The 282,810-nt window shown below is 42.6% G+C and overlaps 8 protein-coding genes and 1 long non-coding RNA gene across 13 annotated transcripts; 5 read left to right on the top strand and 4 right to left on the bottom strand.

Moving 5' to 3' along the window:
* Positions 1-9,092: 9,092 nt before the first annotated feature.
* On the bottom strand, positions 9,093-17,526 carry LOC101681748 (cytochrome b-c1 complex subunit 6, mitochondrial). Of its 2 annotated transcripts, XM_045064459.1 has the most exons (5): positions 17,326-17,456; positions 13,848-13,874; positions 13,213-13,360; positions 12,940-13,101; positions 9,093-9,308 (listed from the first exon to the last, which is right to left on the bottom strand). In XM_045064459.1, the coding sequence occupies exons 3-5, from the start codon at positions 13,273-13,275 to the stop codon at positions 9,276-9,278; spliced, it is 258 nt and encodes an 85-aa protein (XP_044920394.1). In that variant the 5' UTR covers positions 13,276-13,360; positions 13,848-13,874; positions 17,326-17,456; the 3' UTR covers positions 9,093-9,275. The 2 variants fall into 2 exon arrangements, with proteins under 2 accessions (XP_044920394.1, XP_004740462.1); XM_004740405.3 differs by lacking the exon at positions 13,213-13,360 and having other exon boundaries at positions 17,326-17,526.
* Positions 17,527-17,724: 198 nt separating this feature from the next.
* On the top strand, positions 17,725-35,242 carry LRRC41 (leucine rich repeat containing 41). The gene is made up of 10 exons (XM_013044237.2): positions 17,725-18,021; positions 21,675-21,761; positions 22,632-22,702; positions 28,512-29,655; positions 32,261-32,521; positions 33,086-33,250; positions 33,342-33,440; positions 34,011-34,133; positions 34,353-34,428; positions 34,529-35,242. The coding sequence occupies exons 1-10, from the start codon at positions 17,823-17,825 to the stop codon at positions 34,746-34,748; spliced, it is 2,445 nt and encodes an 814-aa protein (XP_012899691.1). The 5' UTR covers positions 17,725-17,822; the 3' UTR covers positions 34,749-35,242.
* Positions 35,164-64,050, bottom strand: RAD54L (RAD54 like). Its single transcript, XM_004740399.3, has 18 exons — positions 63,365-64,050; positions 63,178-63,264; positions 61,546-61,665; positions 54,453-54,513; positions 53,629-53,764; positions 53,120-53,189; positions 52,730-53,018; positions 52,383-52,507; positions 45,701-45,851; positions 41,778-41,904; positions 40,662-40,736; positions 40,381-40,511; positions 39,735-39,845; positions 39,462-39,585; positions 39,029-39,107; positions 38,552-38,731; positions 35,668-35,831; positions 35,164-35,572 (listed from the first exon to the last, which is right to left on the bottom strand). The coding sequence occupies exons 1-18, from the start codon at positions 63,389-63,391 to the stop codon at positions 35,362-35,364; spliced, it is 2,268 nt and encodes a 755-aa protein (XP_004740456.1). The 5' UTR covers positions 63,392-64,050; the 3' UTR covers positions 35,164-35,361.
* Positions 64,051-87,157: 23,107 nt separating this feature from the next.
* On the bottom strand, positions 87,158-99,152 carry LURAP1 (leucine rich adaptor protein 1). Its single transcript, XM_004740407.3, has 2 exons — positions 98,538-99,152; positions 87,158-88,051 (listed from the first exon to the last, which is right to left on the bottom strand). The coding sequence occupies exons 1-2, from the start codon at positions 98,739-98,741 to the stop codon at positions 87,521-87,523; spliced, it is 735 nt and encodes a 244-aa protein (XP_004740464.1). The 5' UTR covers positions 98,742-99,152; the 3' UTR covers positions 87,158-87,520.
* A 3,012-nt stretch (positions 99,153-102,164) lies between these two features.
* On the top strand, positions 102,165-111,437 carry POMGNT1 (protein O-linked mannose N-acetylglucosaminyltransferase 1 (beta 1,2-)). The gene is made up of 22 exons (XM_045064458.1): positions 102,165-102,274; positions 102,774-102,943; positions 103,566-103,680; positions 103,835-103,953; positions 104,604-104,669; positions 104,760-104,873; positions 105,692-105,809; positions 106,004-106,102; positions 106,269-106,396; positions 106,738-106,808; positions 107,037-107,112; positions 107,296-107,379; positions 107,469-107,510; positions 107,726-107,784; positions 108,116-108,188; positions 108,272-108,400; positions 108,487-108,612; positions 109,610-109,674; positions 109,873-109,917; positions 110,145-110,280; positions 110,555-110,664; positions 110,764-111,437. The coding sequence occupies exons 2-22, from the start codon at positions 102,824-102,826 to the stop codon at positions 110,849-110,851; spliced, it is 1,983 nt and encodes a 660-aa protein (XP_044920393.1). The 5' UTR covers positions 102,165-102,274; positions 102,774-102,823; the 3' UTR covers positions 110,852-111,437.
* A 2,007-nt stretch (positions 111,438-113,444) lies between these two features.
* On the bottom strand, positions 113,445-118,243 carry TSPAN1 (tetraspanin 1). Of its 2 annotated transcripts, XM_004740408.3 has the most exons (8): positions 118,087-118,243; positions 117,577-117,641; positions 114,998-115,204; positions 114,713-114,787; positions 114,516-114,614; positions 114,280-114,435; positions 114,105-114,188; positions 113,445-113,930 (listed from the first exon to the last, which is right to left on the bottom strand). In XM_004740408.3, the coding sequence occupies exons 2-8, from the start codon at positions 117,631-117,633 to the stop codon at positions 113,883-113,885; spliced, it is 726 nt and encodes a 241-aa protein (XP_004740465.1). In that variant the 5' UTR covers positions 117,634-117,641; positions 118,087-118,243; the 3' UTR covers positions 113,445-113,882. The 2 variants fall into 2 exon arrangements, with proteins under 2 accessions (XP_004740465.1, XP_012899774.1); XM_013044320.2 differs by lacking the exon at positions 114,713-114,787.
* Positions 115,470-121,384, top strand: LOC123387333. 2 transcript variants are annotated; one of them, XR_006601743.1, is made up of 3 exons: positions 115,470-116,305; positions 118,929-119,113; positions 121,030-121,384. It is a non-coding gene; the product is annotated as an uncharacterized LOC123387333 (long non-coding RNA). The 2 variants fall into 2 exon arrangements; XR_006601744.1 differs by having other exon boundaries at positions 118,926-119,113.
* An 851-nt stretch (positions 121,385-122,235) lies between these two features.
* On the top strand, positions 122,236-123,016 carry P3R3URF (PIK3R3 upstream open reading frame). The gene is made up of 2 exons (XM_045064457.1): positions 122,236-122,535; positions 122,856-123,016. The coding sequence occupies exons 1-2, from the start codon at positions 122,292-122,294 to the stop codon at positions 122,897-122,899; spliced, it is 288 nt and encodes a 95-aa protein (XP_044920392.1). The 5' UTR covers positions 122,236-122,291; the 3' UTR covers positions 122,900-123,016.
* A 25,454-nt stretch (positions 123,017-148,470) lies between these two features.
* Positions 148,471-281,735, top strand: PIK3R3 (phosphoinositide-3-kinase regulatory subunit 3). Of its 2 annotated transcripts, none has more exons than XM_004740410.3 (10): positions 148,471-148,620; positions 233,059-233,167; positions 235,259-235,357; positions 245,952-246,132; positions 246,763-246,888; positions 262,792-262,934; positions 265,599-265,775; positions 269,373-269,447; positions 269,877-270,047; positions 277,995-281,735. In XM_004740410.3, exons 2-10 carry the CDS (start codon positions 233,085-233,087, stop codon positions 278,191-278,193), a joined length of 1,254 nt encoding a protein of 417 aa, XP_004740467.1. In that variant the 5' UTR covers positions 148,471-148,620; positions 233,059-233,084; the 3' UTR covers positions 278,194-281,735. The 2 variants fall into 2 exon arrangements, with proteins under 2 accessions (XP_004740467.1, XP_012899760.1); XM_013044306.2 differs by lacking the exon at positions 148,471-148,620 and adding an exon at positions 158,045-158,884.
* The last annotated feature ends 1,075 nt before the right edge of the window (positions 281,736-282,810 follow it).

The following is a 282,810-nucleotide window of genomic DNA, read 5'->3' as shown; positions in this document are numbered from 1 at the left end:
TAGTTACCAAAAACCTTAAATATCACAAGTAGAATCTTGTGTTTATCACTAAAAAAAGAAAATAGTAGATGATTGGAGTAAATAGCATTAGGTCAGGGAAATCAGATGAGAGTAGTTCTGGATTAGTGTAGTGCCAGTGAAGATAGAAAAGGATTGATTCCACTTACAATTCAGAGGGAATTACAGGACTTCTTGATTGATTGGCCCCATCTATTTCAACTAGTACATGCTACACCACCAGTAAACAGCTGTCCTTTAACCTGCTTTTTTGTTATATGTATTTTTTCCACACAGTCTGCTAAACTATAATTTTCAAAAGATTTAAAGCATAATTCTTATATAAAGATAAAATGAACACATGCCAAAGATTTTATTCATCATAATAAACTCTTCCTCCGTTATTATCGTAAATAATGAGGGAACCAGTTAGATGGTAAGACTTGTTCAAATGAAACTTTGAGTTTCAGAGATTTAGGCTATTGGCAAAGGGATACTGAAATGAATTTGCTAATAGTTGCAAAAACATTAATACCTTATTAAGTAATAAACTGTGATGTTTGGGATTATTGCTTCTATGACATAGAAATCAGTTCCATCTCTACTGATCAAAATTCAATTACATTACCATGGCTGGGAATCATTTGCATTGCCATTGGTTTTCCACAAGTTTACCTTTACCCCTGCAAAGTTCTGCAGTAGCCTGGTCAATATAAAATCTATAAAAGGTATACCTTAGCACTGTGGTGAAGGAGCCCCCAGTAATTCTCTTCTTCCCATTTACAAGTTCTGGACAACTTTTCTTACTGTTTTTCCCCTTACTAGAATATAAGATTTTAAAAATCAAGGATTTCGTTTATTCATTGTTGAATTATCAGCACCTAGGACTGTGGATGGCACATATTTGGGTCTCAATAAATATTGATTGAATGAATGAGTGAGTGAAAGATGAGAAGTTTGTTACAGGGACCTAGCAGTTGTAAGAGATGGAGGGAGATACGTGCATAGAGAAAAGGCTTTTTAAAAAAAAGTTCATGGCAGCTCTTTCTCCCCACCAGTACTGTCCCCATGCTATAATAAAAACACCTTTTTGCACCGAAATAAAGATGGAAATAAAAAGAAAGAGAAAGAAAGAAAAAAGAAAGAGAAAGAAAGAAAAAAGAAAGAGAGAGAAAGAAAGAAAAGAAAGGAAAGGAAAGAGGGAAGAAAAGGAAATGAAAAAAAGAACTGCTCATATTATTAAAATCCAGATAAGGATCCAGGGAACAGCTCGAATACACTAAACAAGAGATGTCCCAGAATACCTGTTCTCAAAGGTTTATACCAAATATGGAGTGTCAGGACCACAATCACCATTCCCTAGGAAGGACCCCTCCCAACCCCCAGCCTCCTCATTTTGCCCATCTATAAAATAAGGGATCAAGAGAGAGAGGGTTGGACTATATCAGTCATTCTCAAAATTTTGGTCTTGGGACCCCTTTACACTCTTTTAAAAAAATTTTTTTTCAAGATTTTAATTTACTTGAGAGAGAGAGAGAGCATGAGCGGGTAGGAGGTGGAGGGGCTGAGGGAGAGGGAGAGGCAGACTCCTCACTGAGCAGGGAGCCCTATGCCTGGGATCACGACCTGAGACCAAGGCAGATGCTTAACCAACTGACCCACCCAGAAACCCCCCCCTTTTACATTCTTAAAAATTAAGAATTATTAATTTTTATTTGTTTCATCTATCAATATTTGCCAGATTAGATATGAAAGCAAAAAATTTTTTATATTCATTAAAAATAACAATAGTAAATCCATTGCATGTTAATATAGATATCTTTATGAAAAACAGTTTTCTAAAAGAAATTTAGTCAGAACAGTTACAGATTCATTATTTTACAAATCTCTGGCAAATTAATGTCTGGCTTAATAGAAAGTTAGATTCTCATTGTTGTTCTAGTGGAAGTATATGTAGAAAATCCAGCCTCACACAGATAGATAGATTGAAAAGAGAGGGGTATTTTTTTTTTTTTAATTTTTATTTGTGTTTAGAAATCTCTTCACCCAGCTTAGGGCTTGAACTCATGACCCTGAGATCAAGAGTTACACACTCTTCCCACTGAGCCAACCAGGCGCCCCAAGAGGAATATTTTAATAGCCTGTGTAGATAACTGAATATTCTTAGATACTGTGTCAAAGTTTAACATGTGGTAGTTTTCTTAAAAGTTAGTGGCAGTGTGGAATCTGAAACCGTATCAAAGGACTTTTCATACTCTGTTACAGAGATCCATTGATCTGTCTTGTAGTTAGAATGAATCTTTTACCCAAGCTTGATTCTGTCACATCATACAGTGGTTATTTGGAAATTATCAAGTTCACTGCGTCCTGCTTATCTTCCATATGTTTTCACATTTCATTATACAATATCAAAAACCACATTTGTTAATATCACTACTGATCTCATCAGAAAAGAAAAGTCTTGAAATATTAGAAAGCTGTTAAGTTCACAGTAATGGGTGCAAGTTTTTCAAAATCCTAATTTATTTTATTTTATTTATTTATTTTAAATAATCGCTATGCCCAATGTGGGGCTCAAACCCACAATCCTGAGGTCAAGAGTTGCACACTCTACTAACTGAGCCAGCCAGGCACCCCTCCAAAACCTAATTTTACTTGAAAGCTCAATTTTTATGTCTGGCAACTAGTACTATCAATTGTTTTTCTTGAAGTGACAGGCTTACTTTGTTCATTTTTCAAGAGAATGCCATTAAAATATGATTGATTTTTGTCTATTGATCTTATATCCTGAGACCCTGCTAAGCTAAATTGTGTTTTGGTAACTTTTCTGGAAATATTTTCACCTTTTCTATGCACGAGGTTTTGTCTTCTATAAAGACACTTTACTTCTTTCCAGTCTGAATTCCTTTTTTTTCTTTTGGATTATTTTACTGTTTATAATTTACAGTACACTGTTCAATACAGGGGGTAATAGTAGACTGACTTTTTTTTTTTTTTTTTTTTTTTTAAGTAGACTGACTTTTGTGCCCATTCTTTGGAGGGAAAGCATTCAGTAGTTCATCATTAACTATAGGGGTTTTTTTGTGTTATTTTTTTTTTTTTACAACGGGTGTCCTTTACTAGATTGAGAAAGTTGCCTTCTTTCCTAATTTGCTAAGATTTTAAAAAACCATGAATGGTGGTTGACTTTCTTCTAATGCTTTTCCTGCATTTATTGAGTTGATCATGTTTTTTCTGCTTTATTGTTAATGTTAATATGTTAAATTATATTGACTGATTTTCAATGATGAACCAACTTTGCATTCCTGTAAAAAAAAAAAATACAAATTCATGATGTATTATTCTTTTTATATATTGTTACATTCTTGCATCTGTGTTCATGGAAGATATTGACCTGAATTTTCTCTTTCTGTAATATCTTTGATTTTGATGTCAGGGTAATGCTGAACTCATAAAAATGAGTTTGGGAAGTATCTCTTTACTTCTATTTTCTGAAAGAATTTTTATAGAATTGGTATTCTTTCTTCTTTAAATAATAATAATAATAACCATTATTATTATTTTAGTTTTATTTACTTAAATAATCTCTCCACCCAACATGTGGCTCAAACTCACAATCTCAGGCTCATGCTCTTCCAACTGAGCCAGCCAGGCACCTCTCTTTTTGAAATTCTTGTGAATTCAGCAGTGAAATATTCGGGGCCTGGAGTTGGGTGTTTCGGTGTTTTTTGTTTTTGTTTTTATTTTGCCAGGGGTGGAGAGTACAGGAAGGTTTTTAATTATGAATTCTATTTCTTTCATTAATACAGGGCAGTGATTTTCAACCAGAGATGATGCCCCCTTCCCCAAGGGACACTTGGTAACTTCTGGAGATATTTGGGATTATTATAACTAGATGGTGCTTCTGGCATCTAGTGGGTTGAAGCCAGGAATACTGTTGCAAATCCTATCCCCCACCATAAAGAATATTCTAGCCCAAAATGTCAAGACTGCTAAAATTTGAGAAACCCTGATATAGGGCTGTTTGGATTTTCTAGTTCTTCTTGTAAGTTTTAACAACTTGAGACTTTCAAAGAATTTGTTCATTTCATGTAAGCCGGCACATTTCTTCCTTTTGGTGTTTAGGCAGGGGGTGTCAAACTACAGCACAGCCAAATTTAGCCTCCAGCCCATTTTTGAAATACTGCTTTATTTTTACACAGCCACACTTTTCATTTACTGTGGTTCCTTTACTACTACAACAACAGAGATGAATAGTTGCTCTAGAGATCATAAACCCCACAATCCAAAAGTATTTGCTACCTGAATCTTTACAGAGAAAGAGCTACTGACCAGATTTGTATGATCTATAGTAATGTCCCCTCTCTCATCACTGATATTGCTAATTTGTGTCTTCCCTCTTGGGTACTTTTTTTTTTTTTAAAGATTTTATTTATTTATTTGATAGAGACAGAGAGGGAGAGAACACACAGGCACATGAGCATGCACAAGCCAGGAGAACAGCAGAGGGAGAGGGAGAAGCAGGCTCCCGCTGAGCAGAGAGTGGGATGTGGGGCTCAATCCCAGAACCCCATGACCTGAGCTGAAGGCAGACACTTAATGACTGAGCCACCCAGGCACCCCTCTCTTGGGTACTTTTATCAGCCTACTCTAGAGGTTTATTTTATTGAACTCTACAAAGAAACAGTTTGTGGCTTTGTTGGTTTTCTCCTTTCTATTTCATAGATTTCTTTATAATTTCTTTCTACTTAATGTGTTCTTTTTTATTGCTAACTACCTTTTGTTTAAAAGATTGTATTCATTTTTTGACAGAGATCACAATATTACATTAAATTACTATATATATATGTGTATATATATATATAATATAAATAAGAACTTGAAAGAAACAAGGGATGCCTGGGTGGCTCAGCTGTTAAATATCTGCCTTTGGCTCAGTCAGGATTCCAGGGTCCTAGGATCAAGGCCCAGATAGGGATTCCTGCTCAGTGGAGAGCCTGCTTCTCCCTCTCCCTCTGCAGCTCCCCCCTGCTTGTACTTTCTCTCTGACAAATAAATAAATAAAATCTTAAAAAAAAAAAAAAAAGAGATGGGTAAATAGAATAGATATTTAATTTTAAAAATTTATTTAAAAGGTTAGCAATAGGGCACCTGGGTGGCTCAGTGGGTTAAGCCTTCGGCTCAGGTCATGATCTCAGAGTCCTGAGATGGACCCACATCGGGCTCCCTGCTCAGCGGGGAGCCTCCTTCCCTCTCTCTCTCTCTCTGCCCGCCTCTCCATCTACTTGTGATTTCTCTCTGTCAAATAAATAAATAAAATCTTTAAAAAAAAATAAAATAAAAATAAAAGGTTAGCAATAGGGGCACCTGGGTGGCTCAGTGGGTTAAGCCTCTGCCTTCCGCTCAGGTCATGGTCTCAGGGTCCTGGGATCGAGCCCTACCTACATCAGGCTCTCTGCTCAGCAGGCAGCCTGCTTCCCCTTCTCTCTCTGCCTACTTGTGATCTCTGTCAAATAAATAAGTAAAATCTTAAAAATAATAATAATAAAAAAAAGAATCTCAGGGCACCTGGGTGCCTCAGTAGTTAAGCGTCTGCCTTTGGATCAGGTCATATTCCCCACAGTGGGCTCCCTGCTCGGCAGGAAGCCTCCTTCTCATTCTCCCTCTATGCATGCTCTCTCAAATGAATAAATAAATTTTTTTTTTAAAGTAATTTTGGTAGGGCGCCTGGGTGGCTCAGTGGGTTAAGCCGCTGCCTTCGGCTCAGGTCATGATCTCAGGGTCCTGGGATCGAGTCCCGCATCGGGCTCTCTGCTCAGCAGGGACCCTGCTTCCTCCTCTCTCTCTCTCTCTCTCTGCCTACTTGTGATCTCTCTCTGTCAAATAAATAAATAAAATCTTAAAAAAAAAAAAATCTTTAATTTTGGTAAAAAAAAAATTTTTTTCTCTCTTCCCTCCAACCACCCCTCCCCTCTTTTCTGGGCCAATTTGATACTATCTCACAGCTTACCTTTTCTTTGTTCATCTATTTTCAGTGTTTTTCTCTTATGTTTCAAGTTTTTATAGTTTCTGCTGCTGTGTCTTCAAGAATCTACAAGTATACCTATTCTTTTTCTTCTTCAGTGTGTAATCTTTTCCAGTGTTAAGTGAATTTTAAATTTCAGATATTTTTTTTTGTTTTGAGAGAGAGAGAACACTTGAGTTAGAGGCAAGGTGAAGGGGGAAAGAGGGAAAGGGAGAGAATTTTTTTTTTTTAAGATTTTACTTATTTGGTAGACAGAGGTCACAAGTAGGCAGAGAAGCAGGCAGAGAAAGAGGGGAAAGCAGGCTCCCTGCTGGGCAGAGTCCGATGCAGGGCTTGATCCCAGGACCCTGAGACTATGACCTGAGCTGGTGAAGGCAGAGGCTTAACTCACTGGGCCACCCAGGCGCCCCAAGGGAGAGAATTTTAAGTAGACTTGGCGCTGAGCGAGAAACCCATCTGGAGCTCAGTCTCACAACCCTGAGATCATGACCTGAGCCGAAACCAAGAGTCAGACACTTAACTGACTTGAGTCACCAGGATCCCCCAGAGATTGTACTTTTAAGCTCCAAAAATTTTGACTCATTTTATGTTTTCCACTTCTCTCATTATGTTCATTTCCATTAAATCCTTGAGCATATTTGTAATAGTGCTTTCAAAGTCCTTGTCTACTATTTTATCATCTCATCATCATGTGTCTGTCTTTATTGACCACTTTCCTTATGGTCACATTTGCCTCTTTTCTTTTGCATGTCAGGATTTTTTAGTTAATGCTTGGTTTTGTGAAATTTACATTGTTGAAGGCTAGATTTTGTTGACTTCTTTTAAAACACCTTGGACTTTGTTCTGGCAGGCAGTCAGGTATTTTGTGAATCAGCTTGATCCTTTCAAGGCTCCTTTTTAAGTTAGGGTATAGCCCATCTTGAGTGGCCTCTTTCTAGGGCTAACTTTACCCCTACTGCTGATGCGCCCTCTTCTGGAGTTCAAGTTCGATGCTCCAGGTGTTCAACAAGTTCAATAGGAATTTCCCACATTAGTTGGTCAAAACTCAAACATCTCCCAGCCTTCTGTTAACTTTGGGAATTATTCAGTTTATAGGTACCCAGTAGTTCATTAAATGGCTACACAGTGTTTTGCCCTATTCATTTGCAGCTTAATATTTAGCAACAGAGTCAAGCATCCTCTAAGCAGAATTCTGGAGCTATTTCTCTGGGTAATTCCTCCTTTCTCTGGTAACACTGATGAACACATTACTAACCATTCACTAAAATCTGAGTAATGAGTTTAAGGATGTTCACCATAAAATTTCAGCTTTGTCGTATGTTTGAAATTTTAATGAGATTTTTGAAATAATCAGATTATATACAACAAATACAATGCCACCATTTTATAAAGGTATTTGTGAGATTATACATCACCATGAAATGGGTTCTAAATCAGAAATGGCTGGGAAATGCTGGCCATTCCTGTAGCTAGGACAACAGATTGGAAGAGCTTCTAAGTTCAAGTAGCCCTTTACTGCATTTTTGCAAACATAGTCCCTCAAATTGTCTCCTTAGTGGCAATGTAAGCTTTCATTTATGCTATAGTGTGTATATTCTCCTTCTGTAATTAGTATGTATCACCTTCTTCACCTAACTTTTGATTCATTTATTAGTATGGATTCATGAATTATTAGATTCAGTGAGTTTAAATCCAGACTATCATATATTTTGATGCTCACATTGTTCTAGATTTGGCTAGTGGCATTTGTGTACTTCTGACGTGCCCCTTTGTTCTTTGAGCATTTTCTTCTTTCTGCAACAAACAACAAAACATTCAAGGCTCATCTTGTACTTTGCCAGCCCTGGAATCATCCATTTCTCCAAGGAGCCCTGGTTCTTTTTGTTAGAGTGAAGCCCTCTTTGTGGGCTGAGCTAGAGAAGTATGTATTCCCTACATACACACTGGCCTCTATATTTACTTACATTGTAAGCTATTTATTTAGTATACAAATACCTCACCACTGCTGGGTTCTTTCTGGTTTTTTTCCTTTCCCCTATTTGTAACTCTGTTCTCTGCTAGCACCTATTAACTTCCAGTATATTAACTTACCAGGTGACTCCCCACCATTGTACGTATGTAACCAATTTCCCATTGTCAGCACTGCCTACCCAGGTGTCTTTTTCTGACCATTCTTGGAATCCAGTATCCCACCCCTCACAAATCTATATCCTTCTCACTCCTTTTTAAAATGCGTATTTTTTCAAAAGCAACCTTGAGGGGTGCCTGGGTGGCGCAGTTAAGCGTCTGCCTTCAGGTCACATCATGGTCCCAGGGTCCTGGGATGGAGCCTGCTTCTCTCTCTGCCCCTCCCCGCATTCATGCACACACTCTTTCTCACTCACTCTCAAATAAATAAAAATCTTTTTAAAGAAAAAAGCCACCTTGGGGCACCTGGGGTGGCTCAGTTGGTTAAGTGGCTGCTGCCTTCCACTAGGATCATGATCCGAGGGTCCCACATCAGGCTCCCTGCTCAGTGGGGAGCCTGCTTCTCCCTCTCTCTCTGCCTGCCTGTCCTCTATCTCTGTCAAATAAAATCTTAAAAAAAATTTTTTTTTTAAAAAGCTGCCTTGTTGGACACTGAAACTAAAAACTGTCAGGACACTTCTGTGGTCAGAGACTTTCTTATGGACTGAGTAGCCAATGAAATTAAGCCATCACTGTACATTTTAACTGTGATAATGGCATCAAGGTAAATTTTTTCAAAGTCCTGATCATTAATAGTTACATTACTTGCAGGAGCCTAAGCGGACAATCAGGTAAGCGTCTGACTTTGGATCAGGTCACAATTTCAGGGTCCTGGAATGGAGCCCTGCATCAGATGCTCTGCTCAGCGGGGAATCCCCTGTCTCTCTGCCCTCTCCCCCAGCACATTCTCTCTCTCTCAAATAAGTAAATCGTTAAAAAAAAAAAAAAAAAAAGATACATGCTTGCTAGGTGATGGGTACATGGGAGCTGATTATTGTTCTACCTAGTCTTGTGTTTGAAAATTTCCAAATAAAAAAAAGAAAAGAAAAGGAAGCTGCAGGTCTGCAGATCACTGGACTTTTATTAAGAGGAATCACAGCTAATTACATAGAAGTTACTTGCCTAAGCCAAAATCCATGAGGTTTACATGAACATACAGTTACACTTATAAGGAAGAAATGGCATGGTCAAAACCATGAAATATCCTGATGCCCGAGTGATGAAGGCTGGGGTGAAGTAAGCACATTTATTTCAAGCTGTTGAAGAGTTTGTGGGCCACCTACATGAGGGGGAAAAAAGATGGTCATCAACTGCAGCTTTAATGTCATAGCTTACAAGGTCCTCCATGATCTAGCATACTGCCTCTCCTCTCTCCACAAAATTCACACACACCCATACCCCTCCTATGCCCTAGTGAACTAACTTCAGTTACCTGAATTGATCTCCCTTCTACCCAGAACTCTCTACTTTTTAAGAAATCTTTTATGTTTCCTTTAGAACTTAGTTTACATGTCATGCTTTGTAAGCCATCTCTAAACAAACTCCTATCCCCACAGAAATCTGTCCCTCCTCATTCTTCCCCATAGGAACTTATACCTCCCGTGTCACAATATTTTTTAATGTAACAAATATTTATATAACATCTTCTATATGCCAGCTACCCTTCTAGGTGCTGAGTGAGCTACAATGGAAACCAGGCAGTATCTCTCTTAGGAAACGTAGAGACTAATAAGAGAAATGTAATATACACCTAAGGTAAACTTGACAGTGATAAAAGCCCCGAGGAAAATAAAAAAGGGGTTGGGGGTAGGGGGAATCAGCAGCTTTAAATAGAGGATTAGTGAAGGCCATCCTGAGAAGGTTATACCCAAAGAGTTAGGTATTCTACTTGTCTCCTATGCAGGTTCAACTAAATAAAGGAAGGACCGTGCCTGTCTCATTTCTACCTTTCAACCCAGTGCTAGGCTCATGAAAGTTAAATAACATACAATTTACCATTTTAACTAAAGTCTACGACAAAACCCCGAGATTAAGAGTCACAAGTTCCACTGAATGAGCCTGCCAGGGGCCCTCATTTTAACTATTTTGAACTCTATAGTTCTGTGGCATTAAGTAACTCATACTGTCCAGCAATTATCAAGTTCCAGAATTTTTTCATCTTCCCAAACTGAAACTAAGTAATTCCCCATTTCCCCTTCCCTGAAGCCCCTGGCATCCACCATACCACTGTCCATGAATTGGATTACTCTAGGTACCTTGTAAGTGGAATGACATATTTGTCTTTTTGTGATTGGTTTATGTAACTTAGCATGTCTTCAAGGTTCATACAGGTTGTAACACATCGGAGTTTCTTCCCTTTTTAAGGCTAAATATTTCATTATAGGTATATACCACAATGGACAGTTGGATTGCATCTACCCTTTGGCTATTATGAATGCTACTGTAAACATGCATGCACAAATACCTATTCAACTGAACAGACTCAGTTCTTTCGGGGTATACAAGCAGAAGTGAAATTGCTGGATCATATAGCAGAGTTTAATTTTTTGAGTAAAGTGCTTCATTTCTTTTCACTGCCAAATAATATTCCATTATATGGATATATTACATTTTATTTACTTATCAACTGATGAACATTTATGTTGTTTCCACTTTCTGGCTATTATGAATAATGCTCCTACGAATATTTGTGTACAACCTTTATTCAGACATAGGTCTTCATTTCTCTTGAGTATATATACCTAGGAGAATTACTAGACCATATGTTAACTTGATGTTTAACTTTTTTTTTAAATGAAGGTTTATTTATTTATTTATTTGACAGAGACAGACAGCAAGAGCAGGAACACAAGCATGGGGAGTGGGAGAGAGAAAAGCAGGCTTCCCGCCGAGTGGGGAGCCCGATGTAGGGCTCAATCCCAGGACCCTGGGATCATGACCTGAGCTGAAAGCAGACGCTTAACAACTGAGCCACACAGGTGCCCCTATGTTTAACTTTTTGAAGAACTGCCAGACTGTTTTCTACAGGGCTACACCAATCTACATCTCCAACAGCAATTTCTCCATATTGACAACACCAATCTGTTTTTTTTAATGATACGGAGAATTACAGATGCATGTTTTGTTTATAAATTTTCCTTCTTTCCACTAAAATTATGTTGAAAAAGGAATATAATGCCTTTATTCATATTTTATATTAAATGTATTTGGATTCCATTTTTGTTTAAAAATCTGATAGTATATATGAGAAAACATGGTTATCTCTAGGCAGTATGATTTCAGTTCGATTTTTTTTCTTTTTTTTTTTTTTTAATTTTATTTATTTGACAGACAGAGATCACAAGTAGGCAGAGAGGTAGGCAGAGAGGAGGAAGCAGGCTCCCCGCCGAGCAGAGAGCCTGATGCGGGGCTCGATCCCAGGACCCCAGGATCATGACCTGAGCCAAAGGCAGAGGTTTAACCCACTGAGCCACCCAGGTGCCCCTCAGTTGGATTTTTCTATCTTTATAAAATATCCTCCTTGTCACAACGTGTTTAATGGGGCGGGGGTATATGTACATTTGTGTATTTCCACTCTATATCATAGAATTAAAACACCTATACTGGATGGTTTTTTTTTTCCTCCCTTTCAGAAAGCTCTACACCCAATTCAGGGGCTCAAACTTAAGACCCTGAGATCAAGAGCTTCGTGCTCTACCAAATGAGTCAGCCAGCATCCCTGGGATTGTTGAAGCATAAAATTGGCAGAGGGGAGATCATTAACTTTTTTCAGGGGGAAAAGAGTAATTTATTTTTCCCTTTTGACCCCCTTCACCCATTTCTCCCTATCTTTTTGATTATACCCATCCAGGCAGGTATGAACTGGTGTATCACCGTGGTTTTGATCTGTATTTCCTTGAGAGCTAATGGTGTAAAGCACCTTTCATATGCTTATTAAGTACCCAATTGTTTTAATTAACATATAATACATTATTTGTCCCAGGGGTACAGGTCTCTGAATCATCAGGCTTACACATTTCTTCACAGAATTCACCATAGCACATACCCTCCCCAATGTCCATATCCCAGCCACCCTATCCCTACCAATTGGTTTTAATATAAGCAATCATCAAACTTTTGCCTGCTCTGCAATTTATTTAAAATATCTGTCATATGTGGGGCGCCTGGGTGGCTCAGTGGGTTAAAGCCTCTGCCTTCGGCTCAGGCCATGATCTCGGGGTCCTGGGATCAAGCCCCACATCGGGCTCTGCTCAGCAGAGAGCCTGCTTTCCCCTCTCTCTCTGCCTACTTGTGATCTCTCTGCCAATTAAATAAAATTAAAAAAAAAAAGTCTGTCATATGTAAGAGAGTCAAATTTACTTAAAGAAAAAAAAAATATATATATATATAATAATAAGGGGGCACCTGGGTGGCTCAGTCCATGGTCCTGGGGTTGAGCCCCGTCAGGGGTCGGGCTCCCTGCTCAGCAGGGAGTCAGCTTCTCCCCTGTCCTCTGCCCCTTCCCCTGCTCTCTCAAATAAATAAAATCTTAACATAAATAAATAAATAAAACTTTTTGGGCCAACTAGCACATACAAGACATACTGGAGAATATAAATGATTTTAAAGAATAGCCTGCTGCTTAAAGGTACAAAATCCAGCTTCCCCAATGTTTTGCAGTCCAAGTTGGGACATCATTTCTCTTCTTTAAGCCTCAGTTTCTTATCTGTAAAATGGGGCTAATGAGACCTATGTCCAGGAAAGTAGCAGAATTAGGTGGATTATTTATGTAAAGTGCTCGGCACCGTACCTAACATATATGGGCCAGTGAGTGAATGCTTATTGCTGGATCTGCCCCTAGTATGGAGAAGCTGTCAGCACCAAGTCTGCCTGGCCACTAAGCTTTCCCCTCCCTGATTAGGCTGACTTACGCAGTGGTCCCTTGCATGCAGGAAGTCAAAGAGCTCCTCCGTGCAATCCTCCTCTGTCTGTGACCTGGAGGATACACGCTGGTCACACATCTCTAGCCGCTCCCGAGCCTTTACACATTTCTCCAGCTGCTCGCATTGCTCTCTCACTGTTGCTAGGGGATCCTGAAGAAGAAACACAGAAAAGAACGGATATGGGGGGTTTTAGGAGGAGACCCACAAACCATCTGCTTTGATTAACACAACCACCAAACCAAGGTGCTGCCTCTGAATTACCGTGCAGAAGACCAGCTGGCAGAGCCACACTGCCGCCAGAAATGGGAGAATGGGGTCTCCCATTCAATTCTGATGCTAAGTAGTAGGGGAAAGTTTCACATTCCTGCCTTCCAAGGTTGCCAGTATGCACTGAAAGCCTCAGTCCTATCTGAAAAACAAGGTGGTAAAGGAAACCTAGCCAAACTTGAAGTATATCTATAGGAGGCCTTACATGTTAACAGCATTTGGGGATATGTGATGTCTGTGAATTTGAATTCCCCTCATGACAGCCAGGCCTATGTACCCCAGCTGCCCAGCTAGAAAGGCAATGTTAACATGGAGAAGGACTGTATAAGAAAAGTTCCTTCCTGAGTTCTTTATTAAACCGCAAAGAGCAGACAGATAACTGAATACCAGGCCCTCAAGATGCTGCTCTGCTCCCTGACACCATGACTGAAGAAGCTCCAAACCCAGAAGACTCAGCTTCCCAGACCCACACCCACCAAACACCCCACAGCACAAGAAGTGTTAAAGGCTTCTTCCATTTCCACTCTCTTCAAGGTGTCAAATAAAGACTCCTTAAAATGCCCTTAGAGTTTTCATTAAGTTCAAACTTCCTTTTACTGAGATGGTTCCAAACCTTAGATGGCTCTTACCACTAATTCCTCCTCCTCCTCTTCCTCCTACAAAAGGAAAACAAGATTAATGTCAGCAGCAACTTAGGACACATATTACTAAATCATACTGATGTAATTACTGAGGATAAACACTGTATTAGTTGTTTTAAAATTTTCTGTAATTTTATGATGCTTTCACATTTTAGGGGCTTTGCTAATCCGGGAGAAAGCCCCTGCCAGGGGACACACCCTTCATATGTGAACCAATCAATCCAAACCCCTATCACCAATCACTTCCTGTATCTCCCAAACTAAACCAATTATTGCTCCTGCCCTAAATACCCTACCAAACAGCTAGGGACCACACCTATATCCCAGAACCCATAGAAATTACCCAAATAATCCAATCCTAAACTTGCCAGAGCTTGCCTATCCTGACTCACCCACTCTTTCCCTCAGAAAGCAAGAGTCTGGTTTCCCTTGCTCTTTCTGGGGGTCCAGGCCCTTCTCCAGGTGGCTCTGATTGGTGTGGCCCTCCCCGCCTTCTCTTGGGACTCATAATCAACTCTTCTTTCAAAAACAGTTGTCTCCATGCCTGTAAACTTACCATACGTAATTAATACAAACCCTGAGTACAAGGACACACTATCTGACATTCATTAGCAACAACCTAGTGTGTAGGACACTGAAGTTTATAAAGTAGGGCACTGGGTGGCTCAGCTGGTTAAGCTTCCATTTTTTGCTCAGGTGGTAATCCCACCATCCTGGGATCCAGCCCCATGTCCAGCCCCACATCGGGTTCCCTGCTCAAGGGGAGTCTGCTGCTCCCTCTCCTCCTGCACCCCCCCTTGCTTGGTTCCCTCTTGGTTTCTCTCTCAAATAAAATCTTTAAAATAAAGTTTATAAAGTACTTTCATATCTGTAATTTGATTAATCACAACAGCTCCTTAAGGGCTCCCAGTTTAGAGTTAGCAACATTAATTATTTTGTTTTTAAAAGCTCTATGATGATGAACATGGAGCTTGAACCCACCACCTAAGATCAAGAGTCACATGCTCTATTGACTGAACCAGCTGGTGCCCCATTGAGAAATATTCTGATACAGATTCGAGCTGATGTTCACTTATATAACTTATTTTGTTTGAAATTCTGGTAGGCCCTAATATTATGAGAAACAGCTCAATTTAGTACTTACAAAGTACTAAACAAAGTTAAGAGGAAAACTAACATTTTTTCTAAACTCTGAACTGGAACTGGGAATACGAAAATGGCCAAACCTAAACTTTTCTTTAACCAGAGCTTAACTAGCTAGAAACGGTTAGTTTTTAGATTAGTTTACAGTCACTGCTCTTTGACCCCAGGACTAAGCAGATTATCAGCATTAAGTCAATCAAAGGTCTAGAGTACGCACTCCATTCACAAGTTGTCAAACACCAGTATTCTCACCTATCTACTTCTGATTCAAGCATACAACCTCAAATTTAGTTTCCTTTCTTCCAAGGAGGACAGTGTAAAAAAGTCCCTGTGGGAGCATCATTATAGGCCAAAATCTGGGGCACAGGAAAATCTGATCAATATTTTAACCTGTCAAGAGTAAGCTGTTTGCCTGCCTGCACGTGCACATACCCACATCTGGGGGAAGAGAAGAAAAAAGTATACAGGAAAATAAAAACTCAGCAATCCCTCATGTTTTCAAAATTCCAACAACACAATCTACTTCATTCTCAACCATGCCCTTTGCAGAAGAGACCAAACCTCATGTAAGCTGGGAGGGCTAAGGCAAGTTTAACTATAATTCATGCTATTTATTCTCGCAATTAGCAAAGATCTCTTCTAAACATGATGTCAAACTCTAGTTTTTCATTAGTTTCCTAACACTGCTCTTTAAAAAAACTCATACTGAAAAAGTTTTTCCAAAAAATTGAGATCATTTATTTTGCCTCAGAAACCTGAAATTAGAATCCTAGAAGCAAAAACAAAAAACAAAACAAAACAAAACAAAAAAACAAAACAAAAAAAGAATCCTAGAAGCAAGACCTTTGTATCATTTCCCTATTAGCAATGCTACTACATAGATCATTTTCATAATTTTGTGTCAAAAGTATCATGGCATGTTTTGGAAAAACAACTCCAAATACTAAGTCTGAATATGGACTGCTTTATGTAAAATTTCTAGTCAATGACACAAACCAAACCAAGGTCACACTAAATACAAAGAATGCCCAAAAAGTATACGTTCTTCATAAATGTTGTTTTCTTTTCTTTTTTTTTAAGATTTTATTTATTTGATATACAGAGAGAAGACAAGCAGGGGGGAGCAGCAGAGGGAGAGGGAGAAGCAGGTTCCCCACTCAGCAGGGAGCCAGATGCAGGGCTAGGTCCCAGGGCTCCAGGATCATGACCTGAGCCAAAGGCAGATGCTTGACTGAGCCACCCAGGCAACCCAAAGACCTCAGCTTTCTTAATTTTAAAACTGACTACCTTTTTTTCAACTGCTGTGGTAAGCCCTACTAAACTTTCTGGTATACTTCCTGCTAAACTTCCTGAGGCTGGCTCCATTTTGTTCTGGTTCCCTTTCTGAAAATAGTAACACTAGGGAAAAATCATGGGATAAACTAGTTTCCAACTATTCGGAACCCATAAACCCAGAACAGCTGCCCCGAAGTGACTAGAGAACAAAGGATAGGAAATGTGATTGAAAACCAAAAGCTAGATGACCTCTGAAAAGCTGGGTAGCACCGTGGCTAAGTCTTGGCTCTGAAACCATGCTGCTTGGGTTCAACTACCCCATCCATGATTAAAAGAGTGGTCCTTAGAGAAGATATTTAGCCTTTCTAAACTAGTTTTTCATCTGTAAAAAGACCATAATAATAGTAGCCAATACTTACCTCGTAGGACTAACGTGTGGCTTAAATGAATTAGTCATATAAAGACTTGGGAATAGTAAGCAGTCAATAATTATCATACCGGTATTCTTATTCCGGGATAGAGCTCCCTCTTCCATCATCGCAGTTATACTGGCATATTCCCCAAATATACCTCCCACCACCACTCCTACCAAAAAAAAAAAAAAAAAAACCACTTCTTCACAGAAACTAGCGTTAAGGCCAGATCTCCGGAGCCTCCATCGAAGATGTGGCAGGATTCCTGACCTGAGGGGAGAGAAGCACTATGACCGGTCGGCTTGACCCCTAAACCTGTCAAACCAGGGTCTTAGGTCGTCTGGTTGGCTAAAAATAGACTGTTTTTACAAAAGTTTAGGCGACCCAGCATTTTCGCTGTTGTTACACCTTCACCTCATTCACAGAATGGGGAAACCAAGCCCAGAAAGGGGGTGGTTATCTACTTGTCCAAGATGAGTAGACAAATTCTGGGGAAGGGTCGAGGGAACTAGCAATCGTGACCATGAAAACTCTAGGGGCGAATCTAGGGCCAACAGGGGCGCGGGTGTGTGTTGGCGGGGTAGGTCTTGAGCCTCAGGGCAGTGTAGAGGGTCGGGTCGGTCGCCTTTCCTTACCTCCTTGGGATCTCCGGACCCGGTCAGCATCTTTCGCTCGTCCTCCAGCCCCATGACCCGCTACGGTTCTGAATTCAACACCAACAGCAACAGCGGCACCTATTCCACTTCAGGATCAAGAAGGACTTGTAAGGGTCACTCAGCGGATATCCGGCGATCTGGCCGGAAGTGCGGCAGACTCGTCGTAGTAGCGAACACACGCTCGGATTGGCATATACTACCGTCCAAACGCAAGGGATAGGGGGAGCTGGTATTTGCACCTGAGGAGGAGTTGCTAAGTAATGTCCCCTTAATCGCGCCAGTGTCAACTACATAGATCTGCATATTTATTTAAAATATTGACTTCTAGGAGACTTGGAAATAATGCGGATTTATTCGATGTTCCTTTAGCGCAGTTCCCGGTCTTACCCACATCGCTGATGAAACCGTCCTAACTGCTGACCTTTTCAAGATGGCGGTCCGCGGGTGCCACTCTCGGGCTCGCGCACCTCCCCAAGATGGCGGCGCCCGAGGCCTGGCGCGCCCGGAGTTGCTGGTTCTGTGAGGTAGCGGCGGCAACGACCATGGAGGCCACGTCCCGGGAGGCGGCGCCAGCGAAGAGCTCGGCCTCGGGCCCCAGCGCTCCCCCCGCCCTGTTCGAGCTGTGCGGGCGGGCGGTGAGCGCCCATATGGGGGTTCTGGAGAGCGGGGTGTGGGGTAAGTCGCGGGGTGAGGGGCTACCTCTGGCAACGAGCGGAGGCGGCCCAGCGGCCGGGGGGCGCGGGGGGCGAGGCCGGGAGGCCTGGGGCAAGGCCCAGCCCGGGGCGCTGGAAGCCACACCGTCGGGTTGGAACATGAATTCCGTGCCTGACCGGGCTAGACAGAGTAAAGGCGGGGACCAAATCGGCAGGTGGACGCGCACTGCGGCCTGGCTGGGGGGCGCGGGGGGCGAGGCCAGGAGGCCCGGTCTGGGGCCAGACTGGCAGGGCCCGGGAGACAGAAGCTGGAATGACGGGCCGGCCGCGGGCACCGAACTGACGATCGGGTCGGGCCGGGCTGGGGAGTCTCGGATGTCGAAGCGACGGGCAAGGATGGCCCTGCTGCTTGGGGGCGGGGGCCGAGCTTGGGAGGCCCGGCCTAAGGCAAGGAGTCCAGGCCCGGGGCCACCTAGCCTGACTGACGCGCGGGGCCTCCAGCGTCTGCTTGACAGACCGCGGGTGCCGAGACTCCGGAGACTAGGCTGGTGGGCGAAAGCAGCCCAGTGGATTGGAGAGCGAGGGGCTGGCGGAGAGGCCGAAGGGCTTGGGGCGCCGAGGCCTGTCGGGCGACCCGGGGTCGAAGGGAGCGCACTGACGACCCGGGCCTCGGGTGCCAATTTGCTGGAGCGCTGGACTGACGGGCAGGGCAGGGAGCGCCGGAGGCCACTCGTATTGGCCTGAGCGGAGGAAGGGCCCGGAGCGGGTGAAGCAGGGAGGCTGGAGCGGGTCAGCAACCGAAGGAGACTCGAATGACGGACGGGCGGGAAGGGCCAGGGAGGCCCCAGGCGGGGCGACGGCCCGGGGATCCCGAATGGGAGGGGGCGCGTCGCCGCTAGGAGGCCTCGGGCTGAGTGCGAGCGAAAGGAGGCCCCGGGTCTGAAAGCTGCCGGGGACCGACGGCCCGGCTCGGGCTCAGGGCGCCCAGGCCGAGCGGCCAAGGCGGGCCCGCGCCGCCGGGCCGAGGGGCTGGGGAGGACAAGCTGACGAGGCCGGCTGTTGGGCCTGGGATTAGGTCGGGCCGGCGCGAGCAGGGTCGCACCGGGAGAGGAGGCCCGCAGTCGGTGGGCACGCGGAGGCCCGGCTTTGGGATGGGCGCCGCTGGACCCAGATCGGCAGCTGATGAGAACAGCTCGGGTCGGCCTTGTGAACACTGATGGGGAGCGTGAAAGAGAGGAGAGTGAAGGTTCTGGGGGGTAGGCCTGCCCGCTTAGGGGATGAGGGAGGCCTTGGGCCTGACAGACTGGTGGTGTGAGGGGGTGGGGTCCAGAGGCCAGGGCTGAAGTTGACTGAGGAGATCCAGGCCGGGCCTAGGTCCCAGGGAAGGGGGAGGGAGTGGCAGGAGAGAAGGCCTCAGACCTTGAGGGGGTGAAGGGGTGGGGTTCTGGAGAAGGCCTCCGGAGTCCTGGTAGTGCCTTTGCGAGGAGGGAAGCCCCGGTAAGGTCAGGAGAGAGGGCTTGAGGTCCTGGGATTGGGGATTTGGGGGGGGTTACACTCTGAGAAGGTGGTTGTGAAGAAAAGGCCCTGAAGTTTGGGGGGAGGGGGTTGGGCCTCCAGGAATAAGCCCCAAGGCTGTGGAGACTGGTTAAAGAAGGCCCTGGGATGTGAGAAGGCCCTTGGTGAGGTGGGGGTGGGGCACTGATCCTGAAGGGGCCCAAGTGTCTTCCTGCAGTGGGGAAGACTGTTAGAAGTCCTCAAGCTGGTAGGGGGAGGGGATTGTGGAGGCCCTGTGCCCACAGCTGAAAGGAGAAGGGTCAGGCTGACCCATGGGGAAAAAGGAGTAGTCTCAGTGGAACTGGGCAGGGAGCTCAAAAAAGTCCTCAGGAAAATGTGGAAGAAGGCAGAGAAGATTGGCTGTATCAGCTTGGAGCTTCTAGGATGCTAAACTTGGCTAGGAGGGAGGAGGACTGGGAGTGAAGGCCCGGAGTTGGGAAGAGGAAGCATTAAAGGTGTAGGCTGGAAAGAAGCAAGGAAGAGCCTGGCTTAAGAAGAATGGAGAAATGAAGAGAGGAGGTTGTGGATCATAGGGGATGAGACTCCCCAGTGGCTGTGAGAGGAGATGGCTAAACAGAGAAGATTGGAGGGACAGAGGAGAAAGAGCTCCTACGGGCCTAGCCTAGGTAAACAGTCAGAGAGAAAAAGCTGAATCAAGTTAGGCCTCTTAGGAGAGCCAAGTAGGAGGCCTGCTAAGAAGTGCTGTTTTGGAGGAAGGTCTCAATGTGGGCTAACAGCCAAGAAAGGCTTCCTGGTGGCGGTGGACTAGGGTTGCTTTGTGTAGGGAGAGGGAAGGGTAAAGTGAGTAGAGGGAGCAGGAAAGGAGAATACAATGAGGAAACAAGTAGAATAGGTATGTTATATCTTGAATGCTAGGATATGGAGCTTGGACTTTATCTTGAATTTAATAGGGGCCTACATTAATGTAATAGTTTAGGGAATTAATACTTTCATTCAGCAGGTACATTGAGTACTATGCACAAAGAATTATATCAGACTCTTGGACATCAAGATTTAATTATTCTACAAGTAGAGATAAAGGGAGACCCTAGAATAGAAGTTTTTGAAAGATTTTCCTTAGATATATTATACTCTAAGATCTAAGACTTGTTCTTGGAAGGACAGAGAGGCTATTGACAGATAAGAATAATAATAGACAACGTTTAATGAGCTTCTTATGGCCAGGCATTTCTTAAAAAGATTACAAGCATGATCTTCTTTAATTTTTAAATGGTTTTAATTTTGATAACAATATTGTGAGGTAGTTATTACTACCTCCATTTTAAAATTGAGGAAACGGAGTCTTAAAGATGTGAGTTTGCCCAAGTATTCATAATTAATAGAATCAAAATTTCACCCAGTTTTGTCCAATTCTAGAGACTGAACCATTTAGCCACAATATTGTAAAGCTTCTCAACCTGGACATCAGCAAGAAAAGTTTTGTTTTTATGATATGTTCAATTTAGAGTTAGGGCCTAATTATATCTGTTGTTCATAGGAAAGTCCTAGTTCAGGATATTGCAGGGGCCCAAAGAATGGGAGTCACCAGCCTGGAAGAGTGGGAAGGGAATTCAGGAAAGGCTTAATAAAGGGCACATGCTACTTGAAAGATGAGTAGGTGATATGCTGAAAATGGCAAGGACATTCTTGGTAGGGAGCAACTCAAAAAAGGCACAGAGGTAGAAAGCAGTGTAACATGTTAGGTAAATGAGGAAAGTAGTTTAGTATGGCTCAACTAGAGGAGGCAAAGCAGGGAGCTGGAGAAGTTAGTAGGGGCCAGATTATGATGGACGTCTTTGACACATATCCAGTAGGACCTTTTAAATGCAGTAAAATGATTAAATGGTTCATTATGCTAGGCAGAAGTGAACTGACCAGCTCCTAAATGAGCATATCAGCTTGCTTTGTCTCACCCTTGAAGATGTGAATGCCCCTGAAATTCCAGCTGCCACCGAAGTGGCTGAAGATAAGTAGACTAGAGTTTGAGTTAGACTTAGGTTAGCTTCTGTAGGTTCCATTTGCCAAATGAGAAGTCAGCCCTTCTGTTTTCCTTTCCATTAAGATAAATAATGCTTGGAACTCTGAGAGAAAAAAGTAAATTTTGTGTTTTGGTTTTTGTAGCCCTCCCAGGCCCAATACTTCAGAGCATCTTACCTCTGCTCAATATATATTACTTGGAGAGGATTGAGGAAACTGCCCTCAAGAAAGGTAAGTGTCTTTCTCACTGTTTCTCAGTCAGTGATTTTAAGCAAGGCACCATGATGTCTTCAGGTAAATATTACACCTGATACCCACATAGAACTTAAAGCTTTTCAAAAAGTACCCTCATACCTACTTTCTTACATGATTCCTCAGAGTGTCCAGTGAAACACAAAGCAAGTAATGATCCCAGCTATACTAATAAAAGTGAAACCACAGGCACACCACAATTAATAGCTAACCCAGACTAAAGCCCAGATCTTCTGAATCTTTGTTTTTCTATTTTACCATGCTGTCTTCCAAACCTCTCATTGGGCAGATCTGTTAACAGCTAACATTTATCTAACTAATCCTGATGTGACAAGTGCTGTCCTGTGCACTTTACTTGGAGAACTTATTTAATCTTTTCAACAACTCTATGAAATAACTTTTTTTTTTTTTAAAGATTTTACCCATTTATTTGACAGAGATCACAAGTAAGCAAAGAGGCAGGCAGAGAGAGAGGGGGAGGCAGGCTTCCCACTGAGCAGAGAGCCCGACGAGGGGCTTGATCCCAGGACCCTAGGATCATGTCCCGAGCCGAAGGCAGAGGCTTTAACCCACTGAGCCACCCAGGCGCCCCTGAAATAGCTATTGTTAATTACATTTTGCAGATAAGGAAACTGAGGTACAAAAAAAAATTAGGTAAACTTGCCCGGGGTCACAGAGCTAGAGTGTGGTTTGCTGATACTTAAACCCAGGCTGTCTTTAGAGCCATCACTCTTTACTAGTCTGCTCTATTGCTCCTGTGAACCCAGAGAATGACAACATTAAAGGCTGATGTGCTTCACTCATGGTGGCCCAAGAGCAGCCAAGTCAATGTGATATTTCTCCCCACAGGCCTCTCCACTCAGGCCATCTGGCGCCGACTATGGGATGAACTGATGAAGACAAGGCCTTCCAGTTTGGAAGTAAGTTAAGGCACCAGGTAGAACTCTGGCCTGACTTTGCACAGTGGAAGCAGGAATAGCTTACAAACACAAACTGGGTACTGGTAAAGTGCAGGAACAGGGATGGAGTGAATTTGGGAGGAGATGGCTTGTCACAGGGTTCTTGGCTCTGATGGCTTGTCACAAGGTCTTTCCGTTTGGCATTTGTCACTGACTTGATTGCTCACCATGTTTGCAGGTAACATAAAACAGGGAAAGGTAGTGATCACAATGGATGGCAGAACCCAGATTCATAGATGTCTGGACAGGGCTGGAGCAGTGGTCAAACCTGACAAATGAAATTTAACAGAATAAATCAATTTTTCACTTAAGTCTAAAAAATTCCAGTTGCATGACCTCAGGGTAGGAGGTGGAGGGGTCTGGCTTAGCAACAACTTGTACGAAAAAGATTAAGGGGGTTTAGTCAACAATGTGCTAAAGCTACTGATATAATGACTCTACTCTGAGCTATGTGAATCAATGTAACTATAATATAAGCTGAAGGACAAGGGAGATGATAGGCCTGCGTGGCTCTGCAGTGGTCAGGCTATCCTGGAATATGGAGAAAGAAGTCAAGGCCACATCACGTGAGTCACATTTGGAAGACTGGAGATGTTGTTCCTGAAAAAAGAAGAGTTGGGGAACATGAACTATTGTAATATTTGAATGATTCTCACATAAAAGAGGGATTAATAGACTTGTTCTGATAGAAGCTAAAGAAGAATAAATTTCTGCTAAACTGAATGTAGAATTTTTAAGCTCTGAGCTTATTGGTGATGAAACAAGCTAATGCCAGAAGTAACCTTCCCATCTCTAAATGTTCAAATTGAGTCTAGATAACTACCTGACACAAGGGTATTGTAGAAGAAAATCAGCATTTTAAGAGAGGTTGGACAAGATGACTTTAGGGTTCCTTTTAACCCTGAGATTCTGTTATTCTTTGGTTCAGATATAACTTGCTCTTATTTAAGCAGAATTTCTTCTGCTGTTCCGTAACTAGAGTACAGCACAGATTGAGTTCAATAAACATATACTAAACTTCCCACATACCAGGTCTTATGTTAGGTATTAGAAGCACAGACACAGTCCCAATCTCTCACATTTAGCGGGGAAGCCTGCAAACAAATACATTGTGCATGGTAGGGAAAGTGGTGTGACAGTAGCAAGGAGGTTGAGGTAGAAGGGAGCATGACAGTCTTTCCTGGGAAGTAGTATTTGAACTGGGCTTTAAATGGTGGATGAGGCCAAATGTTAGACAAGTTCTTATCAGGAGATTTAATTTCTGGGGATGCACTGGGTTCAGTAAAATTCAGCTCCATGTCCTTCAGCTTTCCACTTCTAGATCTGGACACAACTCCTACTAAAGTTCAGTAGGATAATCGTAAGGCCCAAGAAAGTCCTCAGGCACTATGTACAGGAATTAGACCTTATGAGGAAGAAAAGTGAATGCAAGATTAGGAAACACTAAGTTTCCTGAAACTTAAAGGTGTATGAGATTCACTTCGAATCTCAACCATCCCAACCATCCCAAGCAGTATGGTTGACTAGCAGATGATGGAGATCGGAACATCATCTTAGAGTAAGCTTTTTTTCTCCAGTATTATCTCGGGCTTCCTGGTAGTTTGTTATCTTTTCTTGTCTCAGAGCATTTCAGAATGCTTGGGAAGCCCCAGGCTTGGTAACCTAACAGTCCCCTAGACAGAGGTCATTCCAAAGGGTACCTTCTTCTTTTTTACATGATAGTAACCTTAACTTCATAATTCAGAAACACTTACTGAGTGCCTGCTCAATTCCAGGCACTGTGCTATGTTCTAGGGATACAGTGGTGAACAAGATAGAGATAGCCCTGAATGCTTATAAAGAAATAGAATTTCAAACAGTGTAGTACTACTGTATGTGTTTTAAGAGATCTATAGAATAAAATAGATATTCTTGAGACAAAGCAATGGGGAAATGAAGGCTTATTCAATAAAGGATTCTCTGGTTATTGGTTAACTATGTGGGGGAAAAAAAGCCTCATTTTACAATATACTCAAATAATTTCTATATGGATTAATGATTAAATTGTAAAAAGTAAAACCACAGAAAAACTAAAAAAAGAATAAAGGTGATTGGTTATTTAATCTCAAGTTGGAGAGTGTTAATTATTAAATGGATAGAATCAAAAAAGCAAGCATGGTTATATTTGGACATATAAAATGCCAACACAATTTAAAAGGCACATAAACTAAGAAAGAATGTTTGCAACAATATTTGTAAAACAAGAGGATAGAGGGAATAAGAAAAACTATCCTAAAAGAATAAGATTGGGACAAGTCACAAAATATACAAAAATCTTCAATAAAATATATTCAATCTCAATAGTAAAAAAATGGGAAAGTATATAACTCTTAAATAAGTATATATATTATATACTTATCATATAAAAATAAGTATATATAATATAAAATATATATATTTATATACAATATATATTATTTGGCTAGAAATTCTATTTCCTAGAATTTATAGTATATAAAAATTGAAATACTCATGAAGATTTATTTCAGGATGTTCATTACACAACTTAATATCAAAAAGCTAGCAACAGTTTATTCATTATGCAGGAATTGATTATAGTACATTCCTATTTTTAAAATATTAATAAAATCATATTCTGCAAACATCTAAATACATGGTGGTAAAAATGTGATGACACGGTGGCATAATGTTTTAAAAGCCCAGCATTTGAAACTATTCAGAATTGTCTCACTGTTATAGAAACAATTATCTGTAGTTATTCACATTTACATATACTGGAAAGAATGGGTTTACAGATTTTGTTTATCTTTCCACAAACAATGTTTCTGTTATCAGAAAAATAGTGGACAATAGTTTATGAACATTTGCTGCTCTGTTTAGTAAAAGAAAATGTTTAGCCTTCCCTAGTTTGTACACCTACTTCTTCCCCAACTAGTCCCTGAGCCATCAGGCTGTGGATGGGTTAAGGACTTGTGTTGGTAGGCAAATGTCATTTCACCTCTTTGGTGGTGCCTCATTTCCCCTACTCTTGCCCAAAAGAATATTTTGAAATCACTTTGCATTCCCTGAGCAATAGTGTACAAGTCCACAAAATAAGTGCCTTGAACTATTAGCTATTTTTCAGCTTTGAAGTTTAGCAGAGATTCTTCTAAGGGGTGGTGATGGAATAAAATGCAGTGAACTACTGTCAGCTCATAATTGAGATAGTTGTAACTAACTTTACTCATTTAATTCTTACAACTCTGATGTAGGTAGGTTACTTTCTGACTTTACAGATGATGAAACTGAGGCAGAAAGAGGTAAAGTGGCTTGTCTGAGGTTATAGTTAGTGAATGGCAGACCCAGGATTCAAGTTGAGGCAATGTGGCTGTGGAGCTCTTGCTCCTAATCACTATGTCATGCTGTTCTCCCTCCAATTGTCACCTGTCTGGGGTGTTCCAGTTTCAAATATTCTCTTCCACTGTCTTCATCAACCAATAAGATGGGGGGGAAAAAAAAAAAAACTAAGTTACCTAAACTACATATTCCATATGCCATATGGTCAGAAATAGCCACAGTGTCCTGGTTCATATCTTTGTCCATATTTTAGGCCTAGAATATCCCACTTGTGAAGTTAAAGCTTTGCTAGATTACCTGCAGGTGTTTTCCAAGGCTGTGAGCGTGGGCCAGCAAATGTGTAGGAAAGTGTTAGAGGTAGGATTCAGGAGTACCCTCTCTGCTTCCACTCGAGGCTGAATGGAGATTCTGTTGCCAGATATTTTTCTGGCCCCCCTGCGCCCCCAAACTGTTGCTGGTGAGAGACGTCCTTCCCTCTTCTTGCTACCATGCAGTTCAAACATGAAGTCATTCCTAATTATTACCACAGCAGGCAGTGTTATGGGGAATAGCCAGGGCAAAGGGAATGCCACTTTTGCTGAGAACTACAGGGGTCCAACTCCTACCAAGAACCTCTGATATAAATTAAGGGTCCCTCTGGTATGAGGGAATGCATAGAGGTAGGGAAAGAGAAGTGTCCCTTAGTTTTAGGGAACCTCAGGCCCCCAATATCTTTTGCTGCCGGCTGAATAAGCACCCTGCTTAACAGGCTCTGCCTCCATCAAGTCCATTTCACATTGCCCATCTGGACTAATTATTACCATTAGCAGTAACAGAAATAACATTTTGTATTTTACAGTTTATAAAGTGCCTTCACTTGCACTGTCTCATTTGATCTTCACAACAAACCTGTGAAGCAATTGATATTATCCACGTTTTACAGATGAAGAGGTTCAAGAGGCCTGAGTATAGTGGCAGAGATGACACCTGTGTCAGAGTCAGCAGATTTTGTTGTGCCTGAGAGAATGGGGACTTAAAAGTCTGTGTGTCCTCTGGTGGGGGGGGGGGTCGGTAAGCAGTAATTGCAAACCTCCTACATACATCAGAATCATCTGAGGGAGGTTTAAAAACACAGACGCATGGGCCTTACTGCAGATGCAACATAAGAGAATTCCCAGATACCTGGAATATTAATTTTCAAAAAAGAAAAGCTCCACAGTCAATTCTGATGTGCACCAAAGGTTGAGAAATACTTGGATTCAGAGTTTTTCTTAAGTGTTCCGGGATACTCTGATAAAGTCTCATATGATCAAAGCCAATTAACTACTGCCTTGGAGAAAACCAACCTAAGATTTGGACCCTGATCTCCAGGAATTTCTAATCTGGTTGGGATAAAACATGTACACCATGAGACAGGCCTACCAACGATTAAGACCTGAATAATCGGAGTAGCAGAGGAGTCCCACAGGAGACAGGGAGTGGAGTAGAAGGGGGCATACAAAGAGACACTGAGATGAACAACCTCAACAAGAGTAAAATGTTAGGGGGCGCCTGGTGGCTCAGTGGGTTAAGGCCTCTGCCTTCAGCTCAGGTCATGATCCCAGGGGCCTGGAATCGAGCCCCACATCGGGCGCTCTGCTCAGTGGGGAGCCTGCTTCCTCCTCTCTCTGCCTACTTGTGATCTCTATCAAGTAAATGAATAAAATCTTTAAAAAAAAAAGTAAAATGTTAGTAGGTCCTCTCAGGAAGCCAGCAATGAAGAGCATTTCTGGCAGATATAGGAAAGGGCACAGAAGGCAGGTTTGGGTCAGTAAGATGATCAGTTTGACCAGAGCAAAGCAAGATGTGGGAGATAAAGCTTCTCAGAGGCCATATTGTGCCAGGCTGAGGAACTTCAGATTAGCCCTCAGCTGTGGAAAGATTTGGGAGGGGGGTGTGGTTAAAGCAGAAGGTAATCAGATGTGTTTTGCAAAGATGAATCCAGTAGACTTGCACGGAAGTTTGGGAAGGGGAAAAGGAGATGACGGGAACAATCAGGAAGCTAATGAAGTGGTCAGGTGTGAGGTGGTAAGGGTCTGAACAAAGGTGGTTAATGGTAAGAATGGAAAGTTGGGATCAGGTTCTAGAAACAGACATGGAAAAGTTACAGGATTGTTTCACTTGAATGGCAAGCAAGCACTATAGCAAAATCTCTGGAATCAAATTTCCTGGGTTCCGTCTCGATTCTACCACTTACCGGTATAACCAGAGGCAGTAACCAACCTTTGTGCCTTGTTTTCCCTACCTGTAAAATGGGGCTAATAGTAATACCTCAAAGATGTGAACATTAAATGAATTAGTGCAAATTATTTAGAATGTTGCCTGGCTCAGCAGATAGCCATTCGAAGGGAGGAACCCAGGATGAGGATGGTTCAGTGGGTATCCTCTTAGTATCACAACTGTTCTCTGCTTTCAGAGTGTGACCTGTTGGCGAGCCAAGTTTATGGAAGCCTTTTTTTCCCATGTTCTACGTGGGACCATTGATGTATCTTCTGACAGGCGTCTCTGCGACCAGCGCTTCTCACCTCTTCTGCACAGCTCCCGCCATGTCCGGCAGCTCACCATCTGCAATATGCTGCAGGGTGCGACGGAGCTGGTGGCCGAGCCCAACCGCAGGGTTCTGGAGACCCTGGCCAGTTCCCTGCACACCCTCAAGTTCCGCCACCTGCTGTTCTCTGATGTGGCTGCTCAGCAGTCACTCCGGCAGCTTCTGCATCAGCTTATTCACCATGGGGCTGTCAGCCAGGTGTCGCTCTACTCCTGGCCTGTGCCCGAGTCAGCCCTTTTCATCCTTATCCTCACCATGAGTGCTGGCTTCTGGCAGCCAGGCCCTGGCGGCCCACCTTGCCGCCTCTGTGGAGAGGCCTCCCGAGGCCGGGCCCCATCCCGAGATGAAGGGTCCCTCTTGCTGGGCTCACGCAGGCCTCGCAGGGATGCTGCTGAGCGATGTGCTGCAGCCCTGATGGCCTCTCGGCGGAAGAGCGAAGCCAAGCAGATAGCCAGAGCTGCACCTGCCACCCGGGTAACACGCCGGAGCACACAGGAGAGCCTGACAGCAGGTGGGACAGACCCCAAGAGGGATCTGCACCCTCCGGCAACTTCCCATGAGGCGCCTGGCACCAAGCGGCCATCCTCTGCTCCAGCCACCAGCTCCTCTGCCTCTGCCTCCTCTTCCACATCCTCATCCAAACGGGCTCCAGCTAGCTCAGCCCCACAGCCTAAGCCCCTAAAGCGTTTTAAGCGAGCTACAGGGAAGAAGGGTCCTCGCACCCGTCAGGGGTCTGGTGCAGAGTCTGAAGACCTGTATGACTTTGTTTTCATTGTGGCTGGTGAGAAGGAGGATGGGGAAGAGATGGAGATCGGGGAAGTGGCTTGTGGAGCTCTGGATGGATCAGATCCCAGCTGCCTGGGGCTTCCAGCACTGGAGGCCTCCCAGCGATTCCGCAGCATCTCCACCTTGGAGCTGTTCACAGTTCCACTGTCCACAGAGGCAGCTCTGACACTGTGCCACCTGCTGAGCTCCTGGGTGTCTCTGGAGAGCCTCACACTCTCCTATAATGGTGAGTGTCCTGCAGGGGCAGGGATGGGTCTCACAGTGGCACCAGCCGTGTGCCCAGCCCTGTGGAGGGGAATAGGAAGTATGATCAAGCAGCTGCACATGAGGCCCTGCCTGCTTCACAGTGGGACGGAAAGCACACACCTGAAATAGGGGCAGACTTCCATTGCTGGGGAAGAACATGAGGTCTATAGGCTTGATTTAGAGTTGTAAGCAGAGGTTCCTGAGAGGCAGTGAGGGCCCAAAGAAGGGGTACATTTTAGCCATGGTAGGCAATCCACAGGCAGATGGGAGCAGTGGAGTGTATTTAGGGCCCAGCCAGGGCTAAGGTTGAGTCCCCCCAGTCCTGTCAAAGCAGCTGTATAGACAAAAAGGTATAGAACACATTTTTTTCAGACCAGCAATCTATGAAGCAGTCCTCAGTTCTTCCCCATGCCTGGCTGTGCCCAGCTAGCCAAACTTCAACTCTGGGCAAATCCACCAATCTCCGTCACTTGCTGAGCACAGATGGAGAAAATCACACTGTGCAGACTGGTGCTACTATACGTTCAGTCTTCAATCTTACATGGATCCTGTGTTTGCAACATTAGCTCCCATTCCTTTCCACTACTTCTAAATGTTTCCCCCTTTTCCTTTCTCAGCAGAGGACTTCACTTCCTACTTCAAAGAACATAGAAGCCATCACACATGAACTTCAGCTTGTTAACCAACCCAGAATTCTACATCTACACTCATCCTTTCCTCTTTTACAATGGGAGATGGCCATTCTAACTAGGGCAGCTCTATTACCTGTGCTCTGGACCCATACCCTCTTGCCTTCTTAGGAAAGCTTGTTTCTCAAATGCCTTAGTAATAACTAACTTTTATATACTGCTTAATATGTGTCTGGCATAATTTAAGTATTCTGTTAATTGGATCTTTACAACAACCTTATGAGGTCAACTGGCTTACCCAGGGTAACCTCACTAGTAAATTGTAGAGCCAGAATTCAAACCCAGGCAATCTGATTCCAGAATCCCAAGATTTTAAACTCAATGTTGCCTACCTTCTCCAAGGTCTTCCTTGTCACTAAGTCCAATACATACTTTTCAGTCCTCCTCTTATATTAATTCTTGGCAACATTTGCGGCTATGAAACAGCCTTCATGAAATACTCTCATTTTCACTACCTCAAAAATTTTTTTTCTCCCTTTCTGGACATTACTTCTGAGTTCCTCAGAGCTCTGCCATTTTACACATATGTCCTGGATGGTTTTGTCCATTCTTTTGGTTTCAAAAGCCAACTATGCTGAAGACTCCTCAATCTATGATAAGGGTCCACTCCAAATCTTTTTCCTAAACTCTAGAACCATTTCAGCCAGGTGACTACTAGATATTTCGTAAACCAACCTGAATGCATCTTCTCCCCTCGGCTTCTCCCCTCCTATTCTGTCAGTGACCTTACAGCTCTCAGCTGCCCAGAAGACTGCTGGGTTCTTTTTTTTTTTGCACCACATCTATTTTTAAGATCTCTCAAATCCACTTATTTATCTCCACATCTTAATTCAAACTACTGTTCTCACTTGCATTCATCAACAGTTCCTCCCGTCTACACCATTCATTCACTCACTCAAAGCAGTTAAGTGAGTTTCCTGTCACATACTTAATTTACTTACAGGTCATTCTCGTTCTCACCCCTGCTTACCTTCGTAGTGGCATCTTGAACATCCTCTCCCCTACTTTACACACCAGTCCCACCGAGTGTTTTTCAGTTCTTGGAACCTGCCACTCTTCTTCCTTCGGGCCTTTATATATATGGAGTTCTCCCTGCCAGTCACTCCTCTCCCTCTGTTTAGCCTGTCTCCTTTGTGTTCTTTAGGACTTAATTGGAAAGTCTTTACTGTTAGAAGCTGGACTGGGTACCAAGTACTCATCCTTTGTGTTTCCACAATATCCTACTTCCCCAGCTCCCCTCGCACGTTTTTGTTGTCCATCAGGCTACATAGCCAGGAATGAGATCTGCTACTCATCACTGTCTAGCAAAAACTATATTTACTAGGTACTGGGTAAGGTATAGCAGGAGGAATGAGACCAGAGGAAACCTCAGTCCAAGGGGAGATAATACTTGCTTTGTGGCATTAAGCCTTTGCTCTAACCCTCCTGGATTCTGCTCACTTTTGTAGGGTGTGGTTACCCTTTTTTTGCTCTATTCCCACCCAGTTAATCCTTTAAAGTATTCCCTACTGGGTCATTGTCACTCCACCGTTTAGATTTCAAATGTTCCATGTGACCTATAAGAAAAGTCCAGAGACTGCTGCTGCCTTCTGGGCCAGTCATTCAGCCTGCAGCACAAAATGCCCTTCCCCCCTTCCTCATGTTACTATCTTCTGTTTTGTGACTGCCCTCACTGATGCAGTCACAGTAGGGCCATGGCCCAGTACAGTAGACATCAGTTTGCTGGTTACCTGAGGAGAAAGCAAGACAATGAATGGTTGAGACAAATGATTTTAACTAACCTGATCCAAAGCTCAAGAAATTTAGCAGTTATCAACAGAAATATCTGGAGTTGTCTCTGAATGTCACTTCTACTGACTTTCCCAAATGACTGACCTAACTTCTTTCCTGCCATAGGCCTGGGCTCTAACATCTTCCGCCTGCTGGACAGTCTGCGGGCCCTGTCAGGCCAGGCTGGATGCCGCCTCCGAGCCCTGCATCTCAGTGATCTGTTCTCACCACTGCCCATCCTGGAGCTGACACGTGCCATTGTGCGAGCCCTACCCCTACTGCGGGTCCTCTCTATCCGCGTGGATCACCCCAGCCAGAGGGACAACCCTGCTGTGCCAGGGAATGCAGGGCCCCCTAGCCACATAATTGGAGATGAAGAGATACCAGGTGAAGCAGTGTGTGTGTGTGTGTGTGTGTGTGTGTGTGTGTGTCCCAACACAGAGGTGAAGGTGCATTTGTGTCCACACAAATGTGAAGTTGAGGAAGGTGGGACAACCTCTGGTTCAGGTCTGGTAAACTCATTCCTCAAAAAGGGAATGAAATCCAATCCCTCTTTAGAGCCTGCTGTTCAAAGATAACCATGGCCTGAAGAGGGCCCAGACCACTATAAGCCCAGTAGGAAGTGACTGTGTCAGATTAGTCTCTAGAAAGGCAGTCTGGGTCACTCTTGATATTCCTTTAGGTCCTGTTTCCTATGTCACCACTCTGCACACACTTACTTGCTTGTTTGAGTAGTCTAGTCTTCCTGGACTAAAAGTTCCAGAAGGGCAAGGACCAAATCTCATTTAGTGCTGTTCCCAGAACCCAGCACAGTACCTAATGTGAAGTGCATACTCAATGACAAGTAAATGAATCAAACTTTTTAGTGAATCTCTAAAGAACAGGATGGGACCTACTCGGGGACAAGAAGGGAGATGGCCAGCAATAACCTTTTCTCCCTACCATATCCAGAAAACTGCCTGGAACAGCTGGAGATGGGATTTCCACGGGGAGCCCAACCAGCCCCACTGCTCTGCTCTGTACTGAAGGCCTCAGGTTCTCTGCAGCAGCTGTCTCTGGATAGTGCCACCTTTGCCTCGCCCCAAGATTTTGGGCTTGTGTTACAGACACTCAAAGGTAGGACCCAGCTAGAATGGTAAAGGGAGGGCAGGAGACCTTGCATCATTCTTTGGCAAAGTTAAGGTCTATGGCCTCTGCCCCCACACAGAGTACAACCTGGCCCTGAAGAGGCTGAGCTTCCATGACATGAACCTGGCTGACTGTCAGAGCGAGGTGCTCTTTTTGCTACAGAATCTGACTCTTCAAGGTAAGTTCTTCATCCAGAACCTGGGGCATTCCTGGATCTTCACTGTGTCTGCCACTGTTTCACTGAATGAGCAAGCCATGTTCTGCTCTTGGCCTTATATCTTCAACTATAAAATTGCTGTAGAACCTGCATGATCTTCCTTCTAAAAGGTCCCAAACTCAATTCCTCCTGTACTGCACATGGGAAAATTATTAACTTTTAGAGTGCCTCACTCAAATTTTTCTTACCTTTCAGTGGTTGGCAGAAATGGCGGTGGTTAAGGATAAATATGCCGTGTCAGCCTCCCCTTATAGACTTGCCCCTAATGCCCACTCCTGCAGAGGGCAGTTAGTAGATAGAGGTGGGGAAATTAAATGGAGAACCATTCATGTAGAGAACCTCCCAACCAAGTATCTGGGATCAGTCTCTTGTCTGAATCTGATTTAGTTCCAGTCTTGCTTGGGGAAAATTCCCTTCTTTCTGGGCTTCTTTAAAAATGTTCACACCTCTTGCTAGGGCCAATTGGGACAGGAGGGGGAGCCCCAAGTCCTAATGATAGCCATCAGAATTTATTCTAATTTCTCTTGACAGAGATTACCTTCTCCTTCTGCCGTCTGTTTGAGAAGCGCCCGGCCCAATTTCTGCCTGAGATGGTTGCTGCTATGAAGGGCAACTCCACACTGAAGGGCCTCCGGCTGCCCGGGAACCGCCTGGGTGGGGGCAGGGCCCTGGGAAGGGGTAGGGGGAAGGAGCCAGTCCTTGGACTTAGAAACTCAGTGGATGAAGGCATAGGCCTCTCCACTGGGAACATGGGGGTTGGAATATAGTTGTGTGCTGGAGCTTCAGGAGGCTGGGCTTCTCTCTACCAGAACTGGATTGGGATACCCTTATTCCCTGTTGGGTGGTTACAGACATTTCTCCCCTTCTCCCCAGGGAATGCTGGCTTGCTGGCCCTGGCAGATGTTTTCTCAGAGGATTCATCCTCCTCTCTGTGTCAGCTGGACATCAGGTACATGGGGAGGGGGAAGGGACAAGGGACAAGGGACAGAGCTTCAGGGATAGAGGGATTAGTTGTTTCCTGGGTGTCTAATCTGTCTCACCCCTACCAGTTCCAACTGCATCAAGCCAGATGGTCTTCTGGAGTTCGCCAAGCGGCTGGAGCGCTGGGGCCGTGGAGCCTTTGGTCACCTGCGCCTCTTCCAGAACTGGCTGGACCAGGATGCAGTCACAGCCAGGGAAGCCATTCGGCGGCTCCGGGCCACTTGCCACGTGGTTAGCGACTCGTGGGACTCATCCCAGGCCTTTGCAGATTATGTCAGCACCATGTGATGGGGCCCATGCTTCACAGGCCCATGCTCAGTACCATCAGCTTGCAGGGGCTGAGACATGGGCTGTGACATGGGCTGCCCAGAACTCCCAAACACCAATTCTGTCTTTCTCTTTCTGCCACCTTTTTTTCTCTTTTTTCCTTCTTCCCTTGCACTGAGGTCCTGGTGGCCTTGATGGGGCTCAGCAAAGGTATTCCCACAACTGGATGTAGAGCCTCTGGGCCCCTTACCCAGTACTCTGGGAACCCTGGGCCAGGTTACAGTGCTCCTCAGTCACTGAGGACAGCTCCCCTCCCCCCTGCCCAAGGTTCCTGCTTTCCTTCCCGAAGCAGGCACCCAGGCTTTAGAGAAGTTTAGGAGTGTCCACTACCAGGCCTCTTCTCCGCTGGGCTTACCATGCTGCTCCCAGGCCTCAGTCCCTTTCATACCTTTATTCCTTTCTTTTTTTTTAACCAAAAAAGTTTTTCTTATAAAATAAACTTTGGGCAAACATCACGTGGCCCTCCTTGATGATTTTTGTCCCAGAGAACAAAATTCAGTAGGGTCCTATGCGGCAAGGAGCCCCTTTTCCCTGTCTCCTTCCTCTAACAGCTATACCCAGACCAACTGGTTTATCAGTGGATGCCCCGCTGCTCTTCATGAGAACGCTGGTGGAAGACGAATGTGATGGCAGTGGAGGCAGCATCCCAGGCAGCCTGGAGTACCTCATCCTTGAGCCCCCGCTTATCAGTGTTATGGTTCCACTGAGCCAGGTCTGAAGTACAGTCAGAACCATCAGGGGGTGGCCGGACCTGGTGGTTGTTGACACAGCGGCGGCAGCGCAGCCTGGGGGCAGAGAACAGAGCTGTGATGACTATAGAGCCCATCTCCATGCTGTGCAGGGAGTTCAGAGGTAATGCCAGTAAGGGCATTCCACGCACCTTTCATGAGTGTCGCTAAGGCTAGCCTCATCGAGAGTAAACAGCTCCTTCAACTCGCCCAGAGAGAAGTGCCGCTCCACGTCCTGCTCCTCATCCACCACACAGCTGCTCAGTGCCTTCTTGTGGCTCTGGCGCTGAAAGATCTTCTCCTCAATGGTTCCGGCCTGGGGTGCGGAGACCCGGGGTACATGGCTAAGTCATCCCCAAAAATGGGGCAGGAAAACCCAGGAGTTGAAACTATAGCCACCCAAGAGAAGGAGAAATAAAAGAAAACCCAAAATCCTACAGCCACACATCTGCTTAGCTGAGCCCATTTTCCCAGTCTATTTCTTGAGAACATGACTCGTACATGTCTGCTCACCCAGGATATTTTCTGTACAAATGGAGGGTTTCAATGGCCTGGCTAAATTCCTTCAGAGTGAGCTGAGGTTTGCAGCAGCTTCACCAGAGCTCCACACCAAGCCCAGGTCTCTCTCTCTCAATAAATATCATTAAGGTATCCTAGGCCAGGCCCTGTGCATGAGGATACAAAGAAGAATAAAATATAATCCCTATTCTTGAGCTCACAGACTGGTGGGAGAGACAAAAACTAATCGGTACAATAATAAAAACCTGTATAGGATACCCAAGGGCCCAAAAGAGGGATGGTAGTAGAGCGGAATGCTGGGAAGCTTGAAAGATTATCCTCAAGTTGAATTTTAAAACATGAATAGATGGTCTACAAGGAAAGAGAGAAGGGAAAGCTCCTAGGTCCCATGTAGGAACAAAGGAATAAGCCTGGCCTACTAGAGGAGTGAGAACTTGAGCATGTCTGGGGGACAGTGGGAATGTAGAGTGGGAATCTCAAGCTGGGATTGAGAGTCAGCAGAAGTCATACTGGAGAAATAATGGATGCCGGGCTGAGAGAGGTTGGCATTGTTCTGCAAGTGATGAAAAGCAAAATCAGAATTTTTGCCAAGTTTATTCTGGAAGCAATATATGAAGAACAGATTAAGACCAAAGGTAAAGAATTAGGAAGCTGCTGCAATATCCAAGTGAGAGGACTGTGACCTTAGCAATGGTACAGAGAGGAAGTTAAAGAAATTTCCAGAAAGTAAAAATAACAATTTGTTTTTAGGAAACAGAATGGTCCAGTAGGATGATACCCAGATTTGGGTTGGCTGGATAATGGAGCCATTAAATGACAGAATTCAGAAAGAAAATGAATTTAGTCCACCATACATCTTAAGTGTTCATAAAACAGGCAAGTGGAATTGTAAAACAGGTAATGGAAATATGGGTCTAGAACTCAGGTAAGAGATCCAGGCTAAAAATTTAGAGATTTGCCAATATAATGAGTGTATGTAATCACAAGAAGTGGGAAAACCAGAGTGGAATTTCTAGAGAGAATAGAATTTTAAGGATTAGTGGTAAACAGTGTCAGATTCACAGGAAAAAACACAATTGTTTTGGCAATTAGGAAGCCAGTAGTACATTCAAAAGCAGGTTCGGTGGCATAACTGGTCTGATGAGTGAGTAGAAGATGAGGAAGTGAAGTTAGTTTGTAGTTTTTATGTTAGCTTTGGAAAAACGTGACTATGAATGAATGGAAAGTAACCCAAAGTAGTAGCTACAATTGGATGGAGGCTTAAGAAACTGTTTTCAGATGAGAGCTACTTGAGCATGTTTGTAGACCCAGGGAAATAAAAGAGAACTTAATCAACTAAGAAAGGAAAGAGTCTAGGGCAAAGCTAGAATGATGAGCCCCAGAAAAGAAGGAAATGATCTTCCTCTGAGATGGGAAGAGAAGAGCCAGGTGTAGAGATTTACAAAAGAGAGGCTAGAGAATTCAAGCCCGGTAGCCTAGGTTTTCTCTTTGAAGTAGAAGATAAGGTCTCTGCAAAAAGAATGACAGACAGGGTTAGGTAAGAAACTTGAAGGAAGTGGTGAAGGCTAGCAGTGATATGGCCCAGTCCAAAATAGAATATGTGAATTTGTGCTAGTTCTGATCTGTACCTGCAAATTGTACGTGGTGCAGAACCTGAAAATAGTTGTAATGATCCAAGTGGAGAAGATTTTACAGAAAGAGTGGCTGAAAGAATACACAGTAAGAATCAGACCAAACAGAAAGAGAAGTCGAGCCAGACTGGGGGAAGGTGGGGTACTAGGGACATTAGTTTGAAGCAGATGTAGGAGGTATGAGAAAGCTGGAAGGACAGGAAGTGAGACTAGAAAGATAGCTATTAATGTTTGGAACTATGTATAGTTTTGGCACTATTAAAGTTCTGGAGTGTGGCCCTGGGAGTAATTAAATGGGGAGTTAAAGAGCTCATTAGGAGGTCAAGGAAACATGAGGGCCAGAGCGCTAGAAAACTGCATAGTCCCTAAAAGTCAAGATGATCTGGGGAAAAATGAAGACTGCACTGGTATCCAAAGTCATCAATGAATTAGGAAAATAGCATAGAATAGAGAAGTATAACAAGGAAAAAAAGTAGTCAAGTGAGATAACATGAGCTTTAAAAGAGAACTATAGTGTGGATGGCCTGAATGATGACTGAGAACTTGGAGAATGCCAATACCTCTTAGCCCCATGGGACACATGGAGTGTGAGAAGATTACAAGGCAAGTGGCATGGCAGAAATCAAGCATGAGGCAAAGCAGGTGTCTTGGGAAAGGAAGAGTTAACCACTGAACAGGTATCCAGATGGCATAGTAAAGGTTTTGAAGGAATGGGGTGGAGAGAGGAAGAAAGAACAGAAGAATAAAGGGCTCTGGCTAAGCTGCATAGCCTGGCCACTGCGAGAGGCAGAGGGGCCAACGAGAGGTACTGACAAACAACCCAAGAAGGTCCTGAAGGACTTCTTCCATGACCCACCCCTACTATGACCACTGTCACCATCCTTACAGACAGCAGGCGATAGATATAGCATGTCTTCTTTTGACCATCACGCCAGACCCGGGCCATGGCTTGTTCATCATTGGCCGGGTTCCAGTCAGGGTCAAACATGACCAGTCGGTTAGCCCCAATGAGATTGAGGCCACAGCCACCAGCTTTGCTGCTCAGCATGAAGACAAAGTCAGGGCTCTGGAAAGAGAGGAAGCAGGAGAAAAAGAACCTCTTAGAGCCTGAACTGGAATCCTATTCAGTCCAGCAGACTGTTCTCTCTCTCACACATTTGTACTCTCATGCTGTAAGAACCACCAATTTGTCTGCTTGCCAATTTCCCAGCCCAGCTATCACTAACTTGCCGAACCCCACCACACCCACCCGAAAAGGGGGAGAAAAGAGACCCTAAAGCAGAGCACCCTTATAGTTTCTCCATCACCCCTTGACTCTGGTGTTACTGCACTGGTAGTGTAGGAACAGGGGCTGTACATTTACCGATGGATTGTTAAAGCGCTCCACGACCTTGGCTCGCTTCTTAATGGACATTGTGCCATCCAAGCGGACATATAAGTACCTGAAGGGGAATCCAAAGATCAAAACCCAAAAAGGAAGCAGAGCCCTGCTACCAAAGGAACTGAACCATGCTTGAGGCTACTCATCTACAGCTTGAGGCCCTAAATTCACAAAGGGATGAGCAGGGAGCTAAAAGCCAGAACTCTGTCCTCTGGAAGTACCTGGGGCAGGACCAGGGGCTATTCTGCTTGAAGATGGAGCTGGGACCATCACAACAATAAGAGAACAGATATTTTCTGGGAAGCCCCTACCATACCCGTGTCTTGGTCCATATGCACCAGTCAGAACACCTACTCTGCATAGCAGGATGGTCGGGGAGACACTGCTTTGGCAAACTGATGAGGCCCTTCCCTACCTTCGGGCCCGGCAGAGCTTCTCAAAGAGATCCAGTGTCTGAGTGTAATTGGACACCAGCACTACTTTGTCACTGCTGCGGCTTCGGGTCACTGCCAGAATGTAATCAAGGACCAGCATCTTACCTGGAGAAATCAGCAACTATTAGCCCCCAGCAGGCCATCCTAATGCCCCAGGAGTCTTACTCCTGATATCATACCTTGAGACAAGGATACATCTAGCACAGAGACAATCTCCCACTCCTCCTCTCAGAGGAACCCAAAGACTGGCTTACCTGACAGCTGGGGCTCTAGAGCCTTGGAGCTATAACCAGGGGGAAATATTTCCAAAGCACCTTCAAAGCCATCCTCCTCTTCCACACACTTGTCATAGATTAGAGCTGGATCTGGAGGCGGGGGGACAAACCACAAGCAAAATGCAAAATGCCAGCTATAGTGCTTTCAGAAGTTTCCACTTCAGTGCTCACTGGAACCCCCTCTAGAAGCCTACCCAGCAAGACCTTCCTCAGCATCAGACTTGCTTGGCTCCAAATCCCAGTATCTAGTCAGTTCCATCTGGGACCACATTGCTCACTAGTACGCTCTCCCAACAAAAAGGGAACTATACCAGCGAGGGCAAGGTTTGTTATTTTTCCTCCAGTCCAATATTTTATTTGTACATATGTGTGTGCGCATACTCACACAAGAGTCCCATATACCAAGCATCAAGTATGGGCTGGGCAGGGAATATGCCAAACCTTTCAAAACAAAGGGTCTGGTTTACAGAGTACACAATTAGGGTTCATACCTCAGGGAGGGCTAGAATCACATGTGGCCTTTATGAGGACTCTAGCCAAGTCTGGAAGGTGTCTGAACCATACCGGAACCTACCCTTGCCTTGCTCACTCTCTCAGAGAACCCCAGGACATGGACCCAACTCACGATTACAAAGCTTCTTTAGTAAGGTTATGGAAGAAAGGGATGACATAGTCATTTTGCCCTCACGCAACTCTTCGGCTGGCTTGGCTTGTCTCAGAAACCTCTTGTACAATTCAGTCTGAAGGGGTGTCAGCCTGAAAAAAAGGTAGCTGGGTCAGTGGGAAAGGCTGTGGACCATACTTCTGCCCTGAAGACAATGTGAGAGCCCAGCCATGCCTCACGGGCTGAGCTTTTTTTTCCTTTCTTACCACACTCACTCTACACCCCTCAGTTGAGTTCAGTACCTACAACAAACCACCTGCTCGATCTTCACAGGCAGATATTTAGACAGGATATCAGATGTCCTCCGTATCAGACACCTGGGGAGACAGGTAAAAAGGCAAGAGGCTGGTAAAAATGCTATGCTAGCTACTGGAATAAAAGCTACCACCCAAATAATCCAAAAGATTATCTCTCTTCTGTAGTATCAAATGTCAGAGACCCATCAGCCCTATGGCAAATATATCTTTATAAGGGTCTCAGTCATGAAACAAAGACCCTTTCAAACAATCTAGCTTTTGACAATGCTTTGTCTTCCTTTTCAAAAGTTTAGTTGGTCTTCAAGAGAAGGTCAAGACTTCCCCATTGAGCCTGGTATTCAGACAGGGAAAGCAAGCTGCAAACCACTAAGTCCTTAGGGGAATTTCTGCTTATACTCGCACAAATACCACATGGTCCAAGGTTCAATGAAATTAAGCTCATACCTCCTGGCAAACCAGAATGGACAGGGATCAAGCACCTAGGGAGTAGCTCCTGAGAACTAGGAGTAGTACCTAAAACACAGTACTCTCCTTCCTACCATCTAAAAAAAATTGGGAAGAGGAGGGGGCAGGACTCCAGGATATAAATCATCAAGTGTATTATCTACAACAGAGCAGTCCCAAATAAACTTGTTCCCTATGCGGGCCCTATGGAAAAGCCCTCTTAGTATGGGAGCTACACCCATCCTTCAGATTCTATTTCTACCTGTCAAAGTAGGCTATGGGGCCTGACAAGGGAAGCCTGGTGCTTTAGCTCTGAGATTAACTGACAGAAAGCGTCTGAAGTACTAACAATGCTTCAAGGCTCAGGGAGTCTGGCAACATCAGAAAAGGCTTCCTCAATGGTGCTCAGCAGCCCAAAAACAGACTACAGGGCCCTGGCCAGGAAGAAAGCAGGGAACTGACCTGCAAGACACCTCTATTTATTCAGTGGCTCTGGAGAGTGCATAGATCCCACTCCCTAGAATCCTAGCCTTTACAGGCCATGGCCCCAAAGGATTGGACTTGGATGGTTTAGGAGGCAATTCTGATGGCCTAACTTGGGAGAAAATCCTGAAGAAAGGTGCTGCTGCCCAGCCCAGCCACCTGCCCTACCACTACCTATTCACAATGCTGGTGAGCTCCCGCAGCCGCTGCTCTCCTAGCCGTCTGTCCGCCTCACTGGCAGCTGCATCTCGACCCTTCAAAATTGGCAACTCAAAATGCTTCTTGAACTCATGGGCAGTTCCTAAGACAAGACAGAAGGGAAAATTAAAGCACTAAAGAATGTAAAAAAAAAAAGGTGAGGGGATGGGGGGAGTCTCACTCTTTACTGTCCTCACTTCTAATCACTTGTTGTGCCAGCCACATGCTCCCCCAGGGGCCCCTGATAGCCATGCTGCAAAAAACTGAAGAAATGAAGGTCTTGCTGCTGATCAGCAGATACCTTTAGACCTTGGTCATCACAAAGAGAAGGCAGAGAAACTAAAGCAATCCCAGCTCCCAGGTTTGCCAGTGAAGGAGCTGAAATGAACCTGGCACACTGATTTGAACTGTATTAAAAATTTTTTAATTAAAAAAAAAAAAGAGGGGCACCTGGGTGGCTCAGTGGGTTAAAGCCTCTGCCTTCGGCACAAGTCATGATCCCAGGGTCCTGGGATCAAGCCCTGCATCGGGCTCTCTGCTCAGCAAGGAGCCTGCTCCCTCCTCTCTCTCTGCCTGCCTCTCTGCCTGCTGCTTGTGATCTCTATCTAATAAATAAATAAAATCATTTAAAAAAAAAAAGAATGTAAAAAAGGAATGATTAGCCCACTGCCAATAGAGGCAGACTACTTTGTTTCAGATCACCTTCCTGTCAAGAACAGAGACAGACAAATTATAGGCAATCTCGGTTTGAATGGATTAGAGAGCTACCAAAGCAAGTGGGGACTTGAAAGGCCACATAGACAGATTAAAACTCAAATATATAACTAATTACATCAAATATAAGTGGACCAAGTAATCCAATTAAAAAGACAATACAATTGTCAGACCAAATTTTTTTTTAAAGCCCATCTATATGCTGCTTCTAGGAGATGAAGCAGCAGGTCTCAGCGCAATGAAGCACAGATACACGCCACATGGTGGACAAAACACTGTACTAAGTAAGAAAAAGGCAAACACAAAAGGTCACATATTGTATGATTCCATTTATATGAAATGTCCAGAATAGGCAAGTCCATAGAGCAGAACACAGACTGGTAGTTATCAGAGTTTGAAGGTAAGGAGAAATAGGGAGTGACTGCCTAATGGGTATAGGGTTTTCTTTTGGCCAGGAATAAAAAAAAGTCCAATATCTCACAAACGAGGATCTCAAATGGCCAATAAACATATTAAAAGGTGTTCAGCTTTATTCAACATTAGGCAAATGCCACCAAAATGACTAAAATTTTAGGGGCGCCTGGGCGGCTCAATTAAGCCTCTGCCTTCAGCCCAGGTCATGATCCCAGGGTCCTAGAATCAAACCCCATATCGGGCTTCTTGCTCAGCGGGAGCCTGCTTCATCCTCTCCTCCCCACTTGAGCTCTCTCACAAATAAATAAATAGAATCTTTTTTTTAAAAGTGACTAAAATTAAAAATTTCTCTTAAGATAAATATCGGTGGGGGCGCCTGTGTGGCTCAGTGGGTTAAGCCGCTGCCTTCGGCTCAGGTCATGATCTCAGGGTCCTGGGATCGAGCCCCGCATCAGACTCCCCGCTGAGCTTCCTCCTCTCTCTCTGCCTGCCTCTCTGCCTACTTGTGATCTCTCTCTGTCAAATAAATAAATAAAATCTTTAAAAAAAAACAATTAAATTTAAAAAAAAAAGATAAATATCGGTGATGATATAGAGCAGAGGTCAGCAAACTACAGCATGGGCCAGGCACCGGTTTCTATAAATAAAGTTTTATTAAAACACAACCATGCCCAATCATTTACATTCAATGGCTGCTTTCATGCTACAGCAGCAGAGCTGAGTACTTATAACAGAGCCAGTGTGGCCTGAAAGTCTAAAATACTATTTAGCCCCTTAAGAAAAAATGTGCTGACCTCTGATGGAGCAACACTGGAATTACTAGCACAATCGTTATCTACTAGAGCTGAACACATGCATAACATATCACCCAGCAATTCCACCTGTAGGACAGAGAATGTGTATTTACACAAGAGAAATGCACACCATGCTCAAGTAAAGACATACAAGAATGTTCACAGCATCATTGCTCAAAAGAATAAAAACTGGAAACTCAACTGTCCATCCACAGAACAGATAAATAAATTCTGGTATATTCATGAACATGGAATAGCACTGGGGCACATGGGTGACTCAGTTAGGTTAAACGTCCAACTCTTGATTTTAGCTCGGGTGGTGATCTCAGGGTTATGGGATAGAGCCCAGCATTGGGCCCATGCTGGGCGTAGAACCTAAGATTTTCTCTCCCCCTCTCCCTCTGCCCTTCTGCTTCCCTCTTTCTCTACCTCTCTTAAGAAGAAAAAAAAAGGAATAGTATACAAAGAAGAAAAACAAACTACTGCCATGAGCAACCACATAGATCTCATAAACATAATGTTGAAAAAAAAAAAGTAACCAGATCAAGGAATATATACGGTATTAGGAATACTGTATTAGGAATATATTACTGTATAGTAAAAAATAGGCAAAAACCAATCTCGAGGGGTGCCTGAGTGGCTCAGTGGGTTAAAGCCTCTGCTTTCAGCTCAGGTCATGATCCCAGGGTCCTGGGATCGAGCCCCACATCGGGCTCTCTGCTCAGCAGGGAGCCTGCTTCCCCCTCTCTGCCTACTTGTGATCTCTGTCAAATAAATAAATAAAAAATCTTAAAAACAACAACAACAAAACAATCTCAAGTGTCAGAAGAGTGTTTACTTCTGGGGGAAAAAGAGAGAACAGCGATGAGAAGGGGTTGCGGCAGAGTGCCTGGGTGGCTCAGTCTTTAAGCACCTGCCTTTGGCTCAGGTCATGATCCCAGGGTCCTGAGATCAAGTCCTGCATCAGGCTCCCTGCTTGGCAGGAAGCCTGCCTCTCCCTCTCCCACTCCCCCTGCTTGTGTTTCCTCTCTCACTGTGTCTCTGTCAAATAAATAAATAAAATCTTTAAAAAGGGGGGGGCAAGCATGCTGCTAGGGGCACTTGGGTGGCTCAGTTTGTTGGGCATCTGACTCCGGATTTTGGCTTGGGTCATAATATCAGGGTTGTAGGATCAAGCTCCACACTGGGCTTGCGCTCGTCTGCTCTCTCCCTCTCCCTCTGCCCCTCCCCACCTGTGTGCTCTCTAATTTAAAAAAAAAAAAAAAAAAGAAGCGGTGTCACAGAGATGGTGGCAGTAATTGATCTGATAGTGGTTACACAAATGTGTTCGCTTTATGAAACTCTTGCTGCTTAGCTGGTTCTTTACTAAAGTTATCTTCCTGAGCACTGACAAGTTGGGGTGGCACTAGCAAACCCTCCCACAGATACTTATTTGCAAGAACTACCCACCTGTGGTTGCCAGAAGCTGAGGGGAATGGGACAGGGGGAGTTATTGTTTAATGGGCAGAGGTTCAGATCTGCAAGATAAAAAAGTTCTGGAGATGGACAGTGGTGATGGTTGCACAACAATGTAAGCACATTTAATGACAATGAATTGTATATCAACAAGTAGTTAAGAAACAAAAACTGCCCAGGACAGTCTGCTCTGAGGCCAAAGCTCTTGCAAGGCAGCTAGGATGTGATGAGCAAAAATGCCTAGAGGTAGTATTTCCATGCCCAGCTCATAGTGACACATCATGCATAGCCCTACCACCTCTGTGGTAGGAAAACTGGCGGGTGTGGGCCCTGCTGAGTTGTTCAGTAGAAACAAGGTCTCCAGTGGCTAAGCTACTCCGTGACAAAAGGACTCTTTCTCCAAGAGTACCTAGTGACCTACATATAAGTAGCATTCTCCCCTTTCTCTCTTCAACTAGAGTTACACTTCCAAGGCCAAAGCAAGGCTCCTCTCCAATGTAGCAGAAAAGGCTGGTTTCTTACCCAGAATGCCTGAATTAACAAAATGTACCAAGCTGAAATACTCAAGGAGATCATTCTGGATGGGGGTCCCAGAGATAAGCACTCGCCGGCTGGTGTTCAAGCTGTCCAATGCCTGGTATGTCTGATTCTCAGAGTTCTTAAGTCTGTGTCCCTGCAAGGAAATTAATTCTCACTTAGGCCTAGGCGTGATGTGGCATCCTTAATGATAGCAAAGTCTTGTGTAGACAGGAAAAGAGGAATCATAAACATTACAGGTCCTGGGCCTTGGGAACCGAGCAAGGCACAGCAAGAGGGAGAATTGACCTGCTTGTTAGGGAAAATAGATCTTCAGTTTCCACACCATCAGTGCTACATTCATAAAGCAAGGATTCCCTGGATTCTGTTACCTCCCCTCCTTTTCCCTGCCCCAAACTTCAGAGCCTTAGCAGTCTGCTTACCCTCTTCAGAGACATTCAACCTTGTTCTAGACCCTTGTTTTCAGGGAATCCTCCCTCCCCATCAGCCCAACCAGCCCAGACCCTACTGAGCCAGATGCCTTCTGGATTGGTGTAGAGGCCATGTCTAGGCTGTCAGAGCTAAAGGAACTTAGCCCAGCCTCCTCCTTCCCTCACCCTGCAGAATCCGCAGCTCATATACCTGAAGAGCCTCTCTTTGCCTCCTTTTGCGTCTGTTCCCCAATCCCTATTCTCCCTGTCACTCACCACTCCATACACACCACTGTTACTTCTCTCTTTTTTAAGGCTTTTTCGAAGTTGTAAAGGACCCTATGGTCCTCCCTCTTTCCCCAAGAACCACATGGGCAAGATCAGGCCTGTGCCTCTTCTACCCGAAGTCCCCATTTTAGTCCATACTGGGCAAGGCACTCAAAATGAAAACACCTGTGAAAGAATGAACAAACAAGTCAGCATGCTCCCCCTCTGGTCAGCCTTGTGCTGTGCTATGCAATCAGATACAGAACCTCCACTGACCCTCCTGCCTCCAGAAACAAGTCCAAGCTCATTAGTTTAGCACTTCTCAATAAGGCCCTAGGTAACTTCTCTTGACAAGTCTCCACAGCTTGTCTTAGTCTAAGAAGTTATAACTCCTTCCCATTCCTAACACTGGATTTCCTTAGGCCTCTCTGCCCATGTCATTCCTCTGCCCATAATTCTCTCCCACAGGCAAATTCCTCAGATGTCACCTCCCATGCAAAGCCTTCCTCAGTGACCCCAGGCTGTCAGCCTCTCCCACTTCCACACTCCTGTGGCACCCTGTAACATAATAGCTGTTTACTGAATCTTTTCAAAGTGCCAGGCACTGTACTAATAAGAAGCACTTCTCTATAGTCTCTTCTGTAATCCAGAGAGCAATCAACTAAGTGGGAATTTTAGAGAAAATGAAGTTTGGAGAGGTGAACAGTTATCCTAAATCACACTAGTAGAAAGTAGCAGAACTAGAATTTTTTTTTTAATATTTTATTTTTTTATTTGACAGAGAGATAGAAAGAGAGAGAGAGCACAAGTAGGCAGAGCGGCAGGCTGAGGGAGAGGGAAAAGCAGGCTCTCCACTAAGCAGGGAGCCTGATGTGGGACTCCAACCCAGGACGCTGGGATCATGACCCGAGCTGAAAGCAGCTGCCTAACTGAATGAGCCACACAGGTGCCCCCAGAACTAGGATTTGATCTCAGGTCTATGTGCTTCCAAAGTCTGGGCACTGTACTACCCTGCAGCTCATGTATCGCTATATATACTAGAATACTTATCACATTCTACTATACTTAATCTCCTCAGCTAGACAGGAACTTCTTAAGGCAGAGACCATGTCAGACTTGCCTTTATATAACTTGGTGCAGAGGACAGAGCCCCACACAAAGAACTACTCAGTAAATGTTGGATGAATGAAATGAACGAATAACCACCATTGCTATTAAAGAATTATTAGACCTAGAATTTTCAACTTTAAAAATGACTGGATGTTGTATACCTAAAACGAATACCATGTTATATGTCAATTACATCTTAATTTAAAAATAATTTTTAAAACATCCAAAACAAATAAAACGATTAAAAAAATGACTAGAGGCTCCAAGGTCCAACCCTGAAACAGAGAAGGCTGTGACTCTGGAGCCCACGAGGGAAATGAAACTTTTGAGGAAATTACCTAAAAGACCCTGCGGAAATAGGTGTCAACAATTGGGTCCCTCTCAACTGAAGCTCCCTGAGGACAGGCATCATGGGACCCCCAGGACCTGACACATAACTGGCACTTAATAAATAATCTAATAAATGAGCTGAGTTAACACAATATTCCTGTGGGTCTCTGTGGAAGGGAAAGTCAATCCCAGCTCCCTGTAGGAATACCCGGTCTCCAGACCCACCTCCTCCCACCATCATCCAGACTTAAAACCCAAACTCTCTGGGGTGCCTGGCTGGTTCAGTCAGAAGAGTATGTTACTCTTGATCTCAGGGTAATGAGTTTGAGCCCCAGCTGGGTGTAGAGATAGTTTAAAAATAAAATCTATTACCTTTCTTTTTTTTCAAGTAGGCTCCGTACTCAGTGCAGAGCCCAAAATCATGACCCTGAGATCAAGACCTGAGCTGAGATCAAGCGTCAGATACTCAACTGACTGAGTCACCCAGGTGCCTTAAAAATAAATTTTTTTTTTTTTGTAATTTTTTTAGGAGCGCCTGGGTGGCTCAGTGGGGTTAAAGCCTCTGCCTTCAGCTCGGGTCATGATCCCAGGGTTGTGGGATCGAGCCCCGCATCGGGATCTCTGCTCAGCAGGGACCCTGCTTCCTCCTCTCTCTCTTTGTCTGCCTCTCTGCCTACTTGTGATCTGTCAAATAAATAAAATCTTTAAAAAAAAAAATTTTTTTTTTAAAAGATTTTATTTATTTATTAGACAGAGAGAGAGGGAACACAAGCAAGGGGAGAGGCTGAGGGAGAGGCTCCCTGCTTGATGGGAAGCAGGGAGCCTGACAAGGAGTTTGATCCCAGGACATGGGATCATTACCTAAGCCAAAGGCAGATATGCTTAATGACTTTTTTTTTAATTAAAGATTTTACTTATTTATTTAACAGAGATAGAGAGAGACAGTGAGAGAGGGAATACAAGCAGGAGGAGTGGGAAAAGGAGAATCAGGCTCCCTGCAAATCAGGGAGCCCTACGCAGGGCTCAATCCCAGGTCCCCGGGATCATGACCAGCACCAAAGGCAGATGCCCAATGACTGAGCCACCGAGGCACCCCCAAATTAAAATCTTTTAAAAAAATGAAAATAAGTGGCACCTGGGTGGCTCAGTTGTTACATGTCTGCCTTCAACTCAGGTCATGATCCCAGGATCCTGCGATCGAGCCCCACGTCGGGCTCCTTGCTCAGCAGGAAGCCTGCTTCTCTCTCTCCCAGTACCCCCTACTTGTATTCCCTCTCTCGCTGTGTCTCTATCAAATAAATATAAAATATTTTTAAAAAATAAAATAAAGGGATGCCTGGGTGGCTCAGTCATTAAGCGTCTGCCTTTGGCTCAGGTCATGATCCCAGGTTCCCGGGATCGAGTCCCACATCAGGCTCCTTGCTCCACAGGGAGCCTGCTTCTCCATCTACCTACTGTTCTCCTTGCTTGTGCTTGCTCTCTTGCTCTCTCTCTCTGACAAAGAAATAAATAAAATATTTAAAAATAAAATAAAATAAAATAGGGGTGCCTGGGTGGCTTGATAGGTTAGGCTCAGGTCATGATCTCAGGATCCTGGGATCGAGTCCTGAGTTGGGCTCTCTGCTTAGCAGGAAGCCTGCTTCCCTGTCTCTCTCTGCCTGCTGCTCTGCCTACTTATGATCTCTGTCAAATACATAAATAAAATCTTTAAAACAATAAAACAATAAATAAATAAATAAAAATAAAAATAACAGCCAAACTCTGGCAACTCAGCAAATCAAATGTTTGGCCAGATGAAAGGCTATCAGAGCTCTTCTTAATAAACTGCTGCTGAATTTCTGTTCTGGCAGAGTTCTCCACTTATCCTTTTTAAAAATAAAAAATGATACCACGATTAAATGCCACTTTTCTCTCTGAAACATGAGCCCTGAGTAGCATTCTTGTTTTTTATGCATCTTCCCAGCCTGTTTCTTCTGACTTGCTGTGTGTTCTAGATCTTATAAAGGAACATATATGGGTTTGGATAAGGCACACAGGGCCACTCCTCCCATACCTGAGCCACGCTTCCTACACCAAGTTTTGGGTTATATCCAAGACCATAAGGGATAAGAGCCAGGTCTTAAAATCTCAGGCCTGGATTCAAGTCCCAGCTCACTAGGTCCCGGCAGGGAGCAACTCGGCAAGTCATCACACTTCTTCTAACCTCTAAAACTGAGATCAGGTGACCACAATGTCAATCCCTCGCCTCTTCATATACTTTACAAAATACTTTCGTAGATCTTCTCTCTTGATCTGGATCGTGTCCCTTTCGGGTAGACCTGTGCCATCCACTCACTAGAGAAGTAACTGAGTTTCTGAGCAGTCTCACCTGCACAGTATGTTTCCAAGTGGCAGAGCCAAGGCTGACCCCAAGTCTTCTACTTTGCCCTAACTCACATTACTGTAAGGATCAAAGATTTTGTACACAGTTACTATGCAGCACTTCTGTGTGCCACGAAGATGCATCAGCTAGGGGGCGCCTGGGTGGCTCAGTGGGTTAAACCTCTGCCTTCAGCTCAGGTCACAATCCCAGGGTCCTAGGATAGAGCCCCGCATCGCATCAGACTCTCTATTCATCAGGGAGCCTGCTTCCACCCTCTCTCTGCCTGCCTCTCTGCCTACTTGTGATCTCTGTCAGTCAAATAAATAAAATCTTTAAAAAAAAAAAAAAATGAAGCATCAGCTCGGAAGGAGCACAGTGGGTGCTGGGAGCATGAAAGTCTGGGGCAGCATCTTCTCTTTCCAGGGTCTGAACAGGACAGACTGACAAACTCCTCCTACAATAGGCTGACTATCTTTCAGGACTGGCTTCCTCATATCTCTGACAACTGACAAATTGCTGACAAAAAAAAGGTAGAGGAGTAAAAAGGAGGGCCAGGATGCTGCAGTGTGGCCCAAGAAGCAGCCTGCCCTTGCCTGCAGAGTTAGTTCAGAAAACAGGACGGAATGAAAAAGGAAAGAAACAGTACAGAGCAGAAGAAAATCTAGATGGGCCAGGGCCCTGAGCTTTTTGGGTTATCACACATATAACCCACCTCAACCTGCTAAATCCTTTACTCCTACCAGAAGGAACAGCCCATCAAAGTGTCACAGGTTGGGGGCATCTGGGTGGCTCAGTGGGTTAAAGCCTCTGCCTTCGGCTCAGGTCAGGATCCCAGGGTCCTGGGATCGAGCCCCACATTAGGTTCTCTGCTCCGCAGGGAACCTGCTTCTCCTCTCTCTCCCCTCCTGCCTCTCTGCCTACTTATGATCTCTGTCAAATAAATAAAATCTTTAAAAAGAAAAAAAAAAGTGTCACAGGTTGGTACCCATGCCTGACAATGATGGACTCTTTATTAAGGACAAAAGCCCAACTGGGAAAGAAATCAAAACTAGCAAGGATGGCATTCCAAAAGTAACCCTTTCTTCTCTACAACCTCCCAAGAGTCCCTCAGATAACTGAGCTAATCTGTAGTTCCCATAGCACAGTCAAGCTTGCCAATCAGTTGACAAATGGGACCAAGTCTTTCAGCCATCTCTGCACTAAAGCCCCAGGGGTGTGCAAAGTGGCCTTCACTCTTCCCAAGAGGTGCAAACAATGGTAGCAGCCTCAGAGTAGCAAAGCACCCTGAAAACCCGGAAAATTCTTTATACCAGGAAGTTCCCAGCCACCCTCATTCCTTTCTAGGTAGTAGCATCTCTACCACCACTCATGCATAGTAGTGGAAAAGGCTAACAGTAACCATTACCCCATTTCCCTTTGTCCCAGAGAGTCAACACAGACTACTCTAAGGTGTATGGACTGTCCACATTGGGCTTTCCTACCTCTGTGTTTCTGTTCACTTGCATCCCCCCACACTACAACAAAAGAAGTCTTATGATAATTACCAGTCTAATGACATACTAGGCACTGTGATAAAAGCTTTCCTTCCTTCACCTCATTTACTCCTCACAATAATCCCATGAAACAAGTATGATTAACCCCCTTTCCTGACTCAGAAACAGAGGATCGGGTGGTTAAATAACTTGTCCAAGATCATTTTACTGGTAAGTATAAAAGCCAGAATTTGAATAAAAGTCTCTGACTCCAGAACCTATTCTGCTAAACACCGTACTGTGTCTCCCCAGCCATCCAAATCCCTCTCGTCCTTCAAAGTCTTTCCTTGGTCTAAGAATATTATCTGGCAAGCAGCCCACAGTACCTCACCCTCCTTGCAGGTCTAAGCACTGCTTAATCCCTATTGGCAGGTTGGTGTCAAAGGCTCTCCCTCTCACTTGCATCCTCTAAGGCAACAAGTTCTGTCCTTAATATTCCCCAGTGACTAGGGCACCTGGGTGGCTCAGTCAGTTGGGTGTCTTCCCTTCCCGCCCCCTGACTCATCTCATTAATGCGGTCTTTCTCTCTTAAATGAATAAATAAAATCTCAAAAAAAAAAAAATCCCCAGTGACTGACACAGCCCTTGGCTGGCAGTTCTTAGTGAGGAGATTTCAATACTTTCTTCTATCACCCAGACTGCTGAGAGTCAAGTACCTCATCACATATGACCAGTCCAACACTCCCTTTCTGGAGGACTCCAACATGAAGACGGAACGTCTCGTAGGAAATGATGAGAATGGGAGAAGGCACTCGGGCTCCACGCTGGTTCATGAATACTTCTACAGCAGGAAACATGTCAAGGGAAAAAATCTTAGACTATCTTAAAGAAAAAAAAATTTGACAGTTCTTTAATGTAGCCCGGAAAGGGCTACTTCCACTATTTTGCATGGGACTTCTCTTCCACCCCCTCATTACACTCAGCCTGCTGGCCATCAGGGCGCACACACACGAGAAAGGAACAAGTTGAATGAAGAGCATGGCCAACTGTTAAGGCTCCATACCCAGCTTTTGGTCTATCTCTTCCTTAGAGCCTCCGTCAATGGCCAGAGGTTGGATCCTCCCTCCAAGCCATTTTCCAACTTCATTGTACCAGTTCTTCACTAGGCTGGAGGGTGACACCACCACTGCCTTGTCAATTTCTGGTTTGCACTCTGGACTCTGGCGCAAAAGCGTCCACATCAGTGTGATGCACTGCAGCGTCTTGCCCAGGCCCATCTCGTCAGCCATGATGCAGCCGTGGCTGCCGGGGATGCGCCGACTGGTGACACACTCCCACAGGAACTTCACTCCCTGGGGAATAACAGCACTCAGACCACTTTGGCATTCACACTGCTGCTGCCCCAGGGTGGCAGCCTCCAAGCCCATATGTCTTGCCCCCCAGCTCCCTTTACCTCTCTCTGATGAGGCCGCAAGACCTTACTGAGGACAGGATCAACAACCACATGGACAGGGAGTTTTTCCCTGAGGAAACACAGCAAAGAAAACATAGAGCTCAGACAAGTGCAAGGGTATGCCCCCAGGAAGTTGTGTCCTGCTGACCCAGAAGCCACAGAGGCAGCTGCCTGGGAGGGCCTTTGTGGCCTGATAATCAAACCACAGCCCATTTTGCTCCACAAGTTAGAAAGTGAGGAGAGGGTTCCCTAGGTCATCAATTCCTTCTGCTCCCCTGAACAAGCCTGGCAGGAAGGGTGAGGAACCTCCATCAACTAGACATGTCCACAAGCTCTTCCCCACACTCTCTCCTTCTCTACCTACCCACTCTCTGGATGGTGGAGCAGCAGTCATGCCCACACTCTGAAAACATGCCAGTTCCAAAGGAAAAAAATCACACCAAAATGCCCTCTGCCCTTCCAGGTATGTGCACTTAACAGACCTACTCCAGAAATATCAATATACATACTTGTCAAGCTTCAGCTGGTCATGGGCACTCAGTGGGGGAGGCTCATACAAAACCAAGGCACCTTCTTCCAAGGGGTCATGGAGGGCCCGGCGGACCCCAGCCCTTTTGAGGCCCAATGCCCGAAAGCCCAGAGGACCTAGAAACCAACAATCTGTCATCAAAGTATCTATATCAAAGAGATCAGCAGGCCCAGCTCAAAGGCCTATCTTTCACATAACCTTTCCCAAGCTTGCATATGACCTTCTCTCTTCCAGAACCTTTCCAAACCCAGCTGCATACTTCTATCTGACCATTATTCCAGTCTGCCTTAGATCAGGGTTCTTCCCATTTGACCTCTCCCATTTAACTATAAACTTCTGGAGGGCTAGGTCATGTTCATCTCAAGTCAATCCTAGAAAGGTCTAGAACCCAAAGGGGCCCTTCAAGACACAGAGCTCTTGAGAGATGGTCTCCTCCCTCCCCTGCCCCAGTTTTAGCACAATGTTATATCCTACGCAGAGCCCAGGCTTCATGCAGTCTGAGTGAATTCAGTAGCATCTCATTTCTAAGGTTGACTGTCGGAGGCCATCAGCCACCTGGGTCCACCAGGAGCTGCCCAAGCACTGGCATATCTCCCACAAGGTGAGGGGCCATTAGTCATGGCAGGCCTTGCTGAAGCTATCAAACACAGCCTTCATGCAGGCCCCTAAGAGTGTCACCACCACCACCGGCCTGGCATCTTCAATTCCAAGGTAAGCATGTATTAACAAAAGCAGAGGTATTAAATTATTCAGATACATTCATACATGACTGATTAAAAAAAACAGGAACGTCTCCATTTTTACCTTGATAATTTGGAATGGGGATTTTAAAAGGCTTTGACAAAATGCTTCGAATAAAGGCTTCCTGAAAAGAAAGAGAAGAAACAGGGATTCAGGACTGATTAAAGATGTTATGGGATAATATTTTTTACAAATGCAGTCTAAAATGCCTATTTAGGGGCACCTGGGTGGCTTAGTCGGTTGAGCATCTGACTCTTGGCTTTGGTCAGTCTTGATCTGAGGGTCGTGGATTGAGTCCCACACATCGGGGTCCATATTCAGTGGAGAATCTGCTCCAGATTCTCTCCCTCTCCCCCCATCACTCACACATGCTTTCTTGCTTTCTAAAATAAATAAATCTTTTTTTTTTTTCACTAGTAGTAACAGTATTAGTAAATAATATTAACAGCAATAAAAATGCCAACAGGAACGATAACTAACAGTGCACACCAGATGCAGAGCTAAGCACTCAAGATGCCTGCACTCAGGCTGCCATTGAATCCTCACCACCAGCAGTCTGAGGTCCTGGTATCCCCATTTTCCAGATGGGCATATTGACACTGAGTGGTTAAGTCACTTTCCCAAGTCACAGGACCATCATGACAGGTGCAGGACTTCCCTCATTCCAAGACCCCCTACTTGTAACCAGTGGGCAGTGCGGCCTCCTAATACAATCTGTTTGACGATAGCCATATGGATTAGCCCAGAGTCAGCAGCTTCACATCAGAAGGCGTGAGAGAGGAAACAACATGAGAAAGAGGACATGAGCGGGCAAACAAATCACCAAAATAAATAAGTGGGACAAGGGTGACAAGAAACAAACATACATAGCTCCTAGAGAAGGGTGGCCTTGGTGCCTCCACCTCAGAGCCTACAGGAAGCCTGTGCCAACACCTCAGCCTGGAACCAGCACTGGGGAGTGGGGCTGGGCCAGAAGAGCAGCCAGAGGGGGTTCACAGCGCCACCTTCAGGGTAAACTCTGACAACTCCCAACACTCCCAACAAAGTCCTGGTCTTCAGGTCTATATATCCCTGAGCTCTCTGGGGAATTACAATGGCCTATGAACAAAACAGGAGCTGAAGCCTGAGAAAATAAGAACAGAAACCCTAAAGGTAGTTTTAATGGGAATACATCAGTGGAAAAAGAAATAATGAAAAATACTCCCCTCGAGCAAAAAGGCACTTTATGAGGGAAAAAAGCAAACCTGTCTTGCCCTGAAATTTTAACTTTTATTCTGACCCATTTCTATAAAGATTATAAATTTCTAGAAACTCAGTGTACTTTAAATAGGAAAAACATAATGAATATATTTAACAATCCACTGGAAGGTAGGAAAAAAAAATGTGGAGAACTGAACTTCAACCCACTAAACCACTTGATGGGGGGATTTGGAAAAAGGCCCAAATTCTTTATTTGCATGTTTTTTTACAGCTGAATAAAATCTTGTACTATTTTTAATTATCATGATTATAATTATCAATAGCAATGATAAAGGAAAAACTTGTATATGAACAATGGTAACACAAAGGCATCCTTAAGTCAAAAGAGAAGAAAAGGATGGGGTGCGTGGGTGGCTGCTAGGTGAACATCTGACTCCTGATTCAAGCCCCCAGCACCGTATTGGGCTCCATACTTAACAGAGAGTCTGCTTCTCTCCCTCTGTCCTCCCCCAGCTCTCACAGGCAGGCACTCTCCCTCTCATAAATAAATAAATGAGAGAGAGGGAAAGGAAGGAGATGGATTCTAATTTCCTTTCTAATTTGGCTTCAATTCTAAACCTGAAATATTATTTTCAGGTGTTTTTTGTTTTGTTTTGTTTTGTTTTAAGTAATCTCTACACCCAACATGGGCTTGAACCTATAACCCCGAGATCAAGATTCTTATGCTCTACTGAGCCAGCCAGCTGCCCCCCAAAACTAAAATATTACTTTCAAAATTGTCAATACATAAGGCTAGATTTGAGGTTCTGAGTAGCCAAGAATTTATGTTCCAGATTTAAAAAGCAAGACTTTGAACTGCAAGCTTGTGTAACCAGTGTGGGAGAATGTGAGCATCCCTGGCCAAAAGCATGAGGACACAGCCTATGAGACATGCAGTGACAGTCTCTGGGAATCTGGTCTCATAAAACTGGCAGAGGCAGGGGAGAGAGCATGCGCTCGCTTTATTTTGTTACTGCAAATTCATACCATCCCTTCCTTCTGGTAGAAGGTCAGAGCATCCTTCCTCCCCACCAAGGTCAAAGGTTCCCTCTTCCAGAGATTCACTCTATCAGTTCTGCCTCCTCCAGAGATTCACTCTATCAGTCCTGCCTGAACTCTCCTACATCTCAACCTTTCCCTCTCCACTAGCTCTCTCTCACCAGCATTTAAAACATAACTATTTTAAAAACAAAAATTCCTTTGGGGCACCTGGGTAGCTCAGTGAGTTAAGTGTCTGACTCTTGATTTCAGTTCAGATCATGACTCTCAGGGTCCTGGGATCAAGCGCTATGTGTGTGTATCGGGGGCTGGGATGGGGGGGGTCCTATGCTCAGCGGAGAGTCTGCTTGAGATTCTCTCTCCCTCTCTACCCTCCACCCCATGCACACTCTCTAAAATAAATTAAAAAAAAAATTCCTTTGACCTCTTATGTCCTCCCCTTCAAACTTCTAGAGTGTCTGTCTCCCCTTTCTAATCTTCCACTCCTCTGAAAGGACTCTAGCCAAAATCACCAATGGCCTACATGACCTTAATTCCAGTGGACCTGTTTCTATCCTTATCTGGCTAGACAGAGCTGGCCACTCTTTCCTCTCAAATATTCTCTGCCTTCGACTACCATGACGCCACTTTCCAACTATTCCGCCTCTTTAGAACCTCATGCTCAGTCCTCTGAGGAGCTCTTCTTTCTCTGCTTACCTACCTTAAAGGTAAGTGTACCTCAGGGCTCAGGGCTGCACCTCAGTTCCTCTGACTGCGCTCACTGACACTCCAATACACTTTGGAGGGGTCAAATATCATCGCTATGCTAAGGAGCCCAAATATATTTCCAGACCCTACTTCCCTCCTAGGCTCCACACCTACCGTATTTGCAACCATCCCCAAGCCCAGTCCTACAGGACTGCAGACTCATCACCCTTAAGGCTAAGTGCTCTCATCCCCAGGGCTGCGTATATGATTTTGATGGGCCTGAGACACTTTTGTATTTAGGGTCCCCTCTATCTAGATCACTGCCCACTCTCTCCACCTGGCTGAATCCCCCTATCCTTGAGGACTCAACCTAATTGGCATGTTCACCAACCTCCAGACTGTTAGACCCCCTTTTGTATACTCGCACTGCACTTACAATTATGACATAACTTACATAGGACATCCTGAACGAATACTAAAGAGTCCCATAGAATCACACACTTTTTTTTTTTTTTTAGATTTATTTATTTATTTGTGAGAGAGAGAACCCAAGCATGGGGAGAGGCAGAGGGACAGGGAGAAGCAGGCTCTCTGCTAAGCACAGAGCCTGATACGGGGCTCGATCCCAGGACCCTCGGATCGTGACCTGAGCCAAAGGCAGACACTTAACAACTAAGCCTCCCAGGTGCCCTTACACGCTTTTTTAAAAAAGATTTATTTGAGGAGCCCCTGAGTGGCTCAGTGGGTTAAAGCCTCTGCCTTCGGCTCAGGTCATGATCCCAGGGTACTGGGATTGAGTCCCACATCAGGCTCTCTGCTCGGTGGGGAGCCTGCTTCCCCTCTCTCTCTCTGCCTGCCTCTCTGCCTACTTGTGATCTCTGTCTGTCAAATAAATAAATAAATCTTTTTAAAAAAATTATTTGAGAGCTAGAGCATGTGTGCAGGGGGAGGGGCAGACAGAGAATGAATCTCAAACAGACTCTTCGTTGAGCTCAGAGATTGATCTCACTACCCTTAGATCATGACCTGAGCCTAAACCAAGAGTTAGACACTTAACAGACTAGCCACCCAGGTGTCCATTTTTTAAGGCTCAGTAAACAACTAAACAGTGTATTAGTGAATTATGTATATATAGTTCAACTATCACAAAAGGGATGATAAAGATGATTCAGGACAGTGGTTACCTGTCAAGATGGGAAAAGGGATTATAACTTTGGTGATGTTCTAGTGCAGGATGGTGGGTTCATGGGTGTTTATTCTGTGTTTTCTATCTCATATGTTATATACATATTCCTTTGTATTTATCAAGTATTATGTAAAAATGTTTTTAAATGTTTGGTAAGGGCCACTTGCCTGCCTCAGTGGGTTTAGCATCTGCCTTCAGAACAGGTCATGATCCTGGGTTCTGGGATCAAGCCCCACACTGGGCTCCCTGCTTAGCAGGAAGCCTGCTTCTCCTTCTCCCTGCAAACTCCCCCTGCTTATGTGTGCACTCTCTTGCACACTGCTGAATAAACAAATCTTAAAAAAAAAAAATTACAGGGGCGCCTGTGTGCCTCAGTGGGTTAAGCTTCTGCCTTCGGCTCAGGTCATGATCTCAGGGTCCTGGGATTGAGCCCCACATCAAGCTTTCTGCTCAGTGAGGAGCCTGTTTCCCCCCCTCTCTGCCTGCCTCTCTGCCTACTTGTGAGCTCTCTCTCTCTCCCTGTTAAATAAATAAATAAAAATCTTTAAAAATAAATAAATAGGGGCACCTGGGTGGTTCAGTGGGTTAAAGCCTCTGCCTTCAGCTCAGGTCATGATCTCAGGGTCCTGGGATGGAGCCCCACATTGGGCTCTCTGCTCAGCAAGGAACCTGCTTCCTCCTCTCTCTCTGCCTGCCTCTCTACCTGCTTGTGATCTCTGTCTGTCAAATAAATAAAATATTTTTAAAAAGATAAATAGAAATGAAAATAATAATAAAAAAGTACATTTTAGGGGCACCTGGGTGGCTCAGTGGGTTAAAGCCTCTGCCTTCGGCTCAGGTCATGATCTCAGGGTCCTGGGATAGAGCCCTGAGTCAGGCTCTCTGCTCAGCAAGGAGCCTGCTTCCCTCTCTCTCTCTCTGACTGCTTCTCTGCCTACTTGGGATCTCTGTCAAGTAAACAAAATCTTTAAAAAAAGTATATTTTAAATAAGCAAATAAATAAATAAACAAAATGTTTGCTGAATGCACATATAACTAATGCCCATTACATATTCCTTTCACCTTATTGCCATTTTTCCTTCAAAATGTCCCTGTAAAGTAAAAACAAGACTCCCGTGTCTCCCTGACTCCGCCATGGTACTTGACACCAGATGTATGGCGTTTCCGCACACAAGCAATTATTAAGCACCACCTGCGTATCCTACAACTTAATTCTAACATTACCTACCTGAAGATAGCATCAAATGCCACAGGTTAGGGGCTCAGTCACATGGGACTGCCTCCCCCCACCACTTCAGATGTCAATCCCAAATCCACGTTACTCCCTGTGCTTGGGACCAACAGTCTATAAATTGGAGGGTCCCAACCCCCTCCTGGGATTCAATTAATTTTCTAGAGCAGCTCCACAGAACTCAGGAAAGGTTTACTTACTGGATTACCAATTTATCACAAAGGCTTTATACTAAAGGATATGTAGAGCCAGATGAAGAAATACATAGAGTGAGGTCTAGAAGAGTCCTGAGCACAGGAGAGTCTGTCCCTGTGGAGTTTGGGGTATGCCTCTTCCTCGTGGGTGAATTCTTGTTCACCAGCTCAAAAGCTCTCCAAACCCTGACCTTTTGGAGTTTTATGGAGGCTTCAATACATAGGCACAATTGATTAAACACTGGCCCCCGGTATGTTGGTTCCCCAGGCAACCAGCCACCAAGGTTAGTTGCTTTACAAATGAATCTCATTAACATAAACTCAGGTGTGGTTAAAAGGGTTTTGTTTTTTGGTTTTTTTTTTTTCATAAATAGTAAAAGACACCTTTACTGCTTTATCACTTAAGAAGTTCCAAAGGTTGGGCACCTGGGTAGCTCAGTCAGTTAAGTGGTCTGTCTTACGCTCAGGTCGTGATCCAGCTTTAAAAAGCAAGACTTTGAACTGCAAGCTTGCGCAACTGGTGTAGGACAATGTGAGCATCCCTGGCCAAAAACATGAGGACGCAGCCTATAAGACTTGCAATGACCAGCCTCCAGGAATCTGGTCTGATAAAACTGGCAGAGGCAGGGGAGAGAGCATGCTCTCACTTTATTTAGTTACTGCAAATTCATACCATCCCTTCCTTCTGACAGAAGAGGGAGAGCATCCCTCCTCCCCACCAAGGTGAAAGCTTCCAGATATTCACTATCAGTAAATTCTTAGGAGCGCTTGGGTGGCTCAGTTAAGCATCTGCCTTCAGCTCAGGTCATTCCAGGGTCCTGGGATAGAGCTCTGCATTGCCCTGCATGGGGCTCCCTGCTCAGCAGGAAGCCTGCTTCTCTCTACCCCTCCCCCTAGCTCATTTGCGCACAGAGGCTCTCACTCTCAAATAAAATCTTTTAAAAACACACACAGAAAGAAAGAAAGAAAGAAAGAAAGAAAGAAAGAAAGAAAGAAAGAAAGAAAGAAAAAGAAAAAATTCCAAAGGTTTTTGGAGATCAGTGGCAGAGCTCAATACCACTGTCCTCAGAAAGTTTGGTGTTAAAGCTTTGGTGAAGCTAAGCAGATGTGACTACTCTGTAATTCTGGGCAAGCTACTTAACCCCTTGGAGACTCAGCTTTCACATCTTAAAAAAATGAGTTGCATGAGAGAACGCATAGAACATGCTGTAGGATTACACTGGATTTAATAGAGGAAACATGTGGAAGCTGTAGGACTTTGATACTTCTTAAAGCCATATGCTAAGTGAGAGACCAAACTGGCATAAGGGCCCTGGTTCCAACACCCTACCGCAGCCTTCTCTTTCCTATACCCTCATGTCCTCAGGAATCTGAGCCACCTAAGATCCGGTGCCCAAATAACTATAAACAACAGAGACTCCAAGCCGGGCACACATCCTGAAGGAAAGAGGCCAGGCACTTAAGGCTGAAGGCAGACCCCAAGCCTCCACCAAAGTCTGACCACTGGCCACTCTGTAGAGCACTGAGGAGTCTTCAGCAGAAGAAGCCTCCCTAGACAAAACAAGAAAGGTACCTCCATAGGGCACACACATTCACCAGCAGGGTGCAATTCTGACTTACATGTTGACTACTATCCAAACAGGGTGGTCGACTGGTTAGTTGAATCACAGGTTTCCGAAAAGGAGACAGGAAACACTCCTGGCTCTGAGTCCCACTGCTGGATTTCCGTTTCTTGGGAGTCTAGAAGAGTATTGGGGAAGGTGAGTCAAGTCTGGAAGACCACAGAGTTCACCACAAAGGCAGCTAACATTTAAAATGCTTATTAACATTTAAAATGCTTATTATATTAAAATGCTTATTAACATTAAAATGCTGAGCCTGGATGGCTCAGTGGGTTAAGCCTCTGCCTTTGGCTCAGGTCACGACCTCAGGGTCCTGGAATAGAGCCCCATGTCAGGCTCTCTTCTCTGCTCAGTGGAGAGCCTGCTCCCCCCCCCTCTGCCTGCCTCTCTGCCTGTCTGTGATCTCTCTCTCTGTCAAATAAATAAATTTAAAAATCTTTTAAAAAAATAAATAAAAATAAAATGCTTATTAAATGCCGGGCACTGTGGTAAACTCTTCACATATATTATTGTGCATCATCTTCATAGCAGTCCTATGATAAATGTTTATTATACTTATTTAGCAGGTGAGAAAACTGGAAGCTAATGAGGTTACAGACCTTGTCTGATCTGAAGAGGGGCACTGGATGAGGGGAATAAAGTGAGCCACAGCATGGCAAGGGAGGTCACTAGCACTGAAACCATTTTCAGGAGCAAAGAGCACCATTTAAACCCAGCTGCACCAAGTGCTGCCCCAAGTTCAAGTCTGAGATCCTTGTAAGTAGCAAGAGGCAGCCTTGTCCCTCACAGGAAAAGGAACCCCCTATATACCAGCAGCATTGCAACTACAGAGCAAGACCCCACGGAACCACAGGCAAGTTTGTAGCAGCTTGCCAAGGTATTTGAAGTGTCAGTGATCCTACAAGAAACACCTGAAACACCAGCCCCTTCACCTTTCACATACAGGCCCTGCCCAAAATTGCCTTCCAGACCTTCTTTAGTGAATCCCTTCCTCCAAAGTTCCAGTGCCCAAGCCCTTACTTCTTGAACTGCTCTCTCTTAAGTATATACTTTTTTTTATACATGCTTTTTTTTATACATAGGTCCTACCCACAGTCAGCCCCAGAAAGCCTCAAAAGCAGCGAACAGAGCACAGGATGCAATCCAAAGTCAAACATACTGCACTTGAGTATGAGCAGGGACTAGAAGGGCATCCCTCCTCTAATTTAGGCCCAAGTGAGCTCAGGGCCCTAAGGCAGGCCCTACATACTCTACTGTTTTGCCATACTGGGCAAAGGACAAAGAGCAAAAGAACAGGCAGCTAGTTGCTATTGGGGAGCCATTTTTTTCCCCAAGGGAGCCAAAAGGTCAGACCCAATCTGCTCTTTTACTTTGTAATATCTTCTCTACCAGAAAAACTAAGGCTATATTAACTTCTAGTAGGCACCTTGAGGACAAAGTTTTTTTTTGTTGTTTTTATCTTGTTCAGTGCCTGACACATAGTAAGCACTAAGTAAAAGTTTACTGAAAGAGTTTTCTGGAAGTGACCAGGTTCATTCCATATAACCCCAGAAACCAAGTCCAAGACTCCCTTCTGCCCAAACAGTCCTCCACCCTACCTGTCCGGTCCCCTGGAGGGCAGGGTACTCACCACTGTCCCAGGCTGCCAGTCTTCATCATCACCAGATCTGCCTTCCGGCTTTCTCTTGGCCAGCTGGCTAGGAGCTAAGCTCTTCCTCTGTAAGGGGAAAATGGAAACAGCACTTCCAGAGACCCCACGGCCTGAACCCAGAGGCCGAGACACAGGGCTACCCAGTCTCCCTTAGGCCCATACTTACCATCCTGGGCCCAGGAGCATAAAACATCAAGTATCCATCAGCCAAAGATCAAAGGCACCCAGCCGTTGAGAACGCAGAACGACTGTTGCTGTCTTATTGAAAGCATGGGCTAATTAAAGAGGGAGGATGGATGGAGGGAATCCAGCTAGAGGCTGGAGTTTGGGCCCAAACTCTGAGAGTGTTGGTCGCCAGTTAGTCGAGGCCGAAGAGCAGACCAAAGAGGAAGTAGCCAAGCAAAGGTGAGTAAAGCACTGGGATGGGGGAGGGGGCGGGGGAGAGGAAGATGGGAGTACCAGACTGGGCAGAGTGGAGTCGGGATAATGGTCCCAGGTGGACGTGAAGGCAAGGGTAGTTGCGGCTGGGGGGTGGGGAAGAAATCACAGGCCAGGAGAGAGAGGCCTGGGTGAAAATCCCAGTCGTGGGGAGAGGAGACGCTCAATCCGAAGGGGTTTTTCCCGGGTCTGGAGCGCGGAAGCCAGGCCCAGACTCGGGGAGTTCGAGGAGGGGTCCAGGCAGGACAAGTAAAAGACCCGGACTTGGGAGAAGAATACCAGGAAGAGCTGGAAAGAACACCAAAAGTGAATCCCAGCCCTAGCACTCCAGCTTCAGCCTTCCTCTTCCCAAAACGCGCGTTAACAGCCGCCAGGAGTCTCCGGACCCGCCAGGCCCAGTGAATCGAACCTCCCGCGGTGCTGCCGCCCGCACCGCCCATTGGCTGCGTTCGATGCGTTCGGCGCTCGCGACCCCAGGAAGGGGGCGGGCCTAGTGCTCCAGTCACTGCGGAGCGGGGGCGCCGAAGTAGCGGCTAAACGGACCTGCTAGGAGGTGGGACTTAGGAAGATGGGCGGGGCCAACAGTGATGAAGCGGTTGGGCGAGGTGGGCGGGGCAAGCCGGGCAGTCGGGCTATTGAAGTGACATTTGCATCCGACTGGGCTGTGGAGGAGTTGCCACCAGTCTGCTGAAGGTTTTGGATTATGAAACACCGCACGTGTCTGCACTTCCCCTGTGCTGGGGCTGGAACTGTGATGCAGAGTCGGAGTCAGATCTCACCCACCCCGAGGGTGGCAGGAGTCTTTGGCCCCGACTACCTACCACCAGGACTGCTCTGGCAGTGACAGCACCCTCAGGAGACGTGATTCTTTGATCCGGCATTTCTTGCAGAAAGCTGCGTTTCTTAAGCAAAATCATGTTGGTGGAAGTGTGATTCTGGGAATGGAGACTTAATGACTCAATCTCTCAACACTTCGCTTTCTTCATATCTAAAATGTACATTCTAGGGACGCCTGGGTGGTGCAGTTAAGCCTCTGACTCCGATGGTGATCTCAGCCTCTGTACTCAGCATGGAGTTTACTTAAGACTCTCTCCCTCTGTCCCTCACCCCCTCCCTCCTTCTCTCTCTCTCTCTCTTTCTTACTTTCTAAAATAAATAGGGGCGCCTGGGTAGCTCAGTTGGTTGAGTGTCTACCTTCGGCTCAGGTCTTGATCCCGGGGTCCTGGGATTGAGGCTCACATCGTGTCTGGGCCGGGGAGCCTGTTTCTCCCTCTCACTCAGCTGGCCTGCTTGCCTGCTGTTCCCTTTATTTATGCTCTCTTTCTCTCTCTCACTATCTCTTTATGTGTCAAATAAATAAACAAAATCTTTAAAAAGTAAAAATAAAATATAAATAAAGTACTCAGGACAGCGCCAGGCACAACCTAGGTGCTTACTAATAGTGTCTACAAAACATTTACTACCAAGCGCTTCCAAGCTTCTGAGATATACTAATTTATTTAGTACTCACAACTACGAGGTACGTTTATTCTTGTCCCCATTTTATAGATGAAGAAACAGGCTCAGAGAAACCAGTAACGTGTCTAGAGTCACACCTGTTGTATGGCTCCAGGGTCACTCTTCTTAACCACCTTGCTAATGAGGGTCAGATCCAGATTTGGTGGGGCCTGAACCTTTTGTTAAGTACTTGTTGGAACCCTCTAAAATTAAGTGCACATAGGGGCTCCTGGGTGGCTCAGAGGGTTAAGGCCTCTGCCTTTGGCTTGGGTCATGATCCCAGGGTCAAGCCCCACGTCAGCCTCTCTGCTCTGCAGAGAGCCTGATTCCTCCTCTCTCTCTCCCTGCCTGCCTCTCTGACTACTTGTGATATCTGTCAAATAAATAAATATAATCTTTAATAAAATAAAATTAGGTGCATATATTAATATTAGGTTAGAAATGAGGAAAAGAGTACCCAATTATGGAATCTTGGAAGTTTAGGTGCCTTTCCTCTGAAATTTCTCTAGGCAATTGATTAGAAATGCTTCGTGGTACAGTCTGGCTTCTCCCCAGTTAGAACACTGATTACAAATCTCTAGTAACTTCCAGCACTCCCAGGGCTTATGTGGGTGGGCCCTGACTTACCCTCAGCTTCCTGGTAAATCTGCCTCGGATGCTATTATTATTTGGGTGGTGAAGAATAAATTATGTTTTATTTACTGATCTTTTTAAAGATTTTGTTCATTTATTTTTGAGAGATAATGGTGGAGGGAGGGAGAGGGAGAGAATCCCAAGCTGACTCCCTGCCCAGTGCTAAACCTGATGCTGGCTCCATCTCACAACCCTGAGATCATGACCTGAGCCAAAACCAAAAGTTGGACCCTCAACTGACTGAGCCATCCAGATGCCCCACTTACTGATCTTTTTTATTTTTTTTAAAGATTATTTATTTATTTATTTGACAGAGAGAGACACAGTGAGAGAGGAAACACAAGCAGGGAGAGTGGGAGAGGGAGAAGCAGGCTTCCCACCAAGCAAGGACCCTGATGTGGGCTCAATCCCAGGACCCTGGGATCATGACTTGAGGTGAAGGCAGACACTTAACTACTGAGCCACCCAGGTACCCCGATCTTTTTAATTAAATGTCTTTTTTTTTTTTAAGATTTTATTTATTTATTTGACAGAGAGAAATCACAAGTAGATGGAGAGGCAGGCAGAGAGAGAGAGAGGGAAGCAGGCTCCCTGCTGAGCAGAGAGCCCGATGCGGGACTCGATCCCAGGACCCTGAGATCATGACCCGAGCCGAAGGCAGCGGCTTAACCCACTGAGCCACCCAGGCGCCCTAAATGTCTTATTTTGAGATAATTGCAGATTCAAATGCAGTTGTGAGAAATAATACAGAGAGATTCTATATACCCTTTCCCCACCCATAATGGTATCTTGTAAAACTATCATACAACAATCACAACCAAGGTATTATCAGTAATACAGTCATGATACAGAACATTTCCATCACCACCCAATGATCTATCATGTTGACCTTCCATAACCACATCCACTTCTTTCCCACCCCTACCCCCTCCTTACTCCCTGATAATCAGTAATCTGTTCTCCATTTCTATCCTTCCATCATTTCAAGAATGTTATATAAATGGAATCATATAGTATGCAGCTTTTTAAAATTGGCTTTTCAGTCTGCATAATTCTCCAGAGATCCATCTGTATTGTTGAATTACATGTAAAAATTTGTTCTTTATTATTGCTGAGCAGTATTCTATGGTACAGATGTACCTCAGGTTATTTAATTACATCTGGGTTGTTTGCAGCGTTGGCTATTATGAGCTGCTATAAGCATTTGTGTGTAGATTTTTGTGTGAACATGTCTTCATTCTCTGGGGTACAGACCCAAGATGGCAACTGTTAACTCTTGGTTTCCGCTCAGGTTCTGATCTCATAAGAGATCACGAGATTGAGACACCCCCACACACACACCCGTCTCTGGGCTCAGCAGGAATCTGTTTAGATATTCTCTCCCTCTGCCCCTTCCTCTCCCCAATAAATAAATAAATCTTTAAAATAAATACCTAAAAGTTAAAAACGGACAAAATATTTTCCAGTGTGGCTGTACCATTTTACATTCGCACCAGCAATGTTTGAGTGATCTAGTTTTCTAAGTCCTCACAAATCTGATGTTCCTATTTTTTCTTTAGCTATTCTGATAGGTGTGAAGTAATGTCTCATTGTGATTTTAATTTGCCTTTCCCTAATTGCTCATGACATTGAACATCTTTACAAGGGCTTATTTGATATCTGTATATCCTCTTCAGTGAAATGTCTCATATCTTTTGCCCATTTTCTAATTGAATTTTTTTTTTACTGTTGAGTTTTGAGCATGTTTTATATATTCTAGCACATTGTTAGATATGTGGTTTGTAAATATTTTCTCCCATTCTGTAGTTTGTTTTTTTTTATCCTCTTAACAGAGTTTTTCACAGAACAAGTATTTTTTTTAAAGATTTATTTATTTATTTATTTGAGAGTGAGCGAGTACACACATGCATGTGAGAGAGAGAGAGAGATAGCAGGGGGAGAGGTAGGGGGAAAAAATTTCAAGCAGACCCCTTGCTGAGCATGGAGCCTGGTAGGGGGCTGGATCTCATGTCCCTGGAATCATGACCCCAGCTGAAACCAAGAGTTAGACACAACTGACTGAGCAACCAAGTGTCCCAGAACAACCATTTTTAATTTTTACGAAGTACGATTTATCAATTTTTCTTTTTTATAGATCATGACTTTGGTATTAAGAATATTTTGTCTAACCTTATCTCCCAAAGATTTTCTCCTATGTTTTTTCCTAAAAGTTTCCTATAAAGTTTTATAGTTTTATGTTTTACAATCAAATATATGATCCACATTGAATTACTTTTTTAATAATGTGTGACATTTTGGTAGAGATCCATTGTTTTGCCTATAAATGTTCAATTGCTCCAGTACCGTGTTAAAAAAAAGTTTTTAAAGAAGACAATTTAGGGACACCTGGGTGGCTCAGTAGGTTAAGTATCAGCTTTCTGCTCAGGTCATGATCCCAGGGTCCTGGGATTGAGTTTCTCATCAGGCTCCTTGCTCGGCAGGGAGCCTGCTTCTCCCTCTGCCTGTCGCTCCCCCTGCTTGTTCTCAATCTCTGACAAATAAATAAATAAAATCTTTAAAAAAAAAAAAAAAGAAGACAATTTAGGTAATACAAACAAACTTTATTTACTACTTCATGAAGTGGACCGTCTCCATTTGGAGAACTGCAAAATGGGGCAGAAGGCAGGGAGATTTTACAGGATCGAGAATAAAGAACAGGGAAGAGAAAAATAGAAAATATCTGATTGGCTGGGGCAAAGTAGTGAACCTCGTTTGGGGTGAGAAGGAACAGGGAAATGATTAGCTAGCTAGTCCCGAGTTGGCTTGCTGCTTGGAGACTGGCTGAGTAGATACACTGTTTCCGGTCAAGCAGAGCATTTACAAGGACATGAAAGTTCTCTCAGTTTGCTTCTGTTTGCTGACATGGCACAGAATTGGCTCCAATATGGGCCTAGAAATTTACTTGAACAAACATTTGTTGCAAAGCCTGTCTTTCAGCCATTGAATTGCGTTTGCACCTTTGCCAAAAATCATTTGTGCATATTCATATGGGTGTATTTCTGGATCGTCATTCTGTTCCATTGATCTATGTGTCTAACCCCCCACAAGTACTACTCTACAGTTTGATTACTGTAGCTATGTAAGTGTTGAAATTGAGTAGACTAAGTCCTTCCATTTTATTTTATTTTTCGAAGTTGTATTAGCTATTCTAGTTCCTTTGACTTTCCATACATATTTGAAACTAGCCTTGTCAATATTTACAAGAAAAACTTGCTGCGATTTTTTTTTTAATATTTTATTTATTTATCAGAGAGAGGGAGGGGGAGAGAGCGAGCACAGGCAGACAGAATGGCAAGCAGAGGCAGAGGGAGAAGCAGGCTCCCTGCTGAGCAAGGAGCCTGATGTGGGACTCGATTCCCAGGATGCTGGGATCATGACCTGAGCTGAAGGCAGCTGGCTGCTTAACCAACTGAGCCACCCAGGCGTCCCACTTGCTGCGATTTTGACAGGAATTTCATTAAATCCATATAACAGTTTGGAGAGAATTGACATCTTTACTGGATTGAATCTACCAATCCATGAACATCTCTCCATTTTTTTTAAGTTACCCATAGATTTTTTTTTAAAGATTATTTATTTATTTGTCAGAGAGGGAGAGAGAGCACAAACAGGGGGCCCAGCAGGCAGAGGGAGAAGCATGCTCCCTGCTAAGCAAGGAGTCTGATCCCAGGACTCTGAGATCATAACCTGATCCCAGACACTTAACCAAATGAGCCATCTCTCATGGCTCTATCTCTCCATTAATATAGATTTTCTTTTAGTTCATTCATCAACATTGTATGGTTTTCAGTATACATACCCTGTACAGGTTTTTTCACATTTGTACCTAAGTCTTTCTTTTTTTTTTTTTTTTATTGTAAACTGTATTGTATTTTATTTTCAGTAGCCATGTGGTCATTGCTCATATTGACTTTTTTTTTTTAAGATTTTATTTATTTATTTGACAGAGAGAGATTACAAGTAGGCAGAGAGGCAGGCAGAGAGAGAGAGGAGGAAGCAGGCTCCCTCCTGAGCAGAGCCCAATGCGGGACTCGATCCCAGGACCCTGAGATCATGACCTGAGCCGAAAGCAGCAGCTTAACCCACTGAGCCACCCAGGCGCCCCTTGACTTTTTTTTTTAAGAAAAATTTTTTAAGATTTTATTTATTTATTTGACAGAGATCACAAGTAGGCAGAAAGGCAGGCAGAGAGAGGAGGAAGCAGGCTCCCCACCAAGCAGAGAGACCCAAGCTGAAGGCGGAGGCCTTAACCCACTGAGCCACCCAGGCGCCCCCATTACTTTTTTAAGTAATCTCTACACCCAGTGTGGGTCTCGAATTCATAACCCCAAGATCAAGAGTTGCATGCTCTACCAACGGAACCAGACAGGCACCCTAAAATGCAACTGGTTTTGGTATATTTATTTTGTATTCTGCGACCTTGATGAAGTCAATTGTTCTAGGAAGTTTTTTGTAGATTCCTGGGGATTTCCATGTAGACAATCTTGTCTTCTACACATAGGGACAGTTTTCTCTCTCTTTTTAATGTCTACGCCTTTTATTTATTTCATTTTCTTGCCTTATTGTACCAATTTAGAACTTCCAGGACCATGCTGAGTAAGAGAGGTAAAAGAAGACATCCTTACCTGTTCCCAACTTAGGGGGGAAACATCCGGTCTCCAACCACTATGTGTAATGCTAACTTCAGTATTGTTGTTATTTTCTTTTTAAGATTTTATTTACTTATTTATTAGAGAGTACATGAGAGAGAGAGAGAGGACAGGAGCAGGGGCAGAGGGAGAGGGAGAATTAGACTCCCTGCAGGATCCTGGGATCATGACCTGAGCCAAAGGTAGCCCCTTAACCAACTGAGCCAGCTAGGGGCCCCTAATTGTAGGGTTTTTGTCGATGCTTTTTAACTAGTTGAAGAGTTCCCTTCTATTCCTATTTTAAGTTTTATTATGAATGGCTGCTGAATTTTGTCAAATGCTTTTTCTGTATCAGTTAATACAATCATATAATTTTCTTCTTTTGACTCTTAATATGGTGTATTATATTGATTTTTGACTATTGAACTGGCTTGCCATCCCTGAAATAAACCCTATTGATCACAGTAGAAAATTCTTTTTATATATTATTAATTCTATTTGCTAATATTTTCTTAATGACTTTTGCATCTATATTCATGAAGGATACTAGTCTGTAGTTTCTTTTTTGTACTGTTTTTGTCTGGTTTTGTTTTAAGGTAATACTTAAAATACTCTCTCTTTCTCTGCCTGCCTTTCTGCCTACTTGTGATCTCTGTCAAATAAATAATAAAATCTTTAAAAAATCTTCTTAGGGAGCCTGGGTGGCTCAGTGGGTTAAGCCGCTGCCTTCGGCTCAGGTCATGATCTCAGGGTTGTGGGATCGAGTCCCGCATCGGGCTCTCTGCTCAGCAGGGAGCCTGCTTCCCTGTCTCTCTCTCTGCCTGCCTCTCCGTCTACTTGTGATTTCTCTCTGTCAAAAAAAAAAAAAAAATCTTCTTTAAAAAAAAAAGGTCAATATGAGCAATGACCACATGGATACTGAAAATAAAATACATTACAGTTTACAATTAAAAAAAAAACAAAAAACGAAAGACTTAGGTACAAATGTGAAAAAACCTGTACAGGGTATGTATACTGAAAACCATACATTTAATGAATTGGGAAGTATTCTCTCCTCTTCTATTTTCTAGAATAGATTGCATAGAATTGGTGTTAATTCTTCTTTAAACGTTTGGTAGAATTCTTAAGTGAAACCATCTGTATCTGGAGATTCCTTTTATGGGAGTTTTTAAATTATGAATTAAATTTCCTTAATAGTTATGGGACTCTTCAAGTCATCTATTTCATATTGGATAAGTTGTGGTACTCTGTATTTTTTTGAGGAATTGGTCCATTTTGTTTAAGTTGTTGAATTTATGTATGCAGAGTTGTTTGTAACATACCCTTACTATATTTTTGATGTCTACAGGGTCTGTATTGATACTTCATTTCATCCCTAATATTATTAATTTGTGCCTTCTCTTTTTATTCTTCAACAGTCTTGCTGGAGATTTGTCAATTTTATTGATCTTTTCAATGAACCAACTCTTTGTTTCATTAATTTTCTCTATTTCTATTTTTCTTCTGCGTTTTCTTAGGCTCTGCATTTGTCTATTTGGCACCCATTTATCACAGGCCCGAACTAATGACCAAAGTTGTTTACATCTGTCCTGAAATCCAGCTTTCACAGGCATTGAAAATCATGTTATAAACCCATCAGTTAATCCCAAATCTATATCCCTAGCCACTACCTTTTTTCAACCACACATCAAGCCAATATTCACCCTACCCTAGAACAACCATGGCCATCCTTATGCCCCAAAGACCACCAGATTTATTTCACATTAACCAATCCTAAACTTTACCCACCCTGCCCTACCTTTCCCATGCAATCCAAATAAAGATTGTGGCCTATGCCCTCCCTTTGCTCCTTTCTGCCTTTTGATTAACACTAGTGCTTCCACCATGGCCCTGCATGGTGAGTTGTGCTTCTTGTTTCTAGGGAAATTATGAACAGTAGCATTAAACTTCTCTTTTAGTGGCATTGATTTCTCTGTATTATCAGTCACCTTAATAAATTAAGACCCATAAATAAGTTTTCAACTTTACCGATTTCTGTTCTTATTTGTATTATTTCTTACTTCTGCCTTCATTGGGTTTATTTTGTTCTTCTTTTTCCAGATGCTTCAGACAGATGTTTAGGTTATTGATTTGAGATTTTTTCCTCTTTTCTAATGTAAGCCATAAACTCCTTTCTCCACACTGCTATAGCTGTGTCCCACAAATTTTGATATTTTGTATTTCCTTTTTTTTTTTTAAGATGTTATTTATTTATTTGGCAGAGAGAGACCACAAGTAGGCAGAGAGACAGGCAGAGAGAGAGAGAGAGAGGAGGAAGCAGGCTCTCCGCCGAGCAGAGAGCCCGATGTAGGACTCGATCCCAGGACCCTGAGATCATGACCTGAGCCGAAGGCAGAGGCTTAACCCACTGAGTCACCCAAGTGCCCCTTGTATTTTCATTTCTATTAAGTTCAATATATCTTTTTCCCTTGAAACTTCCTCTCTGGGGCACCTGGGTGACTCAGATATATAAGCATCTGCCTTTAGCTCAGGTCATGATTTCAGGGTTCTGGAATCAAGACGCCCCCCAGCTCCCTTCTCAGAGGGGAGTCTGCTTGTTCCTCTGCCTCTCCCCATGCTCATGTTCTCTGTTTATATCCCTCTGTCTCAAATGAATAAATAAAATCTTTTTTTTTAATTTTTTATTTTTTATAAACATATATTTTTAATCCCCAGGGGTACAGGTCTGTGAATCGCCAGGTTTACACACTTCACAGCACCCTGAATAAATAAAATCTTTAAAAAAAAAAGTTTGTTTAAAGATTTTTGAAAAAATAAAATCTTAAAAAAAAAAAAAGAAATTTCTTCTTTGACCAATGGATTATTTAGAAATGTGTTTAGTTCCAAGTATGAATAAATTTTGTTATCGCTCTGTTATTGATTCCTAATGATTCCACTGTAGCTAAAGAATACACTCTATATGATTTCTTTTTTTTTTTATATTGAAATTTGTTTTGTGACCCAGGATAGATAAAGGCTATCTTGGTATATGTTCTGTGGCTACTCTAAGAGAATATATAGCATGCTGTTGCTTGATGGCGTATTATAAAATGTCCATTAGATCCTGTTGGTTGACAGTGCTATTTCCAATTTTTGCATACATTATCTGTCTAATCCTTCTATTAAATGCTTAGAGAGGGGTGTTGACATCTCCAACTGCTCAGACACACCTGATTTTATTGAGCTTTACTTTATAGCACTTGGCAGATACAGAATTTTTTTGTTTTTTGTGTGTTTTTTTGTTTTTTAACAAATTGAAGGTTTCTTGCCGTCCTGTGTTGAGCAAGTCTATCAGTGCCCCCCCCTTTTTTTGGTGAGCAACAAAGAAGGTTTATTGAACAATAGCAAAGTGACAATATAAAGCTTTTTTTTTTTTTTTAAGATTTTATTTATTTATTTGACAGAAAGATCACAAGCAGGCAGAGAGGCAGGCAGAAAGAGAGGGGGAAGCAGGCTCCCTGCTAAGCAGAGAGCCCGATGCAGGGCTCGATCCCATGACCCTGGAATCATGACCTGAGCTGAAGGCTGAGGCTTAACCCACTGAGCCACCCAGGCGCCCAACAGTACAAAGCTTTGTAGGGGGTGGGAACCCAAGAGAGTTGCCGTATCATTGCCCTTTTTTCAACAGTATTTGCTCACTTTAGGTCTATGTCACATTTCTGTAATTCTCCCAACATTTCAAGCTGGGTGAAGATTTCAGCTTTTGCCCACTGCTGCAGAGAGAATTTGGAGCCAAAGTCTAGCCAAGTTACTTTCCTGCTAAAACAAAAACCATTCTTCAGAAGAACATAACAGAATCTAGAATCCCAAAACATATCATTCATAATGTCCAGCATCCAACCAAAGAAGAGTAGACAAGTGAAGAAACAAGTGAAGCAGACACACAAGTCATCAATACAAACTTTCCCCAAAATGACACAGGTGTTAAAATTAGCAGACAAGAATTTTAGTGCCATTGCTATTAATAGTTTCAAAGACAAAAAGAAAAATGTATGCAAACTAGATACCTCTACATACCTATTAAAATAGCTAAAATTAAAAAGACTGACAATACTAAGGACTGGGGAGGGTGTAGGACAACTGGAACTCACATACATTGTTTTTTGGGATGTAAAATGGTACAAGTACCTTGGGAAAAGTGTTGACATTGTCTTTTGAAATTTTACTTGCCATAGACCTCACCCATTCCTCTCTTAGGTATTTATCCATGAGAAGTATTCATTCAATAAACTTTTTTTTAAACTGTTGACAAGAATCCTTATATATGAATGCTCATGGAATATTAATTGAGAGCAAAAAACTAGAAACAACTGAAATATCCATCAATAAGTTAATGGGTTAACAAATAGCGATATAATTGAATACTTCTCAGTGGTAATAAGTAACAAACTCTTGATATATACAACATGTATGAATCTCAAACACATGATGCTGAACAAAAAAGGCCACATATAAAAACGTACACATTGTGGGTGCCCGGGTGGCTCAGTCAGTTTAGCATCTGCCTTGGGCTTGGGTGGTGATCCCAGCATCCTAGGATTGAGTCCCATGTTGGGCTCCGTGCTCTGTGGGGAGCCTCTTTCTCCCTCTGCCCCTGCCTTTCTCTCTATCACTCATGAATGAATAAATAAAATCTTTTTTTTTTTTAAGTACACATTGTGTTATTCTTATACGAAATTTTAAGAACAAGGAGAAACTAATCTTGATTGCTACAAAGCAGATCTGTGGTTGCTTGGAGTCACAGCAGTAGAGAGCCTGACTGCAAAGGGGCATGTGATGCATTTTTGAAATGATAAAAATGTTCTATGTATTGATTGTGATAATGATTACCTGAGTGTGTATATTGTCAAAACTCATCAAACTGCATACATAAAGTAGGTTCATTTTTATTATATGTAAATTATACCTCAATAAAATTTATTTCAATTTCAAAAAAATAAAGTGAAAGCAAAATATATACAGGTTCAGATCAACAAATACAGAGAATCATCACCACCAGACTCCTACTACAAAAAATGCTAAGGTAAAGTTCTTCAGACTAAAGGAAAATGACACCAAATAATCTATAGGAAGGCACGAAGATCACCAGAAATGATAAATACATGGGTATGGTAGGCAGAATAATGGCCCATCAAAGATCTCCCCATCATATTAATCTCCAGAAATGTGAATATAATGGGTTACTTGGCAAAGGAGAATTAAGGTTGCTAGTCAGGTGACCTGGAGATGGAGGGATCATCCTGGATTATCTGGTTTAAAGAAATCAGAAGTATCCTCTGACCTCCAAAGCTAGGAGATATTCTGTTTGCATTGGTTTACACCACTAAATTGGTAGTAATTTGTTACAGCAGCCACAGGAAACTAATATTGTCGTATACAAGTCTGGCTTAAATTTGTTTTCTTCTGGGACGCCTGGGTGGCTCAGTTGGTTAAGCAGCTGCCTTCGGCTCAGGTCATGATCCCAGGGTCCTGGGATCGAGTCCCACATCGGGCTCCTTGCCCTCCGCAGGGAGCCTGCTTCTCCCTCTGACTCTGCCTGCCATTCTGTCTGCCTATGCTCGCTCTCGCTCACTCTCTCTCTCTGACAGCCTGCTTCTCCCTCTGACTCTGCCTGCCATTCTGTCTGCCTATGCTCGCTCTCGCTCACTCTCTCTCTCTGACAGATAAATAAATAAAATCTTTAAAAAAAAAAAAAAATTTGTTTTCTTCTTCTTTTCTGGGAAATTAAAAAGAAAAGAAATTTCTTTCTTCTCTTTGTCTCTTTAACATGTGTATTACATGGTAAAATAAATACTATAACCCATATTCTGGAGTTAATAACACATGTAGATGTAGTACATCTACAGTTCAAAAGACTGGGCCAAACCGGGGAAATGGAATCACACTGCTGCAAGATTTCTGTGTTTTATGCAAAGTAGTACAATGCTCACTCTATCAATTGGTAAGGGAGGAGTGTTAAAATCTCAAATAGGTGAGTACCTGCCTGGCTTAGTCAGAAGAGCATGTGACCTTGACCTCAGGGTCACGAGTTTGAGCCCCACGTTGGGGTTAGAAATTACTTAAAAATAAATAGATAACTTAAAAAAAATAATCTCCAAAGAGGATTGTGAATTTGGTTTTTCTCTTTTTAGTTCTACCAACTCTGTTCTTCATATAATTTGAAAGCTCTTTCTTTAGGTGCATGCATAGTTTACATGCATGTATTGAACCTTTCATCATTTTAAGATGTCTCTCTTTTCTTCTGGTAATTCTCCTTGTCTTAAAGTTTATTTTGCCTGATACTAATTTCCAAGATTCCTTGGATCAGTATGTTTGCATGGTGTATTTTTTCCTGAAGTTTTACTTTCAACTTATTTGTACCTTTGTATTTAAAATGCATTGCTTGGGGCATCTGGGTGGCTCAGTTAAGCGTCAGACTTCAGCTCAGGTCATGATCTACGGTTGTGAGATCAAGCCTCATGTTGGGCTCCCTGCTCAGCAGGGTTTCTGCTTCCCCTCTCCTCCTTCCTCTGCCCCTCCCCCTGCTCATCCTCTCTGTTTCTCTCTCGATTTCAAATGAATAAATAAAATATTTTAAAAAAATAAAATAAAATGCATTTCTTGGGACACCTGGGTGGCTCAGTCGGTTAAGCAATGGACTCTTGATTTCAGCTCAGGTCAGGATCTCTGAGCCCTGGGATCGATCCCCAAGTCTAGCTCCACATGGAGCAGGGAGTCTGTTTATCTCCCTGTCTCCCTCAGCCCGTCTCCCTGAATGCATACACAAGTCCCCCCACCACAATAAATTAAGTAAAAAAAAAATTTTGGGACGCCTGGGTGGCTCAGTTGGTTAAGCAGCTGCCTTCGGCTCAGGTCATGACCCAAGCGTCCTGGGATCGAGTCCCACATCGGGCTCCTTGCTCCGCAGGGAGCCTGCTTCTCCCTCTGACTCTGCCTTCCACTGTGTCTGCCTTTGCTCGCTCTCGCTCGTTCTCTCTCTGACAAATAAATAAATCTTAAAAAAAAAATATATATATATATATTTAAATAAAAAATAAATAAAAAATTAAAAATAATTTTATAAATAAATAAATAAATATGCATCTCTTATAGACAGCATATAACTGGGTTTGCCTTTTTTTTTTAAGATTTTATTTATTTATTTGACAGAGAGAAATCACAAATAGGCAGAGAGGCAGGCAGAGGGAGAGGGGGAAGCAGGCTCCCCGCTGAGGAGAGAGCTCAATGTGGGGCTCAGTCCCAGGACCCTGAGATCATGACCTGAGCCAAAGGCAGAGGCTCAACCCCTGAGCCACCCAGGTGCACCTTGGGTTTGCTTTTTAATTCAGACTGACAGTCTTTGTTTTTTAATTGCAATACTTAGTCCACTTACATGTATGTATGTATGTATTTATTTTTAAAGATTTATTTATTCATTTGGGAGAGAGAGTGTGTGTGTGTACTCCTTATGGAGAGAGGGGCAGAGGGAGAGGGAGAGAGAGAATCCTCAAGCTGACTTCCCACTGAGTGCTGAGCATGGAGCAGACAAAAATTCAGCAAGGATATACTAAACCAACACTATCAAATACTTTGACCTAATTAACATTTGCATAACATCATACACAACAACTGCAAAGTGCACATTCATTTCAAAGGGATACGGAACATTCACCCAGAAAGGTCATATTCTGGACCATAAAAAAAACTTAATACATTTTTTAAAACTAGATATCACACAGAATGTATTTTCTGCATTTAAACTTGAAATCAATAACAAGCTTTCTAAAAAGCCCCAAATACCTGGTAAGCAATATCCTTCCAATAAACTCATAGGCCAAAAAAGAAGTAGCAAAGGAAATCATAAAACATTTTTAACTGTATGATAATAATAAAATATATTTTAAAATGTTGAGATGGGGGCACCTGGATAGGTCAGTCAGTTAAGCATCCGACTCTTGATTTCTGCTCAGGGTTGTGGGATTGAGCCCTGATTAGGCCTCTGTGCTGGGAGTGGAGCATTGCTTAAGATTCTCTCTCTCCCTCTGCCCCTTCTGCTTGCTCGCTCTCTCTCCAAAAAAACATATGACATGTAGGCAAATCAGTGCTTAGAAAGAAATGTATAGCTTATATTAGAAAGGAGAGGCTTAAAAATCAATGATTTTAGGGGCGCCTGGGTGGCTCAGGGGGTTAAACCTCTGCCTTCAGTTCAGGTTATGATCTCAGAGTCCTGAGATAGAGCCCCGCATCAGGCTCTCCACTCAGCGGGGAGCCTGCTTCCCCACCTCCCCTACCCCCGCCTACTTGTGATCTTCCTCTCTGTCAAAAAAAAAAAAAAGATTTTAAGTTTCCACCTAAGAAACTAGAGAAAGATGAGCAAATTAAACCCAAAATAGAATAGAGGATATAAAGATTAAAGTTCGAGGACATACAAAATGAATAACAGAGAAAACTAACAAAGCCAAAATTTGTTTTTTTAAAAAATATTAATAAAGTGGGCAAACTCCTAGGAGGATTGATCAAGAAGAAGCACAAATTATTTACAACAGGAATGAAAAAGAGGATGTGACGACAGATATTATAGATATCAAAGGATAAAAGGGAGAGGATCCTGGGACAGTGAGGGCAATGTTGGCAGTGTAGTTCTAGGTCTACAGATCCCCACATAAAAATTTATGCCGTGACTGGAAAGTAAAATTACAAAGAATGAAACAGGAAAACATTTACAACAAAATTTGGTGACAAAAGCATCTCCACAACCCCCAAATACAAGCAAGTAGGAACGAACCACCAACAGCCACCAGAACTGCACAGGATCAGGATCTGTGCAGGAGAAAGAAAGAAACAGAGTAAGACCAGGAGAACTCAAAAAAAGCCTACAGAGAGTCACTGGAATCAAGACAGGCCAACTGAGAACAGTAAATGAAACTAGGAAGGATCTGCAGCCTAAAATAGCAGATGAGCACCAAGGGCTTGCAGGGAGAAAGAAGGTCAAAGGCACTGGGGTAGGTCTGGGTCCTATGAACTGTCAAACTGACCCACCAAGGATTCCTTCTGGTACCATGGCCCACACTGAGGAGAAGTTGCTTGGAGTGAAATCAAAATGTAGTAGGGTGGGGACAATACAGAGGAAGGAAAGGAATAAGGCGACCAGCCTAGTGGAGGGAAAGAGAACCAGGATATCCCAGAAAGCAAGCCAGACAAAGTAACAGAAGAGGGAGCTCTGTGATGTGATACAAGTTTTTCCAAACCCCACCTCATTTTTTAACTTCAGGAAAACTAATTTCATAGAAAATGAACAATTGAAAAGTATCAAGGTCAAATCCCATACAAAGTTATAAGAGCTCCATAAAAGTCACATTACTATAGATAATGAAGCACACCAGAAAGGCATACCACAAAACAGACCAAAACTGCTAACTTCTCTTTCAAAATAAGCCAAAAGACACTAAGAACACAATATGACACATGCAAGGACAACATAAGTCAGAATTAGAATTCAGATGTGATTCAACAGTACTCAGGACAGAATGAGAAACGAAAGAAAAAAAAAATTTTTAAGGTTTTATTTATTTATTTGACAGACAGAGATCACAAGTAGGCAGAGAGGCAGGCAGAGTGTGTGTGTGGGGGGAAGCAGGCTGCCTGCCGAGCAGAGAGCCTGAAGCGGGGCTCGATCCCAGGACCCTGGGATCACGACCCGAGCTGAAGGCAGATGATTCAACCCACTGAGCCACCCAGGCACCCCAGAAAAAAATAATTTTAAAGACTAAACTAGAAAGTACACGAGAACAGTGAACATGAGAGATGATGCCTTAGAAGATGGAAAAGAGGAGATGTTTAAAAAGAAAAAATATGAAGAGATAAAGAGTTGGATACTGACAAATAATAAAAGCAGGCAAAAAGATTAAAAAATTAGATATATGAGTCCCAGAAGAAAACCAGAGCAAAGGAACAGAATATTAAAAACTATTCAAGAAAGTTTCCTAAAATAAAGAAAAACTCAAAAACCTGAGAATGTGGTCCCAAAATGACCAGCAATAAGACATTCTAGTAAAATGATGGAAGTTTATTTCATTTTAAAGATTTTGTTTTTAAGTTATCTCTACACCCAACGTGGGGCTTGAACTCACAACCCTGAGACCAAGAGTTGTATGCTCCATCTACTGAGCCCACCAGGTGCCCCTAAAATGACTGAACTTTAAAGAAAATGAAAAAATCTTTCGGGGATCTGAACACACACACATACCCACACACAGGAAAAAGTAAATCATCATTAGGCTTTAATAGCAACACTATATGCCAGAAGAAAATGAAGTAACATTTAAGAGACCCAAGAAAGGAAAGTGTGAACCTAGCAAAACAGACTTTGTAAGCATAAAGGGCAAAAACTTATCAACATGCAAGATCTCAGAGAACACTGTTGCCAAGTACCCTTCCTGGGGAATCTACTAGAAAATCAGCTCCAACAACCAAAGTGAGTAGAACAATGTAAAGACTAGAGATTTTTTTTTTCTTAAAGATTTTATTTATTTATTTGACAGAGAGATCACAAGTAGACAGAGAGGCAGGCAGAGAGAGAGGGGAAGAAGGTTCCCTGCTGAACAGAGGACGCTGAAATCATGACCTGAGCGGAAGGCAAAGGCTCAACACACTGAGCCACCCAGGCACCCCCAAAGACTAGAGATTAATGTTAATTATAAAATTACTTGTAGAGCTAAAGCTATATAAGGATTAAAAAGGAGAGATATAGGGACGCCTGGGTGGCTCAGTGGGTTAAAGCCTCTGCCTTCAGCTCAGGTCATGATTCCAGGGTCCTGGGATAGAGCCCCAATCGGGTTCTCTGCTCGGCAGGGAGCCTGCTTCCTCCCTTCTCTCTCTGCCTACCTCTCTGCTCACTTGTGATCTCTGTCTGTGAAATAAATAAATAAAATCTTAAAAAAAAAAAAAGAGAGCTATATTATATAATGATTATATTCCCTGACAATGATTTACTACAAAGGTTTTTAATGAGGTAGAGAATGTGAAATGCATTTGTAAAATACTTTCTTCATGTTTTCAGTACTCATACTGGTGGTGTTATTAATATGGTTATTCTGAGAGAGCTTTGTGGATGAGATCGAAGAAATGAGTAATTATGGAGTATTCTAATTCTATTATCACCTGGGTCCTTGAAAACCAGGATTCTTGGTACAGAAAAAAGGAGCTAGACAAGAGATTGAGTAAAAGCTCTTTAATCTTGAATTTGAATTGAAAGTATAAATATGTACTTATGAGATATTTTACTGTGTGTGTGTGTGTGTGAGAGAGAGAGAGAAAGTGTGTGTGTTTATACATAATACAGTTGACCTTTGAATAATGGGTTTGAACTGTGCAGGTCCACTCATACATGGATTTTGTTTTTCTAAAAATACAGTATAGTATTGTAAATGTATCTTCCTTGTGATTTTCTTAATAACATTTTCTTTTCTCTAGCTTATTTTATTGGTAGAAAGAAATATATAATACATATAACACAAAATATGTGTTAATCGACTATTTCCTGTAATCAGTAAGGCTTCCAGTCAACGTTAGGCTATTAGTGGTTAAGTTCTTGCAGAGTCAAAAGTTCCACGCAGGGGTGCCTGGGTGGTTCAGTGGGTTAAATCCTCTGCCTTTGGCTTAGGTCCTGATCCCAGGGTCCTGGGATCAATCCCTGCATAGGGCTCTCTGCTCAGCAGGGAGCCTGCTTCCTCCTCTCTCTCTGCCTGCCTCTCTGCCTAAATAAATAAATAACATTTTTAAAAAATTAAAAAATAAAAGTGATAAATAAGGAAAGACAGTTGAGCATTCATCTTGCTATTCTGATACAAACTTTATTTTAGGGTAACCTAAGAGTCCTAGAGGATGTGAAAAAGCTTTTCTGTATTGAAAGAACTACTAAAAGAGGGCATTATAGCATTAGAAAAGTCATCATTTTGTAATCTCTAGTGAAATAGCCAATTTATAAAGCGGACATTAATGGATGTTAAAACAATCTGGCAAAAAGTTGACAGGAAGCTTATGATGCAGAATCAGGCTATCACAACCTGAAAAATGGAAGTAGCCTGGGACCTGAAATGGACAGTGGAAGAGAAAGAGCCCAAGCATCACACCTGTGATCCCCTGTAAGTGAAAAATAAATCTTTATTGTGTGGAATCACTGACATATGAGGCAACTCATTAGGAAAGTTAGCTTATTGTAAAAGAATACCATTTATATATATTAAAACACCTAAGTACACAGTTATATATACATATTTAAAGATACAAACATATCCAAACACATACTAAAATATTGGAGGGTATGCCTAGGTCAGGGAGAGGAATGAGAAGAGGGATCAAGGATCAAAAGAAGAAAATAAAGCAGCTAGTATCAACTGAGAATGAGAGTTCATCATGCTCTAAGGAGCATGGTTTAACTTATTAAGGAATAAAAAATGATAATTTTAAAAGGTGACAAGGAGGAGCACCTGGGTGGCTCAGTTGGTTAAGCATCTGCCTTTGGCTCAGGTCATGGACCCTGGGATCCAGCCCCACATCAGGCTCTCTGCTCAGTGAGGAGCCTGCTTCTCCCTTTCCCTCTGCCTGCCACTCTCCCTGCTTGTGCTCTGTCAAATAAATAAAATAAAATCTTGGAAAAATTCCAAATTAAAAGGTGACAACGAATCTACCCTTCCCAGAGACAGCCCAGGCTAGTTTGTTGGTAATGATCTTCTGCCTTGAGCACAGAATGGTTCTAGAGAGAAGGCAGAACCTGCTGGAACTCGCCACCATGTTCACCGGGAAAGTGTCAAGCCTGAAAATTCCCTAAGCTGGGAATTTCTCCCTTCAGTCTCAGCTCTCCCTGGTGGTGATGATGCATTCTCCAGACACGGAACCTGGACCTCAGCCACCACCCTTCACTCCAGGCCTAGGGAGGCTAGACAAAACATGGGGGCTCATTCTGGGCCTGGGTGCTTCCATCCGCCTACCCTCCATCTCTGTCTTTGGTAGGTTGAATAATGGCCCTTCCTCCAAAGACGTTCATGTTCTAATTCTCAAAGCCCGTGAATATTTCACCTTTTATGACAAAAGGGGCCTAGAATACAAGGTTACATTAAGGATCTTGACATGGGGAGAGGATCTTAGATCATCCCAGTGGGCCCAATATAATCCAAAGCAGATGTAAACACAACATAATCCTCATAAGAGAAAGGAGAATTAGAAAGAGATGAAAGGTTGGAAGCAGAGGTCAGAGAGGAGAGAAAATGCTATCTGCTGCCTTGAAGATGGAGGAAGGGGCCATGAATCAAGGAATGCAAGCAGCTTCTAGAAGCTGGAAGAGGCAAAGAAATGGATTCTCCCCTAGAGTCTCCAAGAAGAATACAGACAGGTCAACACCTTAGACTTTAATTCAGCTCAGTGAAACTGATTTGGGACTCCTGACCTCCACAACTGGAAGATACTAAATTTGTGTTGTTTTAAGCCAAGATGTTTGTGGTCATTATTATAGCAGCAGCAGCAGCAGCAGCAGCAGCAGCAGCAGCAGCAGGAAGCTAGCACATTGGTCCTGCTGCTGGGCAGGGTAGCCTGTTCTAGAGAAGTGACATCTGTGACACTGAGGAGAGGGGAATCAGAGAAGACTTTCTGGAAGCCCAAGCAGCCAGACTGACCCAGGTTCATATTACAGTTGTTTTATTACCTATCTGACCTTGAGCAAATGTCTAAGCAACAATACACTGTTAATAATCCACTATTTATAGGGTTGCTTAGAATTAAATAGAATGTTTTAAATTAACTACTACTACCTAATTACCCACTTTTTAACAAAATAAGTCATACCTCCTTGTGGGTTTACACACATTCATTCTTCCATTCATTCAGGAGGTGTCATTGAGCATCCAGTAGGGCCTGGCCCCGTGCACACAGTGCCTTGTCTGCTACAAGCCCCTAGCACTTCTCACCCGAGTTGCCACTGAGCTTCCAGTCTGTCCAGTGCTCAACCTTACCATCCCATCCTAAATGCGGGCCCTGACCCTTGCCCATTCCCGTGGTCTCATATCTCCTTGATGGTCCGTCATTCTGTCAGCCCCACCCTTTACCCTCCTAGGCACTGTTTATGCAGCTGCCACGAGCCATCTCATCTCCGCCTTTACCCAGTTGTGCCTATCCCAACTGTGCTGTATTCCCTTGACCTGTGGAGCTCCCCAACTCCACAGGACCCATCTGGATTTCCTCATCTCAAAGCTCCCCACCCCCACCCCACTTCTAACCTCCAAGTCTGAAATGCTGAGCTCTCTGCCACCATCATATCTGGGCCTACTGGCCCTCCCTGGAAAAATAGTTGGTCCGGGATAATTTTTCTTGTATCTGCAGTCCAGATTCACGAACCCTTTACCCAATGAGGGCCAAGATTCTCTTTCCTTAGAGCCTATGGCTCTTTCTCCCAACACTAAGCTGCCTCTCTAGGGTGGGGTTAAAAACCCAAATATTAAACCAGAAAAATTGCTTTCGGTCCTTTGGGCTTGAGTGATGTTGACTGGGTGGGGTGGGGAAACAATCAGTCTGGCCAAGTGGCACTATGGATCTGGGTTCTCTAACCCGGGCCATTGCCATGGATCTACAGCAGGTGACACTGAGGAAATCTCTGCCCTCTCTAGGCCCGTTTCTACAGCCTGTTAGTGCACTGAGAGGCTGGTCTTCTTTAAGGCTATACTGAAACTCGGAGGTTCTATGCAGCTACTCCTGGCAATGATGCATAATGGCCACAAGAGGGCGCGCAACCCCTTCAGCTCGGAAGTTTGTAGCCTAATCAAGCACGCAAGCTTCAAAAGGGATACAAGCCTTCTAAGTGAAAAGGTAGCTTACCCAAGAGCACGTCACAAAATGGCAACAGAGTAGGGACGGGAAAAAGATATTTGAATTCCCAGCCTGAGGGGAAGTCTGGAGCCCCAAGACCAGGAGAGGTGGTAGTATGGAGAGGGCTGGTAGGCAGCAGAGGAGGAGAGGCTAAGAATATATTTCAGAGATTGGATCACTTTGAGGGGATGGGAGAAGGAAGGGTCTTTAGGGAGAGAGCCATAGGCTGAATGCATTGCCCCAAAAGGACTGGAATGGTGCTTGCAGAACAAAACCTGAGGAATTTAGGGGAAGTGGAGATGAACTTAGCTTCTTTCCCTTCCCCAGAATGAAAAGTAAAGAAATTGCAGAAGTTACTCTAGGATCTGGGGGAGACTCCTCCGTGCACGACAGACAGCACAGCAACTAGGCAAGGATCACCCGACATCCTTCTCTTTCCTTTTTGCTTTTCAATAATTAGTTTCAGGCCCCAGGAAAGATAAGGACCAAAATATAGGCAATTAGCTGGGGTTTAAAGGGATAATCTCCAAGAATTCATTCTCTGACATCAGGTACAGCCCCCGCCTCAGACCTGTCCCCTCCTGGGCCTCAGGTTGGCAGCTTCTGTGAATTCTTTCTTTGCTGTAATTCACTAGGGCCCTAGGACCCAGGCCCAGAGCCGGTCTCCCGCTCTCTCCTCAGGTCCCAGTAGTCTAGGGCTTGCTCTAAGGGAGGAAGGAAAGCAGCCTTTCTCTGGATCTCTCTCCCTCCCAGGACGTGGGCCCTAGGACCAAAGAGCCTCTGTCTTTCCCTGCCACACCCCCACCCCCACCACTACCACTCATTGTAACCCAGACAAGGGGATTTCTTGTGTCTCAGCCTCTGGCAGGCATCCTTGTGACCAAATGGTGGAAGGTCCAGGGCAGAATGGGGGAAGGGAAATCACAGGATCAGAGAAGACACCTCCCCTCTTTGGAAATTATGATACACCCCCAGAGCTCCCAGACTTCAAGTGTCTCCTTCCTCTGATTTCCATCAGCAGTAGGGAGAGAAGGGGGGTGGTTGGGGGATCATCTGCATGTAAAAGGTCTGTGGAAGTGGAAACCGAGAAGGTGTGGAGACACAAAGGCTGAACCTCCTGGCAGACAGGTCTGGAGCCAGAGTACAAGAATGAGGGCAACCCAGGGACAGGGAAAGACAGGGGCCAAAGAGGGCAGGCCAAATTTTGAGAGCTGTAGGTAGAGGGCCCCCTGCCTTTCCCTCCCTAAAAGCACAGATACAAGAGTGTCACATCAACAGGGGTATGGCCATAGAGGAAGTGAACCCTCTAGAATAAAATGAGAACACCCCATTTAAAAAGCAAGAATCTGGGGTGCCCGGGTGGCCCCAGGTCACGATCCAGGGGTCCTGGGATGCAGTCCCGTATCCGTATGGGGCTTCCTGCTCAGTGGGGAGTCTGCTTCTCCCCTCATTTGTGCTCTAACAAATAAATAACATCTTAAAAAAAAAAAAGTAACAATCTTTCTGAAAAGAAACACAAACCTCTGACAGTGAGCTTTCCTACCAGGAAGGGGGAAGGGTATGTTCCCACTTGCAAGAAGTAATGGTATGGGGAATAAATGGTATGGTCTTGCCTAGCAGCAGGGGCTCAGCCGCCCAATACTGGACTCCCACCCCTGAGAGATGGTACAGAGGAAAGCCTACTCCATCCTGGCAGGAAATGACATCACTCACCAGATAGGAAGGGATGGTTCTACCAACCCCAGAGACTTCTGGGAGGGCCAATCCATGGAGGGTTGGCCCTGAATGTCCATGTCCCTCCACAGTTCTCCATCTTGGCCAAGAGGGGGGCCAAGACTCCTAGATGTTGGTTGAGGTAATCGGACCCCCAACTCTTCATCAGCAATCTCTTAGGCGTCCTAAATCCCTCAAATCCTTACCTAGTTCCTGGAGGAAGGGGGGCACGGAGGGGGAAGGGAATTACTATCTTACAAGAAGCCACAGGTCAAACCTCTAGAGTCAATGTATCTATGGAAATAGTTCTAGGGTCCCAATCATTGAGGGATAAAGGCAGAGCCTCCTCAGGGTCCAGAAGGATGAGAAGGTCAGATTTCCACGGTAACTGATTTTGATGCAGCCTCTTCCTAGACCCAGAATGAGGGAGAATAAATTTCCAGGGAGACCAGGGCCTAGCAATGAAAGAGCCACAGGAATACAAAAGGGTGGGAGAGTTACTATAAGAAGGTCACGTCATCCTGACACTGCCAGTACCAGTGGGCCTCAAAGCCCAGCTTGGCACTCTCATCCTCTAGTGGCTCAGGAGGTCCACCTTGGAGCCCCTCCCCTGGGGGCTTCCATACAGCCCTCAAATTCCCTAGCCTGCTGGCTGTCAGGTCCACCTCATTCCTGGCCCTGTCCCCACTGGGCCCTGTCCCCACTGGGTATAACCTTTGCCCAGTCTCAGGACGGGGAGCCCCAGGGGGGCCCTGTTCATCCAGCTCGCTGGGGACCACCGTGTCTAGGAAGCTGCCAATGGAGAGACTGTCCAGCCGGTCAGTGGAGCTGATGTCCGGCAGGCTGTCCCAGCTGCCTCGCCTTGAGTGGTCTGGGCTCCCGCCTGTCAGGCTATATTGGCTGCTGGTGAGGCTGCTGCAGTGGCTGGTCACTGTCCCCCTCTCCTCCAACAGCCAGCGCACAGCCTCGATGCCCTCATTCAAGGTCAACAGCTGCTGCAGGATCTTCACATCGATGGCTCGCAGGTAAGCCTGGGGGAGTGGGAGAAGGAATCAGTCTGAGGTTCTGAGCCATAGGTTTCCCAAATGTTTCCAGGGGCCCCGCTTTGTAGTCCAACCAACCATGCTTCAAAGGCAAGAAGCTTGGGAACAGAAGCATGGCTGGTTTAGAGCATGGAGTCTCAAAGCAGACAGACTGCTGTTTAAAATCTCAGTTCTGGGACGCCTGGGTGGCTCAGTTGGTTGGACGACTGCCTTCGGCTCGGGTCATGATCCTGGAGTCCCGGGATCGAGTCCCGCATCGGACTCCCAGCTCCATGGGGAGTCTGCTTCTCTCTCTGACCTTCTCCTCGTTCATGCTCTCTTTCACTGTCTCTCTCTCAAGTGAATAAATAGAATCCTTAAAAAAAAAAAAAATCTCAGTTCTGGGGCGCGCCTGCCTGGCTCAGTCAGTGGAGCATGTGACTCTCGATCTAAGCTTGTAAGTTCGAACTCCATGATGGGTGCAGAGATTACTTAAAAACAAAATCTTACAAAAAAAAAAAAAATCTCAGTTCTACCACTGATTAGCCAGATGACTGTGGGCAACTTTCTTACATTCCTTGAGCCTTGGTTTCCTTGTTTGTGAAACAGGGCTAAATTACTCATTTCACAAGATGGCCATCAGAATTTGGAGATGCTATTTATTGCGTATTCAACACAGCGCTTGACACAGTCTCAGTAAATGTTTAATATTGAAATCTGATCTGCTAAAAAAAAAAAAAAGAAAGAAAAAAGAAATCTGATCTGCTAAGCTTTTAACTTAGGTAAAGTATTAACTACTGAAACAGTCCAGATTCAAAGAATAGCCTGATAGGGAGCCTGGTGTTAATTACAAAGTAGGGCCAAAGGGAGGTAAAAGCTGGGGAAGAAAGAGGAAGTGAACGTGGTCCCCCAGTCTCTTCAGGGTGTTAGTAGCCATTGTTCAAAGGGTCAGAAGTCTGCTGGCTGGGGACTAGGGGCTTCTCTCTACCACACACCTGTATCCCTTCTGTACAGGGAGTAAGTCTGATTTTCTGGGGAATCTCCAGGGTCCTTCCCAGTTCCGATGCCCTAAATATCTTCCCCAAAGACAAGTCTGAATCTGTCCCTTTCCTGCTCAAGAGCCTCTCCAGGCTTTGCACTCCTCCTGAAGAAGAAGATCCGAACCCTTCAGCAGCTGGGATTCCAAAGTTATCACAATATAGCCCTTGTGCGTCTCTCCGGCTTCACCTCTAGCTCACTGACCCGGGAGACTCTGGTCTTGTCACACATGACTTTCTGATTGCGTTTTATTTGGTTTCCTTGTAATCAAAGTAATGGATGCCCATGGATTAAAGAGGCAAACAGTTCTGTGAGATTTATCATGGACGTAAAGGCCTGAGCCCTAATCCTAAATCTCGCTTCCCAGAGACAACTATTATTCATTTTTTTAGCTGTTTATTTTGGTACTTACCTTGCAATCTCCAAATAACATGCTACTTAGTGACTTTTAAGTTTTAGGAGTTTTCTGTTGAAAACACCTTCCACATGATGGAAAGTTAAGGGTTTAACTCTCATCCTACTAACCACTCCTCTGCTACATAGACACCTTTCTCATCTTCTAATCTTCCCAACATATGCAATAAAATGAGTTGTTGGGTGATTACCTTATAAGGATTTGGAAATGCTATTCACAGCTAAGTTGTACAATTTACTATGGTTACTTTTCATTCCTTACTTCATGTTTTCCTTAGAATAATAATAACAAAAATTTTTAAATGATTTTTTTTAAGATTGTATTTATTTGTCAGAGAGAGAGTGAGAGCATGCACAAGCAGGGGGAGCAATAGGCAGAGGGAGAAGCAGGCTCCCTGCTGAGCAAGGTGCCTAATGCAGGACTCGATCGTGGGACCCTGGGATCATGACCTGAGCCGAAGGCAGACACTTATCCAACTGAGCCACCCAGGTGTCCCAATAATAATAATAATTATTATTATTCCTTAGAATTATGCCTTAGAGTAATAGTAAATGATATATAGCATACCTTATATATTCCATTATTGTTATATTATTATTACTACAATATTACTCCTCTTCTTTTGTTTCATTTCCTACATAGTTGTCAATAAGTCATCCCCATACCCTCTCCCAGTTGTCTGAATTTTCCTCTCAAGGCATTTAAACCTATCACATTCTAACTATTGCTAGTTCTTAGAGGCAGCTCTTCAGGAGCCCTCTGATCGGCCCCAGTGTGAACCAGTTGCACAACTGTCCCCCAGGGATTCCCCCTTCACTAGCCTCCTGGGCTTTTCCCTAGTTGGATCCCTTGTTTCCTGGGTCCATGTCTTCTTCTTTCTTGGTTTACTCCTTCATTGTGTGTGGGTGCTTTTCCTCCAGTTCCTCCAGTAGCTTCCTGAGAAAGTCTACAGAGGAAGTACATTTGTGAAGCTTTACACATTTTAAAATGCTATTCTTCTCCCCTCACACCACCGACAGTTTCTTGGGTATAGAATTCTAGGTAAAAAATAATTTTTCCTCAGGATTTAAGGCATTGTTCCATTGACTTTTTTTCCCCCCAAAGATCTTATTTATTTATTTGACAGAGAGAGAGAGAGAGATCACAAGTAGGCAGAGAGGCCGTCAGAGAGAGAGAGAGGAGGAAGCAGGCTCCCCGCTGAGCAGAGAGCTCGATGCAGGGCTCGATCCCAGCACCCTGAGATCATACCTGAGCTGAAAGCAGAGGCTTTAACCCACTGAGCCACCCAGGCACCCCTGTTCCATTGACTTTTTAAAAAAATTTATTTATTTCACAGACAGAGATCACAAGTAGGCAGAGAGGCAGGCAGAGACAGAGAGGAGGAAGCAGGCTCCCTGCAGAGCAGAGAGCTCAATGTGGGGCTTGATCCCAGGCCCCTGGGATCATGACCTGAGCCAAAGGCAGAGGCTTTAACCCACTGAACCACCCAGGCGCCCCTGTTCCATTGACTTTTAATTTTCAGTGTCACACTTGAAAAGTCTGATGCCATTATGATTCCCGGTCGTTCATAAGGGACCTTCTTCCTATTTTTTCTGAAAGTTTTCAGGATCTTCTCTTTGGTCCCAGTGTTCTAAATTATCCCAATAATTTGCCATGGTGTGTCTATTTTCATCCACTGAATTGGCCACTTGTTGGGCAATTTTAGTTTTTAAAGATTTATTTATTTATTTCAGAGTGGGGCTCAGGGGCAGAGGGAGAGGAGAACAGAAGCAGACTCCCCACTGATGCCAGACCCTGACACAGGACTGCAGTAGGGAATGGGGGGAGAACATGACCTGAGCTGAAACCAAAAGCTGGATGCTCAACCGACTGAGCCACCCAGGTGCCCCGTATTGGGCCCTTTTATTTATTTTTTTATTTTTTTAAAGATTTTATTTATTTATTTATTTGACAGAAATCACAAGTAGATTGAGAGGCAGGCAGAGAGAGACAGAGGGAAGCAGGCTCCCCGCTGAGCAGAGAGCCCTATGCGGGACTCGATCCCAGCACTCTGAGATCATGACCTGAGCCGAAGGCAGCGGCTTAACCCAGTGAGCCACCCAGGCGCTATTGGGCCCTTTTAAATTGGAGACACATGTCCCTCAGCTCTGGGAGATTTTCTTTATTTCTTTGGTGATTATTTCTCCTCCACTAATTTTCTATTTTTTTTTTTTTCTGAAAATCCTATTATTTGAATAGAGGGTGTCCTGGATGGATCCTTTTTTTTTTCCCCCTCTTCTATATTTTTCTATATTTGTTCTAGTTTCTGAAGTATTTCAACATTATCAATGCTTCCGTTGAGTTTTTCATATTTTCCTATGTTTTTATTTCTAAGAGTTGTTCTAGTTCTCTGAATGTTTTCCTTTTAAAATAAAAAGATTTATTTATTTGAGAGAGGGAGAGTTCAGGCACGAGAGAGCAGGGTGGGGTGGGGGAAGGGCAGAGGGAGAAAGAGAATCCCCCGCAGACTTTACATGGAGCTCAGTCCCATAACCCTGAGATCATGACCTAAGCCGAAATCAAGAGTCAGATGCTTAATGGACTGAGCTACCCAGGCGCCCTTAAACACTTTCCTTTTTATAGCTTCCTGCCGTGCTGCAATAGTACCTCTCATCTTTTTAAGGATATAATTAATGCGTTTTTTATAAGTTCTCATCTCCCAGTATTATCTCCACCTCATTCAAGGTGTTTTTTCTGTTCATTTATGTCTAAATAGTCAGAGGGTCTCATCAGATGTCTTACAGTCTCTAGCAGCTGCTTATACTTCAGAGTTGTCTCTAAAAAGCTGATTGCAAATTTTATATACGTACATGAGGCTTGCCAACTCTGAGCCTCACTTGGAATTTTCTGGCTGGGTTATTCGGGTTAGCCCTGAAGTCAGTATCTCTAGTATTTTTCCCTTGGGTTCACCATGTTCACCATATTCTACCCATCTCAAGAATATAATGCAAGCAAAGCTGCTAAGTAAGGGGAAAGGCTGGAAGGGTATTTAATAACATTTAGTACATTTTTACTTAATCCCTCTTTTTTAAAAAGATTTATTTATTTATTTGAGAGGGAGAGATAGAGCGTGCAGGCAAGGGAATGGGACTGGGGGGGTTAAGTGGGAGGTGGAGGTGGGAGAGAGGCAGAGGGAGAGGGAAAGAATCTCAAGCAGACTCCCCACCGAGCATGGAGCCCCACTGTGGGGCTTGATTTCACCACCCTGTGATAATAACCTGAGGTGGAATCAAGAGTTGGATGCTTAACCAACTGAGCCACCCAGGCACCCCTACCTAATCCCTCTTGCTCTCAACTTGTTGTCTCTAATCTGGAGACATTTGGTTCGAGTTTTTTAAAAATATATAACAATTGGGGTCTGGGTGGCTCAGTCAGTTAAGCAGCTGCTATCAGCCCAGGTCGTGATCTTGGGGTCCTGGGATCGGGCCCCACATTGGGCTCTCTGCTCAGTCAGCAGTGAGTCTGCTTCTCTCTCTCCCTCTGTGATCTCTCTCACTTTCTCTCAAGTAAGTAAATAAAATCTTAAGTATATATACATATATATGTATACATACATATATATATATATATTAAATTATTCAGGACATAACTGTCTTACAAGTAGAATGATAAACCAGAATATGACTAAGTATTTGTACATTGAGAAAAATACAGGCACTGGAATTAAATAGACCTGGATTCAAATTCCAAATTGCCATTAACAAACCACAGGGAATTAGAATTTTTTCCCCCTTTAAACCTCATTCCTTCATTGTAAAATGAGAATACTATCTCATTTAGAAGTTTATATCAAAAAATGGAAGGAACATGGGGCACCTGGGTGGCTCAGTGGGTTAAAGCCTCTGCCCCCAGCTCAGGTCATGATCCCAGGATCCGGCTCTCTGCTCAGCAGGGAGCCTGCTTCCTCCCCCTCTCTCTCTCTGCCTACTTGTGATCTCTGTCTGTCAAAAGAAAATAAAATCTTTAAAAAAAATGGAAGGAACATATTAACACATACAGGATAGTGCCTGGCAGGTATCAGTTTGTGAATGGTAGCTATGTGGCTTTAGATATTACTGTGGTCAACTTATTCACCATGACATAAGCACAGAACAAAATTCTGTACCTGAAATTATTTGTGATTTTGGAATAATATCACAATTCTAATCCAATTAAACAAATGAATATTTGGCACCTGGGTTGTCTAATAATAACAAAGATCATGAAGAAACTGTCCCTGCTTGACAGAAACTTGCAGTTCTAATAAGGAGATATGGACATAAATAACTGAAATACTACAGGCTATGCAGATTATTAATGACGTGCAATAAAAGATGATCTTCAATTATTTCGCACTGGGGAAAAAATTTTCTTTTTTGAGAAAAAAATTTGAGAGAGACAGAGAGCAGAGAGAAGGGCAGAGGGAGAAGCAGATTCCCACTTAGCAGCGAGCATGACACGGGGCTCGATCCCAGGACCCTCCGTCATGACCTGAGCTGAAGGTAGACCCTTTAACCAAATGAGCCACTCAGGCGCCCCTAAGTTTTGTTTTCCTCTTTTAAAGATTTTATCCATCCATTTGACAGAGAGAGAGAGACAGTGAAAGAAGGAAGAGTGGGAGAGGGAGAGTGGGAGAGGGAGAAGCAGGTTCCCCACTGAACAGGAAGCCTGATACAGGGCTCGATCCCAGAACCCTGATATCCCCGAAGGCAGATGCTTAATGACTGAGCCACCCAGGAACCCCAGGGAGGACAAATAAATTAACAGTGAAACCAACAGTCCTAGTCCAAAACCAAACTAAATGTATTAAACAAAACTTCTCATACTAAAAATGTTTCTCCTGCTATATTGTCTCCTTCCTTTCTTCCCCTTCCTCCATTCCCTCTGTACTATTCTTTTCCAAAACTTATATCCCCAATCTTCTGTTAGGATAAAGAAGTGGCTGGCACTTGGTTGGCCAGTTAGGGAGGGGATCTTAGAGTACAATTCATAAACAGACATTCACAAACCCTTTTGTTTTTAGCTTCACTTGTGCCCCCAATTCCGTAAACTGTTTTTTTCCAACTCCTTGAAAGCTCTGAGTTTCTGTAGTGCAAATTGTGTTGCTTTTTCAGCTTTCCTCGCTGCTGGCTTGGAATTCAGCTTTTCTCAGGTCCTCTAAGTTACCACACTTCCTTCTGCTTTCCAGCTTCCAAAATTTTGTTCCTATCATCTTCTCTCCTACATTTGTCATCATAATAGTTTCATGGCTTTTAAAATAATCCTTCTACTGGCTTTCTAGTGACATTTCAGAAGGAAATGGAGGTAAATGCCTGTGTTCAATCCGCCATCTTGAATTAGAATTCCCGCTGACTTTATTCATCCTTCAAGCCCCAGCAAATGCCCTTCCTCCTCTAGGAAGTCTTGCCTGCTCTTCTTTAAGACAGAATTAATGGAATTAATTAATTAATTAATTAATCCATTCAGTTATGACACAATATTTAGTGAGTCTTTTTATAGGTATCGCATTGTGTTCAAGGAAGAAAAGACACCATTTCTTAACTTCAGAGAATTCACATTTTATGGGTAGGGTAAGACAATGATATAGGCACTTCAGACTCAGCATGGCAAATGCTAGGGGAAACAAATGCTATCCAGAGGGCCATGGCTATCTAGAAGGCAATGACCCAATCAAGGCAGGTAAGAAAATGCTTCCTACAATAAGGCACATGAGCTGAGACATAAAGGTTGAATAGGACTTAGTCAAGTAAACAGTGGAGAGAGGCATTCCAACTAGGGGACTCAGTATGTGTCCCCTCCAATTTAAAGTGGCCTTTCCATGAGTGCCTGGCTGGCTCAGTTGGTAGAGCATATGACTACAATCTAGGGATTGTAGATTTGAGCCCCACATTGGGTGTAGAGATTACTTAAAAATAAAATCTTTTTTTTTTTTTAAAGATTTTATTTATTTCTTTGACAGAGAGAGAGCTCATGTAGGCAGACAGAGAGGGGGAAGCAGACTTCCAGCTGAGCAGGGAGCCTGAAGCAGGCTCGATCCCTCGACCCTGAGATCATGACCCAAGCCAAAGGCAGGCGCTTAACCAACTGAGCCCCCCAAAATAAAATCTTAAGAAAAAGAAGAAAGAGAAGGAGGAGGAGGAGGAAGAGGAGAAGGAGGAGGAGGTGTCATCTCTCCAGAGAACAAGCTGACCATGTCACTCTTTAATGAAGACTCTTCCAAGAAGCCCACCCTGGGTTCTAAAAACACTTATCATCCTGTATCAGAGTTATTAGTCTGTCTCCCTCCTTCCTGTGAACTCAGTCTGTGAGCTCCCTGAGAGCAGTCCTACACAGTTCATTGGTGGCACTTAGCCTCAGACTGGATAGGTCAGATCCGGCTTTGTGATTCTCTTGCCTTCACTATCCTTGGCCCCTCTGGTGGTCTCCAGGACTCATCCGGTTGAGTTTTACTGTGTTGATGGGAAATGAATCTGAGAACTAGATTCTATAGTCCTGTGACAGTGGGATTCCCTGACTGTGACAGCAACACTTCCCAGAATAGAAAAAAAGCAAGGCTTTCTTGCCAGAAAAAGAAACACTCATTCCATACTGCCTCTTTGGAAATAGAAAGGGGATAATCCTCAGGAGAGATGCAGCCTCAAAGACCACTCCAACCCAGTTCTCTTCCCAGGGGGATTCAGGTCCCCCACTAACTCTCTTAACAAAGACACATCAGACTCTGCCCAGCCCTGGGGTCACAAGTGTGGCTTCCTTATTGCTCAATCCCAATCAGGCCCTGGGGTAAAGCCGGGAGATCCCAGACCCAGCTTCCTGGCCGTGGATTGAGATTCTTAGACAACTGTTACAAGAACTATCTGATCCCACAAGCCCCTGCCCCCTCATCCTCAAAGAGGCAGAAAAACTGAGGCCAACAGAAAGTCAGGGCTCTGCTCAAGATCTCAAAATGATTCTGGAGCTAGGCCAGAACTTGAACCCATGACTTCCCCCTTCTTGCCTAAAGCTTTTTTTTAAGCCAGCTCTGTGGGAGTGGGTTGTCCGCAGCAACAGTTTTTTTGAGTAGGAGGATTAAGTAGGGAAGGTTTCCATTATTTCCCCTTCCCACAAATCCCAGAGTCTGGCTGGTTCACTCAACCTGTGAGGGGGGAGGGAACCAAGAGGAAAAGAGCCTAGAGGCAGGAATAACCTTGGCTTTAAGAGCGGCCCTGCTGCTGGCCCTGCAGGATTGCTGGGAGAGGGACAGTTGAAGGACTGTGCTTAGAGAGCTTGGACCTGTTCTGCCACCAGTGGCTTCAAGGGAAACCCTCTGCCCAGCCCCGCCACTCCCCCCACAGTGGGCAGGGCTGAGTACACAAAGACATCAATGACATCTTGGCCAAGGAAAGAAAAAGGAATTGGAGTAAGGAGTGCTTCCCTGTTATGGCCCCCAGTAGGTTCCCTCCTGTGTGCCTTTAATGGGCAGCTTAGGGTCCCATACCAGGCTAGGTCAAGAACGCAAAGACCTAATCACAAGTTAAATGAATGTATGCCCTTCAAGTTTACAAACAGCTAATCACCATCAAAGGCAAAAGAGTTAGAGCCAGAGAAAAGGCATGGCTTCTCCACTGGCTCCGTGTGTGAGCCCAGCTGAGCCCCTTTAACACCTGCAAGCATACTTCATCTACAGGACGGGGTTAAAGATGACGGCTTTTCTCACTTCGGTGGCATAAAATGTCTTTAAAGCGCCTGGCACAAAGCAGATCTCAATGGTAAAAATGTAAAGTGTAGGCAGATCATCTGAGTTCAAAGCCTGGCTCTGCTTTTTACTTTTTTGTATGACCCTGGGCAGTTACTTAATCTCTTTGTGCCTCAGTTTCTTTATCTATAAAATATTTGCTAATAGGGTTACTGTGAGGATTAAGTGAGTATTTTGTAAAATGCTCAGCATGATGCCTGGCACCAGTCTGTACAAAGAAGCGAAGCAAGCCCCTCCCTTAGGTGGGCAGTCACAGCCCTGCTCTGAAGAATCTGGCATTCACCTCCAACCTTCAGGGCCAAGTGCACACATGGCATTTAAGTTCTTCCCCCATGGAGCCTTCCCTGATTGCTCTGCCCAGAAGGCTCTCCTTCCTGCCTAAGAGCCCCCATGCCCTCCTTTTCTGTTCTCTCACAGCCTAGCTAAGCAGATGGTGGGCTCCAGAAAGACCTATTAGCTGACACACTCACTGTGGCCTCCTGGTTCTGAGCCAGAGGATTCTTCAGTTCCCCAGAACTGGCTGCAAATTGGTGGCAGGTGTAAATTACCCCCTTCACAGGAACCAGGGCCTTGGGGAGCCTGGAGAGCCCCAAATGCCCTTCTGGCTCTGAATCTAGACCAGCAGCAACAGGGGAGGGGGAAGGGGCCTATTTCCTTCTCTTCCCCAGAAGAAGGTACAGATGAGATGCAAAAATCCTGTATACCTGGGGGGCTCAGAGGTGATGGAGCCAATAGCCATGGCGCTGCTACTCTGACTACCCAGGTTCTAGGGACTTCCAAGTACTTTAAGTGGGGGTCGGGGGAGTTGGGGAAAGGGAGGATGTTTTGGGTAGCCCTAGACTAGGGGTTTTTCACCCTGATCTCTTCTGTGCTGAATCCTATCATGAACACCCAGGTCTCAGACTAGCAAACCCTGGGCCCAGTGTGCAGTAGGAGAAGAAACTGAGGGCCCTATAATGGGGGGCAGGGCATAGATGGCGGTGGGGGGGCAGATTTGTGCTGTGCTAGGTTCTCGGTGCTTCTCAGCCTCACCTCTCCCCTCCCAATTATCTGGCAGGAAAAACTTCCAAGAGCTAGTGCCTCCCACCTCAACTCTTCAGGACCCACTCACCCTTGGAGGGACAATTAATGGACCCCAGGATGTAAGGATTGATTTGGGAGGAATCCTGAGGAGTTAGGTAGGGAGTTCTATCTAATTCGCTGGTCTCCAGTCCAACTCTGGAGGCATAAGTCTGTCCCTTCCAACCCTAGCTAGGGACTCCGTCCTCCTGGCCCATGGAACCCACACTCACCAGCTCCATCCTCAACGCCATGATCTTGTCCCCCAGGCTGTGGCCGTGGCCGGTACTAGGCGCCCCCGAGAGCAGCAGGGCGCCGGAGGTTCCCGGCTCCCATTCGCCTCGCAGCCCGCGGAGCAGCCCTTCAGGGGTCTTCCTGCCCACCTTGCCCTCCACATCTCGCAGGTCAGGCGTCTGCAACTCCGCAGTTCCCTCCATGCGGGCCTAAGGCTGAAGAGGACTGGGCCACCGGACGGCGGGGTCTCGTTCCCGGGGGTCCTCCTTTGCCCGCTGCTGGTGCTGAGCTGAACCGGTGGGTCCCCGCCCGCGCCGCGCGGGGGCGGGCAGAGGGTGCCGTAACACTCAGAAAAGCCGCGCAGAGCCGTTCGTGTGTGCGTGCGCGTGTGTGTTCGTGTTCGCGTGTGTGTGTGTTCGAGTGCTGCGCACACAATGTCTGTACCTAGAATGGGTGGGGCTGGGCGATTTGTACTTGGATTTGCACTTGAAGGAGCACTAGGAGTGTTCAGTGCCTTCCCCCTACACTGCCAGCTGAGTCCAGCCAGTCACATAGCAGGCGCCCGATAAATGTTTGCTGAAAAATGCTAAGCATCCTCAGGGGTATGGGAGTTTAAGAAACAGTGGTGACAGAAGCTGCAGAGGATTTTGAAAGGCTTCCTGAAGTAGAGGGGCTGGGTGTACAACAGTGGTTAGAATTTAGCTAGCTACAGACACACACACACACACACACACACACACACTTTCAGTGTAACCACTGGATTTATTTTTATTTATTTATTTATTCATTTATTTCGAAATATTTCTCTACACCCAACATGAAGTTTGAACTCAGCCGGGAGATCAAGAGTTACACGCTCTTCTGACTGAGCCAGCCTGGTGCCTTGCCCTGAGTTTAAATAAAAGGAGAAAATAAGGTTCTTCTGGCCAATGAGAAGCAACGAGTATTGAAGATGAAAAGGTCCACATGGGCCAGATCATGCTTGATCCTGTAGAGTGACGCTTTTTTTCCTTCTAAGATTTTATTTATTTATTTGAGAGAAAGAAAGAGCACAAGCAAGGGGAGGGGCGGAGGAAGAGAAGCAGGCTCCCCACTGAGCAGGGGGCTCTCTTGATCCCAGAACCCTGGGATCACCACCTGAGCTGAAGGCAGCCACTTAACCAACTGAGCCACCCAGGCACTCCTAGACTTACGCTTCTTAAGCTTGACTGTGCTTATGAATTTTCTGCAAATCTTGTTAAAATGTGATTCTGAAGATCTGGGATGGAGCCTGAGGTTCTTTTCTAACAAGCTCCCAGGTGATGGCCATGCTGCTGGGCCAGGGACCATACTTTGAATAACAGGGTAATAGAAGATGGTTCTATGGTGCTTGGATTATATTTTGTAGGCAATGCGGAGCGATGAAAAACTTTTTTTGTTTTGGCTTGATTTGGATGTTTTATCCAAGTAATTCCAGCACAGGGTCACAGAAGGATTTACAAATGTAAAGATAGTTAACTTGGTCTATCGTTTTCCACCTCTAGCCCCACTCCCCAGAGGCAACCACATTCAACTACTTTTTTCTGGTGTTTATACATATAACCCGACATACACTTATACAGTACTACTATTTATTAATTTTAAAAATTGTCTACTGACTTCCTATTATGATAAATATGATTTATCTCACACTCTGTGCTTCCCCTCTTCCACTGGCCCTATATATTTCTATCACTATTTTTAGATCATTTAATGGTTACCTCTGTAATTTTAAGTAAAATATTTTTCCTTAGTGTCTCTCAGTCCACAGAGGGTTATCAGAGGTTAAAAAAACAGATTTGCCTTTTTGAAAAATTACTCTGGATTTTGCAAGGAGAAACGATTGGAGGGGTACAAAACTGGAGTCAAGGAAACTGTTTGGAAGGCAAGAAACTGAAATGGTCTGGACCAGGGGCTGTTTGTGAGGTTGGAAAAGAGGCCAGAATGGAGAACTCTTAAGGAGGTAAGATAGACAAGACTGGTTATATTCATTTAATTATAGTGGCATTCATGATGGCTTGTTCAAGAAAACAAATGATTCCAATAAATATTATGGAGAGTCTACTATTTGCTAGCCAGTGTGTGTGGTGCAGAGCATACAGTGATGAGCAAACAGACCTGGACTGGCTCGTGGAGAAGAGGATTCAAGGGTGACTCTTAGCTGTTTGGCCTGGTGCCATTCAAAAAGGAAGGGAACCCAGAAAGAGGACTAGGAGGAGTGGGAAGAGATGATCACAGCAGGGGTGGCACTGAGTTGGAGGGGTCTGTGAAGATGTCCAGCAGGCAGCTGGACACAGGTCAGCCTAGAGCTCAGGAGAAATGTTAAGACTACAGATACAAGTGTAAGAATCTAGGCGGTTAACAGGTCAGGAGAGTGGATAAGATCTGTGAAGAGGGAGACTGAGCAGCAAAGATCAGAGAGGAGCCATGAGTGACATCTTTTTCAAATGCTAATAAAATGTGCTGGGTTTTCTTCTATTCTCTAATACATACCTATTTGGAAAAATCACCGCCCCCCCAAAAAAAAACCAGTAAAAATCACCCATGTTAACATTTTGGGGGATACCATCCCACCATTTAGGAAGCAGGTGGAATATGGAGAGCTCAAAAAAATCTAACTGGTCTTCTGGCTTCCTCCATTTCCTTTTAAAACATTCTCCACAAAACAGTAAAGTTTCTGTTAAATAGGACTATATCACTTTTCTGCTTAAAACTTCCCTGTCTACCTACTCACTTCGGATAAACATCACCATCATCTAGAAACTTGTTAGAAATGCATTATTCTTCTCTGCCCAGACTATCGAATGGAAAACTCTAAGAACAGGGCCTAGCAATTTGTGTTTTAAGATGCCCTCCAAGTGATTCTGATGCAAGGTAAAATATAAGAACTACGGTGTTAAGCTAAGTTCTTTGTATGTATTATCTCATTAAACCTGCAGGACAAATCTGTATTATTCTTATCAGTGTAGGGGGAGGGGGTGTTGAGAGAGGAATCGAGCTGGGATGCCTGTTTGAATTCCAGCTCCCAGCTTTGTGACACTGGATCTCATTACTAACAGTACCCATCTCATGGGATTGTTGTGGAATTAAACAAGGTGGTGTAAATAAAGTACTTCGAACAGTGACTGGCATAGAGTAAGTATTATATAAGCATACCCCCATTTCACAGATTAGGAAATCCAGGCTGAGACGTGAAGTGACTTGCCCAAGGTCTAGCGTAGTGGTCGAATCAGATTTTTAACTCTCCTTAGCCTCCAAAGGCACACCCTAGACCAGGGTGCAAGCCTTGCCGAAGCAAGGGAAGCGGGTAGCTGTGCCGAGACCTGTAGGCCCTCTGACCTTGGCATCCCGAGTGGTCTCATCCAAGGCTCTAGGCTCTAGGGTTCGCCATCCATGATGCTGGGGGCCAAGGCTAAGTTGGGGGGAGGGGCTGCTGCTGTGTTCCAGCAGCCATCCCGCCCGCCAGTTGCGAAGCTGCCGCGGAACTGAGTATTCCGAGTGCTCGCCGGCCGCTGACACCCGCCGTCGCCGCCGCCGCCGCCCTAAGCACCGCCCGCCGCCCTCTCACCCCGCGGCGGCGGCGGCGGAAGCGGGGAGGCGGGGCGGACCGGGCCGGGGCGGGGCCGCGAGCGGCATGGAGGAGGCGGAGGCCGCTGCGCGCCGGGCAGAGCAGTGCGGGCCGGAGAGGGGCCCGAGCGGGGCCCGGGCCCCCTGAGCCGTGAGTCCTCCAGGGCGGGAGTCCGGGAGGGTTGGCGCGGCCGGGACAGGTCTCCCGAGTCCTCAGGCGGCTCCGAGCCCTGGAAGGAGAAGAGCGGGGCCAGATAGGAGAGGGCGAAAGCGCAAGCAAGCGGGTGGAGGATTGGGGGCCAGGGTTGGTGGGGGGTGGTGTTTGTGCCCTTTGCCCACCCCAGGACCGTGAAGTCCTGGGCCTTGGTCTTTCTAGGGGCTGATGAACATTGAGAGCCGATTACTTGGCCTCTGTTCTGGGGGCCCTGGGCAGCTCTGCCAGTTACCCCAGGCACCTCAGCCCCAGGGGAGTTTCCAGGTGACCCGACCCCTCTGAATGGTTCCTTTCAGAGCAGTTGAGCCACTTTTCCCAGGTCACACAACCTGGATGTCTGCAGGAAAGAGTTGTTGGGAGGTCCTCCTGGTCTCCCCAGAAGGCATCAGACTTTGGGAGGTACACCTTAGTCCCTATGACCCTCTGGTCCTCTCAGATTCCTGAAGGCATGGGTTGGCCAGGGCAGTGGTGACTCCCCAATCCGGCATGGACGACTGGAAGGCCAGCTCCCTCATCAAGCCCTTTGGGGCTCGGAAGAAGAGGAGCTGGTATCTTACCTGGAAGTATAAACTGACCAACCAACGGGCCCTGCGGAGATTTTGTCAGGTACAGAGCTGTCCCAGCACCCCTGGGGGCTCCCTCCCAGCTTTACCCTAGCCTACACTATGGGCACTGGGACCTACCGTGGCTGCTTTCAACCCTGGAAGGAGGCAGCAGGTTCCTAGAAAGGAAACCTCTTTGTGTCATGCCCCTCCGAGGTGGTGGTTTGGGCCCAGAGTTCTGGAATCAGAACCCAAGTACAACCCCCTAGGCTTCTGACAGAACCTGAAGTCTAATCAGGAAGGCTTTGCTCAGGGGCACCCACCTGTCAGGCCGTTAGAGCTAAGACCCAGGTCTTCTGATCCCCAGCTCGGTTCTCTGGGATTGTCTCCATCTGTGGGAACTAATTGTGGAGGGGACCAAGGAAATCAGGGCCTCAAATGGAAGAATACAGGAGCTCTGGGTAGGGAAGGCCTTGATGAAGAGAAGGGTCAGGGCTGGTTCTCTGGAGGAAGTGATCTTGAAATTGGACCATGGTTGGGGGGAGTAGAACTGGGTGGACAGAGGAGGAGAGACAGGCTTCAGGCTCTCCCTGTGTCCTCATTGCAGCCAGGGACCTTCCTTTCAGGAAGACCCTCAGTGATCTAGAGGGGCACCCCTCCTTAGTCAGCTTTACCCCTCCCCTCAGACAGGAGCAGTGCTTTTCCTACTGGTCACCGTCATCGTCAACATCAAGTTGATTCTGGATACACGGCGAGCAATCAGCGAGGCTAATGGAGACCCAGAACCAGAGCAAGACTATGGTGGGTCCAGGCTGAGGATGGGATTGGCTTGTGGGGTGAAGAGCGGGGTGGGGGTGGGGTTCCCCTAGGATCTCATAGCTGAAATGATAGGCAGATGCCAAGGGATGAGACTCTGCTGGAGAGACTGTCTCCATAACCTGTCGCACCCCCACAGATGAGGCCCTGGGCCGATTAGAGCCCTCACGGCGCAGAGGCAGTGGTCCCCGACGGGTTCTGGATGTGGAGGTGTACTCAAGCCGCAGCAAAGTGTATGTGGCGGTGGATGGCACTACGGTGAGTGGGCCACTGTCTGGCGTAGCGGCCCTGTATTCTTAGGGTATGGTTCCCTGGCTCCGGGATCCATGGTCTGAGTGGGTACTGCCTCTCTGACACTTTCGAGCTATGTGGCTCTAGAGGCCTCGGTTCCTCATCTTTAGGCTGGGACTAGTGATGTCAGCTTGTCAGGATTTGGTGAAAAGTGTGTGAAATGTGTTAAATGTAGTGGCATTTTATCAAAAGTGAGCATTAGCAGTAGTAGGCAGACAATTCATTGATTGATTTTTTTCGTAACTATCTTCTGGTCCCTTCTTTGGCTTCGGCCTTGTCTGGGGCATTGGGGACCAAGGGGGTAGTCAGAACTGGCTCCACTTTGAGGGGCTCAGTCTGATGAATTATGATATCTCCAGAATGAGGAAGAGACATTCAAGGGCTCTAGGAGCTTGAAAGCCGTGGAAAGGAGGGTTGTAGAAAGAGCTGGTCTCTTTTTTGATGGGTAAGTTAAGGTGGTTTTCTGGAAGGGGTGGCCTTCAGGCCGGATTGGAAAAGAGCTGTTCACAGAAGCACAGGCAGGAGGGAGGTTTTCCACAGCTGGTTTTTTGAGTTCCTGTAAGACAGGCCTCGAATGCCAGTGTGAAGAGCTGGGCTTGGTCTCTGCTGCCCGGTAGGTGCTGGAGGACGAGGCTCGGGAGCAGGGCCGCGGCATCCACGTCATCGTTCTCAACCAGGCCACGGTGAGGTTCTAGGGGTGGGGGGCCTGGAGGACTGAAGCTGAGCCCTCCTTGCTGGTGACATTAACTCACGAGAGATATGTCCCCCACCAGGGCCACGTGATGGCAAAGCGTGTGTTTGACACATACTCACCTCATGAGGACGAGGCCATGGTTTTGTTCCTCAACATGGTGGCACCTGGCCGAGTGCTCATCTGTACGGTCAAGGTCAGTGACTCTGCCTGGATCCCTTTGTCTGTGCCCCCAGCTCCGACCTTGCTCATGGCCCCGGGTTCTCTACCCCTAAGAAAGCATAGTGGGAGGAGCCTCTGGAGGAAGGTAATGAATGTTCCAGTCTTGGCCTTGTCATTTACATTCAGCAGGTAGTTATTAAGCACCTACTGTGTGCCAGGCACTGTTTTGGGTGGTGGAGATACAACAGGAAGCAGCCTTTATGGAACTTACATTCTGCAAGGCAAGATCAACCACAAAAAAGCCCAGTACACCAATAATGTCAGGAAACAACAACTTAATGAAGACAGTAAGGCAAGGAAGACAGTTATGGGTGATTCCTTTTAGAAAGAGGAGGTCTCTGTAAGGAAGTGACATGTAAGCAGAAAGTGGGAGGAAGTAAGGAGAGGGCCCAGCAAATACCTGGAGGAAGAGTGTCTCGGTAAGAACTTGGCAAGGGTGCAGGCCCTGAGGAGGGAAGGTGCTGGCATGCTTCAGGAGCTGCAGGGGTGCCCGTGGAGCTGTAGATTCAGGGAGGGGTGGGGGGTGGTGGGAAAAGAGGGCAGAGAGGTGCAGATTATGTGGGATCCTAGTAAGGATTTACTAGCCTGGTGACCTTGGACAATTCTCAGAATCTCTCTGAGCAGTTTTCTTTCTGTGAAAGGATAGTAACCTCAGAGAGTTGTCGTGGCTGTTTAGTGAGCTAATGTAAAATAAAAGGTTTCGCATGGTGCCTGACACAGAGTGAGTGCTCCATGCGGCCAGGTTTCTCAGAAAAGTGCCAGTGAGGCTGACTGCCTTCCCTGGTCTCCCAGGACGAGGGCTCCTTCCACCTCAAGGACACAGCCAAGGCTCTGCTGAGGAGCCTGGGTAGCCAGGCCGGCCCTGCCCTGGGCTGGAGGGACACGTGGGCCTTCGTGGGACGCAAAGGAGGTACGGCCACCATAGGCCATCCACCCTGTAGTATCAGGGGCCCGGAAGGAGCAGAACCCCAAGAGATCGGGTGGGGTTGGGGGCAAAGAGGAGCCAGAAGCGGTGGGCTGGATGAAGGTGGGCAGAGAGCCGGGAAGAAGCTTTAAAACTGGAGCTTAGGCCTCCCATCGCACCTCATTCCTTTCCCCTGCTAGGTCCTGTCCTTGGGGAGAAACATTCTAAGTCACCTGCCCTCTCCTCCTGGGGGGACCCAGTCCTGCTGAAGACAGATGTGCCGCTGAGCTCAGCCGAAGGTGGGGTTAGTGGGGACGGGGCTCCAGGGCAGTGCCTGGGCTGGAGGCGGGCCTTGGGTCCTATTTATGAAGCTTTATTTTCTTGACTGGGTACCTGGGGCTTTGTAGATCACACTAACCTCGTGCCCCCTCACACATCATCCCGTTGACCCCATTCCTCTGTCAGAGGCAGAGTGCCACTGGGCAGACACGGAGCTGAACCGTCGCCGCCGGCGCTTCTGCAGCAAGGTGGAGGGCTATGGGAGTGTGTGCAGCTGCAAGGACCCCACACCCATCGAGTTCAGCCCTGACCCAGTGAGTGGGGCCTGAGACAGGGAGGCTCAGACCCCTTCTCCGCTTGGCAGGGAGATCGAGGAAAGAGCCAGGCTGGGCTCTGCCGATCCCAGCCCGAGAGAGGGAACCAGGACCTGGGGATTTACCTTGACTCGGAAAGATTGGAGGAGGGGAGGCATGTGAACAAAGGCCTGGAGTTGGATTTGGGTTGAGTGTGTGGAAGGGCCCGGACAGGGAGACAGACCCTCTGCCATTTCCCTCTCTACTCTGGAGTCACCTTCTCTCCAAAGAACCCTTCCCTAGGTGGGAATCCCGGTTTGAAGAAGGAGTGAGGCAAGAGCTAAAAACTGTTTCTCCCTCAGCTCCCGGACAACAAGGTCCTCAACGTGCCTGTGGCTGTCATTGCAGGGAACCGACCCAATTACTTGTATAGGTGAGCCTGGGAGAGGGCCGTTCAGTGCTGAATGGGAGGGTGCTTAGCACGGGGGACCCTCGGGCTCATCGGCCTGCGGGAAGAACTCTTAAGGTGGGAGGAAAGGCAGCAGATTCTAGGCCCATTCACTCATGTGAGTGGACAGGGGGAATGTGAGCCCATCGATTAGCACAGAGGGGCCCTGAACTGAGGGGACAGAAAGGCCTAACACATCCCTGGGCTCCCCAGGATGCTGCGCTCTCTGCTGTCAGCCCAGGGGGTGTCTCCCCAGATGATAACAGTTTTCATCGATGGCTACTATGAGGTGAGTGGGGTTTGGAGGCTATGGGAAGAGCAGAGCCCAGGGCGGTGGGTGCGGGGTAGCAGTGATTACAAGAGAGACAGCCCGGGCAAAGGCTGTGCAATATGGACGGTTTGGCATGGCAGAGCCTGCAAGGTGGATGGGGGGCAGGTGGTTCACATGGTGACCAGTAGCCGTGCCCCCCAGGAGCCAATGGATGTGGTGGCACTGTTTGGTCTGAGGGGTATCCAGCACACGCCCATCAGCATCAAGAACGCCCGTGTGTCTCAGGTACTGCCTAGGCAAGGATGGAAGGGGCAGACGCCTGACCCCACCATCCACCCCAAAGCTCATATGCCCTCTTTCCATTCCCCACCCAGCACTACAAAGCCAGCCTCACTGCCACTTTCAACCTGTTTCCTGTGAGTAGTAAGGACAAAACCCTTGGGCCTGGTGTGGGAAAACATGGGTATAAAGTCTGGTCTTAATAGACAGCAAGCTCTTGCCCTCTCTGGGCCTCAGCCTCCTGATCTGGAAAATGGGGGTAGTGCTGCCTGAGAAGTGAGATGAGGGTGGAGGAGGCACAGGATGGGAAGGGCCCCCTTGGGGTCATGCGGTCTCCTACCTCTCCCTGCAGGAAGCCAGGTTTGCGGTGGTTCTGGAAGAGGACCTGGACATTGCTGTGGATTTTTTCAGGTGAGGGGAGTGCCACTCCATAAATGCCTCTGTGAGCTGCCTCAGGCCTCTTGGCTTAACTGGCTTTCCAGAAAATAAGGCAGTAGGGTATTTGGGAGAGCTCTGTGGGAGAAGTCAGCTCGAAAGTGGGGGAAAAGCCTGAGCACAAAGGTAGGATGGCAGGTATTGGGGTTGGAGTAGAGTGTAGAAAGGATGGGTGAAGACAGTGGGGATCTAGGGGACGGGACACACAGGCATGACTCCTGAGTCCCATCTCTAGCTCTTCCAGCATCACTGTGTGACTGTGTGTGTCCTTGCCCTTCCCTGAACCCTTGGACCCTGCCTCTCTCAGTTTCCTGAGCCAGTCCATCCACCTACTGGAGGAGGATGACAGCCTGTATTGTATCTCTGCCTGGAACGACCAGGTAAGCCTAGGGGACGGAGTCAGCTGGGGCATTGGTATAAGCACCAAGCTAAGACCTCCCACTGTGGCTCCCCCCGTCTCCAGGGATACGAACATACAGCTGAGGACCCAGCACTGCTGTACCGCGTGGAGACCATGCCTGGGCTGGGCTGGGTGCTCAGGAAGTCCTTGTACAAGGAAGAGCTTGAGCCCAAGTGGCCCACACCAGAAAAGGTGCCCTGGCAGGGTAGGGGGAGTGGGCTGGAGCCTCCCCTGCCAACTCCAGACCTCTTCACCTTCATCCTCTTCCGGGCCTGCAGCTCTGGGACTGGGACATGTGGATGCGGATGCCTGAACAGCGCCGGGGCCGAGAGTGCATCATCCCTGATGTTTCCCGATCCTACCACTTCGGCATCGTTGGCCTCAACATGAACGGCTACTTCCACGTGAGTGGGAAGCGGGGTGTTGCGGAGGCAGGCACCATGTGATAGACGGAGCAAGAATGTGGACTCCAGAGCCATCCCAGCTCTGTCACTGACAAACCTTGGGGAAAATCCCGTACTCTCTTTTGCCTCAGTTTCTTGATTTGTAAAATGAGGATAAAAATCCTACCTACCTTGTTAGGTTTTGAGGTGATGAGGTTTAAGTGAGTTAATATATGGAAAAGACTTTGGACTGCAAGCATTATGTAAGGGTTAGCTGGTATTATTTTTATTATTACTATTCTTAGTGCCAGACTGCCGGTGTGGGGAGGGTATTTCTGCCACCAGACACTTACACAGCCCTGCCAGCTCTGCCCTCTCCCATCCTTGCAAATATGGGGGCTCAAGCCTCCGCCTGAAGTGAACAGGGATGTCCCCAGGCCCCCATGCCTTACCTGGCTGTGTCCAAAGGGCCACTCCCCAGTTACAGCAAGAGTACGATTTGAGACAGCCCGGCCCAAAGGAACAGATGGATGGCTTGGAACCTCCGAGAAGCCAGAAGGACCCTGAGAGGCTGGCTTATACAAGACCCCAGTCATCTCCTAGAGAGGGGTAGGCGTTTACCTGAGGTCACTGTCAGTACCTTAGTCACAGCACTTTCCTCCCTCTCAGCACAGCCTGTTCTTTTGCCCACCAGGCCTGGTAGGGCCTGTTCTGGCTTCTGGGGCCCTACAGCAGCAGACCCCAGGACAATTAACTGGGAGCAGGGGTCAGTAGCACGAGCTGCTGGTTTGGGCCTGAGCTCTCTAGCAATGGTGGAGCCCAAACTAAAGCTAGTAAGAGCCTGTCGAGGATGTGACAAAGAAGAGGATGGGGAAGACAGGAGAGGCTGGGAAGGGGCGGGTTAGAGGGACCTCTGTGGGTCCAGAGCTTCATCTGGGGGCCTTGTGGGTATGTGGTCAGTGGGCAGGTGTGGGCCTGACCGTGGAAGGCCTAATGCTTACCCTCACACCCACTCCAGGAGGCCTACTTCAAGAAGCACAAGTTCAACACGGTTCCAGGTGTCCAGCTCAGGAACGTGGACAGGTGGGGACTGGGGACAGGGCAAAGGGGAAGATGTCTGGGAGCCTTGATGACCAATCCCCAGTATTCCCTTCCAGCCATGGGGCCTGTTTTTTTTTACCCCCAGCCCTGCTGCCACCCAGTACCCATGTGATCCCTTGCCTTGCCCCTGGAACCTGAAGGGTGACCCCTTCCCCTGACCCATTTTTGCTTCTCCTTCAGTCTGAAGAAGGAAGCTTATGAAGTGGAAATTCACAGGCTGCTCAGGTATGGCCTCTGCCAGTAGGGATATATAGCAGGAGTGAGGAGGCAAATATTGGGTGTCTTGGCCCCATAATTTTGGGGCCCACTGCAAAATGAAAATCAGCACCTTGTTCAAAGATCAAGAATTTCAAGACAGCAATAGCAGAGCATTAAACTAAGCATGGGGTCTTAGGGTACCCTCTTGTGACACAGGCTCTGTCTTGGCCTTTCTCCCCTACCCCCTGCTACAGTGAGGCTGAGGTTCTAGACCACAGCAAGAACCCTTGTGAAGACTCTTTCCTGCCAGATACAGAGGGCCACACCTATGTGGCCTTCATTCGAATGGAGAAGGATGATGACTTCACTACCTGGACCCAGCTTGCCAAGGTGCCCCACCAATACATCCACCCCAGGCTTACTCCTCCCCACCAGAAATAGGGAGCCTTTGTTCTGGGATCATCTTCTACCCTTGAACCTTCTCTTCATACTCTGGGAACCCCTCTTCCAACCCCTTTGTCCAGTTCCATATTCTAGAAGATGCTACATTTTGCAAATTGAGGAGACTGTTGAGGAGGGGTGGGGGGTTGGGCCAAGCGTCCTCAAGTGTCCCCTCCCCGCAGCTCTCTGACCACTGTCTCTCCCCCTGCCCTACTTTTACCAGTGCCTCCATATCTGGGACCTGGATGTGCGTGGCAACCACCGGGGCCTGTGGAGATTGTTTCGAAAGAAGAATCACTTCCTGGTCGTGGGCGTCCCAGCCTCCCCCTACTCGTGAGTGACTCTTTTCTGCCCTGGGAAATGGGAGACTAATGGCATTAGAGGACGTAGCTAATTACCTCTTCCCAATACATTTTCAAATTATCTTCCCAGGGTGAAGAAGCCACCATCAATCACCCCAATTTTCCTGGAACCACCCCCAAAGGAAGAGGGAGCCCCAGGAGCCGCAGAACAGACATGAGACCTCCTCCAGGACCCTGCAGGGCTGGGTACTGTGTACCCCTAGGCAGGCTAGCCCTTCACCCCATCCTGTAGGATTTTGTAGACACTGGTAGGGGTCTGGGTTGGCTTGTTTTTAACATGAGACTTAATTACTAACTCAAAGGGGAGGCTTCCCCTGCTCCAACGCCCCTGTACCTGAGTTGGAGGTCTATTTATTTACTTCCCTGTTGGGAAGGGCCAGGATAGTACCTGGGAATCACTGGGGTCCCTGGGCAGCTGATCCTGCCCTTTGCACACTCCCTCCTCCCAGGCCTGGTTCAGAATCTAACCTATTTATTGACTGTCCTGAGGGCCTTGGGAACAGGCTGAAGCCCAGAGGGCCTGGAATCCTTTCTCAGCTGGGGTGCTGCCCTGGGGATGGGGCTGGCTCTTACTCAGGAATCTGCTGTGCCCAACCCACGGACAGGCCCGCTGGGGCCCGGCCTGCTGCCACAGACTCACTCAGAGACCCTCAGACACGGAACCAGGCCTCTTTTCAGCCTCCCCTTTGTCCAGATTTCCAAAGCTGGATAAGGTGGTCATTGATTAAAAAAGGAGAAAACTTCCGGGGATGTGTTTTATGGGTATGTGTGAGGTGGTTTGGGGTGGGGGCATTTGTGTGTGTGAGAGAGAGAGAGAAAGAGGGATAGGAAAGTGAATGGTCATGATAGTTTTCCTTACTGTCCTCCACAGGGTTTAGCTTCGTTTGGGGCCATTTGGCCACCAGGGGATGCCCAAGTCTCAAACTCCCAAGATTTTTCCCTAAGCTCCACCTTAGGACAACAGAGCCTCACCTTAGCCCCACCCTACTTGGGGCTGAGCTTAGAACAGCCACCCCAAACCCCTTCCCTACGGAGCTTTTATCTCGCCTAGCTTGTCTGGGCAGGTACCTATCCCCAAAGATGGAGCAGGAGAGCAAAAAGAGATGCTTGGGGGATGAGGGAGGTGATGGGAGCAGGAGAGCAGGAGAATCTGATTCTAGACAGTTAGGAGAAAAACCATCGTTTTCATCAGATTCTCCCCTAACCAGTGACCCGAAGAGATGAGGAAGATATAACTTAGATAGCTCTGGAAGCACCAGGAAATGAATGCGATTGTCTGGAGGTAGTGGATGAGAAAGCACTAAGGCAGGGGGCAGGACATTTAAGGGATCTGTCCAGGACTTAGGATCAGGAAGCTGAGTGTAGAACACGCCTTCTGAGAAGGGGTCAGCCTGCAGAGTCCTTTCAAGGTGAGCCTCATGAGCTCCTGATGGAGAGCCTTGGCTGGGGAGGCAGGAACTGTCTAGAACCCCCGCCTTTTCACCAGCTCCACCCCTCCCTCCCCCACTGGTGCCTGGAGCCCAGCTCCCTGATGGCACAGGTGGCACAGGTGGTGTGTTGCTTGGATCATTTGTCGCCACCCTGACGCCTTCAGTGTTTACTGGAGATAGAGCTAGTGCTTCAGGTGCCCCAACAGCAAGGTTGAGGGGAAGTTAGCCCATGACTAGGTAGAGTCCCCGCCCTGGGCAAACAAATCCCTTACAGCCTCTGTGTAGGCAACTGGTGTGTGAGAGAGGTCAGGTGCTGAAGCAGGGAGAGGGACTAGTGGCGACTTGCTCTCCCTGCCAGCCCCCCACCCCCAGTAGGCTCCTGATCTAGGCCTCAGACTAACTCTCAGGCACTGTGTGTGACCCTGGCCAGGTTGTTCCTTCTTGGGCTCAGCAGGGGATAGTAAATAGTTCTGGGCTGTCCTGGAAAAGCCAGGGAGGAAAAATCAGGGGTCAAAGGGAAGCGAGGAGGAGCATGGTCTGCCAGCCTGGGTCTCGTTGGTCATAGCCTCCCTCGTTCGTGCTGTCAGTCCTGGTTCAGCAGCTAGCAGATCTATGTTTGGGATCTTCTGGCTTTCAAGTGAATCTGACCCCACACCAGCCAGGACCCCACCAGGCCCTGGAGTCAGACAGCCTGGGCCCAAATCAAGGCTCAGCTCTTCTGGGAAGATTATAGATGTGGAATAAGTCACTTGGGCTTTCTAGGCCCAGTTTCTAGAGCATGGAGTAGTTAAATTTAAATAAGAGATCAGATCTGTAGAGTTCCAGAGGCAAGCCAGAACCAAGAATAAACAAAGTTCTTTCTAAAATCCCCAAGGCAGGGACAGATGTGGGGCTTTGCCCCAGTGAGAAGGGTGGACAGCTTGGATCCTCTGATGTTGGCTTCTGGAGGACTTCCAGAGCCTAAGAAGTGACCCTCTGCCATTGCCTTGGCAGTATTTCTGGTGACTCCGCCCCCACTTGGGCAAAGGCTTGTTATTTTCATAGCTTTCCAGTCCATTGCCCCTACTCAGGAGGGGGGTGGTTTCAGGCCAAAGTCCTCACATGTTATAGGAAGGCAGACTGGCCCAGCCCCCATGTCCTCCCTGAGTGACCTGGTCATCCCTGTTAGGCTCCCTCCCAGGCCTGGAATTCAAGGGAAGGAGAAACAGGCACCTACCTCCACCCTACTTCCCTTCTGAGACTTTTATAAGGGCCTTATGAGTCACCAGCCCCTCAGGAATCTGAGGCAAGGCGTCCTGCCTCTCCAAGGATACACAGAAAGTTCCAAATGGAGACATTTTAATTGGGTGATGAGTTCTGTTGTGCCTTCTACATCTCCGCCCAGTGCCTGCCGGTTTTACATATGCCTGTGCAATGGGGTGTCTTTCTCTCATCCCCCAGGAGCTGCTGGGATCACCAAGAGCACCCCTGGGTGCCACAGGGTGTCAAGGGTTTGAGGGACAGACTGGAAGTATGGGCAGGAGAACTGGCACATTAGAGGTTCTGTCCCCACACCCCCGCCCATGGAAGGAAAAGTCAGGCACAGCCTGAAGTGGGCCGTCCCCTGTTTGGCCCCAAGTCCAGAGCAGCAAGGCCAGCCCTCTCTGGCCCAAGTGACACCACTGGATCCTGTCCCCACCCCAGTCACTGCTGCTTGGCAGTGCCAGGGTGCCCTCCTGGGTTCCTGGGTGGCAGCTGCGGTGGCGGAGGTAGAAGCAGACTATTTCAGGTTGCAGTACAGATACATGGACACGATCATGGCAGCCAGCTGATGGGAAAGGAACGGGCAGAGGTGAGGGATGTGATCAGGGCCCTTGTGCTTTTAGTCCCCCGCCTCCAAGACACCCCACCAGAAGTCTCTCTCCTCCAGCAAGGCCTCCAAGATGGGTCAAGCACCCTGGTCCAGTCGGGTTACCCTGCCCCACCCTCCTCACCCCCTTACCTCCAAGCCTCCAATTCCAGCTGCCACACCACCCACAGTGGCAGCGTTGGTCCGGATGTCATACAGAAGCTGGCTGAAACAACCCTTGGGGGAGAGGGGAGAGTCAGCCGCTGCACCCCTCCCTCATTCAGCACTTTGCGGCCATTAAAGCAGCCCCCAACCTTCCATACCACACCTGTACAGTCTTGTCCTTCGCCTTCTCCTCGGTGCAGGGTTCTACAGCGGTGCCATTTCCGTTGTCGGCACAGCAGTACGGGGGAAAGGTATGGTTCTTCATGAAGTAGGGAGAGCCCTCAAAATCTGTGTAGTTGTTGAAGCCACAGCACTTGAGCTGAAGAGGAGGAGGGAAGGGTGGTCAGCGGGGCCTTGCCTCTTTCTCCCCACCCCAAAATGTCCCCCAGCCCACCTTACCCCTTCCATGGTGGTGTTCCACACTTGGGTGAAGTCCTTCTGGGAACCGTAGTCTTGCTTGATGGCGGGCACTACCAGCAACGTCAGGAAGTGCTCAGCCTGGGTGGGGCAGGCCGGTGCTCAGGGCCCTGGGGGCCACAGCCCACTTGCAGGGCTCTTCCCCATCTTTCCCCCTTGCCCTGTCCCCTGCTCCTCACCATGGTGGTGTACACCAGGGCGACCACAGCAGCTGCCACCTCCGCAATGAAGATGAGGAGGAGGATCAGGAAGAACTGAATGGGGACCAGAGGTCTGAGTTTAGAAAGAGGCGGTCCCTTGTGCCTTACCTATTGCAACCCACCACCCAGTATGGCAAGGCAGCGGCTCCCTCTGCCGAGGGCCCTGGAGTGCAGAGCATGGCTTGGGGATCTCCAGGGCCTGGATTCAAGGGTAAGGGGACCCTGGATCTTGGTTATGGGCCTGGGGAGCTGGGTTTGACACACCATCATGAGGGCACACTTGTTCTCAGTCTGAGCACCGTAGCAGCCCAGGAAACCGAGAGCGAAGAGCACAGCACCGGCAGCGATGAGGAAGTAGCCCACGTTGACGAACTGCATGGCACTGGACGACAGCGGCCCGAAGATCTTCAGGAAAGACGACCCGTCAATCGACACCCAGATGCCCACGGCCAACAGGGCAACACCACATAGCTGGGGACAGAGAGGCAGGCCTTAAAGCAGTGTGGGCAAGCAGTTCCTTACCACTCATTTGAGATAGGAAGATGGAAAACGAGAAATTTCTCCCTTTATTGGCTAAGGATTCTAAAAACTCATCCTGTAGGGAGGAAAAACATTCTGTAGAGCCAGAAGGATGGGAGCTGGGCCACCCAAAGCCAGCACCAGGCTGCACATCAATGTAGATATAAATGGAATCAGGGGTTCTAGAAATATCCACAGAATGGGGGAGGGCAAGGCAAGACTTTCCTTCACTGCTGTCAGGGTACTGCTGCATAGCTAGGAGTGAAAACAAGTGGGTGAGGCCAGCTGGGGGGTGAGGGAGGGGCCCTACCCCATTTCCTTGCTGAGCTGACTGCCTCTGTTCTGGGACAGGTGAAACAGTGGGGTGGAAGCCACAACAGGCTCAAAAGTCACCATAGCAACAGAGGCGGGGCTGAGGTTTACACCTGCTTCCAACCCTGGAGAGGGACTCGGTGAGAAGGGACACCTACCTTGGTGCTCTCCAGGATCAAACTCCAGGCCTGCCCTTCATCTAACCTAGACCTCTCCTTGCCTCACAGGGAAAACTGAGGCACGAGGGACGGAGTGCCACTGGGGCTGCTCTCAGAGGCTCTCTGGCTCAACACCAAACCTCATGGAATCCAGAGGCCCAGATCGGGGGAGGTACTGTCCAGATGCCATAGCTTTTAGAGAAAAGCCTCACTGATCCAGGCACCAGTGGATAAATCAGTCTGATTCCACCTAGCTGTCTAGTCCCCAGCTGTAGAAACTGAGGCTAGAACCAGGAATGAGATGCCAGATTGTGGCTGGATCCCAGGCATGTTTGCCCAAGGATAGGGGGCTGGGCTCCCAGCGTACAGGGTCAAATTTCAAGGAGCCTGAGACTTGCCCTGCCTTGCCCAGCCTGGCAAAGCCTGAGCAACAGAGGCCAGAAACCAAACCGGATTTGCCTTTAACCCCCTCGGGCCTCTCCATATTGCTGGGATACCCCTGCCTTCTCCAGATACATGGGCAAAGCCTACTTCCCTGAAGCCAAAAGAGGCCCAAGGCATGCACCATATTGGAGTCTGAGAGGTAACACACCCACAGCCCAATTTCTCCAAATCTCTCTATGGGTCATGTCTCCACCTCTTCACCTTCCATTCACTGTAAGCCCCTCTAATGTAGCTCCAAGATCTGTGGTGCCATCCTGCGCTAAATCCGGTAGACACTTCATGAGCCAGACCCTTCTGACCTCTCTGAGATCGTGGGCTTCTTGTTTTCCTCTTGTTGCTCTTTCTCTAGCTGCTTCCAGGTGACCATTTCTCCACATACTCTTTGTAAGTCGGGTTTTGCAGAGTGCTCTTCCCCGCTCCCATGGTTTCACTGACTGTTTGCGGTCCTGTGACTTCCAAACATCTATGTCCAGCTCCAACCAGAGCTGCAACCGCATTGGGTACGCAGCTGCCTGGAGGACATCCCCTGGGTTGCTCAGACCAGAGACATGGGCTTTATCTTCAAAGCTTCTGTTTCCCTCACCCCTCCTTCCGTCCCTCAGCCGCCATCTGAGGGCTTTGTCCTTCATCCATTTTTCCCCGTCCCCACCGTCATCTCCAGGGTCATGCCTCATTACTCAGTTTCCTCTTTTCCTGGTTTCCTGAACAATACCTGATTTCATTGCCTCTGGGCCTTTTTTGCATGCTTTACAACCCCTTTACCCAGCACAAATGCCCAGACACAGCTGTTTCCTCCAGATAGTCTTCTCAGACCAGGGTTTAAGTCCCTCATGGGGTCTCCTATAGCCCCTGTGCTAAGGCCAGACATTATATGTTCCAACTGTCTACCTAGCCTGCTGGACCTGCGATCCTCAGGGGCAGAGAAAGGGCTCACTCACCTTTCCCCCAGCACTTAGCACAGAGTCTTAGGCCATAACTGTTTGTTGAATGAATAGGTGTTTCTTGATCTCTGCTCTGAGGTCTCCGGGCTTCTCTCCTTTCAACTTCCCATCTGTCCTACAGAGCCACTAAATTTCCTTGTACACCAGGTAAGCATGGGCAAACTCTTCCCCTCCCTGGGCCCCCAATGCCTATGAAACAACGGCAATCATTCCTGTTAGCCTATCCCACCTTGCCCTAATTCAGGTCTGAAGCTTCCTGGAAGGGAGGAGCCTCTCCTAAGCTTTTCTATCCCAACTATGGCAGCCGGGCTGCTCCTAAGACCAGGACTCAGTATTTGGGGAGACTTCTGCACCCTAGCTGAATGGGAAAAGTGTGCAACAGAGTCTGGGCCCAGCAATCTCCCATTGCCCAGCTGCTGTGACCCCGTCCCATAGGGAGGCCCGAACAGCCCACAACTCCCATACTTACAAAGATGAGGAAATTGAAGAGGATCATCATGGTCTTAAGGAAGCTGAAACACTGCATGGTGGCTCCTGGGAGGCAGACAAGTGGGAGTTAGGGATTTCTGCTGCCCACTTCTGCTACTACCTGGGCCGGCCCCTGCACTGGGAACCTGCCATACCAGATTCCAGCATCCAGGACCTCTAAATCACTCCGTTTCCCCTACATCTAGCCTCTGACCCCTCAGGGCTTCTCCAAAGTCCTATCCTGACACCCCTGCCTCTCTGTAGGGCCCAGGTCCTCTCCCAGTACCCGACACTGGAATACTGATCCCCCAGCTCTCTCCACAGGCACCCCAAGCCCAACTCCCATACCATACGTCACTCCATGCCCTTCCCTCGCCCCAATATATCCTGGACCCCTCCATCAATCCAACCCTAGGCTCTCAAGACTCTCCCCCATTGGCCTTCCAGTTTCCCAAACCCCATTTCTTGGTTGATTTTACTTCATAGGATGATCTCAATCCTGTGCCATCACCTGTTCAGGGCTCTTGGTAGTTCTGAAGGAAGGCTCTGCTGAGGCTCCAGAGGGGACAGCCTACGCAAGGGATTTGCCACTCCAGTGGGCAGGCAGTGAGACGGGGCTGGCTCTCCCGCTCCACCGCTCACATGCAGGCGGGGCAGCCTTTTTAAAGTCCTGGGCTCACCTTCCCGCCTGCCCAACCCCACAGCCAGCCAACCTCTTCCTTCCCTGCTGCCCCCTGCTGCCTGGAGATCTGTCCCCATAGCCACCAGAGCAGCAGGCCTCCTAGTCGTCAGCCTGGCAACGCCAACCAAAGCAACACCCTTCCAGATCCGAAGGAGGAAGAGAAGTGGGAGGGTAAACAAATGGCCTTCTGAACTTCGCGCGCCCTCGACCACAGAGCCGCTGGCCTGCGGATCCATTCCTCCATACCCCGTGCGCTCCCGGGCCCACTCATCTGCCCAAGCGGCCGTCTATGGAGGCACCCACAGATCCACACACAAACACCTAGCCGTGCCCATGAATGCACACGCACGTGTCACACACACTCTGTGCTGTGTGTGCACTGACTCCCAGCAACTGAGAAACCACAAAGCAACCTCGGAGGGACATACCTAAAGTCTGTCTCCCCGTCTCTGCAAGAAAATGACCCAGGTTTAGCAGCTTCTTCCCCCTTCTCTGAGGAGCAAATGACTTCTGGTCCTTTTCCCTCTACAGAGTCTCAGTTTCCCCATCTTTCTCCTCCCTTCCTCTTTTCTCCTTACCCATCTCCCTCCCGAGGTTTTGCTCCCCCCCCCCCCATCCGGAGTTCTTAGCAATGGGCGTCCAGCAAGCGCCCCTTTCCTTTCAACCAGCAGGTGGCGCCATGATCCCACAAAAGCATCACCCCCACTTGTAAGACTCCGCAGTCCCAGTGTGAACCCTTCAAGGGCTTCACTTGGGCCCCTGCCTATCTCTTTCCACTGCTGGTCCTCCTTTCCACTCCAGTGCTCCGGATATCGAGGTGCTGGGGAAGTTCTGGCTTTGGAGTCATTCAGACCAGGTACTTCCATGTTACTTCTGCTGCTGCTTAACTGTGCGACCTGGGGCGGGGTTTGGGGGGGCGCGTGGATTTCTTAGGCTTGATTTTAAGCTTAGGCTGGTCTATATAAAAAAATAGTTATAGGGATCTTAAAGATTTTATTTATTTATTTGACAGAGAGAGCTCACAAGTAGGCAGAGAGGCCAGCAGAGAGAGGGGGAAGCAGGCTCCCGGCTGAGCAGAGAGCCTGATCCGGGCCTCAGTTCCAGGACCCTGAGATCACTACCTGAGTGAAAGTTTAACCCACTGAGCCCACCCAGGCGCCCTATAGGGATTTTAAATAAGATTTTATTGATTTTTTTAAAAAGATTTTATTTATTTATTTGACAGAGAGAGATCACACTGAGCCACCCAGGCACCCCTTAAATAAGACCTTAAATAAGATTTTTCTCTGGGACAAACAGGAATGACCACAGAGTGGGAAGGTCAGAGTGTGGAGAGTCACAGCCAGAGGGGGTGAGAGATGGAGGAGGTGGACTTTAAAAAAAAAATTTTTAGGGGCGCCTGGGTGGCTCAGTCATTAAGTGTTTGCCTTGGCTCAGGTCATGATCCCGGGGTCCTCAGATCTAGCCCCGAATTGGGCTCCCTGCTCAGCAGGGAGCCTGCTTCTCCCTCTCCCACTCCCCTCACTTGTGTTACCTCTCTCCCAATGTCTCTATTCTGTCAAATAAATAAATAAAATCTTCAAAAAAGTTTTTTTAAATGTAAATATAGTTGACACTAATTTTTTTTTTAAAGATTTTATTTATTTATTTGACAGAGAGATATCACAAGTAGGCGGAGAGGCAGGCAGAGAGAGAGGAAGGGAAGCCGACTCCCGGCTGAGCAGAGAGCCCGATGCGGGGCTCGATCCCAGGACCCTGGGATAATGACCTGAGCCGAAGGCAGAGGCTTTAACCCACTGAGCCACCCAGGCGCCCCAGTTTTTTGTTTTTGTTTTTTTGAGATTTTATTTATTTATTTGACAGAGACAGTGAGAGAGGGGATACAAGTGGGGCAAAGGGAGAGGGAGAAGCAGGCTTCCCGCTAAGCAAGGAGCCTGATGCAGGGCTCTATCTCAGGACCCTGGGATCATGACCTGAGCCAAAGGCAGACTCCCAATGACTGAACCACACAGGCACCCCTAATTTTGGTTTTTCTATAATGGGAGGAAACAGCTGAAGAAACTGGAAAGAAGGGGCCAATAACACTAATATCTGTGTAGATCATATTTTAAATGCATTACATATATTGTCTTTTCCCCCCTTGTCACAAAATTCCTATGAGATAGATTCTCTTTTCTCCCTTTTTTAAATATGGGGAAACATAGCCACAGGAAGGTTAAGTACTTCCCATGATCACACAGCTTGTAAGTGGCAGATCCAGGATTCACCCCTAGTCGGTCTGATGCTAGAGTCTCTACCTTAACCACGAAGCAGACTGTCTATAGTGATGGGATCTCTAAGTGAGGAGGAGCAGACTTCCAGAAAGAACAGGAGAGGAGGCCTTGGGCTGGGTCTTGAGGAAGAAAATGGCCAAGGCCAAGTGGGTTTATAGGTGCAGTGGCTAGAAGTTGATGGGAGCAAGGACTATTTTCTAAGACTGAGGATAGCAATAGAAGATGGAAGGGGTGTGAGGACTTTTAGGGTGGTGCTGAGGCCCCCAAAGTCTCCTAGCCAGTTTCTACAGGAACAGAAAAGATGGAAGCTCGGAAGGAAGACTGGAGGTGGAGTAAGAGGGAAGAGAGAGGGGGCGGATGTCCACCACTCCACAACAACTCAGTGCAAGGCCTGGCAGAGCCTGGCTGCTATAAGAAAGGGTTGACACAACTTACGTTGCCCTAAGGACCTAGGTGTTCCTCCAGCTGCACTAATTCATGGCTTTCTCTTTCCCCTCAGGAAGAATGGGAGCCAGGTCACCTCCATCTATGACCCCAGCGCCCAGCACATATGAAGTTTTTAGTGAACAATTCCTGAATGATTGAATGAATAAATGAGTGCAGAACAGCAAGAGTTAAATGTCTGGGCTTTGGACTGTAGCCATCAGGGATTAGGAAACCCTGCCTGCCTCTAATTGTGTGACCTCACCTAACTGAGCCTCAGTTTCCTTATATAGCCGATCATTATTCATGGCTTCCATATCTTCCATATCTGTGAATTGACCTACTCACTAGAATTTATTTGTAACCCCACGCCAATCCTCATGTCACTTTTGTGGTCACTCACAAGACATTCGCAGAGCTGCAAAAATGTTGAGCTGCCTCCTTCTCGTGTTCTTAGCGGAAGCTGAATAGGAGGGTTCTCTGCCTCCTTGCTTGACCTCTTAGAATGTATACCTGTTCTTGTGGTCCATTCAGTGTCACATTTTCCTCATTTTTGTGCTTGTGGTGGTGATTTTGCTGTTTATTGAATAATGCTGAAGTGCTATCTAGTGTCTCTGAGCACAAGAAGGCTGCAATGGGCCTTATAGCCGATGTGACCAGAGGCTGGTAGGAACGTAACCCTGTAGGAGCGTTGGCTCCATTTACTAATGTATATGTGGTGGGGACTTTATTAGACTGGGACTACTGTGTATAATGAGAACTGACTGTATATGAATAGGAATAATGATAGAGTAAGGTTGTGGGATTAATGAGAGAGTGTTTATAAAGTACTGGGTGCTCTTTGGCACCACGGTAAATGGTTAAGAAATATTGTTAATATTGTCAATGTGGGGCACCTGGGTGGCTCAGTGGGTTAAGCCACTGCCTTTGGCTCAGGTCATGATCCCAGGGTCCTGGGATCGAGTCCCACATCGGGCTCTCTGCTCAGCGGGGAGCCTGCTTCCTCCTCTCTCTCTCTGCCTGCCTCTCTGCCTACTTGTGATCTCTCTCTGTCAAATAAATAAATAAATTCTTAAAAAAAAATATTGTCAATGTGGGTAAATGAGAAAGCCAGGAAGTAATTTTCCCCTCCTCAGAGTTCCTTTTTCCTAGGGGCCAAGCTGAGGTTTTTCTGGCCCTTGGGCTGGACCCATGGAGAGCACTGTGACCCATGGGGTGGGGCAGGGGACCAAGACCTATAAAAAAAGAGCACCGCCCTTATGTGGACTCTATGTCATAGAGGCTGCAGCTGCCCTGTCCAGGCGCACCCTCGGCACACTACAGAAGCTTCCTGTGCCCATGGGGCCTTCTCAGCCTGTCCGTGCCCCTCGGCCCCGGGGCCTAAGCTCTCCCTACCGCAGGCCAAGGCTAGGCTGGCCTCGGCCTCGATTTCCAAAGATGTTCAAGCGTAGCCGCAGAACGTACCGGCAGAAACCCCAAGGCCCAGCTGCCACCCCTGCAGCCACCAATCCTGCCACTGTGGCCACAGATATCAACAACACTCCTACCGCCACCACCAGTGTGTGGATCCTTCCGCCACAAGGTTAGCCAAGGGCCTCCTGGCAGGGTGGGAGTTCGGAAAACCAGGGATTTCAAACCAAACCAGTTGGGAAAACCAGGGAAAACCATTCGTTTTCCCCCATCTTAGCCCTGCAGAGGCACTCTAGGGGGGCATACCCTGTGTGAAATACCACCCTCAAAGTATGGTGGGGTCTCAATGGCAGACGTCCTAAAGGCTGAGAGCCTTAATGGAGGGTGTATTGGCTGAGAGAGGAGGGCCTGGGGAACTGTGACTCTTAAGAACAGTGGAGCTTCCAGGACTGCTGTCTTCCTCACACTCTCCCCCCTCCTTTCTCTCCTCAGTTCTCAGACACCTCTGTCAACCTGGCAGCTTTCTGATCTTCTAGAAATGTCCAGAAACTAGTCCAGAAGCTTGGCTGGCTCCAGACCTGCATCTCCTAGGGGCCATGGGTGGTTAACAGCAGGCAAATACAATCATTTCTGTTGCAGCTGCTTACTCCACTGTAAGGGGTTTCCAGACAACTATGCTGGGTAGGAGGGTGGGTTTGGGGGCTGAATGCTCCCAAGGACAGGCTTCAGTGCAGACAGCTGGGATCACAGTTAGACAATGGAAGGACAGGACAAGGTCAGCAATGCACACCATTTCTCAACGCACACCTCAGCTTTTGGTCAGCCCCATGAGGTAGGGGGCATTTCCCCCCACTGCACAGGGAAAAGGGTTTCCACAGACATCTTGGAAGTTACAGGGAGCCAGGTCCTTGAGGAGGGTGGTAGAGGCATGGATCAGACAGGGACCGGATGAGAGATTTTAGGACTTGAGTCTAACTCCCGGAGTGCTTCAGTGTGAGCTGTATGTGGCTCTGTGGCTGCGGTGGTCAGTGTGCGGATGTAGTCGGGGTGTGTGTATGTGAGGCCAGGACAATGGGAGTGTGAATGGACGTGGACGTGTGGGTGGGTGTGCCTCCTTGCATCCAGGTGTGTTTGTTAGGGTATGTGTGTGCCGGAGGGAGGCATCCCGGAGAGGAATGAAGGTCAGGAATGGGGTGTGGGCAGCCTGAGGCAGGAGAGGGTTGCTTCTGGGGAGGGCAGGCCACCTTCAACCCCTGAGCTATTCCCTGAGGCCAGTGTGTTCCGGGACTGTCAGCTGCGCTGGGCGGTTAGGGGTGGGGCGAGACCAAATCTAGTCCAGAAAGGGGGAGGGTGCTGAACTCCGGCCTGGGGATTTTCCATTTGGCTTTCTGAGTGTGTGCCCATGTGTCATCAGGTGTAACTGAATTGCTGTGGGGTGTGTCTCCATGGCGTTGTGTCTTAGTGGCGGGAAACACTGTGAGGGACTCTTCTCAAAGGTGTCACTGTATGCATGGGTGTGTGTCTGGGGCTCCCCTTCCCTGAGGGTTGGGGGTGGGAATGAAGCCTGAAAGCCATGGCCTGGCCCCCTGGGGCTTCAAAAAGCCTGGGAGGAGAAAGTGAATTGTCTCTGTGTCCTTCGATTCCAAGGCTTGCCAGACACCAGGACCCAGAGAGGCGGGACCAGGCAGAGACGTCATTGCCACATTGCACCCAGACTGCGCAGGCTGGGGGATGAGGCTCCTTGGGTGTGGGGGAAGTGGTGTTGAACCTCAGTCAAAGCAGGAAGATGGCTGGGCTGCTGCCCAAGGCCCACCAAGGGGCCCACACGTTTAAAGACACATGTCACAGTCCGTGAACATATGCAGACATGTAAACAGAAGTAGACTCACATACACACAATGCAACAAACACAGGTGCATGCAAGTACAGGCTTATAAACAGAGCTACACACTGCCACTAATGCATGTGGACCTCCCCAGCTGGCAGATGCACCCACACATACACATGTTTATGAAAGAACATACACTACATAAACATGCATGCATCTCGAACGAGCACCTAAGCATATGGACACATGCAATCACACTCATGCAACCCAGGCACACACAGACACACGCACACATGCAGACACACTCACCAGACTTCCCTGCCCCTGCAGCCCTGGAACCCAGAAGCTTCCCTCCCCTAGAAGAGTGGGTGTATGTGTGTGTGTGCGCACACCCTTGTGTCTGTGTGTATCTGTGTCTCTGAGAATGTGTGTATGTGTGTGTGTGTGTGTGTGTGTGAGTGTGAGAGAGACCGGGTCTGGGGGTGGGGAATGCTGAACTGTGGGAACCTGATGACATCATCTCTTCTGGCTATTTTTAGCTCCCTCTGCAATGACGGGCTCCTCCAGGGCCCCTCCCCTTCCAGGCTCCCAGAGGCAGCCGAAGCCAGAGGGTACCCACCACTCCAGTCTAGGTGACCCCTGCATGACTGGGTACTGGTCACTCGTTCCCACCCCACCAGAGCTCCCTGGGGGTTGAGAACACCAGAGGAAGAGGCTTGGGCCATGTGGCAGCCTGGAGCAGGGGCCTGGGTTAGGTGAGCAGACCTGGCTGGTCTCCAGCACCTAGGGTTCCTCTGCTTCTGCTTTTCAATCTGAAACTCGGTCTCAGTCAGTAGTGCCTGCCATGTGCCAGGGAGGGTGCCAAGTTCTGGAGATAGAGCAGTGTGCAAGACAGCAGGATTTCTTCCTGGGGGGTGTTACAGCTCGGTGGGAGACAGACATGAGACAGATTACACAGGTACTGCACCAGGCTGTGGCAAGGACTCCGAACATTGGTGGCAGGGGGACTTGGTCTGGGATGATGTTCTCTGTCTCTTTGTAGCTCCTGGAGATAACCTGAGGGAACCAGAGGGGCACCCTCCCCAACCTTGCACCTTCTACCCTGACAACCACACTCCAGAATTCCATAGAGCAGAGCTTCCTCCTCGTACTCCAGGAAGTGCTCCCAACATTGCCTCAAACCAGCATCCAAGTGGTGCCCCCCCCCCAATTCATGGTGTGGTTCTTTGGAACCTTCCACGAGTGATCCCTTGGAGCCTGTCCTGAGTCCTCCATCTGTAGATGAGAGGGCAGGGCAGGCCCACACCTCCTAAGGCCCGGGCAGCAACACAAGGAGATGAGAGGCTGAGGGAGGAAGAAGCGCTAGAGGCACAGATGTGGGAAGAGCGATGTGGGAAGAGGGATGGGGTCAGGAGGGGAGGACAGTGGCCTGAGGGGTCCTTGTCCAGAGAAGGCTTCCTGCTCCAGCCCACCTCTGGGCAGCCACCAGAAAATCGGGTTTGGCAGCTTCAGCAAGAGCCCAGAGGCTGGAGGGGAGGTCCAGACAGCTCCGGGGAGGCCGCCTGGGGGCAGACTCATCTTCCAACCCAGAGTCCAGTCAGGCCCCAGGCTGAGCAGTCCTGTTGGGGTAGCATTTTATAATACTGGGACCCTTTGGAGTTGGAGGAAATAGCTCTAAGCTGCAGGCAGGAGTCTGGAATTCTAGTCCTTGTCTACCCTAAACCCTAGTGTGATCCGTGGAAAGTCCTGCCCCCTTTCCAGAAAGGAGTGCAAGAAGGCAGTCTCCCCATCCCCAATTCCTGCCCTCTGGTTTTCCTGGGAGTCTGACTCAGGCAAAGAAACACAAAGTTTGTGTTTGGGACAATGGGTAAGGACGGGAACCACTGCCCCCTGGGCGCCAGGCTGGAGGTCACTTGTCACCAGTGGGTCAATGACCGGAAGCCTAGCTCCAACCCTACAATGCTATATGGGTCACCCCACCCTTACCAGTACCCTCACCCACACCCCTACTTCCGTCCTCTGTTCCTTCCTCACCTTCAGAGAAAGCTCCCCAGCTCCCTGGGGAATCTCCCATACCTACTTTGCTGGCTCCTTGCCCTGTGCTCAACCCTCCCTCCCCCTCTGCCCACTTGACCAGGCCAGTCTCCCAGTTAACTTTCTGGCCCTGGATCCTGGGGCAGGCCTGGGAGGAAAGGAAGCTGAGTGGAAGACCTGCCCAGGAGCCGACTTTTCCTGCTACTGTCAGATATTCGAAGCCCCAATGAGGAGTTTGGGAGGAGTGGGGTGGACTGATTGCTGGGGACTAGGACTAGGCTGTCCTGGGCATATTCCAGCCCGAGGGAAAGTGGGAATGCTACCTTTTACCCAACAATCTTCCTGTGCCTTCAGCGAATACAGAGAAGAAAGCCCAGAGCTGAGACTTGCGTCCTCTGGAAAACAAACACAAAAACCCAGGACAAATGGGTCCTGGTTATGGTCACTAAGTCCATGATAAATTCATGAAAACACAAAAACCATAAAATTCTAAATGCATAGAATCCACAGTCATGGAATCTTAGCATCACAGAATTCTAGAGTGGTGAAATCTGAATTAGAGTCAGAAATATGAAATTCTGGCATCACTGATTCCCAGATCTCAAGGTCAGAGTATCCTCGAATAAAGAAGGCTTGAGAAGTCAATTAGTGAAACCCTTACCTTCAGGTGAATGTCTAAACTAGAGGACGGGCATTGGCGGCGGGGAAAGGAGTTCATACATGAACACTGAGGAGGAGGCAGAGAGCTCAGGACACATGAGCTTAGAATAAGTTAAGAAGCCTGCAATAAATCAGACAGAGGACAGACATCTTCCAAGAGAACACATTCTTGATTTCTGAGGATGAGGGGAGTGGAACACCAGAAGGGGGATGCAGAGAGTGGAACAATAGAAACAAAGAAAACATAGCCTAAAGAAAATATTATCAAGTAGCCTAGCCAGTCACAATGTAACACCAGTCACAATGCCTCCCGATTTCTCCATGACTGGGGTTAACAGCAGCCCAGGACATTTTTAAATGTTAGTAAGACATCTTATCACACTGGAATGGCAAGCCACATCTGGCTTTTTTTGGAAGAAAAATACTAAGTAGAAAATATTCTGTATACCACAATTTTGGGGGGCTGCTGGGAAGAGCCAACTCTCCAAAGAGGATGTTGAGGGGTGCCTGGGTGGCCCAGTCATTAAGTGTCTGCCTTGGGCTCAGGCCATTATCCCAGGATGCTGGGATTGAGCCCCACATCATCCATCATCATCATCAGGCTCTCTGCTCAGCGGGGAACCTGCTTCTCCCTCTCCCACTCCCCCCTGCTTATGTTCCCTCTCTCACTATGTGTCTCTCTGTCAAATAAAGAAATAAAATCTTTAAAAACACAAAAACAAAACAAAGAGGATGCTGAGCTGTGACCAAAAAAGCCACGCTGTGGGGTGGGGTGCGGAGCCCCTAGCAAGGCCTTGGTAAGGGACCCCATGGGGGAGGGGCATCTCCCTGGGGGTGGTGCCTGGGAGATGGATCTCTACAGAAAGAGCCAAACTGGAGGCAGCACGTGGTATGGGGACTCCCGCCTGATTATGGGGTTGGTTACTCAGTAAACTACACGGATATTTACCTAGCATTTCTGGGAAACTACTGCAAACTCAGGAACCCAGAAGGAGCATTTCCAGAGAGAGGCAAATGCCAAACTCTTCTGGGCATGGAAAATGGGGCAATGTCAGCTGGAGATCCTCTTGCTCGGCTGACTGTCCTTGGATTCAGCTCAAAACCTCAGCCCCAACCCCTACCCACATCCTCATTTGCTTCCCTCTCCCTGCTTGCTTGCCATTCTCCCTACCTCCATCTGCTGTGTGACTTTTGGCAAATCATGTCCCCTCTCCAGGCCTCAAGCCACCTTTGCTTTCTTTTGAAGTTGATAATTGGGCCCTAAGCACAGGTTTTAGCATTTTATACTCCTGGTTTTGTCCTGTTCCCTTTCAGATGTCTCCGTGTTCAGCTTTCAGACAAAATGTTAGACAGCTTCAGGGTAGAAAGCAGGGAATACAGAATATAAATAATGCTTACATTTGACATCCTGTATACGTCAGTTCCTATGACAGGTGTTTTATAAATCTTACATGATGCCTGCAACCACCCTGTGTATATAAATCATTGCTCCCATTTTATGATTGAAGGAACTGAGGTTCAGGGAGGATAAATAACATGCCCAAGGTCATTAGGCGAGGGAGAACTGGAATCTCAGCGATGGTCTTAATCTGAGGGCTGTGGTTTCAGATTAGCATTACTCCATGTAGCTTCAACAGGTCAAATAAAAACCCCTGGATGGAAGTTCAGGGAGCAGTAGTCCATGTGGCCGGCCCTAGGCGTTGGTGGTATAGTGGTGAGCATAGCTGCCTTCCATGTGGCCGGCCCTAGGTAGGTAGGGAGGTCCGTTTAGGGAAGTGTGCGGTAGGGGCTGACACCCTGTGCTGTGAGAAAAGCTAACTGAGTCTCTTCCTATTGGGTGTTCCCACCTCAGACTACTGAGAGCTGGACTGGGGCAGGTATCTGCGGGATCGGAATAGAGAGAGAGGGGTGGTCCTGGGCTGGTCTTCAGGGGCTTGGGAGGCTGCTGCCACTGCTCCTGGAGAGACTGTGTATGTGTATGTGTTGGGGAGGGGCGGTGAATGGGGGCTTCTTCACTTTCTGGGATGGCCTAAACATCCTCCCCCCCCCCCCCAACGAAACTGGTTTTCCAGGGCTCTGGAAGAACCTGGTCTGGGTGTTGGGGTGGGGCTGGGGGTACTTTCCAGCTGGGATAGCATTGTGGTGCCTTGGCATTAGACTCAACTCTAGGAACCTTTTGGATCCCTAAGCTTCAGCTACCTTGCACAGTTGTCTCTATTAACTGACTCAGCGGAGTGTAAGAATTTCAACTGGAGCCCTGACTTTTGCCCTTCCCAGGGTGGGTCATCACAGGAGGCTTGGAGATCTGGTAAGTCATTGGCTCACAGCAGGCAGGCAACCCTGACGGCCATCTCATCCAAATGTTTGACCATGAGGGTGAGGGAGGAATGTGAAGTCCTGAAAGGGAGCAGGACCTGCCAAAGATCACACAGCAGCCAATGCTGTCCCCACCAAGTATCTGGCACTCCCCTTGGCACCGAGGACACAGTTAAGTCTCCTTCTTCAAAACTTGCAGCCTAATGCTTGGTAGCCCACTGAGAGAAGTGTCAGGGTTAAAAGAGAGGTTCAGACTTGGAACACTGGGGGTTTAGAAAGGCAGGGGTACGGACCCCTACAGGCTTCACTGAAGATGTATAGCTGGTTTTGGAGCTGGACTTAAAAGGAGCAACATTTTAGCTGATACAAAGGGGTAAAAGACTTTGTGGCTGAGAAAGCATGAGCTGCCTCACCTAAGGACGCGAATGAATTGCCCTGCAGACTGGCCCATGGGGGTGGAGTGGAGTCTGATGAGCTGCAGTCTAAGCCCGGGCTAGGACCTGAGGTCAGGACTGTTGCTTTGTGAGCACACAGTAGTCACAGACGTGCAGGCCACAGGGATACAAGGGCCCCAGCGGACGAGGCGGGGGGATCGCAGGACACCAGGGCTGGGAGATTCTTAGCAGTATGGGTGGGGACTGCTAAGCTCTCCTACCCCCCCGGGCCGAGGCTGTTTCCTTCAGTCCAAGTTACACGCGTGCACAGAAAACCTCGGTCCCCACTTCCCTCGATGAGGACCCAGGCCGAGGCTGAGGTCCGCCCAGCCAAGGGGAAGAGATTACTCCCCGCTAGCTGGCTTCCCGCCCCAGGTTTCACGGCGGTGCGCACTCCTTCTCCATTGAAGCAGCTTCCCTCCTACTCCCCCACGGCTCCTAAACCCGCCACGGGTCCGGGACAGGACGGAGACGTCCTTCGCTATAGAACTTAGGTGGCTGCGAGCCCTCCCCTGCTGCTGTGATGCAAATCCGCTCCGGATTTATTCTCGGGCGTCCTTTCCGTAAAGTGCGACGCACCCGGCGCCAGCACTTGTCTGGAAGGGCCTCCTCCCGCCCTGACCCAAGGGCGCCCGGGCCTTGAACGGGGCGGGGGGAGGGGACGGTACTTTCCCCAGCCAAGGAAGCAGCCCGGGGGCGGGGTGGCGATGGGAGCCCGGGAATGGGGCGGCCACCTCCCTAAACCTGGGGGCGGGGCTGTAATTAATCGCGCGGGGGGGAGGGGCTAAGGGTGGGAAGCCGGAAGCCGCGGTGTGGAAGACCCGAGATGCAGAGTGGGAGCCACCGAGAGCCTGACTGGGAGTGTGGGGGTGGGAGCACCTTGGGCAGGTAGAGCCCCTGGTCCCCAGATCTGGGCCGGAGCTTTTGGTAGAGAGATTAGAGGTGTAGGGTTGGAGAGCGTTGGGGGTGGAGCGAGGGGGAATCCTCCGGCCTAGGAGGGGCTACCCCAAACCTGAGCGCGGCTTGGGCACCTCACTTGTTCTCTGGTGTCTGTCTGGTCTCTGTACAGTTGTGGTTTGTGATCTGAGAACGATTTCTAGCGATCCTTGTCCTCATCTCGATCCCTATCCTCCAAGCTGTAGTTTGGAGACCTCAGAGGCCCGGGAGCCTGAGGCTACTAGGAACTAGATGGATGTGGGAGTGGGGGTGCTCGGTGCACTCCCAGGAGCTCCAGATTCAGGAAACTGCAGGATTGGTGTGAGCAGTTTATATAAAATGCTATCCAAATCAGCATGTATACATAGGCATAGAGAAATGGTATTTACTGAGTGCCTACTGCAAGCCAGATCAGGGGTATTCACCAAATTGACAAAAAGAAGAGTGATTTTTACTTCTTTCTCGGTACTTTTACAATCAGAAAAGAACAATGCAGGTCTTTTTATTGAAGAAAAAAAAAAAAATAGACCTGGTTTCAGCACTGCTAAGCCACTGATTTGGCCTTGGAAATGTTACTTTAACTTCTGCAAGCCTCAGTTTTCGTATCCAAAGATGAGGATAATAATAGGAGAACCTAGGCACAGGGTTTGCTGTGAAGATTAAATGAGTTACAAGCATCAAAGGTGCTTGAAACAGTGCTCACACTAAGTGGCAACAATGAGGACACTTAGTTTGGGAGTGTGTGTGTTGGGAATGTGGGAGCAAAAAGCCTTCTGGAAGAATGGAAATCTGAGCTAACTCTTAAAATATGAAAAGGAACTAGTCAGTGGGAAAGGGAGGAAGAGAAGGACATTAATGACAGGAATGACATGAGCAAAAACAGGCTGGTGAGAAACAGGACAGTGAATAAGGGAAACTACAGACAGGAGGTGGGGAATGGAGATGAGGTTAGAAAGGTAAGCCTGGACCAAACTGGAGCAAGGGGCGGGGATTAAATTTACTGAGACTGGTTTTCTGAGAGCTATTGAGGGGTCTTCAGCAGCAGCAGAAGGAAAGAGCCTCCCTGTGGGGCAGGGTGAAGTCTGGGAGACATGTGAAGAGGTGGATAATGATGTGAACTACAGCAGGAAGCCCTGGAATGGAAAGAAATGTGGATTTGAGAGATGGGAATGACAGGACTTAGTGACAGATGGATTGAATGGGAGACAAGGAGATGTGAGGACCTTATCCTGGTTTCCAACTTGGGTCCCCTGGGTGGTGCAGCAGGAAGGGTAACACATTTGAGGGGAAGCTGAATTCAGTTTTGGACATGCCTGTGACCACACCCCTGGACAGACCCTCAATAATTGGGGTCCTGCCATCCCACCTGGCAATTACTCTGTCCAGAAGATGGGAGAGGTATCATTAGCCACCACTGGCTGTCTGTTCCCTGGCTGCGGCTGGCTGGAGGTCTGGGTGGGGAGGTTGGCGGGGGGCGAGGGGGGGGTGCTGCCACCACTGGGCTGGGCCTAGGGAGTATTCTTGTGGCTCTGGGCTGGCTGGCAGTTTCTTTGGGTACAATCGTGTTACAGAAGCCTGGTAAGGTTGTCAGGTCCCAGGATGGGGATAGTTCTCTGTGCTGCTTACTGTCTCCATTTTAGAGCTGAGGAAACTGAGGTTCAGGAATTGAGTGGCAGAGCCAGAGAGGGAACCAAGGTCTGTGGGATATCTTCTCACAATACCTGCTGCCACATCATCACTAGTGACATTTGCTCCAAGAGGGGCAAGGGAAGTACCCAGAGCCACGGCTCCTTGTGGGAGAAATGTAATCTGGAGCGGTAGTGAGGCTCAGGGAAGGAGGCAGGGAAAGCTTCCTGGAGGTAGTGCCATTTGTGTTGTCATAAAAGCATTATCTTGTTCTCTGTCTCCCAGGTCAGCAATCATTGGCAATTAGCCATTGCCTGCAGTGAGGGAGACCTTGTCTTCTGATGGCCCTCTAGGCAGACTGTGTCCACAGAACCTCAAATAGTGGTAGGCTAGAATTCTTGGAGGCATTTCAGGCCTACAATGGGGGCACTTTTACTTACCTCTGGCACCCATCAGCCTGGGCATCCCTTCTGCCCTGGCACTCCATTGGCAGCTGGAAGCCCAAGGCCTACCCATTTTCATATCAGGGTTCAGCACAAGTTTATGGTCCATTCCCAGGTTTTGTTTTACTTAAAAAAAAAAAAAAAAGAAGGAAGCATCATATGAGGAAGTGATGGATTCTTTCAAATGGTGGACCGGCAAATACAAGAAAAACTGATCTTTCTTTCTTTCTTTCTTTTTTTTTTTTTTTTTAAAGATTTTATTTATTTGACAGAGAGAAATCACAAGTAGTCAGAGAGGCAGGCAGAGAGAGAGAGGGAAGCAGGCTCCCTGCTGAGCAGAGATCCCGATGCGGGACTCGATCCCAGGACCCTGACTGAGATCATGACCTGAGCCGAAGGCAGCGGCTTAACCCACTGAGCCACCCAGGTGCCCCGAAAAACTGATCTTTCTGTGAATGATGGGGGAAATGCTGTAAGACACAAAAAGTGTTGCTAACCCTCTTGTGTCACCCACCAAGTGTTTCTCCACAGGTGTCCAAATGGCTGAAATAGTAAGTGGGTGGCCAAATTCTTGGGAGCTAAGAAGGGGTTACTTTCAAAGTAATGTTTAAGTAATATTTGATCATTGTGGAAAATATATGCAAGTAAGAAGAAAAAATATATAAAGCATCTATCGTGGAGAGATAAATGCTACCAGCATTTTTAATATATTTATCTTTTTCATTTCTGGGCATATGTGGCTTTCTTTTACATGGTTAATATACTGTGTAGACAGTTTTGTATCATGCTTTCTTACTCGACAAATTGATACAAATTATCCCATATCATTTAATGACTGCATATTCTTCTATATGGAGCTACATTTTACCAAACCCTAATCCTTACACATATAGATTTTCTTTCTTTCCTCCTTCTTTTCCGTCTGTCTTCTTTGCTTTCTTTTTTACTATTATTAAAACTCTGTGGTGAAAATCTTGGTGCCTAAATCTTTTTTAAAAAAATTGTTTATTTATTTGAGAGAAAGAGCGTGTGTGCACAAGTGGGGTGAGGGGCAGAAGGAGAGAGAGAATCCTGAAGCAGATTCCCCACTGAGCCCAGAGCCTGGCATGGTGCTCATCCCAGGATCCTGAGATCATGACCTGAGCTGATATCAACAATCAGCTCCTCAACTGGCTGAGCTGCCTGGGTGCCCCCTTGGTGCCTAAATCTTTGCCCATATTTTGGATTACATTTTTTTGCAAATTTTTCTAGAAGTTAAATTACTGGGTGAGAGGTTCAAAATATTTTTTGAGATCTTGATATGTATTTCCAAAATGCTTTCCAGAAAGAAAGTTTCCACCGATTATACTCCAGCACCCTGATAGAGGTATTAAAACTAAAAAAAAATCTTGGGGCACCTGGGTGTCTCAGTTGTGGTTGTGATCTCAGGGTCCTGAGATCAAGCCCTGCCTTGGGCTCCCTGCTCTCTATGGGGCGTCTGCTTCTCCCTTTCCTCTTGCCTTCCCCGCACTCTTACTCTCTCAAATTAAAAAAAAACAAAAACAAAAACAAAAAAAACCTTTAAAAATAAAATTCTTGCTAATTTGATAAGTAAAAAATGGAATCTCAGTTTTTTGGTGCTGAGTAGTTTCTTGGAGGCCAGAGCAACGTGGGTCTACTAGGTCAATGACTTGGTCCATTTGGACTGGTGAATTCATCTACAGATCAGACTGTCTCCTTCACTAAATTGGTAGGGTTTGGCTATTGTGAATATTTATTGTTTTTACCTGCCTGGAATTCTCTCTTCCTTTGGTTTGCAGTCTCCCAATTTTTTGTTGGAATATCCCTCCTCCATTTTGATCCATGTACTTCAAATGGGCTTCCCTTCCCCCACTCTGCCCAATTCCAGGGATGGTCATTGAGACCTGGCCGCCCAACCAATCATCACAGTAATTGGTTCAGTGATGAGAATTTCTAGTCCCTTTGACACCACCGCCTCCCCCCGCCCCCATCCCACCCCATGACTATAACTTTGTCATCTGGCTTTGGAGTCAGAATTGGTTTTAAATCTGGGCTTTGGCCCTGATTGGGGGATTATTTGCCATTTTATATAGGGTGGCCAGAAGAGAACTCATTGGTAAAGTGATATTTAAATAGAGACCCACAAGAAGAGAGGAAGCAAGCTCTGCCTGTACTGGGGGAAGAATGTTTCAGGCAGAGGGTAGAGCAAGTGTGAAGACTCAGAAGTGGGAGTGTGAGGGCACCTGGGTGGCTCAGTGTGTTAAAGCCTCTGCCTTTGGCTCAGGTCATGATCTCGGGGTCCTGGAATCGAGCCCCACAATGGGCTCTCTGCTTGGCAGATAGCCTGCTTCCTCTTCTCTCTCTTTCTGCCTCTCTGCCTACTTGTGATCTCTGTCAAATAAATTAATAAAAATCTTAAAAAAAAAAAAGAACTGGGAGTATGTGGGATATATTTAAAGACCAATAAGGAGGCCAGTGGCTGAAATGATGAATTCATCCCCTGGGAGCCTCAGTTTCTCATCTGAAAAATGTCAATGATAATAGTATCTGTATTTAATTAATTTATTTATTTTTAAGATTTTATTTATTCATTTGGCAGACAGAGATCACAAGCAGGCAGAGAGGCAGCCAGAGATAGAAGAAAGGAAGCAGGCTCCCCGCCAAGCAGAGAGCCGGACGTGGGGCTCGATCCCAGGACTCTGGGATCATGACCTGAGCCGAAGGCAGAGGCTTCAACGCACTGAGCCACCCAGGTGCCCCTAGTATCTGTATTTTAGAGTGGTTGTGTTGAGTAAAGGGGATAATACTTAGCACAATTCCCGGACTTTGCAAGCTATTGTTATTAAGATGTTGGCTCTGTCTTCAACCTTGTTGGCTTTTTTTTTGTGTGTATGTGACTTGTGCTTCTCCTTCCAACCCAGTTCCCTTCCTCTGATTCATGCTCCTGTTAGCCTGTTAGCCTATGATCTTCTACTGCAGTTTGTTCATCTGTCACTCATGATTACCAACACCTACTATATGCTACACTAGGTTATAGGACTTTTTTTTTTTTTTTTTTTTATTTATTTATTTTTTTTTTTTTTAAAGATTTTATTTATTTATTTGACAGAGAGAGATCACAAGTAGGCAGAGAGGCAGACAGAGAGAGAGAGAGAGAGGGAAGCAGGCTCCCCGCTGAGCAGAGAGCCCGATGCGGGCCTCGATCCCAGGACCCTGAGATCATGACCTGAGCCGAAGGCAGCGGCTTAACCCACTGAGCCACCCAGGCGCCCTAGGACTTTTTTTTTTAATATGCCTATTGTCCTGTGGGGGAAAGTGCATCTGTACATTAGTATCCACCATAGAAAGCAAAGCAGGCCCAAGAGAAAAAGGGCTCTGGCAGTTCAGAGATGAGCTCATAGAAGGCTTCCTGGAGAAGGTGGCATTTGGGCTGACTTTTTTTTTTTTTTTAAGAGTTTTATTTATTTATTTGACAGAGAAAGAAATCACAAGTAGGCAGAGAAGCAGGCAGGGGTGGAGGTGGGAGTTGGAAGCAGGCTCCCTGCTGAGCAGAGAGCCCGATGCCAGACTGGATCCCAGCACCCTGAGATCATGACCTGAGCTGAAGGCAGAGGCTTAACCCCCTGAGCCACCCAGACACCCTCGGGCTGACTCTTGAAGAAGGGTTTTTCATGGATGTAGATCAGGTAGAAAGGGCATTCCAGAAGGAAGGAAAAGGTGTGAGCATGGGCACAGAGCCTGGCATGTTCAAGTCACAGGTGGGGAAGGGGGAATGGCCTGGTATGGTACAAGCAGAGTGTGTTGGAGTGGGGACAAAATTTTGAAGGGACTTTATTGTCTGGTTAGGGAGTTCGGACTTACTCTGCCAATGATAGAGAGCCATTAAATATTTTTAGGCAGTGGATGATACTGGTCACAATTGTGTTTTGGAATGATCTGTCTGGCTGTTGAGGTGGAGAGCTGGGAGTCAGCAGGGGCATGGGATGGTAGCGTGGACCCGGGGAAGAGGCCATAACAGCTGCCCTGGTGAGAACTGACAGGACTTTAGGAAAGGAGATGGAGAAGGATGGTAGGCAGAGAGAAACAAGATAGTCTAACTGCTCTCTAAGCAGCATCAGGGAACACACAGGAATTGACCAAATATGGCTACAGTGAAATTGTGCAGTTAACTCTTCTGAAATTGGGCTTTGGGCAATTGAGGTCGGCTATTTTCAGTTCCACCCCACAGAAAGACCTTTGAGAAAGGGGAGATGGATAGGAGTAACACATGTCTGCCCCTGGGCACCTTCCTGTTTTGGCATTTGATAACTGCACGAAACTTCAGCAACTCGGGGCACTGTAGCCGACATCCTGTCCTTTAGGGATCAACTTTCTGAACAGGGATTTCTCAAAGCAGCTTGAATTGAGAGGTGGAGAATTGAGTTTTGGCCCTAGGAATGTCAGGCTTAAAGCTCTGTAAACTTGGAGCAGATAATGCTATGATTCCCACATAATCTTTTCAAAAGGCTGTTTTGACTTTCTAAATGATCCATCTATCTGAAGAAAGAAATCAAATATCACCCAAAATTTGATAATTTGGGGGAATCCTAGATCTGCCATGGTGCCTTTTTTTTTTTTTTTTTTTTTTTAAGATTTTATTTACGGCAGCTGGGTGGCTCAGTTGGTTAAGCATCTCCCTTTAGCTCAGGTCATGATCCCAGGGTCCTGGGATCAAGTCCCGTTGGGATTGGGCTCCCTGCTCAGCAGGAAGCTTGCTTCTCCCTCTCCTCCCTATTGCTGTTCTCTCTCTCTGTCTCTGTCTCGTTCAACTAAATAAATGAAAAATTTTAAAAAATTTTAGCTTTCCTTTTCTTTAAAGATTTTTATTTATTTATTTGATAGAGACACAGCGAGAGAGCGAACACAAGCAAGGAGAGTGGGAGAGGGAGAAGCAGGCTTCCTGCTGAGCAGAGAGCCTGATGTGGGGCTTGATTCCAGGATCCTGGGATCATGACCTGAGCCAAAGGCAGATGCTTAACGACTGAGCCACCCAGGCACCCCTAAATAAATGAAATCTTAAAAAAAAATTTTTTTTTCTTTATTTGGCAGGGAGAGAGAGAGAGAGAGCACAGAGCAACAGGCAGAGGGAGAGGGAGAAGGTTCCCCGCTGAGCAGAGAGCCCTATGATGTGGGACTCAATCCCAGGATCCTAAGATCATGACCTGAGCCAAAGGCAGATGCTTAACTAACTGAGCCACCTAGGCGCCCTGCCAATTCCTTTAAATAAGGAAAGTCAATCCAGACCATGGGCTTCAGGATTTACAGTACCAGCTGGCATAGCATCAGGAGGCCAGGGGGGCTCTGGCCTTAAACATGGGTGACCATTCAATGACCTCCTCCAGTTTTCTCATCCGCAGACAGCAAGGAGTCCTGTGGGCTGACTTTGGGGTAGAGGGAATTGGAGGGAGGGGAGCCAGCAGATGATTATCATAATAGCGCAGCTGAGCGTTTTTTCAGCTACGAGCATTTTTACCCACATTAGCTAATTAACTGACAGTTTGTCCAAGTGGAGATGAGGGATGGTAGGAGACAGGGAGCTCATGCCTGATCACGCTTCCAGGGTCTGCAGGGGACTGATAACGTGACTACGGTAGTAGGGCCAGAGTGTTTGGACAGGGGCTAATGGACAGGAGCTAATTCACAGGCTCTTGGGCCCATGTGCATGATGGTCAGCTGGTTTGCCCGAGACAGTGTGATAAATGCCCCATTCAGTCCAGGAACAGTCACGGTCAGAGAGACCCAGTCAGACACCGTTACTGATCTGATGACAAGTGCACGGGGTATTAGCTGCTTCATCACAGATGTCTTCTCTGGAGAACTGTCTCTGTGTCCAGGAAACTGAATGAGATTCTTCATGGTCAGAGATTGTTGCATATGATTTTTTAAAAAACATTTATTTATTTATTTATTTAATTTAAAATTTTTTTTTTAAGATTTTATTTATTTATTTGACAGAGAGAGATCACAAGTAGGCAGAGAGGCAGGCAGAGAGGGAGGAGGAAACAGGCTCCCTGCTGAGCAGAGAGCCCGACGTGGGACTCGATCCCAGGACCCTGAGATCATGACCTGAGCCGAAGGCAGCGGCTTAACCCACTGAACCACCCAGGCGCCCTGATTTTTTTTTTTTTAAATAGGAAAATTTCACATCAGAACCCAATCAGTGATAAATTTCTGTTTCTATTTACCTTCTATCAGAAAAACCAGAAAGGACACGCGCATTTACAGAAATGAGTGTTGGCACACAGTTCATACTAAATCAGTGTAGGCATCTTATAATTTCACATTTTTAAATTCACTTAAAAATTTTATGTATGTAAAACCTACCTTTTTTTTGTTTTGTTTTGGTGTACATTTCCATGATTTAGATGGTTAAAAAACTTAACCATAAAGGGCTAGATAGTAAATATTTTACGCTTTGTGGATACATAGTCTCTGTCATAAATACTCAACTTTACTTTTAGAATGCTGGAACGTCCGCAGATAATGCATAAATAAATGAGCATGACTTTATTTATGGACACTGAAATTTGGATTTATATAATTTTCATGAGCTATTCTTTTGATTTTTCCCCCAATCATTACAAAATCTCAAAACTATTCTTAGCCTGTGGGCTTTACAAAGACAGGTGGTAGGCTGAATTTAGCCCTTGGGCTATACTTTCTGACCTCTGGCTTTGACCAGGTTTCTCAGCCTTGGCACTATTGACATTTGGGGCCAGATAATTCTTAGCTGTAGGGGCTGTCCTGCTGCAGAATGTTTAGCAGCATCCCTGGCCTCTGCCCAAAGATGCCAATAGCATCCACTCTCCCTTTGAGGTGTGTAAAACCGTATCTAGACATTGCCAAATGTCTCCTAAGGACCAGAATTGCTCCCAGTTAAGAATCACTGGTTTAAACAATTGTGCAGTCATTTAACCACCACCACAATTAAGATACAGAACAGTTCTTGGATGTGAGGGCAATCTGGCTGCGACATCTGTCTCTGCATTCATCACTAGGGTTGACATGGCTGATCTGGCTGACTAGGCGGGTATCCCCTCCCTCCCTCACAGCTCCATGTGTGTCCCTCCTGAAGCTGCCAGAACTCTGTCAAGGAGGAAGACCTTCCCCCAGTGGAGGACAGATCTTCGGTTAAGGGCGTGCTAGTAGCTGCGTTCCCCCGCTAACACCTCTGAACAAGCTCCCAAAATACAGAACAGTTGTATTGTTCCAAAAAAGTGTCCCTTGGGGCACCTGGGTGGCTCAGTGGGTTAAAGCCTCTGCCTTTGGCTCAGGTCGTGATCCCAGTGTCCTGGGATCAAGCCCCACATTGGGCTCTCTGCTCAGCAGGGAGCCTGCTTCCTCCTCCCTCTCTCTCTGCCTGCCTCTCTGCCTACTTGTGATCTCTGTCAATTAAATGAATAAAATCTTAAAAAAAAAAAGTGTCTCTCACGCTACCCTTTTATAGTTAACACCTCCTTCTCTCCCAGTTCATGGTAGTCATTATTTTCTGTTCCTATAATTTTGTATTTTTCTGAATAACATATAAATGGAATCATATAGCCACTCACCTTTCTTGGCTTCTTTTACTCAGCATAATGCATCTGACCTACATTCATATTGTTGAGTGCATCACTAATTTGTTCCTTTTTATTGAGTAGTATTCAGTTATATGGATATACCGCAAGGTGTCCATTCACCAGTTAAAAGATATTTGCATGGTTTCCAGTTTTTTGTGATCATGGATGATCACAAACCTACACTATGTTCTGATTTCATTTGTGTGCATTTTTTTTTTTAAGATTTTATTTACTTATTTGACAGAGAGAGACACAGCAAGAGAGGGAACACAAGCTGGGGGAGCGGGGTGGTGGGAAGCAGGCTCCCCACTGAGCAAGAAGCCTGATGTGGGGCTCGATCCCAGGACCCCGGGATCATGTGTGTGGTTTTTGTAGGAACATATGTCTTCATTTTTCTTCTGTAAACACCCATGAGTATAATTTATGGATCATATGGTAATTGTATGTTTAATTTTTCCAAGGTGACTGTATCATTTTAAATTCCTACCAGCCATGGTTGAGTTTCATTTCTCCAAGTTCTTATCAGCACTCAGTATCGTCAGGTTTTGTTTGTTGGTTTGCCAATCTGATAGGTGTGTAGTGGTGTCTCAGTGTAGGTTTTTTTTTTTTTAAGATTTTATTTATTTATTTGATAGACAGAGATTACAAGTAATCAGAGAGGCAGGCAGGAAGAGAGGAGGAAGCAAGCTCCCCGCTGAGCAGAGAGCCCGATGTGGGGCTCGATCCCAGGACCCCAAGACCATGACCTGAGCCGAAGGTAAAGGCTTTAACCCACTGAGCCACCCAGGCACCCCTCTCAGTGTAGTTTTAATTTGCGTTTCTCTATTCATTAATGGTGTTGAGCATCATTCTATGTGTTACCTGTATCTCCTCTTTGGTGAAGTGTTCATATTTTTGGCCCTTTTTTTTTTTTAAGATTTTTATTTATTTATTTAACAGACAGAGATCACAAGTAGCCAGAGAAGCGGGCAGAGAGAGAGGAGGAAGCAGGCTCCCAGCTGAGCAGAGAGCCCAATGCGGGCCTCGATCCCAGGACCCTGGCCGAAGGCAGAGGCTTTAATCCACTGAGCCACCCAGGCGCCCTTGGCCCATTTTTTTAATGAAGTGGTTTGTCTTCTTATTACTAAGTTCTTTAAGTACTCTAGGTACAAAACCTTTGTTGGATAAGTGATTGGCCAATATTTTCTTTCAGCCCATAGCTTTTCTTTCTTTCTTTCTTTCTTTTTTTTTTAAAGATTTTATTTATTAGAGAGTGAGAGAGGGAACAGAAGCAGAGGGTGTGGGAGAAGGAGAAGCAGATTTCCCGCTGAGCAGGGAGCTTGATGGACCCTGGGATCATGACCTGAGCTGAAGGCAGACACTTAATGACTGAGCCACCCAGGTGCTTTATTTATGTATTTTAAAAGATTTTATTTATTTATTTGACAGAGAGAGATCACAAGTAGGCAGAGAGGCAGGCAGAGAGAGAGGAGGAAGCAGGCTCCCCACTGAACAGAGAGCCCGATGTGGGACTTGATTCCATGACCCTGAGATCATGACTTGAGACAAAGGCAGAGGCTTAACCCACTGAGCCACCCAGGCACCCTAGCTTTTCTTTTATTCTCTTAACAGTGTCTTTTGCAAGCAGAACCTTTTAATTTTAGGAAGTCTAGTTTACCAATATTTTAATTTTATGGATTAAACTTTTACATTTTTTAAATTTTTAAAAAAATATTTGATTTATCCATTTGACAGAAAGAGAGAACGTACAAGTAGGGGAAACGGCAGGCAGAGGGAGAGTGAGAAGCAGGCTCCCCATTGAGTAGAAAGCTGGATGTGGGGCTCGATCCCAGGACCCTTGGATCATGATCTGAGCTGAATTCAAGAGCCACCCAGGCACCCCTATAGATTGTACTTGTATGTCATTTCTGAGAAGTCTTTGCCTAACCCAAGGTCACAAGGATTTTCTCTTATGTTTTCTAGAAACGTTACAGTTTTAGGTTTTACATTTACGTCTATTGAAAGACCCGCGGATCCCCTTACCCAAGAATCCAACACTGCCACTGGATGCAAACAGCAAGAGGTTTATTGTCACGCAGGTACCGGCGGGTGGTCGGCAGCTCCAGCTAACCGAGCACACCGACCGGAGTGGAGCAGGGTCTTTTATAGGAAGGTACAAACAAGTTTTGGGTGGGGCGCAACTGATTGGTGGACAGTTTGAACTTTTGAAAAAGGCATACTTGGGGTTTGCGGATTGGCTCCAGGAACCCGCGCGTGCGAAGAGAGCAGCGGGAAGGGGGGAATAAGCTGATTGGTTATGAGGGCCCGCGCGGGGGAAAGGAGAGGTGGGGAAGGGGAACAAGAAGGGGGAAGGGAGGAATGCCATCATGGCGTCTCTATTATTTCTATAAGCCACGCGGCTAGAGAAAGGCAAAAGAGCAATTAATAAGCAATTAATCACACAATTGATAACCTAATTTCATACCTAAAAGCCAGCGGTTTACAGAAAAGCAAACAAGCAGTTAGTTATCCTATCTATCTACTAGGGGAGGGGTCTTTCTAGGAGAGGGGTCTTTCACTATGATCCATTTTGAGTTAATTTTTATATAAGGTATGAAGTATATGTTGGGGTTCTTTTTTTTTTTAATGTGGACATTTAATTGTTGTAGCACCATTTATTGAAAAGACTATCCTTTCTCCGTTGAATTGCCTTTGCCCTTTTGTCAAAAATCAATGAGCTTATATGTGTGGGACTATTTCTGGGATCGCTATTCTGTCCCACCAATCTATGTGTCAATGCTATTTTTGCTAATACCATACTGTCTAATCACACACTTTAAATAAAATTCCTAAGGGTGAATTCTTTTGGAATGATTATGTGTCCAGTAAGCGTTCTGGCATGCTTAACACATCCAAGATTGTGAAATATTTAAAACCTAAAACTAACATTTTGGTGGAGATATTGTAACAAATTTGGAGGGTGGCAGAGTTGATGACTCAGACATGTGAAGGTGCTTAGAAACACTGAGACACCCATGGCTTCAAGCAAATCTCGTAGCTTCTCTAGGTCACAATTAAAAAGAACAAAGGAATGAAACTAAGTGCATTTGATAAACATTTATGGAGCAGTGTTCTAGGTATTAGTTATACAGAAATACAAAGCATACATCCAAACATCTGACTTCATAGAATTTACTTTCTTTCTTTAAAAAAAAAAATCGTGGGACACCTTAGTGGCTCAGTTGGTTAAGCAGCTGCCTTTGGCTCAGGTCATGATCCCAGCGTCCTGGGATCGAGTCCCACATTGGGCTCCTTGCTCCACGGGGAGTCTGCTTCTCCCTCTGACTCTGCCTTCCACTCTGTCTGCCTGTGCTCGCTCTCCCTCTGAAAAATAAATAAATAAAATCTTTAAAAAAAAAATCGTATTTATTTGAAAGAGAGAGATTGAGCGTGAGAGACTGAGCACAAACAGGAAGAGCAGCAGGCAGAGGGAGAAGCAGGTTCCCTGCTGAGTAGAGAGCCCAACATGGGTCTCAATCCCAGGATGCTGGTATCATGACCTGAGCTGAAGTCAGACACTTCACCTTCTGAGCCACCCAGGTGCTCCTAGAATTTACTTTTTAAGTGGAGGTACAGTCAATTAAAAAAAAAAAATGCAAGCCACATTATTTCAGGCTGTGTTAAGTCCTAGAAGTAAATGAAAATAGGTGCTGGAATAAAAGTTGATTCAAGGGGACTACTTTGGCTAGCATCATCATGGAGGGCCACTTTGAGGAGGCAACTTTTGAGCTGAGACTTGAATGACGAGAAATTATAATGAAGAACTGGGATAAAGAATATTCTGCAGAGAGAGCCCTGAGGCCTCTCTGATCCTGACAGGAGGAAGGCCAAAGTTGATGATGCAAAGGTGTGAGTGCATGTAGGGAGATGGGTAAGAAGATGAGGCCGGAAGTAGATAGGGGACCTTTACAATCAAGGCCTCCTCATCTCCCACTGGTCTGCCCCTCACACTCTACTCTCCAAGCATCCTGAACTTTTCTGTTCTCTAAATAAGCTGTTCTTTTCCTGACATTTCCATGGTCTGTCCCCTCAAGCCAGCATGTGTGGCTGTTACTATTCCTTCCTTGCTTTGAATAATAGGATTTCCCTGAGTTTAAGCTGAGGACAAATGCATAGATCCTTCTACATCATCTGGACTACTGGCTTACCTCTGGCCTTTGATATGATGGAAAAATCAAACAAACAAAACTTCTGTCTTGTTTGATATGCTGTATGTTGGCTTAGAGCACCTTTGCTTCTACTCTTACTTTTCCTCATCTTCTTGGTGAACCCTTATTTATTCTTCAAGACCAGGCCTTAAGTACTGCTTTTTGCATCCTTTCCAGGGAATGTTAATTGTTTCTTCCCCTGTGGCCTCACAGTACGCTGCATATATGGCTACCATAGTGTTCTATTCCATCAATGAACCTAATGTAAGGCCTGCACAGTGGTAAACAAGGAGTTTGTGGTCTGGAGAGAAAAACAGGCCTGTGACGGGGTAATTGCAAAGTAGTGATAGTATGCTCTCTGTGAGGAGTGGGTTGGAGGGGAGCACAGGTATCCCTCAATCTTCCTTCCTCCTCGACTCCCACATCCAATTCCAATGAGGCGTCAGGGAGAGTAAGGCTGAATGATTCAGATCTTAGGAAACCACCCCAAAGGTGGGAACAGCCAGGACACAGTGCATCTTCTCTCCTGGAGGCCGGAATGCTGCTTGTGGCTACCCTTGGAGACACAGTAAACTCCTGGGAGCTGCCAGCTCTTGGGAATCATCTGCCACCAAAGCTGAAAATATCGTGTCAAGATGACCAGCCTTTGGACTTATTCTTGAGGACTCAAGTGGCCCTGGAGAGACTCTGAGAAATAACTGAGAGACATTTTGAGGTGGGGTTAATTCCTTATAAGTAGGCAAATGGGGGCTTATGCTAGAATAACTTGGTACAAAAAGGTTATTAAATAATACAACCTTGTTTCATACAGGCAAATGAGCCTGAGGATATGTGGGTTATGTTTTGGGGGTTCTAGCTGGGATTTCTACATGCTATCTGTATATCTGTATCTGTGTATCTTTATATCTTCCTGAAGTTTATATCTGTACCATGGACTTATCACTACTGCTAGAAATAAAGCCAACTAAACTGTTTAGGGCAGTGACCAAGATAACATTTGAAAATTGCACATGGAGGTAGATAAAAGACTTCTAGAAGCCTCTATGAATTGTGGAAAACTGGAAAAAATTGTGGAACTGTGAAAAACCTGAAACTGAAGAAGCTGTGCAAACTTCTTCTAGGGACTTAGGCAGATGAAGAGGGTCCAGTGAGGTCTTTAGAAGGGGTGAGAACACAGCTCTACTCAAGTTTGCTAAAGATGTTAACTAGCCTGTGGTCTTGGAAATAACAGGGAACAGAGTTTCTGTCTTGGATATGGTTAGAAGTTCTCCTGTATGAAAAGAGCCCCAGCTGCCACCAGAATTATTGGCTTAGGGACTGGAGCAGGTAAAAGGAAAGGCCTTTCAGTTAATATAGAGATTTATGAGGATCCAAAAGTTGGGAGTATTTTTGAGGAAGACCCTCCCTGGCATGAGGAAAGTGTGTTCTTTGTGTAGTGCTCTGCTGAGATGCTGTGAGTGGTGGATACCAGATGTGGAGAAGTGATAGCAGAACCTCTGAGGGACAAAGGAAGTATTCAAGTTATCAAGGCTTCAGTGTCAGCTGGCTGAGTGCTGAATGTTCTGACCAAATTAGTAGTTCAGGGGGTTTAATATCTACTATCTATGTATCTACTTATTTGAGAAGGAGAGAGAGAGAGGGGAGGGGCAGAGGGAGAGAGAGAGAATCTTAGGCAGGTTCCATGCCAAGCATGGAGCCCAATGCAGGGCTCAATGAAAGGCTGGATGTAGGGCTTGACATGGAGCTTGATCTCACAACCCTGAGATCATGACTGCAGCCAAAATCAAGAGTCAGACACTTAACTTAATGAGCCATCCAGGCACCCCCTGCAGGATTTATAACCACAGGTTTGCACAGATTTTTTCTCTCTGCTCTATCAGAGAGTATGAGAAAAGATACCTGCTTTTGGATTGAGGCTAGAGATGCTTTTATAGAAGGTGGAGGAAATAAGAGCTGAAGATCCAAGCAGTATGAATCAGGTCCCCCATGAGAAAGGGGCTTTAGGGAAAATTTTCAGCTGCCATACCCAAAGTGGTCTTTTAGATTGTGCCAACTGTTGAAAGTAACATGAGAAAAGGAGGAGAGGAGGCAGCTCAAGTCTTGGAGTAAGGGAAATTGAATCTACTGACGTGATTGTTGCTATCCAGCGAAGACTCCAATGACAACTATACCTGAGGACTAAATGGGACAGTTGAAAGTGCTAATGATGGCCCTATAGGTCTAGAGAAAGAGGTATGAAGATGGACACTTCTGAGGCTCTGAAAGGCAGAACACTGGAGGAAGTTGGGGGTCAGGGAGCTCCTGGCCAAGAAGAAATCCTGGCTCTAACATCCCTAAAGCTGAAAAACATCAGGGAAAGAGGAAGTGAAGATGGGCCTGGAGTTTAAGCTATTTTCAATGCTCACAAGAGGAGGCCCTGGCCAGGCCTCCCAGAAGGTCCCATCTTTGTCTTATGGAGGCAGAATCCTAGGAGGAAGGCCAGCCAAGAAAGTCATTAGGTCCCAAATGTTGCTTAATGGTGAATTTACAAGAAGCAAGCACACAAGTCACCTTCCATGACAGAAATTCAGTGGGTCAGATGTGATTTTTAGCCCTGATTGTGAGACTACAGGTCTTTTTTTTTTTTTTAAAGATTTTTTAAAAAATTTATTTATTTGACAGAGAGAGATCACAAGTAGGCAGAGAGGCAGGCAGAGAGAGAGGAAGGGAAGCAGGCTCCCTGCTGAGCAGAGAGCCCGATGTGGGACTCGATCCCAGGACCCTGAGATCATGACCCGAGCCGAAGGCAGCAGCTCAACCCACTGAGCCACCCAGGCGCCCTGAGACTACAGGTCTTGTGGAGATGAGGGAAGAGGTGAAAAATCTGTAGTTATATGTTGATCCTGGTGGTGTTCAGGAGAGGTAGGCACCTTAGTAGGGATCAAGTGTAGGCTAGAGTATTTACCAGAAGTATGCAGGGACAGAGCTTCTGGATGTTTTCACCTCATCCAGAAGTAGAAGCCACAGGAAAATCAAGGCAATGAAGAGCTAAAAATTCCCACCCTCTCTGTTTCCACTTTGAATCTTCTACCTTAAAGCTTTAATTTAGAGGATTCCCCAAATTCAGAAGTGGAAAGAGAAGGTGTCATGGAAGGACCAAAACCAGGAATAATTTTCTCTAAGAATGAGGAGTGACTGGCTTAGGGTAAGCAACATAAGCTTGAAGCTGGAAACCTACGCCCTTTAGAAAACAGTGCAGGAAGTCTATATTGTCTGAGATGTGTGATTTTTTAGCTCACTTTGAAGACCTACTGATTAACTGCACCATCTCTGAGTTTCACATCCCATTGATTCCCTTTTGTGACAGAGAAGAAAAAAAAATTATGTAGGATCTGGGATTGTGTGGATTTCCTGGCTCTGAATAGACAGTCCGAAATAGTCCAGCACACTGTGTTCCTTATACAGGATGGCTTAGCCACTTCCTATGGAGTCGGTTGTTTCCAGCACTGGATGTTAGAGTAGGTATTATAAAGTCCCTAGACTGCAGAGGACATAAACAGGGTGGATTTTATCTGTCCTGTGTAGATTTAACAATATGAAGGGGTGGGGGTTTCGGGACCCCTGTTCCTGTTCAGGGGTTACTGGACAAAATGATTGGTCATGTGAATTTATCCGGGAAGTGTTTTATTTATTCATTTATATATAATATTTATATAGTCATTATATATACATATATATATATATATATACACTCATATGTAAATTCTCCAAAACCTTGAAAAGCATGAACAATGGCTCTTCAAGAGTAGTGAAACTGTTTCTTGTCTGCCCAGATTGTTTCTGAGGAACTGCCCCTTCCAAACTCTCAATCTATGTAGCTTGGGTACAGCTGATCCCATACTCTGCTTCCAAGGGTGCCACATGACCTAGGCCTGTACAATTAGGACATTCCATCTCGCTGGACTCAGTGATTGGTGCAGGGGTGATCATGTGACCCAAGCTAAGCCAATAAGACTCAACCCCCAGAATTTTTCTGCAGTTATGTGGAGAAACTTGCATTCTGCTGGATGGAGTTGCTAAGCAGGTAGAATGTAGCCTGCAGGTGCTGGACACTATCCTTGTCACCACCTGGGGAAACCTCAGAGGGAAGGAGAACTGAGAATGAATCTGGTTCCAGCTAACACTGTTTGAGCACCTCTACTTAGCTGTGTGTCAAGTAAGACCACCCTTTTATTTGGTTTAAGTTTGTTTTCTGTCATTTATAGTTTAAAAAGTCACACTAATATAATGGTGATACTAGACCAAGTGGGAGATTTTACAACTTGAGTATTTTTATTTGATCTCAATGAAAGGTGATGACATGTAATTACACAGGGGCTAAACACAGGTCATGAGAAGATATCTGTTGTTAATAACTAGTCCCACCCTATCAAATATGGGAAACTAGAAATATTCATAATGTTTATGGGTATGAACAACTCTTCTAAGATTACATTAGAAACATTTTTTGTTTTCTAACTTGTTATTATCAAGACAGATCCAGAAAACCAATTCAGAAATTAGCTTAAAATTCAGAAGGAAGGGGCACCTGGGTGGCTCAGGGTGCTGGGATCGAGATCAGCATCGGGCTCTCTGCTCAGCAGGGAGCCTGCTTCCACCTCTTTCTCTGCCTGCTTCTCTGCCTACTTGTGATCTCTGTCTGTCAAATAAATAAATAAAATCTTAAAAAAAAAATTCAGAAGGAAGTCAATTCCCTCACTCCCTCGACCCCTTTCTGGAGTTCATGGCCTTGGTAACCTTGATGATCTATTTAGTTCAGGCTTGTCCTAGTTATTGTCCACCTGCCCTGATAATATTTTTGAGGGTATCAGAGTAGGGACTATGTTAGAAAAATAAAGAAGAGGAAAGAAGAGGAAAAGTTTATATTTTTTGTTAACTTTGCTTCCAGGGGTGCCAAATTACTTTGTCCAATAGTGAGGAGCAACACTATTAAAAAAAGCTTTCCTGGGGGCACCTGGGTGGCTCAGTGGGTTAAGCCTTTGCCTTCGGCTCAGGTAATGATCCCAGGGTCCTGGGATCAAGCCCCGCATCGGGCTCTCTGCGCTGCAGGGAGCCTGCTTCCTCCTCTCTCTCTGCCTGCCTCTCTGCCTACTTGTGATCTCTGTCAGATAAATAAAGAAAAAATCTTAAAAAAAAAATAAAAAAGCTTTCCTGGATCAAAAGAGGGAAGTCACAGGTAAGTTCTGAGACAGATCAGGTGTGTCAGGTACTAGACTACACTTCAGGGGCTCATGTTTCCCAGTGCTAGGCTGATTACTTCTTGTAACTGTGTGCTGTAGGTCTGTGAGCATGCTGGTGATTTCTCTTCACTCATATACTCATAGGCCTTTGAGAGTCAGGCGCTGAGGCAGGTCTAGCAGGAAGCCTTAGATACCATGCTTATGGTGACATTTGACTGTATGGTCCAGGGCAAATCATTACTACCCTAACTATGAATGTGGAGTTGGGGAGAGGAGTGATTGGCAGGACCCAAGCCAAGCGTATGTTTATGGGGGTTGTCCCCAGAGAAAATGCTCTAAGTTTCCCAAGGGAGAGGACCAGAACATCCTCCAAAGGAGATGCTTCAAGTCCTGATTAATGGGGTTATATAGAATATTTGACATTTTTGGCTGCCTAGCATTTGAACACCCTTCCTATTTTGGAGGACTCCCAAATCAGATGGGAAGGAAGGCCCATAAACTCTAATATGAGGTTGAGTGTGGTGCTAGAAGATGCAAGAATGAGATAAAATGCTGTTTTAGGATTTGGGGCTGCCCATTAAACTCAAAATAGCTAATGGGAGGTATAATGTATAGCCTAAAAGAGGGAGAGGAAAGTTACAGTGACTGATCAAAATAATTTACCACTGCAGGGAGAACCTGTGAAAAAGCTGTTTTCCTGTTTGTGGCCCACACAGTAAGCATTAGGGTTCTTGGGGAAGCCCTCTCAGGCACTACTACGGGCCCTTTGGGGAAAGAGTGAGAAAATTGAGCAGTAGTTCAGAGGGCAAATGTAGTGACCTTAGTTAGGATGCTTGGGTTGCAAGTAACAGTATCAAGTTGGAGCCTGCTTAAACAAACAAGGAATTTCACACATTGGTACTAAGAGGGGAGAAACAGGATCCAAAGGGAATAATAGTGATTTTCACTGAGTGCTGCTTTTGCAAGAAGCACAAGATGAGCAGAACACAAGGTAGTCCCTACTCTTGAATTAAAAAAAGTCACTGTGAGTGTATCATTTTTCAAATTCCCAGAGCTGAAGATATAAATGACCAGGCCTTTCATGTTCTATACTTGTAGTTTTCTTTTCTTTTCTTTTTTTTAAGATTTTATTTATTTATTTGACAGACAGAGATCACAAGTAGGCAGAGAGGCAGGCAGAGAGGGGGCGCGGGGGTGGGGGGTGGGGAAGCAGGCTCCCTGCCCAGCAGAGAGCCTGATGCGGGGCTCAAATCCAGGACCCTGGGATCATGACCTGAGCTGAAGGCAGAGGCTTTAACCCACTGAGCCACCCAGGCACCCCTACTTGTACTTTTCTTATTCAAATGGTGATCTTAAGTCCCAGAGGTTGCATCATTTCCCCAGACTTCAAAGATGATGGCCCTACAAATGTATCCAGGGAGGATGCAGGAGGCCTTGTTTTAACATATTGATTTTATAAAATATTTCTAAAGGATGCTTGCAATTTTATTGTTCATAGAAGCTGGGATAATGCCTTTTTTTTTTTTTTAACCAAAATGTCCAAAACAGGAACTGCACTGATTTTGCCCTGTATCAAGAAAACAAGACAGTTCAGATTTGAGACCCATGGAATTAATAGGGTAATTATTGTACATTCCAGAACAGAGGCACGAACTGCAAATTGTTCCAAACTATTGAAATAATGACCACAGGAAGTGAGCATACTTTAAAACCCTATATGGTGTTACATTTCAGAAATGAGCTGGGTTGGAAAATGAAACCAGCTTCTCTTCTCGCTGCTGAGTTTTCCTGAATTTCCTACAAGCGGCTTGGAATTTCGCAAACAATTCACAGCTGATAAAATAGAAGGACAGCAGAACTCAATGTCTGTGATGAAGACCACAGAGGTAGCCAGCAGGATAGAAGGGTCACTGTCCCTTGCATTTCTGTAACCAAAAACTGTACAATTTTTTAAATTTTTTTTTTGTCCTCTTAAATAAACAGGAATCAGCTGAAGACTTACAGAAAGGATTATCAGGGTAACCTGAATTTAGACTGCCCCAGAACCTTCTTGGAGAGTTTAGTTTCTTCTTACAGCTTTTATTTGCTCAAAGAACATTCATTGGCTACCCACTGTGTGCCAGGCCTGATCCTGGACACTAATGATTCAAGAACATGGTCTCCACCCACGAGGAAATCCCTCATCATGGGGAAGAGATAGACCTAGAAACAGACATTTTGAACATGGTGTGCCAAGGGCTGTGCAGAGGCTGGCATATGAGTGGGAGTTTGCCATTTAACAGGGGAGTGTGTTTTTGAGGAGAAATTTCTACTGTTTTGAGGACTGCAGTAAAACTAGTTTTAGGAGTAACAGGAAAAAACTGTGAGAGTGATGGGAAGAGGTAGGCAGGGGCTAGATCATCAAAGCCTTGAATACCAAGCTGAGATTTAAATTTAGCCTGAAGGTAGAAGGAATTAAGGCAGAGTTTATGTAAGGAAGTTTTTTGTTTTCTTGTTTTTTTTTTTTTTATTTTTTTTTTTTACCTGAGCCAAAGGCAAAGGCTTTAACCAACCCACTAAGCAACCCAGTTGCCCAGCAAGGAAGTTTTTTATTTAGAATCATCATTCGCTGCGGAGTATGGACCAGAGGGGGCCAGACAGGGAGATTATAAGGAGGTTGTTGCAGAATCTGTTTAAAGATGATGAGGGACTCTCTGGTTGACCTGATTTTTGGGTCAGTTTTCAGTGAAAGTTTTTCAGGCTTGGAGCTAATCATACAGATTTGGGAAACAGAAATAAACAGACCGTATGTTTAAATCAGACATATATAGGTTTGGGCAGCCGAGATGTCATCTCCTTTAGGAAGCCTTTACTCACCTGCAGGTGGGCAGAAATCATCACTGTTTGGGGTGCTCACACAGAACTTTGTCAATTTCTCTATTATAGAATTTACTATAATTATTTATTCCTTTGTTGGCCCCTCCTCTATGGGCTCCAGACTCAACGTTAGGCACTCTGCCTTTTCTCTTTTTTAATTTTATTTATTTATTTGACAGAGAGAGACACAGGGAGAGAGGGAACACAAGTAGGGGGAATGGGAGAGGGAGAAGCCGGCTTCCCACCGAGCAGAGAGCTAGATGGAAGTCTGACGACTCTGAGATCACGACAGGAGCGGAAGGCAGCCGCTTAACAACTGAGCCACCTAAGTGCCCATAGGCACTCTGTTTTATTCATTTTTGTACCCCCAGTGTTTGGAAGCATCAATAAACATTTATTAATTGAATGAAGTGGGGAGGGAAGCTGTGGAAAAGGTACTGAACTGGCTGTCAGGACATGGGGATGTAATCCTGGCTCTGCTACCAAGTGGCTGAGTGACTTTGAACATGTCCCCTCACTGCTCTGGGTCTCAATTTCTTCATCTGTAAAATGAGAATAAAAATACAACCCTCGTCCTCAGGGTTATGGAGATTAAATGAGGTAACAGAGCTTACCAGCTGCCTGCCCTGTTTGTGCCCTGCCCTTGTCAAACAGCCTAGACTATTGTTCCTGTCGTTTGGATCTCATTTGCTCTCTCTCTCCTGGTGAGAGCTGAGCTGAAAGCTGTTGCCTTGATGGAGGGGAAGTTTGCAGCAGCCGCATTGGTACCATCCAGGTGGCCCCTGTGTTGCTGGAAGGGCAGACAACAAAAAGAGAGGAGTATGTTAAGCTAGAGAGAGAGAGACTCCTGCTTTCTTGTGATACCCTAAAGCTGAAGGAGGACTGAAAGTGGGGAGAGTAAGGCAGGGAAGAGAGATATCATGTGCTGAGGGGTCTGAGGAAGCCCTTAAATGGTGTCCCCTAAACCCAGGAGTTTAGCAGCATTTGGAGGAATGCCACTTCTATGAAGACCACTCATTCATTCAATGTTTATAATTTTTCAGTGCCTTGGGCTGATATTATTAACACTATCATAGTTTCTTTTTTCTTTCCTTTAAAAATTTTTTTTTTATTTAAATTCCAGTTAGTTGACATACCACATATTATGAATTTCAGGTGTACAATTTAGTGATTCAACACTTATATACCACTCCTGGTGCTCATCACAAGAAATGTACTCCCTAATCCCCATCACATAGTTTTTCAAGTTTTAAGAAAGATGTGCAAGAGAGAGAAAACATTGCAAATGTAGGTAAAAGGAATACCACTCTGATAAAAAAGGAAAATCATGATTTTAGACATTACTATCTCAAGAGATGACTATCCATTCCCAGGTGAGAGGTCTTTCTGGAAGATCCACTAGCTCTGGTCTTTTTACATTGGTCTTTTTACTTTTTACAAAAGTAAAGGGAAACTTTTATGTCAAAACTTAATATGTGCCCAACCTACAAGGCATATGGCTGAGGAGGTCCTCAAATTTGCAACTGATGATTTGTAGAGTTTTCTTGGAATACCGTTTACTGAGTTTATTTAGCTGCTGGACTTGGCCTTATCATAAGATATTTGGTCAAGAAAGATGATGAGGGGGGGTGGAGAGGGATTGAGGCCAGTGATTCTTCCCCAAAGGCCAAAGTCAATTCTGGCATTAAAGCTAGTGACCTTAAAAAAATAATAAAAGTGTGTTTCCATTTTGCAAGGCTTTTAAAAAATATTGTGTGCTCAGATGGCACCTTTAATCACGAAGAACTTTTGGCTGAGTTCCAGGCTGATTCTGCTGGCACAGAGAGCTCTGAGATCATACCCTATATTCAGTGCACAGGAGAAAAATTTCATCCATCTCTGAAAAAAAGAGGGGGAATTGGAGCATATTTGAACAGTTTGATAGCAAGACCATATCAGGGTGAAAAGTGAAGGACACCTTATTCATTTGGAGTTATAGAAAGGTACTATTAATTCTAAATACTTAAGTGGCATTTAAAAAATTTTTTTCAGTGTTTCACAGTAAGCTAAGAAGCTTGCATAAATCTGAAGACAATCTCTTATTCACAGATAAATAAAGGCAGACAGATTTTTGACTTACCTAAAATTACTTTAAATTAAAAAGAGTGGCACCTGGGTGGCTCAGTTGGGTTAGGCGAGTCTGACTCTTGATTTCCACTCAGGTCATGATCTCAGGGTTGTGGGATCTAGCCCTGTGTTGGGCTCTGTGCTTAGTGGGGAGTCTGCTTGAGATTCTCTCCCTCCCTTTGCCTGCATCCCCACCTTAAATAAAGTAAATAAATAAATATTTTTAAAAATTGTTTGTTTATTATTTATTTGACAGAGAGAGAGAGAGAGAGAGCAAGAGCACAAGCAGGGAGAGCAGCAGAGGGAGGGAGAGAAGCGGGCTCTCTACTGAGCATGGGGAGCTTGATGTATGGGGCTTGATCCCAAGATCCCAGGATGATGAATTGAACGGATGGCAGACAGTTAACTGACTGAGCCACCCAGCACCCCTAAACAAATATTTTTTAAAAAATTTAAAAAAGAAAGGAAGGAGGCAAAGAGGAAAAAAAATTCCAAAGTAGCAGGTTGTGACCCAGGAGTTTGAGCTCTTAGAGCTGAATTTAATCCACACCCAGGCCAAATATAATTCTCCAGGATGGAAATGGTCCAGGACACCAGAGCTAACATTCTCTGCCTTTGCCAAAGAGCCTGAGGTGGTTTGATGACATGCAGTCACAACCTCACTTTTATTTCCCAACTGAAGGAAAGTAAGGCCAGCATCATATGACAGGTGCTTCCCACCATAGCAGGGCAGTGGTTCCAGACCCATTCAAAGGAAATGTGCTTCCCCTTGATTTATCGTTGCCTTTTGCATCACTGTTATTTTTTGGAGGTCTCCTGTTCAAAGCTTTACTTGTTGGATAGTTGGATCATATAATTTTAGGTGGCAGGATTGACTCAAGCTTTACCCCAAGTGCCAGTGTTGAGGATCAGACTATATACTGTGCTGCTTCTTCACTGTATTTCTCCAAGTCTTAGGTTTGGGAAAGGCTGGGTGATTGCTCTGCATTTTAAAAATTGAAACCCCACCACTAAATGATGTAAAGTGGTCCAGGCAAAAGCTGCTGTGGAAATCTGAAAGCCATTATCTTTTCCACACTTCCTCTCTTCACCTTCATTTTGTTTGGGAATGCACAGGGACACCCGTGAACAAAAATAAACCAACTTGCCCTTGACTGATTGTTCTGCCTTTCGAGTTATCACATGTGAGTACTTCTGGCTCCCAGATATGGTGAAGTTAAGAGACTGCTGGGAAGCCATCCACAAATTAGAGTTGATCTTCCAGCATCTCCTACCTAGAGAAAGGGCTCAGGACATTCAAATTAGCAACATGCCCTATCCCAAAGTTGATCTGGCTTTTTTTTTTTTTTTTTTTTTAAAGATTTTATTTATTTATTTGACAGAGAGAAATCACAAGTAGTCGGAGAGGCAGGCAGAGAGAGAGAGAGGGAAGCAGGCTCTCTGCTGAGCAGAGAGCCCGATGCGGGACTCGATCCCAGGACCCTGAGATCATGACCTGAGCCGAAGGCAGCGGCTTAACCCACTGAGCCACCCAGGCGCCCCTTGATCTGGCTTTTGAATCAGGTTTGGATTTCAGAAATGTAAAAAAAAAAAAAAAAAAAAAAAAAAAAAGAAAAAGAAAAAAAAGAAAGCATGCAAGAATCCTGATGTATTTCCTCAGTTCAAACCTGTCCACTTACTCTTACTGGCCCTTTTTAATTCAAGACTCTACACAGAGACCATACACATTTTGACTGCTGGCTCCCAGGAACTGTCTCAACTTAGCACACCTTTAAGGAAGGCAGGCTCACTTTAGGAGGTAGAGGGTGAAACGTGGCAACTCTTCCACAGGAAGGAATCAATAAAGTAGAGCCACTCAGGGTAGGAGGTTTCACTAGGGCTTAAATCAGGTTGTCAACCCAAACACAATGGGCTTTGTTGCTCCTGTGTAAAGAGGAAATGGAACAGTTTTTGGCCTCCCTAGACTGTATTGTAGGGTATGCAGGATGGCAATTCCAGGCATAACCTTTGGAAGACAAAAATCTGCTTTTGGCTATTCAGTGTTCCCCAGCAAGTTAATTAGCTGTTTCTGAAATGCATGGTAATATTCAGCATTTTCATAGTGAAGCCCATCACAGTTTTAAGCTTGAGGAAGGGACTGGGTGTATACGAAGGTGGTCTGTCAGGCAAACAGAATAGGGCCCTTTTGGCTGGGGATTCTAACACCTGTGATTTATCTCAAATCACACACGCACTGTAATTTCAAGGCATGTTTTCTGGCGTGAGAAATCGAGCTGAGGGGCCTGCTGCAGCTCCCTATTTATTTCAGGTGTGGGGAGTTACCTCTGGGTTTGAAAGTCCTTGGGTGGGAAGCGCAGAGAAACTGCGAAATGCCTTCTTAAGAAAAGCCTAACTACTCAAAGGAAGAAGCCGGGATTGGGTTGTGGTAGCGGCCTGGGAAGGCTACCGGGCGCCATGGGCATCTCCTCTCACCGAGGGGTAATGGTCCTGCAAGTGAGTTTAGGGATCTTTTCTTTATTTGACAACTTATTGCGGGGGATGGGGGCTGTCCCAGCCCAGTAAAGAGGTCTGTGGGGAGGGACCCTGCCCGGGGACTTACTTCCTAAGGACCAGAGGAGCGCACGTCCCGCCAAGTGACAGCACGCGCCCCTCTCAGTCCGCTCCCCTCCCCCGCAGCGTCTCCGGGCAGAGGTGTCTAGCGCAAGCTCGTCCCCCCCCCCCCCGCCCAAACCCCCACTCGTCCGGCCCGACTGAGCCTCAGCGGGAGCCCCGCCTGTCTCCGGGCAGCATGAGCCCCTGAGCGCTCGCCCAGCCTGTCAGTAACCGCCGTTTGCGCTTTCTTTCTTTCTTTCTTTTTTTTTTCCTCTTCTTTTCTTTTCCCCCTCTGCCTTTGTCCCGCTTAGTAACTGGGCTCTGACCAATCGCCGCCTTGCCGGCCAAGGCCGGCTGGCTCCTGATTGGTCCGCTTGGGGCGCGCAGCCGTCTCCCGCTCCTTTGCTGGAGGAAGGCAGACAAAAGACGCAGGCTCCGGGCTCCGGCAACCCAGCTCAGCCAATCACCACTCACCTTATCCTCTCTTTCTACCCCCCCTTCTTCCCTCTCTCCTCTCCCTCCCCTCCTGGCTCGCGTGCTCCCGGCACTGACTCCTGGCGAGCGGCCAGCGCCCGGACTGTACCATTCTGATTGAGGCTGGGGGGAGAGAGGATGAATGATTAAGAAGTCGAAACGCAGAGAGCGTTGGGGAGAGTTGAAAGCCGAAGTGGAGGACGGCTTTCGGAACTCTTGCACAGGCACCTGACAGAATCCCCCTTTAATCGAATCGAGTCTGTATAGAGGGGAAGGAGCAGTAGTGATGTCGCCTTCCCCCCCTGCCCGGTGCTGTTGGGTGGTACCTCAGCGGGGGAGCGTGAGGCGGGGGAGGGTGTCCCTCTCCGCGCTGTTAAAATGAAACTCTAGTGGCTGGAGTCAGGGCAGAGCGTGAGGGGAGCCGGCACTGGCGGGTTTACTTACTGCCCGGCGGGAGCGCCCAGCCGGGCAGAGCTAACTGGACTTTCCGACGGGCCCCCATCTCGAGGCTACAGCAGCTTCGGTTCCGAGCTTGACTGGAACGGAGCCCGAGTCCCAGCCCCTGAGGGGATCGCTCTCTGCAGACCAGTGGGACCCCGAAACTTGAATGCAACACCCACCCCCCTTTTTATGCCTGCCTTTGTCACTTCCTCACCTTTCTCCCAGCGCGTTCTTTTTATCTCCCCCTCTTCATTCTCCCTCCCTCGAAGGACACAAAAGTGGCTGCCGAGGAAAGATTTGGAGGCAGTGGGAGCTTTTCTCTTTGGAGAGCGACTGTGTGGAAGGGATTTTTGGGAAGCTGCTTTTTAACATCTCAGCCCTCTGCCTTCACCCCCCCCCCCCGCCCCAAGCCTCCCTGTACCTCTCTGAGGAGAAAAAGCCCGTAGACTTAAAGTTCGGGGGGCATTTTGCTGGGTGCTGTAAGAGGAGACGGGGGAGGACCCCCATCGTCCTGGTAGTTGGCTGGACTTGTACCGGCCGTTGGAAACCCAGAAGTATATATCCGTGTGGGACTTTACAGATCTATATTTTTAGATTTTTAAATATCAGATAAAAAATATATATGCTTTCTATATATTTCCTGACGACCTGCCCCTGACAGCGCGATGTACAATACGGTGTGGAGTATGGACCGCGATGACGCAGACTGGAGGGAGGTGATGATGCCCTATTCGACAGAACTGATATTTTATATTGAAATGGATCCTCCAGGTACTTGGGGAGAGAAAAAGAATCTTGTGATGGGTCTGATTTGTATATAACTAGACCTTGGTGGTGTTTTCAGGGCAGAAGTGTTCCTGGGAGCGCTAGGTTTGGGATGAGGGGCAGATTTGCAGTTAGAGCTGCAGTAAAACTGCTTCTGGTTTATCCGTTTAAAGTTTGCAGTTAGGACCCTGATCCTATTGTCCTGCGATGGTGGGGGTGGGGGCTGGAGTGGGGGTGGGAGGAAAGACCCGTTTCTTTCACTTTGTGTCGTTCAGGTTTTTGTTGTGCCCCCCTCCCCCCTTTTTTTCAATTAAAGATTCTTCTACCTGCAAAGGATGCTTTATACCCGAGCCTTGAACTCAAGCCTTTTCCTTTGGGGGAATTCTTTAAAGCTTGTCATTTCATACGTTTGTCTTATTTGGTTCCTTGTGTTTTACCTTCGTTAACTTCTGAAACTGGGTTGCCTAAATGATTATTCATTTTAAGACCCCTTTTTTCTCTTACAGAAACCAAATGCCGGTTAGTAATTTTCAGGGATTGGCGTTTTTATTCAGTCATGGTCTTAGTCTGAGGTTTTTCTTCTCAGTATATAGTCTCTCAGACAGATCTACGTGCAGTATTTTATTACTCGTTAATTTATGGTGATTTCACTTAATTTATGGGATAGGGTTTAATATAACTTCAATTCTTAGACTAAAAAAAGGAGGAATCCTTTTTGTGTGAATCTATGTCATGTGTACATATATGTGATAGGTTCGAATACACATAATGTAAAGTATACATATACTGTATTTTTACTTCAGAGCTTTGTTTGAGACCCTTACAGACATTTTGTGTATCTGGTAAGAAAGGAAAAGGAAGGGAAAATGGAAAAGTTGGGTAATTGTTTTTCTTTAAATTCTAACCTCATTTTATGATTATTAGCTGTCAAATTTTCAAACCCTTTTTTGCAGTTACAGATAGTGCTTTACGTAATGATTTGGAATAAGTAGAGGGCCTTTGTGACTCCTTATTTTTGTTGAGGATGAATTGGTTATGTCTTAAAAATGTGTTGCAGTTAAGCTTACAAAATAAATTGTGTGTCATTGGGGAACCTCAATTATTATAAGACTATGTATTTTTGGAAACCTTTGAAAGGATTGGAGCCCATGCAAGTACAATGAAGTATAACTGTTTTGTAGAATGTTTATAGAAATTATTTGTGTCCTTGTGAGCTGTAAATTATCTTTTGGCTTTTTTTTTTTTCCAGTTAGAGTGTTAAATGATGCTATATTAAAAACTCCTATTAAATCAGCCTTTTTTACTCTTTATGATAATTTAGAATTTTTCTCTTTCCCTTCATTTTGGAGCTTTCTTTATTTGCTTTTGTCATTGTGACTGCAATCCAGATGCAGCTTTTCAGTGTTTTGCAAAGTTTGTAAGATTTGCCACCCATCTATTGTGTGTATTTCCCCCTTTGTTTCCCCCTAACGGTAAAGCATCATTTCTATTAGATGCATTTGTCATTCATGTAAATGAAAATTTAATACATCATTGATTTCTCCTGTAAAAAGTAAAGTTAATAATTCTAGGTTTTTATTATAAGAATTATATATTCAAACTGCCTCAGAATCCCTATATCATAGTATCTTGCCTTGCAGACATACAAAGGGAATTTGTTGGGCGGAGAGGTGAATAGGGAGGAGGGGAGAAAATGAAGAAGGAACTAATGTTTGAAAAATTTGGGCCCAGTGGAAAAATATTGGCCAAGTTCAGTTGAGTTGTCCAAAAGTGGTTTAAAAAAAAAAGTTGACTGTTATAATTATGTAGTGATGTGGGTCTTATAAGGTTGTATAGAAAATTCTGATCCAAACGTTGTGCATTTACATAGAAATAAACTTCTGAGTTTAAAATGCTCATCCTTGGATGAAATTTTGCATACTGAGATTCTATTCAGAGTATTGGAAGAATGCATATGCCGCTCTTTATTACGCATTTTGTAGTCTTAGTGTAGATTATGGTTAGTTATACCTAACAGCTTTTAATAAAGGAAGCACACTTGAGTATGCTGGAATATTGCCTGTGATGGGAATGGGTTTTAATGGAAATAATGTGATGCCAGTCTTGTTTTGTGTGACAAATTAAGGTTTTGAAACACTTAAAACTAAGTAAATTATTAGTGAAGAGGTTGCATTGCAGCATGTCTTGTATCTGTCTTCTTCCTATCTTCTATCCCAGCTCAAGCTCTTATTTCCTGACTGGACTGCTTTGATAGACTGTTCTTACTGTTCTTGTTTCTACTTTGTTCAGTCCACAGTATTATTCAAGTACCGTCTGAGGATTTGCCTTCCAGTGGTAAATCTCCCAGTGACTTTGAAAACCTTCCAGTGCCTTTCCTTTGCCTATTAAAAAGAGTCCCAGATTGCTTGTCATTTAAGTCCCTGTTTTTTTTTTTTTTGTTGTTGTTGTTTGTTTGTTTCCAACCAAGTTTTCCAGTCTAGTTTCTTACTAGAGTCCATCACAGGTTCTGTGGAAAGCTATTTTATATTTGCTGTTTCTTGAATGTCTGCTTTTTCCTCTTCCAGGGATGCTTTTCACTTGTTGAAATCTTACATGTTTAAGATCTACGTTAGATGCCTTCTTTGCTAGGATATATATTTCCTGATCCCTGATATTAGAAGACATACTTCCTTTCTTTTCCTTTTCTCTTCTAGCACTTCTCAGAACTCCTTTTCATTCTATGAAGTAGATTCTGTTTTTATGTATACTATCCACCCCATGGAATTATCTTCCCATCAAGTTATGAGCTTCTTATCTTGCTCAAGGTATTGCAAACAGTAGGGAATTTAATAGATTTGTGTTGAATTAATAAATATCTAAGGAGCACCATTTCTTCCTAACCTCTAAGTGCTTTTCTACTTACTGTCCTTGGTCATCCCATTCCTTGGCTATTGCAATAGCCTTGAGTTAAATAACTTGAATTAGACAGTTGTTGACTTAAGGCTTTTTACTGTAATATTAGTATTACAGTTTAAAAATATGATTTTCATTTATATTTAAGACTGAACCATAAATGCATAATCGTTACCTATTATTGCTTCCAGTGGCCTCAAAAACTGTTTTCCAAAGGTGTTTCCCTCCAGCCTGTTTTTTAAAAAACTACCATTACCATGCATCCCAAAGGTTTCTAATTACTGCATGGACTGCTGTATCTACTGTAATTCACTGACAATGTAAGGATTGGATCCAAATGGAAGTCTGATGTCTTAATCTTTATGTATTTCCCAGAAGCAGTAGAAATAGTGAACAGTTTAGATGAAACAAAAGTTTTTATTTTGGAAATGTTAAGAGTGTGGTACAGAGAATTGCTTTTGAGCATCTTGGTTAGTCCTCTTGTGATTATAGAATCAGGATTATTCCATAACAGAACAGTTGCTGGGTAGGCCTCTCAAAGAGCCCAATCTCTTGTATAGGAGCTCGTGGAGGATTACAGATATACAGCTGATGATAAACTCATGCCCAAAGCTTATAGATTAGTTGTCTGTAAGCTAGCACTTTTAGTTTTGACGTTATTGTTGTTTTTATTTTGGGAAGATACAGGTGATTTCTTTTTATAATATAATTTTTATAAATTATAAATTTATAATTTCTTTTTATAATTTATAATCCATTAACTTTTAAAGATTACCTATAGACAATTTTCTTTTCTTTTTTTTAAGATTTTATTTATTTGACAGAGAGACACAGTGAGAAGGGGAAGCAGGGGAAGTAGGAGAGGGAGAAGTAGGCTTCCTGCCAAGCAGGGAGCCTGATGTGGGGCTCAATCCCAGGATCATGGAATCCTGACCTGAGCCAAATCCTGATCCTGGAATCCCAACAACTGAGCCACGTAGGCGCCCCAACAATTTTCTTATCAAGACAAATTTTTGAAATTGTAGGGCAGCAACATCTTAGTATAATTAGAAAACTAAAAGTCTTTATTGGCAAAATATAAATATAGGAAGGTCTAGAAAAGTGGTTCTCAATTGTTTTTTTTTGGTTTGAGTACCCCTTTTATAATCTAAAAAATTGAGGATCTCAAAGAGGTATTTACTAATATTTACTGTATTAGAATAAAGTTAAGAAATTTAAAAATATTTAATTCCTTTAAAAATAATAAAATGTTACATGTTAGCATCGTTTTTTTTTTAAAGATTTATTTATCTATTTGAGAGGGAAAGTGTGTGTGTGTGTGTGTGTGTGTGTGTGTAGGGAGGGGGAGAGGGAGAGAGAGAATCCTCAAGCAGACTGCTGCTGAGTGTATAGCCTGACAAGAAGCTTGATCCCAGGACCCTTAGATCAGGACCTGAGCCATAGTCAAGAATTGGCTGCTTAACCAACTGAGCCATCCAGGCACCCCTAATATAATTTATTTTAATGAAAAAATAACTATATATATATATATTTAAAGGTTTTATTTATTTGACAGAGAGAGAGAGAGAGATCACAAGTAGGCAGAGAGGCAGGCAGAGAGAGAGAGGGGAAGAAGCAGGTTCCCTGTGGAGCAGAGAGCCCTAAACGGGGCTCAATCCCAGGACTCTGGGATCATGACCTGAGCCGAAGGCGGAGGCTTTAACCCGCTGAGCCACCCAGGTGCCCCCCAAAATAACTATATTAAAAGGAAACAAGTTGAGTGCCTGGGTGGATCAGTCAATTGGTCATCTGTCTTAGGCTAGGGTCCTGATGACAGGACCCTGAGTGGGGCTCTTTGCTCAGTGGGGAGCCTGCTTACCCTTTTCCTCCATCTGCTGCTCCCCCTGCTTGTGCTATCTCTCTCTCTGTCAAATGAATAAATAAAATCTTAAAAAAGGAATCAAATGACGAGAGTGGCATTGTTTTACATTTTTGCAAATAACTTTAATGTCTGGCATTTTAGTTTTTAATATCTGGCTTAATAGGAAATGTCTAAATTCTCATGTCTGGGGTGCCTGGGTGGCTCAGTTGGTTAAGTGTCTGCTTTAGACTCAGATCATGATGCCAGGGTCCTGGGATCAAGCCCTGCATCTAGCTCAGCGGAGAGCCTATTTCTCCTCTCCTTCAGCCTGCCGCCCTGCATACTTGTGCGCTCTCTCTATCTTCCTGTCGAATAAATAAATAAAATCTTAAAAAAAAAAAAAAGTCTGCCTTTGGCTCAGGTCATGATCTGGAGTGCTGGGCTGAAGTCCCACTTCGGGCTGCCTACTCTGCTCACTGGGGGCGTTGTCTTCTCTCTCTGTCCTTCACCTTTCACCCTGTGCCTGCACTCATGTGTTCCCTCTCTCAAATAAATAAATAAATAAATAAATATATTTTTAAAAGATTTTATTTATTTATAACAGAGAGAGATAGCTAAAGAGGGAACACAAGCACTGGGGAGTTGGAGAGGGAAAAGCAGGCTCCCTGCTGAGCAGGGAACATGACAGGTGGCTTAATCCCAGGATGCTGGGATCACAATATGAGCTGAAGGTAGATGCTGAAGGACTGAGCCACCCAGGCACCCCAATAAATAAAATCTTAAAAAAAAAAAAAAAATCCCGTGTCTGCTCATTCAGTCTCTTTGAGATACCACAGGTCTTAACCACTGGAAAACTCCACTGTACAGATGTGAGAGAATGAGAGTGCAAAAGGCAAATAATGTCTTAGTAATACTATGAAACTTTTTGATACCTTGGATCTTCTGAAAGGCTCTTGGGGATATACAGGGGTCTCTGGACTACACTTTGAAAACTACTAGTCTAGAAGTTACATGGTTTGCAACTACATAGTTTGATGGTCAATCTAGGAAACTATTTTCTGACTTTTTTGAATACAGATGAACAGATTGTTTCAGGAAACTTACTTGCTTACTCTGGCATACTTGGTATTTTCATCGTTTAGATTAAGTAACATTCTGGTAGAGAACTAGCACACTGGCTGGCTCTGTGGTTGAGGAAAATATTTGCTGAGAAACACACTAAAGAAATAGGTCACCTGCCACTATGTGGTCCTTACTGTTAGCAGGTTGGGCATTCTACTGTAGTTGAATTTTTGTCTGTAACTGAACATTTGATGGGTTATTATATAAATGCTTCTCCTGTGTGTGGTAAGATATTTCTTTTATGAGCTTAGTGTCATTTTTAAAATGATATTGTAGTGTGGGACAAATGTTAATATAATCAAATGATGTAAAAGCCATGCCAAATTTGTTTGCATTTTCTTATTGAAAAAGATTAGTCATTGCTTTCATTTAACATATTATAGTTTAGAGTATACTCAGCTATATTTCATTAGAAGTATGATAATTCTCCCTTTGATAATGCTTTTAAAATTCATTCTCCTTGTTTTCATGCTGAATACCTTTATATTTTTCTTAGAATATAGAAAAGATTGGACATGTTTATTTAAGAAGGTAGGTAGAAAAATAACTACAAGTATAATTATGTGATAGAATTTTATTGGTATTAAAGGGGGATGCAGTGTGAGTGAAATAGAAAGAACACAGGCTTTGGAAACATGATAAGGCTTCCAAACCTAGCTTTACTTCTTACCATTACCAAGGTTATATGGCTAGGACTTAACCTCTTTCTGCATAGAGAAGTAGGATGCCAGTGCTCTTTTATAAAATTGATTTAATACTCTGCCTTTCAGAATTGTTCTGGGGATTAGATGTACTGCATCAATATCTAACACAGTCTTTGGTACATGGTATGGACCCAATTCATTGTAGCTTATATCTTTTTTTTTTTTGAGTTTATTTTTTTAGTAATCTCTCTGTCCAACATGGGGTTCCATCTCCCATCTCCAAGATCAAGAGTCACATGCTTCTCTGAATGAGCCAGCCAGGAGCCACAGTTGTAGCTTATATCTTCTTTGAGCAGGGAGCCCGGCGGGGGGGTGGGGGGGGCGGGTGTGCAGAGGGGACAGGGAGCCCTACACCCGGCTCAATCCCAGGACTCTGGGATCATGACCCAAGCAGAAGGCAGATCGGTTAACAACTGAGCCACCCAGGCACCCGTGTAGCTTATATCTTACAGCATGTTGTTAACATGTAGTTATCCCAAGTCTACCTCTTGGAATACTCTTGAGCAGTCAAAACCTTTTGAATTATCTTGCTCCATTTTTTCCCCCCTTCATCCCTGACATTTAAACTGGGGTCATTTTGTTTTTGGAAGAGTTCTTTTGTTTTTGTTTTTGAGTGAGTTCTTTAGGGCCTCTTCTAATTACAGCATCTCATGAGTCTATGGAAATGTCACTCCAAGTATCCTTTCTTTTCAGTTTCTATTGTCCTTGTTTAGTTCCTCATCCCACACATTTAAAATGATTTATAATGAAGGTAATAGTTACTAACATTTGTTGAATGTATAGACCAAGCACTATGTTAAATGTTTTTACACGTACTATTACTGTTTGCCACACGACAACTTTATAAAATAGGCACTATTATTACCTCACTTTACAGACAGGAAACTGAGACTTAGATGTGTTTAATAACTTACTCAGTGCCTCACATCTAGCAAGTGGCAGAGCTGGTCTGTCTTGCTAATGCCTTGGTTCTTAACCAGTAAGCACTTCCTAACTGGTTGCTGGGTTTCTACTTTCTTCTTCTCCTCCCCCATAAATTTATCCAGAATTCTTCAGCCACGTTAATCCTGCTCAAATGTTATTTTGAAATAATTTTTGAAATAATACAAGGAAATAATCAGCGCTATCCATTTCTTTTAAGCAGAAGCCATATTCTTAAACTAGGCATACATGATCTTTAGCACCAGTTTTCCAACTTAATTATTAATCCTCTATTCTTCTTCTTATTTTTTTTTTGTTAAAGTAAACTCTACCCTCAGTGTGGGGTTCAATCTCACAACCCTGAGATTAAGAGTCACCTGATTTACTGACTGAGCCTGCCAGGTTTTCCTCTCACCCCACCCCCTGCCTGCCCCATTCTCATTTTTACTTTTAGCCCAGTTCCTTGGCCTCCACTGCATACCCTTTCTTATTTCCATCGCCAACCTTTTGCTTATGCTGCTGCTTATTAGTTAGATTAAGCATTATGCCCATCCCACCCCCATCTTCAAATTTGGATCCTTTGCAGGTCCCCTTTCTTTCTTTTCTTCCTCCAAAAATTATAGAATTGAGGGGCGCCTGGGTGGCTCAGTCAGTTAAGTGTCTGCCTTCAGCTCAGGTCATGATCTCAGGGTCCTGCAATGGAGCCCCGCATCAAGCTCCCTGCTCTGCGGGAAGCCTGCTTCTCCCTCTTCCACTCCCACTGCTTGTGTTCCTTCTCTTGTTGTCTCTGTCAAGTAAATAAATAAAATCTTGAAAAAAAATTATAGCACTGAATCCCACAATTACCTAGGACTATGGTCTATTGTTTTGATACAAAATCATGTTATGTTATGACATTTAATTATTTTGTGAATATAATTTGTCTCCCCAATACAAGATCAGTTTCTTGAGATCAAGCTATGTATTTCTTTCTTTTTTTGCTTGAAATACCCTGTTCTCCAATATTTTGTTAAAGTATTAGGCCTGTGGACCCAACCAGTTTCATTTTGTGACTTAAGTTTTAAGTTTGCCTACTGCTTTCCCACCTAGGGCTAGTGCGCTCCTGCTCTCTCTCTCTCTGACAAATAAATAAATAAATATATGAATAAATTCTTTAAAAAAAAAGATTTTATTTATTTGACAGCGAATAAACCCAGGGAACATCAGAGGATGAGGGAGAAGCAGACTTCTACTGACTAAGGAACGCAATGCAGGGCTGTGTCCCAGGACCCTGGGATCATGACTTGAGGTGAAGGCAGATGGTTAACCAACTGAGCCACCCAGGCACTCCAGGATAATTTATTCTAAAAAGGGAAATAATGAAAAAGTACAATCCTTAATGTTGTTAGCAAAATGTTTTTGAGTTTGAATTAAAATTATTTTTGAAATTTTGAAGAATTAGAAGTGAGTAGTAAACTTTTTAATAAGTTTGTTAGGCTAGTTGTACACAGCATGTGCCAAATGTAGATTTAAATTACCCAATGTGTTACTATACCAAATAAATTTAGAAGGTGTGGGACTTGATTTGGGATAACAAGGTAAGGTCAGCCATGTAGCCTCATAAGATTAGTTTCCAAATTGTTTGTTGATACATATGATATATTTGTTGATCTTTGTGAATATTTATAAATTAATATAAAGTAATAGGGTTTGGTTTTTTTTTTAAGTATTAATGAGGCAGTAGGCTAGGTCCAGCCTGCTACATTTTGCCATTTTGCATGTGTCTTGTCAATATAAAAATTGCCCTGTGTCCTGTGAATAGAAGCAACACAAAGCTAAAGTCAATACCATGATGTCCTACCATCCACCTTTTCCAACCTTGGACTTCTGTTTGTGGGACAGATTGCTTACCCTTGTTTAAGGGTATAGGGCAACAAATCCAGAACTTGTGGCTATGTCATCTTAAATACTTCATAGTTTTTGTTTTTAAACTTAAGAAAAAGTAATTTCAATCATGAATCAAAATTTAAAATTTGTGTATAAATTGTTTTAGAGAACAGCTTATTGAAATGAACTGTTTGTGCTTGGAAAATGACACTTTGGAGTTTATTCTTTCATGTGTACTATTCTTTTTAACTTTCTTGTTCTGCAAAGACAGTATAATATTCATATTGAATTTCTAATATGCATTTGTGGAATTAAGCACAAACCTTTTTTTCTTTTTCTTTAAAGACTTTATTTTTAGGTAATCTCTATACTCAATGTGGGGCTCTAACTCACAGCCCCCAAATCAAGAGTTGCATACTCCACAACTGAGCCATCCAGGCATGCCAACCATAGACTCTTTTTGAGATTAGTTCTGGGAGATGTTTCATAAAAAAATAGTATATTGTCAACTACAAGCATCAGGAATCTAATTTAAAATGGATTAAGAAGTAAAAAATTTTGTCTTTTCATATGAGCAGCTTCAGGTGTTGGTTGATTACATCAGTTCAACAATGTCAGTAAAATCTTTTCTTTCCACGATTCAATTTTGCTCTCCTTGGAATTGGCTTTATCCACAGGCTAGTAGCAAAATGGTATAGTGATTCCAGGTGTCCTATCTGTACAGAAGAACTTTTTTTTTTTTGTAAATAGAATTGACAAGAAATTTTTAGAATTATTCAAGTGTAGTTATATACTATCTATTATATGTATATACTATATAATATCATATTGGTTTCAGGTGTACAGTATAGTGATTCAACAATTCTATATACCTACACAAGAACTTCTAAAAGAAGAAAGATCTCTCTTCCTTTGCCTCTTTTTAGAGAGAAGAAATGACCTCTAAAAACGCCTAGCAGACTTCTTTCACACCTTTTTGGCCAGATTTGAGTCCTGTACTCATTCCTACCTCAATCACTAGTGGCTACCCTTGAACTAACCATGGCCATGCCTGAATTTGGGAGTGGTAATAACTTCCCCTGAGGCCTTGTATTGGGGAGGGATTCTGTCAGGAAGGAACACAGAGGGGATGAATGCTAGCAAGGTGGATCATCAATAGTGGCTGAAAAGTAATTTGGAGAACTATACTGCCTTGCAGAGTTCTTTGTGTTTGTAAATAGAATCAGCATTTTTTTCCCTTTTTCAAAACTGTAATCTAGTTGTTGGAAACAGGTTTCCTTATTCTAAGTGGGAATTCACAGGGTCACATAGTGTTGAGAGTTAATGTAAGACAGGCCTTTTTGGGGCACCTGGGTAGCTCACTTAGTGAAGTGGTCACGCTTGATTTTAGCTTGGGTCATGATCTTGGGGTCCTGGGATGGAGTCCCACATTGGGCTCCATGCTCAGCAGGGCAGGGCAGGGCAGTGTCTGCTTGAGGATTCTCTCTCTTCCTCTCCTCCTTCCTCTGCACGTTTCCTCTCTCTCCAAAACAAATAATATATATTTAAAAAAAGCCTTCTTGGGACCCCTGGGTGGCTCAGTTGGTAGGACGACTGCTTTCAGCTCGGGTCATGATCCTGGAGTCCCAGGATTGAGTCCCACTTCGGGCTCCCACCTCCACGGGGAGTCTGCTTCTCCCTCTGACCTTCTCGCTCATGCTCTCTCTCACTGCCTCTCTCTCAAATAAATAAATAAAATCTTTAAAAATAAATAAATAAAAAATAAAAAAAGCCTTCTTGTCAGTTGCTTACTAGAAGATGAGGAAGCTAACTTCTCTGGTTGACAGTTTCCTTGTTTGAGGCATGCAGATATTGGGAATAGAGTATGTTAGTGCATCAATTAAATGAGTATGAGAGAGCATTTAGCCAAACCATAAATTCCATATTCCAAAATTTAGTAAATGAAGTAATAAGCTTGAGACCTGTGTCATGTATTACGATTTGAATGACTAGTCTTAAAAATTAGGACACTACTTTAAAGTAACCTATAGGTCATGTCTTTCAATTAAGATGTACTGTGTAGGGGTGCCTGGGTGGCTCAGTGGGTTGGGCCGCTGCCTTAGGCCCGGGTCATGATCTCAGGGTCCTGGGATCGAGTCCCGTATCGGGCTCTCTGCTCAGCGGGGGGCCTGCTTCCCTCTCTCTCTCTGCCTGCCTCTCCATCTACTTGTGATTTCTCTCTGTCAAATAAATATATAAAATCTTAAAAAAAAAAAAGATGTACTGTGTAGCTAAGTATTGACTTTTCAGTATAAATTGTATAGTGGGGTGGATAAGAGATGTCTTCGGAATCAGAGTGCCTGAGTTTAGATTGTGTCTCTGCCATTTTCTAGTTTATGTCCTTGGGAAACTTAATTATATTTTCTGTGTTTTGGTTTCTTCACCCCAAAATTAGGGCTGATACTGGTCCCCTACTTCAATGGGATTATTGTGAGGATTTAGTAAATTCGTAACTGTAAAATACTTAACATAGTACCTGGAACATATTAAGTGCCCATAAATGTTTTTGTTCATGTATTCATGTTTTTCAACAAATATTTGATGGCCAGGCACTGCTCTGGCCAGGCACAGAACAGGAAAACTTGATATATTCATGGAGTGTTTTAAGGAAGGGGAGAAAGTAGAGAATAAATAAATTTATGGGGTACTTGGGTAGCTCACTTGGTTAAGTATCTGACTTCAGCTCAGGTCATAATCTCAGGTTTTGGGATTAAGCCCTGAATCGGGCTCCCCACTCAATCTCTCAAATAAAATCTTTTTAAAGAATCATAACATACAAAAAAAAAATCATAACATGCTATTTAGGGGCACCTTGGTGGCTCAGTCAGTTAAGGGGCTGCCTTTGGCTCAGGTCATGATCCCAGAGTCCTAGGATCAAGCCTCATCTGGGACTCTCTGCTTAGTGGTAGTCTGTTTCTTCCTCTCTCTCTGCCGCTCCCTGTGCTTGTACTCTCTCTCAGATCCAGAGCTTGTGGCTATGTCATGTTAAATACTTTATAGTTTTTGTTTTTAAACTTAAGAACAAGTAAATTCAATCATGAATCAAAATTTTAAAATTTGTGTATAAATTGTTTTGGAGAACAGGGTTGGGGGCACTATTTTTACTTTTTTTTAAAGTTCTAATTTAAATTTGTTAACATACAGTATAATATTAGTTTCAGGTGTACAGTGGTGATCGAACATTTCCATACAACACTCGGCACTCATCACAAGTGTCCTCCTTAATCCCCGTCACCTACTTAACTCATCCTCCTGCCCACCTCCCCACTAGAAACCCATCAGTTTGTTCTCCATAGTTAGGAGTTTGTTTCTTGGTTTGGTTCTCTTTTTATCCATTTGCTTGTTTTGTTTCTTAAATTCCACATGAATGAAATCTTATGGTGTTTGTCTTTCTCTGACTGCCTTATTTTGTTTAGCATAATACACTCTAGCTTCGTCATGTTGCACATGGCAAGATTTTATCTTTTTTTATGGTTGAGTGACAGCCCATCGTGTGTGTGTGTATGTGTGTGTGTATTTGTGTATCACATCTTCTTTAGCCATTCATCAATCGGTGGACACTTGGGCTGATTCTATAATTTGGCTATTGTAGATAATGATGCTATAAACATTGGGGGGCATGTATTGCTTTGACTTAGTATCTTTCTATTCTTTGGGTATATATGTAACCATGCAATTGCTGGATTTTAAGGTAGTTCTATTTTTAACTTCTTGAGGAAACTCCATACTCTTTTCCACAGTGGCCGTATCAGTTTGCATTCCCATTTCCCATAACCCTTTCTCCACATCCTCATCAACACCTGTTGTTTGTTGTGTTGTTGATTTTCGCCATTCTTTTTTTTTTTTTTTTTAAGATTTTATTTATTTATTTGACAGAGAGAAGGAGCACAAATAGGTAAAGTGGCAGACGGAGAAAGAGGGAGAAGGACAAGCAGGCTCCCCACTGATCAGGGAGCTCAGTGGGGGCTTGATCCCAGGAACCCAGATGCTTAACTGATTGAGCCACCCAGGTGCCCTGATTTTAGCCATTCTGACAGGTATGAGGTGATATCTCATCATAGTTTTGATTTGTATTTCTGTGGTGTTCAGTGAAAGACATTCCATGCTCCTGGATTAGAAGGACAGATACTGTTAAAGTGTCTCTACTACCCACAGCAATCTATACATTCAGTGCAATCCCTGTCAAAATACCAACAGCATTTTTCACAGAACTGGAACAAACAATTCTAAAGTTTGTATGGAAGCACAAAAGACCCCAAATAGCCAAAGCAACCTGGAAAAAGAAAAGCAAAGCTGGAGGCATCACAATTCTGGACTTCAAGTTATATTACAAAGCTGTAGAGATCAAAACAGTATGGTACTGGCACAAAAACAGACACACAGAGTAATGGAACAGAATAGAAAACCTAGAAATGAACCCACAACTATATGGTCAGTTAGTCTTCAACAAAGCAGGAAAGAATATCCCATGGGAAAAGGACAGTCTGTTCAACAAATGGTTGGGAAAACTGGAGAGCAACATGCAAAACAATTAGACTGGATCACTTACGTCATACGCAAAAGTAAATTCAAAATGGATTAAAGACCTCAGTGTGAGACCTGAAACCATAAAAATCCTAGAGGAGAACACAGGCAGTTAACTTCTTTGCCATCAGCCGTAGCAACTTCTTTCTAGGCATGCCTCTGAGGCAAGGGAACCAAAAGCAAAAAATAAACTATTGGGACTATATCAAAATAAAAAGCTCCTGCACAAATATAAATAGCTTCACAAAATGAAAAGCTTCAATAAAATACGAAGGAAACAACAACACTAAAAGGCAACTTACTGAATGGGAGAAGATATTTGCAAATGACACATCTGGAAAAGCATTCATATCTAAAATATCAAACAATCCAATCAAAAAGCAGGCAGAAGAACAGACATTTCTCTAAGGAAGATATCCAGATGGCCAACAGACACATGGAAAGATGTTCATTATCACTGATCATCGGGAAAGGCAAATCAAAACTATGCTGAGATACCACCTCACACCTGTCAGAATGGCTGAAATCAACAACATAAGGAGTACTACTTTTTTTTTTTAAGATTTTATTTATTTGACAAGAGACACAGTGAGAGGGAACATAAGCAGGGGGAATGGGAGTGGGAGAGGGAGAAGCAGGCTTCCCGCTGAGGAGGGAGCCTGATGTGGGGCTGCATCGGAGGACCCCAGGATCATGACCTGAGCGGAAGGCAGATGCTTAACGACCAGCCACCCAGGCGCCCAAGGATTACTGTTTTAAATAGGAAGACAGTGAGGGCCTGACTTAAAGGAAATGAGGGAGCAAGGCATAGATCTTTGAGAAGTGTGAGGGTGGGCCAATGTGCCAGGTGGAGGGAATACCAGATAGCTTACTATGAGGCAGGAGCATCTCTGTCTTGTGTTCAAGGATTATCTGGGAGGCCAGGTTGGCTGGAGTGGAATAAGGTGAAAGTAATGAAGAGATAAGTAGGGGCCCCTGGCTGACTCAGTCAGACGAGCATGTGACTCTTGATCTTGGGATCATGAGTTCAAGCCCTTGTTGGGTGTAGAGATTACTTACATTAAAATTTAAAAAATATGATATTTATTTTTATTTTTTGTTTCAAGATTTTTATTTATTTATTTATTTGACAGACAGAGATCACAAGTAGGCAGAGAGGAGGCAGAGAGAGAAGGAGGCTCCCTGCTGAGCAGAGAGCCCAATGCGGGGCTCGATCCTAGGACCCTGAGATCATGACCTGAGCTGAAGGCAGAGGCTTCAACCCACTGAGCCACTTAGGCGCCCCTGATATTTATTTTTTAAAAATGAAAACAAGTATTGTGGATGGTCGGGAAGACCATATAGGACATTGTAAGAACTTGGCTTTTAAAACTCGACCAAGATGAGATGCCATCCAAGAGTATTAAACAGTGACATATTATGATCCCTGGCTTAAAATTATCATTTGGGCTGCTGGGGGAGAATAGGAAAAGGTGGAAGTGGAGAAAATGGTTAGGAGGCTATTGCAGTAAACAAGCTGAGGGATGATGGTGTCTTGGACAAGGGTGAAAGCTCCAAAGGTAGAGAAAAGTGATTGGATTCTGAATATTATTATTATATATAATAACTATTTTATAATTTCTTAGCTTCATGTTTCTCTATATGCTTTAATAATTAAAAGATTTAACTTTAAAATAATGCTGAACCATTTATATATATATATTTTAAAGGATTTTATTTATTTGACAGAGAGGGAGAGAGATCACAAGTAGGCAGAGAGACAGGCAGAAAGGGGTAAGCAGGCTCCCTGCTGAGCAGAGAGCATGATGTGGGGCTCGATCCCAGGACCCTGAGATTAGAGGTTTAACCTCTAAAGTTTAGAATAATTAAAATATGCTAAAGTTCAGAATAATTTATGTGATTTTGATTATTAATTTAATTCTTAAATGCTTGAGTATAGAGAATGCTGTAAAATAGGGAAGTGTTGCTCACTGTTTAGGAGCTCTAGACTCAAATTGCTTGGATTTCCAATTCTAGCCCTGTCTGTTTATAGTTTGTGACCCTGGACAGTTTACTAATCTGTATAACAGGGAGAAGAATATGAACCCCGATGTAGGGCTGTTGTGAGAATTAGTACATGTAAGACGCTTAGAGCAGGTATCTGTTGTTTTATTATTATTTTCATTATTATTGACCTGAGATGCTTTGTGATATATCTTCTCTCTTCCATTCAGAGGACGCACCAGCCTAACATTTTCAGTTAGATTGAAAAGTAATTTAAATCTTTATTCCAGCCTCTCAAAAACACCAAGGGGGGTAATATTCATACCATACCGTAATACTACTTAAAATCTGATTTTTCCATTTTTGATCAGTGTCTTTGCATGGTTAATCCCAAACTTCCTTTTCTTTTTCAAAACTTTCCAAATTCATAATAATTTGAATGGTCTCATTCTTTTTGTCTTTTCCTCTCTTTCTCAGATTTATTCTTCCTTTTCCAGGAATATCCGTATCTATTTATTTTATTTTTTATTTTTTTAGGTTATCCGTCTCTCTTTAAACTCTCTCCTTTTCCTGAGTCATTGCTCTGATTTGTATAATAAGGGTCAGGAACCAAGGGAGTAAAGAAAGGAAGTTATGAATGCTCACACAACAACGTTTTTGGTTTTGTCACAACTTAGCTGCTGTAGAGGATATAATATGTTTTGTCTTTTAGAAAGAAGTCTACTCTAGCTTTTTTTTTTTTTTTTAAGATTTTATTTATTTATTTGACAGATCACAAGCAGGCAGAGAGGCAGGCAGAGAGAGAGAGAAGGAAGCAGGCTCCCCGCTGAGCAGAGAGCCTGATGCGGGGCTCGATCCCAGGACCCTGGGATCATGACCCAAGCCAAAGGCAGTGGCTTAACCCACTGAGCCACCCAGGTGCCCCAGAAGTCTACTTAGCTTTAAAAACATTATTAGGTGGTATAGACCATTGCAGGACATTAATTATGGACTTGGGTTTAGTTTTTTCTCCTGTCATAAACCATAACACTGACCCAGACCTCTCTTTTGTTTACTAAGGATCAACCATGGGCATTTAGAATAGAGTTGCTGGATAAAATACATGCAGTGTCCCATGAAATATTTGTGATGTACTAATACTGAAAAATTGTTAATTTGAAGTTCAAATTTCACTGGCTGTCCTATATTTTTATTTGCTAAATCTGGCAACCCTAATTTAGAGAGAAGGCGGACAGTTGACTAGATAGTATTTCCCAGTATACCTTCCCTGTGGTGTTTAGCGATAGATGTGTAACTTGATATAGTGGCTATTAGTATACTTTTAGTTTCCATGACAAAAAGTCCAACTGAAATTGGTTTAAACAAAGAGAATTTATAGTTTCATATAATTGAGATGTCCAGAGGGAATAAGGGCGCCTGACGTAGTTTGATCAAGACTATCAGGCTTTGGCCCTATTTTTCTTGGCTCTCCTATCTATCAGTTTCTTTCTCAGGGAGGCTTCCTTGGTTTTTAGTAAAAGATAACTGCCTTTGGCTGCTGAGATTACATGTTTCCTAATATCTGGGGGAGAAAAAGGATGCTTCCCACAAACAAAACACAAAAATCCTGAGCTTGACATTAGACTATTCCAGGTTCCAAAGGATCACTCTTAAAAATCTTAAAATCTGAACTATTAATTACAGCTTTCTGTCTAGACCAGTGACTCTTGAACTTGAGCATATATCATAACCACCTGGAGGACTTGTTAAAACAGATGCCAAACCCAACCCCCAGATTTCTGATTTTAGTAGGTTTGGGGCTGGGTTCTAAGAATTTGTAGTTGAAACAGGTTTCCAGATGTTCTTGATTTGTTGGTCTGCGAACATTTTGAGAACCACAGCTGTGTCAAATCAGAGCCTGCTCCTGGAGTTGGGGAAAGGGTCAGTCCCACACAAATACCTTACCAGTGTGTGGAAGGAACAAGACACTTAAAAAAAAACCAGAACAGGGGCACCTGGGTGACTCAGTGGGTTAAGCCACTGCCTTCGGCTCAGGTCATGATCTCAGGGTCCTGGGATCGAGCCCCGCATCGGGCTCTCTGCTCAGCGGGGGGCCTGTGCTTCCCTTCCTCTCCCTCTGCCTGCCTCTCTGCCTACCTGTGATCTCTCTCTGTCAAATAAATAAAATCTTTAAAAAAAAAAAAAAACAACCAGAGCAGATTTATTTATTTATTTGAGAGAGAGAGAAAGAGCAAGCAGGAGCGTGGGAAGGGGCAGAAGGAGAGAGAGAAAGAATCTCAAGCAGACTCCTCCCTGAGCACAGAGCCTGATACAGGGCTTGATCTCATGACCCTGAGATCATGACCTGAGCTGAAATCAAGAGTTGGATGCTTAACCAACTCAGGTACTCAGGTGCCCTGGAACAAAATACGTTTTGAGGAAATAATTACAATGTCCACTAAGGAGAGGATTGCTATTTTTAATCTGCCCAGCCCTCCTGCCCTCTTATTTGGGTAACAGCTTCCTATTGTTTTCTTAACTACTCATTTCTCATTTGTAATCAATGTGGCTTGGGTAGAATTGATTTAACCCACTGGCTTTAATGGTGGGCACAAGACCCTGCCTGGTCATTAAGCTTATTGCATTCACCTGTCCTCAGTGATTAGCTCAAGAATTAATAGGGCAGCCATCTTTGTAAACAGTCAGTGCACATTACTATACATTACTATTTACTGTCCTGGCTGTTGATATAAAGATGGCATAATTCCTGTCTTTAAGAAGCTCGGACTGTGGTGAATACCAACATGTAAACAAATACGTGTAGTATTTCTCTTTATAACTCCTTTCTCCTGGCTTCCATCTAATACACATTTCCATTATATACTTCATTACTTCCTTTGTAATCCTTAACCACGTTTATTATCAGTTGTTTAGTGTCTTTGGTCCTCATTAGATTATAAATTCCATCAGGATAAGGGCTATAATTTCCTGCTGGATTTCCAGTATTTAGCACTTTCTGTGGCACATAGAGGTGCTCAGTAAATGTGGGTTGAGTGAATGTTTTAACTGTCCTAATAGAAAAATACGGAAACAGAAGAGGGAATGATTGGTTTACTGGTGGAGTAGTGGAGATATAACAGCCTGGATAAATGCATAGGATTGTTAAAACACTTTGGTATATTTTGGGAACTGTAAGTAATTCAGTTTTGTTGAAACATAATGTAATAGGTGAGAAGTGGTGGCAGATGAATCTGGAGAGATAGGTGAGGGCCAAATCCTGAAGATCCCTGAATGCTACCCTACAGGTTGGGGAGCGATTGCCTGGTTTCAAGTACGAAAAAATATATTAGCAGCAAAGTGATAAATGGATCAGAGGGGAGTGAGATTAAAGATGTGAAACTGGTTAGGAGGTTATTTCAGAACAGATGGAAGATGTTATGAAAGCCTAAGGTGAAAAAGAAAAATATGGAAGAAGCGGGGAGATGGAGACTTGGTGTAGAGTTCATTTTCATGTGGACTCATGGAGATTTCCACTGTATTGTACTAGCCACTCTTTTATTTATTTATTTTTTTTGAGAGAGAGCACAAGTGGGAGTAGAGTGGAGTGGTGCAGAGGGAGAGAGAGAAGCAGACTCCTCGCCAAGAAGGGGGCCTGACACGGGGCTCAGTCCCAGGACCCTGGGGATCATGACCTGAGCCAAAGGCAGACTCTTAACCAACTGAGCCAGGCAGGCACCCCACTATTAACTACTACTAACTAGTGATCCCTAGTTCTGCATCCACATCCACATAATATTTGTAATTGGAGATTGTATTTTTATTTCATTTTCTAGTTAAAAAAAGAGATTTCCCATCCCAAAGCCTAATATAAGGTAGTAGCAGTGAGAATAAATAGAATTGTCTAAAAAGTAGAATTGATGGAACTTAGAGACTATCCTGAGAAAAATGAGAGAATCTAGGATGACTTTTAGTTTTCTGGCATAGGAGATGGTGGTGCTGTAAACCAGTAGACACAGTTTAAGAAAGAATAATGGGTTTGGATCATATGGCTTCTTAGATCCAAATGAGGCAGAGGTGAAATGGAAAATGTTTTCTCCTTTTGGAGGAGTTGTTTTTCTCGTAGGCTTTATTGGGGAAGGAAAAGAGAACAGCTTTTACTGCTTCTAGGTTTGAAGCCTAGAGTAGATGGTAGTAAATCAGATACTATTAAGTTCCTAAAAGTGTGGGAGAGATTGCAGTGGGTCCTTGACTACTCCCAGGGTACTAGTTGCCAAGGTCAATTTAAATTTCCAGAAGTGGGGCACCTGGCTGGCTCAGTTGGTAGAGCATGAGACTCTTGATCTTGGGGTCATAAGTTTGAGCCTCACATTGGGGATAGAGTTGTCTAAGAAAAAAATTCCAGATGTTTAATTTGCTTCATCTTATTTAAACAGCTTTTTAAAAGGAAGTGCACATAAACTTTATTTTGTATGTTCTTCTTTTTAAAAGTTTTTATTTAAATTACAGTTTATACACAGTGTAATATTCATTTCAAGTATACAATATAGTGGTTCAGTAGTTTCATGTATCACCCAGTGCTCATCACAGTATTGTATTCCTTAATCTCCATCACCTTAACCCATCCTCCCTCCCCAACCCAACTCCCTTCTGGTACCCATCAATTTGTTCTCTATAGTTAAGAGTCTGTTTCTTGGTTTGCCTTTCTCTCTTCCTCCCTCTATGTTCATTTGTTTTGTTTCTTAAATTCCACATATGAGTCAAATCATAGGGTATTTGTCTTTGACTTACTTAGTATAATACTCTCTAGCTCCATCCATATTGTTGCAAATGGCAAGATTTCATTCTTTTCAATGGCTGAATAATATTCCATTGTATATATATACCACATCTTCATCCATTCATCAGTTGGTGGACACTTGGGCTGATTCCATAATTTTGTTAATACAGTTAAGTCTGCTGTAAACATCAAGAAGCATGAATCCCTTTGAATTAGTATTTTTGTATTGTTTGGGTAAATACCTAATAGTGCAGTTGTTGGATGGAAGGGTAGTTCAATTTTTAACTTTTTGACTTTTTAACTTTTTAACTTTTAACTTGTTTTTCACTCTGGTTGCACCAGTTTGCATTCCCACCAAAAATGCAAAAGGGTTCCCTTTACTCCACATTCTCACCAACACCTGTTGTTTCTTGTGTTGTTGATTTTAGCCATTCTGACAGGTGTGAGGTGATATCTCATCATGGTTTTGATTTGCATTTCCCGGATGATCAGTGATATTGAACATCTTTCCATGTGTCTGTTGGCCATCTGGATATCTTCCTTGGAGAAATGTCTGTTCTTCTGCCTGCTTTTTGATTGGATTGTTTGCTATTTTAGATATGAATGCTTTTCCAGATGTGTCATTTGCAAATATCTTCTCCCATTCAGTAGGTTGCCTTTTAGTGTTGTTGTTTCCTTTGTATTTTTTTGAAGCTTTTCATTTTGTGAAGCTATTTATATTTGTGCAGAAGCTTTTTATTTTGATATAGTCCCAATAGTTTTATTTTTTTTTAATAAACATATAATGTATTTTTATCCCCAGGTCTGTGAATCGCCAGGTTTACACATTTCACAGCACTCATCATAGCACATACCCTCCCCAATGTCCATATCCCCACCACCCTCTCCCGTCACCCCTACCCCCAGCAACCCTTAGTCTGTGTTTTGAGATTGAGTCTTTTATGGTTTGTCTCCCTCTCAATCCCACCTTCTTTCATTTTTTCTTTTCCTACCCCCCAATCCCTCCACATTGCATCTCCACTTCTTCATATCAGGGAGATCATATGATAGTTGTCTTTCTCTGATTGACTTATTTCGTTAAGCATAATACCCTCTAGTTCCATCCACGTCATTGCAAATGGCAAGATTTCATTTCTTTTGATGGCTGCATAGTATTCCATTGTGTATATATACCACATCTTCTTTATCCATTCATCTGTTGATGGACATCTAGGTTCTTTCCATAGTTTGGCTGTTGTGGACATTGCTGCTATAAACATTTGGGTGCACTTGCCCCTTCGGAGCACCATGTTTGTATCTTTAGGGTATATACCCAGTAGTGCAATCGCTGGGTCATAGGGTAGCTCTATTTTCAGTTTTTTGAGGAACCTCCACACGGTTTTCTAGAGTGGTTGCACCAGCTTGCATTCCCACCAACAGTGTAGGAGGGTTCCCCTCTCTCTGCATCCTCGCCAGCACCTGTCATTTCTTGACTTGTTAATTTTAGCCATTCTGACTGGTATGAGGTGGTATCTCATTGTAGTTTTGTTTTGTATTTCCCTCATGCCAGGTGATGTGGAGCACTTTTTCATGTGTCTGTTGGCCATCTGGATGTCTTCTTTGCAGAAATGTCTGTTCATGTCCTCTGCCCATTTCTTGATTGGATTATTTGTTCTTTGGGTGTTGAGTTTGCTAAGCTCTTTATAGATTTTGGATACTAGCCCTTTATTTGATATGTCGTTTGAAAATATCTTCTCCCATTCTGTCAGTTGTCTTTTGGTTTTGTTAACTGTTTCCTTCGCTGTGCAAAAGCTTTTGATCTTGATGAAATCCCAGTAGTTCATTTTTGCCCTTGCTTCTGTTGTCTTTGGCGATGTTCCTAGGAAGAAGTTGCTGCGGTTGAGGTCGAGGAGGTTGCTGCCTGTGTTCTCCTCAAGGACTTTGATGGATTCCTTTCTCACATTGAGGTCCTTCATCCATTTTGAGTCTATTTTCGTGTATGGTGTAAGGAAATAGTCCAATTTCATTTTTCTGCATGTGGCTCTCCAGTTTTCTCAGCATCATTTGTTGAAGATAGTCCCAATAGTTTATTTTTTGCTTTTGGTTCCCTTGCCTCAGAGGCATGCCTAGAAAGAAGTTGCTATGGCTGATGGCAAAGAAGTTAACTGCCTGTGTTCTCCTCTAGGATTTTTATGGTTTCAGGTCCCACACTGAGGTCTTTAATCCATTTTGAATTTACTTTTGTGTATGACGTAAGTGATCCAGTCTAATTGTTTTGCATGTTGCTCTCCAGTTTTCCCAACCATTTGTTGAACAGACTCCTTTTCCCATGGGATATTCTTTCCTGCTTTGTTGAAGACTAACTGACCATATAGTTGTGGGTTAATTTCTAGGTTTTCTATTCTGTTCCATTACTCTGTGTGTCTGTTTTTGTGCCAGTACCATACTGTTTTGATCTCTACAGCTTTGTAATATAACTTGAAGTCCAGAATTGTGATGCCTCCAGCTTTGCTTTTCTTTTTCCAGGTTGCTTTGGCTATTTGGGGTCTTTTGTGCTTCCATACAAACTTTAGAATTGTTTGTTCCAGTTCTGTGAAAAATGCTGTTGGTATTTTGACAGGGATTGCACTGAATGTATAGATTGCTGTGGGTAGTAGAGACACTTTAACAATATCTGTCCTTTCAATCTAGGAGCATGGGATGTCTTTCCATTTTCTTGTGTCATCTTCAGTTTCTTACATGATTGTCTTATAGTTTTCTGAGTATAGATCTTTCATCTTTTTGGTTAGGTATTTTATTGGTTTTGGTGCTCTTGTAAATTGTATTTATTCCTTAATTTCTCTTTCTTCTGCTTCATTATTGGTGTATAGAAATGGAGCAGATTTCTGTAGATTGATTTTGTATCGTGCAACTTTAGAGAATTCATTTATTAGTTGTAGCAGTTTTTTGGTGGAGTCTTACAGATTTTCTATAGAGAGTATCATGTCAACTGCACTAGTGAAAGTTTTACTTCTTCTTCGCCGATTTGGATGCTTTTTATTTCTTTTTGTTTTATGAGTGCTATGGCTAGGACTTTTAGTACTTCATTGAATAAAAGTGGTGAGAATAGACATCTCAGTCTTGTTCCTGACTATGAAGGAAAAGCTCTCAGTTTTTCCCCACTGAGAATGATATTCACTGTGGGTTTTTCATAGATGGCCTTTATTATGTTGAGGTTATGTTCCCTCAAAACCCGCTTTGTTGAAGGTTTTATCATGAAGGGATGCTGTACTTTGTCAATGCTTTTTCTGCATCTATTGAAATGATCATATAGTTTACTTATCCTTTCTTTTATTAATGTGATATATGTATCACATTGATTTGTGAATATGGAACCACCCTTGCAACCTAGGAATAAATTCCACTTGATCATGGTGAATGACTTTTTTAATGTATTATTGGATTTAGTTTGCTAATATTTTGTGGAGAATTTTTGCATCTGTGCTCATCAGAGATATTCACCTATAGTTCTCTTCTTGAGTGGTGGCTTTATCTGCTTTTGGGTAGTGCTGGCCTCAAAGAAGGAATTTGGAAGTTTTTCTTCCTTTTCTATTTTTTGAAATAGTTTGAGAAGAATAGGTAGTAACTCCTTTTAAACATTTGGTAGAATTTACCTGTGAAGCTGTGAAGTCATCTAGTCATGGACTTTAGTTTGTTGGGTGTTTTTTGATTACTGATTCAATTTCTTTGCTGGTTATTGTTCTGTTTATGTTTTCTGTTTTTTCCTGTTTCAGTTTTGGTAATTTATATGTTTCTAGGAATTTATCCATTTCTTCTAGGTTGTCTAATTTGTTGGCATATAGTTTTTCATAATATTCTCTTACAGTTATTTGTATTTCTGTGGTGTTAATTATTTCCCCTGTCTTATTTGTGATTTTATTTATTTGGGCCCTTTCTCTTTTCTTTTTTGATATATCTGGCTAGGGGGTTCATCAATATTGTTAATTTTTTCAAAGAACCTGTTCCTGGTTTCATTGATCTGTTGTTTTTTTAGTTTCTATATTATTTATCTCTGTTCTAATCTTTATTATTTCCTTCCTTCTGCTAGCTTTAGGCATTGCTTATTGTTCTTTTGGGTGTAAGTTTAGGTTTTTTATTTGAGATTTTTCTTCTTTTTTTTTTTTTTTCAAAGATTTTATTTATTTATTTGACAGAGATCACAAGTAGGCAGGGGGAGAGGGGGAAGCAGGCTCTCTGCTGAGCAGAGAGCTTGATGTGGGGCTTGATCCCAGGACCCTGGGATCCTGACCTGAGCCGAAGGCAGAGGCGTTAGCCCACTGAGTCACCCAGGCGCCCGAGATTTTTCTTCTTGAGGTAAGCCTGTATTGCTATATACTTCCTTCTTAGGACCATTTTTGCTGCATTGCAAGTGGGCATAAATTATAACAAAACTGTTATACCCTATGACCCAGCAATTGCAGTACTACTGGGTATTTACCTCAGAAATACAAATGTAGTGATCCTAAGGTGTACCTGCACCCCAATATTTATAGCAGCAATGTCCACAATAGCCAAACTATGGAAAGAGTTCAGATGTCCATTAACAGATGGATGGATAAAGAAGACCTTGTGTATATACATATACAATGAAATATTATGCAGCCATCAACAAAATGAAATCTTGCCATTTGCAATGATGTGGATGGAACTAGAGGGTATTATGCTACGTGAAATAAATCAATCAGAGAAAGACAATTATCATATGATCTCATTGATATGAGGGGTCTAAGAAACAAGACAGAAGATCATAGGTGAAGAGAGGAAAAAATGAAACAAGAGGAAACCAGAGAGATATACCATAAGACACTCCTAATCTTAGGAAACAAACTGAGGGTTCCTAGAGGAGAGGGTGATGGGGAGATGAAGTGGCTGATGGACATTGGAGAGGGTATGTGTTGTGGTGAGCGCTTTATGTTGTAAAAAGACTGATGAATTACTGAGCTGTAACCCTTAAACAAGTAAGATATTATATGTTAATAATTTTGAAATATTAAAAATGTTAATTTTTTGAAAATTTTAAAAAAATGTTAAGATTCATGAGTTAGGTTCAGTATTGGTGAAAATGTGATTGCTATAGCCATTTTGGAAAGTTTGGCAGTAATAATTGGTCAGATTCCTCTTTTGGTAATCTGTAGAAATGAAAGTATCAACATGAAAAGTATGTTGTTTTTAATGGGAAAAATTGGAAATACCCTGAATGTCCATCAATAGTGGGCATGGATATAGAATGTAATGTACTTATATTGAGGAATATTATGCAACCTTAAGAGAATGAGTTAAATCTGTATATTTTGACCTAGAAGGATATCTGAGAGGTTGTAGATTAAGACAAGCAAGTTATAAAGAAATGTGTGTAATATTTTTTATAAAATAAAGATGTAAATATGTAGGTTTTTTTTTTTTTTTTAGGATTATATGAAAATGGAGAAAGGTACAAAGGTGTATTTTATTCTAAGTACTCTTCTAATGGCTGGGAATATAGTAGTGAACAAAACCAAGTCCTTGTTTTATGTAGGAGCAGGTATGACAATAAATTAAGAAGTAAATATATAGTATGTTAGGTGAAGATAAATGCTGTGGAGAAAATCCCAACTGGCTAAAGGGGATGGAGGGCAGAGGAATTACTGATTTATTCTGGATAATTAGAGGCCTCGCTGATGTGGTGGTTTAACCTTCTTATTGTGAAATAAAATACATGCTAATAAGTGTATAAAACATACATGTAGTTTAGTATATAAACATAAATGTAGTTTATTAACATTTATGAACAACTATGTAACTACCATGTAGGTAAAGATGTTGAAGGTGGCCAGTTTCCTAGAAACCAAAGACATGCCCCTTTTCAAATATATCCCCCCTTCTTCCCACCAGAGTAAATCACTGACTTAACTTTTTTTGGTAACTATTTTCTTCTTTTTCTTTGTAATTGTATTCCTAAAGAATATATTTTAGTTTTGCCTGTTTTTGAATTTGCTGTATATGGAATCATACTGTATATATTCTTTTGGGTGTTTTGCTCACTATCATGCCGAGGCATCTATATTGTTTTTATGTAGCTGTAGTTTTTTTTGTTGTTGTTATTGTATGGTATTTCATTGTAGAACACAGTTGATTTCTACTTTTAATAGACATTTGGATAGTTTCTATCTTGATTATTATAGACAATGCTGTTAATGAAGATTTTGCACATGTCATGTGAATGCATTTCTGTAAGGTATATCTAGGATTGAGAATTCTGGTTTATAAAATGTGTGTATCTCAGCTCTTCTAGAGAGTGCCAAGTTATTGCCATCTGTAATGGTATCTGAGCATTGATGACACTTACAGGAACCCTAGATGTTGTCAGACATTCATATTTTTGCACATCTCCTAAGTGTGTGGTAGTATCTCATTATGGTTTAAATTCATTTGCATTTTCCTTATTCCTAATGCGATTGATCATCTTCTGACAAGTTGGCCATTTGGTTATTCTCTTGTATGAGACACCTTTTCATGTCTTTTGCCCATTTCTTCTATTGAATTGTCTTCTTTTCTTTTTTTTTTTTTTTAAGATTTTATTTATTTATTTGACAGAGAGAAATTACAAGTACACTGAGAGGCAGGCAGAGAGAGAGAGAGAAGGAAGAAGCAGGCTCCCTGCTGAGCAGAGAGCCCGATGCGGGACTCGATCCCAGGACCCTGAGATCATGACCTGAGCCGAAGGCAGAGGCTTTAACCCACTGAGCCACCCAGGCGCCCCAGGATTGTCTTATTTTCTTATCGGTTCATTGGAGTTCAAGATTCTGGATATTCTTGTCATGTATTGCAAAATCTTTTTTTTTTTTTTAAAGATTTTATTTATTTATTTGACAGATAAAGATCACAAGTAGGCAGAGAAGCAGGCAGAGAGAGAGGAGGAAGCAGGCTCCCTGCTGAGCAGAGAGCCCCATGCAGGGCTCAATCCTAGGACCCTGGAGTCATGACCTGAGCCAAAGGCAGAGGCTTTAACCCACTGAGCCACCCAGGCGCCCCTGTATTGCAATATCTTAAGGTGACATTTTGGGCAGAGACTTGGAGGAAGTGAAGGGTTGAGTTGTGAGGATAACTAAATGAAGTGTACTAAAGGTATAGTGGACAGCAGTTGCAAAGTACCTGATGCAGGAGTTATATTTGAAATGTTGCAGGAGCAGCAAAAGATGCTGACCTGAGGTTGGAAAGGAGAACAGGTTAAGAGGATCTCAGAAAAAAATGAAGCAAAATGGGGAAAAAACTCACGGAGTAAAAGTGTTACTAGTAAAAGTATAGATTATAAAATCCATTCCTTGATATTACCACAAGTACATACAAATAGACTTTGGTGAAGAAAAAGACCTAGAATATGATCAAATGAAAACATTGATTTGATAACAGCATTGTGGACAATTTTTGTCCTTGATTTATTATTATATAGCAAAAACAATGTCAAAAGTACAATAAAAAGTTACAAGATTTACAAGTAAATACTAAATACAAAAAATTAATCTTCAGAAAGATAAACTTAGAGCTGCCCCTTACTCTTAGGCATTGATAAGTAGAAACTCTTGCTAGTTTCCTATTGTTGTCATAATGAATTACTATAAATTTACTGCCTTAAAACAGCTCCTATTGGGGCACCTGGTTGGCTCAGTGGGTTAAGCCACTGCCTTCGGCTCGGGTCATGAACTCAGGGTCCTGGAATCGAGAGCCCCGAATCAGGCTCCCTGCTGAGCAGGGAGCCTGCTTCCTCCTCTCTCTCTGCCTGCCTCTCTGCCTACTTGTGATCTCTGTCTGTCAAGTGAGTAATTAAAATATTAAAACAAACAAACAAACCAGCTCCCATTTCTCATCTTACAGTTTTGGAGGTCAAAAGTTCTAAAATCAAGATGTCAGCAGACTGCATTCTGCCTCTTGGAGGCCCTAGAGAAGGATCCATTTTCTTCTAGGAGCTTCCTGCATTCCTTGGCTGCTGGTTCCAGTAGTGTTACATCTTTAAGTCTCTCTCTTTCTCTATCCTCTATTTCCTTTGTCATATCTGTTTCTCTGACTCGGATATTCTTGCCTCCCTCTTTAACGACTTTTGTGATTTCTTTGGTCCACATGGATAATTCAAGATAATCTTTCTGTGTCCATGTTCTTAACTTAATCACATCTGCAAAATCCCTTTTTCTACATAATAGAGTATATTCACAGGTTCCAGGGATTGGGATATGGACATCTTTGTAGGGCTATTATTCTATCTGCCTTACAGACTCTAAACTTGAGAATAAAATTTTCACTAACCCCGTTTCTTAGGGTTTGATGAATGAGGAATTGGAAGTACAGATAAGAGAGAGGACCCTTAATAGTAGAGAATGAATTTGGTGAATGTCTTTTCTTGAATTTTCTACATCTGCTGTAGAAGGCTAGCTTAGAGTTAACCTTACACATGATGTGAAGGGTGCCTGAAAGACAACTGGAAACTTTCAAATCGTGTGTTCATGAAGTTGCTGCCTTGAGAGGATAGAGGATTGTACTTTGTTAGAAGACTGGTTTGAATTTAGTCTGCTTAAAAACGGTGTGGCATTGAACAATTCTCATCTATAAAATGGGAATAGTAATACTTAATTCACAAAGATCTTTGTAAGAATTATAAAACTATTATATACACATATATACACAAATATACTTATAATAAATCTTACCTTGGATATGGCATATAGCAGGTACTCACTTTTCTGAAAAATCAGTGTTTTTATGATACAGTGAGAAAATGTTAGAGAGGTTAAGGCAAGGGGTTTATGCTAGAAGTTTTGCTAGAGGCCACTGCATACCTTACTTGCTAGAAGCTACGTGACTTGTATTTGGCTCTAAGATCAGTATGGGTAAAATTTTGGGCAAAAAGAAGCAATGAGTTAGTATTTATAGCAAGTGTGGCTGATTATCATTTTTTTCTGTTACCCTATTTTACCTTTTCTATGGGAAATTTCAATTTTTTTCTCTGTCCAGGCTGATCATTTTTTCCCCCTGCCTTCAGTAAAATTCCATGCGGTACTTACAGCATGATTATTCTTGGATCTTCATTTCTCTCTGGTAAGCCTAAAAGCTGATCATCTTATGTATAAATTCAACAAAAATTTGAGTGCCTTCTCTCTGTGAGACACCCAGCACTGGTGATTGAAAAGATAAATAAGAGAATGTGTGTCCTCAAGGAACTCACAGTTGAGCACAAAGACAGGTCAATAGCTAAACTATAATGAATAAGCTTTACATTAGAAACTTGAGAAAAGCTCTGTGGAATCAAAAAAAAAAAAATAGTGGTGGTTAAAGTTGTGAGGGATGGTTTCACAGAAAAAATAATGTATGATCTGAGTCTACCCCCCCAGAAGTAGCTGGATATTAAGGATCCTGGTGGGAGAAAGGGGTGAAGGGGAGGGAGGAAGGAATGAGTGTTTTTGTGAAGTACAGGGAGCCGTTAAGTACAAAGACTCTATAGAAAGTGTTGTGTATTTGGATGAGCTGTGGGTGTTTTGGTGTGGCTAGGGTAAAAGGTGCCTGTGGGAAAGTAATAGAAGAATGAGCTAAGAGTGAGAGTAAGCAGAGGGGTACCTGGGTGGTAGAGTCGGGTAGGCGTCCACCTCTTGGTTTTAGCTCAGGTGTGATCTCTAGGTTGTGGGATCCAGCCCCATGTTGGGCTCCATGCTGCCTGAGTTTCTCCCTCACTCTGTCCCTCCCCCCTTGCTCTCTTTCACGCTCTCCCCTTCTCAAAAAAAAAAAAAAAAAAGGATTAAATGGGCCAGGCCAGACTATGAAGGGCCTTATAGTCCTTGTTGAATGAAGAGTTTGACATTTATCCTGTGGGTAGTGAGGAACTCTTGAAACATTGTGTGGTGAACCAACATGTTAGATTCAAGACTCAAAAGCAGTAAGAAAGGTAGGAATTGAACAAGGAAACTGGTCTTTGGGGAAGCCCAGGGAGAGCTTTTTAAGAAGGAAAAAATGGCTAATGGTAAAAAATTTGAAGTAATTGTGAAATAAAAATAGAAAATATGCTGCTGGGCTCTGTTGTTGAGGAGACCTTAACAAGATTATATTTCGTGAATGGGGTAGAAATCAAATTACATTAGACCCCAGAGTGATTGGGAGGTAAGAGAATAGAGACTACAAGTATAGACCACTCTTAGGAAACTTGCTGTGAAACAGAAGTGAGTAGCTAGAGAGGGGTATACATCTAAGAATTTTTTTTTTTTAAGATAGAATTCTGAGTTTCATGTGTATTATGTTTTGGCAGAGATGGTAAGGTAGAGGTAAATTTGAGTTATATGAGGTGTAATTTGATGGAACAGGAAGGCTGAGTTTGGTGGTGAGAAGAGATTATAACCCCAGGGAAGGAGAGATACTTTTATCCAACACTTGTAAGGAAGAAGATGGGTTTGAAGAAGAATGTAGATTGGAAAACTGGGTAAGGTCAGCATGTAGATAAATTACTAAGAGGGTAGTTGATCTCAAAGAGTAAAGACTTGTAAATTTGTAGTGACATAAATTGCCAGCTTGTGATTTTCTTGAGAATTCAGCAGGTGGTTGGATTGATTCCCCATGGTTGAGAAATTTACTGGACTGGTGTTGTGAAAGAACAAGAAGCTGGGTGGAGATACAAGAGAGTAGTTGATGTACAACTTTGAGGGAATAGTTAAGTAAATTACGACACAATCATGTAAACTATTTTGTAGCTATTGAAATTTATGTTTATAATTTATAAAGTGCTTATTTTATAATGGTAAAGTAAAGTGTTGGATGTTATATAAAGGTTTAGTAATGATGAACTAGAATAGGCAAGGGATTGTGTTAGGCATAATGATGAAAAAATACTCTGAAAAACAATGAGTATTGGTCATCCATATTAGCACATAGACAGTCATTTGACAGGTTATTATTTCTACTTTACAGATGAAGAAAATGAGAGTTAGTAAAAGTGACTTGTTCAGAGTCATAAAGTTGGTAAATGGCAGAGAGATAACTTTTATAGTACTTATTAAATACTGTTTTATATACCCAGTCTTACTTAATATTTTCCTCATGTATTGCTCTAATTTTTATTTTCCAGTTAAGAAAACAGATTCTGAGGTGAATAATAGTATGAGCAATAGATAAGTTTCAAAAGAGTGATACCAACAAGTGCTTTAGAAGTTCAGCTGAAGGAAGTATTGTGGACTAGGGTAGAAGAGTCTTTGGAGACGATGATATTGGACTGAAGGATATGTAGGCTAGACTTATTTTTGGGGTCTCTTTGACTTGTTTTTTTTTTTCACCTTAAAAAAAAGGTTAATAGTCTATATCATGTTTCTGGAGCATTTGCTCAGATTAAAAAACAATATTATTCTTGCTTTTTTTTCCCCTTTGCTTATTTTTAATGAAAGACCAACTTACATGTAGATGTCATACAGGGACTGAACATAATTTCTGGATCTCTAGTGCATCACTTTTGAGACTGCTTTGGAGGGAATGGGAGAAATAATGTCTTCCAACTAACTTTGCAAGTTGAATCATGAACTCATTGGTAGGCTTCTAGAATGGGTTTCAAATATAAGTATAAATCTCTCTATCTAGTTCTTTATCCCCTTACATAGTCATTTACATTTCAGTACATATTATGGTTGATGGAAAAAAACACTTCATTTGAACCACTGAACCTGAGATTTCGCTCTTCCATCCTGAGCTAAAGGGGGAAAAATTAGGACTTTTTTTAGTTAAATTTCCACTTACCTTTTTCCCCAGTCTTGGCACTTTCATTCTGTGGTTTTAGAGGAAGAAGCATTTGAATATAAAACATTTTACATATGAGGAATCTTCAAGAATTTCCAGAAAGGACTTAATAAGATTGATCTCACTATATTCATAGTTAAAGTAGGGATTGCCATATGTAGATATATTATTTATCAGTTTTTATATTTGGAGATATCTGTAATTGGCATCTGTAGATTTCTACAAGAAGTAGTCCCCATTATAATTTGTCTAATTTTTAGGTCAAGTCCATATGTAATGGATTATGGCTTTATTTATTTATTTTAAAAAGATTTTATTTATTTTTTTGGCAGAGAGAGATCACAAGTAGGCAGAGAGGCAGGCAGAGAGAGAGAAAAGGGGAAGCAGGCTCCCCGCCGAGCAGAGAGCCTGATGTGGGGCTCAGTTCCAGGACACTGGGATCATGACCTGAGCCGAAGGCAGAGGCTTTAACCCACTGAGCCACCCAGGCACCCCTGCTATCCCCTTTAAATAACAGCTCCCCTTTCTTCCTTTCTTCAGCTCCCAGTAACTACCGTTCTGTTTTCTGTTTCTGTGTATTTTATATTTGGTTACCCCATATAAAGTGGAATCACAGTGATTGCCTTTTTGTGATTGGTTTATTTTACTTAATATAATGTCCTCAGGGCTCATTGCTATTGTAGCATGTAACATGTTTTCCTTTTATAAAATTTAAATTAAGTTAATTAACATATTATGTATTATTTGTTTCATCAATTGTATAGACCCAGTGCTGCTTATATTATAAGCCCCCCTTAATGTCCATCACCCAGTTATCCCATTCCTCTACTCCCCTCCCTTTCAGCAGCCCTCAGTTTGTTTCTTATGATTAGAGTCTCTTCTGGTTTATCTCTTTTTATTTTTTTCCTCTCTAACCTTATGATCCTCTGTTTGTTTCTTAAATTTCACATATCAGTGAGATCATATAATTGTCTTTCTGTGATTGACTTATTTCAATTAACATAATACCCTCTAGTTCCATCCACATTGTTGCAGATGGCAAGACTTCATTTTTTTAAAAAGATTTATTTGATAGAGAGAGAGAGAGAGAAAGAGAGATCACAAATAGGCAGACAGCCAGGCAGAAAGAGAGGAAGGGAAGCAGGCTCCCTGCTGAGCAGAGAACCCAATGTGGGGCTCCATCTCAGGACCCTGAGATCATGACCTGAGCCAAAGGCAGAGGCTTTAACCCACTGAGACACCCAGGCGCTCCCCCCACTTTTTAAAAAAGATTTTTATTTATTTATTTGAGAGAGGGACAGTGAGAGAGAGAGCATGAGAGGGAGGAAGGTCAGAGGGAGAAACAGACCCCCTTGGAGCTGGGAGCCTGATGCGGGACTCGATCCCGAAATCCCGGGATCATGACCTTAGTGGAAGGCAGTTGCTTAACCAACTGAGCCACCCAGGTGCCCCAAGACTTCATTTTTTTGATTGCTGAGTAGTATTCCATTGTGTGTGTGTTTGTGTGTGCTCTTGTCTGTGCACGTGTGCACATGTGCACCACATCTTTTTTTTGTGTGGAATCTATTTATTTATGGTCATATATCATTTACGTTGGTTGCCATAAAAAAAAAAATACAGACCACCTCTGGGGAAAGAGGAACTGAGAGGCTGGAAATGGAAAGTGGAAAAAACTCTGAATATACCACATCTTCTTTATCTATTCATCTGTCTTTGAACATCTGGATGCTTCCCATATTTGGCCAACTATTGTGGACATTGCTGCTATAAACATTGGGGTGCAGGTGCCCTTTCATATCACTAAATTTGTATCTTTAGGGTAAATACCCAGAAGTGCAGTTGCTGGGCCGTAGGTTAGTAGCTCTATTTTCAACTTTTTGAGGAACCTCCATACTGTTTTCCAGAGTGGCTGCACCAGCTTGCATTCCCACCAACAGTGTAGGAGGGTTCCCCTTTCCCCACATCCTCACCAACACCTGTCGTTTCTGAGCTGAAGGCAGAGGCTCAACCCACTAAGCCACCTAGGCGCCCCCAAAATCTCAATATTTTATACTCACCATTTTGTTGAAGATGTGGAATAATGAGAACACATCATACGCTGCTGTGGGGGAATAGAATAGCCATTGGAACCCCACTTTAGAAAAGGATAATTTGGGGACCTGGGTGACTCAGTGGGTTAAAGCCTCTGCCTTCGACTCAGGTCATGATCCCGGGGTCCTGGGATCAAGCCCTGCATCGGGCTCTCTGCTCAGTGGGGAGCCTGCTTCTCCCTTTCTCTCTGCCTGCATCTCTGCCTACATGTGATATCTGTCTGTCAAATAAATAAATAAAATCTTAAAAAAAAAAAGAAAAGGATAATTTAGCAATATCTAGTAAAATACATATCTTATGGCAACTCTAGGAGGTAGACAAGAGTTTGTACCCATGACAAGTAGAAGAAGCGTTCATAGCAATGTTATTTGTTAAAGCAAAAAACTGGAAATAACCAAAGAATTCATCAATAATAGAATGAAGAATTTATAGAATAGTCATGTAATATGACTATATGTAGTCATGTAATAGTAGTCATGTAATGTATCAATATAAGTGAACCTTAAAAGCAATGCAGAATGAGGGGCACCCGCGTGGCTCAGTCAGTTAAGCGTCTGCTCGGGTCATGATCCTGGGGTCTTGGGATCTAGCCCTATGTCATTCTTGCTACTCAGCAGGGAGCCTGCTTCTCCCTCTCCTTCTGCTGCCCCCCACCTCGTTGTGCTTGCTCACTTGCTTTTTCTCTCTCTGTCATGCTTGCTCCTTCTCAAATAAATAAAATCTTTTAAAAAAGCACAATGTAGGGGCACCTGGGTGGCTCAGTGGGTTGGGCCTCTGCCTTCAGCTCAGGTCATGATCTCAGGGCTCTGGTATTGAGCCCTGTATCGGCCTCTCTGCTCGGCGGGGAGCCTGCTTCCCCCTCTCTCTCTGCCTGCCTCTCTGCCTACTTGTGATTTCTCTCTGTCAAATAAATAAATAAAATCTTTAAAAAAAAAAAAGCACAATGTAGAATGAAATATTATGGGGTAATTCCTCCTATACAAAAGTCATAAACTGACAAATTTGGGAGAGACATAGCTCCTGGGGAGAAATAAGGGAACTTGGAAGGTGTGAAAAACAGTGGCAGAGGAAGAAAAGTGAGGCTAGGAGCCTAAAAAGGAGCAACAAGAACATATAACTAAGCATATAACTACAAAGGTTCAGAACCAGGTAGTTTTTCTGTTATATATAAAATTGTGGTGATGAGTTGAAAGTAAGCCCTAAATTGAAACACATCCTCCTCTCTATGATTGATCTTTTTATGTATTTTTATTTTTTTCTTTGCCATGACTTTAAAAGATCTGATAAAAGTCTGTTTTAAATTAGGTGGAATTTTATTTTATGTTTTAAAGATTTATTCATTTTAGAGAGAGTGCATGAGTGAAGGGGAGGGGCAGAGGAAGGGGAAGGGGGAAGACTCCCTACAGAACCCAGAGCCTGATATCGGGCTTGGGGGCTCCACATCATGATTCCGACATCATGATCTGAGCCCAAACCAAGAGTCAGATGCCTGACTGAGCCATTCATGGGCCCAAATTTGGTGGAGTTTTAAAAGTACCTTCGGCTCTTCTCTCTCTCTCTCTCTCCCTCTCTCTGTTTCTCTCTCTTTTTCTTTCTTTCAAGATTTTACTTGTTTATTTGACAGAGAGCACAAGTAGGTAGAGCAGCAGGCAGAGGGAGAGGGAGAAGCAGGCTTTCTGCTGCTGAGCCCAGAGCCCGATGCAGGGATTGATCCCAGGACCCTGGGATAATGACCTGAGCTATGGCAGTGGCTTAACTGACTGAGCCACCCAGGCACCCCAACTTTTTCTCTCTTTTATTGAGATCTAATTTACATGCCTTAATATTCATCATTTTAAAGCATATAATTCAGTGGGTTTAAAATGTTTTATTTAATTTTTTAAGAAGATTTTATTTATTTGAGAGAACGAGAGAGGATGAGCAGGGGTGAGGGGAGCAGCAGAGGGAGAAAGAGAAGCAAGACCTCCTGCTGAGCGGGGAGCCTGATGTGGGGCTTTATTCTAGGACCCTGAGATTACCACCTGAGCTGAAAGCAGACATTTAACCAACTGAGCCACCCAGGGGCTCCTATTTATTTATTTTAAAAAAGATTTTATTTATTTTGGAGAGTAGAGAGCCAGAGATGGAGGGTGGGGTGGAGAAGGAGAGGGACAAGCAGAGTTCATAGTGAGTGTGGAGCCTGATGTGAGACTCATCCCATCATCCTGAGATCATGATCTGAGCCAAAATCCAGAGCCGGCCAGTTAACTGATTGAGCCACCCAGGTGACCCTGTAATTCAGTATCTTTTAGTATGTACACTGAGTTGTGCAACTTTCACTACCATCTAATTCCAGAACATTTTTATCACTTTAAAAAGAAACCATGTAGTTATTAGTAGTCACTCCCCAATCCCCTTCCCTCAGTCTGTCTCAGTCATTAATCTACTTTCTGTCTCCATGGGTTTACTTGTTCTGGACACTTCATATAAATTAAATGACATGGTAAATGGCTTTTTGTCTTTGGCTTCTTTCACTTAGTGTAATGTTTCCAAGGTTCATCCAATTGTTTCATGTGTCAGTACTTCATTTCTTTTTATGGCTATATAATATTCCACTTTATGGATGTACCACATTTGTTTTTCCACTTATCAGTTGATGGATATTTGACTTTCCTCCACTTTTTAGCTGTTAAAAAGAATGCTGCTATGAAAATGTACAAATTTTTGTGTGGACATTTTTAGTTCACTTGGGTCTATAGCTAGGAGGGGAATTACTGGGTCATTTGGTACCTTTAGCTTTTTGAGGAACCGCCACACTGTTTTCTACATGTTGTGTTGTGTGTACATGATTTTACAATTTTTTTGCCAGCTTCTGTGAGGGTTTTGCCTTTTTTGTATCCTCACTGACACTTGTTGTTATCTTTTTGTATTTAGTCCATTGTCTTTTTTAATTATAGCCATCCTAGTGGGTGAGAAGGGGTATCTCAGTGTGGTTTTGATTTGTATTTCCATAATGACTAATAATGTTGAACATTTTTTCGTGTGTTTTTGGACATTTGTATTTCTTCTTTGCTGAAATATCTGTTCAATTTTTTATTTTCTAGGGGGCTATTGTAAAGAGAATTGTTTTCTTAATTTCATTTTTTCTTTCTTTTAAAAGTAGGCTCCATGCCCAGTGCAGAGTCCAGTGTGGGACTTGAACTCATGATCCTGAGATCAAGACCTGATCTGAGATCAAGAGTCAGACACTTAACCAACTGTGCCACCCAGGCACCCCTTCATTTCATTTTTGAATGGTTAATTGCTAGTGTATAGATATTCAGTTGATTTTTGTGTTGATCTTCTATCCTCCAATCTTGCCAAGCTTGTTTATTAACTCTTTGTGTGTATGTGTGTGTGTGTGTGTTGTTTATAGTTTTCTATATGCAGGTAGAGGTAGTTTTACTTCTTTCTTTCTAATTTTGGTGCCTTTGATTTATTTTATTTCCCTGATTGCTCTGGCTAGAACCCCAGTACAGTGTTAAATAGAATTGGCAAGAGAAGACATCTTTGTATTTTTCTTGACCTTAGAAGAAAGCATTCAGTCTTTCACCATTATGTATGATGTTAGCTGTAGGATTTTTGTAGATGCCCTTTATCAGGTTGAGGAAATGCCCTTTTCTACTTGTTGAGTGTTTTATTGGGAAAGGGCATTTGATTTTCGTCAAATGCTTTTGCTGCATTTATTGTGATAACTAAACCTTTCTTCTATTATTCTGTCAATATGGTGTATACATTATTAATTTTTATTAGTTGAACTAGCCTTGCCTTCCTGGAATAAATCTTGCTTGGTCATTGTACATAATCCTTTTTAATGGGTTGTTGGAGTTGATTTGCTAGTATTTTGTTGAGGATTTTTGTGTTTGTGTTCTTAAGGGATATTGGTATTGGTCTATAGTTTTCTTCTCTTGTTTTGCCTCCCCCCCCCACCCCAAAGAGTATACACCTGAGTAGTGTGGGGAGAGGGGTAGAAGAAAAGGGAGAGAGAGAATCTTAAGCAGGTTCCTTACCCACCACGAAGCCCCACACAGGGCTCAATCCCTCAAACCTGAGATCATGACCCTAGCCAAAATCAAGAATTAGATGCTTAATCAGCTGAGCCACCCAGGTGTCCCTCGTATTGTCTTTTTCTGGTATTGGCATTAGGGTAATACTGGCCTCATACAGTGATTTGGAAAGTGTTTCCTCCTCTGTTTTGTTTCTTCACTCCCTTATCCCTAAATCTAATCCTAGTTTTCTTCAGTTTTATTACTTATTTTAAAAAAATATTAATGGTTTTCTTTTTGGTTCTGGTTTTTTCTTTTTATGAACACCCAGAAAAACATTGTGGTCTTTGTAATTGCATTTAGGTTACCAGTTGGGAATATGACTTATGGTACCTAGTCAATTTTTTTAGACATTTATTCATTTTAGAGAGAGCAAGAATGAGTGCAGGAGGGAGGGGCAAAGGGAGAGAGAGAGAGAATCACCAGCAGACTCTCTGCTGAGCAAGGTGCCTGACATGGACTTAGTTCCAGGAACCTAGGATCAGGACCTGAGTTGAAACCAAGAGTTGGGTGCCCAAGAGACTGAGCATTCCCTGCTCCCTCTCCACCCCCGCCATTCAAGTTTTAATGAAATCTGTGAAATTTGCCTAAGATACTGTCTTTCTTGGATGGCATATTTTATGGGTCCATTTAAAATGAGAGACAGAAGGGATTATGTAGGTGTAATCAAGTATTTTATAGATAAGCAGTCAAACAAGTATGAGAACTGTCCAAAATTATATTGCTAGGTTATGGCTGAACCAGATTTTATTTTATTTGTTTGTTTGTTTGTTTTTAAAGATTTTTTTTGGGTCGCCTGCGTGGCTCAGTCGGTTAAGCTGCTGCCTTCGGCTCAGGTCGTGATTCCAGGGTCCTGGGATCGAGTTCCGCATTGGGCTCCTTGCTCAGCAGTAAGCCTGCTTCTCTCTCCGCCTCTGCCTGCCACTCTGCCTGCTTGTGCACTTGCATGCACTCGCTCACGCGCCCTCTCTCTCTCTGACAAATAAATAAATAAAATCTTTAAAAAAAAATAATAAAAAGATTTTTATTTATTTATTTGACAGAGACACAGTGAGAGAGGGAACACAAGCAGGGGGAGTAGGAGAGGGAGAAGCAGGCTTCCCGCCAAACAGGGAGCCTGATGCAAGTCTCAATCCCAGAGACCTGCATCATGAACTGAGCCAAAGGCAGACACTTAAAAGCTGAGCTCTCCAGGTGCCCCTGAACCAGATTTTATTTTAGGCCAATAGCTTTCATTCACCAGTGATTAGTAATCTGTGAAAAGGATAAGTTAAAAAAAATTGTTTCAATTCCATCTATGTATTTGTCAGCAATGCTAAGAAACTGTATTCTGTTTATTTGAATGGAATATGTCTAAAATTTATCATGCCTTAATCATCCTATTCTCCAACTAGAGAAGTCCTTGAAAATATAATTAATTTGTCGTTATTGGGAAGAAATTATTATTAGCATTTTGAAATCTTCAAAGCAGTTAATTTTAACTGAATAAACTGCTATTTACCTAAATTATATCAAGTGAGTGAGCAAAAAATGGTGGTGTCAAAATAAATTGAAATCTGAAGGAGTTCTGTCTCTAGTTTGAGGAAGAACACGGAAAAGAGAAAATCACATTACTTATTTCAACCTCAGTGTTTTAGCTTTTAATTAATTAAATATTACATATTATTTCTCCTAATTGTTGAAGTCATTGCTTTGGTTGTGAGACAGTCTTTTAGAAAAACATACTTTCCAAAAAAAATAAAGAAACCCCAAAAAACATTTTCCAAGAAGAAAAAACAGCAACATAAGAAAATATCATATATGTCTCCAAAGATGGTATTTCAACTTGGCTGAGCCTAGAAACCTGACTAAAACTACCTGCTGGAAACCACATGGTTTTCTCTCACAACATCAGTAACCTACGATCTAAATTCTATATTCTCATTGGCTGTTGTTTTCATTCAGGGATTAGTTTTGCCAACAACATCTGATTTGGGATTGAGATTTAGCTCACAAAGCAGGTTGGTTGTTGGGACATATGAAGGAGAAGTGTAGCACACTAAGGAGTGTGCTACAGATAAATCATTTTAGTGGTCAGAAATAGCATTTGTCCACATATGATCAGAGTTGTTCTGTAATTCAAGGCTGCATGCTGAATAGTCACTGAAGTCTGGATTTGAATGTGGCAGTTCACTGATGCTGAGGGGAAATTTTGTTTAATCGTTGCCTTTAAAAAAAGAAGTTCGTTAAAGATGTCAGTTTTCCTTTTTATTTTTATTTTTTATTAGTTTCAGAGGTTGAATTTAGTGATTCATCAGTGCATAGAGTACCCAGTGTTCATATCAAGTGTCCTCTTTACTGCTTATCTCCCAGTTACCCCTTCTCCCCATCCACCTCCCCTCCAGCAACCCCGTTTGTTTCCTAGAGTTCACTGTCTCTTATGGTTTGCCTCCCTCTCAATTTTCATCTTATTTTATTTTTCCTTCCCTTCCCCTATGTTCATCTGTTTTGTTTCTTAAATTTCACATATGAGTGAAATCATATGGTATTTGTATTTCTCTGACATATTTTGCTCAGCATTAATACCCTCTAGTCCCATCCATGTCGTTGCAAATAGCAAGATTTCCCTTTTAGGGAGATAAAATGTTGTTTTTGTTTCTCTCCTCCTGTTTCTATAATTTTATAATTTATAATTTTAATTTTATAATTAAATTTATAATTTTATAATTTATAATTCATAATTTCACATTTATAATTTTATAATTTTATTTTTTAGCGTTTCAAAAACTGAAGTTTTAATTTATTATTAATTAATTTATTTATTTTTAATATTTAATTTATTTGACCAAGAGAGACACAGCTAGAGAGGGAACACAAGCAGTGGGAGATGGAGAGGGAGAAGCAGGCTTCCAGATGATCAGGGAGCCCAATTCAGGGCTCGATCCCAGAATCCTGGGATCATGACCTGAGCTGAAGGCAGACAGACCCTTAACCGACTAAGCCACCCAGGCGCCCCTGAAGTTTTAGCTTAAATAAAATTTTTTTTTCCTTCCCCTAAAGATAATTGTTATTTGGATAGCCTCATGAACCAGTCATTTTTTGCTAAGCATTTTTGTGCATCTAAGATTATATCATAACATCTAAGATAGTTTTAATTATTTTTGTTTTAATATTCTTATTAGTGTTATTTTATTTGAGTATAATTAAAATACAGTATTATATTAGTTTCAGATGCATATTTTTGTTTGTATTCCTCTTAAATAATGAGTTTAAGAAAAGTATTTTAATAAAATTATTTAGTTTTTTTAAATTAATGCATTTGAGAGAGAGACAGCACACAAAAACAAGCAGGGGGAGAGGCAGTTCCCCGCTGAGCTGGGAACCCCATGTGGGGCTCAGTGTGGAGATCAGTACCAGGACCCTGAGATCATGACCTGAGCCAAAGGCAGATGCTTAACCCACTGAGCCACCCAAGTGCCCCTTAAGATGGCTTTCTACTAATGTGTTCACTCAGAAAACTATGGTTAAAACTTCCTTGTATATTTCTGAATTCCTGACCCTGAGATCAGAACCTGACCTGAGATTAAGAGGCAGAGAGGCTCAACTGCCTGAGCCACCCAACCCAAGTGTCCTGGTTTCAATTACTAATATTTACCCTCCAAAAAGTAAATCCCATCTTCTACAGATATCCTTGACAAAAAAATTTCTCAGTGTAAGAAAACTATTTCATTTATATACATCTTTGCTATATAGTATTGGAGGTATTGTGTCTAAATACTAAGTACATAAAAAGATTATCCTGTTAAATATTGCCAGAGTTAAATATTATCAAATGCACATGACAAACCTGAAGTATTTCATCAGATGATAAATTCTGACTACCTGCATCGCCTTTGCTTAAATATAGGGCAGAGGGGAAATAAAAACTTTTCCTCTACTCTCATAGGCATACTCTGGGGTCTGCAAATTAAACTGACAAACACCTAGTTAACAGGAGAAAAGGTTTATTACTCATATACCCAGGAATCTTCACAGGAAAGAAGTAGAAACTCAAAGCAGCAGTTAAGTTTGATAGTTTGTATGCCATTTTTTCTTTTTTATTGAGCTATATTTGAATATAACATATTAGTTTCAGGTGTACAGCATAATGATTCAATATATGTATATATTGTAAAGTGATCACCATAATAACTCTGGTTAACAGGCATCATCACATGTAGTTACAAATTTTTTTCTTGTGATGAGAACTTTCAAGATTAACTCTCTTAGTGACTCTTTAAAATATTTTACTTATTGGGGCACCTGGGTGGCTCAGTGGGTTAAAGCCTCTGCCTTCAGCTCAGGTCTTGATCCTAGGGTCCGGGGATCGCGCCCTGCATCAGGCTCTCTGCTCAGTGGGGAGCCTGCTTCTCCCTCTCTCTCTGCCTGCTTCCCTGCTTACTTTTGATCTCTGTCAAATAAAAAATAAATATATCTTTTTTTTAAAGAACAAGGAGAACATTAGGCCTCCTAATGTTTGTTTTTTTTTGTTTGTTTGGTTTTTTTTTTTTTTTTTAGAGATTTTATTTATTTATTTGACAGGCAGAGATCACAAGCAGGCAGAGAGGCAGGCAGAGAGAGAGAGAGAAGGAAGCAGACTCCCCACCGAGCAGAGAGCCTGACACGGGGCTCGATCCCAGGACCCTGGGATCACGACCTGAGCCGAAGGCAGAGGCTTTAACCCACTGAGCCACCCAGGTGCCCCAAAAAATAAATCTATCTTTTTTTATTTTTAAGATTTTTTTTTTTTTAATTTGTCAGAGAGAGAGAGAGAGCGTGAACACAGGCAGACAGAATGGCCCGCAGAGGCAGAGGGAGAAGTAGACTCCCTGCCGAGCAAGGAGCCAGATGTGGGACTCGATCCCAGGACGCTGGGATCATGACCCGAGCCGAAGGCAGCTGCTTAACCAACTGAGCCACCCAGGCGTCCCAATAAATATATCTTTAAAAAAATAGTTTACTTATTTTAGAGAGGATGCGCAAGCAGGGGGAGGAGCAGAAGGGGAGGAAGAGGGAGGTATAAAGAATAAAAGAATAAAAGCCAACTCTGCACTGAGTAACGGACCTGACACAGGGCTGGATTCCACCGACCCTGAGATCATAACCTGAGCTGAAACCAAGAGTTGGATACTTAATCAACTGAACTACCCAGACAGCCCTCTTAGGACCTTTTAAATACACAGTACAGTATTATTAAATATAGTTACCATGGTGTACATTATATCCCTATGATTTATTTTATATCTTCAAGTTTATACCTTTGGACTACCTTCGCCCATTTCACGCATCTCCCACCGCCTGCTGGCATCTACCAGTCTGTTCTCTGTGAGGTTTTTTAGGTGGTGGTGTTATTTTTAGATTTTATTTATTTGAGAGAACATAAGCTGGGGGGAAAGGCAGAGGGAGAAGGAGACGCAGACTCCTGCTGAACAGGGAGCCTGGTGCAGGGCTCGATCCCAGGACCCTGGGATCATGACCTGAGACGAAGGCAGACACTTAACCAACTGAGCCACCCAGGTGCCCCTCTCTGAGTTTTTTCAGATGACATGTGTAAGTGAGATTATCCAGTATGTGTCTTTCTCTGTCTGACTTACTTCACTTAGTATAATGCCCTCAAGGCCTATTCATGGTGTCCCAAATGACAAGATTTCCTTTGTCTTTTATGACCAAATAATATTCCTGTGTGTGTGTACACATAAATGAGGCACATATATATATATATATATAAATATAATACATATCACATTAATATGTATATTCAATAACATATATATTATTTATCCATTTATTCTTAGATTGCTTCCATATCTTGATTATTGTGAACAATTCTGCATTGAACATGGGAGTGCAGATATATCTTTTGAGTTAGTTTTTCTTTTTTCTTTACATGTATGGAAGTGGACTTGCTAGCCCACAGAGTAGTTCTGTTTTTATTTTTTAATTTTTTAAAGATTTTATTTGATAAAGACACAGAGAAGGAACACAGGCTTCCCACTGAACAGGGAGCCAAATTCAGAACTTGATTCTAGGACCCTGGGCTCATAACCTGAGCCGAAGGCAGACACTTAAGACTGAGCCACCCAGGCACACTTCTATTTTTAATTTTTTGAGGAATGTCCATACTGGGTTTTTTTTTTTTTTTTTTGAAAATTTTATTTATTTCCATAGTGGCTGCACCTATTTGCATTCTCACCAACAGTGCACAAGGGCTCCCTTTTCTCCACATCATCTTGAACACTTGCTATTTCTAGTCTTTTTGAGAATAGCCATTCTGACAGGTGTTAGGATATATCTCATTATGGTCTTATTTGCATTTCCCTGGTAATTAGTGATGCTGAGCACCTTTTCATGTACCTATTGGCCATCTTTACTCCTTGGAAAAATATCTGTTCAGATGCTCTGCCCATTGAATCAGATTGTTTTTTGCTATTGAGTTATATTAGTTCTTTATATATTTTGAATATTAACTCTTCTTCAGAGATATGATTTACAGATATTTTCTCTGATTTGGTAGGTTGCTGTTTCATTTTGTTAATGGTTTCCTTTGCTGTACAGAAGCTTTCTAATTTGCTGTAGTCCCACTTTTTGTTGCCTTTGCTTTTGGTATCAAATTTTAAAAATTACCACCAAGACAGATGTCCAGGAGTTTACTGCCTATGTTTTCTTCTAGGAATTTTATGGTTTTAGGTCTTAGACTCAGATCTTTAATCCATTTTGAGTGGATTTTTGTGTATGGTGAAAGATAGTGTTCCAGTTTCATTTTTTGGCTTGTGGGTGTCCAGTTTTCCCAGCACTGTCATGAAGAGACTGTCCTTTATCCACTCTATATTCTTGGCTCCTTTCTCATAAATTGACACATATATGTGGGTTTATTTTTGGGCTCTCTATTCCATTCTGTTGATCTGCATGTCTGTTTTATGCCAGTACTGTGCTGTTTGATTACTTTAGTTTTGTAATACTGTTTGAAATCAGGAAATGTAATGCTTCTTTTTCTTTCTCAAGATTGCTTTACATATTTGGGTCTTTTTTGCAGTTCTGTACAAATTTTAGATTGTTCTGTTTCTATGAAAAATACCATTGAAATTTTGATAGGCATTGCATTGAATCTATAGATTGCTTTGAATAGTATGGACAGTATTCTTCTAATCCATGAGCATGGAATATCTTTCCATTTATGTGTGTGTTCAGTTTCTTTTATCAGTGCCTTAGAGTTTTCTGTATAGAGATCTTTCATCTCTATGGTTAAATTTATTCTTAGGTATTTTATTCTTTTTGATGCAGTTGTAAATGGGATTTCTTAATTTCTCTTTCTGATATTAGTATATAAAAATGTAACTGATTTTTATATATTGATATTGTATGTTGTAGCTTTACTAAGTTTGTTTATTCTAACAGTTTTTTTGTGGAATCTTTAGGGTTTTCTATATATAATGTCATCTTCAGTTAGAGACAGTTTTACTTCTTTCTGATTTGGATACCTTTATTTCTTTTTCTTGACTAATTGCTCTTGGCTGCGACTTCTAGTATTGTGCTGAATAAAAGTGGTAAGAGTGGAGTGCCTGTGTGGCTCAGTAGGTTAAGCATCTGACTTCAGCTTGTGTCATGATGTTGGGGTCCTAGGATCAGACCCTGCATCAGGCTCTGTGCTTAACAGGGAGTCTACTTCTCCCTCTCCTTCTGCTTCCCCCTCTGCTCTTGCGTACCTGCTCTTGTTCTCTCTTAAGTTGATACATACATACATACATGTCCCTCTCCTTCAGCTTCTCCCCCTGCTCCTGCATGTGTGCTCTTGCTCTCTCAGATAAACAAACTAAAAAAAAAAAAAAAGAAAGAAAGAAAGAAAGAAAGAAAGAAAGAAAGACTGGGCATCTTTTTTTAAAGTTATTTTATAAATATGACCCCATTTCTAATTTTTTTAAAAAAGGAGAAATAGAAAAATAATAAAACAGCTATGTTAAGAGTTGGGCATCTTTCTCTTCTTTCTTTTTTTAAAATATTTTATTTATTTTTTGTTTTATTTCTGATCTGAGAGAAAAAGCACTCAGCTTTTTTTTTTTTTTTTAAGATTTTATTTATTTACTTGAGAGAGAGACAGTGAGAGAGAGCATGAGCGAGGAGAAGGTCAGAGGGAGAAGCAGACTCTCCATGGAGCTGGGAGCCTGATGCGGGACTCGATCCCGGGATTCTGGGATCATGACCTGAGCTGAAGGCAGTCGTCCAACCAACTGAGCCACCCAGGCGTCCCAGGCTCTCAGCTTTTAACCGTCAAATGTGATATTAGCTATAAAATTATATATGGCCTTTATTATATTGAGGTATATTCTATGTCCACTTTATTGAGAGTTTATTGAATAGATGTTGACTTCTGTCAAATATTTTTTTCTGTGTCTATTGAGATGATTGTATAGTTTTTATCTTTCATTTTGTTAATGTGGTATATCACATTGATTGATTTGTGCGTGTTGAACCATCCTTGCATCCCTGGAATAACTCCCATTTGATTATGGTGTATGATCCTTTTGATGTCTTATTGAATTAGGTTTTCTAATACTTTGTTGAGGATTTTGTGGCTATGTTCATCAGAGATACTGGGCTGTAATTTTCTTTTCTTATAATAGCCTTGTCTAGTTTGGGTATCAGGGTAATGCTGGCCTTGCAAATTGATTTTGGAAGTCTTCCCTCTTCTGTTTTTTGGAAAAGTTTGAGAAGTGGTATTCTTCTTTAAATGTTTGGTAGAATTCAAAAGTGGGGAGCCATCTAGTCCTGGACTTTCACTGGGGGGCTTTTGATTACTGACTCAAATCTTCTTAATAGTAATCAGTCTGTTCATATTTTCTATTTCTTCATGATTCAGTCATGGTTGTATATATCTAAAAATTTATCCATATTTCTGGGTTGTCTAATTTTTTGTACATAGCAATCTCCTGTGATCCTTTGTATTTCTTTGTATCAGTTGTAACCTCTCTTTCATTTCTGATTTTATGTTAACTCTCTTTTAGCTCTAAGTCTAGCTAAAGGTTTATCTATTTTGTTTATCTTTTCAAAAAACCATTTAGAGTTTATATGCCAGTTTAAGGAAGAGTGGTTAAGTTGTGGAGAAGTGATTAAACAAAGTGAAGGGGGTTTAGGCTTCTGGGGGCAGTAAATTATGGGAAGGTAAAGTGTGGGATAAACTAAGGGAGGTTAAGGGTTATTTCAGTAAAGTTTGTTTTATGCAGACACAAGTTAGCTGACACCTGTGATAAGAATAATCCCCACTGGTTAAGAGTCATTCTCCTCTTCTTGTATGGGAGTGGAAGACATCTTTATAAATGGAAATATATGCCCTGCTTTTTAGGTAGAGAGCGGGAGGGCACAGAATTCATCCTGTGTTTACTGTTTCTAAATTGCCAATACTGCTTATGCCAAAGCGACATATTTTGAGCTGGCATATTCTTATTCCCTTTACTGAGCATGTTTTGTTCCTTAACAAATATGGCTTTTTGAATAGATTATAGAGGCTCAGAACTTGAGCCTTTTCTTTATTCTAGTCCTTTTTTTGTTCATTTGTTTCAGAGTACTGTTCAGTTATATATAAAACCCTTTTTGTACCTGCACAAGAGGAGTAATGAAAAGTCCCTTTTTGAAACAAATATCAGTGGTTCTCAAATTTTTGGTTTTTAATTTTATTTTTATTATTTTTTAATTTAAAAAAATTTTTAAAGATTTTATTTATTTATTTATTTGACAGACAGAGATCACAAGTAGGCAGAGAGGCAGGTAGAGAGAGAGAGGAAGGGAAGCAGTTTCCCCGCTGAGCAGAGAGCCCAATGCGGGGCTTGACGCCACTACCCTGGGATCATTACCTGAGCTGAAGGCAGAGAGGCGTTAACCCACCAAGGCGCCCCTAAAAAAAAAAAAAAAATTTTTTTTTAAACTTAAGCTATCTCTAAACTTAGTGTGGGGCTTGAACTCACAAACCCCAAATCAAGAGCTGCATGCTGTACCAACTGAGCCACCCTCAAACTTTTTGGTTTGGGACCTTCTACACTCTTAAACATTATTGAAGACCCTATAGACTTTGGGTACTATATTAGAAGTTGAAAATGGTATTTATTTATTTAAAAATAAAATGACGGGGGCACCTGGATGGCTCAGTGGGTTAAAGCCTCTGCCTTCAGCTCCGGTCATGGTCTTGGGGTCCTGGGATCGAGCCCCGCGTTGGGCTCTCCGCTCAGCAGGGAGCCTACTTCCCTTCCTCTCTCTGACTGCTTCTCTGCCTACTTGTCATCTCTGCCTGTCAAATAAATAAATAAATAATCTTTAAAAATAACATGACAGTGCTGTTACATGGAACATATATGGCACATTTTTTTTTAATTTATTTATCTGACAGAGATCACAAGTAGGCAGAGAGGCAAGCAGAGAGAGAGGAGGAAGCAGGCTCCCTGCAGAGCAGAGAGCCCGATGTGGGACTCGATCCCAGGACCCTGGGATCATGACCTGAGCCGAAGGCAGAGGCTTAACCCACTGAGCCACCCAGGTGCCCTTATATGGCACATTTTTAATGAAGAATAATTTCTAAAACAAATTAGAAAATGGCATAAGTTTACATTTTTTTCAAATCTCTTTAATCTCTGGGTTAATATAAGGCAGACGGTTTCTTTTCTTTCTTTTTTTTTTTTTAAAGATTTTATTTATTTATTTAGCAGTAATTCAGTACCTATTAATATTTCCCCATTTCCCTTACTTTGTAGCTTTTGGTAACCTCTGTTCTACTTTCTGTCTTTATAAATATATCTATTCTAGTTCCCTCGTATAAGTGGAATCATACAATATTTGGTTTTTTTAGTCCGGCTTATTTACTTTGCACATAATGTTTTCAATCATTCATGTTGTAGTCTGTCAGAGTTTCTTTTTTTGTTTTTTAAGATTTTACTTATTTATTTGACAGAGAGAGAGAGACAGCAAGACAGGGATTACAAGCAAGGGGAGCAGGAGAGGGAGAAGCAGGCTTCTTGCCGAACAGGGAGCCTGATGTGGGGGCTTGATCCCAGGACTGTGGGATCATGACCTGAGCCGAAACCAGATGCTTAATGACTGAGCCACCCAGGTGCCCCAGAATTTCATTCTTTTTTTAAGGCTGAAGAATTTCATTATATGTATACACCACATTTTGTCTGTTCTTCAGATATACATGAGGTTGTCTAGTTTTTGTCTATTGTGAATAATGCAGTTGTGAATATTGGTGTCTTGGGTATCTCTTTGAGTCTCTGCTTTTAATTCTTTGGTTCGTATACTTAGATGTGGCATTAATGGATCATATTGTAATTTGATGTTTAACTTTTTTTTTTTAATGTTTAACTTTTGAGGAATCATCAAACTATTTTCATACATCTGTACCATTTTTACATTCCCACCAGTAATGCACCAGGGTTACAATTAAGCTGGATCCTTACTAATACTTGTCATTTTCCATTATTTTGATAATAGCCACCATCCTAATAGGCGTGAACTGATAACCTCTTGTGGTTTTGATTTGCATTTCCCTAATAACTAGTGATGTGGAGCATCTTTTCATGTGCTTATGGGCCATTTGTATGTCTTCTTTTGGAAAATTCTGTTCAAGTCCTTTGCCTATTTTTTGATTGAGTTGTTTTTGTTCTTGATTTGTTCTGTATATATTCTAGATATTAAACCCTTATCAGATTTATGATTTGCAAATATAGTTGACTCTTGAACAATCCAAGTTTGAACAGTATGGATCCATGTATACATGGATTTTTTTTAGATAAATATTGTATAGCATTGTAAATGTATTACTTCTTACTTACACTTTTCTTAGTAACATTTTCTTTAGCTTACTTTATTGTAAGAGTGCATTATTAATATATATATAACATATAAAATAGGTGTTAATCAACTGTTTATGTCATCAGTAAGGCTTCCAGTCAATAATAGGCTATTAGTAGATAAATTTTGAGTCAGTAGTTATACATGGATTTTCAATTGCATGGAGTTGGTATTTTATTCTTTTGGATGCTGTTGTATATGGATTTTTTTTTTTTAATTTCCTTTACGATTGTTCATTGCTGAATTCATTGCTATTTTTGGAAACACATATTTTTATGTGTTGCTCTTGGAACCCTACAACATTTTTTGATTCTTTGGGATTTTCTATGTTTAGGATCATGTCATCTGCAAATAAAAGTAGTTTTTCTTTTTCCTTCCTAATTAGGATGCCTTTTACTTCTTTTTCTTGCTTAATTACTTTGTCTAGGACTTCTAGTCTCATTGCATTTTTGCATCATTTTGCTCAGGTTCCAAAGTCCTGTAAGAAATGATCCAGTTTGCTTTATTCAGATTATGTGTTCATTCCTTAGGCCCTTACCCTAGGGGATAGGAAGAGACCTTGATCTACTTAGATGTACATATAGGGAAGGAGTTATTCTTTTAGATGCAGTGTGTTACTGTTGCCAAAGATGGAGAAACCACAAACAAACAGCTGTTGGCTCCAAGACCCCATTTGGTCATTATCAGTTGTGGCAAATAAGACTGAAGCCCAGCTCCCTTGATTATATTAGGATAAGAATACTAGGATAGTATACTAGGATACTAGGATAGAATACTAGGATAGTATTTTTGTCTACTGGTCCAGTGGTTCTTTGTTACATTTTAATCATAAATTAATTTTCTTAGCATACTCAGTTAATAGGCTTGAATTTTCATTGTTACCAGTTTCCACAATGTAATGAGACTGCTTTAAAACAGCATTTTCTGTTACATGGAAAAAGTTATTGGGTAATATTGAATTCTTTCAATGACCCCCTAATTTAATCTACAAGTTTATGTTGAAAATGTGTATATAGCATTTTATGTTGAGTTTTTTACTCTGCATCCAGTAAGAATTGCTCAGACATTCTTGCAATATCAAAACTTCATTTTGGTACTCCCGTTTAAACACTTTCCTAGTTATTTTATTTGTTCAAGATGTTGACTTCTGAAGGAGGGACCACTTTCATTCAAAATCATCTCCCAAAGCATGTTGTAAATTCTTGGCTTAAAAAAGGACCATTCATTTCTGTATGAGTAAGAAGTGGTCTTCAAAGTGGTTAAAATGGTAGAATCTAGAGCAAAGCAAGGCTGCTTGGGTTCATTTCCCAGCTCTAACACTTACTAGTTGGGCAAGGGCTAGTTACTTAATCTCTTTCTCTTTGTGCCTCAGTTTTCCATTTGTAACATGGTATAAATTAATAATGTAAGTCATTTAGAATAATACCTGCCATATAGTAAGTAAACATTCAGTAAATGGTAGTACTTGGCCCCACTGAAGGGGAATATTGGTCCAGATATTTTTATTAAGCTCTTTACAGTGGATTTTTAGTCATTGTTTGCTTTGATGAATTTAGGATTAATTTAGTATATCAGGAAATCCCATTACTAACTCTACAAAATACTTATGGAAATTCAGCACAATATTAGGTACAGAGGTTATAATGATGACCAGTATATACACTGTTTTCTTGGGATCTTAGAGGCGAGTAGGGACCACAGAAAATAAGTTATTTTCACAGAGACTGACAAGTACTATAATAGGGATAAGTAGGGAATACTTATGGTATCAAATGGGTCACTTTAGTCTTGCTGGGGGGAGGGGAAATCTAAGAAATTTCCCTGAATAGATACTGAGAATGAGTTACACATAGAAAATAACCCTGTGGGGACTGGGTGGCTGGAAATAAGATTTGGAGGCCTATAGCATGAGATTACCCCAGGAAAGTAACAGACCAGAGTATTGTAAACTTACATGTCTATAAGTATCATTGAGTGGAACAGATCAGATACTTTTTTTTTTTTAAAGATTTATTTATTTGAGAGAGCATGATGGGGGAGAAGGTCAGAGGGAGAAGCAGACTCCCCTTGGAGCTGGGAGCCTGATGCGGGACTCAGTCCCGGGACTCTGGGATCATGACCTGAGCAGGAGGCAGTGAGTTAGCCCACTGAGCCACCCAGGTGCCCAGGCCAGATACTTTTTAAAAAATGCTATACCAGCAAAATGAAAATAATAACTGATACTTCACCTTAGGTATTTGGGAGCCTCTAGGGTATATTTCTTTGTGGTAATGGGCGCAGAATTTCCAAAACTTCCAGTTTTTTGAGAGAAGCCAGAAACGAAAATTTTGAGTGGAATTCCCTAATTTTTAAGTGTTGGCAAATCAGAAAATTCTGAGAATGGAGTTGATGGGGGGAGAGTATGCATTGTAACAGGTATAGAGTTCTGACCATTAAAATCAGCCTTGTGGGCTGCCAGTCTATGATGTCTTGGCTGTATAGAGTGGTGGTTAAGGAGACAACTAAACATAGATCTCTAATGATACCTTAACTGGCCTGGGAAAAGTTGCCTCTGGCAGATTTAGAAAGAATGTCGGGAGGGGCACATGGGTGGCGCAGTTGGTTAAGCATCCGACTCTTGGTTTTGGCTTGGGTTGTGATCTCAGGGTTGTGGGATCAAGCCTGTGTCGGGCTCCACACTTGGTGTGGAGTCTGCTTGAGGCTCTCTCTTCTCCCTTTGCCCTTCCTGCTCATGCACTTTCTCTCTCTCTCTAAAATAATGATTGAATCTAAAGGAAAGGAGGGAGGGAGGGTGGGGGCGACGGGAGGAAGGAAACCCAGAGAATTAGAAAAAGTATAGAGGAAATAAGAGGGTCTCAGATGCTGAGTAAAGATAGTGTTTCAAAAAGGAGGGAATTATTAGCAGCATCACATTTTGCAGATAAGGACTAAAATTGTCTACTGAATTTAGTAACAAGGGTCACTCTTGTGACATAAGTGTTTTTAGTGGAGTTGTGAGGTTGGGATGCAGGATTGCAATAGACTCAGGAGAGAGTTTAAGTGGAGAGAGACAGTATACAGCTCTTTGATAAAGCTTGGGTATGAAGGAGAAAAGGGAACAGAAGTTGTAGAGTATTGGGGTTCCTGGGTGGCTCAGTTGATTAAGTGTCTGCCTTCAGCTCAGGTCATGATCCTAGAGTTCTGGGGTTCTGAAATCAAGCCCCACATTGGGCTCCCTGCTCGGTGGGGAGTCTGCTTCTCCTTCTCCCTCTGCCACTCTCTCTTTCTGTCAAATAAATCCTTAAAAAAAAAGAAGTTATAGAATATGGGTTCTTAACTAGGTATTTATGGACACCCCACCCTCAATATTATATGCAAACTCTGTACATACATTTTTTTGGAGAGAAGCCATAAAGCTTTCATCAGCTCTTCAAAAGATTTTATAATCCAAAAGAATGACTTCTGTCAGGGGACCTGTAATTGAATGAATTGGACATACTTACAAACTGGTAGGAAAGGAGCCAGTAAAGCAGGAGAGCTAGAGAGTAGGAATATGGTTGTGGAGGACTGAAATCTTTCTAGTCGTAAAATGAGATGAGATACAGAGAATTTGGTAGAGGGACTAATTTAGACAAGAAAGAAAAAAATGATTGTAGATGCAATTACATTTATAGGCAAATGGCAAGAAACTGAAGTAGCTCTCTGGCACAATTTTTTTTTTAATTTTTAATTTTTTCAAAAAATTTATTTATTTATTTGAAAGTATGAGAGAGAGCGAGAGAGCACACAAGCTGCAGGGGGAGGGGCAGATGGAGAAGCAGACTCCCCACTGAGCAGGGAGCCCAACATGGGGCTGGATCCCAGGACCCTGGGCTCCCTATCTGAACCAAAGGCAGGCACTTAACTGACTGAGCCACTCAGGTGCCCCTGCACACAATTTTTTAAATAAAGATTTATTTATTAGAGAGAGTGCAGGGAGGATGGGCAGAGGGAGGAGAGAGAGTCTTAAGCATACTCTGTCCTGAGCATGGAGCCTAACAAGGAGCTCTATCTTTCAACCCTGAGTTCACAGCACTGAGATCACAATTTGAGCCAAAAACGAGAGTCAGATGCTTAACTGACTGCGCCACCTAAGTACCCCTCCACACAACTTTTATTTTCTCTCATGTAGGGGGTGAAATGGGGTTTGCTAAAAATGAGCAAGGAGAAGTAGAATATGATGTTTGAAGAGGTGGAGAAGGTTTGAAATGGCTGTAGTGAAGAATGGGAGAGAGAGAAGTCTAGGTAAATATTTGTGTGCGTGTGTGTGTGTGTGTGTGTGTGTGTGTGTGTTAAAGATTTTATTTATTTATTTGACAGAGATCACAAGTAGTCAAGAGAGGCAGGCAGAGAGAGTGAGGGAAGCAGGCTCCCCGCTGAGCAGAGAGCCCAATTCGGGGCTTGATCCTAGGACCCTGAGATCATGACCTGAGCTGAAGGCAGAGGCTTTAACCCACTGAGCCACCCAGGCACCCCAGTGTGTGTGTGTCGTTTTTTTTTTTTTAAAGATTTTATTTATTCATTTGACAGAGATCACAAGTAGGCAGAAAGGCAGGCAGAGAGAGAGAGGAGGAAGCAGACTCCCTGCTGAACAGAGAGCCCGATGCGGGGCTCGACCCCAGAACCCCAGGATCATGACCTGAGCCGGAGGCAGAGGCTTTAACCCACTGAGCCACCCAGGCGCCCCAATATTTGTGTTTTTTTTTTAATTTAAAAAAAATTTTTTTTAAAGATTTTATTTATTTATTCGACAGAGAGAGATCACAAGTAGGCAGAGAGAGAGGAGGAAGCAGGCTCCCCGCTGAGCAGAGAGCCCGATGTGGGACTCGATCCCAGGACCCTGAGATCATGACCTGAGCTGAAGGCAGCGGCTTAACCCACTGAGCCACCCAGGCGCCCGATTAAAAAAATTTTTTTAAATGATTTTATTTTAGAGTGTATGCGAGTGTGAGAAGGGGGAGGGGCAGAGAGAGAGGGAGAAGCAGACTCGCCATTGAGCAGGGAAGTCTGGTGCAGGTCTAGATCCCAGAACCCTGGGATCATGACCTGAGCTAAAGGCAGATGCTTAACAAACTGACCCACCCACGTGACCTGGGGAAGATATTTGGATCATGTGGGGGGTCTACTTGTGATTGAAGATCATTACTAATGAAACCATATTGAAAAAAATATTTTCTCCCTCTAGTAAACCAAGGAGGAAGCAGAAAAAGCATGAAAATGGATTGAGCTGTGATTGGGGTCTTGCCAGGCAGGTTCAGTAGGGAGGATGAAAGGGACAAAAGAGATGAGGGTATTAGTTGAGATAGAGAGGGAATAAAGACCAATACAGTATAGAAGGTAATGAATTTACGGAATTGGAAGTGTAACATAGGTGAAAGAACAGGGGGAGTATTGGAGTAATTGGGAAAGCTTTAGAGATAGAAGTCAAAGTATATTTGTGGGATTAGGAATAGGGTTCTCCTCCCAAATAGCCAAAGCAATCTTGAAAAAGCAAAGCAAAGCTGGAGACATCATAATTCTGGACTTCCAAGTTATATTACAAAGTTGTGATAATCAAAACAGTATGATACTGGCACAAAAATAGACACATAGATCAATGGAATAGAATAGAACACTCAGAAATAAACCCACAACTGCATGGTCAGTTAATCTTCAACAAAACAGGAAAGAATATCCAGTGGGAAAAGGACAGTCTCTTCAATAAATGGCGTTGGGAAAACTGGACAGCAACATGCAAAAGAAAGAAACTAAACCACTTTTTGTTAAAGAGATTGATTGATTGATTGATTGATTTGACACTGTGAAAGCACAAGCTGGGAGAGTGGTGGGCAGAGGGAGAGGGAGAAGCAGCCTTCTCACTGAGCAGGGAGCCCGATGCAGGGCTCGATCCCAGGATGCTGGGATCATGATCTGAGCCAAAGGCAGCCACCCAGGCACCCCAAAACACTTTTGTTTTAATTAAAATTTTATTTTAGTTTTAAGTAAACTCTATACTCAACATGGGGCTTGAACTCATGACCCTGAGATCAAGAGTCACATGCACTACTGACTGAGCCAACCAAGGGCCCCCTGGACCATTTTCTTACACCATACACAAAATTAAATTCAGAATGTATTTATGACCTAAATGTAAGACCTGAAACTCTAAAAATTCTAGAAGAGAAAACAGGAAATGACTTCTTTGACATTGGCCATAGCAACCTTTTTCTAGATGTCTCCTGAGGCAAGGGAAACAAAAGCAAAAATAAACTGTTGGGACTACATCAAGATAAAAAGCTCTGCACAGCAAATGAAACAATCAACAAAATTAAAAACCAGCTTGCAGAACGGGGGATTTTTATTTTTTAAATAGGTTTTTAAACATTTTTTAAAAGGTTTTATTTATTTGTCAGAGAGCGAGAGTGAGAGAGTGAGCGAGCACAAGCAGGGGAGCGGCAGGCTGAGGGAGAAGCAGGCTCCCCACTGAGCAGGGAACCCGATGATGCGGCACTTGGTCCCAGGACCCTGGGATCATGACCCAAGCCAAAGGCAGATGCTTAACCAACTGAGCCATGCAGGTGTCCCTGGGAGAAGATATTTTTTTTTTTCAACGATTTTATTTATTTTATTTGACAGAGATCACAAGTAGGCAGAGAGGCAGGCAGAGAGAGGAGGAAGCATGCTCCCTGCTGAGCAGGGAGCCCCATGTGGGGCTCCATCCCAGGACTCTGGGATCATGACCTATGCCGAAGGCAGAGGCTTTAACTCGCTGAGCCACCCAGGCACCCTGGGAGAAGATTTTTTTTTTTTCAGTTTCTTTCTTTTTTTTTTTTTAAATTTTTAATTTTTCATAAACATATATTTTTATCCCCAGGGGTATAGGTCTGTGAATCACCAGGTTTACACACTTCACAGCACTCACCAAAGCATATACCCTCCCCAATGTCCATAATCCCACCCCCTTCTCCCAATCCCTCTCCCCCCAGCAACCCTCAGTTTGTTTTGTGAGATTAAGAGTCACTTATGGTTTGTCTCCCTCCCAATTCCATCTTGTTTCATTGATTCTTCTTCTACCCACTTAAGCCCCCATGTTGCATCACCACTTCCTCATATCAGGGAGATCATATGATACTTGTCTTTCTCTGCTTGACTTATTTCACTAAGCAAGATACGCTCTAGTTCCATCCATGTTGTCCCAAATGGCAAGATTTCATGTCTTTTGATGGCTGCATAGTATTCCATTGTGTATATATACCACATCTTCTTGATCCATTCATCTGTTGATGGACATCTAGGTTCTTTCCATAGTTTGGCTATTGTGGACATTGCTGCTATAAACAGTCGGGTGCACGTGCCCCTTTGGATCACTACGTTTGTATCTTTAGGGTAAATACCCAGTAGTACAATTGCTGGGTCATAGGGCAGTTCTATTTTCAACATTTTGAGGAACCTCCATGCTGTTTTCCAGAGTGGCTGCACCAGCTTGCATTCCCACCAACAGTGTAGGAGGGTTCCCCTTTCTCAGCATCCTCGCCAGCATCTGTCATTTCCTGACTTGTTGATTTTAGCCATTCTGACTGGTGTGCAGTGATATCTCATTGTGGTTTTGATTTGTATTTCCCTGATGCCGAGTGATATGGAGCACTTTTTCATGTGTCTGTTGGCCATCTGGATGTCTTCTTTGCAGAAATGTCTGTTCATGTCCTCTGCCCATTTCTTGATTGTATTATTTGTTCTTTGGGTGTTGAGTTTGCTAAGTTCTTTATAGATTCTGGACACTAGTCCTTTATCTGATATGTCGCTTGCAAATATCTGGGAGAAGATATTTTTAAATGACATGTCCAATAAAGGGTTAGTATCCAAAATATAAAGAACTTATAAAAGTCAACACCCCCAAAAATGAATAATCCAATTAAAAAATGGGCAGAAGACATGAACAGACATTTCTCCAAGGAAGACATCCAGATGGCCAACAGATGAAAAGATGTTCATCATCCCTGATCATCAGGGAAATGCAAATCACAACTAAAATGAGATACCACCTCACATCTTTAGTCAGAATGGCTAAAATCAACAACACAAGAAACAAGTGTTGGTGAGAATGTGAAGAAAAAGGAACCCTGTGCGCTGTTGGTGGGAATGCAAACTGCTGCAGCCACACTGGGAAACAGTATGGAGTTTCTCCCAAAAGCCAAAAATAGAACTACCCTACAATTCAGCGATCACACTTAAAGGTATTTACCCAAAGAATACAAAAACACTAATTCAAAGGTAAACCTGTACTCCAGTGTTTATAGCAGCATTATCTATAATAGCCAAATTATGGAATCAGCCCAGTGTCCATCAACTGATGACTGGATAGAGAAGATGTGATATATCTATAGCCATAAAAAGTGAAATCTTACCATTTGCAATGACATGAATGGAGCTTGGGAGTATAATGCTAAAAGTGAAAGAAGTCTGATAAAGACAAATACCATATGATCTCATTCAAATGTGGAATTTAAGAAACAAAACAAACCAGCAAAGGGGAAAAAAAAGACAAATCAAGAAATAGATTTTTTAAAAAATTTTATTTATTTGAGAGAGAGAGAGAGGGAGGGAATGAGCATGGAGGGGGGGCAGGTGTTGCTGGGAGGAGAAGGGCAGATGGAAAAGCAGTGAGCAGCGAGCCTGACTCAGGTATTTGAGGACCCTGGGATCATGACCTGAGCCAAAGGCAAACGCTTAACTGACTGAGCCACCTAGTCCTCCCAAGAAATAGGTTCTTAATTATAGAGAAGAAACTGATGGTTACCAGGAGGGATGTGACTGGAGTCGGGGAAGGTTAAACAGGTGATGGAGATTAAGGAGTGCACTTGTGATAAACAGTGGGTGATGTATAGAATTGTTGAATCACTAAATTCCATATTAATATAACACTATATTAATTAACTGGAATTAAAATAACTTGAAAGAGGAACAGGTTTTGTTTTAAAAAAAAGGCTCCGGTTTCATTCTGGATCTACTGACTCCGAAGTCCTAGGGAGTTGGATTGAGGCATCTTTATTTAAAAAGTTTCACATGTAGGGTGCCTGGGTGACTTAGTCAGTTAAGCATCTGCCTTTGGCTCAGGTCATGGTTTGGGGTCCTGGGATCAAGCCCTGCATCTGGCTCCCTGCTTGGTGGGCAATCTGCTTCTCCCTCTCCCTCTGCCTGCTGCTCCGCATGCTTGTGCTTTCTCTCTCTTTCTCTGTCAAATAAATAAAATCTTTAAAAAAAAATGTTTCATGTGTGATTTAAAGTTTTAAAAAATTACATATAGCAAAATTTGTTCTTTTTAGTGTATAGTTTTAAGAGTTTGACAAATGTGTAGTGATACCTTTTATTAGGATAGAATAGACCAGAGGACTAGATTTGGTGAGGATGAGATTTTTTAAAACTTAGAGTCAATTAATTAACATATAGTATATTATTAGTTTCAGAGGTAGAGTTCAGTGATTCATCAGTTGTGTATAACACCCAGTAATCATTACTCAGTTACCCCATACCCCCACCTGAGTTCCTTCAGCAAACCTGTTCCAAATTCTGTTTAAGAATCTCTTTTGGTTTGTTTCCCTCCATGTTTTCATTTCATTTTATTTTTCCCTCTTTTCCCCTATGATCCTCTGTTTTGTTTCTTACATTCCACATATGAATGAAATCATATGATAATTGTCTTTCTCTGATTGACTTATTTTGCTTAGTATAATACCCTCTAGATCAAAACCACAGTTAGATATCAGCTCACACCAGTCAGAATTGCTTAAAACTAAGTCAGGAAACAACAAATGTTGGCAAGGATGCAAAGAAAGGGGAACCCTCTTACACTGTTGGTGGGAATGCAAACTGGTACAGTCACTCTGGAAAACAGTATGGAAGTTCCTCAAAAAGTTAAAAATAGAGCTACCTTATGACTCAGCAATTGCACTACTAGGTATTTACCCAAAGGATACAAACGTGATCCGAAGGGGCACCTGCACCCCCATGTTTATAACAGCAGTGTCCACAACAGTCAAACTATGGAAAGAACCTAGATGTCCATTGACAGATGAATGCATAAAGATGTGGTGTATATATATATACAATGGAATACTACTTAGCCATCAAAAAATGAAATCTTAAAACAATGTGGATGGTGAGGAAGATATATTTGGTTTTGAACACCATCTAATTTCTTACTGCACTAAAACTAGCCATAGAATTACGATTATTAAACTGAATTGACATTTTCTCCATTAAGTTTAGATTAGGGACATGTGCACATTTTTTTGTGTGGGGAGGTGGGTAGAGAGCCAGATAGTGACTATTTCAGGCTTTGTAGCTCAATTATGGTCTCTGTTGCATATTCTGTGAGTGGGTGTATGTGTGTGTTTCTAAACATTAAAAAATATAAAAACCGTTCTTTGCACTGTACAAAAATAGGCAGAGGGCCATCGTTTGTTGACTCCTGGGAGATAATAAATACAACAATAAATCAAACTCTGATTTGTAGCATTTGCTGGTTTCTGAAGTGTACATACTCCCACTGTGACTGATTTTTAAGCTACTAGTGTGTTACACTGAATGAAGAGTTTGAAAGAGATGTGCGGTAGCACAAAGTATTTCTACTATATAAATACAGCAGTTGTAGATAGGTAGATAAAACATAGTAAAATATTAATGAAGTAATAAATTTTGAATGTTTATTACCTTTCTCTTTTTTTTTTTTTTTTTTAAAGATTTTCTTTATTTATTTGACAGAGAGAGATCACAAGTAGGCAGAGAGGCAGGCAGAGAGAGAGAGGAGGAAGCAGGCTCCCTGCTGAGCAGAGAGCCCGATGCGGGACACGATCCCAGGACCCTGAGATCATGACCCGAGCCGAAGGCAGCGGCTTAACCCACTGAGCCACCCAGGCGCCCCTACCTTTCTCTTTTTTAAAAAGATTTTATTTGAGAAAGAGTGAGCACAAGTTGGCGGTGGGGGGAAGGCAGAAGGATGAGCAGACTTCTTGCTAAGTGAGGACCCTGATGTGGGGCTCAATCCCAGGACCCTGAAATCATGACCTGAGCTGAAGTCAGGCACCTATACAACTGAGCCACCCAGGCTCCCCTCGTCTTTTTATTTTTATTTATTTTAAAGATTTTATTTATTTATTTGACAGAGAGATCACAAGTAGGCAGAGAGAGAGGGAGAAGCAGGCTCCCTGCTGAGCAGGGAGCCCGATGCAGGGCTCCATTCCAAGACCCCAGGATTATGACCTGAGCTGAAGGCAGATGGTTAATGACTGAACCACCCAGGAGCCCCATTTTAATAATTTTTAGGTGTACAGTGCTTTGGCATTAAGTACATTCACATTTTTGTGTAACCATAAGTATCATTCATCTCCAGACCTTTTCATCTTACCTCACTGGAATTCTGTATGTATTAACTTCCCATTCACCTTCCCCCAGCCTCTGGCAGCCACCATTCTACTTTCTGTCTCCATGAATTTGACTACTCTAGCTACCTTGTCTAAGAGAAATCACATAGTCTTTGTCCTTTCGTGACTGGTTTATCTGTCATTTTGTGACATGTCTTCAGGATTCCTCCATGTTGTAGGATGTGCCAAAATTTCCTTTTTTAAAGGGTTTGTTCTTATTTAAGAATGATATACTAGGGAAACAAGCCATAAGAGACTCTTAATCTCAGGAAACAAACTGAGGGCTGCTGGTCAGTGGCAGGGTATGGGGGAGGTATAGGGTGGCTGGGTTATGGACATTGGGGAGGGTATGTGCTATAGTGAGTGCTGTGAATTGTGTGAGACTGATGATTCACAAACCTTTATCCCTGAAGCAAATAATAAATTATATGTTGATGAAAAAAAGAATAAAAAGATTGAAAAAAAAAAAGGAATGATATACTAAAAAGCTGATTGGAACCTCCATGTCAGTGATCAAGCTATGTTAATTGGAGCCCTTCACTGAAAGTTGGTGAGATGTGAATATCTTTTTCTTTGGTAACCCCCAAATATCTATATCTTTAGGGCTTTTTTTGTGTTCTTGTCAGTTTACCCAGAGAAAAATCTACCTGACTCCTTCCTGGGAATGAAAACTTGGTGGTGCAGTGTTCAAAGAACTGAGGTGGGGAAGGAAGTTGGGACATCTATCTTTTCCTTAATTCTGCTATTTTCATTTAGGGACTTACCCTAGTCCTAGCTGTGGTTGGTGTTCCCTGAGTCCAGAGCATCTCTAATTGCTTCTCTGGATCAGTAAGTTGACAGGCAGCCTTTGTGTGGTGTGGAGGAGGGGTAGTTGACTGGTTGCTTGGGGGTTGGGGTAGAGAACTAGGGATCTAACTCCTCTTTCTGTAGACTTGTCAGCTAGTTCTTCAGGTTATGGTCTCAGTACTCAGTCTTCCTTTCAGAGATGTGTTGTGCCATCAGTTTCCGGCTGCCCAGAACACAGTGGTGTGAATTAGATTTTTTGTTTTTTTATTAGACTTTATCGTTTCAGGCTTAGGTTTCAGTTTTTGCAGTCTACCAAGTCAAATTCATCTATTTGCTTTTTCTGTATTAAAGTTTTGTTGCTATCATCTGCCGTTGTTTCCTCTCTTCATTTCTTTGCTATTTTTTGTTTAAACCGTTAAAAATATTTTTTATTGCCAATTTGGAGAGATTTTAGAGGTAGTAAAGAACCACATGTTTTAAATCAACTGTATTTTGGCACTTGTAATCTACTTGCCCAATTTTTTTTTTCCTATCGCATAGAAGATTTTCAAAGAGAGACATGTATATACTTCTTGCTACTCAAAGTTTGGACCAACAGCATTGGTATCACCTGGGAGCTTGTTCGAAATGCAGAATTCCAGGCCTCAATCCATACCTAGCCAAGCATATTCTATATTTTTATAAGATCCCTGGGTTATTTGTGATTTATTATAAGTAAATGTGAGAAGCACTGGTCTAATTCACTGTGCCTGATACAGCACTTGACACATATTAGGTGTCTTCTGTTGGACACTCAGCTATTTAGAAAAGACTTTCTTATTAGAAATACTGTTTTGGGATCAGAGTATAGATATTATTTGAAGCTATGGGAGTAGATGCAAGTATAGAGTAAAAAGTGGGTCAAGGAAATACCAGTTTTAAGGTGTGGATAAAGGAAGAAAGGGCCTTCTAGGAAAATTGAGAGCTAAGGAAGAACAGAGGCCCAGAGTATATGAAGTGTGGGAAAATGAGCAACCTTCCAAGAGCAAGAGCTGTGAGATTAGTAGTGTTCTTCAGGAAAAGCCAGACTTCAGAGCAGGCTAGGAAGTGGGGGAAAAACACTTTCTGGGAAGATACTGAAATAATAAAATACTTTAATTACAATGTAGGGAGAATGATCAAGGAGGAAAGCCCAGAAGACATAATGGAATGATGAGCAATGAAGAGATGGTTTAGTAGGGGAGGCGGCCACACTGGGGTAAGAACACAGGAGATGACAGGTGACTAAAATGAACTTCCACTCTCTCGACCTTGTACTCTCCATGTTTCAGGCATTTCTTTAAATTCTCTCTTGGCATTTTTTTTTTTTTTTTTTTTTTAGATAGACATGCTGTTCCTTTAGTGTAGGACACCATCTTTTCTCCTTGATTCTCTCTAGATGCAGTGCCCTTATTTTGTGCTCCATGGCAACCCATTTTTTTCTGTGTCTGTTTCCTTTTTTCTTTTTAAATATTTATTTGAGAGAGTGGGCAGGAGAGGCAGAGGGAGAGAGTGAATGTCAAGCAGACTCTTGCAGAGCCTGATGTTGGGCTCAATCTCAGAATCCTGAGATCACGGTATGAGCTGAAACCAAGAGTGGATGCCCAGCTGATTGCACCACCCAGGGTCCCCCATCACTCTTTTTTTAAAAAGTTGAGATCAAATCATATAATATTTACCCTTTAAGATACACTTTAGGGGCGCCTGGGTGGCTCAGTGGGTTAAGCCACTGCCTTCGGCTCGGGTCATGATCTCAGGGTGCTGGGATCAAGTCCTGCATCAGGCTCTCTTCTCAGCAGGGAGCCTGCTTCCTCCTCTCTCTCTCTGCCTGCCTCTCTGCCTACTTGTGATCTCTCTCTGTCAAATAAATAAAATCTTAAAAAAAAAAAAAGATACACTTTAAAAATACTTTTACTGTGTTTAACCATAGCACAGTAATTATATGTTTTACTTATTTAAATTGCCCACCAGGGGTGCCTGGGTGGCTCAGTTGGTGAAGCAACTGTCTTCAGCTCAGGTCATGATCCTGGAGTCCTGGACTCGAGTTCTGCGTAGGGCTCCCAGTTCAGCAGAATGTCTGCTTCTCCCTCTGACTCTCCCCACTTTGGTGCACTTTCATTCTCCCTCTCTCACATAAATAAAATCTTAAAAAAAAAAAAAAAGATTTTATTGGGGCACGTGGGTGGCTCAGTGGGTTAAGTCTTTGCCTTCGGCTCAGGTCATGATCTCAGGGTCCTGGGATCAAGCCCCATATGGGTCCTGGGTCCTGCTGAGCAGGGAGCCTGCTTCCCCCTCTCTCTCTCTGTCTGCCTCTCTGTCTACTTGTGATTTCTCTAACAAATAAATAAAAGTAAAATCTTTAAAAAATTATTTATTTGAGAGAGAGACAGAGCATGAAAGGGGAGGTCAGAGGGAGAAGCAGACTCCCTTTGGAGCTGGGAGCCTGATGGACTCAATCCTGGGACTCCAGGATCATGACCTGAGCCACCCAGGTGCCCAATAAATAAAATTTTTAATAAAAAAAATGCCCATTTGTCTATCTTGTCATTATCTTTGGCATCTGGCCTAGCACCTGTGTCTAACAGCTAATATTCATTGATTGCTGTGTGTTACACACTGTTGTAAGTTTACATATACTGACTCATTTAATCATCTTATGAGGATTTAGCCCTATTTTATGGATGGAGGAGACTACTTTAACCCTATTTTATGGATGGAGGAGACAAAGGCCTAGAATAAGTAGGTCAGCCACTGTTGAATGAACACATTTATTGTGTGTACCGTGTACCAGCCACTGTGCTTATATGTTTGGGTTACAGAATTAAGAAAGACTTTGGTCAGAGTTTCAGACAGAATGTTGGTTAAAGCTTCACCCTAAAATGAGGGATATATAGCTGGCTCCTGGTTTTGTGGTACTCGGAATCAAAAGGCTTGAAGTCTCTCTGACTGCTTATATAATTGGGTGTGCCCCTTCTCCCTCTATCACAGACTGGAGACATATATTCAAATGTTGTTTTAGCCTTTTTTCTTCCATTTTTAAAATTTAAAGCCATCCTTTATAAAGTCAAACCCTAGCATAGACTATAAGGGCTGAGATCTGCCATTCCTCCCTGGTTTTAATAAGTACCTCACTCTGATTCTTAACTTTTTAAAATTAAATATTTTATGTAGAAATAATTTCAAACTTACAGAAAAGTTTCAAAAATAAGAATACAAAGAACATAATCAGGTTCACTTGTTAATATTTTATTCAATTTGTTTTATAATTCATGTTCTATATGTATAAAGTCATACTGTTCTTTTCTCAACTATTTAAGTGACAATCATCCTGGTCCTTAACCCCTAAATACCGTAATATATATTTCCTAAGAATAGAAATGTTCCTTTATATTCCCCAGTATACCATAATTCTTAATTTCAGTACATTTAACTTTGATGTGATACTTTACTGTTTATAAATTATTTATAGATTACAACTAAAGAAATAATCTTTTTACAGTGCTATAGCCCCTGAATACTCTCTTTAATTAAAAAATACCATAGTGGGCACCTGGTTGGTTAAGTGCCTGCCTTCAGTTCAGGTCATGATCTCAGAGTCCTGGGATCAAGCCCACATTGGGCTCCCTGCTCAGCAGAGAACCTGCTTCTCCCTCTCTTTCTGCTGCTCCCCCTGCCTGTGCTTTCTTGTTCTCTCAAATAATTAAATAAAATCTTAAAAAAAAAACCAAAGGGAATTTTTGAAAGTTTTTCTAAAAAGTTGGAAAACATATTGTTGGGCCCTGCTGGTCATGGCACTCAGCTCACTAAGGATTAGGTTTGAGCAGTTTAGCATTTGCATTGAAGTTTCCGCAGGAGGAGATCAATTGCTCCTTTTGCTGGGTTTCCATTAGACTTTGCTTTTACCTTTACTATAATATTTACTTCATTCTGCTGAGTGTTATGGTTAGGTGTTTCTCTATGTTGTTCATGTAGGTTTGTTCTTTTGAGTGCTGGAAACACCTTGTCCTTGTACCTTTTATAGCTATAGCAAAATGCTTTATACAGTGTAAGTTTAAACTGTTAATCCTTATAAATGGATAAGTAGAAGAATTTTAAATTTTGCAAAATTATAGGTCCAACTCTAGCTCTTTTATAAGCCACATCAAGTCCTTTCCAAACAAGATAGGTATAAGTAGCATTTAGGAAAAAAGTATGGATTATAGCAAGGTCTTACCCCATCTAGTAATTTTGGTAGCCTGATTTTTTTTTTTTTTAGATAACAGCTTTTTTAAAAATAACAGATAAAATTCACATAGCGTAATAATTTGCCCACTTAAAGTGTATAATTCAGTAGGTTTAAGTATATTCACAGAGTTTTGCAACCATCACCACAAACAATTTTGTAACGTTTTCATTACCCTACTCTGCACACATTAGCTATCCTTCCCTTTTCCTCCTTAATCCCACCACAAGCCCTAGGCAACCATTAATTTATTTTTTGTCTCTGTAAATTTGCCTGTTCTGGATAGTGGAATAATCTAATGTGGACTTTTGTGCCTTGCTTTTCACTTAACCTAAACAATTTCATGGTTCATATATTTTATAAAATATTTCAGCAGAGTTGCGCAGTGGAAGTGTGCTGGGCCCATATTTTATAAAATATTTCATTCCTTTTTACCGCTAAATAATATTCCTCTGTATATACCACATTTTGTTTACTCATTCATCTGTTGATAGATATGGGGTTGTTTCCACTTTCTGGCTATTACAAACAATGCTATTATAAACATTCATACACAAGTTTTTTTTAATGGGCATATGTTCCAGTTCTCTTGAGTATATAACTAGGATTGAAATTGCTGGGTAAGGTGATGACTAGGTTTAACCTTTTGAGGAACTGCTAAACTGTACAGTTGCATCATTTTATATTTCCAACAGCAGTGTTTGAGAGTTCCAGTTTCTCCACATTCTCATCAACACTTTTTTTTGGATTACAGTTTATCTTTGAATAATGTGAGAGTTAGAAACACCAATCCCTGTGTAGTCCAAAATCTCTGTATAAATTTTGACTTCCCCCAAATTTACCTACTAATATCTTATTATTGACCAGAAGCCTTACTGATAACAGAAACAGTTGTTTAATACATTTTTGCATGTTGTATTTATATACTGTATTCTTACCATAAGGCAAGATAGAGAAAAGAAAATGTTAGTTAAGAAAATCCTAAGAGAAAATAACTTACAGTGCTGTATTTATTGATTGTGTAAGTTTATGTTGTCTGTTTACAAAATCATCTTTCAATACCTGCATGAATGTGATATGATACAAAACACTGTGAGATCTTATATATATTACTAACAGCAGACATCAAAAGTTAGAAGATAATGGGATGCCTGGGTGGCTCAGTTGGTTAAGCGGCTACCTTCGGCTCAGGTCATGATCCCAGCGTCCTGGGATCGAGTCCCACATCAGGCTTCTTGCTCGGTGGGGAGCCTGCTTCTCCCTCTGCCTCTGCTGCCACTCTGCCTGCCTGTGCGCGCGCTCTCTCTCTCTCTGGCAAATAAATAAATAAAATCTTTAAAAAAATCTTTTTTAAAAATGAGAAGATAATGTGAAAAAATTCATATGTATTTGCAGATACAACAATTCATGCATTGATAATGAAGCATCAGTATGTTTGGCAATGATGTCAAAAACGTTTCGTGCAGTTCTTGCTATATAGTTCTTAGATTTTCCTATCAAAATACATGTATAACAGATAAATTTATTATCTACAGTATGTACATATAGTTCAGTACGATGATTATTTGCTGTTAAGTGGAATTTGATCATCGTAAGATCTTCATCCATGTTGTCTTCATGTTGAGTTGGTTGAAGAGGAGGAGGAAGAGTTGGTCTTGCTGTCTTAGGGTGGCATAGGCAGAAGAGGAGGAGGAGGGGAGGCAGGAGAGGCAGGCACACTTGATGTAACATTATGGAAATATGTAATAATTTCTATCTGACATTTTTGCTTTTCCATTTTTCTAAAAAAATGTTCTATACAGTACCAGTCCTTCTACCATTTCAGTGCTTGTATCATACAAATGAAGGCAAGATAGAGAAAAGAAAATCCTAAATGAAGTCAAAAGCAGTTTTGAATATTTGGAACACTTCTGCCAGATTGTCTAATGTCAGCTTGTTTTCTGGAACTGCTTCTTTTTTTTTTTTTTTAAGATTTTATTTATTTATTTGACAGAGAGAAATCACAAGTAGATGGAGAGGCAGGCAGAGAGAGAGGGAAGCAGGCTCCCTGCTGAGCAGAGAGCCCGATGCGGGACTCAATCCCAGGACCCTGAGATCATGACCTGAGCCGAAGGCAGCGGCTTAAACCACTGAGCCACCCAGGCGCCCTGGAACTGCTTCTTCACCTTCTTGTCATCTGACACCGGTTCAGTAGCACTCATCTCCATCATGTCGTCTTCTTTTAATTCCTATGATGTGTCACTTAGCTCTTGAATTTCTCCAAATTCTTAAAACCCTTTACTCGCCACCTTTTTCTTCTTTTTTTTCTTCCATATCCACTGTCTTTTTCATGATTTTTTTGATTAACTCTGTTGTAAATCCTGTGAAATCATGTATAACATCTGGACACTATTTTCTCTAGCAGGAATTTATTGTTTCGGGCTTGATGGCTTTCACTGCTTTTTGTGTAACAGTGATGGCATCTTCAGTGATGTGATCCTTTTAGACTTCCATGCTGTTCTATCAAGGTTCTCTTCCCAAGTACTGATAATCCTTTCCAATGAGTACTGTACATGATGAGCCCTAAAGGTCATTATGACTCCCTGATCTAAAGGCTGATTTAGAGATGTGTTTGGGGGCAAATAGGTCATTTTAACACTTTTGGTATTGAATTTGTGGGGTTCTGGGTGGCAAGGGACATTGTCTGATATCAAAAGAACTTTAAAAGGCAGTCCTTTACTGTCAAGGTACTTCCTGGCTTCAGGGACAAAAAGCATCAATGGAACTAATCCAGAAAAATGGTTCTCGTTGTCTAGGCCTTGTTGTATAACCAAAAGACGGGCAGCTGGTGTTTATTTTTTTCTCTTCAAGTCTCAGGGGTTAGCAACTTTATAGATAAGGGCAGTTCTGATCATAAACCCAACTGCATTTGTGCAAAATGGTAGCGTTAGCCTATCCCTTCCTGTCTTTTTTTTTTTTTTTTCTTTTTAAATCCCTTCCTGTCTTAAATCCTGGTGCTTGCTTCTCTTTCTTACTAATGAATGTCCTTTGTGGCATTTTTTTCCAGAAAAGGGCACTTTTGTCTGCATTAAAAACCTGTTCAGGCAGACATCCTTTCTACTTCATGATTTTCTTAATGGCCTCTGGGAACTTGTCCGCTGCCTCTTGGTTGGCAGAAGCTGCTTCTGCTATTATCTTGACATTTTTAAAGCCTCTTTCTAAAATTACCAAACTACCCTTTGCTGGTTAAATTCTCCAGTTTTAGATCTTTCACCTTCCTTTTTCTTTAAGTTGTCCTATAATGAGTTAGCTTTTTCCTGAATAATATTAGAGTCTATAGGTACCTTACAGCAATCCTGCACCCACATAAAGGCTGCATTTTCAATACAGGATAAAAAGGTATCTCCTAAAAAGTGCAAGGTTTTTGCATCCACTGGCATAGCTGCAGGGATGGCTTCTCAAATTTCCTTTTTTTTTTTTTTTTTTTTTTTTTAAAACAATGGTCCTTAGACTGGTGGGCAACTGCAGACCTCAGTCAAGCAGTTCAACTTTTTCTTGTAATGTCATGACTTTTCTTGGCTTCTTGGGAGCTTTCAGCATCACTAGTGGCACTTTGTATGGGTCCTCTGGTGTTATTCTAGGTGGAAGAACGATGGGAGATTACTTTTTACGGCAAAATATAATTCACGGAGAGATGAACTGTTCATGCAGAGATGATTAGTGACACAGGGCATTTTAAGCTGATGCTCATAACGCTTGAGCTCACTGCAATAACAACAGGAGATGGCTACAAAATTATTAGAGTAGTACAGTATGTACTACAGTCAATTTTATGCAGTTATGATTTAATACTGTATCTTTACCTTTGTTTATAACTCCCTCAGCTGCAAATGGGGCCATGTACAGTCTGTATGTGTTTGCATAAAAGTTTGATAAATTTTAACTTTTTATGATTTGTGTATATTTTATGGTAGTAAATGAAAAAATAGACTAGTATATACATACATTTTATGCATTCATGATATACTTAACTTTTTCTTAAGCTTTCTGATATTTCTATCAAAATATCTTTGTCTTTGTCTGCAAGTGCTTTGTCTGCAAGGTTTTTCAAACTGTTGCAAATCTCCAAGAAATTTTCTAACATATTTATTGGAAAAAAACCAAAAAACCCCTGTGTATAGAAGGACCCATGTATGCAGTTCAAACCCCTGTTATCAAAGGGTCAACTGTATAGTCATCCTAAAGGATGTGAAGTGGTATATATATGTATATTTTTAAGATTTTATTTATTATTTATTTGACAGAGAAGGAGAGAGGGAGAGAGCTCTAGCAAGCAAGGGGAGAAGCAGAGGGGAGGGAGAGAGAATCCCAAGCAGACCTCACACTGAGCCTGGAGTGCCACAGGAGATGGATCCCATGACGCTGAGATCACAACCTGAGCTGAAATCAAGAGTTGGATGCTCAGCCAACTAAGCCACCCAGGCTCCCCTGGAGTGGTATCCTATTGTGATTTTAATTTTAATTTCCTTGAGGGCTGATACTCTCTTTTCATGTACTTGTTGGCCATTTGTATATCTTCTTTGGAGAAATGTCTATTCACATCCTGTGCTCATTTTTAATTCAGTTATTTGTCTTTTTATTAAGTTGCAAGACTTCTTTACTCTGGATACAACTTTATTAGATATATGATTTACAAAGATTTTCTGCCATTCTCTGTGTTGTCTTTGCACTTTCTTGATGATGTCATTTGAAGCACAAAAATTTTTAATTTTGATCAAGTCCAATTTATCTGTTTTTTTTTTTTTCCCTTTACTTTGTGCTTTTGGTTCCTATCTAAGAAACCAGTGCCTAGTCCAAAGTTATGAAGATTCAAGTCTGCTCTCTTTAAAAAGTTTTACAGTTTTGGGCTGCCTGGGTGGCTCAGTCAGTTAAATGTCTGCCTTTGGCTCAGGTCGTGATTCCAGGGTTGTGGAATCAAGTCCTGCATTGGGCTCCTGGCTTGGGAAGGAGCCTGCTTCTTCCTCTGCCTGCTGCTCCCCTGCTTGTGCTCTCTCTCTCTCTCTCTGCCAAATAAATAAATCTTTTTTAAAAAAAGGTTTATAGTTTTAGCTTTTACATATAGGTTTTTGATCCATTTTGAGTTAATTCTTGCAGTGTGATGCAGGGGTCTGACTATATTCTTTTGAATGTGGGTAACCAGTTGTCCTAGCACCATTTGTTAAAAAGACTATTTTTTTCAACATTGAATTTTTTTACATCCTTGTTAAAAACATTTGACAGTAAAGAGTTTCTGTTTTGAAGAACATATTCACATTGTTCCCCTTTCCCCCCATATTGTCTTTTTTGTTAATTAAAAAAAAAATGTAGAAACCATCTCAAACTTACAGAAAAGTTGCAAGTACAGTACTAATAACTTATTTTCTTGAACTGTTGAGAGTAAGTTGCTGACATGGTACCCTGCAATGATCACATTTTTGTGTATTTCCCACCAATAAGAACATTTTCTTATATAATGGTGACACAAAACCAGAAAATTAATGTTGATACATTACAGTACCAATCTTATTCTCAGCTCTCATTCAAGTTTCATTCTTGTTCCAGTAATATCCTTTATAACAAAAAGAATCCAGTCCAGAATTACACATTGCATTTGTCATGCTTCTCTAGTCTTTTTCAATCTGGAATGATTCCTCAATCTTCTTGATTTTCATGACCTTGACAGTTTTGAAGATTACAGGCCAGTTTTTTTGTTTGTGTTTTTGTTTTTGTTTTTGTTTTTGTAGAATGTCTCTGAATTGTGATTTGTCTGATGTTTCCTCATGATTAAATTCAGTTTATATGTATTTGGCAGGAATATCCCAGAAGTGATATTAATGTCCTTCCCAGTGCATCCTATTGGGGGCCCAAGATTTTATCATTACTGGTGGTATTAACTTGATTGATTACTTGATTAAGGTAGTGTTTGCCAGGCTTCTCCACTATTATTATTTGTCTTTTTACTTTTGTGACTAATAAGCATTTTGTGGGAAAGCCCTTTGAGATTATATAAATCCTTTCTGTTAATCTTTTGGTTTTTCATTTTATTCATTTACATCTGAATGAGCACATGGATTCTTATTTTGTTTTGATGGCTTATATTACCTTACTATCATTTGTATCAATGCTTGAGTTGTTCCATATTTGATAGTGGAAACCCCTTCAAGGTGGCTTCTTTATTCTTTTGTCAAGGCCCCTCATTTTCGAGCACTTGCTCTTTACTTTTTGGTATAACATGATGTTCGAGGTTCATTTGGTTCTTGCTCTAGCCCAGCTGTAGCCCAGCTCTACCTCAGCCTTGGAATCTGCTTTTCTTCAAAGAGCCCTGGTTCTTTTTAGTAGAGAATAGCATTAAAAACTAAGATCTGGGTGCTAGTTATGCATACGTGGGATGCTGCTGATCGTAGGACTTCTCAGGGGACAGGGGGAATAGTTTTATTACCTATGTGTATAGACATCTGCATCTCTCTTTCTATTAAATTTCATGAGTTCATATCAATAGCTATAATTCCAGTTCAAACTAGAGGGATCCTTCTGTTTTTTTTTACCTTTCCATATTTGTAACTTCCTTTTTAGACTATGAGAAACCTGCTTCCTATTATTTTTAATAGTTGTATTTATTTGATCTATTACTCCGTATGTACCCCATCTCTTGTAGTCATTGCTGCATTCCCTCGACACCTCCCAGCCTCCCCTCCCCCAAGTAGAAACTCCACCCTTATCTGACTTTGTCCCATTATATTGGTATGCCCTCTTCTGAGGATTGTGTCCTCATTGGCTTGGTCTCCACTATTCTGGGCCATCCGGGCCCTATGCCACTGCACTTCTTCCTTCATTCAGATTTAGCATCTCATGCCAGGCTACACTGGTGAGGCTCTCGTCCTCACTCTCCTCCAGCTCTGAGATCCTGTGCTGTGTTGCTGCCTTCCTATGTGGACATAATCCTCCTTCACCTGCTTTGGGCTCTGACAACCAACTCTTGGCCCTTGTGACCACTCTAACTTAATGGCTTTTGGACTGAATTATTTGTTAAAGGGTCATTGTCTTTTGAGAGATGAAGTGTTTTGAGAGACGAATTAAAAGTTAGTATTTTAATAAGGGAAAAAACCCAAGTAGCTTGAAAACTTCACCTTTTAGGCATTTACTGGTAGAGTTCTAGAAGGATTCCTTCTTTGGCTAATGTTTAACATAAAATAACACATAATTTATAATTATTTAAATCTTAATGTACATTGGTTAATGAGCTGTTCCTGACTGAGGAAATTAGAAACAAATAGTAATTTATAGCTACCGAATAATATTCATTTTTCTTCTAGCTCTTCCACCAAAGCCACCTAAGCCAATGACTTCAGCCGTTACAAATGGAATGAAGGACAGTTCTGTTTCTCTTCAGGATGCAGAATGGTACTGGGGGGATATTTCAAGGTAACTAGAATACTACTATAATTCACTGAAGTTTAGAAACAAATCAGTTTTGAGAAGTTAAAAATAAAACATTTTCATGTCCTACTAGTTGTCATTTAAAGATTACAATTTTAAAAATTGTGAGAACACTTCAAAAGTTTCTAAATGCTGTCCTTCCACAAGAAATTGTCAAGATCTTTAAATTACAGGTGTGATTATTACTTTTAATACTATATTAAGGATAGATCTCTGAATAATGAAACTGAAAAGATTTAGGATAGCTACATGTGTTTTTCTATAAAAGATAGTTATAGGTACTTAATTTTCTTTACCTTTCTGTCTAAGGCAACAGTTCCACAATCTTTGCATACATAAGAATCAGTTGGGGTGTGGCCCAGGAATCTACATTTAACAACCTCCCCAAGTGGTTTTGATGCACTCTTCACATCCCTCATTTTAAGAAATGGGAGTTTAGAGCAGTAAAATGCTTCTTAGGTAAAATGTGATTTTTTGGAAATGTTGAACTTAGAGAAGGGAAAAAGTACATATATATTGAAGTTGAATATTCAGATTTCTTGTTTTTCTTGAGTTTAAAAAAAAAAAAAAGACCTATCCATTTCTGTCAGATTGGGTTCAAGGTTGATGGTGTATTCTTCAGTATGCTTATATTTCTCTTTCTTTTGTCTGTTCTCTTCAACTACCAAAGTGGCACTCATTTTTTTTTTCTTTGTTACCATTTTAACCATCTTTAAATGTGCAGTTCAGTGGCATTAAGTACATTCACACTATTGTTCAACCATCACCATCATCTGTCTCTGGTACTATTTCATCTTCCCCCGAAGCGAAACTTTGTACTTATTAAACACTGCCTTTTCTGCCTATTCTTCCCAACCCTGGGAAACCACCATCCTACTTCTGTTTCTATGAATTTGACTACTCTAGGTACCTCACATAAGTGTAATTGTATAGTATTTATCCTTTTGTGACTGACATATTTCACTTAGCACAATGTCTTCAAGGTTCATCGTTGTTATAGCATGTATCAGAATTTCCTTCCTTTTTAAGGTTGAATAATGTTCCATTTTGTGTATATACCAAATTTTTATTTTTTCATTCATCTGGACATTTGGCTTTGAACATCTGGATTGTTTACAGCTTTTGGCTATTGTAAATAATGCTGCCATGAACATTGGTGTATAAATGTTTTTTCAAGTCCCTTTTAAAAATTTTTTATTTCTTTATTATTTTTTAAAGGGGGGGAGGGGCAGAAGGAGAGAGAGAATCATAAGTAGGCCCCCTGCCCAACGTGGAGCCCATATGAGGCTTAGTCTCACAACCCTGAGATCGTGACCTGAGCTGAAATCAAGAGTTGGCTGCTTAGCTGACTGAGCCACCCAGGTGCCCCTCCAGTCCCTGCTTTTAGTTTTTTGGGGTATATAACCTGAAGTGGAATTTCTAAGTCATATGGTAATTCTATGTTTAATTTTTTGAAGGAGACCTAATATATTTTGTATTAAAATAGATCAGAAAATATTTGTTTATAATTGTGCAACTGTTTAAATTTATATTCTAAGAACTTGTGGGTCTGTAACTCAAGAGTATTCTGTGCCCTGCCATATCCTGAGTGTTCTAGTGTTTTTTCTTAAAGTCCTAAACCAACTCTGCAGGAGGAATTTATCATCACTATAAATTCATATTGGAGAAGATTATATTGAAAGGTTGTGAACTTAGTGAATTACCCCCCCTTCAGACACAGCTGCCACTGTTGCTTAAACACAACCTTCTTTCTAAACAGCTGCTGGTTTTTCCTGAAACCCTGCAAGTTCAGACCTGCCTAAGGAAGCCCTAAAGGCTTAATGGAAATACTATCCCCTACAGACAGTTGAAATCTGGAAGAGTTTAAAAAGCAAATAGACCTTCCTTAGATTGCATAATACTGAAAATCAAAACAGAAAGATCCTATCTAGGGGGAGGAATTAAATGACCTCTGAAGGTCCCCATTATTCTATGACCTTAGACATACTCCTCTCCCAACTAGCTTTAGTAATAATATGTGAAGAGAACAATTGATGATTACATTTTTTTCAGTTTTTCCTATAATCTGTTTTTCAGGGAGGAGGTTAATGATAAATTACGGGATATGCCAGATGGTACATTCTTGGTCAGAGATGCCTCAACAAAAATGCAGGGGGATTATACTTTGACTTTGCGGTGAGTATTTTTCAGCATTGTGACTAGTGCTCTATTAGTGTTATTTATTTCTGGGTATACAGAGATTTTTGTATTTATTTAAATGATTATTTACACATTTTAAAATATTTTTACTTAATTTAGAAACATAAGTTTTAGTTGTTTGACTATCCTTTCTCCATATGTTAAATATTTAAATGTCTTATAAAAAGATGGCAACAATTTTAATTTTTATGTAGGAATAAAACTAAAAAGCTAAAATCCCTCAAAGTAAGTTACGAAGTAAGAATTAATACTGTTGACTTTGTATGTGAAGTAGAAGTCATGGGGACAGCCTGAGGTTATTAAGATATGTTAGGAATCTACCTCTCTAATAGCCCTATTATTTTCCTTAATGCAGACTTCAGAGAGTAAAGCTTAACATAGGTTAGGCTTACAAGGATATGTAGAAGATAAAACAATTCTTAGCCTCTATCATGCCATCCACGTGGGCATATTAGAATCTCCTAAGTGATGGATGTATCACCTTTTATATTTACAAAGATGGGACATATATTTTAAAAGATTAGGAAAACTGCATCAGATATTTTTACATTTAATTTTAACAATTAAAATAGTCTAATTACAATAAAGTTCTGTGCTTTTTTTAAAAAGGTACTACCTAAAGAAAAATATAATGAAAATAGCAGCGATATTGTGCTACGCGTTTTACATGCAATATCTTATTCCTCACAACAACCTTATGAATTAGGTATTACTAATATTTCCATTTTATAGATGGGCAACTGAAGATTAACCTGGTTAAGAAACTTTCCTAAAGACATATAGCTAGTAAATGGCAGAGGATGGAGTCAGATTCAGATGTATCTGATTCTTTGTGCCTTTCTGCCTACTATCTTTAGGAAAAATCATGTATTTTATGCTAGAAATTTGGAGTTTCTTATAAAGGCATTATAGGAAGTTAATACCTTGGAACTTTTAATTATGCTGAGGAATAAACAAAATTCTGTAATGATTCACTTCACTTAGTTTTTTTCCCCCTGCTCTAGTCCGGCTTCTGTCTTTACCACTCTCATAAGGAGTGTTAAACCAATGACCACTTCTCTCTTCTTACCTCACCTGACCTCTTGGCAGCTTTAGTCATAGGCATTTCTTCCTAGAAACAGGTTATTGTCTTGACTGTTGTGACATCCCACTCCTGATTTTCTTCCTAACTCTAGGCCAGCCATTCCTTTGCTCAATATCTAAGTGTTAAGTGTTCCAGACTTGGAGTTGGGCCTCCTTCCCTTCTCTGTATTGGTTCTCCCAAGGTGAGCTTGTCCTGTTCCATGGCTTTAATATGCCATTAAATGGTGATGATTCATAAACCCCATCTCCAGCTCTGACCTCCAGATCTCCACTTGCCTACTTGACTTTGCTGCTTACATAACTAGGGTACATATTAATTTGAACATGGTCAAAGGAGAGTTCTTATTTTCTAACCCAACTCTTCCTACCCAAACTGTTTCTCTTCTACTTTTTTTTCTTTCTTTCTACCCCACCCCGAAATAGAACCACCGTTTCTACAGTACTCAAGTTACAGCTTTTCCCCCTCTTACTTTCCTCATCTTCACATCCAGATCCATCATTGAACAAGTCCTGACAACTTTACCTCCAAATCTATATTCGTAATCTCATCATACTTCTCTGTCACTCAACAGTAAGCCCACCATCATCTTGCTTGATTTTTTGCAGTCATTTCCTGACAGGCCTCTCAGCATCTTACAATTTCTAACTTTCCCACCCCTGTTGACCATTTTCTGCACAGAAACTACTAGAGTGATCATTTTAAGAAATGAGTCTGGATTACTCCCTTGCTTAAAGTTCTTTTAAGAGTTTCCCTACTGCACTTAAGGTAAAGAATTTGGATTTTATTCTAGCTTACAGAACTCTATTTGACCTGGACTTGGTCTACTTCTTAAACTTCATTCCTCCCCCTCCCCCCTACATTCAACCTCTCTAGCCTTTTCATACTTCAGGCAAGTGAGGCTTATGCTTCCCTCAGGGCCTCTGCAATAGGTCTTTCTTTCTTTTTTTTTTTTTTTTTTAATTTTATTTATTTATCAGAGAGAGCGATCACAGGCAGGCAGAGAAGCCACAGAGGCGGAGGGAGAAGCAGGCTCCCAGCCGAGCAAGGAGCCTGATGTGGGACTCGATCCCAGGACGCTGGGATCATGACCCAAGCCGAAGGCAGCTGCTTAACCCACTGAGCCACCCAGGCGTCCCTGCAATAGGTCTTTCTGATCTTTGCATCTTTGTTTACTTTTTGTCATTCAGATCTCTGCATAATTGCCACCTCTTCAGGTCTTCCTGAACTACTCTATCCAAAGTAGCTCTCCGAGGATGTATAGTGCCTCAGTTTAATTTTCTGTTTGGGCCACTTCTGTATTTTCGTCTCCTTTTCCATTTTGTAGTTCTCACCCTACTAGAATTAAGTTCTCTGCTATTGGGGACTTTTTTGATCATCGTTTTATTTCCAGACTGCAGTGTGTGATAATGGATAGGCATTAAACAATGGATGCCTAATAAATATTTATTAACAGAATGAATGTCCTCATTTATCTGAAAAATGGTTTTAATCCCACACTAAGGCATTCTTTTATGATGGTTAGATTCCTAAATGCAACTAACTAAAAGCAACAATTTTTGTATCTTGGGCTGAGGAAAAGAACCTGCAAAAGTTCCGTCACTTACCTGAAGTTGCAGTGCTGTTCAGGAACAAAAGCTGGCAAGGGGTCCCAGTCAAAGCCACCATGAGAATTCTTATGCTAGAGACCTACAGCTGGAAGGGATCATTAATGCTACCTCATTCAACTGGGTTTCTGCAGATGTTGGAATTCCCTGCAAGCACTTTTCAGAATCATTGAGCTTTCCTGTGATCTTTCAGTCAGAGGGAGCTAGCATCTTCCCTTTGAGGCAGCCCAGTCTGTTGTTGGGCAGCTTTAAAGTTTAGAGGGTTATTGTTGTGCTAGATATTATGGTAGGACCAGGAATAAGGGCATGAATAAGATGTGGTTTTACCCTCAAGCATTCATAATTTGTTGTGTAATGGTGGAATAGGAGAGATACATATATACTATACCTTAATGCATTATAGTGTTATATTAGAGTTCTCCCCATTTACCCCTTCTCCTAACTCCTGGTAACCATTGTTTTTCTCTCTGTCTTTGCAAATTTGATTATTTTAGGTACCTCATATAAGTAGAATCATAATATTTGTCCTTTGCTGTGTGGCTTTTTTTATATAAAGTAATGTTTGTAAGGTTCATCCATATTGTAGCATGTCATACATTTCTTCCTTTTTAAGGCTGAATAGTATTCTATTGCATGTGTGTACTACATTTTATTTGTCCTTTGGTCCATGGACATTGGCAAGAATATTTTAAAATTTTTGTATCTAGCAGAACGTCTGACATGTAGGTACCCAGTAACTATTTGAAAAGAAAGAATAAATAAGAGAGAGACAAAGAGAAGTTTTCTTAGAGGAAATGACAGTTTAGCTGGGCCTAGGTAGATTTTGTTAGGCAGAAAAGTGATGGTCTTACTAGGGTTTAGTAAATACTCATAGCTCAGTACTAATTACTCTGCAGAGGATCTAAGAAAGTTAACATTTTTTGCTTCAAAGTAGCCATAATCTGGTGAGGGCAACAGGAATAAGAAAATTGCTTTGAATTAAACCAAAATAATGGGAGAAGTTCAAACAATGTGCTTTGGGGGCTGAAAGGAAGGAAAGAGATATTTTGTTGAGAGAATATAGAAAGCTGCCCTTCATGGAAAAAATTGCATTGCCATTTGTCTGGAAGAAGGGAATGGGTTTGACCATGTAAAAGTGGGAGGGGAAGTTGCAGGATTAGGTAACAACAGGAACAGAGATATGGAGGTGAGAAACTATAGTGCCCTGTTCTCTCAGATGCAGTCCCATTTGGCTAGAGGGCCAAGTCAACAAGAGAAACAAGTGATCAGGGATGCAGGGTTGGAAAAGGCTCATGTTAAGGAGGGTCTTGAATTCTAAAATGTGTAGTTTGTATTTAATATTGTAGGTAGGCAGAGGAAACCATTTCATTTTTTCAGCAGGGAAGTATATGATCAGACTACATTTGAAAAGAATAAAAGAGGATAGATACTAGTAAAGGGTTAGAATATCATGAATCATTGGGGTGCTTGGCTGGCTCAGTTGGTAGAGCATGCTACTCTTGATCTCAGGGTTGAGTCAAGCCCCACTTTGGGCGTAGAACTTAAAAAAAACAGACTATTATGAATTGAGAGGTAATGGTGACCCAGAATAAATTTATTTTTTAATCACTTAATATTTATTGAATGCCCACAATGTTCTAAGTACTGTTTTAGTTAGGAAAAGGAAATGATGAACAAGCTGGACATGGTTTCCTGTCTATCGTGTTTATATTTGGAAGTAGAAGTAGGAATAGAGGAGAAGAAGACACAATAAACACATAAAAAATAACTTCACAGTATATGAAATACTATATAGGAAATACACAGGGTTATGTGATAGGGATATAGGAAGAGGGAATTTAAGATAATTTCGAGAAGGAGGGCCTCTGTGAGGAAATGACCTACCTCTGGATATGTAAGATATGTAAGGATATGTAAGAACCAGCCAGGAAAGTGTTCCAAGAAGAGGGAACAGAAAATGCCAAGCACTGATATTTGGAAAGATTTGGTGGATCCAGTGAATACAAAGATTGCTGTGGCTGGCTTACAGTGTGAACCACAGAGTGGTAGGAGATGAACTTGAAAGTGGGAAGGAGCAGATGCATAGAGCCTAATGAGCTGTGGTCAGGAATTTGAATTTTATTTCTAAGCAAAAAAAAAAAAAAAAAAAAAAACCCAAACCACAGAAACCACAATGAAGAAAGTGTTTTAAGCAGGGGAATGAAATGATGGAAAGGTGGAATACACTGTTAGCTAGGAGAGCAGCTCTAGGAAAGGAGTTGAGGAGTCAAAGTAAGAGGCAATAGAGAGCTAAGAGCACAAGGGTTTAATAATAGAGTAGGTATGAGGTTGGGGGGAGAGTTAAAGATGACTGGTTTGAGCTTGTTGGGCTTAGAATGAATGTGCCATTTATAGAAATAGGCAAGTCAGGAACAGTTGTTTTATAGAGAACAGGGGAAAGATGTTGATTTTTACCTGCTCCAGAACTTCCAGGTATAAATATAGAGTATAGTTAGAAATGCAGATATAATGCTTAGAGGAGAGCATAAAACTAGAAAAAGATTCAGGTACCATCTACATAGAGTAAATGGGATTTTAAGGAGAGAGTATATAGAGGGAAGGAAAGGTAGAGGCTGAAGGCAAAATTTTTTTTTTAAAGATTTTATTTATTTATTTGATAGATAGAGATCACAAGTAGGCTGAGAGGCAGGCAGAGAGAGAGAGAGGAGGAAGCAGGCTCCCTGCTGAGCAGACAGCCCGAAGTGGGGCTCAATCCCAGGACCTTGGGATCATGAAAGGCACCAAAGGCAGAGGCTTTAACCCACTGAGCCACCCCGGTGCCCCTGAAGGCAAATATTTCTAGGGACTGTGTTTAGCAGCAGGAAGGAACAGAGGAAGAACAGTCAAAAGAGGTGGTTTTCTTTTTTTTTTTTTTTCAGTCAAAAGAGTTTGAGAGAAAAGTGTAATGTCATAGAAGTCACGGGAGGACAAAATATTAAAAACAGATGGTAGGGGGAAGAAGGAAGGGAAAGTAGAAATCTCAGCACTACAAAGAATCTGAGCCTGGGGTAGAGGGAGGAGGCAGGCTGAGTCTGAGTTTAGTACAAGTTGTTAGTGACCCTCATGGTGCCTGGGTGGTTCAGTCAGTTAAGTGTCTGACTCTTGATTTTGGCTTAGGTCGTGATCTCAGGGTATGAGGTTGGGCTCTGTGCTTGGCATTGGGCCTGCTTCAGATTTTCTCTCTCCCAGGGCAGGTGGGTGGCTCAATAGGTTAGGCATCTGCCTTGGATTCAGGTTATGATCCCAGGGTCCTGAGATCGAGTCCCGAGTTGGGCTCCCTGCTTTGTGGGGAGCCTGCTTCTCCCTCTCCTCCCCCTTTGTGCTCTCTCATTTTCCCTGTCTCTCTCTCAAATAAATAAGTAAATGTATAAAGAAATAAAATCTTTAAAGAAAAAAAAAAGATTCTCTCCATTTGCCATCTACCCCCCTGATGCTTTCTCTCTCTCTCAAAAAAAAAGTTGTTGGTGACCCTCAAATGAGAGGAATGAGAGTGAAATCAGACTGTGAGGGGTAGCTGATAAGGAAATAGAAGTTTTCCAATTCAGTAACTTTTTTTTTTTTTAAGATTTTATTTGAGAGAGAGATTGTGTGGATCAGAGGAGGAGCAGAAGGAGAGGGACAGGCAGATTTTGTGCTGAGCTCAGAGCCTGACATGGGGCTTGACTCCATGAACCAAGCTCAGGACTTGAGCTGAAACCAAGAGTCAGATGCCCAATCAATTGAGCCACCCAGGTGCCCCCAGTAACCATTTTTAAAAATAGTATTCATTGTAGAAAATCTGCATATTTAAATTTTTTTAAAAGATCTATTTATTTATTTGAGAGAGCGAGCGAGTGAGCAGGGGTTAGGGGCGGAGAGAGTCTCATAAACAGACTCTGTGCTGAGCAAGCCCAGTGTGGGCTTGATCTCACAACCCTGAGATCACAAACTGAGCCAAACCAAGAGTCAGGTGCTTAACCAGCTGTGCCACACAGGTGCCCTGGGGTAGTTAAATCCTTAGGAATCTGATATATGCCAGGCATTAGGCCAGGTTGTAGGATATGAGAAGGAATAGCATGATTCTTCTGTTAAAAAAGAGTACAGTGAGGGAGAGAAATATAATAGAAAATTCACCATTCTTGGGGCACGAGGGTGGCTCAGTCAGTTAAGTGCCTTCAGCTCAGGTCACTGATCTCAGGGTCCTGGGGTCAGGCCCTGCATCAGGCTCTCAGCAGGGAGTTTGCTTCTCCTTCTCACTCTCCCTCTGTGCTCTCTCGCACTCTTTCTCTCAAAACAAATAAAATCTTAAAAAAAAAAAAAAGAAATTGCGTTCTGTTTCACTGATAACTTTGAGATAGTCAAAAGATATCTATCTCATGGTCCTGTTGCCACAGCTATCAACATATTTATACCTGAATGTGAATGCCCTTTCTCTTTGCTTCTAGTGGATGACTGTAAATTTTTTACTTGTGGGCTCAATCCCATCCCATCTCTCTATTCTGTTCAAGGACATCACCCTTAGGAATTATCTTGTCTAAAGGCCATCATCTGTTTTTGTCTCTCTACTGAGCCCATCTTCAACATATAAATATGTAATACTATCTCCCATTTAAGAATAATAAAGGACACCTGGGGGGCTCAGTCCCTTAAGCCTCAGCCTTCAGTTCAGGTCAGGATCCCAAGGTCCTGGGATGGAGCCCTGGGTTAGCTTTCCTGCTCAGTGGGGAATCTGCTTCTCCCTCTCTCCCCCTTGCCCCCAGCTGGAGCTCTTTCTCTCTTTGTCAAATAAATAAATAAAATCTTTAAAATAAATAAAATCTAAAAAAAAATTCCATGAGTCTATATCTCTTTCTAATCACTTTCCTATTTCTCTGCTCCCTGTTTATAGCAATACGCCTCAAGACTACAGTTCTTGTAGTCATTTCTTTCACTCTCTCTAATCAATTACAGTCCACTGAAACTATTTTATCAAGATCATTTAGTGATCTCTACTTCACCAAGTCCTAAGATCATTTACCTGGTTGATCATTTTCTCTTTGTTGAAATGCTTTCTTAAAAATACACCATGCTCTTAGTTCTCTTTTAACTTTATTTATTTATTTTTTTAACCTTTTTTTTTTTTTAAGATTTTATTTATTTATTTGTCAGAGAGAGAACAAGCGAGAGCGAGCATAGGCAGACAGAGTGGAAGGCAGAGTCAGAGGGAGAAGCAGGCTCCCTGCAGAGCAAGGAGCCCGATGTGGGACTCCATCCCAGGACGCTGGGATCATGACCTGAGCCGAAGGCAGCTGCTTAACCAACTGAGCCACCCAGGCGTCCCTCTTCTAACTTTATTAATTGCTCTTGGTTTCCTTGGCTGGTTCTTCATCTTCTTCCTAACTGCTAACCATTGGCGAACCCCAGGACTTAGACCTGGGACCTCTTCTTTTGTTCAACTGTGCTCATGTCAAGTAATATCTATAGGCTGACAGTTCCTGAACTTTAGATTCTTCAAGTAGACTGCCGGATCATCTACCCTCAGATGTTCACTAGCATCTCAAACTTAACATGTCTAAAAACAAAATACTTTCCCTTTTTAAACATGTTCTTTTTATATAATCTTCTTCATTTCAATAAATAACAATTCTATTCTTTTGATTTAAGATAAAAAACTTGAAATCCTCTCTATGTTGTCTCTTTCTCTTATATCTGTCCATGTGATCAGTATATCTTGTCAGCTTTCTTCTGAATATATTCAGAATCTCACGATCTCACAATCTCCTCTGCTCACAATCTCCTCTGCTACTATCCTTGTTCAGGATGCCATCATCACTTGCCTAGATTATTTTAATAGTCTCCCAAACTGATCTTTCTACTTCTACCCCTACTCACTTTGACCAGTTTCTTCTTAACCCAGCAGTTAGAGTGAGCCTTTTAAAATACATGGTAGATGATATCATTCTGCTCAGAATCCTCTTGTGTCTCCCCATCTTACTCAGTAAAAGCCAAAGCCCATAAATTGGCTTCAGACTCTTATATGATCTGAGCTCTTACTTCTCTCCTACTAGTGCTCTCCCTTTTGCTCATTCAGCCCCAGCATCACTGGCCTCCTTGCTGTTCCTTGAACATGCCAACCAAGCTATTACCTCAGGGGCTTTGTTCTTGCTGTTCCCTCTGCCTGAAAAACTTTCCCCCTAGGTATCTGCTGTGCTAGTTCACTCACTTCATTTAGAACTGTGCTTAAATGTCACCTGAATAGAGTGTTTTTTTCTTGTGCAACATATAAAATAGCAAACCCTCCACCCCCAGAATGATCTCTTTCCTTTACTCTGCTTTATTTTTTTCCATAGGCCCTATTACCATTTGATGCATCTAGTTTATTGTTATGTTCTATTTTAAAATAAGTCTGACTTGTTCATCCTTATGTGAACTGTACCTCATACAGTTCCTGGCATATATAATGATCAAAGCTTTTTGGGTTTTGTTTTGTTCTGTTTAGAGTGGGGAGGGGCAGAGGGAGAGAGAATCTTAACCAAGCTCCATGCCCAGCGTGGAGCCAGGTACAGGGCTTAATCTCACCACCCTGCTGAGATCATGATCTGAACTGAAATCAAGTCAGATGCTTTACCAACTGAGCTGCCCAGGTGCCCCAAATAAAGTTATTTTGAATGAATGCATGCCTTTTAACTTTTCTCTAACAGAGATACCAGCCTGTATTTATTGTGAGTATATGTCTGGGTGTACATACCTATAATAACTACATATGATTAGGTGGTCCTTCTAATATGCATTTTATAGGAATAGTTCTTCATCCATCTAAATACTGATTTTGTATAAGCATTATTAAATCATTCCATAGATTCAAACGTGTTATGTTTGACCTTTCACAAATCCCAGTGCCTCATTTATCATGTGTAATAGCGTGGCATAAAGAGATGTGGAGACATATTTTTCCCCCCATTAAGTCTGCATGCTGTTAGAAGAAGACTTGAGTGGGAATGGGGCAGTGTTTTGCTATGATAGAATGAATCAACCTGCTGTGGTTTGATTACACTGTGTGGAACTTGGAAAACACTGCCATTTTAAGCTTTGGTTATAAATTATCTTTAAGGAACCATTGGATATGACTCAATAAGCAAAAGTGGTCTAAACTATTTAAGCATCAAATTACCTCATTCTAATATAAATAGCTCTTCAAAAGCTATACTTTAGAAAGCAGTTGAAAGACAGTTGAATCTGTTGAATCATTTAACTATTGTGATGTTCTAAATAAATAGTCATTTCTAAGAATTATAAGCAAATATAAAAGACAAAATAATGTAAGGTGCTAGATTAATTACACAATTATAAATCATTCATGTTTGTACATTCACAATAAAACCTTGAGGGTGTTGGTGATTATGTGTGACTCAATGTTTATCATCCCCCTTCATACAGAGATGGCGTCTGCTTTCCCCCACAGACACACAACCTTGCATCTTTAGGTCCCAAAGAGATTGTCTCTGCTCTTTCTGAAAAAAATATTATTAGAATTTAAATTAGAAAATCCATTCAGAAAATAAACAAAAGATATAATTTACTTCTGTTTTAGTTATTTTTCTTAAGTGATTATTTTTGTTAAATTTGTTGATACTGACTGCTGGATAAGTATATTTGCCTTTAGTAATCAAGATATGTTATAGATAAATGAAATAGTTATAAAAATAACAAGATGTTGTATATATTTTTACACACATAATTGTGTATGCCTTTTTACCAGTTCCAGTCTCATTAACATAGTAAAACTTGTTTATTACATGACATTATACTTTTATATCTCCATATGAAAGTAGTACTTTGATAAAATTTTGGGGAAAAAAATCTACAGTTGCTGTCTTGTTCACAGGAAGGGAGGCAATAATAAATTAATAAAGATCTATCATCGAGATGGTAAATACGGCTTTTCTGATCCTCTGACATTTAATTCTGTGGTGGAGCTCATTAACCACTATCATCATGAATCTCTTGCTCAGTACAATCCCAAACTTGATGTGAAGCTAATGTACCCAGTGTCCAGATACCAACAGGTATGATTATAGAAGTTTTTTTTAAAAAGACTATTTATTTATTTGAGAGAGAGAGAGAGAGAATGAGCAGCGGGGAGGAGGAAAGGGAGAGGAAGAAGCAGACTCCCCATTGAGCAGGGAGCCCAATGTGGGGCTTGATCCCCAGACCCCCAAGATTGACCTGAGCCAAAGGCAGATGCTTAACTGATTGAGCCACTGACATGCCCCTATAGAAGTTCTTGATAGCTGTTCAAGTCATTTTTAACATCACTTCATTTTAATTTACCAGGCTTATCAGTTAAAAAAAAAGAACAAATCTAGTCATTTTAAATTTCCCACTTAAGATTTAAGATATTTCTGGAACTTATTTTTTGGCTACTGTCCTTAATAGCTTGTTGCATGTCCTTATTAACTTTGTATAAAAATACTTCTGTTTCTGTTTCCTATTTATACTTTGTTTCTTAATTTTTCAAGTATTAACTATTTTGATGTGATCTAAAGACTGAGAGTTAAAAAAAGGATTTAGTGCTTTTGCATGCTTAATACAGTGGCTTAAACTTACAGTAGAAAAGCAATTTAAAAATAATAGATGTGGAAAAATTCACGTGTCATAATGTTAACATCCTTTATTTCTTGTGTTTAACTGTACAGGATCAGCTGGTAAAAGAAGACAACATTGATGCAGTTGGTAAAAAACTGCAAGAGTACCACTCTCAGTATCAGGAAAAGAGTAAAGAGTATGATAGGCTATATGAGGAATATACCAGAACATCCCAGGTTAGTAAATTTTTGTTGTTTAGGCCAATTAAGTATGCAATGGTACAGTTACTTCAGATTTTCTATAATTCACCTGCCAGGCCTTAGCTGTCTTAATATTTTCAACAGTCTTTTTGAGACTGTGATGATATAGATTCTTCTCACATTCATAAATCACTTTTTTATCGTTTTTCTTAGTTATTAATTTTTTTCAGTTAGTGTTAACTAGGATAAGGTTTGACTGAAAATGACAAAAAATAACAATAGCAAAGATTTCAGAATGCGATTTATTTTTCTTTCATGTATAGACACAGTGCCAGGGATATTGTGTCGACTACACAGTCATTAGGGCTTAGGGTTCTTCTGTTTTGATGCTTTGCCGTCTGTACAAGTTGGCTTACTCCACTATCAGCCATCACAACAATATTCTAGCAAACAAGATAGAATAGGAAGGAGAAAGGAAAGTTTCCTGTTTTTAGGGCTACTTCCTAGAAGTATACACTGCTTCTATTTTCATCCCACTGGTAAGACATAGCTGCAGATTACAACTAGCTGCAGGGAGGCTAAGAAAGCTAATTTTTATTTGGTCAGGTATACCCAACTAACATTTGTGAGTTTACTGAGGAAGAAGGAATTAATGGGAATTATGAGACCACCAAGAGTCTTAATCACAACTTTAAGATTGTAAGTCTTTTTTTTTTTAAGATTTTGTTTATTTATTTGAGAGAGAGAGAGAGTGCACACAAGCAGGGGAGGGGCAGAGAGAGGGGGGGGGGAGAAGCCAACTTTCTTGCTGACCAGGGATCCGGACATGGAGCTCCATCCCAGGACCCTGGGATTATGATCTGAGCTGAAGGCAGACGCTTAGCTAACTGAGCCACACAGGCACCCTAAGATCATAAATGTAAATAATCAATAAGATTTCTTTTATCATATGTATGTAATAGAACAAGATTCTGAACAATAATCTACCTTTCTTCCTAGAACTTTTTTTTTCTAGTTCTTTTCCTAGAACTACTTTTTAAAAAATATATACTTTATTTATTTGAAGGGGAACAAGCACAAGGAGGGGGAGGGGCAGAGAAAGAAGGAGACTCCCTGCTGAACAGGAATCATTACCCCTGGGGCAAATAATACATTATATGTTAATAAAAATAAAACAAAAAAATAAGTATTTGGGGCTTCTCTAGATACTGCTTTTCTAGTTTAATTTTTTTGTATTCAGTGAACATACTCATTAAGGTTGCAGTCTTTTGAAATTTATTGACTTATGACCTAGTACATGTCTTATCTTAGTTAACTTGCACACTGACAAAGACTAGTAAAGTTGGTATAGTGCTCTTTCAGTTGTCAGTATAGTCCTCTCTAAATATCAGTTAGGTCAAAGTGATTTATGGTGTTATTCAGATATTCTATATCTTTACTGATTTTTTTTTTTTGCTAGTATCATCAGTTAATTAGGAGTCTTTTTTTTTTTTTTTAAGATTTTGTTTATTTATTTGACAGAGAAAGATAGTGACACTGAGAGGGAACACAAGAAGGGGGAGTGGGAGAGGGAGAAGAAGGCTTCCCACTGAGTGGGGAGCCTGATGTGGGTCTCAATCTCAGGATCCTGGGATCATAACCTGAGCTGAAGGCAGGCACCTAATGACTGAGCCACCCAGGTCCCCTAATTAGGAGTCTTAAAGTTTCTAGTTACAAATGTAGATTTGTCTATTCCTCTTTTTTAGTTGTTAGCTTTTGCCTTCTATTAATTGAAATTCTGTTAAGTTCTCATACATTTATAGTAAATTTACTCCTTTATAATATGAAATATTCCTTGGGGTTCCTGGGTGGCTCAGTTGGTTGAGTGCTGGGCTCTTGATTTCAACTCAGGTCACAATCTCAGTGTTGTGGGATCGAGTCCCTCATCCTCCATACTGAGACTGCTTGAGATTCTGTCTCTTCCTCTCACTCTGCCCCTCACACATTGCCCCCCCCAACTCTCTCTCTTTCTCAAATAAATATATAAATCTTTTTTAAAAATATGGAATATTCCTCTTTATATCTGGTAATCTTTCTGGTCTTGAAGTCTGCTTTTTCTAATAGATCCCCATCAGCTTTTGTACACGTAGTATTTGCATGATATATATTTTTTCTGTCCTTTTACTTACTCACTTACTTACTTTATTTATTTATTTATTTTCTGTCCTTTTACTTTCAATCTATTTGTGCCATAGCTAAAGTGCATTTCTTATGGATAATGATATATAGTTGGGTCTGGCTTTTTAATCCAGCCTGATAATCTCTGCCTTTTAATTGGAGTATGTAATCCATTTGTATATCTTGTAATTATTGATACGGTTGGGTTTACATTTACATTTTTGCTGTTTTCTTTTTGCTCCATCTGTTTCGTTCCTCAACTCTTTCAATGTTGTCTTTTGCATTAAACATTTTTTAGTGTTCTGTTGTGATTCCTCAGCTGGACTTTAAGCTATGTCTGTCTCTCTTTTTTTTTCCTATAGGAAGTTGCTCTAAGGATTACAACATGCATTCGTAATCACAGTTACTTAAGTTCATATTTGCCACGTAGCGTGTGAATATAACTGTGCTATTACATAATTCTATTTCCTCCTCTTATTATTGTCATGTATTTTTTGTCTATATGTTAATCCCATAATTTATTGTTCTAATATTTGCCTATTCTAGGTACTTTATATAAAAGGAATCATATAATATTTGTCCTTTGGTTACTTCACTAGTTATAGTGTTTTCAAGGAAAATCCATGTTCTAGCATATTATCAAAGTATCATTTTTATGGCTGAATAATATTGCATTGTATGTGTATATGACATTTGTTTATCCATTCATTTGTTGATGGACATTTGGATCATTTTCCAGTTTCTGGCTATTGTGAATAATGAACATTGGTGTACAAATAACTGTTCAAGTCTCTGCTTTCATTTCTTTTAGATATATACCTAGGAATGGAATTGCTGGATCATATAGCAGTTCTGTATTTAATCTTTGAGAAACTGCCAAACTATTTTCCATACTGGCAAAACTATTTTATATTCCCACCAGCAATACATAAAGATTCCAGGTTTTTCTCATCCTAAGACTTGGGTTTTTTTGTGCTTTTATCTTCAATTTTTTATAGCCATCAGAGCAGTCATGAAGTGGTATTGTTTTCATTATTGTTGAGTTTTAGGTTTTTTAATCCCTTATCAGATACATGATTTTCAGGTATTTTTCCCATTTTGTAGGTTGTCTTTTTGCTTTCTTGATAGTATCCTTTGACACACAAATGCTCTTAATATTGATGAAATCCATTGTTTTTTCTTTTGTTGCCTATGCTTTTGGTATCATATTCATGAACTTGTTCCAAATCCAGTGTCACAAGGCCTTTCTCCAATGTTTACTTCTAAGAGTTTACTGTTTTTACTCTTAAATTTAGATCTTTGATCCATTTTGAGTTAACTTTTATATGTGTTGTGTTAAGGTTCCAGCTTTATTTTTTTACACGTGAAAACACATTTTCCGTTTGCTGTGGTCCCAACACCATTTCTCCATTGAATGAACTTGGAATATTTGCTGAAGTGAGACATTGATCATAGCTGTGAAGGTTTATTTGGGGGCTTTCTGTTATATTCCTTTGGTTTATATGTCTGTCCTTATGTCAAGGATATGTTTTGATTACCATAGCTTTGTAATAAGCTTTGAAACCAGGAAGTGTGAGTCTTCCAAGTTTGTTTTTTTTCAATATTGTTTTGGCTATTCTGGGTGCCTTTCAATTCCAGATGAATTTGAGGTTCAGTTTTTTTATTTCTGTAAAAAATCTGGTTGGGAATTTGATAGTGATTGCATTAAATCCATATATCACTTTGGGTAGTCTTATCATCTTAACAATATTAAGTCTTCCAGGCCATGAACAAGGATGTCATTCCATTTATTTATGTCCTCTTTAATTTCTTTCAGCATTGTTTTGTAGTTTTCAATATATGAATTTCTTACTTCCTTGGTTAGATTTATTTTTAACTGTTTTATTCTTTTTGATGCTATTATAAATGAAATTGTTTCCTTAGTTTCTCTTTTGGATTATTCACTGCTAATGTATAGAATACAGTTGATTTTGTGTATTCATTTTGTATTCTGCAACTTTGCTGAATTTATAAGATCCAAGAGTTTTTGGTGGATTCTTTAGGGTTTTATAAAAAGGTCATCTCATTCAATTTGGATGTCTTGTAATTGGTTTTCATTGCCTAATTGCTCTGGCCAGAACTTCAAGTACTTTGTTGCATAAGGTCGTGAAAGTGGTCTCATTGTCTTATTCATGATGTTAGGTAGAAAGCTCTCCCATTTTACCATTGAGTCTGATGTTAATCTTGCGTTTTTCATATATGGCTGTATTAGTGTTCTATGTCTGCTCTAACAAAGATGACAAACTGGATGGCCTGAGACAACAGAAATTTATCATCTCACTGTTCTGGGGGCTCTACGTCCAAAATCAAGCTGTTGGTAGTGCCCTTCTCTTTCTGAAGGCTCTGGGGAAGAACATTTATTGTTTTTCTTAGCTTCTGGTGGTTGCTGGCAGTCATTGGCATTCTTTGGGTTGGACACATCACTCCGGTTTATACCTTCATTATGAGTGATATTATCCCTCTGTGTCTCTGTTTTCTCTCTTTGTAAGGATACTAACTAATCATTGGATTAAGACCTATCCTAATCCAATATGATCTCATCTTAATTGACATAAGACCCTATTTCCTAATAAGGTCACATTCTAAGGTCCTGAGGATTAGGAATGATCACATCTTATGTGGGAACACAATTCAATCTGTAACAATGGCCTTTATCATGTTGAAGTTTCCATTTCTAGTTTATTGTTTTTATCATTTTGGGTTATTGGATTTTGTCAAATACTTGGTCTACATCAGTTAAGATGGTCTGATCATGTGTGTTTTTTTTCCTTCAGTATATTAATGTTGTATATGGACTGATTTTTATATGTTGAACCATCTTGCATTCCTGGGATAAATTCCATGTGGTAATAGTGTATAGTTACAGTCTTTTTAATATGCTGCTGAATTTAGTTTGCCAGTATTTTATTGAGGATTTTTTCATCTGTATTCAAAAGGGATGTTCTGTAGTTTTCTTTTCTTGTAGTCTCTTGATCAGGTGTCAGTGTCAGTAATGATGGCCTCATAGAATGAGTTAGAAAGTTCCCTCTTCCCTCCTCTTCAGTTTTTAGAAGAGTGAGAAGGATTGGTACTAAGGTAGGGTCAGAGGGAGAAGCAGACTCCCCACTGAGCAGGGAGCCACATGTGGTACTCCATCCTGGGACTCCAGGATCATGACCTGAGCTGAAAGCAGTTGCTTAACCAACTGAGCCACTGCCCAGGTACCTGTTAATTCTTTAAATGTTTGGTAACTTCTCTAGTGAATCTGTGCAGTCTTAGACTTTTCTTTGTTGGTTTATGGGATTATAGGTTTGACTGTCTGTCTGTTTTTGTAGGCTCCATGCCCAGTGCGGAGCCCAGTTTGGGGCTTGAATTCGTGGCCCAGAGATCAAGACCTGAGCTAAAATCAAGAGTCAGACGGTTAGGGGCACCTGGACACCTTAGTCAGTTAAGCACCTGATTCTTGATTTCAGCTCAGGCCATGATCTCTGGGTCATGAGATTGAGCCCTGTGTCAGGCTCCACAATGGATGTGGAGCCTGTATAAGATTCTTTCTCTCTCTCTGTTTCTTTTTGAGTCAGTTTTGGTAATTCTATACTTCTAGGAATTTGTCCATTTAGGTTATCTAATTTATTGGCATACAGTTTTTTAATAGTATTCTCTTATAATATTTATTTCTGAAAAGTGGGTAGTATTCTCCTTTAAACTTAAAATTTAGTAATTTGAGTCTTTTTTTCCCTTAGTCTAACTAAAGGTTTTTCAATTTTGTTGATCTTGGTAACTAATTTTTAGGAGCACCTGGGTGGCTAAGTCAGTTAGGCAGCTATCTCTGGCGTGGGATGTAATCCCAGGGTCCTGGGATTTAGCCCCACATCTGGTTCCCTGCTCAGTGGGGAACGTGCTTCTCCCTTTCCCACTCTCCCTATTTGTGCTCTCTCCCTCTCTCTGTCAAATAAATAAATAAGACTTTGTCTATAAAAATTTTTTTTTTAAATTATTTTTTTTTAAAAACTAATTTTTAGTTTTATTGATTTTCCTCTATTTTTCTATTTTCTGTTTCATTTACCTCTCCAATCTTTATTATTTCCTCTTGCTAGCTTTGGGTTTGGTTTGCTTTTCTTTTTCTAGTTTCTAAGGTATACAATTAGATTATTGATGTGAGATTTTTTTTTTAAAGATTTTATTTATTTATTTGATAGAGAGCACAAGCAGAGCAGCAGAGGGAGAGGGAGAAGCAGGCTCTCCACTGAGCAGGGAGTCCAACTGGGGCTCTCAATCCCAGGACCCTAGGATTATGACCTGAGCTGAAGACAGATGCTTAACGGTTAGCTGAGCCACCTAGTTGCTCTGAGATTTTTTTCTTTTTTTTTAAACGTAGGGACACCTGGATGGCTCAGTCAGTTAAGCATCCAACTCTTGGTTTTGGCTCCGGTGATGATCTCTGTGTCTTGGCATTGAGCCCCACATCAGGCTCCATGCTCAGTGGAGAGCCTGCTTGGGATTCTCCTCCTCTCCATCTGCCTCTCCCACCACTTGTGTGTGTGCTCGCTTTCTCTCTCTCTCTCAAATAAATAAAACCTTAAAAAAAAAAGGTATTGACAGCTGTAAATTTCCTTGGGCACTGCATTTGCTGTATCCCATAAGTTCAGTATGCTGTGCTCTAATTCTTAATTATCTCGAGGTATTTTCTAATTTCTCCTTTCTTCTTTGATCCAGTGACTGTTTAAGAATGTGTTGATTTGGGCGCTTGGGTGGCTCAGTGGGTTAAAGCCTCTGCCTTCGGCTCAGGTCATGACTCCAGGGTCCTGGGATCGAGCCCCACATCGGGCTCTCTGCTCAGCAAGGAGCCTGCTTCCCTTCCTCTTTCTCTGGCTGCCTCTCTGCCTATCTGTGATCTCTTTCTGTCAAATAAATAAATAAAATCTTAAAAAAAAAAAAAGAATGTGTTGATTTCCACATATTTGTGGGTTTCCCAGTATACCTGAGAAGAATGAATATTCTTTGCATCTGAAACAAGTCTCTTATAGAAAGTGTATGGGTGGATCATGGGTTGTTTTTAATTTTTTTCTTTTGTGTGTGTTTGTTTTTGTTTTTGTTTTTTAAGTAGGCTCCATGCTGGGCGTGGAGCTCAATATGAGGCATGAACTCACTACCCCAAGATCAAGACCTGAGCCAAGATCAAGAGTTGGACACTTAACCAACTGAGTCACCCAGGCACCCTGGGTTTTAAATTTTTAATCCATCTGCAGTGTCTGCCTTTTAGTTGGAGAATTTAATCCATTTACATTTAAAATAATTGCTGATTACTAGTAAGGGAAGAACTGACTTCTGGCATTTAGTTATTAGTTTTTTATGTGTCTAATGTGTCTTTTGCACTTCAGTTCTACCATTACTAGATTTTTTTAGTATTTAATTGATCTTTTGTAGTGCATCTTTTTTCTGATGCCCACTTCTTTTCCTTTTTTTTTTTTTTTTTAAGATTTTATTTATTTATTTGACAGAGATCACAAGTAGGCAGAGAGGCAGGCTGAGAGAGGAGGAAGCAGGCTTTCTGCAGAATAGAGAGCCCGATGCAGGGCTCGATCCCAGGACCCTGAGACCATGACCTGAGCCACTGAGCCATCCAGGCGCCCCCTTCTTTCCTTTTCTGTATTTTTTTAAGTTTTCCTTAGGAAATACCTTCAAGATTATAATTAATATCTTAACTGCACAACAATCTGATTTCATCTATGACTTATTCAGATTTGGAGCAGTATATAAATACTTTGCTCCTATACATCGTTGTTTCTTCCTCTTTATATTGTTATTGTCACTAATTATTTTCACATTGTATGTCCATTAACATAGGTTAATAATCATTGTTTTATGCATTTGTCCTTTTTTAAAAAGATTTTATTTATTTATTTGACAGAGTGAGAGAGCACAAGCAAGCAGAGCAGCAGAGGGAGAGGGAGAAGCAGGCTCCCCACTGAGCAGGGAGCCCAATGCAGGGCTCCATCCCAGGACCCTGGGATCATGACCTGAGCCAAAGGCAGTTGCTTAACCAACTGAGCCACCCAGGCACGTTTTTTGTTTTTTTGTTTTTGTTTTTTTTTTAAAGATTTTATTTATTTATTTGACAGAGAGAGACACAACGAGAGAGGGAACACAAGTAGGGAGAGTGGGAGAGGGAGAAGCAGGGAGCCAATCCCCGGCAGGGCTCAATCCCAGGACTCTGGGATCATGACCTGAGCCTAAGGCAGGCACTTAATGACTGAGCCACCCAGGTGCCCCTGGATTTGTCCTTTACATATATAGAAAAAAAAAAGGAGTTATAAACCAAAAGTACAATATTACTTGGCTTTATATTTCCTATGCAGTTAGCTTTACCAGTGTTCTTTATTTCTTCTTGTTATTCTTTGAATAACTCTCCAGTGTCCTTTAATTTCAGTCTGAAAGTCTTTAGCATTTCTTGTTGAGTAGATCTAGTGGTAAGAGACTCCCTCAACTTTTGTTTATCTGGGAATATCTTCTTCATTTTTGAAGGATGGTACTATTTGGATATAGAATTCTTTGTTGACAGTCTTTTTCCTTTAGGACTTTACATATGCCATCCCAATGCCTTCTGGCCTCCATGGTTTTTGATGGGAAGCCAGCTATTAATTTTATTGAGGATCCTTTGTACATGACAAATTTCTTCTCTTTTGCTTCTTTCAAGATTCTCTGTCTTTTGACAATTTGACTAATGTAAAATACGTGTTTCTTGTATCTCTGTGTATAGCTTAAAATTATAATTGTTACCTGTGGAAATGTTAGTCATCTATGAGCTATTCTAGTATTACTGTAACTCATGGTCTTGTTTTGACCCTAATATTTATACTATCAATTTTTCTAGCCCAAAGCCACTGATCTTATTTCCAAGCTAGTATCTGTGGTGGGCAGTGTTAAGATAGAGAATACACCTGGATCTACAGGGCTGTGGGCCTACTAGGGGATACTGCCTATGAAGATTATTGATTAGATATGAAATATAGTACTGACTGGGAAAAAGTATGGGATTTCAGTGGCCAGAAATTCTATAATGGTCTGTTTTCCTACATGAGATGTTTAATTCCATTTTATTTTCAGGTTTAGTAAGTCACTTACTCAGAATGATCTTAATAACTTTTTCTTTCTACCTGATACTTGAGCTATATGTCTGGTGTACCTGTGTATGTTTTTTTATACTGCAAATTTCAGCTTCTCTGTATTCCTTTAGCTCTCTAGATGAATGATCTGTGAGGCCAGTGTTTGGGGTAGAATGGGGGAAAAGTTACTGATGCTTCTTCAGATTGAATCAACATAAATGGTCAACATCAGGGGATAGTGAAATGATCATACATATAATAGAATGTTATATAGCTATTAAAATAGATTTTCAGAAATTATTTTAAAGCTTTAATTTTGGGGCACCTGGGTGGCTCAGTGGGTTGGGGCCTCTGCCTTTAGCTCAGGTCTTGATCCCAGGGTCCTGGGATGGAGCCCTGCATCCTGCTCTCTGCTCAGCTCTCTGCTCCCTCTCTCTCTCTGCCTACCTCTCTGCCTACTTGTGATCTCTGTAGAATAAATAAATAAAAATATTTTTTAAAAAAACTTTAATTTTTAAAAAGCACAAAAGCTACATAAATATTTGTGTTAAATTCAGCATAAATTATTGCTGAATTCTGTATGAATTACTGCATACAAAATAAAAGTCCCCATTCCCTGGAGGCAACTATTGTTACTAAGTGATTTTTAGGAATTCCTGATGACCTGAGAAATGCTTATGATGTAGCTTCAGGCAAAGGAGACAGCATGTAGAAGTGTGTGAACAGAGTGATTTCAGCTGTGGTTATACCCACTGACCGGAAAGGAACACTTAATGAAAATATGCTGCAATGTATGAGGTGATAGAATTAAGAAGATTTGGGAAAAATACAGTTACATATAGAAAGGAAGAAATAATAGAAATAATAGTATGCACATTAATAACAATAATATATATAATGAAAATGACCTTTTTCTAAACAAAATGATATAAAATTATTCTATAACCATAAAAAATGATGGCCTATATTTGCTGATTTTGAGTAATTTTTAAAGATTTTTTTTTTTTAAAGAGCGGGAGAGCATGTGTAAGCATGAGTGGGGGGAGGGACAGAGGGAGAATCCTAAGCAGACCCCACACTGAGTGAAACTAGACATGGAGCTCTATCTCATGACTCTGAGATCACAACCCTGAGATCATGACCTGAGCTGAAACCAAGAGCTGAACGTTCAACCGACTGTACCACCTGATTTTGAGTAATTTCTAAGACGTATTATGCAAAAAAAAAAAAAAAAACACAAAAAAACCAAGGTAGGAAAAATGTATGTGGTATACTGTCATCTATGGTTAAAATATATCATGACTAGACTAAGGTATTCAGTAAATGTTTTTGGATGTATAATCTCCCCCACCTTTTTTTTTTTTTTTTTAATCTGAGTCTCTCTTTTTCTCACACATTCTCTCTCTCTCTCTCTCTCAAATACAGCTGGGGTTGCCATTATCTCCATCTTATAATGGGAACTTGAAGCATAGAAAGACTCTATTAAGGGATATAACAAATTTTAGCATAATCAGGACTAGAATATAAATCTCCTAAATTCCAGTTTAGTTCATTTGTAGTATTTAGGCATGATACTATGCTTGACTTTAGAAACACAGAGGGAGAGATGAGACTCTTTCCCACAAAGGGTTGAAGTACTCTGACAACATTTGTCAAATACAGTGTGCTTTTGCCAAAATGGCATACTTTTCCCTTTTCTCTGCATCAAACAAAGCAATGATGGATTACTGTATTCCTGTGAACATACTTATTTAAAGGGCAACATACAACACTACATTTACTCTCACAAACACTATTAAGTAAAAGATGCAAAAGAATATATATACTATGAGTCTACTCATAGAAGGTATAAAACTAGGCAAATGTTAATTTTTTAAAAAATTTGGATGGGGATATAAAGTGGTAAAATCATGAAGAATAACATGGAAATGGATCATCATAAAGGGTAGGGTAGTGTTATCACCAAGGTGAGGGAGGTAGAGTGGAAAGAGGCAGGAAATTATGATCTAGAAAGGACACAAAGAATTTCTGGGGTTGCTAATAGTGGAAGTTTATTTTATAATAATTTGTTCAACTGTGCATTTGTGTTATGCATTTATTATATCTCACACTAAAAAAATAAACATTAAAAACATGGCTGTATGCAGAAACAATATGATTATTTCTATAGAACAGAATTAGAACAGAAAACCATAATAATAATTATAACTGGAACTTCCAGATCTAGAAATAAGTAGAAACAACTGAGAATTTGACCCGCCTGGTCATTCTTTCTTAGACTTCTTTGCTGATTTCTCCTCTTTGACATTGGTCCTCTTCTTTTTTCTGGTTACTTATTCACTCTCTGATGATCTCAAATAGTCTCATGACTTTACATACCATCTGTATGCCAGTAATTTACAAACTTACATCTTCTAAATGTAAATTAAATTCAAAATTTCTTCTAAATTAATTCTAGACTCATAAATATCCAACTACCTTTTCAACAGCTCCACTTGGATGTTTAATAGGTGTCTCAAATTTAGCATGTCAGAATTGAATTCGTGAACAAAACTGAACTCAAGGCTGTTCCATGTTTTGCCTTCCTTATCTTAGTTGGAGCAATCACATCTGTTTTGCTCAGGTCAAAAGCCTTGAAGCCAACTGAGACACTTTCTTTTACATCTTCTGTCTAATCCATCAGGAATTCCTTTTTACCTTTAGAATATAGCCAGAATTCAGCCCTTTCTCACCACATCTGCTACTACTACCTTGTTCGAAGCCCACTATCATTTCTTGCTTTGATTTACCACAGAAACCTTACAGATCTTCTTGCCCTTATCCACGTTCCCCTCCCCCTTATCAGTTCTCAGTAGAGCAGCTGGTAATACAAGTATTTCCTGCATTTTGCAAGATCAGGTTACACCACTTGGCTTTTATGAAGGACCTACATTAGTACGTGTTTTTACTAACTGGAAGAAATCTGAGGACTTTTGCTTTTACAAAAAAGACTGAAAAGTGACAATAGCATCCCGAGCTTGTTTTGCAGTGAGCTTTTTAGAGACTGCGCACCTCCCCAAGTGTTGGGAGAGGTGCCGCCTCTCCCTGAGAACTGCTTCAGCCTCCCAACATCAAGCCACCATAACTTTGAACTGGTCTGTGTGCATCTGTGTTTTATCTCCATTTACTTTGTGCATCCCTTAGCAAGATGTGTCCTAAGGTGTAAGAAAAAAGCCTAGGAGATGTTATTTTTTGACTCTAGGAACATGAAAGATTTTTCCCATGTAAATTAAGGTAATTGCTTCTTTGCTTTATGCCATTTTGGCTTATGAAAACTTTCATAGGAACTGCGTATTTGGAGAATGCTGGGGAAACCTGTACTTGTAAAACATAGGTAGGATCACAGTAGTCCTTTGTTTAAGGCTTATCTCTGGTTCCATGGTTTACACATAGGAAAACCCAGAGTGTTTTTATAGTACCCAGTATGATCTGTGCCACTCTTCCTCCTTGACCTCATTTTTTCTAACTCTCCTTTTCACTGTACTCCAACCACACTAGCCACTTTGGTGTTCCTCGAATATACTAGACCTGCTTCCTACCTTTGAGTGTTTGCACTGGCTGCTTCCTTGCCTGAAACATTCCCCACCCACCTCACCTGGCTAACCCCCTCACCTCCTTCAAGTCTTTGCTCAAATGTTGTCAAGTTTCAGATGGCAATTGATTTAAAATTGCAACTCGCATTTCAGTCCTTCTTCCCACTCTACTGTTCTTTTTTTCCATAACAATTCTTACAGATTCTTAGTAATTCTAACAAACAGTGTGAATTACTAACTTATATGTCTGTTATTTATTGTCTGTATAACCCCCTAAACTGTAAGTTCTGAGAGGGCAGAAATATTTATCTAAGCTTGCTTACTTATGTATCCCAAATGCTGCAAGTAATACTTGGCATATAGTTAGTGTTAACTTATTTGTTGAATGAATTTATACAAGATAATGAATCAAAAACACTCTTGGTAGGGCCCTGGAGTCAGCCTCGTGGTCTGAACTAGAGTCAAGGGGAGGGCACTAACCCTCCTGTAAAAAAGGCGAGAAAAAGTGGCCACCAATGCCTGCTGCTTCAGTTTGTATAGAACTGCATTTCTATTTTCTTGTCATGGCTAGACAAAATGCTGCCCATGTCCTTAGTAATATTGGGGATTTAATAGAATATGAATTCTGAGCTGCTGATGTGAGACTGGGTTCTGGACATGGAATCCTTGTTTGGGGAGCTGGGTATGGGAGTAGATGGAAGCAGCCAAAACCCCTGGGTCAAAGCTGGGAGAGGGCTAACTGTCTGTGTGAGAACTGAGAGCAACTGAGCAGAGAACAGCTCTGGAGGATTTAAGGCCTTGGGAGGTGGGGAGAGAAAGGGAGGGATGCAATGATTAGCAACCAGTACAGGAGATGTGCTGGGAAGGTGAGTGTTAAAGGGAGATTAAAGACTTTATCTCCTCTGTTTATAAATATTTGCAAGTGTTACAGAGCTCCTCTGTTTTTTGTTTTTGTTTTTTTTCTGTGAAATCTTAGATAAAGTTTGGATTGCTTCGATGTAAGGAATTTCTTCCCAGAGAATGGGAAGAGGTTGTGTATCTTGAGTCATAGTTGGCACAGGGTAAGAATAGACTGTGTTTGGGGATATTTGGCATCTGGATCACAGGTAATTAGGAGGAAGTGATAGGATTTAGTGATGGATTGGGATAAGGGACAGGAATTTGGCAATGAGATCATTGGTGACCTTGGAAAGAGCAGTCTCTGTGGAATGGTAGGTATAGAAGCCAGAATAGAGTGAGCTGGAATGTGAATGAGAGATGAGGAAAGAAAGACACCCCATATAGACTATTTGTTCAAGAAACTTAATTGACTGGAAGAGAATTTAGGGTTAAGGGATTATTGTTTCAAAGTAGTGTTACTAGAACTTGTTTGTATGCTGATAAGAAGGAATCCTAAGGGGCTGGAGAGGAGGAAGGAGAGAGGGGACGTAGATACAGGGAAATTTATAGTTTCTGTGGTAGGTATAGTGGCATTGTTTATGGGGCAGCTACTGCTTGGGCCATGCTGTAAAACACTAGTGTTAGTAAAATGTAAATTATTAGTGTTATCTTTAAAGATACAGGGCCAGAACTTCATAGGTAATTTTTGACCTTGCAAGGGAGCCAAGACTCTCCACTGTAATTTGAGAGTTTTAGAATTTGTAGCTATTTAGATGTTGGTATTCCAATAAGTTCACAGTACTATTTGAGATATGTATGATATAACCTCAACCACATGAGGTTCTTATCTCCTCCATGAAACCTCTGTATAGCAGTAAATAACTAATTCACCCTTACTTGATTGCTTCTATCAGGACATGAAACAGAACCTTATTGGGGTTCAGAAATCAGTTTCACCTCTGTGTTCTAAAACCTGCAGGGCAGACTTCATGTTTTATTAATCTCTTTATCACCAGATTGTACTTTCTGTACAGTGGCTTCTTAGTAATCATTTGTTGTCATTAATCAATGCTAGATAGTTTTGAGGAATTATCCCATAAGCACCCAAACTTTTAAAATTGTAAGCATTCAGGATAGCAATTCTCTAGAACTTTATGCATCATTCTTGACTTTCTAATATATTGAACAAAGTTTAACCCTCTGAAGATTTTGGGGAATTAGGGTTCAGATGCTAAAGTCTTCAAATAACCTCAGAGCTCCTCAAAACGTGTAGGAGTACTTATCCTGATGTTGAATGGCTCAGCCTACTGGGCATTTGTTTTGTGAAGTTTTAGTTTTTCACTTTATTCTCCATGTGATTTTAACTGATATTCTTCTCCCTTTCATTTTCTGCTGCTTCTTTGTTTTCATTTTAAAGATCTTTTTTATTTTTAAATAATCTACACCCAACATTCGGCTTGCCTTACAATCCCAAGATCAAGAGTCCCATGCTCTACTGACTGAGCCAGACAGACGCTTTTCTGCTTCTAACCAGATTAATCTATTGATGAATCTGTTTGGAAAACTATGTATTTTAGAATTGATAGAGTAAATAGACTCTATAGGACTCTTCTGGGAATAGGGCTATGCACACTGGTGTATGAACTGCTCCATTCTATTCATTCATTCCTTTAACACCTTTTGGGGGTCAGTACTATAACAAGTGCAAAGGCATAATTTTATCCTTGTCTTCAAAGAGTTCAGGATTAATCTCTCTTAGCAACTCAGGCCTTTTTGTTGTGATTCTCAGCTGTATTTCAAGTAATAGTGTGGTGGTGTTTTTTTAAAGATTTTATTTGGTTATCTGACAGGCAGAAATCACAAGTAGGCAGAGAGACAGGCAGAGAGAGAGGAGGAAGCAGTCTCCCTGCTGAGCTGAGAGCCCGATGCGGGGCTTGATTCCAGGACCCTGGGATCATGACCCGAGCCGAAGCCAGAGGCTTTAACCTGGCCACCCAGGCACCCCAGTTCTTTTTCTTTTATTTTAATATTTGAGTGATGTATTTTGCATATAAGTAATAAAGGTAGGAGTTAACTAGGAGTTGCTTTAGCCATCTAAATTCAGTTTTATATGGAATTGCAACTGGAATTATAAGATTTGTTTTAAGACCAAAGTTACCAATAAATAAATAATTAAAGTGTTTGTCTTTCCTTTTTCTCTTCTTTAGGAGATACAGATGAAGAGGACTGCAATTGAAGCTTTTAATGAAACAATTAAAATATTTGAAGAGCAGTGTCACACACAAGAACAACATAGCAAAGAATATATTGAGCGATTTCGCAGAGAGGGGAATGAAAAGGAAATTGAACGGTAAATCTACCTAACCCTTCCAACTGCATCAGTGAGATGAGACTTCTTTTCTTACCCCAATAGTCTCTTTTGTGTTTGCTTTTACCCCCTTATATGTCATATATCGAATTATTTGCTGTTCTAATGGCACCAAACTGAATCTTCTCTTCTCTGTGTTCCTTCTGTGTCCTTCCAAATTTTTAACTGCTGCTCATCCTTTAGGATTCAGCTTACACATGTCTTTTCTTTCTTTCTTTCTTTCTTTTTTACACATTTCTTTTCTAAGAAAAATTTCCCTGATTCCCTAGACTGGTTGAGAAGCTTTTTATCCCTACCCTGACAGTATCTGGTCCTGATTCCTCCTGTAACATTTACTAAAGATCACCACCACTAAACTACAAGCTTGTTAGTGGAATAAGGATGGCGGCTTATTTTCCCTGATAGCTCTAGCACCTGTTGTGGTCCCTGAGAGTACATGGTGATGCTCACTGAATTTTTATTGAACTGAAAATCAACAGCAGCACTCTGAGAATAAATTGAAGGCTGAACAAAACTGTGGGCAGGAAGACCAGCTTGACTGTTGCTGGTGACTGCAGTGTTTGTGGTCATCAGGTTAAATGATGGTGAGGGCCTGAACCGGAGCAATGGCAGGAAAGGAGGGGGGGAATTAATGGAAATGCTGAGGACTCGATACCTGACCAAATATGATAGGTGTGGGAGAAGTCAAGGATTATTTCTACATTTGTGATAAGAATGAATAAGGAATGGTGTTATTCACCAAAATAGGAAGTGCATGAGGAAAGTTCAGGGTTGGAATCAATGAGTTTGAGGTTTCTGTGAGAACCCAGATGGAGTTGTCTGAGAGGCAGACAGCTGGTTATTTGGTTTTGGAACTCATGGTACGGAAAGGATTTGGGAGGCATAAGTGTGTAGGTGATAGTAGGTGCTAAGATTACCCAGAGAGAGTGAGCAGCATGAGAAGTATTGAGCAGCATGAGAAGTATTGGGGTCTGGCAACGAAAAGGATATTGGAAGTCTTTATCGTAGCAAATTTAGTGGAATGTTGGGAGACCGAGCCAGAAAACTGAGGAATGAAAAAAAGTGGATAATAAATAAAAATGAATCATCTGCAAGGGAAAAGCAAAACTGTTTCTCACATTAGCACCAAAGTGTTAGTGAACTTCTGTGTGTATAAGAATAGGGCTATAAGGGCTGTTGAGGCAGTATAGCTTAATGGTTAAAACCATGGGCTTGAATTCTGTATTTATCATTTACTATCTGTGTGATCTTGGGTAAGTTAGTTACTTAACTCTCCCAGCTTGTTTCCTCCTCTATAAACTATAGATAATATATTTTTGAAATGCTACGAGAATCAGGTGATAGACACACACATGCATATTTATGGTACAGAAAGGCATGTGTGTGTATGTATATATGTATCTTGGCATGTGATATCAATAAATAGCCATTATTATTAACAATGAAGGGATAGAAAAGAACTTGTAGTTTTATTGCAAAGGGAGGTAAAGTAAGCTGATGATGAAGTTTTAATAGTAAGACAAAACCACATATTTCTGAGTGACAAATGAATGACACAGACAGTTACTGCCTTCAGAGCACAGCAAAACTTTGCTGGAAAAGCTTATCACCATTATCTGCTGAGTGCTTGCCAAGATACACCAGGCACTATTTGGTCCTTTTTACATGTATTATGACATTTAAGTCACATAATAATTTAGTGAAGTAGGTACTATTGTAGCCATGCATTTTAAACAGATAAGGAAATGAAGGCACCAAGAAGCTGAATAACTTGCCCAGGCCATGTAGTAGGTGGCAGAGATTCAGGCTCAGGTAGGCTGACTGCAAAGCTGTTGCTCTTAACTGTTAGGTCGTGCTACCTCTTGAAGATCATACATACAGCTTTACTTGTTCAGTCATGACTGAATCCAGGGCCCAAACAGGGTTGTCAGGATTTTCTCTCATACTCTACTCTATCTTTTGCCTTAGTTTTTCCTCTATGCTGGCTTCATCCTCAGGAAGGCTTTCCCTATGAAGTGGCAGGATAGCTGCTGGGAGTCCTAGAATCACATATTTTTGATTTAGCAATCTCAGTGGGAAGAGAGAATCTCTGTTGGCAATAGTTCTAGCAAACTAGAATTGACTCTCATTGGGTCAGTTAGGGTATTATTCCCATTCCTGAACCAGTCACTGGCCTGAGGGTAGCTGTAGGATGTAATGGAAAACTCTTTCTTTTTTTCTTTAAGATTTTTAAAATTTATTTGACAGGCAGAGATTATAAACAGGCAGAGAGGCAGGCAGAGAGAGAGGAGGGAAACAGGCTCTCTGCTGAGCAGAGAGCTCAATGGGGGGGGGGAACCCTGGGATCATGACCTGAGCCTAAGGCAGAGGCTTTAACCCACTGAGCCACCCAGGCACCCCTTATAATGGAAAACTCTTAATGGCTGGGCTGGGTTGTGTGAATATTCACATGTGACTGAGATGGGGGCAGGGAGTCCTTACCCTAAAGGGAACACCAAGGTGCCATTTCCAAAAGAGTGAGAATAGATATGGGCTAGGCAAGAACAACAGATGTCTACCACACTTAAGATATTAGGACTAGGCTCACATTATAGAATGTTTCTGCTCAGTTCCTGTTTTAGCCTTAATATGTCAATATTTTCACAGAATTATGATGAATTATGACAAATTGAAATCACGTCTCGGTGAGATTCATGATAGCAAAATGCGTCTAGAGCAGGATTTGAAGAAACAAGCTTTGGACAACCGGGAAATAGATAAAAAAATGAACAGTATCAAACCTGACCTAATCCAGCTGCGCAAGATCCGAGATCAGCACCTTGTGTGAGTAGTCTGGGCCTGTATGGGAGGAAATACCAGCACCAGATGACTGCTGGCACTAGACATGTTAGAGGCAGAAGAAGAGATTTTAATTGGAAACTGGCCAGTGAGATTGTAAGAAATGAGGAAAGCAATCTTGGTAGTACTTGGTGGTACCAGAGTTTACCTAAAGTCAACATGTGGGGCAAACCAGAATGTAGCATTCTAGATTCTAATCCATACAAATCGGAAATCTCAGAGGGAGGGTATGGCATGAGCAATGTGGTGTAGCTTAAAAAGGACAAGTTACTCAAAATGGATGAAGGACCTCAATGTGAGAAAGGAATCCATCAAAATCCTTAAGGAGAACACAGGCAGCAATCTCTTTGACCTCAGCTGCAGCAACTTCCTAGGAACATCGCCAAAGGCAAGGGAAGTAAGGGCAAAAATGAACTATTGGGACTTCATCAAGCTTTTGCACAGCAAAGGAAACAGTTAACAAAACCGAAAGACAACTGACAGAATGGGAGAAGATACTTGCAAAGGACATATTAGATAAAGGGCTAGTATCCAAAATCTATATAAAGAGCTTAGCAAACTCAACACCCATAGAACAAATAATCCAATCAAGAAATGGGCAGAGGACATGAACAGACATTTCTGCAAAGAAGACATCCAGATGGCCAACAGACACATGAAAAAGTGCTCCATATCACTCAGCATCAGGGAAATACAAATCAAAACCACAATGAGATAACCACCTCACACCAGTCAGAATGGCTAAAATCAACAAGTCAGGAAATGACAAATGCTGGCGAGGATGCGGAGAGAGGAGAACCCTCCTACACTGTTGGTGGGAATGCAAGCTGGTGCAACCACTCTGGAAGACAGCATGGAGGTTCCTCAAAAAGTTGAAAATAGAGCTACCCTATGACCCAGCAATTGCACTACTGGGTTTTTACCCTAAAGATACAAACATAGTGATCCATACGGGCACATGCACCCGAATGTTTATAGCAGCAATGTCCACAATAGCCTAACTATGTCCATCCGTTGATGGACATCAACATCCGTTGATGGACATCTAAGTTCTAACTATGGAAAGAACTTAGATGTCCATCAACGGATGAATGGATAAAGAAGATGTGAGATATATATATAGATACACACACACACACACACACACACATACATACATACAATGGAATACTATGCAGCCATCAAAAGAAATGAAATCTTGCCATATGCAATGACGTGGATGGAACTAGAGGGTATTATGCTTAGCGAAATAAGTCAATCAGAGAAAGACAACTATCTTATAATCTCCCTGATATGAGGAAGTGGAGATGCAAAGTGGGGGATTTGGGGGGTTAGGAAAAGAATAAATGAAACAAGATGGGATCGGGAGAGAGACAAACCATAAGAGTAATCTCGCAGAACAAACTGAGGGTTGTTGCGGGGAGGGGGGTCGGGATAAGGGGGGTGGGATTATAGACATTGGGGGTCTGTGTGTGCTGTGGTGAGTGCTATGAAGTGTATAAACCTGGTGATTCACAGACCTGTACCCCTGGGGCCAAAAATACATTATATGTTTATTTAAAAAAAAAAAAAAAAAAAGGACTGCTTAGTGTTTGCCTAAATACAAAAGCCAGAATCTTTGACTACATAGTAGAAGCACAGAAATAGAAATTACCCCTCATGAGCACAGACAACAACACTAATAGTGGGGGCCTACAAATAAGTATACAGGACAGTCTCTTAAAGGGTTTTTATAGTTAAGAAATGAAATTCTGTATTCAAGTAATAGGTATATGTGCCACCAATATCAGGCATGCAAGATAATTTGGGGAGTGAAACTCAACTCTTTAATATTATAGAAAACTGTATGATTTAGCTAGATATAGGGATATTACTCAAATATAGATTAAAAGATATATTTTCAGAACAAGATGTTAGATTTTTAGGACAAATGATTGTCTTATAGAAGGAGAGAGTCCATGAGAAAGGAAAATATAAGGTTTTGTTCTAGGTAATGAATAGACTGCTACAAAATATGTTTATAGGTGACTTTTATGCTTGTAACACAACTTGATTCAAACTCATGGTAGAAGACAAAGTAAGACCTCTGACTGGGTTTTCCATTGCCTTCAAGGTTTCTTTGTATGAGAAGGAGAGAGGGGAGAAAATAAAAGCTTAGAGATGGGAACAGTGGCTATTGAGCTTCAGTAGAGTAAAATCTAAGGTGATAAGTTTTGAGGGCAAACAATTAGAAATATGCTGTGCTGAGTACTTTTTAGTAACTCCTCTCTAGAGATCATTTCAGTTTGCTATTGTGGAAAAAAAAAATCAAGCAAGTACACATAGCATACAGAAGAGATTTGGAAACAAGGCAAGGAAGGTACCTTGTCTAAAATCAGGGGGGTCTGCTCTTGGGAAGCTTATGTGATTCTGGTCATGTAATGAAGCTGAAGAAAGGCCCAAGAAGACTTGTGCCATGGACCAAAGGAATGACTGGAAGTCCTTGTTTGCTCTGGAAATTGATAAGATTATTAAAAAAAATACACCATTGCAAGAGGCATAGAATAAGTATGGCAAACTAGACCTTGAATGTTCCTTTAATGAGTTACATAAACTATATATAAAAGAATTTAGATAACATCATGGGTGACAAATCATGATCTGCTAGTAAAGATAATTAGGGTGTTTAGGGAGATATTTACAGATTATCTACTATATGCTGGTACCATTTTCAGCATTGGGAATAACCATGAACAATAGGACAGACCCCTTTCTTTAAAGCAGCTTACATTTTAGTGGGGGAGACAAACATAAGTGAAAATATAAAATAATGAATTTCAGGCAAGTGCTATGAAGATGATAAAATAAGGTAAAATATGGAGAAGAGTGACAAGGGGACTGTCTTAGTTGGGATAATCAGGGCAGTCCTCCCTGATGAGGAGAGGATGTTTATGATGAGACCTAAATGATCAGGAGCCTGGTTGGAGGATGGGGATGAGTTTTCGTACTCACTCCGATTTTTACATCAGTGGCCGTTCGGTGGAACTAAATTTAATAGTGTGTTGTTTTACATCTAAAGCTTTGGTATATTTAAAAATACTATGATTTGCCTAGTGATGAGGCACATTTATATTAATTACTCAGATTGCCATCATGAATTTCTTGTGGCTTGCTTTGGTATAAGAATAGACCTTGAAATTGTTTTAGAATGTTTTAACTTCATGTAGTGGGCCACACAGGAGTTGAGTCTTCTGGCTTAGCAGAGATTGCAAATGTGACATCATGCTCACATTAACTAATGATTTCAGAAACAGATGTCCCCATATGTTTGAGTGCAAGTATATGTGTGTTTATGGTTGTACAGCCTTCTAGAAAAGGAAAATGAAAAATGAGAGAAGTGCCTAAACTCAGGTAACTCCTCTGCTTTTTTGCAGAAAGTTGGGGGAACGTTAAGGGAAAACTAGTTTAAGGAAATCTCTGGCCACTTTTAGTGGGAGTGGGTTAAAATAAGAGGTCCTTGGACTCTGGAAATTTGGTTAGCTTCACATGTCCACTTAGGCAGAGTTTGCACAGATACTGACACTGGTGTCTTCCTTCTGGCAGGTGGCTCAATCACAAAGGAGTGAGACAGAAGCGCCTCAATGCCTGGCTGGGAATCAAGAACGAGGATGCTGATGAGTAAGTTCTCTGCCTTTCTATCAGAGGGTTTTGTTCCCAATCTAAGCCTTCTTTATACATGCTAAGATGTTGGCTCTCATTTTCACTTGAGGACATTGAATCAAGAACTTTGTACTTCTTTTCAATTGAATTGCTTGAAGAGTACCCTATAGGCACTTGAGGTCAGACACCCATGAAGCCACGTGAAACCTGGGTACATAAGCATTGCTCATTCAGACATTCATGTGTCAGCTGATTGGATGAGATGTGTGAATTTTGTGTTTTCTGCACCATAAGCAATAATGAAGTTGTTAAAAAAACATCCAAGTAATTGTAGTTTTACTTTGTCGTTTCGTGGTTAAAGATTTAGAGGAGTGTTTTATTCATGAATTTGCTTTTAGATGCGAGTAACCTGATCGTTAGAATAATATTTTAACATTTAATTTTTAGGACGTATTTTATCAGTGAGGAAGATGAAAACCTGCCACATTATGATGAGAAAACCTGGTTTGTTGAGGATATCAATCGAGTACAAGCGGAGGACTTGCTTTATGGGAAACCCGATGGTGCATTTTTAATTCGTGAGAGTAGCAAGAAAGGATGTTATGCTTGCTCTGTGGTGTAAGTCTTTTCTGGCAGTTTAACCTTTTGAAAATTTGTGCATTGATTAATAGAAACTCAATCCCTCCTAAAATTCAGTTAAAATTATTTGAACTAGAGTAATGAGAGCTCATGGCTTAGACCTTTAATATCTGTATGAAGAAAACATTTAGTTGGTTTAGGAGAAATAGTACCTGAAATTATTTGGGGGATTTTAATTTCACATGGTAAGCAGATTTAGCCCTGCAGTGTTGCTATTGGATTTTCAGGTATTTATGAAAAGTAATGTGAGATCTTCAATTGAAAGATCCCCTAAGGAGGGGTGCCTGGCTGGCTCAGTCAGTAGAGCCTGTGACCCTTGATCTCAGGGTCATCAGTTCAAGCTCCACATAGGTTGTGGAGCCTACTTTAAATAGGTATGTTAGTTGAAATTTAAAAAAAAAAAATCCATAATTAAAAAAAAAAATTATTTATTTATTTATTCATTCATTCATTCGTCAGGGGGAGAGAGAGTGTGCACAAGCAGGGGAAGAGGCAGGGAGAGGGAGAAGCAGGCTCCCTGCCGAGCAAGGAGCCCCATGTGGGACTTGATCCCAGGACTCTGGGATCATGACCTGAGCTGAAAGTAGCAGTTTAACCGACTGAGCCACCCAGGTGTCCGCCCCGCCCCCCCCGCCAAAAAAAAATCACATAATTTTGTAGTAGTCTCCTGTGTATCTAATTTGGGCTTCAGTGTTAGTTTAAGTAAGGCTTAAGAACGGTTTTTACTTCAGAAGAAAAACTATCTAAATTTTATACTTAAGTAGTATTCTGTTGGGGTAGTGATCAATATGTCGGTATTTTCCTTAAGATGATCTTATGACTTTGTTTGGAAAAGCCTATTTTATTAGTTTCCATCCATTCATTTCTTTATTTACTTATTTATTTAGATATATTTTTTTGAGAGAGAGCAAGTGTGTGAGAGAAGGGGAAGGGACAAAGGAAAAGAATCTTCCAGCAGACTCCTGCTGAGCATGGAGTACGGGGCGGGGCGGAGTGGGGGGCTGGTTTGGGGCCTGATCCCACCCTATTACCCATGAGATCACTACGTGAGGGGAGGTCATGAGTACTGAGCCACCCAGGTGCCTCTGTTAGTTTCCTTTTAGTAGAAAGTGAGATTCTGGGGACAGCTAACCATTTTGTGTGTTGTGTATAGTCCTTTTGTGTGTCATATATAGTCCTTCAGTGACAAAGACCATAGTTAGAGAAAGGTATAATATGACTGTTATGAGAGCAAGCTTTGGTACCACATATATTACATTCAAATCCTGACTCTACTTACCAGATGTATAATCTGGGGTAAATTACTTTACCTTTCTTTGTCCAGTTTCCTTATCTGAAAAATAAGGATAAGAATATCTACTTGAAGGTTTTTACAAGTCTTAAATGAGTTAATATATGTAATGTGCTTTAATCAATGTTGGTACATAGTAAGTGAATGTTATCTACCAATATTATTATGATAATGATGCTAATGATGGATATGGCAGAAAGCAAGCAAAAATAACAGGATGATTTTGCCCTCAGAGGGCAAGGTGGTGAGGATGGACAAGAGACATTCATATTAACAGAGTGCTCAGTGCTTTATGTGATCATCTTGTTCTTAGTGGTCTCTGGAGTCAGAGTTTGATTCCAGGTTTACCTGGTTTCAAAGACCACATTTTTCTATTACATCATACTTTCTTCATTTCACAATTAAATATCCAAGATAAATAGAATTACTGTGACATAGGTATCATCAGTAGGCTGTACACATAAAGAACTATTAATTCTGGTGCAAGAGGAGAGGGTTGGGAGGTTTTGTGGAAGAGGTAGTTTTGAAGTGGACTTTGAAAGGATGAATAATGGGATATCTATGGGCAGAAAAAGGGGGAGGACTTGAAAAGTGCATTAGATTACTGATTTTGCAAAGATACAATTATTTGCAATTTTTTTTTAAAGATTTATTTATTTGAGAGTGGGAGTGAGTGAACAATGCAAGCAGGGGGAGGAGCAGAGGGAGAGGGGAAGCCGACTCCCCACTGAGCATGGAGCCTGACTTGGGGCTTGGTCCTAGGACCCTGAGATCATGGTCTGAGCTGAAACCGGGAGTCATATTCTTATCAGACTCAGCCACCCATATGCCCCTACAGTTATTTAAAACATTCCTTTCTCTCTTACTTGGGTTGCTTAAGTTATCTGAGTGGAAATGCCAGGACAGGATTGTTCTTACAGAAATTGAGATCTTTTAAAAATAATAAGAAGAAAGGCAGTAAGACCAGTGCATTGTACTCTTACACTCACACAGGTCATTGGGTGGCACCTGTGGGTTAAGGACTTGGCTGGTAGAAGGTGCTGCCCCAAAGCTCAGCTAACTCCTGGGAGACCAAGGAACAGCTTGAGTACCTTGAAGAGGTGTATTCTTTTCCTTCTTCCTTTAGCCACAGACCCCCAGGCCTAAGTCCACAGCAGTGTGGATTTCCTTTGCTTATGAAAACCACCTGTAGACGTATATCATGTTTCCATTCACACTGAGGATGGTTGGAAGCAAAGAGTCTAGCATCACAAAGACTCCCATTTGTTTGCCAGCCATTCTGGCTACAGGAAGCCTGCCTACAGTAATCTCCCTGTATACTTAGAACATTTGCTGAAGGAGGAATGTGAGTACGTTCAGTTTTTTAGGAGATTCTCATAGCAAAATTAACATGATCATGTAGAAAGTCACACATGGAACTCATTTGTTCTTCCATTTTGATGTCTGTTAATGACATCATCAAGAAGCCTAAAAAGAAATTGCTTACCTCTACAACCTTCTTAGGCTAAAGACCCTCAGCCAGCAATGCCTATATTCACTAGGTTAAGGATTCAGGTAATGAGTACTTGTGATCCTTACTGCCATTTAGGTTAAGAAATTTAATAGGGATAGAACTAGACAGATCAGAAAGGTAGCAGAAGATTTGAACAATATTTTAAAAACAACTAGAGCTAACAACAGCAGAATATACATTCTTCTTAAGTGCACATGAAACATTATGCAGGATAGGCCATAGTTAGGCCACAGTCTCAATACATTTAGAAGTGTTGAAGTCCCACAAAAAATGTTTTCTAACCACAGTGGAGAGAAATTAGAAATCAAAACAGCAGAAAATGAGGGAAATCCTTGAATGTGAACAGTAAACAGCACATGCCTAAATAACCAATGGAGTTATTGGGATGCCTGGGTGGCTCAGTGGGTTAATCCTCTGCCTTCAGCTCAGGTCATGATATCAGGGTCCTGGGATCAAGTTCTGACTCAGGCTCTCTGCTCAGCGGGGAGCCTGCTTCCCCTCCTCTCTCTGTCTGCAGCTCTGCCTACTTGTGATCTCTCTTGTGTCAAATAAATAAAATCTTTAAAAGAAAATAACCAATGGGCCAGAGAAAGAAAACAGGAAATTAGAAAATACTTTGAGATGAGTAAACAAACACAGCTTATCAAAACTCACAGAATTCAGCTAAAGCAGTCCTAAATGCCAAATTTATAACTGTAAACATTTATGTTAAAAAAAAGGAGACCATATATTAATAAAGTAACCTTCCACCTTAAGAAACTAAAAAAGGAAGACTAAACTAAACCCAAGCAAAAAGGAGGGAATAATAAAGATTAGAATGGAAGTAAATAAAATAGAGAGTAGAAAACAATTGAGAAAATGAGTGAAACCAAAAGTTGGGATGGAACTGAATTACAACCTCAAGTAAACTGCCCCCATCCCCACAGAGAAGAAACAAATTACTAAAATCAGGATGAAAGAAGGGGTCATTACTTGTAGTCCTTATAGAAATAAAAAAAGATGAGGGAATGCTATAAACAATCATATACCAAAAAAATTAAACCCAGATGAAATGGACAAATTCCTGGAAGCACACAAACCACCAAAACTGACTCAAGAGGAAACAGAAAATTTGAACAGAACTATAATAAGAAATTGGGTTAATAATAATTATTATAATAATAAAAGCTACCCACAAAGAAAACCCCAGGCCCAGTTGTCTTCCCTGGTGAATACTGCCAAATATTTTTAAAAGAATTAACAGAAGTCCTTCACAAATTCTTCTAAGAAGTGGGGGTGGGGTGGGAGAGAACTTCCCAGCTCATTTCAGGACGGCAGTATTACTGTGATACCAAAACTAGACAAAGACATCACAAGATAACTATGGACCAATATCCCTTAGGAACACAGACACAGAAATCCTCAACAGAATAATAGCAAGGCAACTCCAGCAGCATATAAGCAGCATATACCATGACTAAGTAGAATTCATCCTGGGTAGGCAAGGGTTTTTTCAGCATAAAAACAAAACAATGAACATAATATACCGCATTAAGAGATAAAGGACAAAAATCACATGATTATTTAAGTAGAATCACAAAAAACATTTGACACAATCTAGCACTCTTTCATATTATAAAAAAGTCTGAACAACCTAGGAATAGGTTCCTCAACTTGATAAAGTTGAAGAAAAAACTCAGAGCTAATGTACTTAATGGCGAAAGTTAGTGCTTTCCCCTAAGATCAGGAAGAAAACAAAGATGCTTATTCTCACCGCTTCTAACTATCATTGTACAGAAGGTTCTAGTTAAGGTAAATTGGACAAGAAAAAGAAATAAAAAGCATCCATTTTGGTAAGGAAGATGTTAACTATTAGAGCTAATATATAAGTTTGGGAAAGTTGCAGGTTAAAAGATCAGGATTCAAAAATCAGTTGCATTTCTAAATACCAGTAATAAACAATCTGAAAATGAAATGAAGAAAGCATGCTACATATAATATCATCAGAAATACCTAGGATTAAAACAAAAAGAAGTGCAAGAGCTGTATGGTGAGAACTATGAAACATCACTGAAAGAACTTAAAGGGAGACCTAAATAAGTGGAAAGACATCCTGTGTTCATGGATCAAAAGATTTAATATTGTTAAGACAGAAATAACATCTCAAACTGATCTACACGTTCAGTGTAATCCCTATCAAAAATCCCAGCTGGATTTTTGCTGAAATTCACAAAATGATCCTACAATTTCTACAAGGGATCTAGCACAGCCAAAATCACTTTGAAAGAATAGAAAAAGTTGAAGTACATCTCCTGATTTCAAAACTTACAAAACAAAGGTGTAGTCATCAAAATTGTGAGGTGTTAACAAGGATAAACATGTAGATGAATGAATAGATTTGAGAGCCAAGAAATAAACCCTTAACATTTATGGTCAGTTGGTTATTAACAAGGGTCTCCAGACCATTCATTGGGGGAGGAAGTTGTCATTTAACACATGAAGCTGGGACAACTGGAAAGCCACACACAAAAGAATAAAGTTGGACCCCTACCTCACACCATATATAAAAATTAACTCAAAATGGATCATAGACCCAAATGTAAGAGGTAAAAGTATAAAATACTTAGAAAATAATGACATAAACCCTTGTGACTTTGGGTTAGACAGTTGTTTCTTACAAACTAAAAGCACAAACAACAAAAGAACTATAATTAAAAACATTTTATACCAAAGGGCACTATCAAAGTGAAATATTTCTCCCACAGAATGGGAGAAAATATTTGCAAATCATGTATCTGTTAAGCAACTAGTGTCTAAATCATAACCCTTAGTAAAACAATCAAGGGCCTCAATTTAAAAATCGGATACACATTTAAAAAATGGACATTTAAAAAATGGCAAAGGATTTGGATAGACATTTTTAAAAATTCACATACATAGTGCTATATTAGTTTTAGGTGTACTACATAATTCAACAATAATATACCTTTCTCAAAGTTCAGCAAGATATGTTTGCTTTTCATCTCCTTTATCTATATCACCCATCTCCCTCCCTACCTTCCCTCTAGTAACCACCAGTTCTCTGTATTTAAGAGTCTGAGGGTTTTTTGGTCTTTTTCCCCCCGTGTTTGTTCATTTGTTTTGTTTCTTAAGTTCCACATATGAGCAAAATCATATGGTGTTTGTCTTTCTCTGACTGATTTCACTTAGCATCATACTTTCCAGGTCCCTCCATGTTGTTGCAAGTGGTAAGAGTTCATTCTTTTTTTTTTTTTAAAGATTTTATTTATTCATTTGAGAGAGAGACAGTGAGCGAGAGAGAGCATGAGCGAGGAGAAGGTCAGAGGGAGAAGCAGACTCCCCATGGAGCTGGGAGCCCGATGCGGGACTCGATCCCGGGACTCCGGGATCATGACCTGAGCCGAAGGCAGTCGTCCAACCAACTGAGCCACCCAGGCGTCCCGAGTTCATTCTTTTTTAAGGCTGAGTAATATTCTCTGTGTGTATATCTCCCATATCTTCTTTATTCATCTATCCTGATGAATCCATATCTTGGCTATTATAAATGCTGCGGTAAGCATATGGGTGCATGTATCTTTTTGAACAGTGAAGGAAATCAGCAGAACAAAAAGGCAACCTACTGACAGAAGACTTTTGCAAATGATATATCCAATAAGGGGTTAATATCCAAAATATATAAATAAAGAATTTAGACAACTTCACACACAAAAAAACCCCCAAATAACCCAATGAAAAATGGGCTGGGGACCTGAACAGACATTTTTCCAAAGACATGCAGATGCCCAACAGATATATGAAGAGATGTTCAACATCACTCATCATTAGGGAAATGCAGATCAAAACCACAGTGAGCTACCACCTCACACCTGGCAGAATGGCTAAAATCAACAACACAAGAAACAGCAGTTGTTGGTGAGGATATGGAGGAAAAAGAACACTTGTGCACTGCTGGTGGGGATGCAAATGCAAAATGGTGTAGCCACTCTGGAAGACAGTATGGAGGTTCCTCAGGAGATGAAAAATAAAATTACCGTATGACTCAGTAATTGTACTACTGGGTACTTATGCATAGAAAATAGAAATTCCTTTAAAGAAGATCTATAAATGGTCAATAAAGATAAAAAAGATGCTCCACATCATTAGTCCTTAGGGAAGTACAAACCAAAACCACAATGAAATACCACTAGGATGATTATAATAAAAAAGATGAACAATAACAATTATTGACAAGGATGTAAAGAAACTGGAACCCTCATATACTGCTGGCTAGAATATAAAATGGATCAGCCACTTTGAAAGACAGTTTGGCAGTTCATCAAAAAGAGATACCATATGACTCAGTGGTTCCATGTCTGGCTCTCTGTGTACCCGAAAGAATTAAAAACACGTGTCTATACAAAAACTTGTACACAAATGTTCAGAGCAGCATTATTCATAATAGTCAAAAAAGTAGGAACAACCCAAGTGTCCATCAGTTGATGAATGGATGAACAGAATGTGGATATCCAGACAGGATATTATGCAACCACAGATGAAGTACTGATACATCTACAACACGGACAAACTTTGAAAATGTGCTAAGATGAAAGAAATCAGATACAGAAGGTTGTGTGATACTGTAAGTTTCCATTTATGTGAAATGCCAAAATAGGCAAATCCATAGGGACAGGAAGTCGTAAGTGTTTGCCAAGGTCCAGGGGGAGGAGGAAGGAATACAGAGTGACTGTTAATGAGTATATGGTTTCTTTTTAGGGCAATGAAAATATTCTGGTAGTGGTGATTGTTCCACAACCTTGTGAATATTCTAAAAATCACTGATTTGTATATTTAAAAAAAAAAAAGCGTTCTCTTTCCAGTGCCTTCTTGCCTCATGAAGATGCAAAGCTGAGTGATTAAATTCAGCCACTCATTTTCTTTCCACCAGGTCTTGGTGCGAGGTGAAGATCTCTCTGTGATAAGTCTATATGGGGGTGAGGGTACACACATGGTCGCATTTTACAAACTTCTGCAGAACACTTCTGTACTTCCTTTGCAGAAAAATTGTTCAGGCTTCTGGTCATTTGAATCTGTCTATCAATACCTGCCTAATTCCCTGTGGTGTCTGTGTGTTGTGTCTTTGCAGTGCCGATGGGGAAGTGAAGCACTGTGTGATCTACAGCACCGCTCGGGGCTACGGCTTTGCAGAGCCCTACAACCTGTACAGCTCCCTGAAGGAGCTGGTGCTCCATTACCAGCAGACATCCCTCGTTCAGCACAACGACTCCCTCAATGTCAGGCTTGCCTACCCTGTCCACGCACAGATGCCTTCCCTCTGCAGATAAAGAGCGAGTGGGAAGAGAGGTTGCTCTCTAGCATTTTTTCCTACAGTTTTTATTAGACTATGAGGGCATTCTTTCTACGTAGACTGCTTGTTTTGCACAAGAAGTGATTCTGTGAATGTGGAGAGGCCGAGCAGCAGCGGGCCAGGTTTGGGGCACAAGAGGCCTGAGGTTCTCTGAGACTCAGCTGTGCCGCTGCACTGACATAGGAAGCTGGAAGCAGATGATGTTTTTTGGGAAAGTCTGTTTCGTTGGGTTATTGTTTTGTTTAGCCAGGCACCCTCAACAGAACATGTTAGGCTTGATGGGGTTGGGGTGTTGTATCTGGAAATCTCTGAACAGTCCACGTCCTCTCTTGGTCTTCATCTCTGAGAAGGGGGCAGGGGCATGGCTCTGTGGGGAGTTCTGTTTTGATCTGGCGGTCTCTATCAATCTCCTCCCAAAACGAAGGCTGTTTTAGTTCTGTGGTAGAATGGCATTTGGTGAAAAAGACAACCAAAGGAAAATGGGGAGGCTTGGGATTTATTTCATGTAGGTAATCTTAGTCAAGGAGTAAAATCACCTTCAACTGAAGGTACTTTATTAACTAACATAAGTTAGGTGTCAACATCTCAATAGCTCCTCCCTCTAAAGAAGCATTATGTTTAGAAACCAAATTGATCTCAGCAGAACAATGTTTGTTGCCAGACTAACGTCTTATGGAAGACAGCACTAGTATCTGAATGCACACTTCTGTACCAAAACTTGAAAGTGAAAAGAAAACCAGAATTTGTTAGTTTTAGCAAACACTAATATTGGTCAGTGTAACTCTTTCTGCCCTGCCCTTGTTTCTCAGAGATGAGGAATAGTGTTCTTTTGGGGGGCATGGTGAGCTTTGAATCATAAAATGAAGTTGGTGCTTGTGTGGTGTTTCTTTAGCCTAAAGAATGATCTGTTGTTGAAAACCTTTGTAACTTGTTTGTATGAGTAAAGAAAAGGTGCAATCCAGTGCTTTTAGATGGCTTGATATACCAAATAATGATATAGAACAACAGTCTTATATGTGCTTCCCTAAATTTAAAGGCCCTGCAGAAACAGTAAACATGGTTTAGTTTCCCTTCATCTCCCTGTCCTTTGTGGGGTAGGGCTTAGGGAAGCCACAGGTGGCAAAGGTTGTAGCAGGAAGGGAGCTGGACTCTTGTCAGGGTCCTCAGTAATTCACACACCCGGAGGCTCTGGTGTCTCGAGTGAGGGTCCTCCACATTACTGGTGTGCTTCCATGCAGTGGTTTCTGAAACTTTTGTAGAGAGCGGAAATAATGGCTTGGACTTTAGACTGTTAGTAAAAGCCATATGGAAGTTTTCCTCTTTGCCATTTTTGTGAGCCTGACATTAAGATGATGTGCACAGACTGTCCTCATGCTCCAGTGGCCCTGATTTTAGGCCAGGAATCTTCTGCTCCATGTGGTTTAAGCCTTCCAGCTGAGTGAAGCTAGGCGAGTGGAGTTGGAGGCAGGCGTGTACTCCTACCTCCATCACGCCCCACCCCCATCAGTCAACACTCGTTCTGCGAATAGTTAAGCTGTCTCTGAGCCAAGGCTGGAACCATAATAGGCTCAGGGTGAGTCAGCTGTTTGAGTCCAAAGCTGTGCAGTCAGGCATCCTGGTTGAACTGGAGAAGCAGCCAGTATCTGGGTCTTGGTGTATAAGGTTTACAGCTAGGAAAGCTCTAGTGATGGAATGAAAGAAAGAAATCCTGCTTTCCCTGAGCACTTATCTTGGTGACAAGGTCTAGAATGGACCATGATGTAAAGATAGATAAAAAATTTTGGAAAAACTTTTAGAGTTACTAACAATGAGGATAGGAAGGAAAGGGCCTATCTTCGGCTTTTATTTGGTTCCACTGCAGTTTCAGGATTATGCAAGGCAGACAGATGAGCCCCTCCCTCCAGCGTCCTGTTCTGACTTAAGCCCTTAACTGGAAGCCAGCTGCACATCTCTTCTCCACATTGCCAGGGAAATTGCAGGGAAATCTTGCTGAGGGTTTTACTGAATAATGACAGGCTAATTGCTGCTGGGTGGCCTTAACACCTGGTGTTGAACCTGCTTAAGCTGTTCAAGATTGGGTGCAAAAAATCCCTCCTCTCTGGTATTAAAATTTAGTGTGTTCTGACCCTCTTTTAAAATAAAATGAGAGTAAGGACGCATGCATGTGACATTGAACCATGTGTTGCTTCTTCTCAGGCAGTCACAAGGGTGCATGGGGAGGGAGCTAGCCCCATCTAATACTACACTTACAGCTAAGGGCTAAGCTTGTGGAGAAGGACTGTTTTGTTTTGTTTTGTTTTGTTTTTTGATCCTATATTCCTTCACTTTTTCCTTCCTGTTTTTCATTCTTGAAAATTCACAAATGCTTTTTGGGAACTAAGGCCTAGGGATCATTTGAGAAGTTGGAAAATATCTCTTCTGACTAGTTGCCATATGATGTGCTTGATCCTGAGCCAGTGGAAATGGCATAGGGGCCAGTCTGCTAACCACATGGAGGGGGAGATGCAGCTCCTATACTTCATGGCCTTGGCAGTCTTCATTGAGTCTAGCTCTGTGTCCTTTCCCATGATTTGGGCCCTGGGACTCTCTCTCTTGGCATCCTAACTGCAGCTTCACTGAAGCAGAGTAAAGGAGACAGACTAATACCAGAGGGGCTCCCTGTTTTTTCTGGCTAGGACAGCCAGCCACCAGCATGGAAGCAGCTTGAGGCTGACTGAACACAGGTCCTACACCCAAATTTTCCAGGTGGAGATTTCATCAGAGAACAGTGGTCTCTGTCTCTTCCTGATCATAGATGGTAAATTATGGCCAGGGCTCAGGACTGTATAGGCTCTGTCCTTACCACTGATTTGGCCAAGGTTGGGGACTTCCTACTCCATCTCCAAGCCGATGGGACCTCCCACTTACTATGGACCTCATGTGCTCTAAAGAAGCATTGATAGCCAATGTGTGTGGTGTCTTCCATAGGTCTCTTTTTGCTGCAAGGAACCAGCCTCATGGGTCCTCTTGGCCAAGAATTGCATCTGGACAATTCCTGGTTTTCAAGGTGGTCTCTGTTGCCAGTTAAGACTCCAGAGCTGGGCTCTTTGCTGTCACCTGCTCCTTCTTGCTCTAGCTCTAGCCACCTGTGACAAACAACCTTGTTTCCTTACAAATTCCAGCATGTGACTTTGGTGCCCTGTTGTTACTTGTGAAAAACCTATTCTTCTGTTGTCTTTGATGTAGTCAAAAACAAAAAAACAACAAAAAAACCCCATGTAGTTTACGTAAAAATATGATTCATAAAGAAGCCAACTATATGTCTTGTGTTGGGACAGTTCATAATGTAGTTCCTAGACCACTTTTGCAAATTGTTCTTGTCACCAGATGTGTTCAGACATTGCTGTGCAGTTGTGGGGTGGGTGGGGGGTGGAAGTGAGGGGAGATAATTTTTTGGTCTTTTGTTTTTTTATCTTCCCCAAGAGGGGACAGTCTGGCCAACTTGCTCCAGTAATGCAATAAAGACATTGCAATAAAGCACTTTTTTGTCCTCATGCTATGGAGGGGTTGGGCCAGGGGTGGGGGGGGCAAGAGGAGGATTAGGATGTTGAAAGCCCTGAAAGTCCCAAACCTTCTCTCCCACGAGCACCAAAAGATTGGTCCTGGGGCTGAACTGGGGCCATTAGGCATGCTCTTCCCCTGAGCAAGAGAAGCTGCCCCTAACAGGCATGATGCCAGCATTTTGTCCATCAAGCACAGGACACAGTGAGACTCAGAAACCAGTCCTAAGAGAGTTAAATCTGAGAGCTGTTTCCTCCTCACCCCATTCTGAAGTATTAGAAGGCCCAGTTTACTGATTCTCATCACATCTTTCTGCCTGGAAATAAAAGTGTTTCCACAGTCTATTTTCTGGGGGCAGGGAAGATGTTTGTTGCCCAAGGCCCTTGTCACCCTCCTGCCACAGCACTTTGTTAAGGTTTCTGTATGGTAGACCGTAATTAACAAAGTGTGGCCACCTCTTTGCACAAGACAGTGTAGTTCCTGTGTACTCTTAGGCCCCACCCAGGTGTGTAGCGAATTCTACATCAGACTGGGTGGGGGATAGTCCACTGCTCTAAATTATCTTGCCTGTATCCTCTCACCCCACTCCTAAGAATTATAGAGGACTTCCCCGCATCCCAAGAATTGTTCCACTCTTTGTGTAGGATGCTCAAATTCCTGTCTCCAGCCCAGTCTTGTCTTCTGAACTCCACCTGTGGGTTGGATAGCTCCACTAGGCCTTGAATGTCCCACAAGCACTACAAACTTTCTGTTTATAGAGAAAACATGCTTGGCTGTGAATTCTCTTTTCTACCACCAAACCTACAAACCTGCCTATGTCCACATAATTCCTCTGCCTCTCACCTGTTAAATTACACAAGTTACCCTCCTCCAACTAAAAGCCAACCTTTCCACAGGTTGTATAATTTTGGATCCTGTTTCCTCCCTCCTCAGGAATTTCATGATTACTTGTCAATTCTTTCACTGTTGTTTTCTCTCAACCAGATCATCCATTGACATTTAAACATGGTTGAGTGGGTCTCATTCCACTTCCTAACCTCTATTGAATCCTATA

This window comes from Mustela putorius, unplaced genomic scaffold (assembly GCF_011764305.1).
Source record: "Mustela putorius furo isolate JIRA1106 unplaced genomic scaffold, ASM1176430v1.1 tig00003853_pilon_pilon_pilon, whole genome shotgun sequence".
NCBI classification, from domain to species: Eukaryota; Metazoa; Chordata; class Mammalia; order Carnivora; family Mustelidae; genus Mustela; species Mustela putorius.
This window is presented reverse-complemented; position numbering and strand designations above follow the sequence as displayed.

Bases quoted from the DNA above. Each gene is read 5' to 3' on its own strand.
- LOC101681748 (XM_004740405.3), bottom strand. From the start codon at position 17,379: ATGGGGCTGGAGGACGAGCGAAAGATGCTGACCGGGTCCGGAGATCCC. The intron at 13,875-17,325 runs GTAAGGAAAGGC...TTCCTTTTGTAG, and splicing joins GGTCCGGAGATCCCAAGGAG to GAGGAAGAGGAGGAGGAGGA. The intron at 9,309-12,939 runs GTAAGTCAGCCT...CCCCTCATGTAG, and splicing joins TGCATGCAAGGGACCACTGC to GTGGCCCACAAACTCTTCAA.
- LRRC41 (XM_013044237.2), top strand. From the start codon at position 17,823: ATGGCGGCGCCCGAGGCCTGGCGCGCCCGGAGTTGCTGGTTCTGTGAG. The intron at 22,703-28,511 runs GTAAGTTAAGGC...CTCTGCTTTCAG, and splicing joins CAAGGCCTTCCAGTTTGGAA to AGTGTGACCTGTTGGCGAGC. The intron at 29,656-32,260 runs GTGAGTGTCCTG...TTCCTGCCATAG, and splicing joins CCTCACACTCTCCTATAATG to GCCTGGGCTCTAACATCTTC.
- RAD54L (XM_004740399.3), bottom strand. From the start codon at position 63,391: ATGTTTTATGCTCCTGGGCCCAGGATG. The intron at 63,265-63,364 runs GTAAGTATGGGC...TTCCCCTTACAG, and splicing joins ATGCTCCTGGGCCCAGGATG to AGGAAGAGCTTAGCTCCTAG. The intron at 41,905-45,700 runs GTAAGAAACCAG...GTCTTGTCTTAG, and splicing joins TGTTAATTCAGGCATTCTGG to GAACTGCCCATGAGTTCAAG.
- LURAP1 (XM_004740407.3), bottom strand. From the start codon at position 98,741: ATGGAGGGAACTGCGGAGTTGCAGACGCCTGACCTGCGAGATGTGGAG. The intron at 88,052-98,537 runs GTGAGTGTGGGT...CCACTCCCCCAG, and splicing joins TGGCGTTGAGGATGGAGCTG to GCTTACCTGCGAGCCATCGA.
- POMGNT1 (XM_045064458.1), top strand. From the start codon at position 102,824: ATGGACGACTGGAAGGCCAGCTCCCTCATCAAGCCCTTTGGGGCTCGG. The intron at 102,944-103,565 runs GTACAGAGCTGT...CCCTCCCCTCAG, and splicing joins CCCTGCGGAGATTTTGTCAG to ACAGGAGCAGTGCTTTTCCT. The intron at 106,397-106,737 runs GTGAGTGGGGCC...TTTCTCCCTCAG, and splicing joins TCGAGTTCAGCCCTGACCCA to CTCCCGGACAACAAGGTCCT.
- TSPAN1 (XM_004740408.3), bottom strand. From the start codon at position 117,633: ATGCAGTGTTTCAGCTTCCTTAAGACCATGATGATCCTCTTCAATTTC. The intron at 114,615-114,712 runs GTGAGGAGCAGG...TGCCCCACCCAG, and splicing joins CCCTGGTGTACACCACCATG to GCTGAGCACTTCCTGACGTT. The intron at 113,931-114,104 runs GTAAGGGGGTGA...CTTTCCCATCAG, and splicing joins CTGGAATTGGAGGCTTGGAG to CTGGCTGCCATGATCGTGTC.
- P3R3URF (XM_045064457.1), top strand. From the start codon at position 122,292: ATGGGGCCTTCTCAGCCTGTCCGTGCCCCTCGGCCCCGGGGCCTAAGC. The intron at 122,536-122,855 runs GTTAGCCAAGGG...TTCTCTCCTCAG, and splicing joins GTGGATCCTTCCGCCACAAG to TTCTCAGACACCTCTGTCAA.
- PIK3R3 (XM_013044306.2), top strand. From the start codon at position 158,779: ATGTACAATACGGTGTGGAGTATGGACCGCGATGACGCAGACTGGAGG. The intron at 158,885-233,058 runs GTACTTGGGGAG...TTTTTCTTCTAG, and splicing joins TATTGAAATGGATCCTCCAG to CTCTTCCACCAAAGCCACCT. The intron at 270,048-277,994 runs GTAAGTCTTTTC...GTGTCTTTGCAG, and splicing joins TGTTATGCTTGCTCTGTGGT to TGCCGATGGGGAAGTGAAGC.